This window comes from Pelmatolapia mariae, linkage group LG20 (genome assembly GCF_036321145.2).
Source record: "Pelmatolapia mariae isolate MD_Pm_ZW linkage group LG20, Pm_UMD_F_2, whole genome shotgun sequence".
In the NCBI taxonomy this organism is placed as follows: Eukaryota; Metazoa; Chordata; class Actinopteri; order Cichliformes; family Cichlidae; genus Pelmatolapia; species Pelmatolapia mariae.
Window position 1 is genome coordinate 5014390 of NC_086244.1, and position 251638 is coordinate 5266027.

A 251638-nucleotide genomic window follows, 5' to 3' on the forward strand; every position below is an offset into this window, starting at 1 on the left:
CAACACATAGTTTCAAACTCTGCCTTTAGTAAAACATACACCTTGTGTATGTTTTATCCATTCATCCATCCATCTTGTATCGCATATGAGGGTCTGGATTTATTGCTTATAATTAGAGGTGTTTTATTTTGTAATTCCTCTTCTTTTGTTCTGTTTCTTGCCAGTTTTCTTCCTCTCCTGCTCTCTATCAGTCACTTGCTCACCTGAGTGGGTATGTGGTTAATTGGCTGAGTAGGTTTTACATCTGTCCATCTGTTTGTTCCTGGGTTATTTGTTTCCTGTTGTTTCTTTTTTATTTTCTAAGTACTGATTTTTGACTCAGGCCAAGGCAACATGTATTACTTCTATGTGTGTCTCTGACTGGATAATATTGTCACTGGTCATGGTCACTGTGATCCATCATCCATGATTAAGTGCGCTTGAAACGTCACATTTACTACTAGATGCAATAAACGAGGAAACTAGATTTCTGTAGTGTGTAAATGGTTAATTCTGTTCGTTGTCTGTATTTGTATGACCTTTGAAATGTCCTCAGACTCCTGCGTCTTGACTCCAACCGGCACCCTGGTTTATGACAGTGATCAGGCCAGAGAATGGACTCAGCAGACTCAGACCTATTCAACACTCCCTCGCTCTCAGAGAGGCTCAGCTGGGCAGCTACAACACATCTCTGGACAGCTATTTCGAGGTGTGTTCAGTTCTTCAGTTTCCCAGTCTGTCAATTCTCCATCTGTCATGGTCCTCCAGTCCTCCCCTGCTGACTCCCTCTTTCTGTCGCTCTCTCCTCTTTGATGCTCTCTCTCTCTCTGTCCCTCTGTATATATGAAAGCATGTATGTGAACGGTTAAAACACCTTTGTGTTTCAGGGGCGGGGTCTCTTCTGGATTCCTGCACTTTGGTCCTGCACACCTGAAAGTGATGAACTCACCTGTTGGTAATCACCTGATTCTCTGGCTTCAGTTGATGCCTGATTGTTGAACTATCACTATCACTGCTTCCTTCAACATGTGTGTTTGCTCTGTTTCACTCCATTAACATTACTTACATTTCTTTCTCTTCTCTGCAGAAACCTGGAGGTGGATCCGAGAGAGATTGTTGTGGAGAAAGGAAACTCTGGATTAACCTGTTGGAGCTTTGAGCTTCGCTACTTGGAAACCCTTTCTGTCTCAAGCCAAATCTCTGACTTTCTTGTAAATAAACCTATTCAACTTTTGTTCAGAGTCCTGTGTCGTGAGTCCAACACAAACCCTAGTTTATGACAGAGAAACCCAGAGAACCCAAAGTACAAGAACATACACCAGCCAGCACATTGACAGTTTTGCTCTCATCTCCTTACCACAGCAAACTCATCACTTCACTACTCTACTCCCACTTATGACATGATGCTTATGAACTCCCCACTTCAGGAATCGAGTCATCCACAAGCTCGGAGAGGGCAATCTGGCTGAGAATCATGACCTCAGACGTGCAGGAGAGTGTGTTCTAGATCCAGGTGCGTGCTGCTCATTCTGACCAAAATAAAAGAATAAATCTGCAGTCAGATTCCTCATCGCTGCGAGCGAGTGTAAAACTTACTATTACATCTGCTAAACATCACATAATGTCTTTACATGTCTTTAAAAGAAGGAGACCTCAGCATTTTTAAAATAAATGAAAATGTGTAGTTTAAATTAACATTGGACACATTCTAAGTGAAAATGATCATCTCTCTCTTATTATGTGTTCTCATACTCTAAATATATAAATATGAATCACATAAAGTTTTATTACTATTATGTTTTCAGTCTTATCGAGTGGGTGGATGGGACTCTACCCTGTCTGTGGTCTCTGTGATGATTTACAGGTGGATACGCTAATAAATAGCTCTTTGTTTCTGTGGTATGAGCTCTCCTGGGAAACACACTCACACACACACACACACACACTGTTTGTATTTCAGTGCGGTGGTATGTTTGCAAGAACTACTGCAGTCCCAGGTCCTTGACCCTGAACCTGCACCTGACTCTAAATTGAATCTTAAAACTGGTCTAAATCCTCAAAATTAAGACCGTAAGCAAAGTCCCCAAAAGGTTTTAAACTTGTGCTGGTCCTCACAAAGACAGGCATACAGGCGTTCCTGTACATTTATCTGTGTAAGGAGGAACTGAAGCTTCAGATCTTGACAGTGACGTCTGAAGACATTCTGCACAACAAATATCAAGATCCGAGTGAGGGAATATCCCATTTAGAAATAAAACTCCTACATTCAAAATCTTACACGGCTTCAAACTCAGCTTATGTTCCTTCAGCTGCTCATAGAGTCACACCTATTCAATCTGAAACTGTCGGTGCATTAATCTACCGAAGCATAACACGCTTATATGAGAAAAACAAGTTGGCCTCTTCTTCTTCATTAATGAGCCCGTTAACTTAGATTTCCGAGAAAACTTTTCATTAAAAAACAAATCTGCTGCATTTTCCTGTTAATGAGATATTTTAAAATCCTAAACGAGTCTCACTTCAGAGCTCGATTTGCCTTCCTTGCTAACTTTAATCCATTTTTTTAAAAAATAGTTTGGGTCTGAAATACTGAGATACTTGCATGTTTGAGCAATAATATTGTTGGAGGGCTCTGCTAATTAGCAGCAGAAGCTGTAGGCCCTCCTCCATGCTGGACTTTGGGGTCTCATTAAGTCAGAAAAACAGCGGTTTTTTGTGTGTTCATGAAAGGGTTGCTCAGAACTTCTCATGTTCTGTTTTATTACTTTAGATGGAATATATCTCATTATCTCAGGAAAACAAGTCTCTATGTTTTTGTTTTTTTACCCCCTCAATAAATGCGTTATGCTCCTCTACTAATTACAGTTGTGTTTTCAAGGTTGTTTCAGCCTGGTTATTGTATAAAGCAGCACCAATCCACTGATCTATGGTCCTTACTAACTTTCGGAGCCTGTCCACAGAAAATGGACATTGTCCAGGAGAGTTTTCATTTACTGGCTTTATAAGGCAGGAATTTGTCCACAAACATCACTTTTGTTTCATCACCCATCTAAATCAATAAATCCAGGTGTTCCAATCACTTCCATGACCACTGGTGTATAATCAAGCACCCAGGCATGCAGACTGCTTCTACAAACATTTGTGAAGGAACGGGTCACTCTCAGGAGCTCAGTGAATTCCAGCGTGGTACTGTGATAGGATGCCACCTGTGCAACGAGTCACTAAATATTCCACAGTCAGCTGTTAGTGATGTTATAACAAAGTGGAGGCAACTTTAAATGACAGTAACTCAGCCAGGAAGCAGTAGGACATGTAAAATCACAGAATGGGGTCAGCAGGTCTGACCTCACAAATGCTCTCCTGGAAGAATGATCAAAATGGATTAAGAATAGGATGCCACAAAAGTTCAGATGTATGTGAGGACAGATGAGTGAATATTCAGTTTTCAATTCAATTGTATTTATACAGCGCCAAATCATATGACCCTCTATGAGCAAGCACTTTGGCAACAGTGGGAAGGAAAAACTCCCTTTTAACAGGAAGAAACCTCCAGCAGAACCAGGCTGACGGGGGGGGGGGGGGCATCTGCTGCGACCGGTTGGGCCAGTGGTTCCCAAAGTGGGGGGCACACACACAGCCATTGCAGCAGGGGGCGGTATGAATAAAAGAAAAAGGAAGAAAAAAGAATGCTTGGACACTGCTAGCATAATGGACAGGTTTCTTGATGGCGTTCCCAAACAAATGCAAAGCAGAGGTTGAAACATCGCCAAATATGCTTCCAAGCCAAAGACTAGAACATATGATGAAGCATATCTTGCCTTTGGCTTCACCTGCACAACAGCTGTTGTGCCAAGGTTTCCCTGACAGAATTATTTTCCCCAGCATCGGGAGCACACGCTGGGCTCTCCAAATCACGGACTAACAGTATCCCACATTCTTGATTTTTAGTTCACAAACACTTCTTATAAAGACTAACACTCCTGAAACTTTGGAGGTTTTAGCTCTTTTTACAGTAAAGTTACAGGAGGATAAAAATCATTATCAGGCAAAATGTCCTTGGTTTGTTAAAATAATCTCACGTGAGAACAATAAATATATAATTTTCTGTAGTAACCCTCACACTGAATGGTAATGTAACGACACAAATTTTTCACTTTTTCACAAAACTAAAGCATCACTACTTCCACATCTAATTGTCTGTAATGTATGGGGTGCTGTTTGTAAAGTGAAACATGCTGAAATTAACGGCAACATTTTTCCACATTTAGCTCAAAACGAGTCCTTTTTTACAACATTTAGTAAAATATTTGTAACTTTTCATATTTAAAACACAGTTTTAAATGTTAAATATAAATGTTAAATATTACATCTAAATGTTAAATCGAAATATTATATTTAAATCTAAATGTAAACACGTTCGTGTCTGCTCTCCCCTGATGGTCACTTCTCAACGCCATAAGCGGCTTCACTTCTTGCCTACCAGGATGTCCAGCAATTTAGCTGAAAACAGGACATGTTTCACTTTACAAACGGCGCCCCATAGTAACGGAGGCGAAGTAAACTGGAGCCGCACTCCATGCCAGATGAATGCTCGCGGCACAGGGGGAATAAATTTTGTCGGTGATACCTACCTTGGCACAATACTGATCCAGCCACAATTTGTTCCCCCGGTTCAAGTCACGGACAAACGGTATCCTACAGTTGTTTATGTTTTTAAACCAAAAACAAAAGGGGGCCTAGCAAAAAAAAGTTTGGGAACCACTGGGTTGGGGTGACAGAAGAAAGAGAGGATAAAAGACACGCTGTGGAAGAGAGCCAGAGATTAAAAACAAGTGTGATTCAGTGCTCATACTGCAATGTCTCATACTCGATATATGTATGTACATGAAATTCATAGTCAGTTTGAACCTCTGTATGTTTTGTATGTGTGGCATAGAGCATATAGAGGAGGTGAAGGAATTGTGGAAAGAAAAAAGGTTCTGTAAAGAAAAGGAGAAAATCTGGTCACAGCAGGACTACAGCAAAAAGTTGATCAAATAGCACAAACTGTACACTGGTTTAGTGGGTAAGCAGGTGACCGTATGGCCAGAGAGCAGTAGGACCGGGTTTAAGTCTGAACTGCAGCCTCTCTGCATGTCTTCCTCTCTCTCTGCTTTACTGTCTCTATGAAAAAAGGCCCAAAATAATAATTTTAAAAAAGCACACACCTTCAAACACAGGTGTATGCACACAGCTCAATGCTGTCATTGCAAAGGTTGACAGACTCCACTGGAAGACTTTTTATTTAAAACTCTGAAGAGAGGAAAACACAATCACACAGAAAACCCCACGAGTCTTCTAGGATCTAACGTCGTCTTCATGCTCTGTAATTTTCCTCGCCTTCTCCTCCTCCTTTCTACTAATATCTCGTTTGTATCTCATCTGCATCTTCCTTCTCTTTTCTTTTCTCTAGACTATCTTTCATTTTCTTTCTTCTATCCTATTTTCCATCTTCTTTGTGGTCTACACTGGTTGTGACACCGTTTTAATCCAGCAGGAGGCAGCAAAGATCAGTTTTTAATACAAAAGATGATGTCATCCATATGGATTATGGGGAAAAAATTGAGACAGACAGGATTTATTGTGATACTGTGATAGTTTAGACTGCAGATGTTTTGCCTGACTATTAATACCTTTGTTTCTGGCATTAGTTACTTTTATGACGTTGACGTTTATAACTTTTGCTTTTGGTTGTTTCTGTGTTTCATTTTTATTTTTATTGTCTTTACTTTTGTCTCTCTGCCTGTGTATGTGCCGCATCTCTGGGCTGTTTTTCAATCGCTCCCTGGAGGTCCTGCTCTGACCACTTGGTCTTGCAGAAACTTATGTGTGCAACATACATACTTATAATAAGGACGTTCAACATACACACAACCAGGACAAAAGACATGGAGACACATATCCAATGCATAAGAATAAAACAGTGTCACAACAAATAAAAAAAAATTTAAAAAAGATAAAAGTAATGTTAAAAAGCCCCAAAGTGGATATTGGTCATTAAGGCGATGGTTTGCAGTAGGAATAGACGAAGTCTCGAGTCTTTCGGTTCTCCTCACAGGTACTCTAAAACAACAGGCAGAGGGTAAAGAGTCAAACTCACTGTGGACTGGCTGGTTAAAAGTAATAACAGAATGAGCCTTTAACAGCTCATGGTTGTTAAAAGTGCCCAAAAGCCCGTCTTGCCAACATCCTGAGATTTTGCTGGCAGGTTTTACCAGAAGTCACAATCCATTTTTGTTGTTTAGAGTCCTATTACCAAAGCAGGCAAAGATACAAAAGGAAAAAACTGATTCAATGAAACTTCTGTAAAATAAAGACGACTTTTCAGAAAGTTCTCATCTTCCTTAAAAATCAGTCTTTGCTGAACTTTTGCATCAGCATGAGGTTTAAAATACAGAAATACAGTTAAACCCAATGTTCTGGATGGATGAGTAACAATAAATAAATAAATAAACGACTGGAATGATGTTAAACGTTTTCCCTGTCTTTTTCTTTCTTTGTTTTTTATACCAGGGTGTTTAGTTCTGCCTCCCTACTTCCGGCGCCCCCCGTGTGCGGCAGCCTGTTACAGCAGCTCTGCTCATTCTGAGTTTCTTTCTTTCTTATCTTTTCTTCTCGTAATTTTTCTATAACTAACGTATTAGTAATTAGACTCTGTAACCATGTTCTACCGTTTTGTGCTAGTTCTGGTCGTTTTTCTTAGTTTTTTTCTACTTTTTTCACCCGTGTCTGGGGACCCAGAGCAGGGATCCTTTGTTTACAGTAAGGATCAGCTGTTAGCGCTGCGTCCCGCAGCGGTACTGCCGGCGGACAGACCTGACATTCCCAGTGAGCTGAGGAGGAAAAGACGGGGGTGTCGTGCTGGGAAGGAGCGCCGTCGGCCGAGAAGGAGACGTTATCGACCATCTCTTCCTTCTGTAATTATTGGAAATGTACGTTCTTTGCACAATAAATTGGATGAGCTCACGTCGCTAACCTGGTCACAGAGGGAGTACCGGCAATGTAGCATCATGATGCTAACGGAGTCGTGGCTAACACCGCTAACTCCGGACACGAGCGTGACACTACCGGGATTCCAGCTGCTGCGAGCGGACAGGACGAGAGAGAGCGGTAAGAGGAAAGGAGGGGGACTGGCAGTGTTTGTGAATGACAGATGGTGTAACCCTGGGCACATCACTGTGAAAGAACAACTCTGCAGCAGAGACATTGAGCTGTTAGCCGTTAGCATGCGTCCGTACTACCTGCCCCGGGAATTCTCGCATGTTATCGCGATAACAGCGTATGTCCCCCCCTCGGCCAACGCGGATGCAGCCTGTGACACTCTCCACTCAGTGGTCAGCAGACTGCAAACACAATCTCCGAGAGCCCTCCTCATAATATCAGGGGACTTCAATCATGCCTCACTGGACTCCACACTGCCCACCTTCACCCAGTATGTGACCTGCCCAACCAGAGACAATAAAACACTGGACTTACTGTATGCCAATGCAGAAGAGGCATACAGTTCATCATCTCTCCCTCCCCTGGGCAGATCTGATCATAACCTGGTGCACCTTGTCCCTGTGTATGAGCCCTTAGTGCGCAGGGAGCCACCAGCCACCCGCACAGTACAGAGATGGTCGGAGGAGAGCGAGGAGGCTCTTAAGGACTGTTTTGAGTCGACTGTGTGGGAGGTGATCTGTGACGACCACGGAGAGGACATCGACAGCCTTACTACATGTATTACTGACTATATTAATTTCTGTGTGGATAACACCGTACCTACCAGGACTGTACGGTGTTTCTCCAACAACAAACCTTGGATTACCCCAGAAATTAAAGCCGTCCTCAAGCAGAAGAGGAGGGCCTTCAAATCCAAAGACAAAGAGGAGTTGAAAAGGGTGCAGAGAGAGCTGAGGGGACTGATAAGGAATGGGAAGGACAGCTACAGGCAGAAGATGGAGAACCAGCTTCAGCAAAATAACGTTGGTGAAGTCTGGAGAGGCCTCAGAACCATCTCAGGCCACAAACATCAGAACTCTCTGCCTGGGAGGGATGTGAGGTGGGCAAATGAACTGAATCATTTCTTCAACAGATTTGATTCAGCCATGAGGCAGTCTTCAACATCGGCTGCAGACTCACCCACCCCCACTGCTGCTGTTCCACCTCTGACACCTCAGACACTTCACACCTCCTCTATTCACCCTGCTCACTCCTCCCCACCCCCAACAACAGCATCCAATACACAATCAACACAAGGCTCCAGCCTGTCTCTCTCAACCACCCAGGTTAGGAGGGAACTGAGGAGGATTAAAGCCAAGAAGGCAGCGGGTCCAGATGGCATCAGCTCGAGGGTCGTCAGGTCCTGCGCAGACCAACTGTGTGGTGTGATGGAGCACCTCTTCAACCTGAGCCTGAGGCTGGGAAGAGTCCCACAGCTCTGGAAAACCTCCTGTGTTGTACCAGTGCCAAAGACTTCACGCCCCAAGGACCTCAACAGCTACAGGCCGGTGGCTCTGACATCCCACCTGATGAAGACCCTGGAGCGGCTGGTCCTGGCTCAGCTTCGGCGCCTTGTGAGCTCATCACTGGATCCACTTCAGTTTGCCTACCAGCCTGGCATTGGAGCGGATGATGCCGTCATTCACCTCCTACATCGCTCCCTCGCTCACCTGGAGACCGCTGGAAGCACTGTGAGAATCATGTTCTTTGATTTCTCCAGTGCCTTCAACACTATTCTTCCCTCGGTTCTGAAGGACAAGCTGGAGAACTCTGGAGTGGACCATCACCTCACTACCTGGATTCTGGACTACCTCACCGACCGACCACAGTATGTGAGGACTCAGGGCTGTGTGTCGGACAGGGTCGTCTGCAGTACGGGGGCCCCACAGGGAACGGTTCTGGCTCCGTTCCTCTTCACCATCTACACTGCAGACTTCTCCCACAACTCCACCCAGTGCTTCCTGCAGAAGTTCTCTGATGACTCTGCTATAGTCGGCCTCATCACTGATGGGGACGACAAGGAGTACAGAGGACTGACTCAGGACTTTGTGGACTGGTGCCAGCTGAACTACCTCCAGATCAATGCCAGTAAAACAAAGGAGCTGGTGGTAGACTTCCGCAGGCACAAACATCCTCCACTGCAACCACTGAACATCAAGGTATGGACATTAAGACTGTGGACAGCTACAGGTACCTTGGTGTTCATCTGAACAGCAAACTGGACTGGACTCATAACTCAGACGCCCTCTACAGGAAAGGGCAGAGCAGACTGTACCTGCTGCGGAGACTCAGGTCTTTTGGAGTGGAGGGCCGACTCCTGAAGACCTTCTATGATTCTGTGGTGGCCTCAGCCATCTTTTATGGTGTGGTCTGCTGGGGCGGCAGCATCTCTTCTGGGGACAGGAAGAGACTGAACAGGCTGATCTGCAGGGCCAGCTCTGTTCTAGGATGCCCTCTGGACCCAGTGGAGGTTGTGAGTGACAGGAGAATGGTGGCTAAGCTGTCATCCCTGTTGGACAACATCTCCCACCCCATGCATGAGACTGTGACAGCACTGAGCAGCTCCTTCAGTGGGAGACTGCGGCACCCACGGTGTGGGACGGAGAGATTTCGCAGGTCTTTCCTCCCCACTGCTGTCAGACTGCACAACAAAGACTCCAACTGATCAACACACACATTCACACATGTGCAATAATCTTTTCTGGTATCGTTGTATTTTTACTGAGTTGTATATAGCACTTGTATTCTATTTTTATCTTATTGCATATTTTATTCTATTTTATTCTACTGTATATAGTATTTTATTTTATTCTATTCTGTACAGTTGTATACTGTATTTATTCTTATTTTATTTTATTCTAATTTTTGCTTCATAACTTTTGCACTGTCCACTTCCTGCTGTGACAAAACAAATTTCCCACATGTGGGACTAATAAAGGTTATCTTATCTTATCTTATCTTAAAGGTGCATATGGAAGCCAGCCTCAAGTGGACATAAGAGGAACTGCAATCATTTTTGAAACTTCCATGTTGACTTCTTTCAGACCTCTGGAGAGTGGCACATGATTGTCACATGCTTTCTACCTGAAAACTGATCTTTAGTTCCAGCTGCTACGCATTCAGTAAAGTGGTGGGTTTTATTTTAAACAGGCTGGAAACACAAAAATCAAAAAAAGAATTAACACTTTTTGGTTTGACGTGGAAAAGAAGATTATGCACTGAGGTTAAATGTATGAACTAAAGGATTGATTTTAACAGTAAATATCCGAAATGCTTTCAGGATTGAGTTCAGACTGTTTTTTTATTCTGTCCTTTATTTAGAGAGAAACAACAAACGAGTGAAAGGAGAGAAAGTGGTAAATCCTCTCTGAGTCCAGCAGCAGCAGCACCGAGGATTATAAGGGGCTTAATATAGAAGCTTAGGGACACACACACACGCGCGCACGCACGCACGCACGCACGCACGCTGCCCTGCATCCTCTCATCTCTGATCTGATGGGGACATAGCTTCCTTCCGTCCATCCATCTGTAGTCTCGATCACAAGTATGTGGACAGTGCCATGTTTTTTTCTGTTTCAGCTCATCCAGGCTGAGGCAACATTAAAGTCTGAGCAGGTTTCCATTAGTGTACAAAGAATATTTGGAGACACAGACATTGAGGTTATGGTGAAAGTGAGACATAAAGAAAGCTTATCGGACACCTTCAGTGACTCAAGTCTAAAAGGCAATTTCTCCATACAGGCTAAACTTAAACTCGATCCTGCGTTGAACTTTTTCTTTTCAACACGTTCTCACTCCCTAAGCGTAATATTTTACGCTAGGTGACAAATCGTCAACATTTTACGCATTCGGGTACCCAACACGTTCCTAAATGACGACATCGGAAAAAGGAGAACACACGAGAACCGTTTGGACTCAATCTACACATGTTCGTTCATTTTCTTAAAATCGCTTTGGAAAACACTATTTTACATCATTTAACTGCTGGTTAAGGTTAGCAATAAGGTTAGGGATAAGGTTAGGTTTAGGGCTGGAATACATGGCTGGAAGGTCTATTACGTCTAGTACGAGTATTACCCTCCAGGACAGTGAAACAAACTGCTACCAGCTCTAATTTCTCCCAGCTTCTATTGCACTTTTAAATAAAGAGTCAGCGCAGTTTAAAAGGACACATTGTTGTGCACTTGAACGTTTGCTTTATGGGAAACATAAACATAATTAATTACTTATTTAATTTATTGTTATTTTTTTTTATTATTTTAATGCAGCTATGTTTATCCCAGATAGCAAGGAGACATTGAACAGATGTTGATTTTCCATCTGAACCATCAGAATCGTCAGGATTGAAATGTCAACGCAAAACCAATGTTGAAACAACATTGAAATACTGATGAAACCTGACACTGACATTGAAATAACATTGATTCACTGTTGTTCTGTCATCGTTGATTGTTGATCTATTTATAGTTGACAAGGTGACAACAATCACGTTGAAAAGCCATCGATTTATGGTTGAGCGGGAAATTAAAGCTGCTACCACTTGGACTATTCCATAGCACCCCTCTCACAGTGGTACATCCCATCAGGCAGCGGGAAATTCCATTTAAGCTCAGCAGAGTTGACCGGACATTTTGTTAGAACACCGGAGACGACAGTTTCTGCACGGCACTCTCGGCTGTATCAGGTAAGAATGTAAGAATTTAGTTATTCGTTATTTGGAGGTCGAAGTATGTATGATATCAATAAAGCTAACTTAAACAGAAGGAGAAAAGTATAAATTTCACAGACAACACCAACGATGAACAAAGAAAACAACACGAATTCGCTGTTGTGGAGGGAATTTTCTAACGGCTGTCGTGGTTATTGCTTTTAGCCATTTGGTTGTACATACACAATTGTGAAGATTAAACTTTATATAAGATTTTGTTAGCTTCCTATTATGCTGTATGTAAAGACTGCAGGTTATATGTATGCTGTAGAGAGTGTATGTTCCTTTATCAACCTCTAGTCTTGTTCGTTGTGAAGTGAATGAAGTCTAAAGAAAATTGGGTTATGTTCTTTGCAGTTGTGCTACGACGATGCACCATCGCCATTTTGAAGCTCCAGGAGAACCCGTTTTGTTGTTTACTTTGGTGAGAAATTATCATTGTCAATGTGTTTGGATATTTTGTTTGCTACTGTATACACACATATGTATGTATCTAAATGTAGATTTTTGCTCTCAGAGCAGTAAAGGGAAAAAATTTTTTCCTTCTTTCAAAGCATATTTAAAGTTTTGTCATTACTCATCCATTTTTATTTTATTTTATCAGACTCAAAATAGAGGTCAGCGTTTGAAGGAAGGGGCCCACATCAACCGTTCCCTCCTGGCTTTGGACAACTGCATTAATGCCCTGAGTGACAAAAATGGTAACAAGTATGTCAACTATCGAGACAGCAAGTTGACTCGTCTCCTGAAGGTACTGTCCTCTAAAGGTTTATAGGGGACCAACTGTGTTGATGATTTAGATGTTTTGTATGTGTGTGTGTGTGTGTGTGTGTGTGTATATATATGTGTGTGTGTGTGTGTGTGTGTGTGTGTGTGTGTGTGGACGGGTATTAACATCTTCATGGGGACCAAAAATTGGTAGTTTACTATACTTGTGGGGACAATCAGCCCTCGTGGGGACCAAAATCCCGGTCCCCACGAGTTTGAAGGCATTTTTGAGACTCAAAATGTGGTTTTAGTGTCAGGGTTACAATTAGGTTATGGTTAGGTTTAGGGTCAGGCATTCATTTTTGATGGTTAGGGTAAGCGGCTAGGGAAAGCATTGTGTCAATGAGATGTCCCCACAAGGATATAAATACACACGTGTGTGTATGTGTATATATATATATATATATATATATATATATATATATATATATATATATATATATATATATATATATATATATATATATATATATATATATATATATATATATATATATATTTATATATTTTTTTTTTTTTTTTTAAAAAAGGACTCCCCAGATAGCAAGGAAACATTGAAACAATGTTTAGCCAGTATCAGGCGATGTCATAGAATCAACGTTGAGATCTGACGTTGACCTAACGTCACTCTTGCACCCTTTTTTAATATTGAAACAACGTCAGGTTTTGATATTGAATCAATGTTGAAAGCTGACATTGATTAGACGCCATATTTTCTAACGTTGAAAGCTGACATTGAAACAATGTCAGATTCTGATATTGAAACACTGTTGAACTATGATGTTGATTTTCCACCTCTTTCACACAGTTGCTTTTTATTGAAAAAAAACAAAAAAGGTCAATAGACATTTATAAACACGTGAAAGAGTCACCTGAGACCGAATGATCACGTGACATGCCCACGTGATTTTTCCGTGGCTTTAATAATGAATGTTCCCTACCTGGAACTTATCTTAAATATCATGTTCTTCCTCTTTTTATTGACTTTGTGTGTTGTGTGTGTGGTTTTTTTTTTGTGGTTTTTTTTTCATTTTCTCATTTCAGATCAGTAAAGTACCTTCCACCCATAAACAAGTAAGATACTCATGTCTTCAAATTATTGTTAGTTTTTAACCATTTTTTAACCTGTTACAGACTCAGAGAGAGAGAGAGAGAGAGAGAGAGAGAGAGAGAGAGAGATTTAATTTTTTAAACATTTTGCTAAACAGGCTCCACCACTCTGCAGTCTGCCCCCCCCCCCAACCCACTACTAGCAACCATCATGATGCCCCGGCCATCTACCGGCTCCTTTCACCAACCTACACAGCTATGCAACCTCCCCAGCAAATAGTCTGCGTTCAGTGCCTTCTCTAACGACGGTATGCTTTGAAACAATGACCTGCATCATAATTTCATTGTAATCTTAACTTCAAAACACTAATTTATGCTGCTGAATATCATCATATTTTGCTTTTTTATATTCCAGAGAGTCTGAGGCAAGTTCTAAAATGTTGTACTTTGACATTTTACATAGGATTTCATTTATATGTAAAAGGCTAAATTGTAAACAGTTTTAACAGATTGAACTACTTGAACCTGAATGCAAAATGTGAAGCCATCACTTATGGATATAGTTGTTTTTCTCATCACAATGCTTATCCAGTTTATCACAAGCCAGTATTCTTTGTGTTATTGTTCTTTTCAATAGATGCAGCCATCCAAAAACTTATAATCATGATAATAGAGCTGATCAGAGAAATCAGGGACCTCCGTGAGAAGTTCAGAGCCTTCCATTAATCCTGCAGCACTGACCCTGTTCATGCTGGGGTATTGCCTCTGGATTAGCCATTTAACAACATAGATGAGATGAACTGCAATGACCGGAGGCAAATAAAGCAATGGTAAGTTCTTAAAGGTTGTGGGACTTTAGTAGCCCTGAACTTTAGAAATTGTCAAATTTGGTTAAACTGCTTAAAAATGGCCTTCTCCTGTATGTTCTGCTTGAATAGACAACAGCAGGCTATCGTTGGCAGATCCAACACATAGGAATAGAAATGCATTTCACTGCAAATAGTTTAGTTTATGCATTTTATCTTTATAGGCTTTGAGCTTTTTAGCTAATGGCTCTTTGAGAATCAAAGTGAGGCAGCAGTTTGCTGATTTCTGCCTTGTGACTTTCATATTAATCAGCCTAGTAGTTTAGATGCTTTCTCCCTGCTGAAGACAATAGACAAGATGTTATTCATATTTAAGCTCTAATTTGGCTTTTTTTTTTTTCTTCTTTTTGTGTTTGTTTGTGTCCTAGATGGCCTGACTCAGCGGGTGGGGGTAAACGCTGTTTCTGAGTTTGCCTTCGCCCAAGCAGTGCAGAAATGTCTCCGCTACCCTTCAGAAAACATGGGTGGTGCAGGATGCCCGATATCCAGCTTGATCCCTGAGTAAACTAAAAAAAATAAGTGACCTGTAACCAATACATGTAACAAACTTTTTTTAAAATATAATAAATTACTTTGTAATTGATACAGAGATGTCAGTCATTTTTATTACATAATGCCAGATGCTTCATTTTATAGGGATATTATTATGGACATGACAAATTGTAAGACAATGTCCAGCATATTATGGGTTTCCTATTTGTGGATCATACACAATTGTCTTTTTTGCAGGTTTAAGTATTGCTGGTAATTTGCAGCATACAAATATACAAATACCTGTTAAGTACTGATTTTTAATCATGACTTTATTGTTTCAATAGTAACAAAGGGTGCAAAAGTGATGGAAAATCAACATCAGAGTTCATCAGTGACTCAATATCAGAATCTGACATCGTTTCAATATTAACAGTGTTTGAAAATTTGACGTTGAATCAATGTGAACCTGACGTTGTTTCAATATTAAAAAGGTGCAAAAGTGACGTTGGGTCAACATCAGATTTCAACGTTGATTCAATAGAAGCACCTAATATTGAAACAATGTTTAGTCAATGTCTCCTTGCTATCTGGGATGCCTGTTTGTTCAGGACAAATTTCCCATGTGGGACAGCAAAATGTATTCCTATCTTCTTATTTTGTCCCTCTGAGCACATTGTAGGATCTTGAAGCTACAAGGGCATCCTGAGAGAACCCAGAGTCACCAGAGTAACAGATGCTGTTAAGTGTTCTTAAAACTGAAGAATGATATTTAATGAATGGTATTCTGGAGGTTATCCACTATGAAAACCATCTTACCTCAGTAGGACACAGCAGAGAGTTTTCCTGTGCACTGTAAAGTCTGCTGGCATGACAGCTGCTGCACCCAAAGATTAGATTGTGTATTTACTGAATATTGTCCTGAAACTCTTTGAAAGTTTTCTAGGATTTTTTCCAGGGCTTTTGGTAGAGGCATTCTGCAGCCTTCTCTGTATACTCTGAACTCATTCTCTGCCGCTGTTAGTCTCCTCTAAGGCCTTTCCCAAACTGCAGCCTCAATTCATGCTGACGCCACCTGTCGCTAAATACTGTCAAACCTAAATGAGGATGTGGTCTCAGCTAGTGCAATGTACAGTTTGCCATCTTTGTACTGTTAATGTTTGTCTCCTGAACTGAATTTAAACCACTAAAACCAATCAATGTTCATTAAAACTACATCTTTACACAGAAATCTTACCTCCACTGTCAGCTTCTTACATGCAGCTTGCCCAAAACACCCTCTGCATCAGGGTTACTGGTGAAAACCCGGCTGATTGTTTTATAAAAGCAAAAGAAATTATTTCCTTGTAAAATGTAATCACTGCTAGTCATGAAACAAAATGCAAACCGAAATGTTTCCAAAAATGTGAGAACTATTTGTAAAATGTAACTGAAAACAGAAACATTTAACTGACAGCAGAACAAATACAACATATCAGCATATCAAATCTGAAACGAAGACCACTGTTGATAAATAAGCAAATAAATACTCATTTTAAATTTAATGCCAGGAATAAAAAAAAAAACAAACTGTATCACCTCTTCTTTTTTAAATAACTCTGCTGATTTTGTGGAAAAAGTTTTGAAAGAAAAATGTTTCCCCATTCCTCCCCCATATAGGATCCAAGCTGCTTTATTCATTTTTATTTCATAACACTCCAAATATTTTCAGTGGGGTGAAAGGTGTGGGCTGCGGGAGGCCAGTTGTGCCTTCATAGATATGAAAGCCACCCTCGCCATGTGCACGTGGATTCTGATAATGTGTCTCCTCTTCATCGCAGGTTTCCGATTGGCTTGTTTTCACTTTAATGTATTTTTTCTTTGCATTGTAGAGTTTTAATCTGCACTTGTGAATGCAGGAATGAACTGTTTGCTCACAGTGATTTTCACATCTGCTCCTGAGAACATGCAGATATTTCCAAAGCAGTCTGTTTTTAAAGATCACCAGCAGTTAATATTAGTCTGCAGCCTTATCCCAGGTGTATAGAGATTTCTCTGAATTCTCTGAATCTTTAATGATATTATCTACGGTACATGATGAAATCTCCAGATTCTTAATTTCTTTACCTAGTGGCCCACGTAGTCATCTATAGAGCTTTAAACCTCTTCCCATCTTTAACCCTGACAGAGCCTCTCTGCTGTTTTTATGCCCTTAAACCTTAAACCTGATTAAGTTTCAGGGTTTGGAAGATTCTCGGTCGGTCATGTGTTTTATTGACAGCCCTGCCCTCTCTACTTTTTGTAGAGACTTTATGCTAGCATCAAATTCAAAATGTTAACGTTAAAAACAAAAATACTCCTTTTAACATTTGATATGTTGTATTTGTGCAATTTTAGTTAAATGTTGGGCTTTTTTATGTTTTACCCTTTTAAACTTTTAGAGAAATTGGATAATTTTAATTGTGAAAATAAATGATTTGCACAATTAAAATATCTGAGCACTCAAAGCCCAAGTAAAACTTGCCACATTCACCCATTCATACAAGCACTTCCTTCTATGCTTAAGTGCTTTACTCATTCACACTCTGAGAAACTCTGGGTTAGTATCCTGCCCAAGCATATTTCCGATGAGTAGATGTCGTCCACAAAATCTTCCATTTCCATTTATTTAGAGGACATCACTGATATAACGCTGCACTGAAACTGAAATTAAAATGTAATTGCATTTTTTTAAGTTTCTGGTACAGGCTTGTTAAAAAAGACATCGCTTCCATTTTTTTTAGTGATCCATTAAATAATAACGAAATAATAATTTGATCTTGTGGTCTAAAAATAAACTTTTATTGTTGGAACCCAAAGGGACAAACAGCCACGTTAAGGGTTAATAATAACACACACCTGCGCCCCACTGCAGGATTTTTGTTTAAAGAAAGAAAAATAAAAAACGTATTTATTCGTCTCCTCTTTGACTCTGTGCAGGAAAACAATCTGAAAATGTGACCTGTGATTTTAGTTCATGACTAATACTTTCTCCCAGAAAAGAAAAGGAAACAGAGGGATTACATTTGTGGTCTTAGGTTTTTACCTTCCTCAGAACATTTATCATTTTAATCAGTTCGGTGACAAAGGCTCCTGTCTCTGCGCCTTTAATTCGTCTCCATTTGCCCTCCCCTTTAACACCGAGGTTTTTTCTGTTTAATCCCCAATTGGGAAAGAGAGGGAGGGAGAGAGAGAGAGGTAGAGAACCTCTGACAGACAGACAGAGAGAGAGAGAGAGAGCGATGAGCAGATAGATGAAGAGAGTCAGATTAGTGAAGCGAAGCTTAAAAAGAAGCTGAATTCGCCTCCCCGATCGCTGCATGTCCGGATTTATCCTTTTTATTCATACTTTTTAACTTCATTTGGAGGTTAATTAATTAATTGATCGATGAATCGGAAAATTTAACTGCGGCTGCATCAGAAAAAAGGTGGATTAATTTTGAGGTGCATTTGTCAGCGAAATGCGGACAAGTTGTTGGTGACTCGGAATAAAGCAGCTGATGAGGGTCGAACCGGCAGGAAACTGATGAAAGCTCGGATCGACTGACGATGATCATCGGTGTGTGGCGCTGAGGACCAGCGAAGATGTACGAGGAGAACCACCGAAGTAAGCGCTCAGTGAATCTGTCAGTGGATCACTTGGTTAAAGTTCAGATTTCTGTGTTTCAGCTGGAGCCAGACTGGAACAGCTGTATTTTCTGTATGAAGGTCACAGCTGTGCGATTAATCGACTACAGCTCATTTGGCTTTTATTTGTTTTATTTGAGTTATGGGAAATGCAGAAGTGATCTGAAACTAAAACTAAATTTTCTCTCCAAAGAAACTCACGAATAGAATTTTAAAATCTTCCAAATGGGCAAATTTGATAACATAGAAATAAAAAGTTTGAACAAACAGCACAACAGTAAATATAGGACGTGAAAACATCTGGTCCAGTTTACCATCTGATTCCCTTCACATCACCTGAACTAATGGTTCCTATCATTATGTCCTGTTTCCCTACACGCCATAAATCCTGTGTGTGAGTGTGTGTGATGCTGCAGTGTAGAGCAGAGATTCAAACCAATACATGATCTTTGTGTTTCTTTTCTACTAACTTTAGCTTCATACAGCACATCTGTGCACACCTTAGAGATTTAGAAGCTGCTGCGATCATTTAGGTCACGTTGAAGGCACGAGGAGATCTTGAGCTTGGATATCTTCATTTTCTGGAGAACACGATCCTCACGATAAATGTTTGTCCACTTTTTATCCTTTTGTGGTCATTTCACAATTGTCGTGCTTTTACCTGTGGCCTTTATGTGCTTATTTTCAGTCTCTGTGTGCTTGATTAATTTCATTTCATTTTATTGATTTTTCAACAGCAAGTCGTGTGCATCACAGGTCTGGTCGCTCTGGGTCCCTGAACCTGAGTTTGTCAGTCAGGTGATGATGAAAGAAAACCAGATATACTGAATCATTTTTTCACCCTCACAGTTCCTCTCTGATGAAATGAGATGAACTTGATCTATGATCTAAAAACCAGATTTGCAGTAGAATCAACCTGTGGGTCTGCAGCTCTTTAAGGTCTGGTCTTTGTGTTTTTTCACCGTGTCTGGTTTGTGATCCAGGCTCGACCATCAGGAACCAGACAGTGTGCTTTTAATGCTTAACTTCAAAGGGGTGTTTTCTGCTTACTGTGTGAAACATCACTCATTGGGGAAACTGTGCTGTCCACTGAGGTGTAAAGAATATGTCATAGATGTGCCATGTGACTCGGGGGAGGAGGGGGAGGGGGGTTCCTGGAGAAGAAACTGGTCCTAGACTGCTCAAAAACTTCAAGGCATCATAGGGTGAAAAGCACTGTGCCTGTGGCCTTCTATGGCAAGTGCCAATCGGGCTCCACGGTGCCGGGCAGCAAGCACAAGGCCCACTGAAGGATGTAGGGCCCTCAGGCCACCCTCATGAAGTCTGTTTATGATTGTGTGGTCAGAAATGTTTACACCAGTGTTATGCTGGAGGTCATTTTATAGCTCTGGCAGCGCTCATCCTACTTGCACAAAGAAGCAGATACCGGTCCTGATTGATTGAGGGCCTTGTCCAGCTCTCCTAGAGTCACTGTCTGTCTCCTGGAATTTGCTCCATGCTTTCGGGACTGTGCTGGGAGGCACAGCAATCCGTCTGACAATGGCACATATTGATGTGCCATCATGGAGGAGTTGGACTACCTGTCCAACCTCTGTAGGGTCCAGGTATCACCTCATGATACCAGTAGTGATGCTGACCCTAGCCAAATGCAAAACTAGTGGCAAACAATCAGAAAAGATGAGGAGGAAAAAATGTCAGTAGTGTCCAGCTTTAAAAGCATTCCTGTTTTGGTGTTGTCTCATTGTTCCCCCTCCAGTGAAACCTATAAACAACCCCTTCTGCTACTTTACTGATCACATCAATATCCCAGAGGTTTAAGTGACTTGATACTAAACTCTGGTTAAAAAATGGTGCTTTAACTTTATTTAATTTTTTTGGAGCATTGTATGTGGCTGTGTAGCTGTAGATGCTACTGTTATAAGTGCAGTGAATCATGGAGGCAGAGGACCACCTCGTCACTGTGGCCTGATCAGCTTTACTGGATTACAGTGATCTGTTCTGCTTGGATGCAGCTGTGCAGCATCTAAAGCTGTTAGATTGTGTTTATCGTTGTGCTTTATGTTGTGTTTCTGGATATGATGCAGTTGTGCATCTCTGTGGACACGCTAACAGTGGTCAACTCTTCTTAATAAGGCAGGCCTCAGATCTCAGATATGGTGGCCCTGAAATCCAAAACATGGCAATTTAAAAAGGATGACTCTGCTTCATTTCATGTTGTGATGTTTTATATATGCATATGTGCCGCATTGAGCCCTAAAGAGTTGTTAGAGCCTCAGGTAAACAATGATCAGCTGGTCATCTCTGGAGTTAGGCTGTTACCATGAAGGGTGACTCTAATAGCTCTAACTTGGTGACATAATGCTCCATATAGAAAATAACACACATATATATGTGACTTGGAATCACTCATTTTCATCCAAACTGAGAACATTTAACATCCTAAAGCAGCACCTGTTTCTCTGTGCATGTGTTTCCTGCTTGTATGAGTCTGTTTCTGCTGCCTGCATTTGGAGCATGTCTCCTTTAATGTTTGTGCTTTTGCTTGTTTATGTTTTCTCCTCGGGGTCATCTTATTATTAACACTCAGTAACAGTCACATGTGAGCTTGAGCTGATTTATTCACAAACATAATTTAGTTTTTGCAGGTAAACGTAAAGCAGCATAAAAACATAGCAGTGGGTCAAAGTAAATCTTTATTTTGACAGATTTTCAATCAGTGGATGCTCAGTAAAGTTACTCAGGTCTGCAATAGGATGTTCCAATAAAGTTTAAATGGTTGAGGACACATGACAGTTAACAATGATCGATATCGTGTGTTTCTGAGACTGATGTTCTCCTCGAGGACCTTTTAGATCAATTAAAAAGATGTTAAAGTTGTTTTAAAAAGGTAATATCATTACCATATGCGTGCCCATTTAAGTAGCACATGAGGACTCTGCAGGGTGAGTTCCTACTTCACCTCCTGGCAAATAGCAAGAACAAGGCTGTAATTATGTCTCTGTAAGGACCACTTTAGTCAAAACAAGGTTTTTATATCATCTGCAGCAATTTATATTCTGATGTATGGCGGTGTTCTAGAAATCCTAAAGACAAGGACAGCAGTGCCATGAATAGAAGAGGCATTATTGACAGTGGATTCAACATGGAGTATGTCAGAGGTAGTACGAATAGCCTGAAATGGATTAAAGATTCAAAGAGATTCAAAGTTGTTTTTATTCACAAATGAACGTAGATGCAAAGAGAGCTAACATCTTCTGAGCGTCTCTCTTTATATAGAGAAATTCTCCTTTTTGAAAGAAGAATAAAAGTCCAGCAGAAATATTGGCTTGAAGTGATCTGCCAGCAGTGAATCAGACTGCAGGTCAATGAGTTCAAGGTGAACACCACTGGATGCATTATCCTCTCTGCAAGTGCAAGGAATGAAATGATGTGCATTTCACTCTCAGCTGTTTTGAAGTCCTTACATTGCTTTGAAAACTTACTTGCCTCATAACATTGATGAGTACCAGCTTAGGCAGTCACCTGATGTTGTGGCTTCTTTCACTGTCCACTGTTCCACTGGTATGTGAGTGTTGCTCTCTAATTGGCTTGGAAGAAACAGCAACTTTTTCAGGAAAGCCTTCACCGGCCCTATGTTTGGGAGTTAAAGTGTGGCTGCAGCTCAGGAGGTAGACGGGTCATCTCCTGATTGGAAGGTTAGTGGTTCCATCCATGGATGTCTGCATGCCAGGTCTCCTTGGGCAACATACTAACCCCAAGTTGTTCTCTAATGCATCCGTTGGAGTATGAATGTGTGTGAATGTTAGCCATGAAGAAAGTGAATGTGGCATGTTGTATAAAGCACATTGAGTGCTCCAGGAGAGTAGAAAAGCGCTATATAAGAATGAGTCCATTTACCATGTGTAAATAGGCCTTTGTATTGCAGTTTGCTATTTAGTCCTTTTATTAATCCAGACAGCAAATTCAAGATCTGCCTTTCTTCTAACAAAATTTTGGATTTTCTGCTTACAGGTCCCAGACTATTTTTAGCACTTTGCCCAGGCTGAGCCACCTGTTATCTGTGTGCCTATGTCACCAGCTTCAGTCTCATCCTCCTCCAAAAGTGCAACACACTGTCTGTGATTCAGTGTTCTTACCCTCAATTTTTCAAATCAACTAAACACATCAAAGTGCTAAAGGTAAAGACCATAATAGGCAATAACAGACAGAACACTCCAACAATCAGATGACTCCCTACGAGCAAGCACCCTGATCCAAATTTTTTCCCCTGGAGCAAAAATATCAATTTCAGTTCTGAGTTCATTTTAGCCACTTTGTCTTGGTTCCCCTTCAAAAGTCTAACATTTTAAGATATAATATTAGGACAGCCATTCACTGTAACATCTGCCAGTTTGTGAAGGGTCAGCCCCTTTCACCATACCAGCACCGCCATTAGTTTTAACCCTTAGCCTTATGGCTGATTTAGGGTAAGTGAAACCAGATAATTGAATGATATCCTGGCTATGTTGAGCTTACTTTGTAGCCCAGGGCACAGAAGAGTATCAGCATAGCTGATGTGGGCTGGTGTTGAGGTCAGCTGAGCTGTCACGATTGCTGGCTGAGCTTGGTTCTTCAAGAATTAACCATGAGCTGTGCATGAATGGATATGGTTACTGAACTCTCCACCTGTTCTGGATCTGTTTTTTACTCCATTAATGATGTTTTCAGTGTAAACAGTTATGAAGACAGGTGGGAACTGTAAAATTCTTCATTACTTTCTTCATAAAGTGTGCAGTCCGAATTGACGTAGACGTTCCTGCACAATGAAAACCATTATATCTGCAGACGGAGGGATGCTACAGAACCTCAGATCTCTGTCAGGTCTGACCTCAGAGCTCAGGTGGGATGAAATTACTGGAGGTTGTGGCTTCCATCTTTTTAAGAGGGACTCAGTTTAATCCTCCTGATCCTGATATAGGAGGATCAGACTTTCTGCTCTCTGCTCACTGAATTAAGATGCTCTTCATGGACTTTCTGATAACGTTGTCATGGAAATTAGCATTTCCCATGTAACTTCATCTGTTGCTGTGGCAGTAGAGTTAATCCCTCCTTTTGTTCTGAGCGCATGAAAGAAAGTTAATTTTAACACAACTTAAACCCCCAAGTAACCTTTAAGGTGAGTAGGCAGTTCCATCCTGATCCAGCTGGACTCTGAGACACTGACAGGATTTTTTCAGTTATTTTAGTTCAGATGATTTGTTACTGATGGCTCCTTGATGCTGACCTGAAGGGTGCTATTTTTTCACATCCGCCCTTGTCTGATTTCTCAGGTGTCACTCTTTTTTTTTCATCTGAAGGCTGAGAAATCCACGTTTTAATATCTCACCCTAAGGGCTTTATAAAAAAAAGTTATTCGCAACAAATCTGTAAGTCCTTAAAAGTCTGTAACGCTCTGAAATCAGTTCCATCAAAAAGGATCCAAAAAGCTTTTCAAGCTCTGCAATTTAATCGCAACAATAGCACTCAGACTTGCTATCATTTTTTTCCATTCCTCATTCATATACAGTGGCTTGCAAAAGTATTCGGCCCCCTTGAACTTTTCAACATTTTGTCACATTACAGCGACAAACATGAATCAATTTTATTGGAATTCCACGTGAAAGACCAATACAAAGTGGTGTAGACGTGAGAAGTGGAACGAAAATCATACATGATTCCAAACATTTTTTACAAATAAATAACTGCAAAGTGGGATGTGCGTAATTATTCAGCCCCCTGAGTCAATACTTTGTAGAACTACCTTTTGCTGCAATTACAGCTGCCAGTCTTTTAGGGTATGTCTCTACCAGCTTTGCACATCTAGAGACTGAAATCCTTGCCCATTCTTCTTTGCAAAACAGCTCCAGCTCAGTCAGATTAGATGGACAGCGTTTGTGAACAGCAGTTTTCAGATCTTGCCACAGATTCTCGATTGGATTTAGATCTGGACTTTGACTGAGCCATTCTAACACATGGATATGTTTTGTGTTAAACCATTCCATTGTTGCCCTGGCTTTATGTTTAGGGTCGTTGTCCTGCTGGAAGGTGAACCTCCGTCCCAGTCTCAAGTCTTTTGCAGACTCCAAGAGGTTTTCTTCCAAGATTGCCCTGTATTTGGCTCCATCCATCTTCCCATCAACTCTGACCAGCTTCCCTGTCCCTGCTGAAGAGAAGCACCCCCAGAGCATGATGCTGCCACCACCATATTTGACAGTGGGGATGGTGTGTTCAGAGTGATGTGCAGTGTTAGTTTTCCGCCACACATAGCGTTTTGCATTTTGGCCAAAAAGTTCCATTTTGGTCTCATCTGACCAGAGCACCTTCTTCCACATGTTTGCTGTGTCCCCCACATGGCTTGTGGCAAACTGCAAATGGGACTTCTTATGGTTTTCTGTTAACAATGGCTTTCTTCTTGCCACTCTTCCATAAAGGCCAACTTTGTGCAGTGCACGACTAATAGTTGTCCTATGGACAGATTCCCCCACCTGAGCTGTAGATCTCTGCAGCTCGTCCAGAGTCACCATGGGCCTCTTGGCTGCATTTCTGATCAGCCCTCTCCTTGTTCGGCCTGTGGGTTTAGGTGGACGGCCTTGTCTTGGTAGGTTTACAGTTGCGCCATACTCCTTCCATTTCTGAATGATCGCTTGAACAGTGCTCCGTGGGATGTTCAAGGCTTGGGAAATCTTTTTGTAGCCTAAGCCTACTTTAAATTTCTCAATAACTTTATCCCTGGCCTGTCTGGTGTGTTTTTTGGACTTCATGGTGTTGTTGCCCCCAATATTCTCTTAGACAACCTCTGAGGCCGTCACAGGACAGTTGTGAAGCTGTTTCGCAAAGAAGAATGGGCAAGAATTTCAGTCTCTGGTAGAGACATACCCTAAAAGACTGGCAGCTGTAATTGCAGCAAAAGGTAGTTCTACAAAGTATTGACTCAGGGGGCTGAATAATTACGCACACCCCACTTTTCAGTTATATATTTGTAAAAAATGTTTGGAATCATGTATGATTTTCGTTCCACTTCTCACGTCTACACCACTTTGTATTGGTCTTTCACGTGGAATTCCAATAAAATTGATTCATGTTTGTGGCTGTAATATGACAAAATGTGGAAAAGTTCAAGGGGGCCGGATACTTTTGCAAGCCACTGTAGTAGAAAGTATAGTGTATATATTATAGAACAAAAAGTCCAGAAAGACTATAACTAAGGTAATGTTTAACATACAAACACTAACATGGCTAAGAAATAATCAATAATTCAATAATTTGAATAGTCAATTTATTTGCTGAAGATTAAAAGGTTACTATGGTCACGGTAAATCAAATGCTCAGGGTTAGCATGAAATTAACTAAATTCATTATTATTATTTTTTTTTTATCTCAACAGCAGTGTGTTTTAAAATAACTGAGTGAAGTCTTTGCTTTAATGTTGCTAACAGGAGTACCGCAAAGCTCTATACTAGGTCCTCTGTTTTTCCAGCTGTTATATAAACATATAAAGGAAGACATTTCAAAGCATAAAATGCAAAGAAACACTGTGGAGGTTGATGTTTATAGTGATGTTTCAAGGAAGAATCTTGCAGTTTTATTTCTTCTTTCAGTCTTAAATGTTTTACATTATATTTAGGTATAGCTTTGCTCACTTATCTCTGTCATATATATCTGTCTATCATGGATCGGTAAATATAGTTTCTTCCAGATAGTTTATAACGGTTAACTGACAGAATATATCATCAATCAGTGTCAGGGATAGTGTTAACAGCATATTCAGGTGGCTTTTGTCAGAAATATGGTGATGACCATTTAAACTAAAACTATCGGTCTTCCTCTGATGCTATTAAGATAAAACCAGCTGCTCCAGCTTCCCTTTGAAAACATCTGTCTCACTCACTGTCTGCAGCAGTCTGTGGCTGCTCCAAAGCTCTAAAACAAGCTGGTCTGCATGCAGTTCAGGGTGGCATTTCAATTAATATTGAAAGAGATTTAAAAGCAAAATATAATTCGCGGAGCACATTCTTATAGATTTTTAAAGATTTATTGTTGACAGAAGACCAGAGAGAACACCTGCGTTAGCCTTGTGGCATATGGGTCACCTGATAAATCTGGTGAGCTTTACTGGCAGTACAAATGTGAGTCTTTATTTATTATACCAAAGAGTCCTTCTGTTGGTCGAGCCACTTATACTAGCACAAACCTAAAAACTGCATATAAAAATGCATGTAGCCATCCTGACAATACTTAATGGTTACCTATCTACACCATAGTTTATTTTTAGTTTATTAAGAACCCCCAAAACCTACAAAGGAAGATCAGGTTACAGCATAAGTACATCGTAACCACATAACCTAGGCCATTTAGCCATTGCCATTTGCATAGGCTGGGTTCTCCATAGGTTCTGCATGGATTTGGCACAGACGTATTACTTAAACTTTAAGCCAAACATTTTGGTGGTTGGGCTGTTAGTGTTTCAGTGCTGGATGTCATGAGCAAGGGAAGTGACTGAGAACCTGCAAGACAATGAGACAATAGACATTGTAAGATTAACAAATTCTTAATAACAAGCTTGTTTCCCTGAAGCATACTCTGCTTTATCATCTATTTGGCTCTAAATGGCACCATGTTTGGGGTCTGGTATAGCTCACTGGGTTGAACAGGCAGGAGAACCATATGCTATAAGGGTATTGCAAAGGCCCAAGTTCCAGTCTGCCACAGGCCATGTCTTTCCCAGCTGTCCTGTCATAATAAAAGTTTAAAAAGCTCCTGAAATAATTTAATTTACCATGACTTACAAATAAATGTATAGACTGAGTGAGCAGTAAGGTAGTTTTCACATAGATTTCTATACACGCGTTCTTCTTCTTGCCGCTAGTAGCTGCACCCTGCTGAATAAATGCATGTTTAAGGTATTCCCACATTACTTATGCATGCATCTTTTAGTCCAGAGGTTCCCAAAGTGTGGGGCCCGCTCTTTTCATACCGCGGTATGAAAAGAAAAAAAAAGAACGCTTGGACACTGCTAGCATAATGGACAGGTTTTTGACGGGGCGCCCACACAACGCAAAGCAGGAGATGAAGCATATGTTTTCAAACCAACTTCCTTCCAAGCCAAAGACTAGAAAATATGGTGAAGCATGTCTTCCCTTTGGCTTCACCTGCACAAGTGCCGAGGTAGGTCTCTGCAACAGAATTAGTTTCCCCTACGTCAGGAGCAGCGCTGGGCTCTCCAAATCACGGACAAACAGTATCCCACATTGTTGATTTTTAGTTCACAAACACTTCTTGTAATGACTAACTACTCCTGACATTTTGGAGATGTTAGCTCTTTATACAGTAAAGTTACAGCGGGATACAAATAACATCAGGCTGATCCTGCCACGATTTGTTCCTCCGGTTCAAATCACAGACAAACAGTATCCCACAGCTGTTTATGTTTTTGAACCCATTTTGCACAGAGAGGCATTTTCTGAAAAAATGTATTGATAGCAATGTTGAATATTATTACACAGGAAAAAAACAACTACATGTAAAATAATCACACCGTGACGCCTCTGCCTTTGTAAATGGAGGGACAGTAACTACGTGTGTATATGTAAGCGTGTAAAACCTGAAGATAGTCAGATTAACAGCATTTTGTCTCTATTCTGCAGTTCATCTCATGTAAACAATAACGTGGGGCACAGAGTGATGTGAAAAGAGGCACATACCTTTGACGTTGCGTGACGAACTCTGTATTCCTCGTCCACACGTAAACGCAAAAAAGGAGTTTTAAAAAATCTCAGTTTTCGGTGATTCAAAACGCCGTTTACGTGTGGACGAAAGGCCCAAACGCACAGAAACAGCTGCGTTTTCAAAAATACCCGTGTAGGTGTGGACGTAGAGTTAGCAGTGTATTTTATTGCTGCCTGTAATTTATTGCAGTTTACTTGTATTTGCTTAATTATTTACTAAATGTTTGAGGTTTGAAATAAACCGCGCGCGTGTGTGCGTGTGTGTGTGTGTGTGGGGGGGGGGGGGGGGGGGGGGGGGCATTTGTACATTTGTAAAAACTAAACAAAATATCTCTTCCATAACTTTTATTTTATTTAGGATGAATAGCTTTTATCTCAGTTTTGTTGATGTTGCTTATTTTGAAACATTTTAGCATAATTTCTAAGGAAATTAAACAAGAATGATACTACTTTCACAATTAACACAGTTAAGCTTGTGTTTTGTAGGAGGAGATCTGAGCACTTGGATGATTTATCAGATAATAAACATTATAATATTGACTGGACTGACTAGAGAACTGAGCGTGGCTGCTGCTGCAGAACTGTGTTTGTGAGCAGTGAAGAAGAAAAAACTGCTCCAACATTCACTAACTGAACTGATGACCTTCCAGCTGGACCAGGCTGGAGGGTAGCGTGACACACACACACACACACACACACACACACACACACACACACACTGAGAATGGGCAGTGAAAAGTAGAAAGTTAACAAGGCGGATGGAGAATTCTGTGCGAGCCATGGGATGTACCACTACACCACACACACTCACACATGTTTGCGAAGACCATCATTAAAATAATGGCAACCTGAAACTCGTTCAGTTTTTTAAGAACGATTCTCATCTTCTCTTGAATTTATTCACTTCTAAGTGCTGCCATATTCCAAAAAAAATGTCCAGAATTTCAATAAATGTCAACACTTTCCACATCATCCTTTGCCAAAAGATCCATTTAACTTTAAAAAAAATGTTTTGTACTATGTGAGGTCTTTACTATAAAACCAGGTCTGAACACTCAACCTTTTAACATCTGCCTAAAAGTAAGGACTGGCTACAGCGTCCTCACAAATATAAATAAAATCGGATTGGTCCCCACAAAGACACAAGTACCTGAACACACACTCACTGTCCTCTCGATGATGCAAGCTGACTCGGGATAATTCGGGGATAATTGGATGGTTCTTGTTGTCCTGCGGGTGAAGCAGCTTCACCAGCTCTTCAATGGGAGTCCTTTTATTTTCCTAAAACATAAAAACTTGTCATCATACGGTGATGTAGCTCAGAGCAGAACATGACCAAATGCATCGGTGAGAAGTTTTTCTAGTAACTACGCAGATCTGCTGTAGAAATCAAAGGTCTCTACAGCAAAACTGCTTAGCAGGACTTTCTGAACTCTTGCAAAATAAAAACAAAAGCAAAGTGTAATAATACAAAGTAAACCACGCTTCTGCTCTAAAATGTGTACAGTAGAAATGCTTCTTTACAGTATTGCAACCAGGATGACATCACCTGTTAATGAAATCAAAGGACTCGTACAGAAGTGATCTGTCCATCATAAAATAGACCCGTCTTAAACCGAACATCCTCTTTAACTCTGATGAGGACCATAATTCTCCTTTCTTCAGTGCACATTTCATATCAGGAACACTTTCCAGGTTTCCTTTACCACACATAAAGGCATCACTGATGTAGAGATGTTACTTAAAGATAAGTGAGTGACAGCAACAACTGCAAAGCTGGCATTTAATGAGCTTTTCAGATAATTTATAATTAGATAATGACTCTGTTAAACTATCTACAATAATACAAACAAAAACAACAACATTCAGAATCATATTTAGTGTTGTATTTCAGATCATCTCAGTAGATATTTGGGATTCAGGTATTTGTTTTAGTTTGATATTGCAAAGCATCACTTGATAGCAATAGCTGGTGCTGCTGTCTTAAAGTGCATAATAGGACTAGTGTTAGAGTTGGCTCATATAATGACTTAGACCTCAGGGGGCTCATAAATAAACAGACCTTCTGTTTTACAGTTATTTTTTTTTAAGTTTATTAACAGGAATAAAAGCTGAGTTGAGAAACGCATTGTTTTGAAAAACTGTTTGTGTTGGGAAACTGAGTCGTATTGTTTTTGCATGAAATTCTCAACACGGGTTAATTGATGGTTCTAGATGTTCTTGGTTGTGCTATGGTTGTTTGCTACCCAGCTGCCCAGTAAGCATTGGTCTAACGTTGGTTTTTGCTTGTTTTGACTTTGTTTTAAATTTGCTTTTGATCAGGGATTTTTGTAAATGTGTCCTCTTTTGTCCTCTCTACCACTCCAACCACGCTGGACAGCCTTTCTTTGTCTGGTGAGCACTGTCAATATGTCCTTTCACAGTCAATATAAATAATATATCTGTGATATATACTTACAGTATACTCTGCCTCAGTACAAATTAAAGTAAGCCTTATGAGAAAATAATAAAATTGGGACTGAGATTAGTATATATTTTTTTCTTTTGTATAGAGGTTTTCCACCACACAGGTTCTATAAAAAATAAACAACAAATAATAATATATTATTATACTATATTATACAAAACCATAATAAAAAATAACAATAATAACACAAATATTCATCTTCACCCACAAAATATAAGAAACATGTTTAGACAAGGCTGCACAAATAAACTGTTTGATGCTTAATACATGTGAGGGCGTTTTTTCCCACTGACCATGAAGGCATCCATCGGTCCCACTCTGCTCTTACCGTCTCTACCTGCGTGGTAAATAAAAGGCAGCTGGATGCAAAAGCGATGCATTCTGGGAAATACAGGAACTCTAGGAAAGGACTAAATGGAGAGAGGTAGATATAATCTGTGTGTGTGTCCTTGTTTTGCTATCATTGTGAGGACCTGTGGATGTTCCTACCCTTTGAGGACGTCTGCTTCAGGGTTTGACTTGGTTTCAGGGTTCAGTGTTGAGGTCCTCTTAGGTATATAAAGACAAACATGTCTGTGTGTGCATGTGTGTTCAGGTACCAACACACCAATCCCAGCCTACATCACACACGCACACACACACACACAGATCTAGGTCGCAGCTGTTCACTATAATTTCTTTTTTTCACCTCCTCTGGATTCTATCACATCTCTCTCCTTCTCTTCCTCACGGTTCATTTTACCTCATTTCTTTTCTCCATGTCACGCTTCTCTCCTCTTTGACCTTGTAGCGAGGTCAGAAGAGAAGGAAAAATCACACGTGTGTTACAGACAGACTGGTTCATGGCCACAAACACCTGGAGTTAAATACACATACATTTGACACATCCAAAGGCCCGACCTAACTCCTCTTTCAAACCATCTGTCTTCTCTGTCAAAAATGTAAATACTGGAATCCACGAAAGGGGGACCTTTGACCTTTAGGTGCAGATGTACAGTTGAGTCTTGTCCTGTCGAGTTGGTTCTTGTATATTATGCCGGAGGCTGTTTGATTTCTTCGATGTAAAGCTCTGAGAACTTTTCGCTGCACTCCACAGCAAACACTACGTTGCTTAACCTGTGTTTGGGAGTTTTGTTCTTGGGTTCTTTTGTCTGAGGTGTTGTTGTGATTTGGAGCTATATAAATAAAACTAAATTGAACTGAATTAAAAGTCTTTTTTTTTGTGCCTCAGTGCCTGCTTGATTTTGAGAACTGAAGAAGTAGTTGGACCTGGAAATGGCTAATGATAACAGGCGTAACAAGTGGATATTATTATGACATGAAGATCAGCAGCAAATACTAGATTCTGGTTCTTCTTCTGCAGTTTTATGTGAGGCTGAGAGACAATGTTATACAAATACACTGGATAAAAAATATGCAGTCAGCGTCTGCCGTGATGCGGAAGCTACAAAGGTCTGTCGTGATGAAGAGAGAGCTGAGCACACAAGCAAAGCTCTCGATTTATCAGTCGATCTTCATCTTCATCTCACCTGTGGGCACGAGCTCTGGGCAGTGACTGAAGATCGCTGATCGAAAAATGGTTGGGTCTTAGAGATAGGGTGAGGAGTTCAGTCATTTGAGAGGGGCTCAGAGTAGAGGCGCTACTCCTTGTCAAAAGAAGGCAGTTGAGCTGGTTCGAGCATCTGTTTAGGGCGCCTCCTGAGTGCCTCCTGAGTGAGTTGTTGTGAGTTATATCGATATCGCTCTCATATCTGTCAGTCTGGGAACGCCTCGGTGTTCCCCTGGATAAGCTAGAGGAGGTGACCCGGGAGAGGGAGGTCTGGACCTCTCTGCTTAGGCTGCTGCCCCTGCGATCCAGCCAGGATATATGGAAGAAAACGGATGGATGGACTTATTGATGGATTTATCGATGGATAGGCTAAAACTGGAAAAATCTTGTAGGTTTTGACTTTTGCATTTTTTCTGTGCATTTCTCTGTTTCCAGGTTCTGGTCGTAATGGCTATGCCAAAGCTGTGGATGGGGAGGAAGGAGGGGGCGAAGGTGAGGAAGAGGAGGAGGGAGGAGAGGTGGATGGAAGAGGGGACAGAGAAGAAGGAGGAGGTGAGGAGAGTAATGCAGAGTGGGATCAAGAGCTGGATGGAGAGGACGAAGGAGGTGTGAGAATGACAAGAACAGATACGCTTCACTCGACCACAAGTTCAACAGGAACGCAGAGAAAAAGAGGACAACACGCTAAGAAACAGGTGAGAAAACACGCTAAACACGCAGGTGGAAGGTCTGACGGCAGGTTTTCAGTTATAGTATGGAGCTGCTGACCTGAACCATTTTTGGAAAGGCAAAATAAAAGACAATAAAAGAGTTACCAATGTTGATGATGCTATTGATGACATGCTTGATGTCACTTCCTCCTCAGGTGCAGGGCACTAATCAGGTCCAGCGAGCTCCCCGGGCATTATTTTGTCTGAAACTCAACAACCCAATCAGACGGGCTGCGCTCCATATTGTTGAGTGGAAGTATCCTTTACTGTGACCGTAAGGAGAGGTTAATTAGTCCCAGGTTAAAAATGACTTATTGCTTTTTTTAATGTTATTTTCTGCCATATACTTATAATGCTGCTGTGTTAAATGTTCTTTTTTTTTTCTTTTATTGGATAGATTATTGTCGAGAGACTGTCAGTTTATAATCAATAACACAAACAAAATGTATATATTAATAGATTATTTTAACTGCAAGAATTTCGTGGTATAATTGGGCTACACAAAGGGCTAGTATATAATTATACTCATCCAAAAGTACTTTGTTAGAGTCCTAGAATTGAAATATAGAGCTGGACATCTGCAGAACAGGTCCTCCGTAATGTATCTCCAGAGCCAGCAGGTGACATGAGAAAATCTCATGTCATGCCGATGATGTTACAGGATTTATAGGTCTGCAAAAATGTCACGGGCTGGTTAAAATTGAGTCCTAGTGTCAAAAACAAAGCTTGTTCTTAGTTGTTTCCTGAATGGAGCTCAGGCCATTTGACATCTTCATCCTGTTGGCCATCTTTGCAAACTGTGTCGCCCTGGGAGTTTCCAAACCATTTCCTGAGGATGACTCCAACTCCACCAACCACGATCTGGTGAGATAAGACACACAGTCACAAACACACTGGTCTCAGGTAGTTAAAATTTCTCATGTTATGATCAACCACAGAGACCTTGTAGTCTCACATCAAACAGAAACATGGAAGTTTGGACTTGGTGATATTTATTAGTTTCCTGGAGCTGTACTGTGCTTTCCCTCTGGTTCTAGTCTTCATGCTAAGCTAAGCTAAGTTCTCCTCGGTCAGTCTCTGTGGTGGGTATGAAAGTGAAATGCATGACATGCTAAATCTAAGCTCCAAAAAAGGATTTACCATATTTGGACTACAGGGAGGACTGCTAAGTAATCAACCAATCACGCAAGCTTGGATAGAAGCAGCATCCATAAACTATATGGGTGCAATGCACAGATATACATAACCTTTCAATGATAACACCTTTCACCAAAACTGAAATAAAACTACTTGGATGAGCTGCATATGATACAAGTACATGTGGGTTTTTTTTTTTTCATAAACACAGTTCAGAGGTCCAGTTTAACTGATATAAGATACTAAAGTTGCTTATATCTGCACACCTGTCAGAAAGTCCAAACAGATGAGTATTAAAAACACCTGCTATATGTTTGTTATGTGTTTGCTTGGTAGTTCGCTTTAGAGGTATTTTTGTAGCAGGTTCTAAACGTATTTGTTTCCATGGCTGAATTCGGAGACTACGGACATGGACTCACTTTTAGAGACAGCCTCAAGTGGCCATTAGAAGAACTTCAGTTTTTGGCATTTGATTTAATACACGGGGAAAACAGCGTGTAATACACAAACAGTGCTCATAAGAGTTAATAGGTTCATGGGTGATTTACAAAAGTTGCACTGTTTTCTAAACACAGGCAGAGTCAATTTATCATCATCATTATTATTATTATTATTGTTATTATTAAGCAAAAAAAATTGGGTTTTTTTTTAATCAGAAATTTGCAATAAATTGTGTGTTGCAAATATTATTAAATTAGTTTGCATTATTTATTTCTCCTCCCTATATTTTGCACTTTGAGACAGGACCTACGCCCAGAAATACACATGCAACAGTGTCAGTAGAAAAAAATCTCTGAGTTTCCTTACACGCAATCCTGTCACTGTGCTCTTTTGTAAATACTGACTGTACTTTTTTGTGTTGAGTGTGTTTTTGCCCCAGAAGTTGCTCCATGGTTTGTGCACTGATTGCAGATTCAGCTCCACTGTGTGTGTTGCTCCTGTGGTAGAAGTCATAGGTCATGGATGCTGATGCAGTAGATGACTGACAGGTTTGTGATCAGATCTGAGGAGTTTCTGCTCTGATGGTTCGGCTCCTCCTCACTCTCCTCTTTATGTTTGCATCTCTCGATCTTCACTTACAGTTGAACTGTACTCGCTGTTCAGGCAGCCACTTTGTGCTGAAGTGACATCTCTGCCTATTTCGACAAACACAAATCACAGTAACTACATGTTTAGCCAAGCGGCGTGAAAGGAGCTCAGGCTGATATTTATGGATCCACTGTGGAAACAGAGTTTAATGTTCAGTGGTCTGTGGTAGAGATAAACCTGCAGAGGATTACTGGCTGAATCTGCAACAGCGCTCTGCTGCTTTTTATTTTCAGTTTGTTGCTTAGCTGTTCAGCTACAACATTATTATTATTTATTATAGTTTTGTAGCTTCTGAAAGTGGAAATATGCTCAACCTAATATCACAACAGAGCATGTAATAGACACACCGGTCCACCGTTTTGGAGAAGCAAAGCGTGTCCACTTCACGTTTTGCCTGGGGAGATCTTTTATTTACACAAGCAGCATGAAAGGGAAAACCGCGGGAAACCCTTTAAACAGACATTATTAACAATTTACATCTATATACATTTTAGGCGCCTCAGCTTAATCGTTTCCTGCGATTAAGGACCCTGAAATATACTTCATACGTTTTTTGCTCACTACCAACTTTGTGGCTTTAAATATATTATCTCCCCCTGCTGGTAATGCAACTTCTGCATTCATTTCATGTTTTGGAGAGGCAAAGCGTGAAATGGACTCAGTGGTGTGCCATGTCTATTGCACGCTTTGCTGTGGTACTGGGTTGGTTTGCTAACAACTGAAACTTACTGATGATATTTGAGTGCATTTGTTAAATGCTTTCAGAACCTAGATGTGGATTTGTTATTATTTTTGTCATAAAAACTGGGTTATTTATATTGTGTCACAGATACTATCCATACCTAATGAAGCATGAAAATGCTTCCTCTCACCTGTCGCTACAAAGTAAATAATGGGGAAAAAAGTAATACAGTCAAACATGAATTTGAAATGAAAACATTTTGTGCAGCTCACAGAGAGATTTAGAGTTGATGAATGCCAGCAGAAAAAAATGAGTCCTGTACATAAGTGTGTTTGTGTTTCTTTGTGAGGACAGGTCTTAAAGTGAAGGTCGTTTGTGTGATATTGTGGCTGTTGGAGGCTCAAGAGTGTAGTGGTTTACACATTCGCTGGTGGAGAAATAAATCCTTTGGGGTTGCATGAGGAGGGGTTTAAAAATCTGCCACATCAAACACATGGATCTGCCCACTGTGGCGATGTCGTGTGAATAAGGGACCAGCTGAAAGTAGCTTTTTTTGTGACTGTTGGTGGGTTAAGATTTTAAGTTTTGGGCTAAAGGTCAGCGAGGACTTGAGCTTATATCTAACAATTTGACCAATAATGCCTCCATTTGATAATGGTCTTCATAAGTGTAGAAAGATCAATGTGTGTGTGTGTGTGTGTGTGTGTGTGTGTGTGTGTGTGTGTGTGTGTGTGTGTGTGTGTGTGTGTGTCAGAGATGAGGACAGATTGGTAATTCTCTGAAATACTCACAAATTCACCACATCCACGTTTACCGGGTTACGCACACAGACATGGAACATATTATGCGTTTCAGGAACAAGTGGAGTATGTCTTCCTCATCATCTTCACCGTGGAGACCTTCCTAAAGATCCTGGCCTACGGTCTGGTGATGCACCCCAGCTCCTACATCCGCAACGGCTGGAACTTGCTCGACTTTGTCATCGTCATAGTTGGGTAAGCAAATCAAAAGATGGTCCTCACCGTAGGCTATTAGGATCTTTTGGTTCCCCGTGTTCTGGGATCCTTTTCTTTGTTGCTCTCTGCATGTTGCAGCAGTAGATCTGATCTGACTGCAGAGGACTTACAGTAAATCAGGCTCAGGCCCAGCGGTGATGTCATAGTTTCACTCAGTTTGCAGGTTCTGTCTTTTGACCTCTGATTTCTACTCAGTGGACTGAACTCACCCAGGAAACCTAAGCAGCCTTATGCGTTGAAGGAACACGCTGTTTAACCCTGAACCTCTGGTACTCCACAGCTGCAGAGATGGTTCTTCTTAGACATCTGAGTGATGTGTTGTCATTTTAGTTGCTGATGATTTTGCCCAGAGCTGAGGGTCCTGGGTTTGAATCCACCAGATGCATGGGCCCTGCTTTGTGGGTATCATCCAGGGTGCCACACCTCTCACACTATGATAGAGGATGGATATATAGATGGAAGATTTGCTGCAGATTTTGCTGTGTTGCATCATGTTGAATCAAATTTTATTGTGCAGTATCTGTAAAATCTGCAGCATATATTCTGCCTTTGCTATCTACAAGCCAAAAGAAATGGCTGACTTAGATTCATGATTTCTGAATAGATATTATTAGATATGGTAAATACAGTCCAGTAGTTTAATAGGTTGGCAGCAGCTCTGAGTCATTTCCTCCAATCAGTCGCTGACTGAGATCACACTCAGTCCTGCAGGTCCTAACCTTGGTTCTCTTTGTTATTTCGTGTCCTTGTTGCAGGACACTGATGTGACTGGATGTCCTCAGGGTGATAATGGTGATGATGATAAACCCTGTTGTCATGGTAACACAGCCTGAGGAAGCTATGTTCCACTTTACAGTCAGGATGATATATGTGGGACACTCAGGAGTTCTTGTAGGAGTTCAGTGTTTGATTTGTGTTCTGTGTCTCTCTGTAGAGTTTTAAGACTCGAAGCTGGATTTACTTTAAAGGCAATTTTCATTTTACAGACATGTTCTGTAAAAAAAAGAAGAAAAAGTTGCTTCTATTGGATGTTTTATTGATAGCTGTAGAAAGATCATGGATTTCAGCGAGTCTAAATGTGTTGAAGGATCCCAGGGGAGGTTAAGGGGGGTTATCGCAGGTTCATAGCTTTAATATTTTTTTTACTCTGTTTACTCAGTAAGTAATTAATCTGCCTCAGCTGGAAATAAGCCACATCTCGATCTAATCTGTTTGTGTGGTCATTCTTATTTGGGGTTTCCTCCTGTTCCAGTTTGTGATCATTTCAATGCAGAATCACAAACTGCAGAGTCTCTCGTCCCTCCAGCTTGAGGGACCGTAGATGGAGTGGCTTTATCAGACTGGGCCTCCAACAGGCACAGGTGGTGTTTTGCAGCCGTGTGTGAAGCAGCAGGATGGCACTCGCCACCTCCTGGACTGAAGGTTGGATCCAAACTTAAGCATTTTCAGTCCTTCCAGTGGAGCGTAATCGCACAGTTTCAGAAGTAATCTTTGTCCATACAGTATGTCGGCAATTGTTTATCACATGATGATTAATGGGTCATGGTTCACCCAGTCTGAGGCTTCTCTCTGCTGGAAAAAGGTGAACGTCCACCTAACTTCCTGCCACCTGATCAGCTTCTGTGGCAGACGTTTGATGGACTGCATAATTTAACAACATGAACTTAGAAGGCACAGTCGGTCCAGTCAGTCAGTCTTTGTTTTCTTCCTTGGTGAATTTCAGTAAAGTAAACTAAATAAAGGTGACAGATGTGTAACCTATTTAGGCAATACAAGAACTACAGGATAGTGCTGCTGCTGTCTTGTCTATAGAGGTTACAGGTGAAAATGGACCCTGAGGTGAGCACGATAACTCCCTTTATCTGGACCTCTTTCAATTTAAGGTTATGCTATTTGGCCTGAAAGATAGACCTGCAATGTTCAAAAGGCTGATGGGACGAGCTCTGGGGGAGTTGAAGGGTGTCATCTGTTTTTGTTTTTTTAAATATATATATACATGAATGACATCATTGTTTTCTGCAGCTGCTGGAAACAACATTTTTGTGATGTTCAAGGTATACTGGTCAAACTCAGATGTTGGTCTAACTGAGATCAACTGAAGCCCACATTTCAATGAGCTAGATCACAGGTGTCGAACTCCAGGCCTCGAGGGCCGGTGTCCTGCAGGTTTTAGATGTAACCTTGATACAAGACAGCTGATTTAAAGGCTAAATTACCTCCTCAACATGCCTTGAAGTTCTCCAGAGGCCTGGTAATGAACTAGTCATTTGATTCAGGTGTGCTGACCCAGGGTGAGATCTAAAACCTGCAGGACACCGGCCCTCGAGGCCTGGAGTTCAACACCCCTGAGCTAGATCATAAACGTTCATGTTCCTTTTCTTCTGATGTTTTCCACACAGCTTGTTCAGTGTTGTCCTGGAGACAATGACTCATAAGTCAAGTGGCGAGCAAGCAACAACCCATCACATGCCTGGGAAACCTGGAGGTCTGGATGTCAAAGCTCTAAGAGCCTTCAGAGTCCTGCGGCCCCTCAGACTGGTTTCTGGAGTCCCCAGTAAGTTTCCTAGACTTTGGCGTGGACTCACTGTGTGTGCATGCTCAATGGTTGTCCACATGTTCAGCTGTGTGTGTCTGTCAGGTCTGCAGATTGTGTTGAACTCCATCATGAAGGCGATGGTTCCTTTGCTTCACATTGCTCTGCTGGTTCTCTTTGTCATCATCATCTATGCCATCATCGGTCTGGAGCTCTTCATCGGACGCATGCACAGGACCTGCTACTATATAGGAACAGGTATGATCGAACACACAATGCGGGACACCTTCACACAGATCCTGCATATTTTTTGACGACTGTAGAAGCTAAAATGTTCTTCCTGTTAAAACGTTAGTTCTTCTTCTCACTGTTGCCAAGTGGTTTCTCAGAAGGGGTCGATTAGATTTTTGGGCTTTCTCTCTGCTCTTGTGGGGTCTTTACCTTAAATACAAAGCGACATGAGGTGACTGTTCTTGTGATTTGAGGATATATAAATAAAACTGAATTTAAATGGAATATTCCTCAGATAATTATGTGGAGGATGACCCGGTGCCGTGTGCGTTTGCTGGTCATGGCCGTCAGTGCATCATAAATGGCTCAGAGTGTCGGGGAAGGTGGGATGGTCCCAATGGAGGAATCACAAATTTCGACAACTTCTTCTTCGCCATGTTGACCGTGTTCCAGTGCATCACCATGGAGGGATGGACTGATGTGCTGTACTGGGTAAAATGCATTGTGGTGTCATATTTACCAGCCTGTCCAAAAACACAAGAGGTGCTCACTTTTCATTGTGTCTTCTCTCTTTCTGCATGTTGTGTCTGTGCACAGATGAACGATGCCATTGGGTTTGAGCTGCCGTGGGTGTATTTTGTTAGCTTGGTGATTTTTGGCTCCTTCTTTGTTCTCAACCTCGTTCTGGGAGTCCTCAGCGGGTCGGTCATCTCCAAACACAAAAGCTGTTCACATTTATATATATCTATATGTACTTAGGCAAATAAATAGACACTTACGATGCATTTAATAGTGTAAAAACCTTATTCTTATCTGAGGCATTATTCAGGGTTAAACAGCTGAAGTTTCTGATATAGTTCAAATAAGTTTAAGCACATCTTAAATATATTTTTAGCCCCGATTATGAATACAGGCCTAACTTGTAATAGTGGTAATATTTTATGTTATCAACACTCATCGTTGTTCAACCTCTGCTTAAGTGAAGCATCTGAACACTTCTTCCCGTGCTGATGGTATTTGAGGAGTTTTAAATGTCTGAATCTTTGTGTATGTTGCAGAGAGTTCAGTAAGGAGAGGGAGAAGGCAAAGGCTCGTGGTGATTTCCAGAAGTTGCGAGAGAAGCAGCAGATGGAGGAGGATCTGTGTGGGTACATGGACTGGATCACTCAGGCTGAGGACATGGATGAACTGGACGAGGACGGAAACCCACGTAAGGCTTGGGCACACCATGGTTTCTTCTTGGTGGACTGTCGTGGGTTTCTTTACTCAGATTGGCTCCTTTAGGTCTCCAGGGTGACATTTGGTCCCAAACATTAGTTGTGATCATATTATTATCTACCTCTGCTTGTCTGGAGTCAGGCGGGGAGGGGGCGGTCTCACCAAAGTAACCCAGGTGTCCCAACCAAGGCCCTCTTCCAGCAGCTCTGGGCCTCAAGCCAGAAAGGACCTAGGATACCTTGGAACATGTGGCATCCTAATCACTATGCAGAAACTGCCTTAGCTGTCTTATTTTAATGGTCATTTTCACAAAAATCATTAAAAAAAACATCAGTCAGAGGCAAGAGGTTAAGAAGTTAATGGGTTTAGATGACTGAGTCCAATCAGAGCAAATTAGCCACAGTGAAGTCAATAAGGCCTGAAACTCAGAGGAGCTGCGGGAGCCAAAATACAGTACGGTGGCTTTAAATATGGCAGCTCCCTGTGTTGTTTAGCAGGTTGTTTCAAACCTCCGCTGAGCTGTTAGATGGAAACTGTTTTCTGTATCCCTTCTCCTGCTCTCAAAACCATCAGTGTCTCTGCTTGTGTCTTCATCTCAATCAGAACAACAGAAACCAAACGAGCCAGAAATGTGATGTAAGGTAGATGTTTGTTAAGCCTATAATTGGGTGGCTTGGTTTGATTGTAAGTTTCAACATTAAATAACATTTGTGTCTGAGAAAATACCCACATTTCACCTGACTGTAATCATTACTTCTTGATACTTCTTGACTTCTTGAATTCTTGATATTTTCTTATTTTTGCTCGCAGCAATAACTTTGAATTAATTTGATTTGGTTCGAAGTCATTGTCAAAAAGTTTAGTTTTGTGTTTGGCTTGGCTGCCACACGAGGCTCGCGCTCTCTCTGTATTTCATTTTAAGCTGCTTATTTTAGTAATAAATGTTTTTCTCTCTCAGGGCCATCTCTGGGCGATCTGGCCGATAAGAAGAGAGGGAAGTTTGGATGGTTCAGTCACTCCAACGAAACTCATGGTGAGACACACATGCAAACACGGTTGTGTCTCCATCGTATTAGAGGATTTTTAGTGCCAGAAGTGACCTTGTTAGGATAAGAAGGTGCAAAGTTATCAGCTGAGGCTAGCAAGCTATGTTAGAAAGCTACATTCTTTTATTTAAGAGTGCAGACAGAGACTGTGGAACTTCACTCATTGCTTTGATGGTTTTACCACACAGCAGCCCAAGCAGCTGTTACCTATTTCTGTTTAAATTCTACAAGACTCCAGCACAACAAACATGGTGGAGAGGTCCAGTTTAGTTACCTGAACTGTGTCAGCTTCAGCACACCTGTCAATGCAACGACATCCCCCTTTAACCCTCACCGATATCCAGATGTGCGAGTCATAATAAACTGTGAAACCAGCCATACAAGCCAAGAACATTTTTGTACTAGAACAGCAGATACAGTAAAATCCAACAATAGCTGGAGAAGGTATCTGTCTGACACAGGGACCTACATTATGGAGATTTATTTTTGGTTCCTATAATAAGGTGGCTGTGTTAACAGAATTGTGCGCCAGTACGATTAATAGAAGCACAATTACACACATAATATGTACAGTATATATGAGCTGTATTATCACAGAGACAGCTCTGTGCAGTTTGTACATCTTTCAGTCTAAATGCAAACGTCATCCTCGCTGTATCTGGGTCTCTTTCTGTCCTCATATTTATCTGACCCTGTTTCTGATCAGACTTACTCCCCGAGCTCGTTCAGCTGGATTCACCTCAGTATAGATTCACTGAGGAGGTCGGGAAACACAAAAACACACGTCAGCTTTCATCAAACGGAGAAGGAAAAATTTGTGAGATATACTGTATGAATAAGATATGAATATTTTATACTTTATATTTTTGTTTGCATAACAAATAAAATATATTCATAGTATAGAAATTAAGTTAAGTGCCACATTTTTTAAAAAATCGAATTGTTGACTTGCATTGATCATTTATAATTAATATTAGTCTGTTTGTGTGTGTTTCAGCGAGTCTTCCTGCCAGTGAAACGGCGTCTGAAAACACAGAGAACATCGATGAGGAACATACCAACTGCTGCCAGGCCTGCTGGTAACACACAAACACACACACAAGCACACTTTCAGTTCGTACATCACATGATTCTTGCTTTAGTGCCCCCTTCAGAAACAACTTCACATAAAAACAAAAAATGTTATGTTTCAGTGCTCAGATGATGAAGATCGGCTGCTGGTGAGTTCACTGACCTTCAGAGGTTCAGCAGACTAAAGTCAGCACGTTAGACTCACCTTCACCTGAACGACTCTCTTTCTTTGCCTCAGTCGGACGTTACGTCGCTGGAATCGAGTCTGTCGCAGAAACTGTCGCACTGCCGTCAAATCCGTAACTTTCTATTGGCTGGTTTTGCTGCTCGTCTTCCTCAACACCTCCCTCAGTGCCTCTGAGCACTATAATCAACCAGACTGGCTGACTCAAGTCCAGGGTAACAACAGCCTCCTTCTCCTCCACAAGAGGAACGGGTCGTAGAGACACTGATATTTCAGTTTGAAATGTTGTTGAGCAAACATTTTCTGTGTCCGTGTCTCTGTTTGTGCAGACATTGCCAACAAGGTGCTGCTGTCTCTCTTTACGGTGGAGATGTTGCTGAAGATGTACAGTTTGGGTCTGGCCCATTACTTTGTGGCGTTCTTTAATCGTTTCGACTGCTTCGTGGTGTGCGGTGGCATCGTGGAGACCATCCTGGTGGAGCTGGAGATCATGCCTCCTCTGGGGATCTCTGTGCTGCGCTGCGTCCGTCTGCTGCGGATCTTCAAGGTGACACGGTGAGAAAACACACCCGAACCACCCGATGCAGGTCACACGGCTCGCCACGAGTCATCGCTGAGGTCACTCTCTGTTTGCTCAGGCATTGGACGGCTCTGTCCAACCTGGTGGCATCGCTGCTGAACTCCATGAAGTCCATCGCCTCGCTGCTGCTCCTCCTTTTCCTCTTCCTCATCATCTTCGCCCTGCTCGGCATGCAGCTGTTCGGAGGAAAATTCAACTTTGATGAAACGCAGACCAAACGCAGCACATTCGACGCTTTCCCGCAGGCGCTGCTCACCTGTTTCCAGGTAGCACTGTAACCACTTTCTCCCAGTGATGTCACGACGTGCAGGGAGTGGGCGCCTCACGATGACTGTGTGTTTAGATCCTGACAGGTGAGGACTGGAACATGGTCATGTATGACGGCATTATGGCGTACGGCGGCCCCGTGTTTCCCGGGATGATCGTCTGTATTTACTTTGTCATCCTCTTCATCTGTGGTAACTGTATCCTTGAATCCATCTGATGCACCAAAGTTCTCAAAGCTGCATTTGTGGTAATACATGTATTTGTTGTTTTAGAGGCATCTTTCAATTTCCACAATACTTAATACCCCTCCTAGAGTTTTAGTGAAACAATGATCTCCTAATGGGTGATTGTGCTCAAGGTGAAGATCATCTTTGTTGTTTTATGAGTAGTAACCTGTGAAAACATCAGCATCCTTAACGAGCATCAGACATCCTGCTGAACGTCTTCTTGGCTATCGCCGTGGACAACCTGGCAGGAGGAGACAGTGATGACAAGAAAAAAGAGTAAGTGATGGACGGAGGACAAAAGGAAAGAAGGGAGGAAGAAATAAAAGCTAGTTGTTGACTTCTGACTGCACTGTTGTATTTTGTCTCTTCAGTAAGAAGCAGGAGGGAGCAGAGGAGGAAGCTACAGAAGAAGAAGTAAAGGTGAACATCAAACTCCGACTGTAATTTTTCAGTTAACTATCAGCGATCTTTTTCTTTGAGGGCTGTTTGTCTTTTCAGGTCGATGTTGATGAAGACACTGAGTATGAAGAGGAAGAGGAGCTTCCTGAAGGAGATGAAGGTCAGTCCTCGGCTGAGCCCATCGCCACATTTTAAGTTTAGCCGAGAAGACGTGACGCTGAAGTGACAGGAAAACTAAATTCACCATTTTAATTGGATGATAACTCAGAAACAGTATTTACAACTGTAAACAAGAAAAGTCACAAGCTTCACAGCGCAATCAAAGAACATTAGTTTACTCCACACTGACGCTTCTTAAAGAGCTCTTTAAGGAACCGTTTTAGAGAAAGTCCTATGTGAAAGACACAGGGACACCAAGATACACATTTTTAGTGGTTCTTTGACAAATTTACAGTTTTAAATCAGATTGTTGGAGGAGATTTAAGTGCTATTTAATACCAGTTTTAAAGGTCTATCATTGTAGCTGGATCCTAATGAGAAAGATAGAGGGAAGATATAGTATTGATTTATTTATCATTTATTTAAATTGCAAGTTGTGCAAGAATACGCTGTAAAGGTGCACAAAGAGGACTGAACACCCTCCTGCACCCAGTCGGGTGTCTGTAGTGTGAGTCAACACGCTGCTGAAACATTAGGAAGGTAGATTAAAAATATGTGGGACAAGTTATAAAACTAGATCCACCAATCAGACAAAGAGGAGACAGGAGATCCACCAATCAAACTGCCTGACTCACTCTGTCAGTTAATTAGTCCAGTCCAGGTCCCAGCATTTCCTCCAATGAAATGAACTGATATTTATTTGGTGAAAAATCTATTTTCACAGGAAAACAGCTTGTTTACATTTGATGTCATGTTTTTTTATGTAAGTAAGTAAAAGTAAAAGTAAAATTTATTTATATAGCACTTTTTAAGACAAGAAGCTATTACAAAGTGCTTCACATGGGAATATAAAAGCATATCAAACAAACAATAGAACAATATAAAGGAAGTATAAAAACATATCAAATAAAACAACATATTACACACGAACATTACCTAAATGCCTGTTTAAACAAATGTGTTTTAAGCTGTTTTTTAAAAGAAGCCACAGAGTCAATGGTGCGTAGCGGGGCAGGTAAACTGTTCCACAGTATCGGAGCTAGGGTTTGAAAAGCACGATCCCCCTTCGTTTTTAAACGGGTCCGTGGAACAGACAGAAGACCGCTATCAGTGGATCTAAGAATCCGCTTTGGAGAGTAGGGTTGGAGAAGCTCAGTGATATAGGTGCGGCCCTCACCTCGTAAAGACATAAACGTAAAAGTGAGGATTTTAAACTTATATCTGTACCCAACTGGAAGCCAGTGCAAGGATTTTAACATGGGAGTGATATGGGAGACTTTATTACTGTGGGTTAAAAGCCTGCAGCATTTTGGACCATTTGGAGGCGATTTAAGGAAGCCTTAGACAGACAGGAAAAGAGTGCTTTACAACAGTCTAACCGGGAGGAGATAAAGGCGTGGACAAGCATCTCCAGTTCAGCATGGAGACAGTGCTGCATCATGGGTTTTTTCTATGACAATGATGCAGCTCTAGTTAAGTGCAAAACATTTGGAACTTTTTTCTGGATGAATACATATTGCCGTATTTTTATTTTTTGCTTTACAATAATCAGTAAATAAAACAAGAGTGTAATATGATCAATATGACAAATGTCTGAGAATATGTTAATAAGAACAGTAACGCAGGAGCTGCAAGTGATGAACCAGGAAGCTGCTATCAGAGACTTTAAAGGTGATGAAAACAGGCCCAATGTATGAATATTTAAATATCAGTACCATAACATGCAACTATCCAGCTCTCAATCACTGAAATGATGGGTGTTCTAAAAGCTAAAACCATCACCCTCAGATCATTCACTTTCCTTTCTCCTTCTCGTTTCTCAGAGGGAGGAGTCCAGTTAAAGATGGCCGATCTCGCTCCTCCTAAAGAGAAGGTTCTCCCGATCCCAGAAGGAAGCGCCTTCTTCTGCCTCAGCAAGACAAACCCGTGAGTGTGTCGACACATCAGCGTGCATCACGCCGTCTAACACCTCAACACACAGGATGAACAATAACAATCACACAACTATGTTTGAGTCATGTATTATTGTTGTTCCCTTTAAGTAATATTTACATAAAGTTAGATTTTCTGGCATCATTTCTAGAAGTTTTTTAGCTTGTTGATGTGGTTATTTTAGACATAATGTGTTTTGCTGTGTGGTTAATTTTACCCAGAGTCTGTGTTCCAGCTTTTGTGAATGAAATTCTAGTATCCTTCATGCTGGGACGTGAAGCCTCTAACACTAACTCTTTGTCTCCGTCTGCAGTATCCGTGTGGCCTGCCACACTCTGATCCATCACCACATCTTCACCAACCTCATCCTCGTCTTCATCATCCTCAGCAGCTGCTCATTGGCTGCCGAGGATCCAATCAGAGCCCACTCCTTCAGGAACAATGTGAGTCTCCAATGTGAGATCTGAAGTTACTCACAGAGGGCTGAGTACCTTTGGGGACACACTTTACCTCTTCATCCAAATTACTCCAGAATTTCTCTTTTAACTCCCATCCAACCTGTGGGGCGTACACACCGACAACATCAACATCACCTGTTTGATTTTCAGCTTCAAACTCGTGATCCTGTCTGACACCATCTTCACCTCCACAACACTGTCCTGTCTACACTGTGGTTGAACAGTTTGAATCCACCTCTGATGGTTCTGGCCTCCTGCAAATACAATTTATCTTTTCCTTCTATGAGTCATCAGCCAGCTCTCTCCTTTTATCAGTAATAGACCCTACATTTAAAGTCCCTACTCTTACTTCAACACTCCTACCTTGCTTTCTCTCTCGCTGCCTCCTAATATGCCTTCCCTCTCTCCTCTTCCTTTGTCTTCAGCCAGCAGTAGCTCAGCATCCATAGTCTGGACCAATCTGATTCTTGATGATCCCCATTCTTGATTTGGCAAAGATTTTGTTCCCAATACCCCCTCCTGACCTAACATGCCTCCGTTATCCAGGCTTGGGACCACCACTAGGATGACTAAAGCCACCGTACTCTTAGTTCCAGGCCTTCTTGAAATGTATTTATTCTGCCTGTCTAGATGAAATAAGACAAGTCTGCAACCACCATGTTAGCCACCGCACCACTTTCACCATCACCAAGTTACCTGATAGCCAAGCAACCAATCGCAGTAGAGCACAGCATCCCTCCAGCTGATCCAATCCTGTGCCAACCCTCTGTGGTCTGCGCTGGGGGCGGGGCCTCAGCAGATTACACTGCAGAAGTGGGTCAGTGCCTAACCGGGTTAAAGAGGGAAACACATGGAAACACATGGAGGCAGAAAATCACCAGTTCACTGTCAGATCCTGAATACTCACTGTGTGTGTGTGTGTGTGTGTGTGTGTGTGTGTGTGTGTGTGTGTGTGTGTGTGTGTGTGTGTGTGTGTGTGCGTGCGCAGACACACAAACTTAAACACTCACATGCAGAGCAGCAGCTGGCTTCATGCAAGAAGTAGCAATTCACAACAGCTGAGGGAGGAAATTGCTTCAAACATACAATCAGACCTGCTCATACTGAGCGTTAACCCTGTGTTTGCCTCCTCTGTTCTCTACGAAACTGTGGAAATTATACGTTTTGGTTCTATCTTGAATTAATTAACGAGCCTCTCGGCTGCCGTCCTTACAAACGGTGCGCATTTCTCATTGATTGTGTTTTAACCGTCTTCAGCAAACTGAAAATGAGCTCAAGCACTTTGCTTCTGTTTCTGAGCTAAAATGAAACCATGAACCTTCTCAAGGACTTTTGAGTTCTCTGTAGATGAGCTAAGGTAGTTAAACATCTTTTTTCTTGATATGCAGACTTCTCCGCTTTAAACTCCCATAATCATAAAACCAGTGACAGGTGTTGGGCTACATGAAGGAACTGAATAGGAAGGAAAGTCAAAGGAGTTTGCAAAGAAAAGCGTCTGGACTTCTTTAAGTTGCTTGAAGACGTTTCACCTCTCATCCAAGAAGCTTCTTCAGTTCTAAGGTCAAATAAATCTGGGACTCTCGGCCATTTGACCTTAGAACTGAAGAAGCTTCTCGGATGAGAGGTGAAACGTCTTCAAGCAACTTAAAGAAGTCCAGACGCTTTTCTTTGCAAACTCCTTTGACTACGATGACCTGGATGACTGAGACAAATAGGAAGGAAAGATGAACGTTAATGCACTGAAGGAGGAAAAATGGCAGCACAAGGGTTCGAGTGACTGTTGACGCCCAAAGTGTGATGTGATGGCTGGATGGATCAGTGGTGTATCTGAAACAGCAGGTCCTGTCCAGTGGTTCATACCTACTGTACCAAAAGCAGTTTAAGATGAACAACGAGTAAAACCAGCGATGACCTCAGGAGTGTCTGATGTGTGCAGAGAGCAAAGGGCTAACTGTGCAGTTCGATCCTACAGAAGAGCTACTGTAGCACAGGCTCCACGATAGCAGCCAAACCAAGCTTGAGATGCTGAAAAATCCCACAAGGCAATTAAAAGATGGATAAAGCCACCACCAACTCATGTATAAAATATTATACACTTGTCTCCAAAAGTTGATTCTGTTCATCTGGAAGTAGTGGGAGTTTGTGGGAGAAACGTTTCGTCACTCATCCAAGTGACTTCTTCAGTCTCAGCTGACTGCAGGTTTCAATCTTATAAACAGTACATTTGCATAATGACTGAAACCAGCTCACTGAAGGAACAATGGGCTGTGAGGTCAGTTCCTTAATCATAATTATGCAAATTCTCATGACCATTGATCAACAACCACTGACCAAAACCCACTGATCAAAGACCACTGATCAATGGCCATGAGTACCATTCACAGAGAGTTGGGGAATGGCTGCAATCACAGCATTGTAAGATGGCGAAAGATGTACCCTTAAGCCCCCTCCTCGATTCAGAGATGGTTTTTCCCTTTTCACGTAAATGGCCTCCTTGACTCCGCCCTCAAACCAGCGTTCCTCCCTGTCCAGGATGTGTACATCCTCATCATTGAAAGAGTGTCCACTGGCCTGTAGGTGTAAATAGACTGCAGAGTCCTGGCCTGACGAGGTAGCTCTTCTGTGTTGTGCCATCCGCTTCGCCAGAGGTTGTTTGGTTTCCCCGATGTATAAATCCTGGCAATCCTCCTGGCACTTAACAGCGTACACTATGTTACTCTGTTTGTGTCGGGGGACCCGATCCTTTGGGTGGACCAATTTTTGGCGCAGCGTGTTTTGGGGTTTAAAAGCCACAGAGACCCGGTGTTTAGAAAAAATGCGTCTCAACTGCTCTGATACTCCTGACACATATGGGATCACTACAGGTTTTCGCTTGGGCAGCGGTTGTCCTTCTCTCCTGGATCAGCTGGAGCTTTCTTTAGGTGCCTTTCCAGCTTTGACAAAAGTCCAGCTGGGATAACCACATTTACTCAGGGCCTTCTTGATGTGCTGTTCTCCTGCCTCCCTGGCCGCTGTGTCAGTGGGGATGGTGTTCGCTCTGTGTTGTAGCGTCCTGATGACACCCAGTTTGTGCTCCAGTGGATGATGAGAGTCAAACCTTAGATACTGATCCGTATGTGTAGGTTTACGGTACACGTCAGCTTTTAGATGTCCCCCATTACTGATGGAAATCTCACAGTCTAAGAAGGCTGACCTGCCACTTTTCATATCCTCCCTGGTGAATTTGATGTGTCGGTCCACCGAGTTAATGTGATCCGTGAAATGTGGTACGTCCTGAGATTTGATTTTCACCCAGGTGTCATCCACATATCTGAACCAATGACTTGGTGGTGTTCCAGGGTAGGATAGCAAAGCCCTCTTTTCCTCTTCTTCCATGTACAAATTGGCCACGATGGGTGAAACTGGGGAGCCCATGGCACACCCGTGTTTCTGCCTGTAGAACTGACCCTTGTATGTGAAGTAGGTGGAATGAAGACACAGTTCCAAAAGCAAACACACTTGGTCGATGCTGAGAGTGGTCCTGTTGCTGAGGTTGGGGTCATCCTGTAATCTCTTACCAAATACCTCCAATCGGTGACTGGGATGCAAGTGAAGAGAGATGTAACGTCGTACGAGACCATGGTTTCATCTGCCTCCATAATGACATCTCTCACCTTCTCAACAAAATCCAGGGTGTTCTGGATGTGGTGTTCAGAGCTGCCCACCAGCGGGTTGAGGATCGAAGCCAGAAACTTGGAGATCTTATAGGTGACCGAGTTGATCATGCAGACAATAGGTCTTAAAGGTGCACCCTGTTTATGTATTTTCGGTAAACCATACAGACTTGGTGTAGACTCCCCTGGGTACAGCCTGTGGTATGAGGTCCGGTCAATAGCCTTGTCTTGTTCTAACTGCTTCAGACAGTCTATCACCCTCTTCCTGTAGCCACTTCCTGGGTCTCGTTTCAGGGGCTCATAAGTATTTTCATCACTGAGCAGTGACAAAATCTTCTCATGATAGTCTTTCTGGTTTAGCAATACTGTGCACCTACCCTTGTCTGCCGGAAGGATGATAATGTTGTTGTCATCACTAAGTGATGTGAGTGCCTTCCTCTCCTCCATGGTGATGTTGGATGCTGGGGGCTTTGCATTGCTGAGACAGGCCGAAACTTTCGTCCGTAGTTGCTCTGCTTCCACTTCTGCAATATTGTTGTTACGAATTGCTGTTTCTGTGGCTGTGATCAGCTCCACTAGCGGGATTTGTCTCGGTGTGACAGCAAAATTCAACCCTTTAGCAAGGATGTTTTTCTCTGTTTGGGTGAGCTGTCTGTCAGACAAATTCTTCACCCACTATATGATACACTTGGTTTTACAGGGCTGAGTTGCTGAACTTTCTGCCAAATTAAATTAAAACTTGTTCAGGTCTCTGCTGTGTTAAGAGATTTTATTTAATCAACTGCTTAATGTTTTGTCAATGATGTTCACATATTTTATACTACATGTATCTTGTCACTTACACATGCACGTGAGCCCTTGCTGACTTCTAAGAAAAATACATAAGCCTATCTTAAGGGGAACAGAAGCCAGTTGGTTCCTGTTTCCAACGGCAGAGTAGGCTTATGTATTTTTCTTAGAAGTCAGCAAGGGCTCACGTGCATGTGTAAGTGACAAGATACATGTAGTATAAAATATGTGAACATCATTGACAAAACATTAAGCAGTTGATTAAATAAAATCTCTTAACAGCTGTGTGACTCTCTGTCGTCAATGACTGAAAACTGAATGTGTGTCATTGAGCTGCTGCTTTTTCTTGGACTTTTTTCTTGATTTATTTATTTATTTATGTTATAGAGCAGGATGTTATTACCACAACCAGAAACTGTTTTGAAAATAATTTAATCTCACAGTTTTCTATCAATATTTTTATCTATTACTTTATTTTGGCTGCCTTTAAGCCTCTAACACACCAGCTACTTCACCATCCACAGCCTCAGATACATCACAAAAGCCCACATGAAAATATCTTATTTAAAAGAAAATGCTAAAATGCTAATAAATGAAAAGTAAATGTGTCAGCTGTATCTGCTTTAATCTGGACACGTTATCCTGACTCACCTGTGGAAAGTTATTTCTGGATTCAGAAGAAAAAATTGAAATGTTGGACCTGAGTCTGGTTTGTTTTCAACCTCTGTGTTCAGATTCTGGGCTATGCAGACTACGCCTTTACCTCCATCTTCACTGTGGAGATTCTGTTAAAGGTAAATATTACCTTCAGCTCAATGAAATAACTCACCCAGGCCCTCCTCTCCCTCTTTAGATTGTCTTGTAATGCTAACATGTTCTCTCATTCACAGATGACGGTCCACGGAGCGTTCCTCCATCAGGGCTCGTTCTGCAGGAACTGGTTTAACTTGTTGGATCTCCTGGTCGTCAGCGTCTCTTTGGTCTCCTTCTTCCTGCAGTCAGTATCCAAACAGCATACATTCTGACTTTCCTGTTTGTTTCAGTCTTTGTCTCATGCATGGTTTGCTGTATGTATTTGGACTGTATTTAAGGACAGAGACTGTTTTGATGTAAGTGTATTTAAATGAACTGAGGTGTGTAAATGTGTGCGTGTGCTTCTGCAGCTCCAGTGCCATCTCAGTGGTGAAAATCCTCAGGGTCCTCAGGGTGCTCCGACCTCTGAGGGCCATCAACAGGGCCAAAGGACTCAAGGTAACATTACACAGTACAGTGATATGTTCACTTAATGTGGGGCGTACAAAAGCCTAGTCAAAGGGGTCAGTGGGGAGTAGCGATGGTACATATTGAGGGTTGTAGGCGAGTAGCAGGCATCGTGCTGTGTTATTTTAAAAATACTCCCTGACTTTGTGTTTGTTTGTTTTTGTCGCGCAGCATGTGGTCCAGTGTGTGTTTGTGGCCATCAGGACCATCGGAAACATCATGATTGTCACGACCCTGCTGCAGTTCATGTTCGCCTGTATTGGAGTCCAGCTCTTCAAAGTGAGGCTGAGAACGTCTATTTACACACTGGACACATTTTTGGAAAAACCTCTGAGTATTCTGAGGAGTAAAAGTGTTTCATTGGGCAGAAGGAGAGAAAAAAGAGTGTGTTTTATAAATGTACACTGTTTATAGGGACAACACTGACCCTGATTCTGAATTTCCAGAGTGATCAGAGGGCCACCAAAGTAAAGAAAAGCAGTCAGATATGGCAAAACAGGATGAAATACGATTTTTAAAAAGACGCTTTTCTTCACTTAATAAAACAGCAAATGAAACATTTTCACATATTCGATAAACAAACAAACAAAAAAAGACCAGAGAAATGGATGTTAAAAAAAACCTTCTAAAACATAACCTCAAACACAAAAAAGTATTTATCACGACTCCTGTATTTACAGTTCATCGAACAATAAAGACACTGTAGCATTAATGCGTTCCACTCCAAGTCTCTGTTCATATTTTTGAAGTCTTAAAGCTGTGACTGAACGTCAGCGCAGTGTTTGTGTTTCTGGTCCAATCTGTGTGTTTTGCATTTCAGGGTAAATTTTACCGCTGCACCGACGAAGCCAAACACACCCCCGAACAGTGCAAGTGAGTTTTCATTCTAATTTTATTTCACTCCTGAGGTAATCCTCTGATTTGTATTCAATTCGAATGATTTATAAAATCTAATTCTGTATCTTAGAGTTATACTTTGTTTGCCACTCAGTTTAGTGCAATTTCCTTTTAATTTGAGTCTGATTCTAACTATCGATGTCACAACTTGATTCTCTCTTGAGATGAGATTTTATGTCTTTTTTGTAAAAACAATACTTGATGAATATCAATCATGGCTTCCAGGTCTAAAAAGTTAAGCTAGGCTTGAAATGCCTTAAAACAGGGGTGTCGAACTCCAGGCCTCGAGGGCCGGTGTCCTGCAGGCTTTAGGTCTCACCCTGGGTCAACACACCTGAATTAAATGATTAGTTCATTGCCAGGCCTCTGGAGAACTTCAAGACATGTTGAGGAGGTCGTTTAGCCATTTGAAAGGACACATCTAAAACCTGCAGGACACCGGCCCTCAAGGCCTGGAGTTTGACACCTGTGCCTTAAAACATGCTTTTTTCCCCCTAATGAACAGAAGTTTGGGCTGGAGGGACTTATCTAGTTGCAGAAAGACTTCTGATTGTGTGGAAGAAAACGGCCTCGTCTCCTTTCTCTTCAGTGAACACTTTCCTGATGAGTTTGTGGGTTCAGTCATTTTTTGTGAGGTCTTATAAATAAAACATGACTTAATTTTGTACATGATAGTAAAAATAAAAATAATTCAAGATGTGTTTGTTAGAAAATGACTTATCAATCACAAGTCGGTAAGAAATGAGCCTACAGTGTCCTTTGTTTCACAGTCAGATCCTCCCCTCGTACACCAACCCCATTTCAAAATGCCAAAATGGCAACAGTTCAAACATTCATAACAGGAGCGTGGGCGATGTCATAGTGGTTCTGTCCATCTTTTATATACAGTGTATTGTTCAGTTTCTTGTTTCCGTGACTCGACTGGACTTGTTCACTCGTGTTGGGTGAACATAAGACCGTCACACTGTGTGGCCAAAGGTGAGTCCCCTCAATGGTTAAATGTCAGGTGAATGCTCGGTTTGAGAGTTTATGGAATGTTTAAGGCGCCATGTTCACATAACATGGCGCCTTAATTAAATATCCAGAACATGACTTTAAGTCAGCGTCTTCTGATGAAATGTGATGTGTGTGTTCAGAGGGACCTTCGTGGTGTACAAAGATGGAGACGTGAGCCATCCGATGGTCAGGGAGAGGATCTGGTTGAACAGTGACTTTAACTTTGATAACGTCTTGATGGGGATGATGGCGCTCTTCACCGTGTCCACCTTTGAGGGCTGGCCTGCGTGAGTGCTCAGTTTTTCTTTTGGGGGGGGGGGGGGTTGTTTGTGGGGAACCAACTCTGACATTTTAACCCTTCTGTCTTCAGTCTGCTCTACAAAGCCATCGACGCCAACGGCGAGAATTCTGGTCCCATCTACAACTACCGGGTGGAGATTTCCATCTTCTTCATCGTCTATATCATCATCATCGCCTTCTTCATGATGAACATCTTTGTGGGTTTTGTCATCATCACCTTCAGAGAACAGGGAGAGCAAGAATATAAGAACTGTGAGCTGGACAAGAACCAGGTAAACCCACCTGTTAGTCTGGACGCAAACGAATCAGTGGCATAAAGTCATCGTATACGTTAAAAACAATAATGATCGAAGTAAGTACGTTCAAATCCAAAGGTAACAGGTTGCAATAGTTGATAAATCTAATTTTTTATGTAATTTAATGTCATTTTTTCCTTTATTAATTTTGGTTATTTAATGTTTTTAAATATTAATTTTTGAAACTCTTAATCTTGCAAAAAAAAGTTGTATTTAATTTATCATAAGAATATTAGTTATAGGGTGTTTTTGTTGTTCCATTTTCTGTAGAAAATACGCAAAATGTTTTTTATTTTTATGTTACTTTCACTGTAAACATAGGAGTGGGGTTTCTTATGCAGTTGTTTTAAAAATATATATTTTTGTTGCTTTTGTTATTAAATTTGATTATTTTTAATCATCAACGGATTCTGTTCACATCTTGATGAATAAAATATTCACATATTTCACATAAATCTTTACTGATTTAAATGATGGAACAACAGTGAGTTAAAACCTAAATAACCAGTCGTTGAAGTCATTGAAGTGTTCCCTTAATTTTCTTTTACCAAAGTAATTTTAGTTAAAACTGATTTTTTTTACAGTCCCAGCATATTTTTTATCATAATTTTGTTTTCACATTTTTTGCGTTTTGTTTAGCTGCGTTGTTGGAGTACTGTTAATGCTTTCGTGCCCTCTCCAGCGTCAGTGTGTTGAGTACGCTCTGAAGGCTCAGCCGCTGAAGCTTTACATCCCGAAGAATCCGGTTCAGTATAAGTTCTGGTCCATCATCAACTCGACAGGATTTGAATACGTCATGTTTGTCCTGATCCTTCTCAACACCGTCACTCTGGCCATTCAGGTTCGTAATATTTCAGTTTCTTCTCTGATTTTTTTCATGATGTTTCCTCTTGACTAAAACCTAATCTGTCTAACTTTCCTTGTCTCCTGCAGCACTATGAACAGTCCAAAACCTTCAGCTACATCATGGACATCCTCAACATGGTGTTCACTGGACTCTTCACTTTGGAGATGCTGCTCAAGCTGGCAGCTCTCAGAATAAGGGTGAGGAAACCAAGCGCATCTCTTCAAAGATCTCCATACATCCGCTACACACGGAAAGTCTTCCTGTTATATCTGTTAATAACTACATATTCTTGGACATGTTTTCAAAGCTGTATTCTTTAGTGTAGATAGTTTTTCTTTTTCTGTTTACCGTGTTATTAAACTCATATGTGACAATTAAGATTAAGGGTTTATATAAACAGAAATGAACCGAGATCAGGGATAATTAGAGTTTCACTAAATGTTGTTTTGCTTTTTTCCAGCATTACTTTGTTGATGCCTGGAACTCGTTCGATGCTCTGATTGTGGTCGGCAGTGTGGTCGACATCGTTGTCACTGAGTTCAGTGTGAGTATTTGTGATGTTTCTGTCTTGAATTGGATTTAGAACAGTTCTCTTTATTGTATCTCATTATAACTGACACAATAACACAAATAATTATGGTGCCCACTCCCTCTTGCTCTGTGATGCTGTTTCATTTAACCTGCAGCCTGTAATCCTGGTGTGCAAACACTCACCTGACCTGAGGTTAGAGGTGAGATCATGAATGTAATCCTGGTTTGATAAAATGATAACCAAGCCTTTAACTCTGAATGTATTAAATATTTGCAGCATCAGAGGGGTGACTACGGCAGCAGGGTCCATATGAGCATCCACACAGTGAAAAAGCTATGTACAATTTTGCAATAACAACATCATTTATTATATAGAACAATTAATTCTGAGAAAGCAGATCACAGTCTGTAATTTTCTCCACATCAGGCATGTGAGCTGTTTTTAATTAAATCATTTGTTTTTCAGCCGCTGTCCTCAGGTTAACTCCTGAGCACTGTTGCAGCTGCTGAGGCATTTTTATTTTACTGTTAGTAAAAGTCTGATCCATTTACTCAGTGATATTTATCTTTTTATTGTATCATTTATCAAATTTATCAAATTTTATTGTATCATTGCTGTGGCTGTGATTTATTTTTCCCATTGTTAACAACAGGTAGCACCAAAAACATGGGTAACTGTAGCGTGGCTTGCTGAAGTAATATAAATCGTCTCAATTTAGACAAATTTCATTGTTTAGAAAATTTAAAATGAATTAATAAAACTACTTGGAAAAGAGTACAGCAGATTTGGGTTGAATACTTTGTGTTGGGGGACTTGACAGAAGTGCTGTTTTTCCTTTCAGATGTTTAAGACTCCTCTTCCTTTGAAACTACTTTAAATGCAGGTCAAATTAACTTCACCCTTTTGTGCAGCTTTCAGCTCAGCCTGGAGGAATCCTGCAGCTCTAAAACAACAGCCAGTCGTTTTTGTGTGAGTGTATTAACACGTTTTTATCACATCTGCAAACTTTTCTGTGTTTTCAGAGTGGAGAGGACAGCTCCAGGGTGTCTATCACCTTCTTCCGCCTGTTTCGAGTAATGCGATTGGTCAAGCTGCTGAGTAAAGGGGAGGGCATTCGTACACTCCTGTGGACTTTCATCAAATCACTGCAGGTAAGCGAGGACGTTGTCTGGAAAGAAGATGTGGCATTTCTTAATGAACACAAGGTCAATCTGCATCAAGTTCTGGCTGAACTCTGGCTTAATTGTGGTTTAAAGTTCTTGTTTCTTTAATGTTGCCCATTGTTCAGTAGCCACAGCTCCCATCTTATATTTTATAATGCAGTGTTTTGTTGCAGTTCTGCTGCCTTGTTCAGCAAAGAGACTCTAATTTGTTCCTGTCTCTCTGCAGGCTTTGCCATACGTTGCTCTACTTATTGCCATGATCTTCTTCATCTACGCTGTCATCGGCATGCAGGTAAGTTTACACACAGTAAACCTGCAGGGTCATTCTGACTTAATTTATTTATATCAAACATTTTACAACACCAAAAAAGATCTTTGAACAGTTTGTTTTGCCCACTTGAATCTGATTTGGTCAACTTTAATTCTTTGTGCCTTTACTTCAGTTGTTAGTGTCTCCTTGTGTCAACCTCTTTAAGTTAGACAGGAAAGAAATTCAAATCAAATATTTTGTAAATTGGCTGCTCATTTCAAGCCAAAAAGTCACCGTTAATACCACTGGAAGCCTGTCACAATAAGGACATGCTAAAGCTGCTGACTTTTTTCTTCTGCTCGTCTCCATTTGTCAGACATTTGGGAAGATAGCGATGCAGGATTACACTCAGATCAACAGAAACAACAACTTCCAGACATTTCCTCAGGCCGTTCTCCTCCTCTTCAGGTCAGATCCTCCTCCTGCTGCTTTTATGTCTGTGTAGATTCTTTCAGTCATTCAGGTCACAGTAATCTTGAGTGCTTGTATTTTTGGCTTGTGAAGATATTTCACCTCTCATCTAAGAGGCTTCTTCTTAAACCGCTGATGGTGAGCCCCAGCTATTTAGCCCCTAGTGCGGTTGCCATTTTGGAGCTTGTACTGAGTCTTTCACCCAATATTAATCCCACTATTACTCATGTGAGCTGTGAAGGGTCCCATGAGCCAAGGTGTGAAGCAAACTGTGGGCCAATGCTGTCACACTGGCCAGGGTTTGAATTCTCTGAGTCATTGTCTCGTCCCACTATTATGTGGGATGTTGAGGTCAGGTGTGATGATGACTGCATCGCCTGGGAAGGGACTGCAAGACTGTATTATAGATGGCTGATAGTTGGTGCCATAAGACACCACCTCTGGTCCCACCACTGTTGCCTCACAGCAAGAAGGTCCTAAGTTCAATTCCACCATCAGGCCAGAGTCTTTCTGTGTGGAGTTTGCATGTTCTTCCTGTGTTTGCGTGGGTTCTCCCCGGGTACTCTGGCTTCTTTCCACATTCCAAAGACATGCAGTTAGTGGGGTTAGGTTAACTGGTAACTCTAAATTACCACAGGTGTGAATGTGAGTGTGAATGGTTGTTTGTCACTGTGTTAGCCCTACAACAGACTGGTGACCTGGTACACCAGGGTGTACCCTGCCTCTCGCCCTAAGAGAGCTGGGATAGGGTCCAGTCCCCCTGCAACCCTGACAAGGATAAGCAGAAGAGAATGGATCGATGTTATTCTGCTTCTCCCTGGTTTGTGTCTGAGGTTCTTCACTGAATGCACAGGAAAGCCTCGTGCATAAGAGGTGAAACATCACGAACCAAAAAGAAGTCCATTACCTTCATTTCAAGTGCTCAAGAGTGCTCAAGTCTGTTTTCATTCTTTCAAAAAACTCGCTAAATCACTCCTGGTGTCCCACAGGGATCTACTCTGGGTCCTTTGCTTCTTTCTGATTTTCTAAGCACCAGCAGTTCTCCCTAGGCAGGACTGAGAATTTTTTATTTTCAAGTTATTTTGTGTACGTTTGTGTGCAGGTGTGCTACCGGTGAGGCGTGGCAGGAGATCATGTTAGCCAGTCTTCCAGGTAAACGCTGCGACCCCGAGTCAGACTACGAACCAGGGGAGGAGTTCAGCTGCGGCAGCAACTTCGCCATTGTTTATTTCATCAGCTTCTTTATGCTGTGTGCTTTCCTGGTCAGGACACACACTCACATACATTTTTTTAATCACACATATCTTTAATGAAATTCTGACAAAATAGTTAATCAAAAGGAAAATATGAGCAGACTGCTGATGCACATAGGAGCACAAATATTAGAGACACCTTTAACTTTGATTTAGATAATAAGTTATTTTATTCGCAGCTGACATTTCTAAACACTGAACATTATTAGCTGCATAAAGACAGATGTTCAAGGTGTGCTTAATAAAGTGGCAGTTGAGTGTATATGTGCATTTAAAATGTAACTAAACACCTTTGAATATACTTGTTTCTTCTGCTTCAGATTATCAACCTGTTTGTTGCTGTCATTATGGACAACTTTGACTACCTGACACGTGATTGGTCGATTCTGGGGCCACATCATTTGGATGAGTTCAAGAGGATCTGGTCAGAATATGATCCAGAGGCCAAGTAAGATGATCCGTGGTCCACATATACCCAGGATAATTTAGTGTTTTTATCTTTGTGTTTTTAATTTAGTTTTTATTTTTTAGTTTAGCTTTAGTTAATGATAATTCCTTCAGTGAGAATAGAAACTCATACTCCTGCTAAAACACCTGGTTAAATAAGACACACACACACACACAGATCCCTCTATTACACTCCATAAAATGTACCACGTATAAAAAAAAATGTCCAACATGTCTTTTTCTTAAATGCAGTATATACTCTTTCATATATTTTTCTGTATCAGACACACAAAACATATAAAAATTTTCATGTGATTTAAATTTCATAGCAGTCAAGCAAATTGAAACTGGAAAGATAATAAATTGAGCTGGGATTTAATCTGCAGCAATGCTCTGGGCTCACTACCCTGCATTTTCATATAACGTTTTGATGTTGGGGAGAAAAGTGGATTATTTTTTTCCCAGTGTTCATTGACCTAAATCAGGAGGAAAAGTGAATAAAGTTTCAGGTGGAGAGATGATCAGAAAATTCCTGATTGTTCTTTGTTCTCAGAGGTCGGATAAAACACCTGGACGTTGTTGCTATGCTGAGAAGGATTCAGCCTCCTCTGGGTTTTGGGAAGCTTTGTCCTCACAGAGTTGCCTGCAAGGTAAAATAGTCACACACTGTGTGCTGTAGCTGCTGTTCAAAAGGTTATAAGCTTGGATTCAAGAGACTTAATTTAACTGGGAGCTATTTTTAACCTCCTCTCCATCTCAGCGTCTGGTAGCGATGAACATGCCTCTGAATGCTGATGGGATGGTGACCTTCAACGCCACGTTATTTGCTCTGGTTCGCACTGCCCTTAAAATCAAGACCGAAGGTATGTGATAGGTCTTTGCAGGACCCTGCTGCTATAAACACACAGGAGTGATTCTGGACAAATTAAAGACTTCAGGAAATAATGGCTCCTCTTTCCTTTTCTGTCACAGCATTAAAATGCTGACATTATTCAGGAAAACCTTTAGGTTTTATAGCTTTACTATCTGGAAATCCATACTGGACAGCTACTAATGCATTTATAAACTAGCAGCAGCTAAGAGGGAGTCAAAAACTTCTCTGTAACTGATAATCAAATTTATAACATAAATCAGAGACTCATCTGCATATAAACTTACCTAAATCTTTCTGGAATGTGGCAATAAACCAAACAGACACAGATCTGAATCATTGTGTCGCAGTTTAGGCATCGTGACAGTAAAACTTCATCTCTCTATTGACTAATTCAAAGTTGCAGAAGCTGTTCGATTTGCAGACTAAAATAAATAAATGAAAGTATATCTTCATAAAGGATGCTGTTATGCAGTAATTTTAAATAGTGAAATTTGAGTTCAAACTCTGATTTCTTGGTCATCTTTTAGCTTCTCTGTATTATTGAGTTCTTAATCATTGAATCAATACAAAAATAGAAATGAGTCCCTGTTAATAAGCCACAAGCCTGTAAACACAGGAGCCTAGCCATAACTTTTATCTGATTTACCTCTTGCTAGGTATCCCTGAGCAGGAGAACGAAGAGCTGAGGGTGATCATCAAGAAGATCTGGAAGAGAATGAAGCCAAAACTTTTGGATGAAGTCATACCGCCACATGAAGGTACTCTTGCTGCTCACACGACGATGTAGTACTGTTACTGCAAGTCTCAGCAGGAGTACTGCAGACTGAACTCTCTCTTCTCCGTCCACAGAGGAGGAAGTAACTGTTGGGAAGTTTTATGCCACTTTCCTCATCCAGGACTACTTCAGGAAGTTCAGGAGGAGGAAAGAAAAGGGAGATCTGACCGGAGAGAATGACTCACCCAACCAGTCTGCTGTCCAGGTCTGTCTGTCTATTTACTGACAGAAGGCTGCAAAGCGGCAAGATGCAGACCAACAGTATCAGGCAATATAAGACAGGCAGCAGTAACCCAACATGTTTTTGTTCTTTTTTAATGACTGAAGAAACCAAAGCTCCAAACAACAGAGTTTAAATATCCTGGGGTCTTGTTTGTGAGTAATGTGAAGGTAAAGCATGAGATTAACCCAAGAGTTTGTGATGTTCGTTTCCTGCTGAAGAGAGCGCTGAACTGGAGGGCAACGTTTCCAGTTTACCAGTCGATCTGCATCCCAGCACTAACCTACCATCATGAGATGCGGGTAGTTAAAAAAAATAACGCTGAGGATAAAAGTGGCTGAAATGAGTTTCGTGTGCAGCGTGGGTAGGTCAACTTTAGAGATGAGGTGAGGAGCTAAGACATCCATAGGTAGCTTGGAATATAATTGCTGCTCCTTGAAATAGAAAGAACCCAGTGAGGTGATTAGATTAGATGAAACTTTATTAATCCCTCAGGTGGGTTCCTCCGGGAAATTCAGTAAATTCAGGTGGTGAGAGTATCTGATAAAAATTCCTCTTGGACATCTTTGGAGGTTTTCCTGACATGCCCAACTTAGTGGAGACCCAGAGGTCGCCCGAGAGATTATATAGCTCCTCTAAGCCTGGGAGCACCTCAGGAAGATCTTGAAAATGTTGCTGGGGAAAGCACATCTGGAATACCTGTTTCGCTTGCTAACACAATTTGGAATAATTACACGATGATGGATGGATGGGAAAGCTCCTAGAGAAAATTTGGATAAAGGGTTTTGAATCCATGGATGAAGCTGATTATAGGGTCTGTACCAGTCTTTTTTGTGTGTGTGTGTATTTTATCCTTCATCTCTGTTCTCCCATCACCTGAGGAGTGCTCAGAGTCACTCATTAATTCGGTCGTCAGTTGTGATGCTTTTGAGAAAGAGCTCTTAAACTGAATTAGAGTCCAACCAAAGCTTGAAGATGCCTTTAGGAAAGAAACTGGGATCTGTATTTGTGCATGATGCTGTTACAACGAGTATGTCTTCATGCATTTTTTTTGTGTTTCCGTGTAGCTCTGTAAAGCTGGTCTGAAGACTCTGCAGGATCTGGGTCCAGAGATGCGCCTGGCTCTGAACGAAGACCTGGAAGAGGAGGAGGAGGCCATGATGGAGGACGAGGAGATGGAGGAGAATGCTGCATATAAGGTCTTTATTCAGATTTACACACTTAAGTGTCTCACAAACTTCTCAACTTTTTCTTTTTAGAAAATACTTGAACGGGCCTTTAAAAGGGATTAAGTTTGTATTTTGTCTGCAGGCTGAAAATGGTTATGCAGAGAAAGATCGACGGGGCTCATTACTGACACCTACTGGTAAATGACCAGTTAATTCGTTATCATCAAGCTGCATCATGTAACAACACAAAAGGATTTAAAATGTAAATGAGGAAAACAGTTGTGATTACATGACACTTAGTGTGTCCACCTCACCTTCTTTTGCAGGTCAGGGCGGTGTTGTGGGTGACGGCGGCGTCTCTAACGGAGGTCTGATACACCGGGTCGGGTCTCTCACCAAGATGGCAAACGGCAGCGATCACGACGAACATCTTCGCCGTGGAGACAGCACGAGGTCATCCATTAATCGACATCCCTACCGCCGCTCATCCGTGAAGAACGGCCTGCTGGACCACGGCCACAAAAGACCGTCATACTACAAAGGAAGGTAGGCAGTCACACAATGGAAACTACGAAGGAAACTTGGCATTTACAGGTGTTGACAGCCAATTACAGTCACACCTGTCCCCTACTCAACGCCCAGAATGTTGAGTAGGGGAAACAGAGGCCATATTGTTTGGACCCCTGAGCTATGTGATGGTGGCAGCCCCAGCCCCTTACAGATCAATAAGAAACCCTTTAAAGACAAATTGAGATCAGTTTTCCTTCAGGTGTCGTCTGTCACTGCTTGGTCACTGCTGCACTCTCAACTGGCTCATGCAAGCAAGACTACAAATTTACCATATTGGCTTTCTCCTGTGGGTTGTGACCTCCTCACCTCTCTCATCGTTTAACTTTGCACACTCCCACTGAGGTCTGCTGAGCAGATGCTCCTAACCTGACCTAAGGTCCACATTATAGCTCACAGAGGTGACGGAGTCTTTATGGCAAAAGCCCCTACATAGTGGAATAAACTGCACCTTCCCTTCAGGACCTCAACGAAACCAAAAGGTTTTAACGCATTTTTACGCCTCAGCTGTAAAAGGCTGATGGGATGTTGTCGTCACTGCGCGGGGCAGCGTGGACACCCAACTGTGTGAACACGAGAAAGAGGCGACGTAGGATTTTCAAACTGATACCATAAGTGCACTTTAAGTGTGACGTTGAGTTCAAGGTCAGAGGTCAAGTTTTCTGAAGATCTTGTGAAGGCAATAACTCAAGAAGGAGGTGAGGGGTAGCACTGGCAGCCATCAGTATCTTTCTTTATTCTGGCTGCTTTCTACTTCTATGGTTTTACTCTTTTTGTGTATTTTAATATGTTGTGTTGCTCTAATGTTATCTCATTTTATTCTATGAGCTGTACAGCACTCTGGGTAAATGTTTTTAATTATGCTTCTAAATAAACTGACTTAATTTGACACTTTCTGTGACCTGTAGAAGGGACTCACGGGACAGATTGTGGAGGAACGGAGACATGGAGGCTTATGGAGAGCAGGGTTACTACAGCAGAGAAGAAGACAATGACAGCATCACCTCCAGAGAAAGGTACACTTTAGCTTTAATGTCATCCTCAGAGGCGACTGACATTTCTGGGGCACACATCGACATAGTGGAAGACTGATTCATTTTCCTTTGTGTGTTTGCAGACATTATCCTGATGAGCCTCCTCTGTACAGAGACCATTACGATGGCCACGCCTCCTATACCAACAGTAGCTATGGTAATGGCTACAGCGAGGGGAGGAGGACGACCAGAAGACGCCTACTTCCTGCCACACCCACAGGTGAGATGATGTCCCAGAATCCTCTCTGCAGCGTACCTGCATCATCACACCTCATATGAGTTTTTTTGTTTATCAGGTCGGAAGCCGTCGTTTAACATCCAGTGCCTGAGGAGGCAGGGCAGCAGCGACGACCTGCCGATCCCCGGGACCTACCACCCGACATCGCCACCGCGTCGCACACGCACACAGGTAAAACACAGCAAGCACACACACACACACACACACACAAATCTCTGTTCTTCAGTGAAATCAAACACTCTCCTCTCCTCAGCAAACGTTCAACAGCTTCGAGTCTCGTCACTCCTCCGGTCGCTCCACGGCGGCCTCCTCGGCATCCTGGGCGAACCCTTGCCCTCGCCGCGGTCGCCTCCTCTATGCTCCTCTAATCCTGGTGGAGGAGGAAGGAAGCCCACCCTGGGGAGGAGGAGGAGGACCTGCGGGTGAAATAAAGAAGGCAGGAGCAGGAAGAGGTGAGGACACCACAGTGTTGTTGATTTTAGCCGCACTGTAAACGTGTTCCTGTGGTTTAAAGTCGCACCTTTCTCATCCATCAGGTGTCAGCGTGACAGGTGCGGCACCCAGACCAGCCTGGTACGGCGGCCCTGCGGGGACATCAGGTAAGAGGGACGAACAGATGCACACTAAGATAGTTTTTACACACAAACTCTAGACAGCGTTGCGTCATCAGGTTGAATTTCAGAAATCAGTTGAACTTGAAAATGTATCCTCCTCCTCTTTTTTAATTAGGCAGTGAAAACTGTTATTCTGGCAGTAACCGCAGACAGCCTCTGGGAGAAAGGTGCAGTTAGCAGGTCAGCAAAGCATAAACTGACAGCAGCTCTGGCACAGCTACAGGCCTGCCTCCTGTGCAGGGCCTGGACGCTAATGCTGCTGGCCCACGTTCAGAGGACACATAGTGGTGGAACAGCGGAGGACCAGAGTGGGCACAGAGGGAAACCGTCTGTGCCCTTTGATATCATTTGTGGAGGGAAAAGGTGCATCAAAATTTTAAGATTATTTGACACTACACGTAGACCCCTGACAAAAAGAACGGCCTCTTTTTGTCATTTTTAAGGATATTAGAAATTTACTGACTTGATCAATAACGTTTCTCTAAAGAACGCTCATTCACATGTACAGCAGGTTGCACAGGTGTATCTGCTGTGCTGTAACTGCAGAGATGTAACATCCAAAGTCAGTGCTGTAGTTAGATTCTTTGTGCGTTTGTGCCATCAAACGCTGTGTGCATACTCTTGGGTAGGGAGCAGGCCTCCAGGCCAGTTTGTGTCCACGGCCTGTGGTCACGCTCCGTGTCTGAATGTGTCACGTAATTGTGTTGCAGCTCCGCCCCCATACAGGGCGTACACTACCCTCAGAGTCCCCTCTCACCTTGGAGCACCGTTCACTGAGAAAAGAGGGTCAGCTGACAGTCTGGTGGAGGCGGTAAGAACTGACTTCTGATTGATCTCTGATCAGTTTCTGTGTCCAGAATCAGCGATTTATCCCGGTTGTTTTAATCTCCCCGCAGGTTCTGATCTCAGAGGGCCTCGGTCTTTACGCTCGAGATCCAAAGTTTGTGGCATTTGCAAAGAGGGAGATCGCTGACGCGTGCCACATGACAGTGGATGAGATGGAGTCGGCTGCCAGCGACCTTCTTGGCTCAGGGAGCCACAGCTTTCTCAGCAACGCTGCCAGCGACCACGCTGCGCTCTATAGCGATGAGGAGCCAATCAGGACAGGCCATGACGAGGATGAGCTGGCTGATGAGATGACCTGTGTGACATCATTCTGAGGCTCTGGACCAATCAGGATAAAGATGGAGATGGGACATTTGCAATCAGCAGGAGCCATGTTTAGAATTTGACTTCCAGGACACCTAACCAGTTAGAGGAAGGAGTCGGGGAATAGTTAATTTAAAGTTTTGGTGAATGAGGAGAGATCGAGGTCACTGTTGAGGGATGGATGAAGAGGATGGAGGGATCGGGAGAAGGAACGAAATCAAGGGAGAAGGAAGAAAATAAAACAGGATGGAAATCTGGATACAAAGGACAAATGGAAGAAGGGAAGGAAGAACAAATGTTAAAAAAGGGTTAAAAATGTCACAAGTGAGGAAAACAATGAAAGCAAGTGGGAAAATAGAGAAAGAAGGATGAGATGAGAAACAAAGAGGGACATGAGGGGTTTTTTTAAAAAAAGAAAATGTTGACATGAGAGGCGACTCCTGCTAATACTCAAGTCACTGACTAGCTGAGGGGCAGGAGGGTCTAGGCAGACAGGCGTGTGTTTGTGATTCAACAACACAGCAGCTTCCGGTGACTCCGGGAAATTTTTGGTGGCCTTTTCGGAGACAAAGTCTCTCTAAAGGTTTAAAAGGTTAAACAGGTTTACTCCAGTTCACTCTGCATCAATTCAGATGTATGCCAATGACTCAAACAACAAGGTAGAAATAAAACTTTTCACTTTTACAACCTGTTTGTCCAAAACGTCGCCGCCAGCTCAAAGTGATCCAATGCCAGCAAGCATGGAAAATATGGAAATGTATTGCTGATAAAATGTGCTGTAGTAAAATGAGAGGAAACCAAACACAAGTCCTGATATTATACTTATTACATATTGTTTCAATGACTGCAGGCAGTTTTTCACATGACAGTTGGAGTGGTGTGCGATGTAGAGCCATAGACTGTAAATGAAAGATGAACACAGCTTCCATGACATCGTCCACTTGCCTTGAAGCAAGCCAAGCAGAGCATTAGTGACTACCCTGTTGCAATATCATTTTTTACTTTAAACCCATCAGGAACGTATGTAATGATAATTTAAGAGAGCCATAGGGTAATTCTTCTATACTGTTTTGTTTTCTTTTCTTTTTTTTAAATTAGGTCAGTCTCCCCCTGGTGGACATTAGAAGGATAAAATTTGAATACGATACAATTTTAGTGACATAACACGAATACATTTTTAAAATGTTTTTTATCAGACTTAAATGCTATTTTAACTAAATTGTGAGTAAACTAGCAAAAGAGAATATAAATGAATGTTAATAATATAATTTTTACTATTATTTTATCACAAAGGTTTTAGCTATTGACAACTGCAAGGCACCTCGGCATTTTATGTTACATTTAGACACGGAAAATACACAAAAGGTTATGAGTTCAGATACATTTAATACCATAGTTAACCAGCTGATTAAGAATTAGCATTATGCTGTTGTTAGCCTAAAATGCAAACTGGAACTTCTGATAAAAAATTGGCATGTAATACTTTGTCAGACACTAAATTATACAACCAGTATCATGTATACTTACTATATACTTATAAAACTCTATAATACATGTCATAATTTAATAAAGATTAGCAAGTTGCTGGGTAGCTAAGCTAAGTGCTGACTTCTGCTAACCACTAACGGTTGCGTACAGATTTAGTTTAGCGCTAGCTAATACTCAGTAATGTTTAATAAAAATTTTAAAGGGGACCTTTGCTTGTCTTTACTTTCTGTCTTTAGTTTATGTTATATAATGTCACAGTCAGATAAAGTTTAATCCATGTAACTTCACAGATATCTTTAAACAACAGACACACCAAACATTTAGCGGCAGTACAGTTCACCAGCACTGGTGCTGCCCCTCTTTAGGCTTCCAGAAGTTCCAGGAGCTTCCAGAAAAGTAAGCGGGCAAAAATGAACAAAGGCACTTAAAAATGGCCCGTATTGATAAAGCTACTCTAATGCAGTCTCTGAATAAAGCCGATGAGCTGGTAATGAGAAGGCAAGGTTTATGCAGTAACACAATAATGCTAATAAAAATAAAGCAACTGAAGCAAATAAATACGAGCTAGCTGTGTTCCCATCTTGTTAGCAGATGATTTAATCATTTGAATGATAGCAGAAAGAAGAGGTTAACGTATAAACTGGATAAATCTTTTAACGCTTTGCTGAAATTGTTGATCAAAAAAGTTCTCGTGGTAGAATAATTTTTTCTTCAGAAGATGCAGAAATAAAAACATTGTTTTCTTCCATAGCATTTATTTATTTTTCCAAGTGCTCATGTCAAAACTCCAGCTATACGTCAGTGTAATTAATAATCCATTTGTATGTTTTTGTAAACATGAATTTAAAAAAGAGGAATTGAAGTAAAATTATAAATACGGAAGAATTAAGGGGAAAAAGTTCAAAATTTAATGTGTCAAAGTCAAAGGAGAGGTATCCTTGAACTTCCATTGTTAGGTTTGTGCAGTGAGTAAGGAAAATGTGACTGAGGCTGGGAACGAGACGCTTGTGATGAAGAAGCATAAATAAGTGGAGCATGAGCTGAGCTTCATTTAGTTTTCACAGTCACAGGTTTTCTATCAGGACTGTTGATGTGTTTGATGTTGCTGTTGAAGGATGTGCTCTGTGACTCGTACAGCTGTGGGGAACATTTTATTTCTCATGTTTCATTAACGTGTTTTAATGAAAGTCTTATCTACACACGGAGACCTGAAAGGACTTTGTTTTTGTCTGTTTTTTTATTTGTCAGGAGTGTGTTTGTTTGATGTATTCAGCTTTTCTTATTTCAGATGTTTGATATTTTTTATTGACTTTAACAGAAAGGACTGGATTTCTGTTTCATTCGTGCCGGCCAGCGGTCCAGTGGTGTTTATGTCTCTTCTGAACTTTTGTGTTTTTGTCTTTTTCTTTTTTTTCCCTTTCTTTTTTCTTTCCGACAGTTTGCACAGTTTCCCAGCAGTTAAGGGCTTTTAATTCCACACCTGGATTTTCTCCTCACAGCGCCCTCAGACGTTAAACTGCCATGTTCAGCTGAGAAACAGCTCTGTCTGAACCTTCATTTACCTCAAATAAAGACTGAAAACAACCTACTGGCGGGTTCTTCTGTGTTAATATTCATACCCAGTGCACAATACTGTAAGACAGCACACTTAAAACAACTTGTTTTATCTTCTTCGAGAGAGACTTGACCCAGTTGGCACCCATGAAACTCACAGCATATAAAAATCTCCAAATTATTCAATGTGAAAGTATCTGGTAAGAAACTACAGTCAGAGGAGTTCAGCCGGTACCAGGAAGTTTATGACTTTATAAAAAAAAATTTAAAAAAAGGAAACTGCTTTTGCTAGTTTTGTTCAGCCTTCAGTGAAATTTGGCCTCATATTTTAATTTCTAGTTTAAGTTAGACTCTTAAAACATTTCAACCTAATTAAAATTCTTGTGGATTCTTGACTCTTTAACTAACTAGTGCACACATGGCCACGCTACAGTCCACGAATGAAGACTGTTAGTTGATGTGATGTAATTCTGATACTGATATCCAAAATAAGTATATTTTATATTTACCAAGTAAGATGTTTTTGTGGCGAAATGAAAACGATACCCTGCTTATAGGTTCATAAACTACAAACAGATCAATTAAACATGTTGGTAGGTGGTTGCCAGGCAACGCGATGACCTCATAATATTTGATATTAATCTGATTGCTCAACTCCTGATCATATAGGAGGAGTCTGTGGACAGATAGATTTTCTTGTATTATAATAAGATCCAGTCTGATGTCCACAGGGACGTGTACTCTCTCCCTTATTATTTATCCTCTACACAAATGTGTGTCAGAGCATCATTAGGATAATAAGAACAGTCGTGTCCCAGTCCTGAATAATTTTCTTAAATAATGGGATGAGTCTCGTTTTCAGTCTAACTAATACAAATGATATGATCACTGATTAATAGAAAATGTCATATGCAAGAGGCCACGTGTGTTAAGGGTCAGATGGTGGAATGTGTTTGGTAATCATGTCTCTCTAGCAGGAGCTTTTGTGTTAATTTGGGTTCGGCTTTGTCTTCTGTGGCCACTCTGCCATGGGGTGTACCGCAGGGATCTATTCTTGGACCACTACTGTTTTCATTGTATCTCCTTTTTTTCAGTCCCAATCGTTCCTCTGGTACACCAGGTGTTGACTTTGCTGCTCTGACCCCTCACCCTTACTAATCTTGGGGTAAATATCAACACTGCACCTAGTTTTGATGGCCACGAAAATGGGGTGGTCAAATCTTCATTCTATTACCTCAGACGTCTGTCGAAGGTTAAGCCTTTTCTTCCCAGGCGCAACTTGGAAACTGTCATCCATGCTTTTATAACCTCACACTTGGATTACTGCAAATCCCTTTTAACAGGGGCTGGCCAGGCCATTCTGTCACGCCTGCAACTGGTGCAGAATGCTGCGACACAGTTTTTAACTGGTAAAAGAAAATTTGAACATATTAATCTGGTTCTGACCTCCTTACACTGGCTTCCAATTGAATTTAGAATCTATTTTTAAAATTATTTTACTTGTTTTTAAATCCTTAAATGGTCTGACTCCTGTATATTTGTCCGATCAGCTGAAGCCCTCCACCCTCGTTCACTCCGGTCCCTAAATCACAGCTGAAACTTAGAGGAGCCCAAGCGTTCTCTATTGTGGCCCCGAAGCTTTGGAATGATCTTTGTCTTCACATTAGGCAACATCAGCAGTGATTTTTAAATCCAGGTTAAAAAATCATTTTTATTTTATTGTTATTTATTTATTCTATTTATTATTCTTATTGTAATTTATATATTTCTGCTGTACAGCACTTTGGTCTGCCATGTGTTTTTTTATAGTGCTTTCTAAATAATTTATGGTATGGTAAGGGATTCTAAATATTTTGGACAATTATTCATTATTATAGTGTTTATATTGACTCTGTTTTCCTCTGTGTCATAGTTTAAATATTTATCTGTAAAGAAGAGAAACTCTCTCATTCAAACAGGCTGATTGGTGAATTCCAGATGAACCCAGACCGGCTGGATCAATTTTACTTGTCGAGCCTCAGCTCGCGTCGTTCTTCCTTCTGGACATGGCTTCGAGTCCCAAAGTGCAGAACAGCATGGTATAAACACGGCAGCTTTCCTGCAGCAGGCCTCATTCAGAGAAAGAGACTGTGGCTTTGATCTCCTACCCGACACTGTGTGAATTATTTATGATTATTTTACTTCTTCATTAAGTCGCATTATGCTCATCTGTTTGTTTGTTTTTGAAAACATGCATGTGAGGATAGATGGCTGTGCCTGTGGATGCTAATAAAGGAATCTGAACAATGCACCTTTGTAAATACATGATGATAAATAGTATAGGTGTATGTTATTTCTCAGAGTGGCTTTGTCCACTGCTTCAAAGGATGTGTGGGACATTTTTTACTTTTAATTTCATTGATTTTATTTTCTATTTGTCACGGAAACATCATTGTCATCAGGAAAAAGATACCTTTTAATAAATGTAGATACTGGTTCATTTTGCCTGCAGTCCATGGGCAGGTACAGACTATATTAAATGAAATCCGATGTATTTATTATTGCAACTAAACTGCATTTTGATCATCTCCATTATCTCGTGTTAAATGTGTTTTAGTGTGGTCACTATATTGTTACAAGCAATGTTCCCTCTAATTTTTCATGTGTCTGAGCGAACACACAAACTCCCTGAGCGATCCCTTGGACCACTGTGAGCGACATCAGACGTGTGCACTGTGGTCACGCCAGCATCGAATCCATCCAAGTTACATGGTTTATTAAAATAATCAAATTACAGCATTTACATTTATGTTAGACTACTTTTAATTAACTGCTTTAGCCCACTTACAATGAAAATTTTAAAAAATCTTGTTCATGACCTGTGTAGTATGTTAACACTATTGGAAGTAAAAATAACTTGAACTCCAATTTTGAAAACACAACTTTCTTTTTACTTTTTTTATATAAAGCTCTGACTTGTATTATGAGTATGAGTCTGTGGTCTGGGAGAGAGGCCTGTAACTCTCTGTCTGCAAAATACAGTATATAATGACCAATGTTGGGCAATTAATTATATAGTTATTTCTTCAAAAAAGTAACTGAGTTATGCAAACAACAAAGTGTTTTGCAGCTGTTTACCTAAAAATGCAGCCAAGGTGATTTTTTAAAGAAACATTTCAAACTATTTACAGAACAATCAGCTGTTCTGATGCCACACAAATTATTTGTGCCACTCCAAAAAATAATTTCTGTCCACTATGAGATAAAGGAGAACAACAGCCTGATACCTGCAGGCCTGACAACAGCAGATGTATCACTCCTGTAACACCTGTAACATTCAGCAGTTGCCTCATTGTTCTGACACACACAACAAAACTATTGACTACACTACACACTAACTACACACTAACTACACACTAACTACACAAGATTTGTGCTAAACGTCTCAAATCTCTCACATCTCAAAACACCGCCGTCACTCCTAAAACTTCCCCCCGTTTCTTAACAACTAGATGCCATGTTGCCATATCATTTTTTGATTGGTCGACATGGTACATTTTTCGACCAGTAGGAAAGGGTGGGGAGTGTTTTGGTTTCACAGGCGGAGCTTTCCTTATAAAACGCAGTTTTTACCGTTTCTTCCCGCAGTAAATATAAACAACGATAGTATTCAGGAAGAAAGCCAAACATTGCAGATATTTTTATCATAACTCTGGTTTTACGTGGCCTATCAACACAATTTAAAAACTGGTATAAAGTCCACACTTTTTCCGTCAATTGTTCCGTCTGTCCTGCTCACATCTCCAATGGTTGTACACGTTGTCATTAACGTGGCTTCACTCCACATCAGCCACGCCGCTTTGCTAAAACACCGGTGTCGGCACATAAGGACGCTGTTATGGCCTGTCAACGACGTTGATTAGCTGCGTATATACGAATGTGAATCACATTATTGGCTGGACTATGGGATAAGGTGGCATCGTTCTAATCCCATACAGGAGCAGCCAGTCACTTACTGACTAACACTGCAAAACAGAATTGTTAACGTATTTATTTTAATTTCAGTTCAGGTTAGATTTTTTTCTGTGCGCAACACAGATTTTCTGTGCGCAGAGACCGTGCCAGCAGTGCGCAATTGCGCACGTGCGCAGCTTAGAGGGAACATTGGTTACAAGGCAAACATTTTTTTCAATGCGTGTTGATAGAATAACGAGCTGTGTGTTTTAGAACTCCCGGAGCTTTCAGTGAGTTTCCCCCCTGAATGCTTTTTGGTCCCCCACCCACTAAAATCCTGGAAGCAACCCTGGTGGTTAAACGTGGAGATGCATAAACTCACAGCTAAAATAGGGGATGCTGCAGTATAAATTTATATTTTTATTCTCATCAGAAAAGTAGCTTCCAAGTGTTTTCTTGACATCAAATGTATGGATGAAATGCAGACTGAATTTTTTCAACTGCCCAGTGTTAGAGACATGCATATTACTGAGATCCTTCAGACTTTCCCCATCTTATCTTAAAAAAGCCCAAACTCTGTTTGAAGGTTGGGTGTGTTACAAAGGGCCAAAACCCACCACTGTAAAAGAACATTACAAAAACATGTAGCATAAAATATTACAAGGGCCTACCTGTGAAACAAAATGTGTCACCATTGTACCTACCTGTGTGGAGTGAGGGGTCTGACCCAGTCTGATGTGTTCTGAGCTCCCTCTACTGGCTGACTGAAGGATGAGCTCCGGTTGAAGGAAGGAAGGAAGGAAGGATGGATGGATGGATGGATGGAAAGGATCACTCACTCAAAATCTGTCTTTCAGCCCTAACTGGAGCTCAGCTAGCTCACTTGATTCAAACAGAATTAACAGCCCATTTCCATCTGTTGCCATTTCCATGACACACACACCAAACCAGCAGACATATGTAGCCTGTTGCCATTGTTGCACAAAGGTCAGGGAAACCTGTGCCACCTGAAAGCCATGACATAATCCTGGTCCCTCTGCCAGGGATACCACATGACCACACGTAAAACCGCACCTTCCATGTTCCTCATTGGCAGATATGCGTGTGATTGGTTGTTTCAAATGTTTTCTACTCTTTATCTGTTTCACTTTAAACCTTCTCCTGTATTTATAAAGCCTATAAACCACCATATCTAGGAACAGCAGCTGGAGGTTTTACCTCTTTAGAGTCACTTCAGTCCAAATTATCTTGAGAAGGGGAAGGGGCGGGGAGGTCATATAAGGGCTGGGTGTGTTCTCCAACTCATTTGTCTGATCTGTGCCATCCCGACACACCTGTAAGTCTGTTTGAAATGATGCTGCTAATTGCTACGAGAATTTATTGTTTGTCCTTTGACTTAAAAACTGCCACTCTGAGATTTGGGGTCACTTTGAAAAGCTCTTGTTTTGACAGAGAAGTATGTTTGAGCTATGACGTAAAATTCATGGCTAATTTTTATGTAATATCTTTAGGGGAGTACATACTGGATTTGAATAAATAAAAAAAACTAAAACACTGAGTTAAAATGCTAACCAGAGATGCTTGCACACACCGATGAGTGTCTGGCACATCAGCCTTTATGGGTTTAATTATGACGTCATGGTCAACAGCTCCATGCAGTAAAAACTTCCCCCTCAAAATGAATACAACATACCACCTGTACACACTACTCCCTTCACGAGCAGCACCATTTGGTTCTTGTAGACTTCTTGTCTTCTTGGTCAGCACGCACCAGGTCGGGTTAAAGCCTGTGTCTTCTCTTCTGTGAAGGGAGTAGTACACACCATAGCAGGAAGTCATAAGTGGTACCTTTAATCAGCAGCACACTTTCCAGCTGTGCTAATTGTTAGAGGTTTTATTTATTGATTAAACAGTGGCTTTGCATGATGAGTACTGCTGGAACACCAGGGTGACGGTTGTTTAAGATACTGTGCTGTGCAAAAGTCTTGACACACGACATTTCTTCATGTTTTAGGGAAACGAGTGCAACAGTTTATTAAAGGAACATGTTTTTTTGCAAAAGGTTGTTGGTAATGAAGATTATAAAGAGCCAGTTTTTTAAATGAATCATTCCACTAAATGCAATCAATGTTACTTTAACTTAAAAATATAACCATCTTTCAAAACCACCGACTTACTGAAGTGACCTAAATGTTTTTGAACTTCAGTCGTCTAGCTTAATGCAATCTCTCAACAAATCAACAAGTGATGATGATGTTAATCATAATGACCTCTGAGTGGCAGGGTGGGGGGTGACTGAGAGGCACAGACTGTAAATAAAGGATAAATGTGTAGCATGCTGGTTTAAGTAAGGTCTTATTCTTTTTAATGACCACCAGGGGGCGACTCCAGTAACTGCAAAAATGAAAGAAGACTTCATATTTGCAGTTTCTCGGGAGACTGAGAAAATAGACCTAGACTCTCACGGACTATGATATGAATAAAATCAGTCCTAGCTTAAAGTCTCTGAATACAGCACAATGTTCATTTTTGTTAACTGTGGTCATTATCAGACTCACATGACTTCTGACTGACACCAGGATGACTGCAGCATAATTACACCAAAAATCATCAGGTGGCTAGCATCAAATAATTATTAGTAGTTATTGTTGTATCGAAACTCCATAATGCAGTCAAAGATGTTGTTTATACCTCAGTCTACATGTGGATACTGATGGGAACAGTTCCATGTCTACTCTGAATTTCATTTTGGAAAATTTGTATAGGAGTGCTCCCACAGGCACAGAGGGACCAGGATTAATGCCACTGCAATACGAATGTCTGTCAGAATTTTGGCTTTAAACTTTGACAAAAACTGAATTAAAGCCACTGAATGATTCAGGATTAAGATCTACTTATATTTATAGGCTGTTACAAATATTAACATATTTGTTACATTACAATATATGTAACAAATATTAACATATTTGTTACATATATTGGTACCTAAATTGTGTAAACATTAAATGTTTATTTGAATTAACTGTTAAATCAAATTATGAACAAGCTGAGGTTTTTGTTTTAATGTTATAAAAATACAAATCTGCGTTACAGATTACATTTATACGTCATGTATCGGGTCATATGATCACAAGCACGTCACCACCACCTACTACCGTGATGACGCAATCCCCCCCTCCCCACCCATGAAATAAAAGCTAAATTTTTAATTTAATAAAATAAATACAATTCTATTTTTTAATTCATATTTAATGGGGGGTTTTTTTTATCTGAAATGTTTCTTTGTTTTTGTTTGTTTATAGTAAATAAAATGATGTCGTGGACTCAGACACAGTCCCGGCCCCTCCACTCAGCCCCCCTCACGCCTCCCCCTTCCCAGATCTTCTCGGTCCTCTCGACACTCTGCAGGATGGACGTCGTAAATCAGGTACAAACACTCCACATCCGCCTTTTTTTTTAATCTCACCTGTCTGCTGCGGGTTGATCAGCTGTAGGGTTCGGGTTGTGTTCGTGTTTCGGTTCGGAATTTGTTTGCATTTTGCCTCCCGGTAAAGCATCTCCGTGTCGGCCGCAGGAGGCGGCTCCGACAGCTGGCGGAGGATGCCCGGGAGGAGGACAGGGAGAGACGGAGGGGAGAGGCTCTCCGGACCGGGCTCGGTTCTTCATGGTGGTCCATATGTTTGTGTGTTTGTGCCACTGTGTGTGTGTGTGTGGGGGGGGGTGGGGGGGGGGGGGGGGGATGTGAGGCGGACTGCGGGAGGTTTGGAAACAGGAGCGGCTGTCTGGGGTTTCCATCCCTGCGCCACGGTGTCTGCAGGAGGCCCGGAACAAAAACGCACAAACATGAAAATGTCAGCAGCCCCGTGCGCTCGTGATGAAATGATGTGTGTGTGTGTGTGTGTGTGTGTGTGTGTGTGTGTGTGTGTGTGTGTGTGTGTGTGTGTGTGTGTCTGGGCTTGTAAAATGGCAGCCGGGGGAGGAGGGGGAGGGGAGGGCGTCCTCTCTGCTCGGGATGCTGATGCTGATGATGTTGCGGGTCTGCCCGGATCTGTTTTTCTCTCGCCGTTTTCCTTCTACCTGATCCGCGTTATTTAACCCGGGTCTAAGCGAGTTCACCCAGATGATTCAGCTGCTCCTCCTCTTCCTCCTACTCCTTCTCCTCCTCTTCTTCATCAGCTACCTTTTAAGATGGAGACCGAGAGAAAAGCCAGCATCGCTTCGCCGTTAGTTTCTATCACAGCCCGATATTTCATATCCAGCTGTTGTTTTTATTTTTAGTGTTTTAAACTACAGAGTAGAAAAAAGCCCGGGAAAGCTGATGAAAGCTGTTCTGTGTCAAACATGATTTCAGTCCAAAGCTGACTTCTGTCGGCCTCTTTGATCGCTTGCATTTAATTAATGATGTCATATCTGAGTGTTCTGTGTTACGCTCCATAACAAACTCCAGACTTTTACCTCCCTCCGTTTAAACGCAGTTTTTGTAGTTTCCCTCTGCAGAATTTAACTATGTCCACCACCAGGGGGCAGCATTTTTACAGAGGTTACAGATTTTACTGCTCGTTTCGTCTTTAATATTTTTATGGACTTGTGGTGGTTAAAACGAACAAATTAAAATCAGAAAACTCTTAAATCCTCGATTTCTGTTCCCAGAATATGTTTTAATGTAAAAATATAACTGACACATTTGCTTTTCCTGACTCTGTCATAAATAAATGTTACACTCCTGGGTGCTCAGATTAAATATGGCCAGTTGAGCCTATGTGATGATCTCTGTGAAGGAGAAGCTCTAAAACATTTGGTGTGAGGGCTTTTTTTCTGCTCTTGGCTTGTTTGTATCATAAAGAGGGGAAATCCCTGATACGGTCTGCTCTGGCTGCCAGCACAGAGGCCCAAATATTCCGTTTTGGTCAAAGGGGAGGCGCATAAAGCTGGATTGTTTCTCATAAAAGGACCATTGTAAACTCTGTGAATCTTGCACAGTCACTCTACTAGTGTCCAACAATAAAAATATGCCATTGGACATGAGGAAAAAATGGGTCCCCTTTAATATTTTAATATTCACACGATGCACAAAATAAAAAAAATCAGGGGCCCAGAAATGCTTTTTATTACAGACCACAGCAGCTTGTACAGATGTCCAGTTTCACACATTTCTAGCTGATGCCCCTTTTTTTTTTTTTTTTTTTGCCGGTAAAGCTGAGCTACCTTTCGGGCCCATCACAGCATGTGTTTGACATGATGGTGGTTTAAAAACACATTTGTACTCCCAGTGCATTAAATTTAACAGCCTAGCAGTACTCTAGTCTTTTTTTCAGCGTGCTATGATGTGCTTCAGAAGAAGAAGAATCTCTCCAGGTGAGGAAGGGTAAAGGCTGAAGGATGTGTATGTTCACCATTTTCACACTTGTTTTTGACAAAAAAGATCTTGTTTTGAGGTTGAAAAAAATAATAATAAAATAGCTTTGTGCCATGTTAACCACATCCCAGAAAGCAAACACTTTCCATCTGCAACCAGATGGCTACAAATGAGTCCAAAAACCCGTGGCTATGATCCTGCGCAGTCTATTTTAGATCTCAAAGGAGTGCGCTATTGTTTGTGGAGGTGGTTTTCAAGCACGTTGTCCAAAATTTTGAGCATCATTTCATATTTGTGGGAAATGGATTTCATATCATATCTGGAATATTTTCAGCTCTCCTCTTGATTACATGGTCAGATGACGGCACTGCAGATTGCATGGCTGCAGTATCTGGTTATCCTCCTCTGAGCTTGTGACCTTTTTACCCCTCGGCTGTAAAAGGCTGATGGGGCATTGTCGTCTCACTGACGGGCGGGCGAGCAGCATGGAAGTTTGTGAATGCAGAATGAGGCAACATATTAGCCCATTTACTAACAACCATTCATGAGTTCGAGTCTCGGTGACCTCGACCTTAAGGTGAAAAACCATAGCTATGTCTATTAGGAGGCTGAGGGGTAGCACTTAGTGCTGGGCGATATGACGATATATATCGTGTGGACGATAGAAAAGTGTCTATCGTGCCATTTGTCTTCTATCGTTTCTATCGTTTCTAACCCGAATTTTACAAATTATTACATAAAATATATCATTAACCCTTTACAACCGGTCGGAGCAGGCACACTCCGTTTTCCCTAACTATTTTTAAATCCCTGTAGAACTGTAACCACGTAAGGTAGCGCAATAATGTTTGGTTTTTTTGCATATGAAACCGTAGGGGTTGTACTTACATCTTATTCCATTAGCTTGCCCTAGGTCACGGTTTTCTTCCACATATAGCTTTGCAAAAATTGCATAAAAAGCACTTCCAGCAACAAAAACCATGATATTCCAGAAACAGGCTTTGCCGATCCGATCAGCTGTTCATAACACTTCCTAGTTGGAATATAAGTCAGCACGAACTCTCGCATGTCCGCCATTACCTGTCCGAAACCGGAAGTGACGTCACTTTCGCGGAAAATGTAGTTTTTTAAGCTTCAAAGTCTATGTTGGTGTTTTTAAAAGTCATGTTTGACTTTATGCTCTTCTGTATCGTTTCTGGGATGCTTAGAAGTCAAATTACACTGTTGGAAATAGTTTATTTTGATGCACATGCTGTTTTTTTGCAAATTTGCATTAATTTATTTTCATTTATATATAAAAATTTGTGTATCTCAAAAATAAAACTATGAAGACACTCAAAATAAATAAATGTAAAGATAAGCTCTGGCGGACTTGGTTCTATGGTAGGTCTTAAAGGGTTAAATAGCCTGTGCAAATATATTAGTGTTGTCTTCTCACTATACATACTCTGAACTTTATGCAAGAGAAAATAAAGTATAAAAAAATGATATTTTTCGCAAAGAAACTGTCTTGTGGTTTTGCAACATGGTGCTGCTTTACATGCACCCGGATTTGCGACATACTTTACAGTAACTCAAAACAAAGACTGCACCCTCTCCACTCGCTGTTTACAGACTGCATACTTTCCAGATGACCACAGGTCAGGTGGTATATCGTGATATATATCGTTATCGTGATATAAAATAATTCATATCGTGATAAATATTTTTTCCATATCGCCCAGCACTAGTAGCACTGGTGGTTGCCAATATTTTATACAGATGTTGTAATGTTTGACACAAAGTCCCGAGGCTCACCCATGTGCCACAGCCTTTGGGAACCCTGATCTGTGGTCTGTGTTGGATGGGGAACATCTGTAAAATAATGAAAGAAATGTTTTTACCTGAAGGGAAGCAAAGTCGGGGAATCTTTTTTATGACCCGTAGGTGTGCAAAAGGTTGGGATTCTGGTCTGGTGGGACGAACAGACTCTAGTTTGAGAAGCCATTTTATTTTAAAGTTGCTGATTAAATGGTGCTGGTGTTTCAGCAGGAACGCACAAACTGCCAAGCAAAAAACTTCACAACATGGTGGAGAGTGGCACATTGCCATGGAGACTAAATTACTGCGCTGTGCATCACTTTTTAAAATTAAATCGGCGGTTTGTCTGCTACCTCAACTGCTGTGTTACAGCAGTTGATGGATAAATGTGTCCACTCTGCAGCCAATCACAGAGCCCGCCTTCCTGATCAGTTTATTCAGTTCTGATGTCTCAGGTACGAGGTGAACAGGAATGGAGACGGCTCAGTCCCCTGTGGAGCTTCCCGTACTGCACGTCACCAATGGAGACGGAACAAATTCCCGTCTTGCACACTGAAGCGTGTCAGTCAGTTTTCCATGAGATTCAGGTGTTTACTGACTGTTCCTGTAGCTTCTTTTGAGTGTAAACAAATACTGAAAAGGGAATACCTTTATTCCCTAAAGTTCCAGTTTAACTGTGAAGGGTAACAACTGAACGATGTTCCCTCCTACTGTCAGAGTCACTGTCAGTAACCAATCATTTCAGCTCTGCTGGCTGGTTTTATTGGATGTTAACAACAGATTCTGGCATCACTTCTCCTGAGATGAGCCCGCTCAGGCAGACCAGTGCAAAACTCCTAGAAGTCTGAGTCGACCTCAGCGCCGTCTGAGTATTAATCGGTTTAAAATATCAGCATTTAATTAATTACTATTTGCGGTTAAGGATCTTGTGCATTTTTATTCTGCTTTAAACTGTTATCTGCAACATTTGAGTCTTTCAGTCTTCACTCTTTCATTTCTGGAATATGTCTGCATATAAGGTGAAGGCAAAAGCATTCTATAAATTCCTGTTTTTCCATTGTTGTTTATTTTTACTTCATTATATTTTCATTAGCCCTGCGTCAGAGTGGCGGCCTGTCATAACCAACCTCAGAGACAGTGTTATAGTCCTAATATGATAAGCTTACAATCTCTTTTTTGGTTTTATATAAAGTAGTGCTAGTTCACCACATGTGTCTCAAGGTACTTTATAATGTAAAGTCACAATATACAATAAAATAAAAATTTACTGGAAGTACTTTGATTATTAAACAGAACCTTTTAAAGTAATAAGTCATTCTGGGTTAAAATAGTGCCATTATAAAGTGAAATTAACTGTATTTGATTAAAAAAATAACTTTTTGCTTGTTTTTATTCTTTTATTGAGCCATAAGTGTGTCTGCAGTTATGTTTGGTAATGAATGTAATACTATAATATCCCTAAAGCCTGTTTAATACCTTATCCTTGGCACCTTTATGCGAGTGTTGAATATCCCACGAGCCGAGCAGCAGGTTGAAATCTGAGAGGAAGAATAGATCTGTTTGTTTGAACACGGTGCATGATGCTGTCTGTTTGCAAGATGTGCTTGATGTGTATTTAAATCTGAAATGAAGATTTTAAAGTTCAATTTAAAATGAAGGATTGTGACATTGAACGCATTATAATTCATGTTTAGGTACATGTTCATCCAAGAGATCAACTTTTCTTTTAACTCATTTTAAATGAAGAAGAATCAAAGCAGTGACTGAGTCACTGCCAAAAAGCTGAAACATGAAAGTGTTCCCAGAAAAAGAGGTGATGATTTCAGATAATCTGGCAATGATTTTTGCAATGTTTAAAGAATTTTATGCATTTGTTCTCAAGTAATTGGATAATTATCAAAGTCTCAAAAATCATAATAAATCTGTTAAGTCATTCACATCCAATTCTGTTAATTCTGAAGATTTCTGCGTTGAATTCTTCCAAATATTTTTCAAACGATCCAAAAACATTTGCCAGTTTTTCTTCATTCCTGCGTGTAGAATAACGTCCCTGAAACGCTCTGGAATCAGAACAAAGTTGTTCTCTGACATTTTTAAAATTTCCCTGCACAACAAATCTTCTCCCGATAACTGAAAATGAGTCCAGCTTTTTTCATTAAAGCTAAAATGAAGTGGAAAATCATTTGAACATCCAGAAACACATGCAAGGATCATTAAGACTGAAGGACTATTACACAGCAAACAGCGGGTTTCCATGTGCAGTTAGATCGTCTCCTACAACGTAAGAAAAACTGTTCAGATTATTGCAATAAAGAAACTACTTTTTTTTTTAATCCAATTTTATTTTACTGTAAGTTGTGCAGTTGTGAATAACGTGCATACAAAAATGTTATATACAGATAAATTCTGTCACTTATTGCATGATGAGATTATCATCACGGTCTCATCTCCACTCCCAGTGTCTGCATTTTAGACCTGCAGTCTGAATCATTCATTAAGTCAGCTGACTCGGTATGATGGGAATGTTTTTTAATGTTGCCAATATTCTCAGTGAATCGTTATTATTGATAACAACAGTTGAGCTCAAAGTTTCTCTCGATAGAAAGTCTAAACATGTCATTGATGGTTAATAGAAATAAGTCCATCAAACCACGCTGACCTCCTCTCTGCCACTTAGCATGTCTGTAGATGTTGGTTTGCTTGTTTTTGTTTTTCTAGGACGGTTTTAAAGTACAGAAAAGTTTGGAAATATTTTGGGGAAATTGTAAAGTTTTCTTCCAAATGTTTCATTTAGCAGAAATGATGCTGCTGTTTATGATGTTCTGGCCCTGAGTGAAAGTGCTCCTGAACAGCAGGAGATCCGCGTGCTCGTCTTTCGTCAGGCTGCTCAGATGAACATAATTAACCAGTGTGTGTCTTTCTGTCTGCAGCTGGTGGCCCAGGGTCAGTTCAGGGTGCTGAAGGTTCCTCTGGGCTTCATTAAGGTCCTAGAATGGGTGAGTTCATCAGACCAACAGCTGCACCACAAAAACCTGCAACCACAGCACAGATGCACTGTGTCCTCCAGAGTTTTTAAGGACGTATAACTCCCGGAGCTGAGTTCACGTTCCTGTTTAAAGCTCAGAAACATCATACACCATCAGAGTTTAATGGTTCACCTTAGATGAAAGCACAATTCACACATATCCATGATCATGTATGAACGAATAATTTTCTTCTGTTTAACAGCTGACCAGCTTTAATGTTAATATTTAAAGTACACATTCATGACATGTAATAAAAAACATATAATAGAACATAAAAATCTGATGTCAAAGGAGCTTGCAAAGAAAAGCGTCTGGACTTCTTTAAGTTGCTTGAAGACGTTTCACCTCTCATCCGAGAAGCTTCTTCAGTTCTAAGGTCAAATGGTGGAGAGTCCCAGATTTAAACCCAGTGGGAGTATCCCCCCAAAGAGGGACAAAAGGACCCCCTGATGATCCTCTAATCACATGAGCCAAGGTGTGAAAGCGGGTGTGGGTCACAATCAGCCAGGGTTTCGGGTGAGCTCATTGTGAAACCTGACCCCACCTTATCATGCGATTTCCTGAGGTCAGATGGCCCAGGATGTGAGTGGGCGTTAAGGCGTCTGGGGAGGGAACTCAAAATTGGATTATAGATGGCAGACAGTTGGTGTCGTAAACCACCGCCTCTGTTCAAAGATGGTCGCTCACAGTGGACATAGATGGCTTCTTTCACTCCTCTTTCAAACCATCTGTCCTCTCTGTCCAAAATGTGAACATTGGCATCCTTGAAAGAGTGACCTTTATCCTTTAGATGCAGATGGCTGATTAGGTCCCACACCCGTTTTCACACCTTGGCTCATGTGATTAGAGGATCACCAGGGGGTCCTTTGTCTCTCTTTGGGGGGATACTCCCACTGGGTTTAAATCTGGGACTCTCCACCATTTGACCTTAGAACTGAAGAAGCTTCTCGGATGAGAGGTGAAACGTCTTCAAGCAACTTAAAGAAGTCCAGACGCTTTCCTTTGCAAACTCCTTTGACTACGATGACCTGGATGACTGAGAACCTTCACAGACATAAAAATCTGATGCTTTATCAGTTTTATTACTATGTTTGTAGCCTTTAAGCTGCTAAAACTGCAGGTATGATTCAGCTCCTACTATTAACGAGCTAACCTTCTGGTTTTATTTTGAAATAAATTGTAGATGCCAGCATCCACACAGCAGGGGGCGCTGTAGGGAGAGTGTTGTGGTTTAAAATGTTGGGTTTTTTCCCTGTGCTTTGGTGTATGTGGTGTTTTCTAAACATTTAACTTGGTGGTTTCATTCATTACAACAATAGTTAAACTGTTTAATATTGAGTGTACGGCTCCGCTCGATCCGCTCTTCTTTTAGTTTTTCGTTGTGGATAAAACCTCGTACATCAGCTCAGTCTGGAGGGTTTTTAAAAAAAACACTTTTGGGACCTCATAACTTCATAGGTGCAGGAGATATACACATGAAATTTCCAGATGTATTAAAGTTTTCATTACAAAAAACTCAGTGAGCTTCAGCATCATGGGATGTATCATAATTTAAACTATGTTACAGTAGCAGAAACAAGCACCGGTACCCCTGGTTGTTTGATCTGATTTATGATTGTTCACTGGGGGGAAAAAAAACAACTTGAAATGAATTTTCAGTGAAATTTCAGGAGTCATTTCATCATCTGATATAAGTATCTGCTCAAAACAAGCTTTAGCATATGAAACGTCTCCTTTTATCTACATTTTCACACCAGACTCATCAAAAGAATCCCTGGTCGTGGTTCTTTGTTTATAATATGATCATATTTTTAGCAGCAGCGATGTTCATGTGTTGTATGTAACCGTTTCGACATCCCACATTGATAACAGAGGGTCTCAGGTACAGACATCTGCGAAGATTGAAAACAAGAATAGACACGGTGCCCTGAGATCGGTTGTCTTAATGATTTAATTAGCAGGTAGGAGAGATCTGACACTGATAGCTTCATCAGGGATTACAGATCCTGTTGAAAGTGCTGTCTGTGTAGATCACTGTATGTTTCACCAGGAGAAACGGGGAATAAAACATGGGAGGTCTCAGCCAGTGTGACTCAATACCTCAGATTAAATGTGAGCGTTTAGTTAGATGGACGTCCCAAAAAAAAAATCTGCTAAATCTCAGTCCAGGCTGACCTTCACACACTGGCTGACAGGGCGAATGTTGACTTAACTTCATATATATGTCGTATTACATTGTCAGACCAACTCTATAAAACAAGTCTGAAAACATAAAACCTTTTCTAAACCATCAGAGAACAAGGAAATGGCTTATTCACAAATTCCACTGAGATGCCGAAGACTGGATGTGAAGTGATGTAACAGCTTCAGCTCTCAGTACTGTATGTATGGTATTAAATATCGCACACCCACACACTGACTGAGCAGATGGTCACAGTCAGACGGCCCAATCCCTACTTGGCAACGTGGATGTGGGCTCATGCAGCCTCCTTGCGAGGACCAAGTGTGAATTTTCAGAATTGTGTGGATGTTTTATGGCAAATTTATGGGAAAATGGGGACAGTCGAAGCAGCGGTTCATCAAAGACTCAGCTGTTTGAGCCTCACTGCTGGTCCTCACACATGTGTCTGAGTGTTGGCTAGAAGAGCATCACAGCTGGTGTCTACAGATGTGGCAACAGCTAACATATCAGTAACATATCTACCCTGGTTCAAAGTAGGTGTGCTGAGTGTCAGGTTTTTAGTTATCAGCAGGTAAAAGCAGAACAATCACAAAATCCCTATCCCTGCCCCCAATCACAGGGGCAGGAAGAGCAGTAGGTAGAGTGGTCGCCCCATGATTGGGGACTATAAGGGGTTTGGAAATTTAAAAAAAAAAAAAACTAGTAAAAACTGCAGACCTCCTTACAAACCACATCATATTATACATACAGGAGTTTAAACTTTGACTCCTGGATACAAGACGATGAAAATAAATCTTCTGGATCTTCCTGCGCAAGGCTGCGAACATCTTAATGATGACCCTGGCTTCACTTTCCTCCACGTTCTGTAGCAGGTGGGGAAATCAGTGACATCACACATAAAAACGTCACCAAGTTCCTCCCGCTGACTCAACGTGAAGCCTGTTTTCATCAGGCCGCTGAAGTCGGTGTGCACAGCTGTGTGAGGCCGAGGCGGTTGTTGGTTCGGTTCCTGTCTGATATGCAAAGCTTCGCACTGAGTCACTAAACATAGACGTGATAATGAGTCATCATCCTGCAGGAGCCAGCGCCTCCTCTGCTTCAGCAGAACTGCATATATATGTTTTGTTTTTTGTTTTTTTAAAAATAGCAGCGATTTTTAGCCACAGGAAGGTCACGTCCATGGAGAATTGTTTTTACTGAGGATGCTGTTTGCAGGTCAAAGGTCAGGTGACACAATCATGTCAGGTTCTTCATCCTAAAGCAAGTCTATAAATGCATGTAACAGTTTAGTGTTGCTAAATTCAGTGCAATATTTGAGCAATTGTAGAAATCTGCCTGCAAGTGCTGAATGTATTTATTAATAAAAAAAATTAATTAAGCCTTGCCGTCCTAATGAACCTAAATAACCTTCTCTAAAAAACACAGCTTCTCCTCTTGGAGGCAAAGAAGTCTTCAGTCTCTTTGTGATATAATCATGATTTTTTTTTCTAGTCTGTTGAGTCAAAAAGAGTGACCTGCAAAACCATGAATACATCAGTGTTTTGGATTTTGGTCAGACTAAAAGGAAATGGAAATTAGAACCTGGAACAACTTTAGGAGTCAGATGAAAATGCTGTGCTATGCCACATACAGGAGGATACCACTGGTGCGAGTAATGCTTGTAATGTGTTGTTGCTCCTCCTTCTTCCTCCCCCAGTTCTTCGCCATCTTCGCCTTCTCCACCTGTGGCAGTTATTCCGGGATGTTCAAGATTGCGGTGGAGTGCAAGAACCGGACGCAGAGCGACCTGAAAATAGAGGTGGAGTTTGAGTATCCCTTCAGGTCAGAACACGCACAGACGCCATAAACTCTGAAACTAAAAAATATTAAATAAAAATTAAATGTTTAAACTTCTTTCAGCTCAATTTTATTTATAAATGCTCCTCAGGCAGGACCCCTGGGTCCAAAGCTTTGAGGGGTGTTTTGACCAGATGGTGTGACTGTCGGAGCTCTAAAGTTATTAACTGTGTATTAGTTCTTGTTGGTCACCAATGTCTGAACCAAATGTTGTATTTCTTGCCAACTTTACTTTATCTTCACCTTCACTAACTTTAAACTCCTCTGTCAGACTCCACCAGGAGTATTTTCATGCCCCCACCTGTAAGTCTGAGAATAAAGAACCGATTTTCCTGGTTGGCGACTACTCCTCCTCGGCCGAATTCTTTGTCACCATCGGCGTCTTCGCCTTCCTGTACTCTACGGCGGCTCTCAGCATTTACGTCTTCTTCTTTGAAAAGTACAAGGAGAACAACAAGGGCCCACTGATCGTAAGTACAGCCACCCGACTTCCCAGTTGACCTCTGAAAAACCTCCCTCACTCTGTCTTTGTGCCGTTTCAGGACCTGGGAGTCACTGGAGTGTTTGCCTTCATGTGGCTGGTGAGTTCGGCAGCCTGGGCCAAAGGTCTGTCCGACGTAAAGACTGCGACCAACCCGGATGAAGTCATCACTATGATCCCCGCCTGTAAAGAGGATGAGAACAGCTGCCGTGAAGTCCACGACCCGGTTATGTCTGGATTGAACACCTCTGTGGTAAGACTTTCACTGGGCCTGAGCACATCTGAGTCTTGCCATAGGACGGGGAAACTTTGAGAAGTTCATGGATACTACAATACTAGAATGTCAGTACTGACCCCTATAAAGCACAGAATATTACTGAGAAATGTCTGTAGCTTCTGAGTCATCCAGGGCATGAGAGTCTTAAGCACTCGAGTAAAAAGAAACTGGACTTCTTTCACATGAGCCAAGGTGTGACCCTGACGACTTGCCTGATGACAGAGTAGGTAAGAGACTCTCGCTTGAAACAGGAAGCAGGAGGGGCTGCCGGCCTAGTCAGGTCCCAATTTGTAGCTGGCCTCATTCCATCTTCCACCGATGGTCAGCCTTCACCTGGAAACTTACATAACACAAACATCACAGAGTACAAACAACGCCCCCCTCTGGTGTGGCAAGTGACAGTACCACATGGAAACAATGACCTGGGTCATAACAGCACCTCAAGAGGATCTCATGAGCAGTTAGAACAGAAGAAGCGGGCTTAAAAAAGGAAATCCAGTAGTCTTCAACTCGAGCTTAAGATTAATGAGAGATTCAAAAAATGTTTCCAACATGTCAAAGAAGCAAGATTTCAGATATAATCAGGGTTGGACTGGGACAAAAAAATCGGCCTGGGCATTTTGACTAGAGACCGGCCCACAAGGTATTACAGGAAAAGCCATAAAGCCTTTGAATGAAAACAAACGCTGTTGTGACACTGTATACTGTCTTGTTGGTATATGTATGATTTCTATACATTTTACATCAGATAAAAACTTTGGTTGTAAGATTCAGATAATTATTCATTAAAAGCGAGACATTTTAAATGAGAATAAGAAAGAAAAGTATTTCTTTGTGGCCCCCTTTCACTGTTAATGCCCTACCTGGCCCCCTGGCAAAACTTTGCTAGACCCGCCCCTGCACAGTTACCAGCTGTCAGCTACTTAGAAAAGGATCCTGGTGTTATTTGTCTCTCAGAAACAGTTCATAACTTCCCTTCAAACCATTCACGCCACCTTAAAGGTAAACCTGTTTCTCCATCACCTGTTCAGCTCTGATGATTCAGTAAGGACATCTCCTGGTTTCATCTTCATGTTTCCCTCTCACCACATATCCAAACCGGCATCATGACCAGCAGCTTTTACAGCTGTGGCTCCAGCAAACATCAGCTGATACTAGAAATTAATATTAAATAAATTCTAACAACAGCTGATCAACCTCAAACGTGCTGCTGTTGTTTAGCGCGACATCCGCTGGTTTCCTCTTTCTGGTGCATAGTGGGCGATAAACAAACAAGACAGCAATGCCGATCAGCTGATCATTGATCAGTTTCAGTCGATCAGTGTACATGCCCAAACCCTCTCAGCCTTGCCTCTCTGACTTTGTCTCCAAACCGCTCGACCTGAGCCGTCCCTCTGATGGACTCATTTCTAATCTTGGTCACACCTAGCTCGACCTCCTGTCTTGCTGTCAGTGCCACTGTCTCCAAACCATACAGTATAGCAGGTGTCATTACCATCTTGTAAACCTCCCCTTTCTCTCTTGCTGCTACCCTTCTGTCACAAATCACCCCTGACACTCGTCTCCGCCCGCTCCACCCTGCCTGGGCTCCTCTTCACCTATCTTGTGCACTGTCGGTTGCTTTAGATGATTGATCGTGAGACAGGATGTTGATTTTGATCTTGTTCTTTTCATCTTCACCGTCAACCCTGCTCCCTGTTACTGTAACCTAAATACATGAAGATTTAAAAAAAAAAAAAAAAAAAAAAAACTTTATGCCCCTAAATTTCAAGGTGCCTCCATGATTTACTTTTATTAATTGGGATGCTAACTTAAGCTAGTGAAGACAGTTTATTTTCAGTTATTGTTTGTACTTTGGATGGTAGAAGCCTTTAGACACAACTATTTCTGCATCTGAAACGTGGCTCCACGGTTTAGCGGTTAACACGTTCCCCTGAATCCCTGAGAAGACTGTGTCAGGAATGGCATCTGGCATTAAAAAAAAATAAAGAAAAGAAAATCAGTTCTTTATCAAATGAGGGTGGATTTGGGAACCTCTTGGAGCTGAAAGAAACTCTTAAAGCACTGAAGACTGCATTTGCTATATTTAGTCACTCAGTGAGGCCTCAACCCAATAATGCAAAACTTAAAGCCATAATATACTTTAAATGGCTGAGTTATCTCCATTCACCTAAAACAGGTGAATTTCTGTCTTTTGTCCTGCCTGCCTCTTCTCACTCCTAAGCTGTCGCAGCCCTCTATCGTTCCACCAGAGGATTCTTCCTGTCAAAAGGGAGTTTTTCCTTCCCACTGTTGCCAAGTGGCCAAGTGCTTGCTCATAGTAGGTCGTCTGTCTTTTGGGGTTTGTTTCTAATATTGTAGGGTTTTTGCCTTGAGGTCACCTTGAGGTGACTGTTGTGAATCTGTGCTATATAAAAAAAATACTGATGCATTCAACTGCAAAGTTATAAGCTATTTTAACATGGGAGTCTATTGGGATTGACTAGGTTTTGCAGAAGTGGCCATTGGAGGAAGTGCAGCTCTTGGCACTTCTATCAGAATCTGAATTTGGTAACAGAGAATGACGTGATAACCCTCACCCTCTCCTCTTGCAGGCATTTGGTTTCATTAACCTGATCCTGTGGGTTGGAAACCTCTGGTTCGTCTTTAAGGAGACGGGCATCATCGCTCCCTTCATGCGGGCTCCGCCTCCTGAGGGCAAGCCTGCCGCACCCGATGCCTATGGCCAGCAGGGAGCCTATGAGCAAGACCCGTATGCCAGCAACCAGGGAGGCTACCAACCTGACTACAGCCAGCAGGGATACAACCAGGTGAGCAGACGCACTGATGATGCTGGTAAGGTCAAACCTGGAACCTCAAGGGAAGAGTTTAGCTGAAGCTTTGTGACTACGTGATGTGATTTTGGTTGAAACATAATTCATCTCCTGATGACCTGTTTGATCAGAACAGACATCTGTAACATCTGCTATTCAGATGATGGGTCAGTTAATTACATTATATGTGATAATTAATGTATATGATAATTGTTTAAAACAGAAACAATTTGCTGCCCATGACTGTAGATTGAATTTTAGTCTTTGAGTCTGACATTTTACAAACAAAATAAGTGATCATTAATCAAGAAAACTGAATTGCAGGCTGAATTCATCCTATGTATTTTTTTATTTTTTTATTTTTTGTCGTCCAGGAAGCGCAGTATGGTCAGGGCTATGGCCAGCAGGGGGCGCCCACCTCCTTCTCCAACCAGATGTGAGCTGACAGGAAGAAGGTGAGATTATGGAGGCTTAGTGAAGTGCCTCCTTGCTGTATTTAAGTTGAAAGTTCAATTTGGAGCATCACTTTTAGTATGTTGGGCCCTATAATTTCTGTTTCTTGGAGTCAGAAGTTTCCATATTTAAAACTGAGGTTGCAGTACGACGACATCAGCTAGGTGCAAAGCATGCACACAGATATCTTCCAATTATTAACAGACTAATAAAACACTAGAATTTCACTCACCAAAACTGAAGAGCAAACCTCTTGATGGCACATCCCTCACATCGAGCCATCATATTTCTCAGTTTAGTTAAAAATACAAGAGGGTCCCAGTTCAGTTTACCAGGTTGAGTAGGTAACCCATACACCATAAGGCTAATACAAAGGTCCAGAGTGGAATCCACCTAAAGGCCACTTACTGTTCATCTTCCCCCTCATTTTTCTCCTAGATTTCCTGTCTGCTCTCTACTGTTCTATCACAATATCCAAAAATATATTTAATGAATGCTCAGGCTTTGTACCAGCCTCTAAACATGATTTTTACTTTATTTTTATTTTATTCATGTGAACCCGGACACTTTAACACAGCAGTCTCTGGGGATTGGCTGATTTTTGGAGTCTGCCTCAAGTGGCCATTAATGGAACTGCAGTTTTGCCAATTAACCAAACCCAAGGACCTCTATCAGAATGTTTTTTCACATCTTTAAATATGTGAGCTAATACTGTGCTCATCTGCTGTGTATTTATTGAAACAATCATGAAGGTAAAGCTTCATATTCATGCGTAGGAATGTTGTGAAATGTTTGGGGCTCTATAGGGGGACTAAGATGTCATCCTCGTTTATTTTCTCTCGCTATTTTTAGGGATTTGACTGTAAATGTTAAAAGATTAAATATTGTATTTTTGTTTCTGGTTTCTCCAGGATGAGGATTAGTTTTTAGTCACTGACGCAAAACATTAAACTCAAGGTTAATGTTGCTTTTTCAAAAAGACTCGTCGGTGAATGAAGGTCATTTGAAAAAAGCCAGCAGCTTTTTTTATTTATTTAATCAGATTTTTTCCATTTGTCTTTCCTTCACAGGACAAGTCGGAGTGAACCAACAGTGGGTCGCTTGCAACCAGCCCACAATGTGACACTCCTGGCTGCAAAGTTAATGGGTGGGGTGGGGGAGGGATGAGGGGAAAGGGGGGGTTAGATGTTCACTACAATGAATTGATGTGTAAATGACTAAAAAAGAGAGTTATAGATAATAAATCCACAACTTGAAGAATCCACCAAGACATCGGTGACGAATAGAAACCTGAAACCAGTGACGATGTTGATAAGAGTTATTCATATTAATTAATCTGTGGAGAGAATGTATGTTTGTGTTGTATAGATATCACTATGAACAGATATATAATATAGACTGAAATGTTTCTTGTTTCCTATTGATCTGCCCTGCCCAAAGTTTTATGCCCTGCCTCCTTACATCAGCAAACCAGATTCACACCAGCCAATCGTGAAGCTGTTGAGACTGGGTCCACACTGAGAAAAATCCAATGAAAACCAGATTTAAACCAAAATGAGAACCACATTAAACAAACTAACAGAGCGTCTGCAAACATCACCTCCCCGCTGCATGTAAATATCAAACAGGAAGTGATGTCAATCTGGGCACGTAGTAAAACCCAGTCCGGCCTACAGCATCACAGTGACGCCCGGTGGAAACTGGATCCAAAATGGCCCCTCGTCATTACAGTTTGCACAGTTTGTGTGTTTAATGGGCTCAGCCGAGCTTCGATCTGCTGTGTGTTACATTCCAGCTGCAGAAACGTCCATCTGGCCGATCACCGCCGCTAAAACTAAGCCAGATCTGATTCTACTGGCTTCTACTTTGGGTCTAAACTCGGCTAAGACCAATCTGATGATTTCGATGTACTGCTATGATGCCATCAATGGAAACGCCCATCAGGAGCAGGCAGTACAATTCACTGCCCCTCAAAGGGCTTCCAGATTTAAACCAATTAGAAAGTGAAGGTGGGCTTTTGGAGGCGGGGAGCCTAAAGAGAGACAAACGAATGGAAGACTAAGTATGGGATAATTATTTGGACTGACTTATGCAAAGCCTCTGACTTTGCTTTGTTCACAAGCTTTTTGGATCATCAGAGGTTTTAAGCAACAGCTGTTTCCAGTACACGATAAATATCTTTACCTGATAATTACATCCTGATACAAGTTGTTGTGCTATGAGTCTACAACTCAATGGCAGGGTAAATTTCCCCACTTGGAAACTCACTTTTCCCATTCTAAATGGTGGTGATGTGAAAATCAGAGCACAAAATTCAGTTAAGATTCCTCCATGACTCACATGTTGATCTCAGTTATTGGCTTAAATCTTCAGATGGATGCTTCTGTCAGCGAGCTACTTTGAAATGTTGCAATTGTTTTTTACATTTATTTTAATTTGTCTTCTGTTAGCCAATCGAGTCTTTCTGGAAAGTTCTGGGTCTATAAAAAAGTGATGCTTCTTCCTCTTCTTCTTCTTGGGTTGTTTTTCTTGAAAGTGAAGCTGTTTTTAGCGTCGGTATCTTCCTCCCGCATGGTGACGTGTTTACTGCTCGTGTCGTTCAGTATCTGAAGATCAGTGTGATTCTACTTCCTGTTTCCTGTGTGTGCGCGCGTGTGTGTTTGTGTGTGTGTGAGACCATTACCTGTCCATACTACTTCATTGGCTCTTTTTATCCTTTCTCTCATCTTTTATGCTTTTATTTCTCCTCCATTCACTTTTCTTTCTTTCCTTGTTTTGTTTTGTTTTTTTACCCTCCCTCTTTATTCTTCATCTTCCTCTTCTCCACCTTTGTGATGTGTCCTCTTGTGTCACAATAGTCTACTCGGCATCAGTAACCATGGCGATGGTGTTGACAGTGATGATGTGTGTGACTTGTTGCTATGGAGACATCCCCAACCCAATTCCCCCTGCTGTGTTTATTCAATGGAAAGTTTCAATAAACGACAAACTCATCTCAGTCTGATTTTGTGTCTTTATACAGTCGAGTGAGCAAATGAAGGGGAAATGAAACGGGGAAGAAAAGGACACTATATGGGAAATGCACATGCTAGACCAGGGGTGGGCAACTCCAGGCCTCGAGTGCCGGTGTCCTGCAGGTTTTAGATGTGTCCTTGATCCAACACAGCTGATTCAAATTGCTAAATGTTCTCCTCAACATGTCTTGAAGTTCTCCAGAGGCCTGGTAATGAACAATCATTTGATTCACATGTGTGACGCAGGGTGAGATCTAAAACCTGCAGGACACCAGCACTCGAGGCCTGGAGTTGCCCACCCCTGTGCTAGACGCTTAAATAGATACTTGGTAAATGGACAGCTACTTTTATACCAATACTTCTATATAGTGCTTTCTACTCTGACCATTCAAAGTGCTAGTACCCTGTTGGACCTCCTTTTGTCTTTGGTGCTACCTTAATTCTTTGTGGCATAAATTCATCGGGGTGCAGGAAACATTGCTCAGATTCTGATGTGTTCCAGTCACTTCCAGGACCACAGGTGTATAAAATCAAGCACCCAGGCATGTAGACTGCTTCTACAAACATTCGTGAAAGAACGGCTCGCTCTGACCTTGGTGAATTCCAACGTGGTACTGTGATATGATGCCGCCTGTGCAACAAGTCTGGTCATGAAATTTTGTTTCTACTAAATACTCCAGTCAGCTGATAGCAGTATTATATGAAAGTGAAAGTGATTTTTGAACAACACCCATGAAGTGGTAGGCCACGTAAAATCACAGAACAGGGTCAGCAGGTACTGAGGCGCACAGAGGTCACCAACTAGGTGCAGAGTCGGTCACTACAGACGTCCAAACTCCTATTTGCCCTCAGATTAGCTCAAGAAACGTCCGTATGGAATGGGTTTCTATGGCTGAGCAGCTGCACCTAAGCCTTACATCAGCGGGTGAGATGCAGTGGTGTAAAGCACACTGGCCTCTAGTGCAGTGGAGACATGTTCTCTGGAGTGACGAATCACTCTTCTCCATCTAGCAATGGACGAGTCTGGTGGTCCTGTTCCAACATGCCTCGCACCAGTGAACAAAGTAAGGTCCAGAAAGACAAGGGTGAGAGAGTTTGGTGTGGAAGAATATGACTGGCCTGCACAGAGTCCTGACCTGAACCCACCAGAACAGTTGAAGCGGAGACTGTGAACCAGGCCAGGTCAGTGTCTGACCTCACTAATGTTTTTCTGGAATGATGGTCAAAAATTCCCATAAACACTCCAAAACCTTGTGGAAAAACCTTCCCAGAAGAGTTGAAACTCTTATAGCTGCAAAGGGTGAGCCAACATCATTTTAAAGTCTATGGATTAATAGTGGGATGCCACTCAAGTTCATCATGTGAATAAAGTTCACTGACTGAATATTTTATTCTTTATTGATGAACAGGTCGAGCCTAAAGCAGCTGTTATATTGAATTTTTGATTTTTCGATCTAAATGTTTTTTGGATACTACAATAGTTAATCCCTCTAATTAAGTTGCTTTTTAAAGTAACACTGTAATGTGCGGTTGGTGAGATAAGGCAGAATATGTTTGAAAACGGAACCGTCCATTAATGTTAACTGCACGATTGAATGATTGAATGAGCGTGATCCTAGAAACGCCCCTGCTGAGCTGTATCACAGAAAAAATCAGAATAAAGGAAAACTCTGATAAACGCTTGCAAAAACACAGGACTGTTTAGGGGTTTGGGGGGGGGCACTGGATCCAGCATCAATTCCCGAAGACGGCCACACCCACATTACATCCTGCATACTGGAGAACTACACCGACTAATGATACAGCATGGTTGCACCGAAAACCAACACCCAAGGAGTCGCTCCGAAGCCAAACCAATGGAAAGCCCCATTACCCGACACCAGGGATCTGGAGAAAGCAGTGAATACGGTCAGTGTGCTCATTTATGGAAACAAAAAACTGGATTACTGGTAAAAAACTACACGACGGAAGAAAGGAGCTGCGTTCAAGACGGAAATGTGCCCACTTGGGCATGACAGGAAGAAAATAAAACGATTAAAGATATAACGACCTTTTTCTGTTTTTTTAATCAGATTTTCTTTCAAAGGCACTGATTCGAGACTTCGTGTAAACGAACAGACAAAACACGATTATATTTGTTTCTTCTAATAATCAAAAGCTTTTATCCAAATTAATCATGATAAATTATTAATTAAAGCAAACGCGAAAAAGCTTAAGGTGTGATTTAATGATGCATTCAGGATTTTGCTGAAGCTTTCAAGGTAAACAATTGTAAGCCGGATCAATGACCGCGGTGATGCGCAATTAAGCTCCCATCTTTCATGCTGTGCTTATATATATATTGTAACGTTCGCACGCTCTCGAGCACCAGACGGTTTGTTCTCACCACGGTTTATTGAGGAGGTACAGAAAAACGGGCCGTTAATCCCGAGGATTGTCCTCCGGTACAACTCACTCTCCAGCTCCCTAACAACAACAACAACAACAACAACAACAAGAGCCCCCTCCCATTCCTGCACACACTCAGTGACTTCCTGCAGCACAACCAAATCACGTATCTTAAAAAAAAAAAAAGACTAAAACTGACATTGAAACAAATAAAAACTAAATAAAAACTAAACCTTTTCAGACAATAAAACTAAGCTGATGTTTAAAGAAATCCAGTCTAAGAGAGGTGATTTCAGTGACTTTGAGCGTTGCATGGTTGTTGGTGTGAGCCACGTTGGTATTTCAGAAATTGCTGATCTGCTGGGACTTTGACACACGGATATTTCTAAGGTTTACAGACAACAATCTAAAAAAAGGGAGAAAACATCCAGTGAGAGGCGGTTCACTGTGGTAAAAAGCCTTGTTGATGGCAGAGGTCAGAGGAGAATGACCAGGACGCTTTAAGCTGATAGAAAGGCGACAGGAACTCACATGACTGCTCATTACATCCAACCAACCCGAATGTCCAAGCAGCACAGTCACAGTGACTATTAATGGAGGCCATCCTCTGCGTCACACTGGATGTTCATATTCCTAAGGTGGTAGTGTGTGTGGGCACCTTACAAGAAGTCCACTATGTGTTTAAGTCACGGTTTTCTCTTGGGGACCAAAGCCTAACATTTTTTATGCAGTACAGATGAACTGAATGAATTTCCTTATGAACTGAATTTTAGCTGCAGGTGTTTCTTCGTCATGTGGCACTACGCTGGTTAAAACAGACGCTTTTCTGAACAGTTTGGGTGGATGCTGGGAGCACATTACCGGTACTTTCTGACCTCGCTCCCGGTCATTTGTGTAGAATGACCATGAACTGTTGACGTCAACTATGCAACAATTTGTTTTTGTGCTTTATAGAGAAGTTAGGAGAGAAGAGAGCAGGATGAGAATACTAGGTACTCATACTGTGATGTGTGTGTGTTTGTGATATATGTAGAAGCTGGTGGCCCCCGCCATCCAACCCATCCACCCCCACCTCCTCTTTGAGTTACACCTTTGCTTCATACGGTTCATTGTCGCTGTGTTTGTTTTTATGACAAATATACACTGAATGATATAAAGACTGGAATTAATACTCAGTTATATTCAACCCAAGATTTTAGGTCTGGTGGCCCTGCACCTCATTTACAGCATATTTAATCTATATTTACACTATATACTTTGCATATGTGCACAAACCCTATGATTTGTGCTACGGGTTCTTTCTGCAGCATTGAAGGTCCCAAAGAGCATAGAAGTCTACATCATCTGTATATAGGAAGAAATCTGGAACCATAAGAAGAAGGACTCTCCCTCCTATGGTGTCTCTTATGAATGCCCGGCCAATTTTAGTGATCAGGGTAGAAGGACATTTATCGGGGAGGGATGGTCCCTCAAACAGAGCTCCTGCAGTGCTCTGAGGAGAGAGGAGAACCTTCCAGAAGGACAACAATTTCTGCAGCACTCCACCAAGCTATGACCCCCTATGGGCAAGCTGGAAGCCACTCGTCAATAAAAGGCACATGACAGCCCACCTGGAGTTTGTCAAAATGCACCTGAAGGACTCTCAGAACATGAGAAACAAAACTCTGGTCTGATGAGATAAAGATTGAACTGTTTGGCCCAAATGCCGAGTGAACTGTCTGGAGGAAACCAGGCACCGCTCATCACCTGGCCGCTACCATCCCTTTTTATTCTTTTAATTGGATCTAAAGGTGAGTCTACAGGTGCCCAGCTGGACCAAGTTTATCATTTTGACCTTACATCTGGAATGTAAACAGATGCTGGGTCTTGAAAACTAGAAGAGTTTGAATGAACTAACTGAAAGCTTTCATAAAAATGTGTTTTGTTTTTGTCATTTTTGTTATTGACTCTGATGATCTGACGTCCCTGAATAAAAGTGCACGTGAACAGTGGGTCATTAGTCTTTCTGTTTTTCACCATGCTGCTAAAATGAAAATATTTTACCTGCTGCGTGTCTTTTTTTTTATCTGTCTGTCTGCAGCTGGTGGCCCGAGGTCGGTTTGGGGTGCTGAAGGTTCCTCTGGGCTTCATTAAGGTCCTAGAATGGGTGAGTCCATCAGACCAACAGCTGCACCACAAAAACTGCAACCACAGCACAGATGCACTGTGTAACTGAGTTCACGTTGATGTTTAAAGCTCGGAAACATCATAGGCAGAATTTAATGATTCACCATACGGGAAAACACGAGTATCATCATATGAAGAGTTTATGCACATCTGCATAACACAAGACTTTGGACACACACATGAAAGACACTTTTATGGTCTATATCAATCAATATATTTTTAGTTTGTTGTAGAATTCTGAATGCCGCTTTTATGATGCAGGTTTTAATGAGCGAGCTTACTTTTACACAGAAACTGTAGATTCCAGCACACAGCAGGGGGCGCTGTAGGGAGAGGGTGGTGGCTTTAAACGTTTTCTTACTCTTCCTCTGTGGAAAAGACACCGGTTCACTGCAGATTCAGATAACTTTATATAAATTTAAGGGGGCAAAACCTGACAGTATTTTAAATAATTTAACTTAGTAACTTAAAATGGCGCGCTGATGTCTTTTTGCAGACTCTGTAGTTCTTCCTGGTACCAGTGTTTTTTAATTGGACTCTTTTTCTTCTAAACTCTTTATAAACTGCAAATGAGGAGGATTCAGTTCAGTTTTATTTATATAAATCACAACAACAGTCGCCTGAAGGTGCTTTATATAGACCCTACAATAATACATACAGAGAAAACCCCAGCAATCATATGACCCCCTATGGGCAAGCACTTTGGTGACAGTGGGAAGGAAAAACTCCCTTTTAACAGGAAGAAACCTCTGAGGCGGGGCCATCTGCCACAACTGGCTGGTGTGAGAGAAGGAAGACAGGATAAAAGGAGAAACCCAAACTACAGTACAGCCTTTATAAGCTGCATCATATTAAAGAAGTGCAGTGCTGTGCAAAAGTCTTGAGCCACCCCACATTTCTTGGAGCCAAAGTAGTTCTCCCGGCCTCTCCCGTTTTTCTTTGAACATCGCATTGTTTCCCCTTACCTGACCATTTTCAGAGGAATGTTTTTTTTTGTTTTAAACTAATTAGCACATAAATATGAATCATTCAAGCATACAAATGCACTCAACACAAGGGATGAATCAGTGTTGTATCTATACGTAGCACAAAACTTTAGCAAAGAGCTCATTTTAAATTGCATCTTTAGGCAGTTTGATGCTTGCAGCTTGTCGAAAAAACACGTTTGTTCCAGTTTCTTTTGTTGAATCTACAAGAAAATTCCAAAGTAAAGTTTGACTAACTAAAATTTGGATTTTTGCACCAACTGCTAAAAGGCCAATTGTCACAATAATGTCAGAGATTCTTCAGTATTCAGATTTTAATTTGTCACGTTGCCAGAGGTTTTCTTTTCCACTGTAGGAGCTGAATTAATTTGTCAAAAGTACAAAAGCCCTGGGTGACACTCTGATCCAACTTGTTATTATGAACTGAAGACACACAATAGACAAAATGGAAAAAACAGCAGGCTAAAATAAAGAAGATTTAATGGGATTGTTCCTTCAGTGAGCACGCCTACAATCCGTGCATCAGTTGTTATAGTTTTGAGTGCATTTTATTTATGCGTTTAGTGTCACTGTTAGTTTTGGTCTTTTTAATTATTTTTAATTTTTAATTATTATCTGAAAGTAAGTATTCCAATAAAAACACAGAATGTTTTGTAGTGAGATTAAGATTATGTGTCTTTCTGCTCCTTTTTGAACATGTTATCATGATTGTTTTGTTTTTCTTATGTTTTTTTCTTTCTTTGTTATATGATTTTAACATGTTTAAAATAAAGCCTTTTTAGTACAAAAGTAAAAATGAAATGCAGAGGCCTACTGCAGTTCAGGCTCACCTGAGCCCGCTCTGACTGTGAGCTGTTTCCACAGCTTGTGATGTGTTGTTGCTCTTTCTTCCAGTTCTTCGCCATCTTTGCCTTCTCCACCTGTGGCAGTTATTCCGGTATGTTCAAGATTGCGGTGGAGTGCAAGAGCTGGGTGCAGAGCGACCTGAGTATAGAGGTGGAGTTTGAGTATCCCTTCAGGTCAGAACAAAACCTCTGTGAACTCTGAAACTAACTTTGACCTATTTAAAATTCTTTCAAATAGTATTTAGAGGATGCAGCACTATCCTGGTTCATTTAAATGATATCGGTCAGCCCTCCTGGGTGTTTTTTTGTCTCTTTAGTGGTTCTTCAAAGCTTTGAGGTGTTTTGGGCTCATTTGGGCATTTCTGAACATCAGAGCTCAGAAGTTATTATCTGCGTGTTAATTATTGTTTATCACTTTGGTGAAAGCTCACCTTCACTAACAGGGAAACTTTAAACTCCTCTGTCAGACTCCACCAGGAGTATTTTGATGCCCCCACCTGTAAGTCTGAGTATAAAGAACGGGTTTTCCTGACTGGCGACTACTCCTCCTCGGCCGAATTCTTTGTCACCATTGGCGTCTTCGCCTTCCTGTACTCTACGGCAGCTCTCACCATTTACGTCTTCTTCTTTGAAAAGTACAAGGAGAACAACAAGGGCCCACTGATCGTAAGTACAGCCACCCGACTTCCCAGCTGACCTCTGAAAAACCTGCCTCACTCCGTCTTTGTGCCGTTTCAGGACCTGGGAGTCACCGGAGTGTTTGCCTTCATGTGGCTGGTGAGTTCGGCAGCCTGGGCCAAAGGTCTATCCAACGTGAAGACTGCGACCAACCCGGATGAAGTCATCACTATGATCAACGCCTGTGAAGATGATGAGAACAGATGCCGTGAAGTCCACAACCCGGTTATGTCTGGATTGAACACCTCTGTGGTAAGACTTTCACTGGGCCTGGGCACAGCTCTGATCGTCATCATAGGACGGGGAAACTCAGAACTTACTGGTGCCAACACTGGAGAGTCAGTAATGACCAATAAAACACAGAATATTACTGAGAAACATCCAAAACAAAGAAGCCACAATTTTCAAATGTGATTCATTAACTAAACTGCAATTATTGAACTGAAAATATCATAATGGTTAATAAATGAGGATCAAGCTTTCCTTGCACACGCTGCCAAAACCGATGTAAACTGATCAGCAGAGATCCTCTGACACACCCTCCTTACATTCTCCTGACGCCACCGACAATCACAAATGAAGGACAAGCTTATTGCTGACATTTATGTACAATTTTACTTCACTATTATAAAGAGACAGAAAAAGTGAGATGGCTTAGTGTCAGGTAGACAGACCTGTAAATTACTCCATGTCCAGGGTGCATAGCAAGAAAATATGCTGACATGGCAAAAGCCTTGCTACATCACTGGAGAGTAGCTGGTAATGTTGACTGTGACATCATGAGACTAATCTCTGAAAATATGTTACATTTACTTATTTCAGCTAATGTTTGTACTAAAGAAAGGAGCTTTGAGGCACAAATATCTGTGCATCCAAAAACATCCGAGTGTCTGTATTCACCGCATTTGATTCGAGCACACAATTTGTCTTTTAATGCGACCGCACACTGAAGAACTGGTGGTCCTACCTGTCACTCAGTGTGGCCTCAGTCCCGATCATTCATACTTTGAAGCCATAATATAATTTAAAACAATGATACTTCTTTTTAACTCCTCCCCAGTAACATTTATAAAAGGTGAAACTGGCTATGGAAACTAAACCCTTTTGTAAACATGATATTTTCTATTGCAAAGGTGTTTTAACATGGAAGTCTGTTGGGATTGACTAGTTTCTGGAGTGGGCTTCAAGTGGCCGTTAGAGAAACTGCAACTCTAGGAACAAAAATCTGCCTAAATTTGAATTTGAGAACTTTGGAACGTTCTTCGTTAAGATGTTTTGTAATGTCCCATAATTTCATTGTGCTTGTACAATGACAATAAAAGGTTTTTCTATTCTATTCTTCTATTCTGTGCTGATAAAGTTTTGAATCTACATCTAAACAGAGACTCCAGGGTTGACCTTCACTGTCTCCCGTCTCAGGCATTTGGTTTCATTAACCTGGTCCTGTGGGCGGGAAACCTCTGGTTCATCTATAGGGAGACGGGCATCATCGCTGACTCCGTGTTGGCACCGCCTCCTCAGGAGAAACCTGCTGCACCTGATGCCCACGTCAAGCAGGGGGCCAACGAACAAGAAACATACACCAACAAACAGGCAGGCTACCCACCTGACTGCAGCCAGGAGGGATATCCCCAGGTGAGAAGACATTTGTGAGCTAATGCTCAGGAAACAAAATGCTGCAGCAGGTAACCGCACACCTGAAGGTCTGTGACTAGATGATGTGATGCTAGTTAATCAAAAATTGGTTAGCTAGCTACCTTTGACTGCTTTCTTGCCGCAAGGGGTCGCTCTGCATGTTTTATTTTGGCTCCTGATGACTTGCCCGAAATCCAAACATTTCATTGTTCCATTGTTCCTTCAGTTAAGTAGATAAACCGAACTAATGAAAATAATGATTAGTTACAGGCTGAATATGTCCTGGTTTTTGTTTTGTTTTCTTGCCTCCTCCAGGACGTGCAGTACAGTCAGGGCTCCAACCATCAGGGGGCGCCGACTTCCTTCTCCAATCACATGTGAGCTGTGAGGAAGAGGGTGAGTCAGTGAAGTATGTTTAGTATATTTTATATGTGGCACTATATAGAGTATGGTACTTTGAATTCATTTCTTCTTGATTGATCAGTAACTTGTTTCTTGTTAAAAAACAAAAACAAAAAAACAGGAACTAGAGCATCCACACACCAGGGGGCGCTGTAGCACTAAAAGAATAAAACTTGATTTTAAGATTTTAGTCTTATCCTGTCTGCTGTTTGGAACCAGAAGTTTTCATGTTTGAACTATAAGGTGGAGCGCAAAGATATCAACTAGCTAGCATAGTAGGTTAGCAAGCAGAGACAGTTAAATATGCCTAGTATCGTGTTCGTGTGGTGTGTATTCTTGTACAAATATATGTTCATTCAAATCATGCTGATGCAAAATATTTAATCTTTTTTTTGCAGAATGATGCTTTTTTTAATTCCCTGACGCAAAACATTAAAACTTTTTTAGGTCATGATAATTTGAGAAGTAGCTCTTATATGAGAAAATGTCTCCAGTTTGTGTCTCTGTCACAGGAAGCGTCGTAACGAGCCAACAGTGAGCCACCTGCAATCTACCCACAATGCAACACTCCATGGAGATCGATGAGGGAAAAGAGGTTTAGATGTTCACTATAACAAACTGATGTATAAATGATTAATAAAAGCTAACAACCAAGACATCCATAACAAATAGTAACCTGTAACCAGTGACAGTGCTGATAGGACTTACACACATTAATCAGTTGTATTGAATAGATATCACTTTGAACAAATATATAATACATACTGAACTACTTCTTATTTAGTACTAATCTGCCCTATCCACTGTTATATGACCTGCTATATGGTGTATATCTATATGATAATGGTGTTCTGCCTGCTTATTATCTGAATGTATCTGCAATCTATATGGTTACTGAATCATATATGAACATGAACTCACTGCCAATCATATTAGACTTTTGCAAGAGCATTTATGCTTTGTAACCAACACATTGCATTTGTTTTGTGCACAGTTTAAAACATGTTTTTAAACGGTATAAGGATGGATCCAGAAAAAATGCATTCAAGAAATCTTGAATGAGTTTTAATGGTGTAATAAAATAAAGTTTGACACATTTAAAAACAAGCTTTTGCGCTCTCTTTGTTGAGTCGGCTGTTTGTGGAAGTTTAATAAACTGATCTGTTATGAACTCTGCTCTTCTCTGGTTGTCATTTTTGAGTTTTAAACTTCTTTTCAACAAAAGTTTAAAGAATGAATCTGAGTTTAAGGTGGTCTCTACTAGGAGGAAGTGAGAGTGGCCCAGAGGTCGATGATCCAGAGGGGATCAGAGCATCCGCCTCAGAGTGCTGGGTGGTGCGGTTCATGTGTTTAGAATGAGTGTTTTTCAGAAAAATGGATGAGATTTTGTTTAAAGCGGCAACAGGAATTTGGGATATTGTATGTGTTTTGTTCATATGTAGAATGATGTGGCTGTCAGTAGAAAATGTCCAAACAAAATGTCAACTATTGTGATTAAATAAGAGAAATCATTTTGAGAAGAGAATGTAGTGTGAAACCTGGCCAAACGCCATAGTGCCGCACCCACTAGAGCATCTGGCAAAAAGTCTTTGCCAAATCAAACGAGTCGTCAAAAATCAGACTTGTTGCCAGCCTGTCAGGCCCAGGCTGGCAACAAATGCCTTTGGCGCTGTTGGCCTACACGGTGTCAATGAAAACTGTGCTGCTGTTAGCCAAAGACAAAGGAAAGAGGAGAGAGGGATGGCATGTTAGCAGGCAGTGAGAGAGAAAGAAAGGTGAGAGCAGGGATTTTAAATGTTGATGCTTGAAGTCAAATGGCTAATGCTGAATGTTGAAAGAGAGGAATTCTGGAGTAACTGGATGAAGTGGTAGAGAAAGGGTTAAAGGAACAGAGGTAATGAGGTCATCATCATCAAGAAGAGAAGGAGAGTGAAGGCAGAGACAAGGATTAAATGATGAAAGCTGAAGAAGGAAGAATTTGGCGACAGTTCAGGGAAAAGACTGAGTGTTAGTGACGAGTTACTAGATAACTGAGAAAGTACAGTTGATGTGGTGAGAGAAACTGCCAAGAAGGTGTTCGGTGTATGCAAGACGGCAGGAAGACTTGGTGGTGGAATGAGGAAGTACGGGAAAGTGATGGAGGTGTAGAGGTCGAGCTGCAAAGGATGTGAGCCAGGTTAGAGTGGTTAAGGAAAGAGATGGAAGTGAATAGAGTGAGCTGAGAGGTTGTAAGGAATACTATGATGAGCTCAAGATTGAAGAAAATGAGACAGGAGAACTAATAGCGGAAAGTCATTGAATCTGGAATTTCAGAGGATTATTAGAGGACATGAGGGCAGCTGTAAAAAGGATGAAGATTGTGCTATAAAAACCCAGAGCAGGAAGTGTTTCTGTTAAAAGCTTCCTCCGTGGCTTTCTGCCCTTTGACACGATCTCAGTTATTGGCTATAAATCTTCAGATGGATGTTTCAGTCAGCGAGCTGTTTTGGAGTGTTGCTGCTGCTTTTCTTTTACGTTTGTTTTAATTTGTCTTCTGTCAGCCAATCAAATGTTTCTGGGGAAGAAAGTGATGCTTCCTCTTCTTTTTCTTCTTCTTGGGTCAGTCTTCGCGTCTCCATTGGTGCATCTTTTGGTTCTTCTGTGTTTAGTCTGTTGTGTCCTTCTCTTCATTCTTAGCAACTTCCATGTATCCTTCTCTCCTTGTTATGGAAATACATACTTCTTTGCTTTGGTTCTTATATTACCTGTTCCTTAACTCCTCGTTTATTTAATTCCTTATCTCTGTAACTACTTCTTCCACACTATTTCTTATATCTTTCCCTCCTCACTTGTCTCCTTATTGCCTTTTTTGTGCCCTTATCTTCCTCGTCATGCCGCCTCTTATGTCCTAATCTTAATCCTTGCCCCTTTTTGTTTTATACACTTTATATCCTTTTCTCCTCGTGTCCTTTTCCCCTTTTCCTCCCTCACCCGCTCTTTCCTTAAATTCATGCAATCCTCTCTTTTTTCCTTGTATCCTATTTCTTGCATTCCCTTATGTACTGATCTTCTTACTTGGCCCATTTCTTATTACCTTCCTTATCTTATTTATTTCGACTTTTTACATTTGTTTTCTCCTCTGTTGTCCCTGTGTCTCATTTCTGAAATTTTATTCCCTTATTTTATTTCCTTGTGTCCACATCTACCTCCTTACTTCGACTCCTTCCTTATGCCCTTACAGCCAAACTTATCCCCTTTTATGAACTTATCGCTTTCTGTGTCTTCTTATCTCCTTCCTTATGTCCTTAAATTATTTTATGTCCATATCTCCCACCTTATTCACTCCCATAATTCTTAGTTCCTCCATTTTTCATCACATCCTATTTTGTCCTCTGTCTTCTGTTATTATCTTATTCCATCTCAAAATCCCTCCGTCTCCTCCTTCTCTTTCCTTTCTCCTCTCGCCTTCTCTCCTGAGTCATCGCTCCTCCCTCTCTCTGTTCCCTCCCCCCCTCCTCCCTGTTATCAGAGGAGTGTCTGCATCCTGCCTCAGTGTGTGTTTGTGTGTGTGCTCGGCCTGTAGCATGGCGTCTCTCGGCCTCCTGCTGCTCAGCACTGCTCTGATCCACACCGCTCAGGTAAGGACGAGTCCCACCGACACCACACACACATACAGAGAGAGAGAGAGCATGTTTACATATGTGTCGCATGTGTGTTTATCCAGCCATTCATCTCCACGGTGCTGCATCATCACGGTAACCTGACACTGATGCAAAACGATGTCACTGCTGTTTATCTTCTACCTGTCAGCACACACACACACACACATCTGTATGTGTGCCTGTCTTCTGTTTTCTATTTCATTGATTAGGTATTGACTAACTGGTGAGAGAAATCAGTGCAGAGAAACTGAGATGTTGTGAGGCTGCGGCATCTACGTGAAGATCAAACTGAGTTTTAGATGTTCGGAGAGAACCAGAACCAGGTCAGAACCAGGTCAGAACCAGGTCCAGGGTCTGCGTTTGGACCCTCAGATGCATCATTTCACCGTGGGTCCTCTCAAAGATAGCAGGACAATCATGAGTCTGTTTTTGTGTGTGGATGTGTGTGTGTGTGAGTGTGTGTGTGTGTGTGTGTGTGGGTAGCTGCTGTGTCAGGAAGAACATTTCGTTTCAGCTGCTGTCACCATAGCGACAGGAGACGGTTACCCACAGCAACACGGCCGTAGATTACACAGGATACAGCAGGTCTCCTGACACATAATGACTGCTCTGCGTGTGTGTGTGTGTGTGCGTGCGTGCGTGTGCACTGCTGTTCATTATTTGTCAGGACAGTGTTCGCTTCCCTGAGCATACAGACCTAAATGACTGAGCGATAATAGAGATGAGGTTTATTGTCTCTGAGGGAAAATTTGTGTTTGGTCTCACGGCGCTGTGACAATAAAGTTATGTAATCTTTATTCAGTATGTGCACAACAACACAACTGCACCTGTACTGCACACAGTGCTCACTTTGTTACCGAGGTTTAGACACTGACATCATCATCCTGGACTTTAATTTTTAAACATGTTTTAAAGACTCACCGACAGATCCTGGCGTGGCGGTCTGTAGGTGATAAGCAGCTGTGTGCTGTCACCCGGGGGGAGTGTAAAACACGTACGGAACAGCTTACAACGTGGGCTGCTCTTGTTCATGTCCATGCTTTTGGTGCTCCTTTAGCTTAGAGAACAAATGTTGTTTACAAAGAACATCCTGAGCAAACCGTCAGTTCTCTGCTTTTACCTGCCCTTTTTCAATCTGACCTTTTCATGCTTATGATTAAGTGCTGCCATTCTCTTTACTGGTCTAGTCCAACAGCGTTCGACCTGTGCATAATGTCATGCGCTGTTAACTTTTGTGGGACTTATGGTCCCATTATGGTGTCTGTTTACATACCTGTTTGGCTACACAGACATATAGGTTGTGGGAATTCAACCAGCAAGTTGATCGACATCAGTAACGTTATAGATACGTAGCTTCTATCTAACTACTACAGGGAAACGACTGAAAACAACACGTACTGCTTAACCTTACTTCTGCTGAGACCCCTCACTTCCAGATAAATATGAGGGTTGTGATAATAAAGCTTGATTTTGTGTAAAAATGTTAAAGAGGGGCTTATTTTGCGCATCTCCAGCATGACACATCTGCATGATTCAGTTCAAATTAATTCTTTTTGAACCTTTTACTGGGTCTTTATGCTGCCCATTAGTTCATCCTGTCTGACACAAGATCTTTTCGCTCCTCTCCCATTAAAAGCTTCTTCCTTCTTACTGTAGCGCCACAGAAATATGAAAAATATGATGATTCTTTCAGAGCTCAGGTTTCTTGGTTGCTTCGCTGTTCCATGAGGAACAAAGTGACTTTCACAGTCATGATGAGTACCACAGACAGACAGAGCATAACTCTGAAACAAATGTATCTCATTAGAAATATGACTTTCTTTTTAAGGGTCGCGTGATCAGGTATCCAGGCAACCGAGAAACCTGAGCGCTGAAAAAACATCTAATCCTATTTTAACCCAAACCATGATCTTCTTTTTAATTCTAACCAGGTAAAGCTAACAAACCAGCACGTTAGAATAAAAATAAACAGCAAATAAAAATGCGACCTCGGTCGGCTCACAGAGACGGTGTATTTTCATTGGATCATTGGATTGTGGGATTTGAAATATAGACTCTCCCGGCGCCCCTGCAGCCACCTAACATGGAATTATTTTGCTCTTTAACTTTGGAAGCACTTCACTTTTCTTTATAATCACGTTTCACCCATAGATGATTGTGGATTCAGGGTCTGAAAGATGGATGCAAGTGTCTTAAACATGCATTCTTTCCAATAGCCAGCAGGGGGAGAGTCTTCAGGTCTCAAACCCCAGACTGGTTGTATTAAGTATATGTGAAATTGGACCTTTGCTTCTTTGGTTTGTGACCTCAGTAAACATTGTCCTTGTGCGTTTATGATCTCAGTTAAGGCTTATTTATTGGTGTCAAATGGGAAAGACGAGGCAGGGTGTAATTTGGATACCTGCCTCGTCTTTGGGAAGTTACGATGCTATCATATTATGAAAACTGGAATATCTGAGCAGAATCCATAACACATCTGCTGGACCTGTGTTTTTCCATACGGTGCACAGTTCAGTCTGGAAAAGACTGAAAGATTGTGATATGATGTGAAATTGTGGACATTTTGGCTAAATATGACTAAATTCTCCCTCTGTGCTGCACAGAAAGCAAAGAAAAGCTCTTTCTTAGGTTTTTATGCTGATGTTTTAATCTCCCAGAGCGCAGTGTCAGAGCTGCTCTAACGTTTGCAGAAAATACTGGATCCCACAGTGAGTCAGAGAGTTATTCTCCTCAGAGGGCTCATTACCTCCTCCTCCTTCATCTCTTCATCACGCCGCTGTCTCACCATCGCACAGAGCCACAGATACAACCCTCCTCCTCTCCGGAATAAGCTGCTCTGCTGCAGGCGGAGACATATTATCATCGTAAATCAGTGTTAGTTCGAGAACTCTGACACATCTCGGCTGGAAATTAAAGCTGCTGCAGCAGGATGAACCCGGATCTGTCTGCTGCGATCGCCTGGCATGGAAGATTTAATCATCTCACAGTCAAAGCGACATCTTCTTTCATGTGAAAGAAGCTGTTGAAGCATTTTTCCCTCATGCTTCCATTAATCCTGAGCAAAGATTGCTCGCAGCCTATTCAGACTCTGCATACTGAGGAGCAGTTTTAGGTACTTTACCCATGAGTCGCTCAATATCAGCGCAGATGCACTGATGTGTAACTGTCACTTAAGCATTAAACATCACATCTGCCAACATATCTGTCTCCCAATGACGAGGATTAACACATTTCATTCAGACACTTATGACAGAAAGAATTGCTAAATTTAAGCAGAAGAGTATAATTAGAGGTGATCGTTTAGCTCATCATTCTCTGAAAATAAGAGATGCACAGGAACTGGGAAGTGAAAAGTAAATATCCCCTTGGAGCCTAGAGGTTGATGCCAGGGGTGGAGGAGTTTCCACTCCAGGTGGTGCTGCAGAATATATCGCCAAATTTGGATGGCGTGTTCAGTACAAGCATGTTTGTGTGAGATGTAGCACAGATCTTTTTCTCGTTTTTAAAAAATAGTAGATTTAAAGAATGTTTTATTTCTTAATAAATGGTGGATATTTGTATGAAGCATGGTTAAAATTTGAAATAATGAAGCCAGAGCATGAAAAATGATCCCTGTGAGCCAAAAGCTCAGACTCCAGGCTGCTCTAAATGCTCTGCCTTTTCCCCAGATGACGCCACTGATATGGGATATCTCTAATATAGCTGTCTCAGACACAGCTCTGGCTATGAGCACAGATGTTTGGGAGGGGCAGCCAATCAGAAGAAAACTGGATAAAAGCACAGGAGAAATGAACTAAAATGACTGCACCAAGCCCCAATATAAGATGAATGGTGATTATGGTGGCAAAGCTACTGTAATTGAGTATGAGAAGAAAAATATGGAGCTGTGAATCGGCAGGCTAGGTTCACCGTTATTACCACAAAGCCTTCAGCATAATTAGTTGAAAGCAGCTCAAAGAGCTTTTCACAGCAACGTGTGGTGGTGAGATCCATCTCAGTTGCACATCTAAGTGGTAACTCGAGTATTAATTGTGATGTGAATACTAAATAGAAGAACAATAATTTCTCAGTGCAATCATACAGCCAGCACTGCTGCTGAGTCACCGTAAGTGCAGCTCACTGATTAATATCACCGTGGTCTGAGAGTTTGATATAAATGTGATCACCCCGAGGCCTCAGACAGCTCATCGATAACCCTCTCTGCTGTCTTTCATCACTGTATCAGTCCTCCTCGGTCTCACTTAGGAACAGAAACTGCTGCGTCACATCTGTTCTCACACCTTTCCTTCCTTCTGTGAACATTTCGACACTTTGTGGAGAGGGAAAGTTAACTTTCTATCATCCCCTCATTGGTTAAATCAAGATGAAAAGGAATTATTCTCTCTTAAGTAAGAATCTCATTGAAAGCAAATCACCCACAGGGAAATCGAACTCCTGACCTTTAGCACTAATGAATATTGAGTTAACTAACCGATTAACACTTTAAAGAGACTGCTTCAAAGATTTATAATGTTGACATCCAGGCACATGGAGAGAAGTCAGTTCACAACACAAGGACATGATTACATGTATATATGCATATTTAATCATGCTAGAGTGGAAGTTTTGTGGCTCTCTGATCACAGCTAGTTCATATCAGTGGTGCTACATCAAAGGAAAAGCTCTGTTTGCAATAGCCTGATCAATATTTCCTGCTTTGTAAGACACAATCTGAAAGGACCGTAACCATGGAAACAACATCGAGATCTGTACGTCCTTGGTGCAGTTTTGCAGGGGACACAACGTTAATGTTTCAACCTTGTTTGCTTGGTGGGAGTGCTGCACGGATCAATATCGGGCACTCTGTTTTTCAGCTTCCACGTGCTCTGCTGTATGCCGATGATGTTGACATGTTCACATATGGAGGAAAGAAGCTGAGCAATTAGCTGTTAATCTGCCACATATAATGGACAAAGTTTCAAATTAGCTCAAGTGAAAGTCAAGTATTTATGTTGGTGGTGATTAATTTGAGGGAGTTCTTCTATTTTGGATGTATTTGTATTTCATACCTTATTTAATATCGTATCTACCTGCTCAGTTACTGGAAAGGGAAATTAGCTAGTCGCTAAATCTGACAGAAGGCATCTGTTCTTTCATGAGATGGATTTTATTTTTAATCCCTGAGAATAAAGATTTAAGCTTATCTAAGCTGTAACTTCTGGTCTGTCTCGCTCAGTCTCTACCTGCAGCTCGTGCTGGGGGCCATGGCCTGGATGTGTCAGTGGGTGGAGTCAGACGCCAGCGCAGAGACCTCCCTAACCTGCTGCCTTATGAAGACCAGATGATGGCATATCCCGCCATGCAGGGAGGAGGCAGGGCCAATGACCTGTACTACCAATCAGATGACTGGAGGGGGAGGGGCTTGGACCAGGCACTGCAGCGATTGGTGGAGAGAGACCAGAGGAAGGAGCAGGAAGAGGAGCAGCGAGCGGGTTAGGAGACTTTAATCCTTTAAACCTTTTTTAAACAACTTTCTTTTATGTTTTTCTTGAGATTTTCATTTTCAGGGAAACTTTGTTTACTTTGTTTTTAGTGTTTTACATATGAACAAAAATTCTGACTTTGTTCTAGAAATTTTCATTAATTTATTGGTAAAAAACAATATTTTGTCTTTTTTTCCTCACATCACTTCAATAATTTCCATTGTAAACGTTTCTCCGTATTAGTTTATCATCAGTATATTTATTTAGGCAAAATGAAAACCAACTTCTAAGTACACCAATCAAATATGTCCACAGCCTACCTGGCAGCTCTGCTCCGCCTACTGAGCGAGGCAGAGAGCGCAGGACTGGTCGGTCCGGGTGACGTGGAAGTGGTCGAGGAGGAGGAGGATGAGGAGGATGATCAGGGCCCCACAGGGGACTTCCAGGGCCCTGCTCCTGCAGACTATGATGAGACTGGAAGGGGGATGAGCATGGGGAGGCCCCGGGCCGCCTGGTGGGGCCTTGTGGAGCCCCAGCTTGCTCAGGCCCTGCTTGACAGGTAAATTTTAGTTTCATGCTGAGAATCAGTAGGAGACAGAAAAAGTAATCAATAATAATAAAGCATGATTTTCTCAGGATGGATCCCCGGCTCGCTCAGACGTTGCTGGAAAGAGCGAAACAGGAGAGACGTCAGCAGGCTGGACGAGTCGCATCAGGACTGAGCCGAGACCAGGAAACCCTGAGGTGAGCTCACCAATCTGTTAATGGATAAACGATGGATCAGTTCGCTCCACCTGCAGCTCTGCAAAGTTCTTTTTTAAAAATCTGTGCACTGTAACTGTGGGTTTAATTATTAAATGAAAGTACTTTGAAAAGAAAGTTAAGAAATGGAGAGAAAGAATCAGAATATACTAAAAACAGTGTGAACAAAGTTTTAATTTAGCATCATTAATTACAGAATGAATTAGTTTTCTCTGAATAAAAGTTTTCCACCCTAAAATATTGAAATGTTTTGATTATTTTTGAGAGACATCTATATTTGTCTCCTCCTCTGTTCACATATTAACACTTTGTTGAGAACATCCAAAGGTTTACAGGGAAACAGGGTTTGATATCAGAGTTAAGTTTGCACGTTCTCCCCGTGTCCAGTCCACAGACTTGTAGTTAGTGGGGTTATTGTAGATGATTGGCAAGGCAAGTTTATTTATATAGCCCCATTCAACAGCAAAGTGCTTTACAGAGACATTAAAAATCCAAAACAAATAAAAAGCATGATTTAAAATGGGAAAAAAAGAAAGAAAGGAACAGTAGATAAAATCAGTAGTTAAAATGTAAGTTTTGAAATTTAAGCTTAAAAGTGTGGATTTGGTGCTTTATTCAAATGCAGCTGAGAACAGGTGAGTCTTCAACCTGGATTTAAATAAACTGAGTGTTTCAGCTGATCTGAGGCTTTCTGGGAGTTTGTTCCAGATATATGGAGCATAAAAGCTGAATGCAGCTTCTACGTGTCTGGTTCTGACTCTGGGAACTGATAAAAGACCGGATCCAGATGACCTGAAGGATCTGGAAGGTTCATACTATGTCAGGAGGTCACTGATGTATTTTGGTCCTAAACCATTCAGAGCTTTATAGACCAGCATCAGAACTTTAAAGTCTATCCTCTGACGGACAGGCAGCCAGTGTAAAGACCTCAGAGCTGGACTGATGTGGTCCACTTTTTTGGTCTTAGTGAGGACTCGAGCAGCAGAGTTCTGAATGAGCTGTAGTTGTCTGACTGATTTTTTAGGTAGACCTGTAAAGATGCTGTTACAGTAATCAAGCCTGCTAAAGATGAATGCATGGACTAGTTTTTCCAGGTCCTGTTGAGACATCAGATCTTTTATCCTTGAAATATTCTTGAGGTGATAGTAAGCTGATTTTGTTATTGTCTTAATGTGTTTTTCTAAGTTTAGGTCTGCATCCATCACTACACCCAAATTTCTCGCCTGGTTTGTGGTTTTTAGGTGTATAGATTGAAGTTCTCTGATGGCCTGTAATAGTTTTTCTTTGGCACCAAAGACTATTACTTCAGTTTTGTTTTTGTTTAGCTGGAGAAAATTGTGGCACAACCAGTCATTAATTTCCTCAATGCATTTACCAAGAGCCTGTACAGGGCCTCGGTCTCCTGGTGACATTGTGATATATATTTGTGTGTCATCTGCATAGCTATGATAGTTTATTTTGTTGTTCTTTATAATCTGTGCCAGTGGGAGCATGTAAATGTTAAACAGAAGGGGTCCCAAGATGGAACCTTGGGGAACTCCACATGTGATACTTGTCTGCTCAGATGTGAAGTTACCTATTGATACAAAGTATTTCCTGTTTTCTAAGTTTTGAACCAGTTTAGATTGGTCCTAAACTGCACTGCTCGCTAAAAGACACACTTTGAAAACTAACTTAAAACATGATGCACGTAGCACTGAATTATGTTAATCTCTATGAAATTTAGTAGATATTGTTTATTTTTATTTTTAGTACATCAGGGATCTGACTGTGACAATCCAGAGGATGTATTTAGTGTTTTTCAATCTTTTTGTTTTTTGACACACGTCAAAGCAAAAAAAATCTAAAGGCACACTTTGACTTCCCTGAAGACCATTTGGGAACTAATATCAGAAATGTTATTATTAATTATGTGTCTTCATTTGATTTGTTTCAGTTTTATACTTATTAGAAAATGTAAAACTGAACTTAATGATCCAATGTGATGTGCCCACAGCTGCTGAACCACCGACTCTTTATTTTATGATGTAAATTAATAGTAATATGATTTATTAATAAATTGCTTACTTATTTTGTTTAATAATATTATCAATAATAATAATACTAATAATCATCATCATAATAAATTCAAGATGGCCATGTATCCCCTCCTTAGGCGGATGGTTGCTGGGATACTCTCCAGCATCGGTCCTAACGGTGCCTCGGTCGCCTCCTCTGGTCGCAGAGCGAAGAGGGACCTGTCAGCCAAAGCACCTGAGCCTGTTAGCTCCACCCACAGAAGAACCCGCCGTTCTCTTGACGACCTGGCTCCCCCTTCGCCTAGCAACGACCCTCCCCTCCTCAGGGTGAAGAGGCTGGAGGATTATGACGGAGAGGAGCAAGGAGAGAAGCTGCACCCCCAGGTGGTCGGGCTGCAGAGGATGAAACGCATCGACACTACGTCAACAGGCGACGCAGAGGAACTGAATCATGGGAGTCGTAGGCGCCGGAGGAGAGCTGCTCTGAATTACGACCCACAAATATTGGTTGATCAGATTCTGGAGTACATGAGGGAGTGAGGAGTAGAGAAAAGAGTATACGTTGTCGTTCAGGTTTTTATCTGTGCATCTTTTTCATTTGTTCCTGCTGCTTTCGTGAACATTTATCAGGTTGTTTGTTGTAAAAATGAGGAGAAATGTCAAACAGATGGAAAAGGATAAAACGGTTCTGTTTGTGCGACTCTTTAAAACACTACATTTCCCATGAGCCTCAGCAGGCACTATTCCAGCACATTCAATGAACCAAAATCTAAAAATTCACCTGAATCAAATTTGTGAAAAGAAACTTCTTTCTCAAGCTCTCCGATTGGCTGATAATCTACTGCAATGGTCTCTGAGGCTTGTAGTTAGACTCTTCATTACTGTAATGTGGTTACATTGTTACAGGTTCGCCATTAAATCGAGCTTCCTTCTGTCAAAAAAGATGGAGAGATGGTGGAAAGTGGTAATAACCTTGGCAAAAGCTCATCAGCTATGTGATCAATACGTTCTCGTTGTGTTCCTGTACTTCAGCTTGTGATGATTCGTCTGTCTGTGGTGAAATTTTGATTCATGTCACACTCAGAAATAAAGTCGGTAAAGTCGACCTTCACTGCCGTCTGCTGTCTGTTTTTGTCCCCACCAAAGACGGACGTATCCTGTGGTTGTCGAAAGGGAGAACAGTGTAGGACCTGTAATTTTTCTAATGGCCAGCAGGGGGAGACTCATCTGCTTGCAAAAAACAGTCCGGTTGTGTTGAGGTCTATGGGAAAATTACCCTACATCTTCTTTAAACTTTAACCTCACTATACAGTCGTCTGGTGAGTTTATAGGTTGAGGTGGCAGTTTCAGATCTTATTTGATAAAAATAATCAATTATGGGTCACATTGGTGTGAAAAAATGACAGTTTTATCACAGTCTTCACACCCCAAGTACTCTGTATTTAAGTTAATAAATATGAAACAATCATTCTGACTTAACTGTTTAAAATATATATACAAAACAGTTTAGCTATAATATCATTAAAAACAAACAGCACATCTTTTTGATTATTCTGTTTCAGGTAAGTAAATTAACTAGGTTAAGTCTTTCCCAACTTTGTTCATCAAACCTTTGGAGGTCCAGATCACATAATTTTCAACTTCCCATTTCTGGGAAAAGTCAAATCCAGGGTACAGAAATAACTCATTCCACTTAACAGCTTTGTTACATTTTAATAAAACATTGAAACAGAAAAACTTTTGAATCATTCCAAAAAACTGTTTTCTAATAAACACGTCTGGTCTATGGAAAAAAAAAAAAGTTAAACTGAATCTAATAAAGACACAGCATAATCTCATTAACAACAAAAACATTTTAAACACAGAAGGGAACACATTTATTCATGTACCTTACAGGTCAAAGGTCATGCTGACAGCAAACACTAATGCTCTCCATCAGTTTTATCTCTGTGGTTAGCTGAGCTTAGCACAAAGAACCGCGCTGCATCTGAAATCCCATACCCAACTCTAACCTACTCCCGTACACAGACTCAGTATGTGTGACAGTATGTCATTCACATGTGTGTTTATGCCTACCAAAGTGAACTCTTACAGGTTTATATACACACTTGTGTGCATGAATGTCATGGTAATTTGGGGCTTTTATTTACTTTTTTAAGCTGCTCTTTTTACAGGGTGGGATGATTGTCCAGCATACATCTTTAAAGATTAAAGAAAATGCTCTTAATTCAAAAAGTATAGATACAGGCTCAAATAGTAACAAACACTTAAAAGATTTTGTATAATCTTCATCAACCTGCTAAAAGAAACTTGAGAAGCCCTAGTCAAGGATGTTACGATGTTTAGGAACAACCCAAGAGCCTCAAGCCTGCCATGGACTAGAAACTGGTACACCAACATCACTGTCCACAGTGGAGTAAGTTTTACATTGCCATGGACTGAGAGGCTACCTACCAAGAAAGAAACCCCCACCCAAAATCAACACCTTCAAGCTCCTCTGAAAGTTGCTGCTGCTCAAACAGACAAATTCTATTTCAGATGACACAAACATTGAGCTATATGGCAAAAATGATAAGGGATATATGTCTGGAGGAGTAATAGTGAGGCTTTCAAACCTAAGAACACTGTACCACCTGTGCTCTGGGGCTGTTTTGCTGCCAGTGGTACTAGAATAATGAAGAATTGCCATTTCAAAATGATTGACTTGGACACAACTGGACATTCTAGCAAACACACAACAAAACTGGCTTTGGGATGGATAAAGCAGACTAACATTAAGGTCCTAACCAATATATATGAACTCTGTCATTTTTGTCAAGACGATTGGTCAACTATGAGCCTGTATGACTCTGTAGATTAGGGAAAAACAATAAATAAATTCAAACTTATGTTTTAACAGTCATTAAAGACGTATGCTGTATGATCATTTGATGAAACGAACATTTCAAAGAAATCATTACAGATGAGCGTATATAAACTTCTGACCTCGACTGCTCATTTACATTGAGACTGAAGGGTTATTGCACAAGTTGTTGGTTAGTAAATAATTTAGATTTTATCCTAATGAATAGATGATTTCAGATGCAGCGCTTAAGCGTGTTAGCTAGAAAGGGAATCAAAGAGGTTTAGTTGACTAAAGAAGCTAGCTAGACATGAAGGGTAATGTATACTAACAATCCATCTAGTACTATTAATCCTGTAGGAGCACTTTATTCATTTAAACACCTTAAGCTAACACAAATCTAAATGAACTTGTAGCTAACTCAAAGCAAGCTAACCTAGCTAAAAATCAGACTGGAAGCATAGGCGTATATCATAAAGCTAATGGTAACTTCATTCTGACTCCTAATGACAAACTGCTTGATAATATGATATACAATGTAAATAAGACATTTATTCATGCTGAATACATTACTGGTAGAAGCTACTGCTATCTAGGACACATTTAAGATAAATCTGGCTATGCTAGCCAACAGTCTCCCTTGCTTCTAGTGCTTGTGCTAAGCTAGGTTAACCACTTTGATTAAAACAATGTTTTACTTAATAAATGCTGAAAAATGACATAAGATGATTTTATACAACATAGGACCACTGATCTTCAGACCTAACATATTGTCACAGCAGCCCTCTCCTTTTTAACCTTTTTAAAAACCTTTTCAGACCTAAATCCATCAAAGTGACCTGCCGTCACTTTTACATTCAAGTAGGTCTATTTAGCTCATTCCCATCTCCATATTTTCAAACGGTACTCCACACAAGTCCCTAAAGGCTGAGCTAAGAGAAAAATGAGTACTCTAAATAGTACAGCGAATACGCTTGGCTCATGCACACAGATTTGTGGCACTGATTTGCAAAGGACTTCGTTCTTCAGCGAACAAAACATGGACACTTAACTGCCAAGCAAGACCAAATTTAATGGTAGAGTAATACTGTCTAACAATTGTGCTTCTCATCACTGCTGGGCCACACGTTCATCTTGAAATTTGCAGGGAAGTCACAGGGATTACCTTTACAACATCATGTTTAACATGAATATTCAACACCATTAGTTAGTTAATGTTAGCTTAAAAGTCAAACAAAAAGCAACAGTATAACAAGTTTCATATTAACATAAAGCCAGTCTAAATGATAAGACAGTGGCGTGGATACTGTTTCACCCCAAAATATCAGATTTAACATATCAACTCTAGGCTGTTAACTGGATTTTTAACTTTTAACTACAAAGCAGATTTTCTTTCTTTCTTTTACAACTTTTTTAAATTTTAAAAGCTGCAGAAACAGTTACTAAACTGTCTTAAACACAAGGCTTGATGGACCATAAGATAAAGCTGATACTAAGCTAAAAGGATGGCTTGATAGAACAGGAAGTCGGGAGAGAAATCTAAGACTTTCCTTCAATTTGCTGACTTAAGTTTTTTCTACAAAATATCCCAAATATATTTTAATTTAATGCGTGGGACAAATTTCTTTCTGCTTTAAAGTTGTCCTGATTGATTGCCACACTGTGTAGAAATGTTACTATGTAGCAATCTATTAACTGTGCTCATCCAGTACCAACACTTCATTTTGCTCCCAGTGGTTAGTTTAAAAAAAACAAAAAAAAACATGAAGGGTCCATCTATTGGAGGTAGGTCCAGCCTGCTGACACAGGTGTTATGACGGTATCACTAATGTGAGAGTGAAGATAAAAACTGGAGGTCTAAAAGGGGCTTAGTTCTCCTTTGATTTACTCCATCTCGCTCGTTTTCTCACCATTTTTCTTCGACTGAACAGCGACCGAATGTCCCGAACACTGAACTCACCACCGCAGAGCCTCTTTCCTCCTGTTGTTACATTCCTCTGTTCAACACTAAACAACTCCTCCTGGAAACATCATGCAGCAATGAACGATTGCAGCTGAAGGAGACAGTCGTGCCATGAAATGCAGAAACAGATGATGATGATGATGGAGGATGAAGAGATCGGGCGGAGTTGAAGAAATGAAGACCGAACATCCCTAAGAGAGAGTAAAAAGAAATAAATATCTGAGGCTTTAAAGACAGAAGACTAGTAAAACATAAAGAAGATACTCACCTGCTGATTCATGCTGTCATCAGCAGACCTGTGGTCACTGCAGCAATGAAAACAGAGTCTTAGTATGAAACTGTGAAGTTAACTCGTCAGATGAGTTTACCCCCACACTCACCTTCCTGGGTATCTGGTGGAAGTAGGGCGTCCTGTCTGTTGGCGAGGACGAAGGCCAGTGTGGCCAAGATGGCATAATCAAGAACTCCCAGGATGGCCAGAATGTAGGCCCAGTGAACTGAGCAGTTACCTGGAGAGAAGCTGCCCACCTGGAGGCAGATTCACGATTAAGGACATCATTCTGATAAAACACCCAGAAGCAAAACGATCAATCAGAATCCTCACCGAGTCTCCGCACAGAGCTTTCATCTCCTGACTCTCCCATGAGTCAGGAAACAGAAGACACGCCAATGCCAGACAGAAACCTGCAGAGACAAGGAAATGCTGAAAAGCTGACCTCTACAGGCAGAGAGAAGAACTACAGAAACACTGTCCTCTAAAATAAAACTAGTGTCTGACCAAGCAGCAACCTCCAGCCTGGTAAATCAAGCCAAATGTAAAAATAACCATGAGCTGCAGTTCTGCTCTCTAGCTGCAGAAAAACCACCACGGCAGTGACCAAAGTGTTAATGTTTGGGATTCAATGACCCATCAACATGACTAACCTGCAGTCAGCTGCAGCCAGGCGCAGATCTTGTAAACCGTTGCGGCGCTGCAGAACCTGAAGAGACAGAGACAGAGGACGCTGGTCCACACCGCCAACAGAGACACCCCCACCAACACCGCCACCGACTGCAAGGACGGCAGTGGAGACAGAGTGGACAGACCACCGTGACAGTCTGGGACCGGCCAGTCTGACTCCATGCACACCTGACAACACACAGGGATACATGAACACACATGTCATACACATGTTCATTAAAGTGATCAGGTTAGCTATTTGATAATCCATCTGTGTGCAGGTGTAACATGTGTACATACAAATACAGAAACCCCTAAAAGATCCAGCTGTGGATTGGACAGGCACCGTTTCTCACCTCAAACAGTCCCAGTGTGCCGCTGGGTGGCTCTGGTCCCGCCTGCTGTGGGCGAACGTCTGTGGTGCAGATCCAGGACGGCTGCACCAGGATAACCACCTGGATGATGGCAAAGCAGAGAGTGCAGACGGCCCAGAGGACGCCAACGGCCCGGGCGCTCCGCACAAACTCAGTCTGGTACAGGCGGGAAAGGTCGGCAAGGCCGGGAGACACCGACATCACTGAGAAAGAGACACGTTTGACCATGACGAGAAAACTGTCTGTAGACTTTCTTAAACAACCTGCAGATTCTTTTACTGTCCTAATCCTTCCATAGAAGGCGCTTCGTGTCAGCTCTGCTACCCTGAAACCTGGAATTTTTACCGTGGCAGGACGGTTGCACGGTAAAAAGTACAAAGTCTGTGTGATGTTAGATTATGCCAACGCAAAAAGACCTGTGAATCGTATTTATATTATGTGGTGAAGACCCTACAATAGATCATAAAGACTGACATTCAAGCAGAGACCAATGTGAAGACAAAACTAATACAAACTGAACTACGTTAGACCTTCGATTACTTTAAAAGGCTTATAATCAGATTTTATTACAGCATCGTACTCGCCACTGTTTCCTTCACCGTAGGTTCAAAACATATCAGCAGATTATAGCACGAAATGGAAAATGCTCTATTAAAAAAACATGCATCCTTTCATAAATGATAGTCCGGTGTATTATCTGCTAAAGGCGGCAGCAGGGAGGAAGTCTTAACATAAAATCCTCCACTCCAGTCACTGTACCTGCACAACGTGAATGAGAGGTGGAGACAGGTGTAGCGGCAGGAGCTCTACCTGAGATTTTCAGCTGTGCAGGCTCAGGGAACAGCTATGATTGGCACATGCAGGCACGTGGTCAGGTGCTGATTACGGGAGCGCGTGCATTTATGGGAAGCCAAAATCGTGTTCGAGATTTAAAATTCGATTAATCGTGAAGCCCTAGATGCACAGACGGAGCATCAGTGAATCACAGAGGCACAGGGGGAGTCTCGCTCTGCATCATCTCTCTGCAACAATGAGCACAGACACCGACGCTCAGGACAGCCTGCAGAGAAATTCTGCAAGGACCAAGTGGGGAAAAACCGGAGTTGATACCGAGAACACGAAAAGATGCAGAATCAGAGCGACCGACAGCCAATCAGCGGCCGATAAACATCAGATCACCTACAGACCAACGTCACATCATCACCCCGTGATTTACCGAGCACAGAAACGGCACGAGCCGCAGCCGTATTCATCCGGTAAAAAGAGAAAAACGGCATCAACCAACCTGCAGCGTGAGGAGCTCCACCTGTCTGTCCGTGAGAGGATGCTGCAGCAGCAGGGAGGGGGCGGGCTCCTCTACATCCCCGGATGTGGAGCTTCCGCTGTAAACAATAATCTGCTGATCAATAAGCGGACGGAGAAACACGAACAACAGACGAGCCTCCACACTCGGTCGTTTGTAATGAGCTGCGCCTCCTACAGGAGGACTGAGGAGCTGCAAGAGGACTGAACGTTCACTTTGATTCATCTCGCACCAATTTACAACAAGAGGGGGGAAAGATGTGAGCAGCAAATGGCTCATTTTACCTTCTTTATGCGTCTGTTAATTTGCACCAATGCATTCTATTCTGTAAAGGTGCATGACTGTTTACCACTGAGCATGTTCATACACTGTACTTAAAAGAAGTACGCAGCAGCAATAACATCCCCGACTTGACTCTGGTCGTGTTAAGGAGCCGGAAGTGACCATATCTGAATGAGAGGGAGGAGAGGGTGTGTTTAGCAATTTCCCATGAATACATCTCTCACTTCTGCTAATCTGAAATAAAATACAGGCATGTCATCTCACTCATATAGACTTCTTGGCTGGTCTCTGCCTCACAGCAAAAGATGTAATTTGACAGATAATTCGTAATTCAGTTGCTTCAAACAGGGAAGAGAGGTCTAAATCTCTGACTTCATTTAGCAGAGGTGAGCCCTGGCATAAATAAAGTGACCGTATTAGTAACCTCAGTGTGCTTTGTAGTGCAGGGCAACATCAGAGGGTAAACCCCAATGATCAGTCGATCATGTGAACAAGAAGTTGTGAGATGGAAGAACTAATTTTGAACAGTCAGAGAACCTCCATCCGAACCAGGCTCTGGGAGGGGCAGCCATCGGCTGAGATGGGTTGGAGGTGAGAGGAAAGAGAAGAGAGAGGACAAACGACAAACTACAGGAGAGAGGACATGTTGTAATAGTGTATAAACAGCTCATAGCAGCGTAGCTCCTCTCTATCTATGAGCTTTGTAGAAAGAAACGTTTTAAACCTAATCTTAAAAGTAGAGAGAAGCTGGAAAACTGGGAGCTGGTTCCACAGAAGAGGAGCCTGAAAGCTAAAGGCTCTGCCTCCCATTCTACTTTAAATACTCCACAAGTAAGCCTGCAGTCTGAGAGCAAAGTGCTTGGCTAGGATACTAAAAGGTATTTATGATATAACAGCACCTGAGTATTCAAGACCTTGAGGGAAAGGATTTCAAATTAAATTCTGGATTTAACTAAGAGCCAATGAGAAGCCAATATAGGAAAAAGATTCTCAGTTTTTCGCTGCAGATCTGGATTAACTGAAGGCTTTTCGGGGAGCGACCTGCTAACCTGATATTGACATAATACAGAGCAGAGTAGAAAATAAACCAAAACAGATTTAGAGCAGTCTGGGGTCTGACCTCATTTCTGACACTTTAATATGAACACCCCGCACTCGAGCAGGAGACACATGATGGAAAATATGAACCGGTCAATAAAGTCGACAGAAAATGAGAAGTTTTCTTTATTTTGTACTGCGGAACCTCAGACACTGAATATTGATCGTGAATATTGATCCAGTCTGATTTGGTGCAAACAAACAGTTTAACAGAAATAACGAGTTTACGAACAGGCAGACAAACCGAGTGTTATTGCACAGCACACAGAGCTCCTCCGATCTCACCGACAACAAAAGCAATCAGCTGGTTTTTTTAAAGTCTATTGATCTGTTTTCTCTTCGGCTGCTTTAATTCAGAGAAAGGATTTTTTTTTTATATTATGGAACAAAACAAATCAATGAACTCAGTTATTGATCATCCTCACGGATTTATTGCTGCAACATTTCAGCTGGAAAGAAAAAAGGTTGACTTTAACTAAAATTCCTTTTTTTTCCTCTAAAAAATAACAGTTCCTGTTTTCAGACTTTTTTTGTTTTTTAAACTCTGATGTTGATTGTTTCGGTCTGATGGACGGTCATCACGCCGTCAGTCACATTTTGGCAACACTCTCTGGAGGGGGCGTGGCCTCTTGGTGACATCATCACCACTATGACTTGAGAATGAAGTCCTCCTGAGCCAAAATTCTTCCTGTTTTTCTGAAAATGGCTGTCTTCTTCTTTTTGCTTCTTCAACTTCTTCCGCTCGTGATTTTCAAAATAAAAGTGTCAACAGCATGCTGGTGTTTGATCACATTTTTGGGGAATAGAACTGACAACTTGCTGATGACGATGAAGATCACTGTGTGTCTGAAGTAAAAAATACAAATAAAAACATCTTTTGCTTTGCATGTGAGTTTTTGTGTTTTGGCAGTTGTGGGACGCCGTACAAAGCTGGTGAATTTAACAGCGTTTCCCCAGGAAGCACCACTGCTGCTGGTATCCATAGCAATGCACTCAACCGTCCAATCACAGAGAAGGAAGACAGCGAGAAGAAAAGCGAGAAACAGCTGCATACATGAGGTTTTACGCTCAGCTCCAGGGGGGGATCTCCTCTCCAAACTTGGCGCAGTGAGCAGCGTTTTTAGCTTCAAACAGAATCTGAACAACAGAAGAAGAAACGTGATAATCACTGTCAGTGCATATAAACACTGGCTGTGAAAGCCAGGAAATATTTGAAACAAATGGCTTTCCATACTTTAAAAGTTTTAATCCAGTCCACATATCTTTTCAGGTTCTTTATAATTTTGGCTTGTGTTTATAAAGTGACACGAAACAAAACAGCTGGCTACACTTTGCCTGCACAGTAACAAAGTAACTAAGCACAGAATGGAAACAAAGGAAAACTAATGCTGAAGGAACAGAGCAGAGAAATTTCTTTACTGAGCTCGAAACATTCTCAATGATGTACCGTGAAGTTTCACTTTTATGTGCGTCTAGTTTCACGACACAAAGCTTGGCTGTGTGTCTCCAGTAAACCACAATCAGTCTTAATTTAATTATTATTTCCTGGTCATGTTCAGGCCTGTGAACCAGCCTTGGTAACACTTATATGTGCAAATTCAAGATCTATTATTAGTTTTTACATCAGATATATTTGGTTTAATTAAAACCTGTTAAAACCAGGCTTTTGAAACAGACTGCTCAGGGTTGGATTTATGACACTGTGAATTATTGTTGTAGCATGACATTAATATCTCTGAGTAAACGTTACAAAGCATGATAACTTTGTTTACTGTTTGAGGGGTTTATGTGTCCCAACAGGTGTTCAGTTAAATTAACTGTGTATCCAATTCTTGATGTGATTTTAAGGTGTGAAGACTGAACTTGTCCCCTGGTTTTCATTTGTAATGGAGCTGCCGGCTGTGAAGCAGCCAGGTAGTAGCATCACCTGGTTGTGTACGTAGGCCTCACACAGGTAGCACCACGCAGAGAGATCGCAGAAACTGAGAACCAGGGGATGTTCAGACACGACTCCGTGATTCACCATGTGTTCGTTCACATAGCGACCACAGAACACCTGAAATACACAGATGGCAGAGTCAGGTCAGCAGGTGAAACACGTATTGGATGCATGTGATGCACAGGTATGACATGTGACCTGGTAGCAAGTGAGACAGATCCAGTTCTCAGCCTCTGAGCCGCAGTCCTGACACGGCCGGAAGACGTCTATACCCGAGGAGGGGAGGGGCTTAACGGCATCCAGGTGAGGACACCAGGAGAGAGGGTCCACCACATACAGAGTTGACTGCAGAGGGAGACAGAGAGATGGACAGTCAGACACACTCGTCTGGATTTTTAACTTTATTAATGATCACAATTAAATGATGTCTGACTCCATCTGCGTCGGCGCCACACATCAGTTCCAGGGATGTCTGAGGCTTTGACCAACCACACGCTCCCTTGGGCTCTGGCTCTGGCTCCGCCCCGGCTCCGGCTCCAGCCTTATCTACACCTGCGACCGACTCTGGTGTTGCCACGCCAACAGGCTATGAGAAATAAAAGTGAGGAAGTTGCCATGGTCACTTAGAGGGTGGGACATAAAAAAAAATGTTGCTGACTCACCTGACACGGCATACTGTGTGCTGATTCGCTGCACGCAGGTGTACTGTCATCTGACTCCTTCTTCACTTCTTCACAGATTAGCTTCTCTGAGCTCAGGGGGACCTTTGGCCTAGCTCCTCCCACTGGAGAGGATGCAGGGTTCTGATTGGCTGAGGTCTGACCGATGTCCAAACTGGCCAGTCCCTGAGTGAGCTGCTCTAGACTGCTCACCGTCTGATTGGACAAACGAAATGAGGAGCATCTTCAGTTAAAATTTGTCCTTCTTTATCAGGAGTCTCATCTCAGTTTATGGGTGCGTTACCATAGAGTCCTCCGGTCCTGCAGGGGGCACCGACGGTTTGTCGTTGCTGCTCTGCTCTGACTTCCTGCCTTTTCCTTTAGAACTACGTTTCCCACGATGCTTCAGGGTAGGCAGGGCTGCCCGGACAGACTCTGGAACTGAACGACAGAAAGAGACATTCAAATGAAATTAAATGGGTATAAACTGGTACATGAACAGAGTCCATGAACACAGAACCAGGTCCAGGTTCTGGTCTTGGATCTGGTCTCTACTAGAGATGGCACGATACCACTTTTTTATGTCCGATACCGATATCATAAATTTGGATATCTGCTGATACCAATGTGAATCCGATATTGTGTGTTTTTAATCAATAAAACTGTTTTTTTAATATCTTGCTGCATTTTGTATAAGTTCATACTCAAGTTTAAATAAACAACAACACTAAAGCTATTCTGTTATACCTGTGTGTAAAAAATACACTGCACCCAAAATATTTCATAGTTCAGCAACACTGATCAATCTAATAAACCTTACCTAACTTAAAACCCAACTTAAACCTACTCCATCCTCCCTATTCTGGTATTTTAAAGAGTACTTAGCAGAAATATTAAGCAACCTAACTAATAGGGTTGCAAACTCCCAGCAAAAAAAAAATAGGGAACCACCCCCCACCCTCCACCTCATGATGCTTAATCGATGTAATCAACTTTAATTTGATGCAGGGTGAAAAAAAATGCACAGAAATAAATTATTTTTCAAGAATAATTAAATAGATTCAACATCTTTCTTCAACAGAATTGCAGAATTCATAGATGGTACTTTCCCAAAGGAAAAAGTACTATAGCTTACTAGGGTATATTAGACTTAAGAGTTACTATATAGAGTAATGGACTTCTATACATTTTACATCAGATTAAAACTTTGGGTGTAAGATTCAGATAATTATTTATTAAAAGCTAGACATTTTAAATGAGAATAAGAAAGATAAGTATGTCTTTGTGCCCCCTTTTCCCTGTTAATGCCCTATCGGCCCCTCTGGCTAAACTTTGCTAGATCCGCCCCTGCACAGTTACCAGCCGTCAGCTACGTAGAAAAGGATCCTGGTCTAGAAAGTAATATTAAATACATTCTAACAACAGCTTATCAAGCTTAAACGTGCTGCTGTTGTTCAGCCGCTGGTTTCCTCTTTCTGGTGCAAAGTGGGCCAAAAACAAAGAAGAGAGACGGACTCGCGACAGAAAAGCCGATCAGCTGATCATTAAGCAGTTTCATGATTGAAGTAGCAGCAGGAGAGCGAGAGGCAGTCGCTCCATATATCGGTTGTTAAGCTTAACGCGGGAATGCTTTACAAACATTCAGAGATGAACTTACACACTTGCTTTACTTCTCTCTGGGATAACTTCCTCGGAGATGAAATGCTGGTTTGGTAGCGAGGCTACAAATACACACAGCCGCTCTATCACGTGACGCATACTGCTGCAACGTGCTACGGTTATAAGCCGAGTTACGCCATGTCGCAAGTTTTGTGAGGTGCTTTTTTGATATTTAATGGATCGGATTACATTTTTTATTTCTCGCCGATATCCGATCCAGTAATTTAGGTCAGTATCGGACCGATACCGATACGTAATATCGGATCGGTCCATCTCTAGTCTCTACACACACTCCTGTCCAGTAAAAATAAAACTGATCTCTTTAATGACAGTTGTTTTAATTCATTCCATCTCCATCCAGCCAGGTTTTTTCTGACTTTCTTCTTCTCATGGCTGTGAGAAAAGCCAATCAAAACAAAGCTGGCTTAAAGGGAGAAAGCCAGATTTCTGATAGAGGATAAACTGAGAGGCCCAGTAAACGATAAATAAAGATTATTTCTAACTGCAAATCATGCAGAGCTGCTTTAGTAGAGTCAACAATAGAACCCGGAGCTGGAGATGAGCAGAACAAGTTCTGTTTAAATCTGATGAATGAGATTCTGGACTCACCGTCAATCCTCAGGGACCTCCAGTAGGGGACGTGGTATCGGATGACCTCGTTTATTGTTGCCACAGCACTGTGGTGAGGAGGAGGGAGAGGCGTCACCAAGGCAGGAGGGGGGTCTCCTAGCAACATGCTGGTGCACATCGCCATGGAGTCAGAGATGGATGACAAATTGTAACCTCCCTGAGGAGAAAGAGACGCATCAGTTCACTCAAGTGTTCTTCACTTAATCCATGTTCACTTTCATTTCACCATCCCAGCTCACCTCCAGTATGACCAGGACCCGCCCCCCAGCCAGTGACATCAGCATGTGTGTGAGGTGGGCGTATCCTTCTGGAGTCACATTGTAGCCGCCCAACGGATCCCCCCGGGCTGCGTCGAACCCGGCTGACACCAGAACCAGACTGGGGTTAAACTACAGAGAGAAGACAAATTTGTGGAAGACTTAAAGGCTAATCAACCAATCAAAGCACAGTTTAAACACCTAACCAGAGGACTCAGTCACATCTAACCAACCAATCAGAGGACTCGTTAAGGGCAAACTTACCAGCAGAGAATCCATATCAAACCAGAAAATGTTGACATGTTTGCTTGAAAAGTGATTGATTATCAATCAGATTATGATCACTCTTCTCCTGACTAACTGATCAATTTCTGCTGCTCAGTGTGTGCCATAAATGTTACCTCAGTGGCGATAGGCATGACGACACGGTGAAAAGCTGCAAGATAGTCCGAGTCACCCATCCTTCCTCCGCTCCATGCCACATTGACATTAAAACCCGCCCCCTTGGCCACGCCCACCTTGTCGGGGGCAGCGTCCTCTGAAGATGGAAAGAATGCGCCGTTGTCGTAGCGGTGGAGGGAGATGTAGAGGACACTGCAGACACAAAGTCCAGTTTAGCTCGTTTTCGTCACTGCAGGTAAAAACTGTTATTAAGCTCCTCCTCCTCCTCCTCACCTGTCATCGTCCTCGAACATGTGCTGCGTGCCGTTGCCGTGGTGAACATCCCAGTCTAAGATGAGGATTCGTATCAAGGGATCATGAGAGGCTTTCTTGGCATAGCGAGCAGCGAGAGCTGCCGTGTTGAATAAACAGAAGCCACAGGGATAGTCTCTCTCAGCGTGATGACCAGGAGGACGGACAATGGCCACGGCGTTAGTCACCTGCAGAGGAAACGGACCAATCAGCTGACCTTAGCCTGTCAGTAGTATATAATATGTATTATACACACATCACATTTAGTTAGTGTTGTGAACAGAGGACATTTTTAAGGATGGACTGTCAGAAGCTAAACGTTCAAAAATAGTGCACCAAAGAGCTGGAAGGCTTTATACTGGTCAGTTATTCCCATTTAAGAGATTGTAACTCGTGTTTTTGTTACTACGTTTGCAGATGTCAGTTATTAGTAAGATGCTAAGAAGCTTTGTGACAGAGCAGAGCCACTCACGTCGTACCTGCCCACACAGGATCTGGTCCAAGGCGTTGAGGCAGCTTCCAGCCGCCAGCTGTGCACACTGGAAGCTCTGCTGGTTGAGGTAAATGGAGACGAACTCGTCGCCCAGTTTGTGCAGCTCTCTGGGCTTCATTGCCGCCGTGGCTTTCATCTGCTCGACGTGCTGCATGCTGGACACACATATTCGTGCTGAGGACCAGGAGGTGAGGTAAAGCTGCTCACACACAGCACTCTGCAGCCTCATACCTGTGACACAAGGACAGCTCCTCCTCTGTCGCCAAGCGAACTGGTATCCGCTGGCAGCGATCAACCAATCCCAGTTGCTGATGTTTGGAGAAGATCTTAAAGATTCGCTGAGGCTGCTCTGGGTGATGTCTGCAGTGGAGTTACATCAGCGGGATTATTACAGAATCGCAGCTTCCTGTATTCAGGTCGAACAGAGTCGAGGTAGCTCACCTGTCCCACAGGTTCAAATGCTCCATCATCCTCTCATCATAAACCAGACCTGTTGTCGTGGCAACAGAGGGGGCAAGGTTGGGCTTCATTGTATTTTTCTGATTGGTCGATGTACTGATGGCACGTCCCTCAGCCGACGGGCTGCCTTCTGCACGGAAAGGAGGAAGAGGGAAGTTTGATGAAGAGAAGTGAAAAGGGGATTCTAGTTCCTGCAGGTTCCCTCTGCACATCCGTCTGGAGGGTTTAAACCTGCGTTAGTTCGAACTTAAGAATTACACTCATCATCATCTTTATAGGTCAAAGCTGTGTTTGATATGGTGGCAAGGGAAAAAAGTTTTCTCACTCATGCAAAACAATCTATAAACTATTTTTATTGTTGTCTTAGATGCGAAAGAAGAAAATATATCCACCTAATAATATTATGAATCACCACAGATGATGACTGGTTCCATTCTGCTAATTTGGCCTTTAACTCAGAAATCGATGGAGGTTAATCTGACTGCGGTTTTAGAATTTCAGATCAGTTGAATTTTATTTATATAGTGCCAAATCAACAACAACAGCCGCCTCAAGGCGCTTCATGCTAATGTTACTTTTAAGAGCTTGTGTCTGTTGATGTGGAGCTACCTGTCCTAACATTATGATTACAGAGTGTGTGTGTTGGTGTGGTTGAGGGTTACCCAGCACTTGCAGAGAGGCCCAGTGTGGATACAGAGCTGAGATGGTCTGAGAGATGGACTGCAGAGCACTGAAAGACACGCAGGGTCTGAATGAAACAGGCTGAGAGTCCTCCGCGTGCAGATGATGCAGAATAAAAGGAAAAACACAACAGGTGACACAGCCTTTGTAATCTGCTGGATGTCAGGTGAGGTGTTACCTGTCAGACGGAGCAGTGGGGTTAGTTAGAGGAGGACATGCTCCACCCAGCAGAGCTCGAATGCAGGCTGCAGCACTCTCAGCTGACGACTCATAGTTATAACCTCCCTACAGACAAACAAAAAAAGAACAAAAACAAAATGAACAAACAGGTAGAAGCCAAACTCGTTTAAACTCTGATATCCTGGAACATAATTTCATTGCATCTCTACTTGGAGAAAGAGGGTACATGACACACACACGTATATTTAACATGAGTGTAAAGTGATTTCAGGGTCAGGATGAATCAGATGTCAGCGTGTAGGAGGACGTTTTACCTCGAGAGCAAGAACAAGTCGACCTTCTGCCAAACTCATCAACATGTGAGTCAGAACCTGGAAACACTGAGGACTCACACACATCTCACCCTGAACACACACACACACACACACAGTGAAACAACTGACGCATTTGATGAAAAAAAAAAAAAAACTGATCTCGGGTCTGTGGGTGTTTTACCTTCGGATCTCCAACTGCAGCATCGAATCCAGCAGAGACCAGAACCAGCTGAGGCTGAAACTGAAAACACACACACCGATCGATACATGACGTCATCAATATCAAATTTTTCAAAATGTGTGTATGAGTGTGTGTGTGTTACCTCGTAGGCGACGGGCAGCAGCACTTGTTGAAAAGCAGCGATGTAATCAGCGTCGGTCATCCCCGTCTGACAAACACATCAGAACACAAGTAAGACTTGTTCAATAACACTAAAACCTGACTAGGTCACGAAATGCACATCAATACAGACGGTACTGTAAAATGAAACAATGGGGGTAGTTTGGAGACCATGACACAGGCAGAGCTGGAGGTGTTGAGATTTTCACCGGGAGCAACCAGAATGGACGATTAGAAATGAGCACATCACAGGACAGCTCAGATAACATTAGAGGCTGAGGTGGTTTGGACATGTGCAGAGAAGTAACAGTGGATGTATTGGACAAATGATGTTGAAGATGCAGCTGTCAGGCAGGTCACTGAGAGGATTCATGGATGTAGTGAAAGAGACCATGCAGAGTTCTTCAGGGAGTAAAAGCTGTGCAGGCCCGAGGCAGCGAAGCAGCTTTAAAACATCCACCCCACCTTGCTTCACAGCTAAGGTGAGTTTTGGTGAATTTTTGCATGTTTTTCAGGGTTTGAACTGCTTGTTCTGCTTTACTGTTGCCTGCTCTGGGTAAGAGGCTGTCAGCTGGAGGATTTGGAAGAACTCACCTGGTTCCAGGGCAGGTTGATGTTTCTTCCTTCAGCTGGTCCGCTGCCAACAAAATGGCTGTCGGATTCTGGCAGGTGAGGCCAGAAAGAGCCCTGCTCATACCTGTGGACGCTGAAGTACAGAACACTACAACACACACACACACACACACACACACACACACACACACACACACACACACACACACACACACAGATAAAGTTTAGACAGGAACCAGCTACAGCTTTACCTAGAGCTGGGCGATAGAACGATAACGATATGTATTGCGAAATAACTTTTTCTCGATAGAAAAAATAAACTATTGCGATAGACCTTGCTCTCTTAAAAAAAAAGAAAAGAACAGCCAATCCAAATTAAGTAGCGCAGAGCCGAACCAATCACAGCCGCAGCGTCATGTCACGTGACTTGTTACGTACAGCACAAGTGCCAAGCCGCACATGTGCAGTTGTTTTGGAAGCAGCCAGCCGGGCTGCCCAGGTAATGGAGGAAATGAGTGTGCTGACTAGAGAAAAATCAACCGAGAGCGTGAGCGAAGGTTACCGAAGAGAAAAGAGATGATGGTTCCAATGCCGGAGAGATTGTCGAACGGAAGGGCCATAGAAGTTCCGTAGTGTGAAGGTATTTCGTAGTGATGTGTCGGTCGTGAACGAAATGGCTCTTAGAGCCGGACTTTTGACGTGAACGACGCGAGCCGGCTCCTTGACACGAGCCGTGGGGTTTTTTTCTTTCTTTCTCTCACCCTCTCTCGCACTTTTTTCCGCTTCACTCCGCACGCGAGCCTTGTGCTTTGCGCTGGGAAGAGGGGGGAGGGGCGCTAGTTACACTCGCAGTAGCACAGGAACAGAGCGGGAGGGAGAGAGAGAGAAAGAGAGCCAGGGACAACAACGTCACATTAGAAAGGTATAGTAATCATCCACAACTATTTTCAGTTGCAGATGATAAATGATTCAGAAAGTTCAGAAAGCTATACAACAAGGAGAGATTGAAAATTTCCTTTTAGTTCTCAGTTTATTTGATATTGACAAAAGTTAGTCAATTTTGTCTGTTCTTCTGTAAAACAAACTAAGATTTATTTTTAGAATTAATATTTTGTTTCTAAGTGGAATTGACAATTTAGTAGTCTGTTTTGTTTGTTCTATTTTGAAACTTAAACGCTTTAGCGGCTGCCTTTTGTGTAGTTTGCAATATTTGCCTTTATTTATCTGAAAAAGTCTCATGTTCCTTAAGTACATCTACCCTGTTGAACTTATTGTGGGAAATAAATAGTAAAATCAAGACAAGCTGCTGATTATTTCACATTTTACTTGTGAGCAACGGCACATTTAAATCTTACAAATATAGTTATTTGGCTTATATCGTGATATATATCGTTATCGCCTGAAATGAAAAAAACATATCGTGATATGAAAAAATCTTATATCGCCCAGCTCTAGCTTTACCCAAACCTAATCAAAGGCATTAGACATGATGGATGAAGCTCTGAGCAGAAGCAGCTGAGCAGGTTCAACATCTAAATCAGATTCTTCTGGAAGCTCAAATATTGGAGAGATTACGCACAGCTGAGCAAAAACATGACCTCACCTGCTGATACGCTGCACTCCTTTGAGTCCATGAGCGTGCACTATTTTTATAAAGCTATGCAGACTAATGATCCTCTTTTATAAATCCTTTTCATCATAGACTTTTTTTCACATGTACAGGCCTGATTTCAACTACCACCTTTTATCAACAAATAGATCTAACTCTCTCCAAATTGCCCCTCGAGTTATTAGGCAACCAACAGTAAAGAAGAAGCGCAACCTTACAGGCTGGAAAGATGAAGGGTAAAACTAAACCTTCAGATGGATCTTTAAAAGCTGCTTTTGTACAAATCGCTGCCTGCTCTGTCTGCCTGTCAGCAGATTCACATGTTAATAAGATCTGATCTTGGATCAGAGGAGAAGGAGCAGTACCTGGGATCCTCCTGGAACCGGTACTGGATGCCCTGCCCGTGATGTACATCCCAGTCCACTATCAGCACCCTGACACACACACACACACGCACACACACACACACACACACACACACACACACACACACACAGAAACAAAATGTGAACACTGGGATTTTCAGAGTAAAGCTTGAAGCTAGGTTTATTTCATTCTCATTAAACCCCCTCCTGGGGTAAAAGAGAAATTATACAAACAAACCAACAAAGCAGAGTGTTTTTTAATACACATAATCATTATAATAAAAAATAAAAATACATAAATAAAATATCCATCAACAAATCACCCATGTCCAAATACAGATACGATTTCTTTACCAAGTTTTGCAAGTTTACGCAGTATAACAATATCCTTAGTAATAAACAACTTTGCCATCTTATAGACATTTGGGCTCAACCTAAAATACACAAGCAGATGTTTTTGTCTTTGCAACTAAAAATGACGACATTCAAATAAATAATTATACTCGTCTCTGAGTTTTCCCAAGCTACAAAGTTCACATAAACGTTTAATATATTTGACTCCATCAGATCTGCCCGTTACTACGACTAAAACCACATGTAAACCTTGCTAAATAACACCAAACAGAATAATCTAAACGACAAAAATAATTTTCCAGTTGGAATTCTCACTTAAATATTCTGTAATTAATATAAAGACAGATATCCTCATCTCAGTTACTGCTTTTATATACCTGTCATTCAATATTTTATGTTCCCATAAATTAGAAAATCCTCTATAATCAAATATTTGCTTTAACTTCAATATCCACCGCGACTTTAAAAAGGCCTTTATCATATAGATTTTTCAAAAAACTAAACACGAGAAATGATCATTTATTCCTATTTCCGCTCAATAATCTACACCAGCAGCCAACCATCCTACATTTAATCTTTATTCAATTTAAATCCACCCAAATCTCCATATAAAACACAATTTGCTGCATTTTTATTCAACTTAAAAAGCTGCTTTAAAAATTTAACATGTAACGCCCCACACCTCTGACCCATAGGGCAATACAGGTGAGACCAACTGTTCACACAACTGTAACTGAGTTTCAACAGATAATCCTAGATCTCTAGCTTTAGTTAAAAACTACAGAGAGCTTTCCAAGCCTGCCGCTTTTGTTTTTTAATAGCTATTGTCAAGTGTTTTGATGCACACTCAATCATCCAGGTAAGTAAATCCTTCACTTGGATGAGTGATAAAACGCTTCTCCCACTGAAAACGCTACGTCCAGATGAACAGAATCAACTTTTCAGGCTTTTTTAAAGTGTTAGACCAAAATAAACATAATCGTTCACTCTTCGTAATACAGAATTTCCAAATTAGAAGTCACGTAACTTTCTTCCTTTACCTCTTGGAAAAATTCCTATTTTAGCTCTGTTTCCGATTCTGACAATATTCCAGTGTCATCTGCATACAGAAGGACAAAAAGTCTTAAACAGACCTCAACAGAAATGATAGTCCATTATAATATCTTTGTATACTCAAAATAATTTAAAAAGACTGCAAAGAGCAAATGTTGACCCTGTCGAACCCCTATATTACAATCAAACAATTTAGAATACAGATTTTGAGCCATCACACGTGATTCAGCATTTTGGTATAAATTATGCACAACTGTAAAAATTTCTTCTATATATAACTGCAGCAATTAAGTTTTGCTATAATAGGCTTCTTTCAACCAAATCAAAAGCTTTTTTGTAATCAATAAAACTCAATATGGTCATTTCTAATAATGCAGATATAAATTAATTACATTATGTAAAACAAATATATGATCAATTATTCTGTAACTTGCCCTACAGTCAGCGTGTTCATCTCCCAGAAAGCCCACTGCAGTTAAATAAGAAGTCAACGCTCATTAATTATTGACGTAAACAATTTTCCAGTACAATTAAATACAATTGTCTGTACTGGTGTTAACACATTTACCCATATACAAAGGATGTATTCCAGCTTCTTCAAACAGGCCAAAGACCTACTTTATGGTCCTGAAAACTGGGTAATAATGGACCAAAGGCAACAATATGTAATCACATCCTGAAATAAATTAATCTGCATGACAATAAGTGCCAACGTCATCAGTGAAACAACTTTAATCACTGATTTACAACATGAATTTTATTATTTAGCTTGTTTTCCTACAAGTCTTAAACATAATGTAAGAAAATTTAACATCTGCATCAAACCCGTAGGAACAACAAGACCTTTTAAGTCCTTATTTTGTTTGATTTCAGGCTTTCAATGACCCACGGGGAGCTCGGAAAGAGGAGCTCCACCATCTGATGATGGTTTAGCTTTTTATAATTGATCTGCACTTTTAAAGAAAGTCTTTGCTACACCAAAACTCCAAAAGACCTGAGATGTTAAGACACAAAGCTACACACTAGCTCCCCAGATTGTCACACGTATACACAATGAAGGAAGACGAGTGTGTGTTACACACCTGCTGATGGCGTGCCTGATCTGAGCGTATCGAGCTGCGATCGCCACGTTGTTGAAGATAGAGTAACCGTTGCACTTGTTGGCCTGAGCGTGATGACCTGGAGGTCTGAAAGAAGCGAGAGACACGATATCGATCTGTTATTTCAGCGCTGTGTTCAGGTGTACAAAGGAAAACGCGGAGCTGCCTTGAGCAGGACGATCTGCTTCTCTTACCTGATGATGGCGAATCCGTTCTTGAGTTCAGAGGTCATGACCCGATCGACCAGCTGAAGCACTGCACCCACAGCTGTCACAGACACCTGGAAGGACTCCTGAAACACAAAAGATATTTAGTGCAAAACACAACTAACAACATCAAGCTGTCCAGTTATCGATCATAAAGAACAAAATGAGCTTATTAAGAATTAACAAGATGTGTGTGCGTGTTCTTACTGGATGGAGGTAAATGGAATCATATTTGTTGGACAGAGTTTGGAGTTCAGCCAGTGTCATTGTCTGAGTCGACTTTATCAGGTCCACATAGTGTTTCCTGCAGCAGCACACACACGGCAGATTTTATGCGTGAACACATTAAAACATAAACAGAAGACGCTTTAACAGCGATCAGCAGACTCACATGTGAGCCAGCAGCAGCTCTTCCTCTGTAGCTTCTCTGGGCTAAAAAACAAAAACACACGTCAGGATTAGTTATCTATAAAACTCGATGAGGATGTAAGAGTAAGACTTTTATTAATATTCATCTCTGAGGAGCTCTTATTTAGCCTAACCTCAACTCTGATACAGAGAGGCAGCAGATCTTGTCTCTCCAGCTCCTCCATGATGGCTGTCACTCTGTCCGGACTCTCTGGATGTCTGAAAACAAAGTATTTCAAAGATAGATCAACAAAGACTTTATTAATCCCACACTGGGGAAATTCATTTGTTACAATAGCACAAAAAGAAAATTGAATTATATTAATAATTATATATATTATATCGGATATATTAAAAAACTACAGACATAGAAGAATAAATAAGAAAACTTTTAGAATCACCTGCACTGATAGTTAAGCTAAGCTATTTATTTCTCAGGATATAGTTATATTGTTACAGTTACAGTTATTTGATATTATATTTTGCACTATCCTACTGTATATTACTGTATATTACTGTATTCTATTGTACATATTGTATATCTTATTCCTCTGCTCCTCTGTCTCTCTTGCTGCATTGAGCATGTGTATGACAAAAGAATTTCCCTCGGGATAAATAAAGTTCTTCTTATCTTATCTCATCTTAAAAATGATGTACACATAAGCCAAAACTCTTAATAATTCAAAATGGATTAAATACTACACAAGAGTAATTTGTACTATCTACAAATGGTACTATATACAGAAGACACATGCAAAGCTACTCTGGGAGAGTCCAAGAATAACATTGTATAGCTAGAAATGAGCAGACAGACTCCCCTGTAGCATTAGCTCCATATGAACTAAAACAGAGGAGCTGTAACAGCTGATCTCCTTCTTCTATGATGCAAATTTGATTAAAAAATGTGCAAATAAGCAGAACAGGAGCCCGCTTTGCATGAATTAAAAGTTAACCACAGTCTTTAGAGGAGAAGTAAGAGGTGAAAAAAATGAAACTAACAAACAGGCTCATATTTAATTTAAATGATAAATTTTGCCCTGAAGGAAATCGCTGAGCTGCTGAATGATGGAGACCGTCTGTGAATCTGAAAAAACATCCAGCTCTTAAATATTCATCATGGATTAGTTTCTGCATTATTCACTCCATTAATCAACTCGCTGTTTAGAAAACATGAGTTCCTGAGGGTGCCAAACAGAGACACAAGTCAGTGAAACTGGGACACAGGGCAAAGAAAAGGAAGCTCAGGTAATCAGTTATGAGCAAAGATGCTGATTAACTTTCTGATGAGGTCAGACTACAGCAGAAATCACAATTATTACTTATTAAACTTAAGTCACTTATTGACAGCTTCAGTTTCAACAGTGTATCTGTAAACATGAACTAATATTTCACTGAAAAGAAAAGAAAACAAAACAAAACAAAAACAACAAAAATTGAAGTGAACGTGCTGAAGCCTGGTGTGGACTGAATTTTGAAAGGAACCGAAACAAAATATAAAACAATAATCATTTAAACTCAATTATTGTCTTTTACTGATCAATGTTAGTCAAAAATGTAACTGTAATTAAAATCTGATTTAACTGCACAGCCCCGACTGAGGTGCTGCTTACCTCGGGTCCCACTCGTTCTTATGGTGGGTGAAGATCTCCGAGTAAACGAGACCCGTTCCACTGGCTGCCGATCTGCTGGACAGATCCTACACACACACACACACACACACAGAAAAAATAAACAAATAAAACTTCATTTTTGATAAAATATGATAATTTGCTGTGTTTCAGGATGCAAAAGTGCCAGTATCAGGTATACCTCTAGCTTATGACTTGCAGAGACAGTCCTATTCACCCCCACCTATTACCACATGACAGTCTCACAGCAGGTCACACCAAACAAACAGTTTGCCTCTCACAGTTTCTGATGGAACCAGAGCAGACCCAGGACATGAGTCTCTCAGCTTGGCTGGGAACGCCGTTGTGTCTCCTCATAAGAGCTTCTGGAGGCTTATATTATTTCATTACTTATCTCTACTTTATTATGGATGTCCATCTTTAAAACCTTGAAACACCTTCACAGGTGTAACTGACACTGGTGGAAAGGTCAGAGATGGTCTGAGGTCCAGCACAGACATCTCACCTCTGTTCCAAACACTCTGCAGGACCTGAGTTGCATGTTAACCTTTTCAAATATTAAACAGAGTGCAAAGTCTCACCAGTGTCTTCAATTTGCCACTCAGCTCCTCTTCTCGCTCCTCTCTGGTCCTCTCCATCCTTCCTCTCCTCTTCAGCTCCTGCAGGCTGTTTCCTCCTTTGTTCTCCTGTGTTCCCTCACTGCTGCCGACCTGCAAACATAAACAGGAGCAGCTGAAGCCCACCTCTCTGCTGCGACTGAAGCAAATTGATACGCTGTAGGGTTAAAGCACAAGTGCTCCAACGTGACGCAAAGAAACAGAAGAAGAAGAGTTCAAATAACTAAAAGAGGAAAAGCTGAAGAAAAGGAAAAGAAAAGGGTGGGCTGTTTCTTCCTGGTGTTACGAAAGCAGACTGATAACAGATCCAAACATTCAAGTGTTCACATGAAAGTGAGCGCAGAATCGAAGGAGAGGCACGACAATCTGAGATAAAAGTTCACCTCAGGTAAATGAATGATTGCCTCGCCCACTTTTACTCGTCAATAATTCATACTCAGCTAAAGCCAACCTGTAAACTTTAACGCATGCAGCATAAATAGTAACACTGACAAAAACAAGTTAAATCTGGAGCACGTCACCTCGAGCGTATCACTTTAATCCTAAAGAGGACCTATACTACTCATTTCTAGCTCCATATGGAGGAAGGAGGGTTGCATGTCTAATCTACTGACTGAAGTAACTGTGACAATATTATACTTTCTCTTCATTTTAGCATTATTGAAACAAATAAAATGTGTTTTATGAGGAGTGACAGATGAGGATTGTCTCAATAAATGCAATTTTGTTCATACATTTTTTTAAAAATCCTTTCTGCATTAAAATGACTGAAAATCAGTCACTGACCTGAGAACATTTTATAATATCTGCCACAGACAAAGAAAACAGTATAGGTGTTAAACATAAATAGATTCAAACTCAGTCATTTAAGTCACTAAAATAACCCAGTCGAGTTAAAGCTTCAACTAACAAACCTAAACACTTTTAATACGACCCCCGATCTACATACTGAAGGCCATATTGATTAAACTATAAAGTTAATCAAGATATATTGAGTGTGTTTACTTTGTTGTAGATTTCTTTTTTTATATATATTTTTTGGCCTTTTTCTGGCTTTATTGGGCAGATACAGTGAAGCCTGAGAGGAAAGCAGAGGGAAAGAGAGAGGGGGAGACGTGCTGCAAAGAGCGGGTTGGATTCGAACCCGGGCCGGCCGCTCTCAGACATGCGGCACACGGTATGTTTTTTAAATTGATCACTTTTTGCTAACTAGGAATCCGCAAAGAGTGACTGCAGAGTAAATGACTGATCTAATATTAAAAATCAATACTGGCAGCAACCAGTGCAACCCCTCAGCCTCCTAGTAGATGCACCTATGGCATCAATTTCAAAATCCTATGTCGCCTTGTTTTCAAGTTATCGCGTTCACAGGATTTTCAGTAAACTGGACCTCTGACCTTGACCATGTGGTCGAGGTCACTGAGATTCAAACTTGTCTGACATTTTTAGTAGACAAAATGTCAGACAAGTTTATTTAACTTTTAAGCAAAGGTTAAAATATCAATACTACAGTCTAAATATCAGGAGAGCAAATCAATATGCTTTCAGATGTGTGGCTACATGTTGGTGACCTTTTCCTGGATTCTGGCTCCACTGACAGGTGAGTCATGACATTTGAAGCTCCTTCGTTCTCGAGTTATCGCATTCACAAACTTGAGTATCCACTTTGTGCGTCCACCTGGCAGGGTGACGACAACACCCCGTCAGCCTTTTATGGCTGAGCGGCAAAAAGGTTTAAAAGGAGGTGAAGGTTAAAACCAGGTGTATCCCTGTGTCGGGTGACTGACCTGAGGGGACAGACGAGGAGATCTTCTAACTGGCTTCGGTCCATGTCCTGGAGGATCTGACCCCGACTGCATCACTGAGCCACTCAGATCCACCTGAACCAAAAATAACAAAGACACATGAAGAAGAACCTTCACACCTGCGAGCCAGAACAAGCCTCGTTACAGAGGAGTCACGACTGTGTAATGTGTCAATGAGAATCCAAACTAATTAAACCCTTTAATTAACCTCAAATAGCACAGAGACAAGTATGCTGAAACTGAGAAGATTTTTTGTTTACTTAAATCTCTCTGCTCACTTTGAATTTGAGACTGAAGAGTTTCATCACCTTTTTTTTTCTTTAACTACACTCTGTAAACATCTTGGAATTCAGGAGGCCAGTTGCAGAAGTTTTTAAAAAAAATGTTTCCCAGAGCTGGTCCCTGATCTAATCCCACTCCCACCTTGAACCCATCACTGTCACGCCACCCTCACATGCTTCCCCACTACTCCTGACTTCCTCATGCAGTTGCACAGTTCTTCTCTGGGTACCATATAATAACCTTTCTCTAGATCCATGAAGACACGGTGAGGCTCCTTCTGGTTTTCTCTATACTTCTCTATCAACACTCTCAAAGCAAACATCAAATCTGTCGAGCTCTTTCTCAGAATGATCCATACTGCTGCTCCTTATCCTAACTTCAACAGCTCTTTCCCATATCTTTATTCTCACACTCGCCCACTTTGTCTCTCTGTAGTTACTCAGCTCTGCACATCACCCTTGCTCTAGAAAATCTGTATCAGTACACTTCTTCTCCACGTGTGATTGTGTTATAAGGAAGACATTCTTTGAAAAAGAACCCCACCAGTCTGCGCAGTGGTATCTTCTGGTTTCAAAGTAGCTTTTTTTCTTCCTACTTTCGCCAAGTCCTGGTCAATGCCATTCATTGGGTTTCTCTCTGTTATTATTGTTCACTTTAAAAAAAAGAGTGCCCTGAAAATGACTACCACCGTAAGTTATGGATCTGTATATAGTTGAACTGAACTATGTTTATTGTTTTTCATATTTCTTCAGCATTATTTTATATATTATTTAATTATTTTATATATTTTTAGAGATTTCAACATCTGTTACATCTTCAGCTCAGTTTCAGATTGATGCATAAATGCTTTTTCTAAGATCATGATCGTGGCCAACACCACGACCGGGACCGGGGTCATCCTCTCTCGGTGTGAATAGTGAAGCAGCAGAAACTGTTAGCCTCCTGCTAGCTTGTTCTTAGTATGAAACACCCAGAGTGAGCGGATAAACTGGGACTCACAGTCAGCCGAAAACATCCACACCCTGAAACCGGGTCAAAATCCGTCTGAAGACCCGCTGCAGCCTCCGGAACCGGGACGACCAGGAAGTGTACTGGTTGTTTCCGAGCCGCTGAGCGCCAACCGTACACCGCTACCGTCTGAGGCGTATGACGTCACCGAGCAGCGTAGCCAGGGGTGTGGCGCGCGCCGGGACTGTTTTTTTTAAATGATTTAAAACTAAAAACCGTTAGAGATCGATGTCACGAGCTTTTCTCTAAATCTCTATAGATTCATATGTGCTTAAAACAAATAGCGTCTTCAAAATGTAGGTTATGTTTTACAAACATGTTTTTCCTTTTTGTTGTTTCATTTTAATAATAATCCTATTATGTCTTACCTAATATAATACTGTGGCCCTTTATTCACACTAAAAATTACAATAATGTATAGGTTTTTTTTCTTCTGCCTAATAAAATAAAATAAAATTTAATTTAATTACAATAAATTCTGGATTACCTCAAATCTTTCTCATGAATGTTGCATGTATTAAATTTTACTAGTCTATTAAAAAAAAAACATGTTGGGTAGCCAGTTTAATGTTGTGGTGCAGTTTAAAGTAAATTAGTGCAGCACTGGCATTCACTCTGAGAACAGAAAAGCTCAAAATCAGCACGAATAATGAGATATCAAACTTTATTGAAACATTTTGAACAAACAACAACATAATGATAACACTTTGGATAAAAACAGATATAAAAAAACGAGACATCGAGATCGAAATGAAGGGTTTCCTCTCAGAGGGAAATTAAAGTCACACAGAAAAGTTTGACTTTTATCAATATACAACCAAGAGTTCTTTATCAGGACATTTCATTTTATTTATTTAATTAATTTCACTTGACTTCAGCTCTTTGTGCTTAAAATTTATTTTCCTATGCTTACCCGATTGGCTGTTTATTCACTTAGACTGAAACAAGAGCCAATCAAGTCAGAGAATCTATCTTTTTTTGGCTAGCATTTGATTTTTTTTCCTTCTATGCTTACTTTTTTTTGATGATCCTATGGGGGAAAGTTTAAACTGATATTTACACAATTTTTATTTGAACTGCAACAGGCTCACATTGTAAAAAGAAACCAGGAGGAATGAGTTGTAACAAGATGACTTAGAGATTTATAAAATGTGTGCATCTTTAGTGAACATGTAGTGTTTCATCATCAACCTTAAGACACATTTCCAAAGCACAGCCACATTTCAGATTGGTCGGATGTGGGTAGTATAATACTTGTAGGTTAAACTGAATGAGAGCAGCTTTCCAGGACGAGAAGGACACATAAGCACCTCATGTAGACATCATGGCTCATTCAGGATCAAATGTGATCATATTTGTGTGTCCAGTCATCCCCAACTTATTAAAACTAACAGTGAGGATACAACTGCCCACAAAGCTAAGCTGAGATCCAGCTTTCATGGCAGCGTTACCTAAGCAGAAGGTTTAGTTGAGTGTCCATCCATGGATTGTAAGAGCTCAGGTTTCCTACATTTGTAGTGTGAATATGAAATATAAAAACAGTTTGACTTCCTAAAATCAGATGAGGTCTGAGTTTGAATGAGGCTGGAGTCAGAATCAAATCTCTCTTGTTTTTTGTTCACTTGTGAATGAAACATTGCTCTGACTCACATTCCCACAAATTTCCACAATAAAACTGCAAACGAGCGTTAAACTCATCCAGGAAAACGTCTGCCTGACGTGACCTGTCTACCTGTCCTTGGCAGAGCGCAGGTCGGTGGTGATTGGGTCGTGCTGGATGGTCTGGTGCAACATCAGAGCCAATAAACCGGCTCGGTTGGTCATGGCGGTCCTCAGATTCCTCTCCTGCTCGAATAGCTCGTCCAGTTTATACCACTGACAGAGACAAAGAGAGAGTTAGAAAAGTCCAGGTGTGTCTTAATGTTAATGACGAGGCACTAAATAAAGTTTGTATGAATAGAAATACCACTCGGACTCTCTCCAGATCCACTTCGGCGCGGCGAAGTTTCTCCCAGCAGTAATGCTTGTTGCACTTCCTCTTAGACACCCGACAGAACTCACCGGTTGGCTCAAACACATCTTTGACCAGAGGACATCCGCACACCTCGTCTGCTGGGACCTGCAACAGGGAGTCAATAACAAAGAATCAGGAAAATGTCTGCCTGACTTTGAGTCCAGAGCCAGGACCAGAGTCAGCACCAGCTAGTCCAGAGTCAGGACCAGAGGCGGGATCAGCTAGTTTTGTAAGAGCACACCAGCATAATATTTTAGAGCCCCACAGACATTTGCTAAAATAAAAAAAAAGTTCTCCATTGAGTTTAAGAAAGGGAGGAAAAAAGCAGCGGATTAAAGCCTTGATCGAGTCATAAGTTGTTTTCTGTAGACATAAACAAACCTTTGGATCTCTGGAGTGTTCAGGACATAAAACCTGCAGCCGCTTACAGTACGTCTTACTTTGAGGGTTGTAGACATCGCAGAATAACCTGGTGGCTCTGAGAGAGACAGAGAGAGAGAGATGAGACACAAACAGAGGAACAGGTAAAGACACGAGGGACGGACAGGTGCATGGTCTTACCCCTCTATGCGTGTTGGATACATGGAACCAAACGATGTTTGACTCTCATACTGTCGGACAAAGAAACAGAAAGATCGGATTAAACAGTTTTCCTTTTAAATCAACTTGGTGCCTACATTACCCACAATTTACCTCAGAACAGCTGACTGTCATGCCAGGGGACGTAAAACTAGCTGTTGTGCCATAACCACCATATGCCTGCTAATATTCTGACTTCATGTGCAGACTTAGACCAATGGTGTTAAAACTGGAGGACCTCAGGGGTGCTAGGTTACATCAATAATCTTTTAGGGAGAACTTATTATCCTCATTTATTATTAAACTCCAGAAGAGTAGCTCTTTTAAACAGAATATTTGAACAGCAGCATTGGGTGAATTTGCTAATAGTCATTTTTCCAGCTGTCACTGAATTTCACTGGCTTATTGTGGCCTTTGTTCCCACATCGCTGTTATTAATTTCCTGTGTGATCACCTCATTAAGGCAGCTGTAATTCATATCCAGTACAGACCCCAGGTGGACACACTTCCTGTTTCTTTAAGCTAACCTTAGCGTAGCATCGCTCCATATGACGCAGAGCCACCTTCGGATTGACGGGGTGACTGCAGGAAACACAGAAGATCTGAAAGTCTGTGTCGTCACCGTCACCCTCAGTCACCTGCAGAGACAAACAGAGAGAGGGATATAAGAGACTAACTAACAGCTGATCACACTAACAGCGGAGTGCACTGGGTGGCTGCGGTTGCCACAGACCTCCTCGTGCTGTTGGACTTGCTGAAGTTTGGCGTTGGCGATGATGCCTTCTAGCTCATGGAAGCGTTTCTCCATCAGCGTGAGACGCATCCTCGCCGCCTGCTGCTCTTTCCTGATCCGCTCCAGCTGTCTGCGTCCAATCTCCTCGGCAATGCAGGGACTCTGCTGCCACTGCTGGATCCTCTGAGGCAGGATCTCATAGATGCGACTGAGAGACAGAGACGAGGCGTCAAAGAACCAACAGATTTCAGAAACATGTACTGGTTTTGAGAAACCAAATTACACCAATTTAACAGACAATTTGATGTTTGCTTTCTGCATAAGTTTGAGGTCCTGGGTGAAACCCCAGAGTACACGGTAATAAGGTGTACACGGCACCTAATACACGGCACTAGAAGTGCTGGCACAAATCACATTTTGGTGCCATCTCGGGTGGTCGTGCACAATTTTGGCGGTTTTTACCACCAATCTTTTTTACCTGCAGAAGCACAGAGTATCGGATTACACAGCAAGGAGATGCTGCAACAGCTTCATGAGACTCTGGAGAAAACCTTGGAGAAAAAAATCTTGGCAGTTTCTTTCCTTTTGGTTTAACTTCTCCTCTTCAATCAGGGATGATGCAGAGGTTTTCTCTGAATGGCAACACCTATCATTTACTACAGCGGTATCTGTGATGATATCACCACCAAAACCAAAGCGGTGAGCATAATATGCTCTCGAATAGTCAGATCTATGCTAAGCAGCTGAGCTGGATGCTGTTAGGAATTGTGTGAGAAGAATGGGAAGCCAGTCAAATTCACATTAGGCAAGTCCTCTCACCTTCTCAGAGCTGCTGCACAGCAAAGTGACTGACCAGAAAAAAAAAACAATCAATGGCAGCAATGAACGTGTTTCACCTCTGGAAAGATGACCAAAGGAGTTTTGTATATCAGAAATAACCTGCCAGTTTGTGTTTGGAACAAATAGTATGCACTTCTTTTTTCACGTGTAAAAAGGGTTAATGGACTCAACGGTCCAATTAGATATGGTAGCTGACTTGATACAAACTTTCTAAATTCAGCATAGAACTGCTGAATTTAGAAACTGCTGAATTCTCTGGCAGGCTTGCCGTTTCAGCCATGTTGTGTTCACATGAACATTTAGATGATCTCAGACTCACTTGGCGGCGAGCTTCATGCCGCACTCCTCGGAGCAGTATTTGGAGTTGGCCCTCGCCGGCTCGATGCATCCTGGACCCAGACACTGCCTCAAAGCTCCGCCTACTTCTTTGACTCCACCCTCTCCTGCTCGCTCACTGTGCCGCACACGCTCTCTGTGACGCTGCTTCACTTTGTGACGCCGAGGCTTTGCCTCCTCTTTAGGAACAGACACGGACTTCTGCACGAGGACGGGTGTGTTAGTGACATCATCAGTGACATTTGTGGTCAGGTGATCTAACCGCTCTCACCTTCTTCTCCGGCTTCTTCTCGTGTCTCTTCACGTGTTTCACCTTCACCGCCTTCTTCCTCAGAGAGTCGGACTGAGCATCATCCTCTTCACTGTGCCACACCTGCAACAAGAAGACGTGTCACGCACACAGAAAGTGCCTGCCTGTCAGCTGATTGGTTGGAAACACCTGCACACACTGACCAGGTCTCTGTATCCGGCAGCTTTGTATTGCTCGTACAGCTCCAGCTCACTCTCACTGAAACCCTCCTCCTCGTCATCTTCCTCCTCTTCAGTGTGATGCCCCGGCCCTTTTCTCGACAGGCTCCGCCCCCTGGCACCGCTGCGACTCATCTCCTCATCCTTGACCCGAAGCATCTTCTGCTCAGAGAACATATGCAGAGTAAACAGCATCATTAGTACAGCAATAACGGACATCTCTCGCCGATCTTTAACAATCAGGACGACTTAGCAGTTCACCATCAATTTGAATCCCTTGTTAAAGGTGACCCATTATGCCTTTCTTGTCATATATACCTGTATTTATAAAGTATTTTTTAATCTTACTGACTACTCAAAGCCCAGGAATCACTTGCCAACCAGTCTAAGAATACACATTTTTCCCTTGCTATGAGTGCTTGTATCAAGTCCAACATGTTGGACCACTCACAAGCATTATATGCATGATGTCATGCAAGAAACGTCTAAAGCTAGAACAAAAGTATGGAGCAGGAAACAACCATCCCCCACTCTAAAAAGCCCCATCGCTACGGTAACCAGAGACAAAGATCCAGAACTTTAACCTTGCAGTTGTAATCGATACATTGTAGACTGATGTCAATATGTAACTCTTTTCATCTTACTGACGAATCAAAGCGCTTTAATGTTTTACTCAAAGAATCTGAAAACTATAGGAGAACCGTGTAACAGCAAAGATGGTGGGAGAAGAATGCATTTCAGGGTCAAAGTCCGAAGCTTCTTTAAAATCAGGTTTGAATAATGATTTTATAGAAGCTTTAAAAAAAAAAAATCCAGGTTACTTGTGAAATTAAAGTTAATTTATATAATTCTTCAAGAGAACTGTTCAAATAAATGCCCAGAGGGATTTTGAGATGACTGCCAAGTGGAGAGACCTGCTCCTAGATCAGAGCCGGGCATCGTATGGACCAGCAGCCACGTGTGCCATCAAAGGGAAATTGGGATTCAAATTTTAAATAATTATATAATCATGTAGTTTGTGCCATTTAAACCACCAAACAGTCTTTGATCAACTCTCCATTAGATAATGCCTTACTGATTTTTTTTTTTACAGTTTTGTGGGAAACTATAACACAACTTTGGTGCTTTTATTTTGAAGGCCAAAAAAAAGAATTTACATATGTTTGTGTATGCAAGCACATGCAGCTTTGCTGTAAATGCACTGGACGTTTATGAGATACGTGAGTTTACTCTCCCTGAAAGAGTTCAACTCACATAAAAAAAATAAAGGCTCATACAGAATGTCGAGTTTTTAACGAGACATGGACGTCTAAGTATTGATTTAATAAAGTCGAAGGTTCTTATTTTGTTGAGAGCAGATTGCTGAGTTAAAAGATTACAGTTTGATTCATCATTAGAAGACTAAACATGCAGAGAAATACGAGAATATGACTGATGCAGACCGGGAATAGACATCTAAATCTTTGCTAGTAAACCTTCAAAAGCAACAAGATATTTTTATCCAAGCTTTACACATCCAGGGACGGAGAAGTCAACACAAGCTTTGTGATTTCCTGCAGAATCACAAAAAACGCGAGGCCACACTCTGATGGGGACTTTATCAAAGAGTGATTGCTGGACTGAACAAGCAACACTAATAGAATGAGGGGAAAAGCATTCAAAGCATTTGAAAATGTGCTCCTCTCCAGATGAACCATAACAACACAGATCAAGGACATCTGGAGCTTTATCTGAAAAACAAAGCGGACTATTTACAGTTTTTTCCTCCTTGGCTCTGGGCGAGAGCTGTGATGACTGTGACACAGCCCAGTCACTCATCTTTGTCCACGGGATAAGGACAGAGTTTGAGATTACAGACGAGCTGGAAGCAATGCACTCGAACGGAACTCTGACAGGGAGTGTTTTTTCCCCACACAGGTAACTACATGCTTGGATAGGCTGAGGCTGAAATGGAACAAACTGGAAGGTGTGGATGCGAGACAGAGTGACTGAAATTGGCATTTCTGCAGTGCAGTACACACCACCAGGTGTTGAGTAACCAGCGCTAAAAATTAACCATGCTGCTGATGTGTTAACCAAAAAAGTTAACTACATCAGGGCAGGAGCACTGAACCACAGACAGGCAGTTGCACTTTTAGAGGAGCATAAGCTACCACATCGCTATCAGGTGGCTCAGCCTGGGCAAAGGGCAAAAAAGAGTCTGGAACCCGAAAGGAGAAAGGGTTTTGTGAAAAGAAAGGACACTCCAGAGCTCTCAGACACAGAACATTAGGCAGATCTTGAATTTGCTGTTGACATGTTTGCACTAATGAATGGACTAAATACAGCACTGTAAGGCAGGGGCCTGTTTACACATAAAATGTACAGGCCGATGAAGGCTTTCATAAAAAAGTTTCTCATCAGAGAGCAACATTCCTACTGACATGAAACAGTGAAAGAAGCCATAACATCAGCTTATCGCTTCAGATGGTACTCATGTATGTTAGGAGTCCTGCATGATGAGTTTTCAAGGCAATCTGAAGACTTCAAAACAGTGAACTGTCCTCAGCTGCAGTGTTGATAATGCATCCAGTGAACTCAGTGACCTGCAGTCTGATTCGCTGCTAGCAGAGCACTTCAGGTCAGTGTCACTGCTGGATTTTTAATTCTTGTCTCAAAGAGGAGAACTTTGCACACATAAGGACACGTACTCAGAAGATGTTAGCTCTCTTTAAAGCTCAGATCCACCTTTAAATGTAAACAAACATTTTCACTGAGGAAGCTTAACAAATCCTGATACAGATGCTCTCTCAGCAACAGTCACCTGTCTGCCGTGCTTTGCATTCCCAGCTCAGACATTGAACCAAACTTTAAAATCAACTGGTCTAGCTTAAAAAGGCTAGAGTTCTCTCCCCGAAGAACAGAAAAAACCTGAAAATCTGCCGATGAAATAATTAAACTACAGGAAAAACAGCAACAACTTTGCATATCTTTGAATTTCTCTGGTTTCTCATGTGGCCACTTGGGAAAATGAATTGCCCACCTGCTCTAGAATGACTCTGACAGTCACTGAATCTTCAGATCTACAGTGACTATAAGACTGTAGATGTATCACCCCTAAAGCAAAGAAGCCAAACAACAGAAAAACCAGGAAATACGAGCCATTTATGTGAAATAAAAATTCTGTAATATTCATCCTCTAACTAGATGCAACATGGAAATCAAAGATGAATTCTGCTGCATCATTTCCACATTTAAAGTGAACTTTTCTAGCAGTTACTAAAGTGCTGCAGTATACATTGCACCTGTTTGATTAACACTTTAGGAAACTACAAAACTCTGATGTGCATATTTGATTTGTTCTGTCATTGATTTAAATAACCAACATTAACTACCTTTTGTCTGAGTTACCTGTCTGCTGCTCCAGTCCTTCCTGGTTGAACAAAACAGGAAATGGAGGGTGGAGCTGGTTAAAATGCAGAGGGCTAGCAAATGGACCAAACCACTCGCTGTGACAGCACGGGGGGGGTGGGGGATCTGTGTACCGAGTTTAGTTATTGTCTCTGTGGTTTTTCCCCTTTGTGTTTAACAAGCGTTGCTTTGCTACGTTCAGTCCTCGCTCTTCTGGTTAGACCAGTTCTTCTTTTGTTATCTTTTTCTGAGCAGTGCTCTGTTCAGCTGACCTTCTTTATGGACGCAGCTATTTGCTAACCTCGACTTTTTCCTTCCTTTGTTGTTTTAATGTGACTTTGTGATCGCCTGGGTTAAATAAACACCCAGCTTGCAGTTGAACTACCTGTGTCTGTAATTTGATTGAAAGTCTCCAACATTTTTTGTCTTTTTCTCCCTGAAGTCCTAAACAAAAGAACTGGATCAATTTCCTACCACAACTTGAACCTGAAAAAAAGACGCTTTAAAAGGTTCTTGAAACCATGAAATCATTTACAAAGTTTTGCAAGGCTAAAGCTTTAATAAATTTGCCCTGACTTTACAGTTTCAGTTATACAGTGTACCTTGAACTCTTGAACCTCTTTTAAATGTGTCATTCCTCTGCTACCCTGTGCTGGTCAGTGTTTACGGCCTGACTCACTCATTCACAAAAGCAAATATGAAGGATCGCTGCTGCCAAGACTGCGTGCAGCCAAAGCTCAGCAACATGACGATTCATCAGTCCCAGTCAGGCTGCAGTAATTTATTTACTATGGTGGGCCAAAAGTGCCAAAATGAATTAATCAAATACATCATTAAATAATTAATTAAATGTGTCAATAATTAATGACAATTAAAAATTATTAATTAACTGATTAATTGTGACAGCAATTAATTAGATAAATAATTAATTAAATATGTCTTTAATTAATTTTAATTGGAAATAAAAATCTAATAATTTATTAAATGATAAGATAAGATAGATCTTTATTGTCACTGTTACAAGAACAATGAAAGGCAGTTCGGCATCCCTCCATTAGCAGTATGTAGATTTTTTACGTTAAAATTGCTTTAGAATAAAAGATAAAAGATACATAGATATATACACGTCAAAGGAGCAGGTGCAATATAAGTTACAATGTAATCTTTGGTAGTGCACATTGAGTAAGAGGTAGAGGCCAGAGGTAGGAATGTTGGTTGCATTATTATAATAAATTATATTAATTAGACCTGCTATTAATTATGATAAAGATGGTTCATAAATAGAATATTTAAAAGTAACAAATTAAAATTTAATGAATTATGTATATATTTACTAAATATATGACACATTTAATAAGTTAGTTAATGATGTAGTTATTTAAGTCATTTTGGCACTTGTGGCCCTTCATAAGAAAGTAACCAGCTATGTTATTAGTATTCTGCAATTAGACAAATAAATGTAATGAAACTGTCTACTGGTGACCTGCTGTGGTTTTGACTGTTAAATTTTCTCATGTATGAGCACCGGCTGTAGCGCTGTGAAGACATGACATGTGTAAGTGTAAAACAAAGCGCACACACACACGTCCGCAAATATGGAGCAGTTTAATCCTGATGTATCTATTATTACCTGAATGAGCTTTAAAACATGACGTCTTCCCCCTGAATAGCACATTTAAACAGACACTAACAGTTCCAGATATATCACGGTCCAAGAAGATGGAACTGGGATACGACAGGAGCAGACTATCACACTGTCTGCCTCAGTTTCAGGGATATATATTTCCCTCCACTCGCACATTTTCACTGTAACATTTTAACAGCATTCATTATTATGACAATGAGGTTTATTGACGCACCCGGGCTCGGACCTCACACTGCCGGAGGCGGCACTTCTGTCTGATTTTGTTCGGGCCTCCAAACTTCTTCATGTCTTTACAGAAGTCGCACTGAGCGCAGTCCTCCGTCCTCAGGCAGGCGTCACACTCTCCACACATCCTCGCCGAACGCTTGATCTGGAAAAACGAACAAGGAAACCGATGCGGTATGAACGGCATCAACACTCCAAGTCTCCCGCGAAAACCCGGATTGTGGCTGGAGCTTCATCCTAAGCACTTAAAGGAGTTAAAAGTTTGAAAATTTAGATGTAAGAGCAGCTAAAATTGTCAGCTGATGGATACGGAAAGAAAGAAGTTGAAGGTTAAGATACTTTAACTAGTAGCAGGTAAAAGTTAGTTTGACCCTCTGAGGTGTAAGTAAGCCTAACCCCAGCCTGAGCAGTTAAAGTGCTGGCTGAACTGTGTCATGTGATCTGTTGGGTACCTGTGAGCCCCGCCTCTTGTCAGTCTTCTGTTGGGGGGTGGAGCTTCCATCTCCATCAGTTTTATCATCTCTCTCCGGCTCCGACTCTCTCTCCTCCTTCATCTTCTTCTGACGGTATTTAATCTCCAGCGATGAGTCTCTGTCTGCAGACGACACACAACGCACAGATCACAGCTTTAAAACCTGAAGAGGACCAACTGTGCTCTTCAACAGCTCGAGGTTTTTATTCTGAGACTAGAGAAACATTACAGGATTTCTAGTTCAGAAACCTCCTTCGTGTTAAAGTGGCTCTTTTGATCAGTTTGTCCTGTACAAACCAGTTTTTCTCATCTGTGGAACATTGGCCATCTCAAATAAACTGCACAAAAAAGTCATAGGAGACACAACAGATGTCAATGGGAGAAAAAATTATGGTGCTGGATATCTGATAAAACTGGGTAATGTGTAAGGAATAAAAGGATTGGGGGGGGTGTCCTCTCAGATCTGGACCCGGACATCACTGATCTCCTGGACAGTCTGAAGTGCAACCTGGCAGATGGGCAGAAGCATGATGTCTCAGAGGTGTCCTAATGTATTTATGTCAGTCAAATATGGGGACAGTCAATGGTATCAATTCATTCATCCTCCTGGAGCATGCTCTCACCACATGAGGTTGGGCATTGTCGTGCAGTAAGAGGAACCCAGGATCCCCTGCACCACTGTAGGGTCTGACAGTGGGTCCAAGGATTTAATGGCCTGTAGAGGTCTGTGCATCCCTCCATGGATAAGACTCCACAGACCATCACTGATAAGCAGTGAGTGCAGGAGCCTCAGGCCACCCTCATGAAGTCTGTTTCAGATTGTTTGGTCAGAGACATTCACACCAGTGCTCTACAGGAGGTCATTTTGTAGCTCTGACAGTCCCCATCCTGTTTCTCCGTGCACAAAGGAGCAGATACCGGTGCTGCTGATGGGTTTCTAGTCCCTATCCAGCTCTCCGAGAGTCACTGTAAGTCTCCTGGAATCTCCTCCATGCTCCTGAGACTGTGCTTCGAGTCACAGCAAACCTTCTGGCAATGGCACGTATTAATGTGCAACTTCTGTAGGGTCCCGATTAGGGCTGTGCGATATGACCAAAATCTCATATCCCAATATAAGACATTTCTCGTTCTGACAACGATATTTATCACAAAAATTTTTACATTTTCTGTAAATTCTGTGAATCTTGGGCAACTCGACTTGCGTGAAGTGTTTTCAGCTGGGCGTCGTGCACCTGGAGTCGAGTTTTCTTTGTGAGTATTTATTACACGGCGTGCTGCGGGGAAAAGCCTGTTCTAAGGTTTATTTTTTTTAGCACATGACGGCTCTTTTTAGCGTCTCATCTGTAAACACTCTGCATACTATTTCACGTGATTCAGTTTATTTTGAAAAATCTCAACAGGATCTTCAGCTTTATTGTGAAAGGTCTATGTGGAAAATAAACAAGCAGACGGCGGAGCCACACGATGGTTTTACCGTCGCTGTTGTTAACGACAACGCATAAAAACAGTCGCTTGTCCGTCCGTAGTGTGGTTATGTGAAAATATAAGAGAAAGAGAGAACTTTAACAAAATTCTACAGTGATCATCAAAATGATTAAAACATATTGCCATAAACTGTTTATTTTGGGACACCACGAAAAAAACGATAGCATAATATGAAGCGATAGACGTTTGTATATCGTCATCCGATTTATATCGTTATATCAAACTGCCCTAGTCCAGATATCACCTCATGCTACCAGTAGTGACCCTGACCTTAGCTCAGTGCTAAACTAGGGAAAACCAGTCAGAAAAGATGAGGAGGGAAAAATGTCAGCGGCCGTCAGCTATAAAGCCACTCCTGTTGTGGGGGTTGTCTCAGTGTTGCTCCTCTAGTGCACCTGTTGTTAGTTTCATTAGTTTCTTAATTGCCCCTTGGGGATAAATAAAGTCTCTCTGATTCTGATTAACACCAGAGCAGCTGAAACTGATTCACAACCTCCTCTGCTCCTTAAGTGACCACATCAATATCCCTGAGGTTTGATGCTAAACCTTTGAGCAGTGTATATATGACATAAAATGAGAAAAACTATAATAAATCCCCTTTAAGCTAGTTTAAAAAGGATTTCTGTAAATGAATTCAGTCTTAAAGCAAATATTCAGAGGTCTATTTTTATCAGTGGACTAATACACATTATGTTTTCTTCCAGCTCAGAGAGGAGGGACACTGACTTCTGCAGGGCGGGCAGTACCACACTCTGATGGCTTTGGCTGCCTTCTCCGAAACTCCAATACAGTCTCCATGAAACCACTCCGTGCAGCTGTCGCACCCTCTGACGGACACACAGACAGACAGGTTAGGGTTAACAGCTGTGTTTGTTTGTTTATTGTTTACAGATAAATAAATAAAGTGTGTTACATCATGAAGCAGTTGATATCTGGTTTCCTGCAGACACAGTAAACCGGCGCGCTCATGGTGTCCATGGGAAATCCGCTCCGTCCTCCTCCTCCATCACCTTCTTCACCTCCCTCAACTTTTCCTCCTCTTCCTCCCCCCTCCTCCCCTTCTTCCTCCTCCTCCTCCTCCTCCGGGGCTCGCTCTGCTCCTGCAGCCTCTTCAGACTGACAAACAAACAAGAAACACACAAACCTCAAAAGAGTTCAGCATCAGAGATCTCACTCAGTTTTACTACAAAGAGGATTCGTCTTCTGCGTTCATCGCGACAGACCAGCAACAGCAGCACCAACACAAACTGGAGTAGCCCACGTTACTGGTTGGTCCACATTTTTCTGACGGTGCCCCCCTCAGAGCATCGCAGCCTGCAGAGCTGTGTGTGGCACCAGCAGACTGCTCTGTGTTGTGCTTACCTGAGCAGATTATCCAGTGTCTTTTTTGGCTTCCTGGCTTCAAACAGGCTAAACTTTATTAATATAAGACATATTTTCCAGCCTTACTGACCAAAGTACCCACATCCTTTAGCCCTTTTAATACTAAATTACAGTACAGTGCTTTTCCTGTAACACTCATACCACTGGTTTGTCTGCAGCAGCCGTTCTGCTTTCAGTCTGCACTACAAACCCAAAAAAGTGAAATGTAAATAAAAACAGAATGCAATGACTTACAAATATCATAAACCCAGATTTTACAGTGAATAAACTGTTTAGACTGAGACATTTTACTATTTCATCTAATATTTTGAACATTTTGCAACTAGTCAGATTTAACTGGGAACATGTCAGTAACATGTTTGTGTATAAAAAGAGCCTCACAGAGAGGCCGCGTTTCACTCTTCAGAGTTACACTTTCAGAATAATGCTGCTCAACATAAATATTCCATCATCTGCACTCCATAATATCATCAGATAATCTGAAGAAATCTCTGTGTGCAGTGGACAAGGCCAAAAATTGGATGCCTGTGATGTTCAGACCCACAAATAGCCATCTCCTCTGAGCCAAAGCTGGACTGAGACAGTGGAAAAACTGATCTGAGGTCAGCAGTATCAAAATTTTAAATTATTTCTGGAAAATATAGACGCCATGTCCCTCGGACTAAGGAGGAGCGGGACCATCCAGCCTGTTATCAGCACTCAGTTCAAAAGCCTGCATCTCTGAGGGTACAGGAGTCCATTAGTGCCTTTGGAATTGAACACTTGCACATCTGTAACGGCACCATGAGTGCAGAAAGGTATAGACAAGTTTTAGAGCATCAAATGCTCCCATCCAGGGAAGGCCTTGGATATTTCACTAACTAAGTAGGGCTGCCACGATTAATCGACTAGTCACGATTACGTCGACTATCAAAATTGTCAACGACTAATTTAATAGTCGACGCGACGTTTGAAGCTTTGTAAGATCCTGAAAGACGCAGGAATACGCAGCAGGATTTATGAGTGTAATAACGGACTGAAACAGAAGATGGCAGCACTGCATATACAAGGATGCCAGCTGCCGTTAAACCCCGAAGAAGAAGAAATTCAGGGGCCCCATTTGTAGGCCGATTACGGTTGTGTCCAAATTCATGGGCTGCATCCTCCTGAGGACGCATTTGTAGACCGATTAGGTCACAGCGACAAAGGCTGTCCAAATTTGAAGACTCCTCCAAATGCAGCCGACAAATGCGTCCTTCCGTATCCATCGTGGCCCAACCTATCCCAGAATTCATAGCGCGGCCCAGCCAATTCCAGTTTCCAACAATGGCGGCAGCTACTTAGTTTTAATATTACTCTTATTACTCTGTCTGGGTCACAAAATAAGCGTTTAACATATTTTCAGGTGAGAATGTAGCTGTGTAAACTCCAAATATCTGCTCGGTTTATCAAGACATCACATATTTGTAAAAGCGCTCCGACGTTTTCGGAGACGTCTGTTACCCACCACCTCGATAGCTAGTCGAGGTTCAAGGCTCACTAGAGCCGGCGAGAACATTGAACTCCCAGTACATCATTTTCAACCCCCCGCGGTCTTTCGCTACTCAGGTTAAACATGATCTTTAAGTCAGTTAGATAAAATAAAAATGTTATCATTTGGCTTTTTTTCAGTGATTTATTTGTTCCTGAGTAAATCGGTTTAGCTGAGATTAAAGTTTAGTATAGTTTTCGCACAGCTGAATAAACGTCACACAGAAAACTGATTAAACAGAAGTGTGAGATGGTCGAATTTACTCCAATGTCCTGTTATATTTTAGATAGCAAGGAGCAGACAGCCGAGTTTATTAAACTTCATTGAGACAATCTGCAAATTTCATTAAAAGTTTAATAAACCATCATCTTGTCTTTATTTTTAGTTAGCACATACCTTAAACACTTCAAGCTGTAAGCTAATGATAGTTATATAAGCACAGATGCATGCTGGTCCATGAAGCTGTAATTACGTCCAATGGATGCATGATCTGATCAGTCGACTAATCGCAAAAATAATCGTTTGTGGCAGCCTTATGAAAACCAGAAATACAACAAAGAAGATGCGGGGTGTTCTGGGAATCTATCCTGCCTCACAAATCATCCTACCCGTTGTTTCTGCGCATTCGCGTAACACAACTCCCAAATTTACATAATTTTTAACCCATTGTGAATATTTCTTATGGTTATGGTTTGGATTAGTCAAAAGTCGCCGTCAAATTATAATACGTGTAGGACGATTTCTCAGAACAGCGGCACTGCTGAGCAGCTAGAAACCCACTCCTCCTGAGGAACCTGGATTCAGAAGAAACGTGACAGGAAACTCCAGACCCGGTTCAGGACCTAAAAAATACTCCTCTGAGACCTGCGGATCCTGGACTAGATTACTACTGAGACTGTGGAGCGGCTTTTATTTGGAAAATATAAAAAATCTAGATCTCATCAGAGCAGTTTCAGGTCTAAGAACGGTTTTATTTAATACACTTGATCTATACTCTAACACCTGGATTAACTAAACACCCCAGAGACCAAAGTCCAGACACAAAACCAGGACCCGGAGGCTCATTCGATCTGTTTATAACTCAACAATATCCACAAAAACAAGGAAGAAATGCGTAGTCTGTTATCGCACTGAGCCTGTATTACATTGGTCTACAGTGTCCACACAAATTCATTCACATCAATTAAGAGATCACTGCCTGTTTAACATTAATAACTAATATTTCCCTGTCCGAGCCACCAAAGGTGTACAGAAGCAAAGACTGCACACAACAACATCAGACTAAAAGTGTGGTGTGTTACTCATTTTTACCTCTTTATTTGCATCATGAATTGATTGTGGGAACTAACTGCAAGGTAAAGGAAAACAGAAGCATGTGAAACAGACGAGCCTGCATTAAAACCACTAAAGTGTCCTTTAAAAACCCGCCTGGTGACACCTGAAACCCGCCACCGTGCAGTGATTTAACAGCTGATTTCTCCACACGCAGTCTGCACGAACCACGTGACACCATCTCCAGTCCTCCCTGATCACCAATAACAGCTTTAACCTCCTGCAGGAGCAGAGCTCTCCTCACGGCTCTGCTGCTCCGCTCACACCAGACACCGTTCACTTTTCTGCAGATTTTAGCCGCGTTTGGGCTGCAGGATGGAGAAAAAGGGAGCTGCTCCTCTCTTCTCCTCCATCAGTACAACATGACAAACAAACCCGGACTCACCATGAGCTGCTGCAGCTGCTCTGAATTCACAGAAGAAGAAGGAGAAGGAGGAGAAGAAGAGTCGCTTCTCCGGTTGAAGCTGCAGCCTCTCGCTCGATTTACAAGCTCACCAAAAATCTGCAAAAATCTCTTTGTGTCCGCATCATTATTGTTTTCCTCTTCTGTAGTTTTGACCGAGGAGCACAAACAAACGGCGTGTGTGTGTCGCCACCTGCTGGAGGGGAGGCTGTGACATTAGAACACGCGTTTAGGTTTTTGGAGGTAACTTTAGGTTTAACTCTGCAGACAAGACCGTGAAGACTGAGAGGTACCAAAGTGCAGGGAGCTGCAGTGACTCAGGTCTGAAGGGTCACATGACACTTTACACGAGAATAAAACTGATTTCTGATGTTTGGACTCCAGTCTGTGAACACAGCGATAACACAGTGAACAGAAGGTTTCTCAGGAGCAATCCTTCCTCAGGTCTACAGGAGGAAAACAGGCTGTAGAAATCATGTGAATGAGCATGCACATGTGTTTGTTGTTTTTAAATGATTAACACCTGTCCCAGCTGCTACTCCGACAGGTATTAATTATTAATTTTACGGCTCACTTGTGAGTTTTGGTCTGAAATCTTCTGATGTTGTTTAATAGAAACAATCATCATAAACTCGAGACTCGGCTCTGATGTTCGCAGCTTTCCTTTCACGCCATTGGACTGTTTCATCATGAAGTGCAGTTCTCCTTGCGTCCAGCAGGTGGCAGCAGTGAAGCACATTCAAGCCTCCGCGGCAGCTCAACATCTGCTGAAACATCTGGAATTACTCCTGAGTCCTGCAGCAGCTGCAGATTTCACAAATGCCGACCTCATGAAGCGATTTCTAATGGATTCCAGTTAATAAGCTTTACTTTTTTCTAAAAGTTTCTGCTTGTTTTTATTTTTATTATCAAAACATCCGCTTCATATTGCTTTTGGTAAACACAGCAGTGCTGCTACAGCATCACTTCAGTCATTCATGGGTGTTCAGCAGAGCTTCTGGATGTTTTATATTCTTTATTTTTAAGCATTTTTATATTTTATAATGTCAATAAAAAGTTCCCAGAAAAAGAAATCATTTATTTCTAATTATAAACATGTTTTAAATTATTATGAACACTTTAATATCTGATTAATAATTATCACTGGAATAAAAAAAAAAAGTAATTTAATTACACCAGAAATTACAATCAAACATATATAATTTTATATTATTCAGAACATTTTCACCAGGTCATCTGCTGATCGTGGGAGCTCTTCATTTCTACAGAGCTTCTGGAAAATAATACACAGTTAAACAGGGGCCCAGCAGCTGACTGCTGCCCCGGTGACCCTGAAGAGGAGAAGCCGGCCCTGCTGCATGTGTGTGTGTGTGTTTGTGTGTGTGTGTGCTTTTAAAGGAAGCGGAGGAGGCGGTGGTCTTCACACACATGTGAACGCTGCACACAGAAAGACAGCAAAGTGTTTATTCAGACGCGGGACGACATAACTGACGAAAGAAAAAAAGAAAGAAAGAAAGAAGCTGCAGGTGAGAAACTTCTCTTTATTTGTCCGTTTTCTCTCTGCGATTAAGTAACTTAAAACAGTAAGTAAGTAAGGCAAAACAGAAGCCGGTTTTGGGCTCTTTATGTGTATGAATGTTTGCAGCGTTCAGGTGACGCCTCCTGCAGACTCACCTGTTAGAAACATAACTGTACCTGAAGCTGGGAGCTAGGATGAACTCATACTGACGTAATCCATGATTATTAACCTTCAGGTGATACTTGAGCAACTAAAACGACTGTGGTCATCGATGTCTCCACTATATTATACAGGTATATAATTGTAAAGGCTCTTTAAAAGTGTTTCTCATGGCGTATAAGTTCCCTTTATCTATGACAGATGCTTTGAAAAATTTCTGAAATGTTGTTTATCGCAGTTTTTCGACTCATTTCCACGAGCTGAGCTGCTTTTATCGTCACTCTGGGTCTTGGTGTGTTAGCCATGGTTCACTGCAGAACATCACAGTGTTCTGATTAGAAGTGGAAAAGTAAACTCAAAGCTTATAATGGTATTTTTTAAAAACAGATTTCACATAACCTATCCTTATCTTTACCCCACGATTGGCCACATTTCTGTAAAGACATCTGTAACAAGTTGTGGGAGGTCTTGAGTCCAGCTCTCAAAGGGTTGATGATTTTGGATTACACTCACCGCTGTTACGCCGTGTTGTTTAAACGATGTATGCCATCAGAGATTTTCAACTTCAGTGTTTCATTCATCGAGCTCTGATGTGAAACTGTGAGCAGCCAGCGTGATATCATGTTGTTGTGTTTGGATGGGTGGTGCAGTGGTTGGCCTCACAGCATTAAGGTCCTGGGTTAAAAACCAGCAGCTGGGGCCTCAGACACACGTGTTCTATTAACTGGTAAATCTAAACTGGCCGCAGGTTTTAATGTGAGGGGAAGGATTGTCTGTCTCTTGGTGTTAAACTGCCGACCCGTCCAGGGTGTATACCCGCTCGCTCTGTGACAGCTGGGACAGGCTCCAAGAGGTGAAGAAAGTATATGGGTGGATGTTTATATTACAGATATTATGATACTGTAAATATTTGTGTGATTGTTCTCTTGGTATCTGGTTGCAGAGTTTCCACCTCCTTACAGTCATAAGGAGTTTCACTGATATTCATTTAACCACAATAATTGTGAGGTGAGAGTCTGATGCTGTCTCCAGCCTCGTCGCTGATCATGCAGTCTTTTGATTATTAGCAGAGCGGGACTTTCCCATCATCCTTGGAGAGCCACATTCATATTCACATCATGGCTGGACTGAAGGCTTTTAAGCACCCGGTGGATGCCTGGATCATTGCGTTACAGACCACTGCACATGGATGTTTCACACACAGACACACAGACACACAGACACACACACACACACACACACACTAGCTCGAAATCATTACAGAGAGCGCTGGACCTCATGGGAAAATCAGAGAAAACCCACAAAGAGGCTAAAAATATCTGCTGATAAATGATGCCGCTCAAGCTTATTTAAGATGCTTTTTTTTAAGTTAAAATTTTGTTTAATGCTAGTGTCCTTTTCCCATCTCTCACTCTTCTCCTCCTCCTCTGTCTTATCCTCACCTCTTTTTTCTCCTTTTGTAACACAAAAAGTAAAAACAAAATTACAGGTGTAGGATTTGCCTTGAAGAGAAAATTCTGCCATTGTTTCTCAAAGATTTGTTTTTTTCTGTGCAATAAAAAATAAGATAAAAGCTCATAAATAAATAGAATAGAATAGAGTTTATTTTGAACATGTAAATATAACTAAAATAACAAGAAAAACAAAGTAAAGACATCCAGTTGTCATGAATATCTCTATATCCAAACAATGTTTGTGCTCATAAAGGAGCAGGATGAAGTTTACACCTGTTTGTTTCTACCTCCTTATTTCAGATTCTATAATTTGTAAATTAATGATCAGAGTTCGACATATAATCTCACAATACACATGTTTAACTACATACAAGCCTACACTCATATACGGTACACACATAAAACTATTTAAGTTGACAAACCAAAACAACAAACGACATTTTTACGTTGCTAAACACCCTGTGGTCAACACCCCAATAAAACTAAGCCTCGGTTACTCTCGCCGTGATCTATAACAATGAAGACGAGGCTTCAACAGAACACAGAGCAGCTGATTTACTCTTTAAGACATCCCCTCTTACAGCAGGAATCTTAATCCCTTCACATCCAACTCACTTTTTTTCTATAAAAAGACTAAAAGCTCGGCAGCATTTAGACTTTTATGGTGAAAACAGTGTTTGGAAAGCAGGAAGACATTCAAGAAGCTTGTGATGACAGGAAAGGTCAGCTCTCCCAGTAAAGCTGCTGTGGCAAAGTTCAAACTGCTGGGATGGTGACGCTGGTTTAAAACCAGGTACGGGATCAAATTAAAGTACACCCGGGGAAATCAGCTGATTTTTTAAAAAATAAATTGTGTATTTGTTTGTTTTTTCGTGTTTGTTGAAGGCATTCAAACTTTTACCTTCATAAAGTTGCAGCCCGAGGAGAGAGGCCACTGCAAAGACTCATGGGATGTTTCATGTTGATGTTAAAGTGTTAACTTACAGGGTCAATGCCCATATTGTGGTTATGTTGTGTTGTTGTTCATTTATGATGTGAACTGCGGTGTTTTCTTGCTTCTGGTTGGGTTGAATGTGTCTAGCGAGGGTGTGGCAATTAATGACCTCTGGTCACTTTTCCTACTTCTTCATGTGGGTTACTGCTAACACACCTGCAATCTTGGAGGTTGAGTAGAGTAGAAAACACAGGAGTTTGAAATCTCTGTGTCACATTTTGTTTTTCCTGTTAAGTTCGTCACAATATTTTTTAAAAATTTGCAATATAGGTCATGAAAGTACACAGAGTTTTTTTAGCTCTCAAATTCTGTTTTTGAGCAACAACATCATGGAACAAATCATAGTTTCACCAGAAAAACTGAACCAGTTTAATGTCTGTGACATGGAGGAACAGAAAACAGTTATTATAGTTTAAATGAAACTAAACTAACAACTAATATTTTCAATATTAGACCTGAAAAATGTTTGAACTAACTGAAACTTAACTAAATTAAAAATAATTAGACAAAACAAGTATACTAACAAGAAATTCTGCCCTGGATGTTTGATTGTTTTTTTGCTGATAATTCACTGGGGAAAATCTCTAAAAGTGCATTCTGGGTAAATTTTAAAGGCTTTTCTCACCAAAAACAAGCCGTAGCAAATGAGACGTCTCCTTCTTACCGACTCTTTTATGCCAGGGTCGTCCCTCATGTGCTTAAAAAGGAAAGTCAACCAGGAAAAATAACACAAATTAATGAGCTTTTAAAGTTTCCCTTTCCTTACAGGTACTTTCACTCCCTGTAACTCTGAATACTTCCCTAGTATGGATGTGCACATTTCCATGACCTCAATAAATATGTTATTGTACAAAAAATCATCTAAGCAGATGTGATGCGAACTTTTCTCAGATTTTATTTATTTTAAATGAAATGAATTGGCAGCTGCATTTTAAAGAATATAAAAGACTCCACTGAGTCAACACGTGGACAAAAATCCAGTTAAAATCTGTATTTAAAATTTCCACATTCAGTTATCTGCGTCTAAATTTCTGTTCGGTGTTGTTAATAAAATTTTCACTGATCAAATTAGTCAAAATTATTCTCTATGCTTTAATTTCTCTGACAGGATGGATGTGACATCACATTCTACTGCATCTAACGTCACTGAAGGCGGAGAAAACAAGTCGGAAAACCAGTCAGAATGCATCGTGATCCAACCGACAGCCAACGGGACGCTCCCGCATCACAGCACAGGTGAGACAATGAGAAGGTCTGATGAGGTGAGACAGGATGAACTCAGGGGCAGAGACGGGATGCGTAAACATTAGCAAGTCCCAGATAACTTTAGAAAAAAGAAAAAGAAAAAAAACAACTCTGCAGCAAGACAGAAACCATAAACAGATCCACAAACAGGAAGAGATCTGAGCGATGTGGTGAAGAGAGACTGTGGCATGTCTCAGACAATGGCAGGAAAAATTGGCAACAAGCAGTGTGAAGAAAACAAAAGAAAACTGATCTCAAATTCAACCTGAAGGACACTGTTTACCAGCTGGATCATGGGGTGGGAAGTATTCAAGAGAGTTACCTCGAATCTGAAATATCTAATCGCAGCTATAAGAGGGTACACTGAAGCCAGTGTGGAAAGCCAAAATGACAAAGGTCGTGTCAGGATGGCTCCAAAAGCAACTTTACTGCAGAAATAAACATTTTACAGCCTCAACAAAAAGCATTTTGGTCTCTACGCCTAGTTTTAAAACAGCTGTATGGGGTTTGGTTTTCTTAAAGCACCACCGTGTGAAGTTTTAAAGCGTTCTTAAGTTTAGGTCACTTTGACTGGAAGTTGTGCCAGCGGGCAGCTGTAGCTGTTAGCTGGCTGATAGCGTCACAGCTGCACCATGCTCCTGCTGTTAATGCTGTACCTTGTTATTAGTCACTAATATGCAGATATGTGTGTCTGTGATTTGCACCTGTGCAGGCTGTAAATGCAGCTTTCTAACCAAGCCTAGTAGCATTGGCTGATAACTTAAAGCTAACATGGCAGTAGCTAACAGTAGCTAACACTAACAGTGACGCCTCCAAAAAGGGGTCCAAATACCACCAAATGACATCACAGCAGATACTTTCATCTTTCATATACAGTTTGTGCAAGCATCCAGCTGTCAGCTGCTAAATGTGTGTGACTGTGTGTGGGCGGGGCTTAAGTGGGTGTCTGTAACCTCAGTGGAGTGAACAGCAGAGAGTTTTCAGACTACCTCCATGTTTCTAATGGCATCACAGAGCCTCTTAAACTCTGACACGAGGTCAGTTTAAGAGCTTCCGTCTGGATACGCATCCTGTCTGAGAGGACTTCCTGTTTCAGGACGCCGCTGCTGTACTTTTCGCCCTGAGCTGAGGCTTAGAGGCTGGGTTTCCTCCCACTCAATAAGTTCTGACACATAAACAAACCAAAAAGGTCAGTTTCCCCAAAATTCTCCAAACAAGAAATTCCAAAAGGAGCAGCCATATGAAGGTTTTCTGGTGCTTCGGTCTGAGTGGTTTACAAACAAGAGCAGATTCTTGTTAGAGACACAGCTGACTGAAGAGGTTTGCAGCAGGATCAACAAGAAGAAACACCAGGCTGAACTAATGGAAAGACTTCCTGTGAATGACAGGTTGAGGTAAAACAGTCCACCCTCTCACCTACACCCAGCTCACCTGGAACCGCTTGTTTCTTCCTGCAGATGAAGCTCCTCCCCCTGCCTCTCATAGGTCAGACGCTGACAGCAGTGATGACTGTTCGACAGACGGCTCCTCCACCAATGACGTCTCTCGACTCCTGCCCGCTCAGCCCTCGTCGTCACCGTGGAAACAGAAAGGTGAGTAATTGTATCTGACCCAGTGTGATGTGGCTCAGTTTGACGTCTTCTGTGATGTCACCCATGATGTCATGTCTCTGTTTCTCAGGTGTGGACAGCTCATCGTCAACATCCCCTCCCCCCGTCTGCACTCCTCCATCTTCCTCTATGAAATCTCCTCCTCCTCCACCTGCCTCTCGGTCGTCCACCTCTAACAGACATCATCATCATCACCACCATCAGAGCACCAAGCAGAAGCGTTTATCCTCCACTAAAAGCCAAGCCTCCTCCAAGACAGACGCCGCCCACATTAAGGAGGTCGCTGGAGATGGTGAGACAATCAGCTTGACAGTTTTATCGTTGTGATATGCATCCAATAATAATTTTTAAAAAGGCTTTAAAAGAAGGCACCACCTACAGGCTGCAGAGCTCATTACAGCCAGCCTGCAGCCTTAATGGTCTTCAGACAGTCAGAGCCTTAAGTCCTCTTCGTGAAAAGGGTCCTTTAGTTCATCCACTTCCTAAAACAAGCTGTTTTAGTGATCCTCCTTTAAGCCAGTTTTCTTTTGATTGGCTGCCCCTCACAAACAGAGGGTTTAGACTACAGGTGGGCGGGGCTTCTGTGCTCAGAGCACAGACCTGAGTGCCTGAGATGACCATATTAGAGATATCCTCTCTCTATCACATCAAACAGAGTCTACATCTTGAACTTTTAGCTCACAGAGGTTGCTTGTACATGACGAAAACAAAATAAAGGCACTTACTGATGAGTATAAACAAATCCATTTCAGCTTTACAATAAGATTGGGACAATTAGAGAAAAACAACAATTACAATACAAATAAAAAACTGTTTTAACGACAATCAACAACAAAGACTTTAATTACTCCGATTAGTCTAAACACCCACAGCTCACTCAGGTGCTTTCTATCATCCATTTAGAGCCTTTGTTATATTTAAGATTTGGAGTGCACTATTATTATTTTTTTATCTTCTATTATCTTATTCGTACACTGCCCATGAACAGATGTAACATTATGTGTATCACAGAAAATAAAGGAAAAAATCCTCTTTAAATTAAAAGCATGTTAATGTTGGGAAGGTCTCCAAGGAGTGTTCAGTTTCTCTGAAGTACGGTAGTATACAGATGCTCAGCCACTGGTTTGTGGACCACTTTGAAACCTTGGGTTTGGTGGTCATTGTCCTAGTTTTTATAACCAGAATTAATTGTATCTGGATGAAACTGGCAGGTGAAATATAGCTCTCTTTTTTTTAGTCGAGCTTTTGAAAGTAGGACTGATTAGAAGGAGTGAACGTAGGTGATGGCATTAAAGCAGGGGTGGGGAACTCCAGGCCTCAAGGACCGGTGTCCTGCAGGTTTTAGATATCACCCTGGATCAACACACCTGAATCAGATGCATAGTTCATTAACAGTTCTCTGAAAAACACAAGACATGTTGAAGAGGTAATTTTAGCCATTTAAATCAGTTGTGTTGGATCGAGGACACGTCTAAAACCTGCAGGACACCGGCCCTTGACACCTGGAGTCCCCATCCAGTTCCCCCAAAAAGACAGAAGAAGAGCATAAGCATCACAGGTATTGGCTGCCTTGGACAGTTTTTTACTGTCTGAAGTTCTTTGCCTAAAGGACCAAAAACAGCTCAAAGAGTAACACATATTACTTGTTGTTCCACTGCCCTGTGATGACAGTGCACAGCTGGCGGTGCAGATGTTTAAACTTTAAGCCAACAGAACCAAAGAGCAGCTTCATGGCTAACATGTTTACTCATTCTTAATCTTCCAAATCGAGATCTTGTTTTATTTCATGATAACTTCATAAAGGTGTTTGGTTGGAATGAAAATGCATTTGCCTTGATGCGTAATGAAGAATGCAATTTTTGGAACATAATTTTTATGATAGTTTTAATGAGTGGCACATTAAACTGCTGCCAGATTAACAGGAAGTGCTGCTGAAGAGTCTTTGTAGGATGATAACGGTTCTAAACTGCTGCTGTGATCCGACCTTTGCGCTCTAAATGTGATGGAACAAAAACAGATCACATATCAGAAAAATGAAAACACTCCCATCTCTGTGTTTATCAGCCGTGCACCTTCAGCATGGAGGTTTGCTTATCTCTGCAGAGCACGCACGGGCCGATGAACCCTCCCACTCCTCCCAGCATCAGCCGCTCTGCTTTCTACCAACCGACTCCCAGCAGGATGACAGGGTGATAGCAGCGCCCAGTGGTCATCAGATCTGTTAGAAGCTGCTTGTTTTCCCTTAAAGCTTAAATGCCAGAACGTCCTGACTCTGCTCGTATGAGGCCACGTGACAAGAACTTTTTTGCTGCTTCCTGTTCATAACGGCTAAAATTCAGAGTCCTACTTCTGATTCTAACAGGAAGAAAGCTCACCGCTGGTCTTTACTCTCAACTAAAAACTGTCTGCTAAGATAAAAACCCTCAGATGAAACTCAATAAATAAACACACAAAAAGACAATAACGTGCTGAAAAATGAAGCTACAATATTTCAAGAATAGAGTCGCAATGTTGCATGAAAGAACAAAAAAGTCATCATCTCTTAAATCTGCAAAACTAAAAGTCATCTTGTTTCATTTTTTAGTTTTTCCAGAGTTTTTATGCAATAACATTGAAACAATACAATGTGAAAAAAAAGTTACATGGAGAAAAAGTTGTGTTAATGTAACATTAAGCCACTTGAAATTCATTGAAAATGAATGTTGTTAAAGATGTTAAAGAATTAAAATAATTCCATTACACTTATTTTCTGTCATATGTATACAATTACAATGTTCATTCAATGTGACAGTTATTCAAGGATATAAAGGATAAATGTGTCATGCTTGGTATAAAGGAGGTAACGAGAAAAGCCATTTAAAAAGCCAATTTAACCAGGTCAAACTACATTAAAGGCACATGGGAACAATGGTTAAATAAAGAGACGATTTAACAAAGAAAAGGGGAAAAACTACTAAATGCAGAGAGGGTTGAATAGGTAATTCGACACAGGTGGAAATAATTAAGGTGCCGCAAACAATCTTGAAAGGAAGAAAAGCAGGATATAAAACCACAATAGGACACATGAGGAAACTAAGCTTTAAAGTGAAACAGGAAGTGAACAAAACACATAAATCTAACACAGAAACATGAAGACAGAAGGCAGCAGAAACTACAAATATCAAGGGCAACTACAAAACTAGCCAATATAGTAGGAACTGTGACAAGATAGGGATTGTGTTGACTTTTGATTCAATTCAGTTCAATTCAATTCAGGTTTATTTATAGTGCCAAATAACAACAACGGTTACCTTAAGATGCTTTATATTGTAAAGACCCTGCAATACTACAGAGAAAACCCCGACAATCAGCCCAGCCCCTATGAGCAAGCACTTGGAAATCGTGGGAAGGAAAAGCTCCCTTCTAAGAGGAGGAAACCTTGGGCAGAACCAGGATCAGGGAGAGGCGGCCATCTGGCACAGCTACTCTACTAGAATTCAAGAATGAGAATGCCGAGCATGAAAGGAGTATTAGAGGTCATTTTAAAGAAAACGTTGCAGTTTAAAAATAAAATAAAATGTGGTAACTGCTAACTGATCACCTCAGTGACTGATCACCTGACTTCCTAACCAATCAGTTGTCTTTACAGACTGTTGCGCTCACTGTCTCCTCGCCTGTCTCTTCTGCGAGCTGCTGTCCATGTGTTCGGCTGTGGGGGACTGTCTGGTGTGTGGAATGGGCGGGGCCGGGTGCTGCGACGCTGCTGCTGGCGGTTGCTGCTGCTGCTGCGTGGAGGCCGCAGGGGAGGCAGCATGCACCGAGGAGGCGTGTCAGGCAGTGTTGGATTGTGGGATAATTGAAAATTGCTGCGGCTCATCCGACTGCTTGGAGATCTGTTTAGAGTGCTGCTCCATCTGCTTCCCAACGTAGAGCAGCCAATCAGAGAAGGACTACAAAATTATGTCAAGGTGTGCTAATGATGTGGACTCCAGCACACTTTGCTGACCAGGAGGCCGATTACAGACTGCACTTAATATGGCCTCAGCTGGTTTTGTCTGGTTTGATTCTCCAAGTCTACAGGAAAAAAAGATTATTTTGAGTTTTGATCAGAATGAAAACAACAGTTTTTGGTCACTTTTGATGCGCACAAAAACCTGCAATCTGAAAGAATGCAGGGTTCAGATGATGGAATAAGTATTTATATAAAAATCTGAGGAACTTTAATACATAGAGGCAGCAACGGTTTGTCGTTTCCACCACACAAGGTTGAAATAACTTCCTCGGGGATCTCAAATCTGCTTGTCTGCTTGCTGACATTAATACACATCCACATGTCCAAATGCTCCTTTTGAGTTCTTACAAACAAAGATGTCTTATTTAGTTTTTAAATCAAGGCATTTTGATTTAAAAACTAAACCTGGCTCCAACAGCCTGGTCTTCCAGGCGTTACAGTCAAGCACAGGATCCAGGCACCCATTAAAGAAATGATTTAGAAGCTTGAATGGAATTAGAAGTTACCAGTAAGATAGCTATCTAGATATTTAAAGATGATATGTCATGCTCTGGCAATCATATGTTTACTAAGTCTGTCATAATTAGCCATTTCCAGGTCTACACCTACTCAAAAAGAAGGTCAGATTCTTCCAACAGCAGTAAAAGTATCAGTGTGGTTGTTTTCACATGTGTAAGCAATCCCTACTAAGTAATATGTAGTTACCCTATGATCAGATTGCTAATATAAACACAGTAGCATAAGGAATGTATGAAAAAAGTTTAGGTTTAAGTGTCAGTAGTTATGAAAATGAATAAAAATAATAGAAAAGTACCCTTGATATTGATGTGGCAGCACGTGGGAGTGCTCAAAGGGTGGAGGATGCCAGGATGAAGTGCCAAAAATGGCCTAAACAAAGAGAATATGAGAATAACCAACTTATAAATTAATATATTCGTACATTGTTTGGTATCAAAAACTTATTATCCAAAGCTCTATGTTGATACCAAAATCTTAAAGGTTGGATTTGTTTGTAGCACTCTGAAAATATTTTATGTTGAAGACGTAACTGTGAGGTGCAGGGGGAATAAATCTTTAGACCACGTTATGCAGCACAATGAAAAGACACAAGTGCCTCTGAAAACACAGGATCACCTCAGGCATCCTACGACTCCACAGACAATCACAGATAAACTGACGGAAAAGTAATCCTCAACGAGTCTGAATAAGAGCTTAGGCCATTTGTCTGATACCAGGATGTTAAATGGGAATATCTGACAGCTTCTCGTGACAGTAAACTCAACATCCGAGCATTTTGGACTGTTGAATGACAGCCAGGTCGCACACCTTGATCATTATTTGTCCTGTGTTACATTGTCACAGCTCCCGGGCTTGTTCAGGTAAATGATTTCTAATCTTTATCAGTATTACAGTAGTTTTACATTCTCTGAACTTTGTTTTCCTGCTGAGCTGTTGCACACTGCACAAATAAAACTGAGAGTTTCTAAAGCCCGTCCCATCGTGTCTCTGATTGACAGCTCAGCGGGGGGGAGCAGGGCCGGGTGGAGCAGGAAGTAGCTCCTGTGGGGACAGGAAGTGTGTGTGTTTGTCAAAGCAGCGTGCCAGGACGTCCAAACAGGAAGCAGGAAATCACTGGAGAGACAATGGTACCTGACCTCTGACACCCGGGACAGGCCAACATCAAAGAGAGATACATGCACACGTTTGTCCGTTTGTCCTGGTGAGCACTGTGATTGACGTACTGCTTTCCCCGGCCCCTGAACCAGAACCTGGATCTAATCTGAACCTTTAGACAGCCTCTGGAGATCTGACCCATACTTTTCAAAGGGTGACCCAATTTTCCAAAATGTCCTCACAGCATTTGACCTGGATCATTGTCCCCACAACAGTAGTTAAACCAGAATACATACATGGTAAACAAAACAGCTGTGACATTTTCCCACAGACTGCTTCTAAATTCAAACGTTTTTTTCACTGGCAGGTTGATCCACATTTGCTGCTGTCATGTATGAAACAGATCATGTCCTGGAAAAAAGTCTTTTTTAAACTAAAACTAAACTCAAATCCACATGTTTATATAAATCAGAGCCTGGAGCCAGATTTAGCTCTTTGCAAATTTGAATCAAGCCTGTTGTTATCATTTCAGGTTTTGGCCTTTATACTTTTAGTTGATATCAACAAGTAAAAGTATGCCATAATTTTAATGTAGGTTATAAAATTAAAGGTTAACCGTTTTATCTTCACTTTTTGTTTCGCCTCAAACATTCAGGCTGTTGGCTTTATAAAAGCCTGCTCGTAAAACTATAATAATCAAGATGCATTAGTTTGCTTGACTAAATGATTTGATGGTCATTTATTTAAATATTTAAGGCAAGAGAACAAATTTGTCTGCTTTTCTGTACTTTTGATTGCTTCTTTATCCACATTACACTAAATCCCTACAGCCACTCTTGTGGGTGGTGGAACCACAGGAGAGCTGGCCTCAATTGGCCTCCAACCCACTCCACTGGTGTTTCCTTTATAGAGGTCTTATGAATCACACTTCATCTGGATGAGGAGGAGGCTGAGGCACATCCAGGACTTGAGAGTTTATGTATCATGCCTCCTATGATTTCCTGTGAAATTATAGGAGTCATTTCATTTCTTCAGGGAGAAGTTTAACTAGAATCTTTGTTCCAGGACATTTTTGTAATGGAGGGTTTTTTTGTTTGTTTGGTTTTTTTTTTTTTACAGTGCTCTTATAGAACTTTTACTCCATTAAAGCTCCTGAGTACCTCTAGAATAATTCTTCCAATTTCCTGGCATATAAATGGATGTTTGTTATGGACTCACATAGACTGTAATGTAGGTGTTTTTGTTAATCAGCAGAACGGCTCCCCCTGCTGGACATGAACAGAGTGACTCCTGTCTGGTCTAAGTGTTAGATGCTGTAAAGAGACTGTGTTTTTCTCTACATATTACTTTATTGTAACAATTAGCAGCTTTCAGAACACTTGCACACCTTCTGCTCAGAGTTTTCTAGATTATTTAAAATAATTATAATATTACTAGTCTTTACAAAGTCTTTACAAAGTTATAAATGTTGTGAGATTTCTTGTATAAAAAGGACCATCAGTTACTTTTTTGCAGTAAGTGAGGAAACGCAACACAGAATGAGACAAGCATCTGTTTAATGATTTATTTCTCTATAAAAGTTGGCATGTGAACCTTGATGGATCTATAAAACAAACTGTTAACTGAGAATAAACAATGACAAACTATATGGTTGTAAACATATGATAAACATAAATGACATAAACATAGATTTAAAAAAAACAGCAATCCCTTTATGCAAGAATCACCTGATCCTCATACCTGAACACCTGACTCTGCTGAGCATTATTCAGGTATTAAATCTCATTTCTAGCTGGACACAGGCAGGCTTTCTCTGGCTTACACCTGAAGCAACATTCAGAGATAATTGGTATCACAAGAATAGTTATCAACTTTCTTAGTTACGTCAGCTTTTCTTTATCAAACTGTGAGCACAGTAACGCGTTTGACGCGTCATTGAGCACCAATCAAGCGACACTGCCTTCTTCTGTGAAGAAGAACGGGTCACAGAGAGCTGTGAAGGATCTGACAAAACTTTATAGTGGCTCTGTAAATACAACCAGAGAGGCATGCTGTCGAATACTGCTAATCTGGTTCCTTCCTAAAGTGAATATACTGTTTATCTATCTGCCAGAAATCGCCTTGACCAAATTTAAGTGCAGTTCACTTTATTTATTAAACATTCTCTGAGGACTGCAAAATTAACCTGGCAGCAAATCATGACCAAGCATAAAAACAGATATTTGTGTATTTTCTGTATCAATAACTGAATGCACGTAAGTTCATACAGTCTGTGTTACTGTAACTTGCATTGCTAACAATACATAACAGCCCAACAGGTTTTACTGGCCACACCAAGCTCAGTGCTTTTTTCTTGTAATTAAGTTCCTCTTTCCCGTCTTCACCCTTCTTTCCTCCATATTTTCCCTGGTATGAAGGCATGAGCCTGGTTCTGTTGCATATTTTTTTTTACAGTTATAAAGGTAGGGTTTTTTTTCCCTACTGTTGCCAAGTGCTGATCATAGAAAGTTGATGGCTTGTGAACTCTATAATATACAATGTATAGTGCCCTGAGAGGGCTGTAGTTATGAATATATGCTATATATTCTTGCTTTGTTGTACACGGCACAGATGACATTAGCAGGAAAAAATACTATTGTTTGGCCATGATTTAGTATCACCTGGGAAATTCGATGAATGACATCAGCCCAATAAATGGCCATTATCAACTGTAATAAGTCGCTTATACATAACTAGTCGGCACCCTCCGCCACCTACTCAAAGTCTAAAAAAAGTATTATCAAATTACTGATAAATAGAAGGAAACCAAGATTCCAAAGGTGATCTATTAGCTGTCAGATAAACAACAAAAAACAGCATTTTAACATGGTTAATGTTGGTTTTGGAGCCAAAAATGTTGTTTCTGATGTTTGAGTTGTGATCATGCAGTAATAAAGTAATAGAGATCAGCAGAGATCTCATTTAGCTTGTGTCTTGGTGTCTCTGTTCCCACATCTTACTAACTTGTCTGCAGTCAGTATTATTTTTCCTAACCAGCATCACCAGCAGAGCTCCTTAAATTTCCAACAAAACCCAGATACATTTATATCGGCGACTGTAACATATGAGGAAATCGTTCCACAAACAAACATAGCTGCTAAGATGACACGATTTTAGCTAGAGCTAATTACATCAAGCACAGATAGCAGCTAGCTCTGTACAGTAGCTAACTAAACTAGCAGGTAGGAGAATATGAACAACAGTATGTAACTACTGTTAGCTTTTAACGCGAGCACGTTTTAACATTAACAGCTAACTCGACAAGTTCTTGTTTGGTAACCTGTCTGTTATAAGCTAGGAGGGTTCCTGAAGACAAAACAGCTGCAGCTAAGAGTTAGCTTATAATTAGCCTCAAGCAATGGAAACTGTAGCTAGTTTAATTGAAGGCTAACGATTATAAACTCATCAGCAAGAATTTATTGAAGCTTAAAATGTTAATTTGGCTGCTGTATGAGAGGAGTCTCAATGCTAATAAAACATAAAACTCTAAAGATGAAACAAACTGAAATGAACAGTTTTCTTAAGGATTGGTGGCCGATTACAAAAGTTTCCCTTCTTTTTGCTCTGGACATGGTTTCAAACAGGCAGCGCATATATTAAAAATAAAACTGAATCAAAGTCCTGAAGCTATGCAGACTCCTCTGATCCAATAAAAATCTCTACTCAGTTTTCCAGCACAGTGATTATAGATTCATTTATATTTACAGGAATGAACTGAGGCACAATCAATGTCTCAGTATTTTGACTACTTTATAAAACCTCCTAAATCCACATTTAAAAAAAAAAAAAAATCAGGATTCTTTGAGTCTCAGCAGTTCACGTGAGTGCATGTGAGGAACCTGAACGCAATTTTGACACTCGGGTTTGCAACAACAGCTGTGACAACAACACTTCAGGACAAAGGGGAGTCCACTGGAAGACATGCTGATGGTTTCTGTTACACTGCATCACCTTGGTGTGTTTTTTGCTTTGATGATGTCACAGACTGAAAAGTAGTTCCATAAAAAAATTAAAAATGAAGTCCCGCCTTCAGTTCTGGCCAATCAGATCCCTGTGCCTGATGGGGTCATCAAAGATCCTCATCCATGCTGAAGCTGCTCCTCCTGCTGCTGGTCTTCGAGGCTCCGCAGGACAGCAGAGGGTCGGACATCACTCCTGCCCCGCTCCCGTCCTCCATCAGGAGGCCCCCCAGGCCGTGCAGGTCAGTCAGCCCCATGTCAGACATCAGGTCTGGGGAGAAAACGGTGGCGGCTCCCTGAGGCTCATCCAGGTCCGTAAAAGTCAGAGCATCCAGACCCAGAGAGGGAGTCACCAGGGAGGAGGAGGAGGGGGAGGAGGAAGAGGAAAAGGGATGAAGCAGTGGAGGAGAGAGCAGGGTCTGGGGGTCCAGAGAGGAGGAGGAGGACTTTGGGGGAGGTGAGTTGGAAGAGGAAGAGGAGAGGCCAAGGACGCGAGCCTGAAGCTCCAACTCCTGCAAAACAAAGAAATTAGAGTTTGTGAAGCTGCAGCTACGTCCCTGTGATGGACAAGGAGAAGTCAGTGGCTCAGACCACCACCACACCCCGCCCCCTCTGCTCACCTGTATGCGGAGCATCAGCGAGCGGTTGGTGCTCTCCAGCCTCCTCTGCCTCTCCTCCATCTCTCGGGCTCTGTGCTGTTCCTTCTGCAGCTTGCGGATGTAATCCACCGACGCCTTCAGGATGGTTCCTTTGTTCCACCTCGTCTCACTAAAACACCAATCACATTCAGCGCCTCGTTAACACACGGCAGGATAGTGAGGTGCTGCTGCCAACACGCACAGATATGAGTGCTGAACTAAAAGTCAGTAAAGTCTAAGTAACAATGTATATCAAATTTCAATTTTAAATAAAACTTACAAAGATTGTTTAAATGGAAAAAGTCAGCTGTATCACTTTAAATAAGCCAACATCTCACTGATTAATCAAGTGCAAAATCTGTGCCTCTTTGTCTCTGTAGTCACTTTGTGTCTCTGCTTTTGTTGTAGTACTGGTACCAGCAGGAGTGTAAGTGTACAGAGTGTGAGGGTGCAGCGTTTACTAACGGGTCAGAGGATTTAGGGATCAGAGCTCCGAGTTCTTTGATCCGGTCATTGATGTTGAAGCGCCGCCTCCTCTCGACTGTAGGAACACATCAACATTATTTTAGCGTGCAGATGTCAATGCATTCGGCAACAGTTATACAACTCTGCACAGGAAAAATGTTGCAATAAAAGCAGCAACAGAAGCATTTTGAAACCAAAGGTGACAAAAAACAGGAATAAGAATCAGACAGTCAGCAGATCTCAGGCTTCAGTTAGGACAGATACGTGCCTTCAAATCATCAGACTGCATCAAATTTGAATTTTTACATCAAATATCAAAGTTTTCCTTTAGCAATATTGATTGTTTCATTTCCATTCTGACCCTTAAAAGTTCACTTCATGGCGTCACGCACCTCCCCCCACCTCCAACTGGTGTTTTTTTTTTTAATGAAATGCTCCCAGTCACCAGTTTCACTTCTTCAGCTATGAGAGAACAATCAGATGAATGAGTCTCAATCGGATGTTCTCCACATCTTTTATTACAGACAGAGAAAATTCTCTGTTCCATGCTTCAAACCGAGACGCGCTGCAGCAGAGCGGTGTTCTCACATGTGAAGCTGCAAACTCAGGAAGCTGAACTATGCGACGCTCTCTCCTCACCTGAAGTTACCTGCTGCCAAGCAGGGCGGGGCTCGAGGCTGGCTCCAACTTCCTAACCAAGCTCAGTGTTCACACTGACAATAAACTGGACTTCACTACAAACTCTGAAGCCCTCTACAAGAAGGGCCAAAGACCGCTGAGGATCTTTAACATCTGCTGGATGATGCTCAGGATGTTTTATGAGTCTGCGGTGGCCACAACAGACTCAATAAACGGATCCACAGACCAGTAACTTTGTGGATATGAAGGTGACAGAAAGGACGTGTTAGACGGCCACAGCAAAATACTCATCCTGCCGCAGTCCACCACAGAACGTCACACCTGTGGCCACCTCCGCCTCGTGACACTGCCATGACTTGTATTTTGTCTATATTATATTTATGATGTGAATATTTAAACTGAATTTAAGATTTAGTAGTTTAATTTGTTTTTATTAATATTTTATAGAGAGTTTACATTTCTTACTGCTTTTCTTTTAAGACATGTTTTCCAGTTGACTCTGACCGTCCAACATGCTGCAAAGTAGCCAAAGATTTCTCTCTATAGTGGAGCGTGCACCTGTGTCGGCACGAGTACGTCAGTCTGTTTTGTAAAACTGAAGCATGTCAGGAATCAGAAACACCTGAAACCTGCAGGTGTGAATCAGCTCGACATCTACCTCTGAGATCTGCTGAAAGAATGCCACACAGTAACACACAAATATTTTACTGGCTGGTGAAGTAATACTGCAGTACTCACTGAGGTTGTGATTGTCCTTCTTCTGTCTTTCTTTAACCAGAGCTTTGGACTCCACCTCTGCAACAACAACATCAAAAATCAATCGCAATCAATATCGTGAGTTCATCATGAGTGACTTTTCTCTGCTGCAGAAACAGCTGTCAGTTCCGTTTCATGTGTTTTTTAATGTCGCTTGTTTTGTAGCGTAGAAACAGCAAAATGTCAGTTTCAGCTTGGACAAAAAGTTCATGTTGACTGAACGGGAAGTTGGAACTGATGATGTGGGAAAATACGAGTGGCTGCCGTGGCCGTGTGTGCGTGTTCAGAGGAAGTCGTGATGTTGACTCATCAAAATTAAGAACGCATTTTCAGCTAGGAGGAACAAGAGGGAAGCACAGAGGGAAACACAGAGAGAGGGGCCTCGCTCCCGGCGCGCTGGAACGATGCAGCGCAACGACAGACACGAATCGTCGTGAAGGAGCAGCCAATCACAGCAGCTCACTCCTGCAAGGAGTCTGCGTTTTACAATGCTTTCATCTGAAAAGCTTTCACGTAAACTGTGTTTGTGGTCACTGTGACGCCCCCTGCAGGTGATTTAATGCACTCGGAAGACCTCAAAGTCTATTCAGAGGCTGCATATTTATAAGTACGACTTTCTGTCTGCAGCTCGAGCTCCTGGAAATCACGTATGGTGAAAATGTTTCCCTGTCGAGCTGACAAACATCCTCTTTGATGAGAAGTCTGCAGGTTCACATCCTGACTCAGATTCCCTGAACTGATGCATAACTGCCAAGTAGCAACTCCAGGGCTGAAAACTGAAGCCAACACAGTAAAGCCCAAAATTGCCGTTCCCCTAATGACCACTTAAAGCTGGCTCCAAAAGCAAGTAAATCCCTACAGACCTCCGTGTTGAAATGTCCAGCTTCAGAGCAGAAACAAACATCTTTACAGCCCGAAACAACAAATGGTTTTGCTGCGAATTGCACTCGCTGAAATGGAATAATACTGTGCAGTGTGGTACTACCCTCTAGCATTTTGTTCATCTGTTAGCGCCAATTAACAGCTCGCTAACCAAGCTTGCTAGGTTTAAAACTTAGCACTCCCTCCTCATATCCAAGTATGGTTGCTTCTGGCTCCAGAAAGATAGCAACCCAACGGATAAAGTGATGAAGCTAAAGCACAAAATGCAGAGTCCACAAAGCCCAACTGTCCATCATCTTTCATCTACAGTCTATGGTATCTGGTAACATGTAACCTGAGTGTGTGATATTTACCAGTCAGCTCTCTCTTGACGGCGTGCAGGTTGGCCGGGCAGCTGTTGCTAACGGTAAGCGTAGGCATGGTGTTCCCGCCGCTGCCACCATACCCATCCAGCAAGTTCTCAGGATCGGGGAGCTGCATGGACCAATCAGAGCACAGAATCAGATGAGTGACAGGTAGATCATCCCCCCTCCTCCTGTCAACAGCGAAGTCCAGGAAACACACATTTATGCACAAACACACACACGTCACTCTGGTGAGTCTGAGCAGCTAACCTGCTGTCACAGAGGTCAGAGGTCACAGTTTCTGCAATCAGCTGCTGTTAAATAACATGGAAGTCAAACCACCACCGTGGACGAACTACTGAGCAACTGGACACTGAATCAGGAGCCTCCAGTTAAGTGTTCTGCGACAACTTTAAAACCACGCTGAACTAAAACTGTTATTTTCCTGAGCTCTGTGTAGCGGATGAACTGTGGAGCAGAAATGAAACGTCTGCTGGTTTAAGGTCTGACTTTTCTGTCAGCTCTCATCAACTAAAGTCAGAAACTGAGGAATCTGCTGATCGAACAGGAAGCCGTGATAACAGCTGGCTCACAGATAACAGGGACAGAAACAGAAAGCAGCTCCTCCCGGCCTGGACGGTCTGTTTGGGGACGAATCTCCTCTACGGGCACATTTTTAAGAGCTTCATTGACATTTTAGCTTCTTTACGTTTTCATTTGAGACCAAAATACAAAAATTACAGTAAATCAGGGCCTGGCTGTGAGTTTTATTTCATGCTGTTTTTATACAAATACCCTAAAAAATGTGACAGACTAATTGATTTATTTATTTTTTACCTTATTTTACTGTCATTTTAATTGTATTTGGTTACTCTTTGGAACTAAATCTTTACTTATTGTAATTATGCTGAAAAACTGTACTGAGATTTTATAGCAACATTTGAGGTTCAATCGTATCTGAAGTCAAAGGTTTCCAGTCATCATTTCCACTTCTTGGACTCAACTAAAGTAGCTGTGACTGATTCAGTCCAAATGATCTAATAATCCCTTTCTTCTGACTGGCCGGCTTCCGGCAGCCTACAGAGGGGCAGCACAGAGTGCTAGCTGTACTTGGTGGCTGTGCTTTGTTTTTTGTGTGTGACCGTATAAAATATATAATATAAAATAACTCGAGCAATGTAAATCTCGTTCATAATTAATATGAACATCAGGCTTTGTAACATTACATATATGACAGAAAATACTGGACGAGTGGAACAGCTCCTCTTTAAACTGGGATTTACTACAAAGTCAGTTCCCTACCACACAAACCCAGTTAGAGATATCATTAGTTTATGGGTACCCTTGATTTTAACTAAAAGATTTCTTAAAATATGCAATCAGAGCGCATTAAGAGCACAGACAAAGCTAAAACAGCCTGAAAGAGGAAGAAATGCAAATCTCGTCAGACCACAATACAAACCAAGAAGTTGATCTTTATTAGAGAGGCGGGTGAAATGAAAGCTAACTGCTCACATAATTCCAGCACAGAGAAAAGTATTAATTTAGATTAATACATTTCAAATAATGTAATCAGTGTACTGCGGAGAGGAAGACTGAAACTGAGGCAAAGTAGCCGAGCACTTTCTTTTACTGCAGCAACTTAAACTGTAAGTCAGACAACAAATGAGCCACTGAGTTTATCTTGTGTTCCAGCCTGTTGAGCAGAAACTTCAGTTGAATGAATGCTGACTGACCACCGTGCATATCGGCGCAGCCCTGCAGCTCAGAGCTCCTCTTATCATCTTTCTAGGAAACGCCAGCTTTCCTTAAGAACTCAAATTTAAACAGCAGCTACTTTCAAAGGAAAAATCTGATTCTGGGCACCAAAGGGAGCAGGAAACATCTGGAGGCTACAGCCAAACTGCAGCAGATTTATAGAGAAATTATAAGAAAGGTTTCCAGAGAATGAAAAAAAGTTAGGATTAAACAGATAAGCCTATAAAACGTTTAAAAGCAGCTGAGAGCGATGTGTTTAAAGTATAAAAACAATGCAAACCAGCAGACACAGCATCAATCTGCATGAATAACCCAGTTTTAATCGGTTTTCTCTTTAAGGCGACTACGCCGCATTTCCTCAATGAGCAGCTGCAGTCCAGAGGTCAGAGGTCAAACTTTCCCCAAACTCAAAAAATACAAGCTGGATATTTTACCTCTGATTTAATCCTCCTCTTCTCATGGTCGGGCAGTAACACCAAAATCCTCATCTTGCTAACTGCACACATACACACATGCAAACAAACACACACAGACACACTAACACACACACACAGACACACAGCGAGTCGCTGAGCTGCTGCTGATCTTCCCCTTTCTGTTCAGGCGACTGTTTAAAAATGAGGAAACGTCTCTTTAAGAAAGAAAGCAAAAAAAAGAAAACTCCCAGAGAGCTTTATTATCTGCCTGACACACACACACACGCACCGTGTGTCTCCACCCACAAAAACGAGGAAGTCTGGAAAGCTGAACTGATACTCTCTGACAGCCTCTTCCACCTCCACTGTCACTGCAGCTTCACACATACGAAACATCTGCATTACCTCCAGGTTATGGCCAGCAGGGGGTGACAGCACCCACACAAAAAGTCAGGCTGTATTTAGATTACCTTAATTCTGCCTTGATTTTTTGCCTCAGTAATGTTCCTGATAGGTTTTCTAATCTGACATGTTGTCAAACATGTGGCTCGGGGGCCAAAACTATCTCACCAATAGGACAAATATGGCCCACAGCAGCTGTACAGCAGTCATTCATAACACCAAAGTCTTTCAGCTGTGAGGACAGGAGTGAAAATATTTGGATAATGAATTAAAACTGAAGTTAATTCATTTAAATGAGCTTTAACCATGGAGTGAAATAGTATTATTGTTTGTTAAAACTTTAAAACAGAATGAAAGCCAAGGGCTGAAGCTGAAATGAAACTGGGCCACTGAGCTGCTCACAACATTGCTGAGATCCTGATTATTTAATATGATAACCCAAAGACTTAAAAACTTTATTAAAGACTTAATAAAATATATAGAAATAACCTGAAATTTCATTAAAATAAACTAAATTAAAAACATGTGTGAGCTGAATTAAACATGAGTCAGCCTGCAGGGAAGTGAAACTGGACTTTATATCCGAGTATGTAATACCAACGTGTACCACAGGAGAGGTCAGCCAGCCAGTGTATCATCCATCCAATCTGCCCTGAGCACAACATGAGAAACAAAGGAAGAAGCAGCCGTAAAGGACAGGTGTTTGAGTGAATGGCACATCAAACAGTGACTGAAGCACCTGGAAAGAACTCCTTTTCACCACCAGCACAAACTCTCAGAAAGAACCCACGCTCGATTGCAGAGAAGAGATCAAATCTAGAGCGAAACAATAACAAAAACCGGAGTAGTTTTCCACAGCTACATTAAAAGCCTCTGATATAAAAAGCTGCCCCCTGGTGGTGAAAGCTCAAGTTACATTTTTGCAGAGGGTAATTTTAAAAAGCTCCTCGTTAATAACTGAACAAGAGAACAGGGTTGTATTTCCCAGCGTGACCTGATGGGGGCAGTGTTGCTTGAGCTCAGACACGATCATCAGAAGTGGGTTTGTTTGGTTTATTGTTACAGTAACACGTCACAGGTGCAGCCGGTGTGGTGTTTTCCTTCATGTTGGAGGGTTTTGAGGAGGCGGATGATGATGATGATGATGGGGAGGAGTTTGTTTCTGTTTGTCGGTTAGTCGTCACGTCGTTTAAAAGTAAAACCAGAGAATGCACCGTGTGATGTTTTTGAGTGTGTTTGTGCACGTGTTGCGTTACCGTGTTGGCGAGCTGCAGCTCCGAGTCGATCAGCGTCAGAAACTCGTCGTTCAGGCTCGAATCCAGGCTAATGATGTCATCGACAATGATGTCTTCTACCTGAATGAACCAATCACAGAGCAGATGAGCATTGTGTCACCTCGGGTAATTAGTGTGAATGCTATTTAAGCATTAACAGTATTGAGATCCTAATCTTCATTATTATACTCAATGTGAATGATTCTGGTTCAGCTTTGCTCCATTGGTCAATATAGAGTTGCATATTTGTGCTCAGTGTCAGGAAACATCTAAAACAAAGTCACGCCCTGGTCGCTCCTCCTGATGATGAAATCCGTTTTCACTGAATTATGCCAGAAGTCTCAAACCCAACACCGTGCCTCAGAATACCATATTTTGCTTTTCTGGCTGCAAAGAGGCTTTTTTTTAAATGAAACTAGTTTTTAAAAGTCTGTTGATCTCTGGATAAAATGGGAGGATTTTGTGTTTTAAGGTGACTCAACGTGAAACGTTGCACGCGAAACTGACTCAGATCCTCTGGAAGAGTCGACTCAGCAGACTCAGACAGGAAGGCTGCTGCTGACTGACTGAATGAATGAAAACAAGTGAAATGCTCCTTTAAACTGTCACTGCAGGTTTTCTTCTTATGTCTCTATTTTGCCCTCTCCCTTCCTTCCTGCTGCCTTTTATCCAGAGATGAATCAGGCCCGGGAGGATGCTTCAGTGCTCAAAATGCATCTGGAGGAGAGAGGAAGATGCTGAAATGTCTTCTCAGACGTGACACATAAATGAGGCGTGAAACACGGCGAGTATAGAAGCTATGGTGGGAAATAGAGATACTCTTATTGTATGTTGAAGGGATTTAGATAAAGCATTCAATGATGTATAAACAGAGAAATGAGAGTTTCAGAAGCTGTCGCTGTGTTTTTGTAGAAACCCAAAGCACATGACTGCCTGTTTACCTGATTATGTGTTTCTCACTTTCTAGGTCTGGGTGTCAAAGCACAGCAAGCTAGAAACATTTTTACATAAGACACAGGAGGCGACAGCACTGATATGCTTTGATGTTATATAAGGTGTTTCTTTAGTAAAGCTGTACCTGTGTTTGCATCTTTCCTCTCATTGCACTCTCCACGTTGCAAACCCGGGACTCAGTTCTCCCTCAGTAACCTCAAGCTCATTCTCAGAAATCCCCTGCAGCTTTACCTTTGTAATAATCACATGTGTGCAAACAGTCAACAAAGTTTGCTTATGTTTTGTGGAAATCTATACAGAGGAAATGGCTCCTTTTAAAGCCACCAGACTTTACTGGCAAAAACAATCATTTTACCGTGCACAGAATGGGATTTACTCTGAGTGAGTTGAGCATGTTATTTCAGATCCAGGCTAACCAAAGGCACATAATAACCACCCCAACTGCAGTTCCTCTAGTAGCCACTGGAGGCTCAACCCAAGAGCGAGTCAAACTCCATGGAAATGTCGAAATTTACAGCAGAAGTTTACAACCTGAGCAAACACAGTTTTGGCCTCTCTGGATAGTTTGTTTCACAGCAACTGTACTGTGGGTCAATTCTTTTATAACTCATCCAACTGGATGCCAGCAAGACAAACCAACCAGTAAACCAACAGTTTTTAAACACTACTTCTGATTATTTTCACTTCATTTTTCTTACAGATGTTTTTAATAAGAGTTGCTGATACAAAAATACCAAAGTATACTTCACATAACACGATTCAGTCTAAAAATAAAGCCTGTTTGTTTGTTCACGTGTTTATTTCTTACTTCCTGTTTGGGGCTCCCGTCCATTGGCTGTCCAGGGGTGAAGCCCAGCTGGGGGCAGTGACTTGCCACTGCAGCCTGCTGCTGATTGGCTGTCTTGGTGGTGGACAGGTACTGACGGACCTGCTGCCTCTGAGCCTGCTGGATGTGATACCTGGTGGGATTCTCCAGGTGAGTCTGCACCTGAGGGCCAAGAGTGAAGATTTAAAAGACTTAAAATGCTGCAAACGATAACTGTATACATATAGAGCTAGCAGGTCGCGTCCATACATACCATTTTAGCACATTGTTGAGATTTAGCCAATAGATTTTAAGGAAAAGACTTCCAATTGCATCTGCTAATCAGTTTTCACAAAAGCAAATTAGATTTAGAAAGCTAATAAATCATCAGACAATAACAAACGGCTATCTGAAGGGTGAGCTATGAAGCGCTGATCAAAGGGTTGGCCAGGTATGTTTAGCTTTAAATACTTTTTTATATTTGTTTGCATATTTAAAACAATAAACGTAGTCAAAGTCGATATTTAATTTTTTTGCGCAGTACGTTCACTGGCGTCCATTTTCTGACACCTCTCGTTTCAGTTTACTCCGCGTACCTTTAGCACCTCCACAGGGACCTGAGCAGGAGGTATGCAGGAGGAGGGCACCGAGACGCAGATGGGCGAGGAGGAGTCGGAGAAGCGAAGAAGCTGCTGTTGCTTCTTCTGCGTCTCCTTATGCTCCTCCTCCAGAGCCTGCTGACGCATCAGATCCTGACGCATCAAAACCCTGCAGGAGGAGTAGGGAGGTGGAGGTTATCGACAGCGCTTGTGAGAGCGCCCTCTGGAGGACAGAGAGATGAGCGAAGACAGGAACGAAAGAAGAAGTGGGGGAGTTCTATACCTCGATGACATCACTGACGGCAGTGAAGAAGATGAAGAGGAGGGAGCTGCTGCAGATGAACTGAAGACAGAAATGACAGCACACTTTAGTTATCATAATCAACAGGTGGTGTGGGTGGTGTTGGAGGGGTCACCTGTAGACCCCATACTTTGAGGTCAGAGGTGTGTTACCTGATGCTGATTGGCTGACTCTTGATTTCATAGAAGGTGTCGCAGTCAGATGGCAGCAGACCGTCGACCTCGATGTCAGCAACGATCCCAGACTCCACTCTGAGGGGCAGAGACAAAAATCAACCAATCAGCAGCCTGAGAGATAGACACAATTATCCAATCAGCATTTAAACCAGCATTTTTCAATGTACAGGAAAGAGAGACAATACATTTGGTGCAAGAGCCATCGTCATTTCCACCTTGTTACAATGATTAAATTTAAATTGTGTGTGCGCTCCTGGTTATCTGATGTTTTACCTCCAAGTTTAACAGCTCTTCATATGTTCAGTTTGGAAATAAACAAAAAAAAACCTGAGACATGGCAGTAAAAAGTCAAGCCTTTCACCACAGTTATGAATACACTGCAGCGTTTGTTTGAGACTCACGTATTAGAGTGATAGAAATATTTTTATACAGAGAAGAAGAATGTGGAGGAACAACATCTGTCAGCTGTTAGGCTTTACCACTTCCTGTGTTTGGGTGTATGAGCATGAGTGCTCGTAAGGCTCCTTTATGGGGACCCAAATCAGACTGAAGACTTGTGAGGACATGTCTGCTCTGTGGATAAGCTTTATCAAGTTGGGACAAACTTTGACGTCTCACAAACCTTTAAAGCAAGACATTTTCAAAATGGAGACAATTTTTGCAAAGTAGGGACATTTGTGAAAGTGGGGACATTTGGCCAGAATGGGGACGTTTTCATGAAAGTGTGAACAGCTGTGAGACATTCAGACAACTCTGGAAAATGGTGATTTTTAGTTGCAAAAATGGGGACATTTACGTGAAGCGAGGACATTGGCAGAGGCAGGGACATTTACACAAAGTGGGGACATTTTACGGAATGGGGATGTTTGCATGAAAATGCGAATCACTCTGAGACATTCAGACAGTTCTGGAAAATGGTAACTTTTTGCCGCATATTTTTGAAACATGTATTTATTAATGTAAAGTGGGGACATTTGTGAATTTGGAAAGATAGAAAATTTTTAAATAACTGGATTTTAAGGGTTGAAGGCTTCTTCGATAATGGAATGTATGGAAAACTTTTTGGTGTATATTTTGCAAACATGTTAGATTTTGACAAGGTGGGGACATTACAACGGGTCCTCACTGTCTGCAACACATGATGTGACTGATGGTCCTCACAAAGACAGAGGGACAAACGAGAGTGTTTAGAGGATTTTTTCTGCTGAGTCACTTCCTGCTGTTCCATGCTTATACACAACCCCACCCCCACCATACACACATACCAAGACCCCCACCCTTCTCCACTCTCCTCCCCTCAGACAGTTGGGAAACACTCCTGCTTGTTGTTACTTTTGCTTTCTCTCTCACCGCCAACATAATTTCTGTCTGTGTGTGTGTTTGTATACATGTTTAGACATCTTTGTGAGGACAGAAAAAATTGGCATGTTACTATACTTGTGGGGACCAACAGTCACTTATGGGGACAAAATGCCCGTCCCCGTGAGTTTGAAGGCATGTTTGAGGCTCTACGTGTGGTTTTAGTATCAGGGTTACACTTAGGTTATGGTTAGGATTAAGATTAGGCATTCATTTTTTATGGTTATGGTTAGGGTAAGCAGCTAGGAAAAGCATTATGTCAATGAGATCTGCTCACCAAGATATGAAAACAAGTGTGTGTGTGTGTGTGTGTGTGTGTGTGTGTGTGTGTGTGTGTGTGTGTGTATTGTGAGCTTAAGTGCTGCTTCTGTGGTAAAGGCAGGCCAAGACTGGACGTGCCATGGCGCTTAAACCTTTTCCAACTATAATCAACACAAATCAAGAGAACACACCAAACTCCATTCATAACTTCACCCATTTAAAGTTTTTCTGCACCTCAGAAAACCAATCGGAAGACAATCTTTGAATTTTTAGGGATGGCATATGACATATGTATTTAAAAATAAATATAGATAAAACACAAAGGTGAATTTTCTTTTGTGTGTGTGTGTGTGTGTGGATATTTTATATAAGTTGGGGAGGACTAGGCTGCCCTATCTGTGTCTCCTGGGAAAATAACAGGAGCTGCAGCAGCTCCATAGATGACTCAATAGATTAGCAAGTAAAGAGGGTCAGAGGTCGAAGGTCAGGCAGTGCAAACAACAACAACTTGATGATCATCATAATCCCATCACACACACTCAGCACTTTCACCTTCAGAGCTGAGGTACTCGGAGAGCACTTCACACCAAACTCCATTCATAAACTGTTAAATTTAGACTTTACCTGGCTACAAAATAATAGTGAAACGCGTTTTAAACTCTTCAAATGTTACAGTTACACCAAAATATTTCATAGGAGGCTTTTGTTTTAAAAGCACCAGCCTGTAATAAACGTTAAACAGTAACTTGTTTACAGCACAGGTCATGAGTGTAAGGGGGTTAACTGCACGCCTGAACTCTCCCTGCAGTCTCTTTCACTGACATTATTCTTTTATTATGAGTTAATAACATAGATTTTAACCCAGGAGCTTCTCCCCGCGGCAGGAGTAACGGTGTAAAAAAAATAAATAAATAAAAACTTCCTGACTCACCGGACCACGTTGAGAGTTTCCGCCGGGTCCAGGATGACAAACACGGTCTGCGGCTGCAGGACGCCGGCCTCCGGCTGCTCCGGCTCGGCTCCGCTGCGGCTCCCCTGCTCGCTCCGGACCTGCTCCGGGATAACGGCTGACATCTCTGCGGACTCCGAAGAAGAAAAGGAGAAGCTTTTTATCTCCCAGCAGCCACTGCGAGATCAAAGTCTCAGAGGGGGGAATCAGAGCAGCAGAGGGGCAGCTGAGGAACCTCGATCCGGTCCAGACCCGGTGACTCCACACGGAGGAGAAGACGAGGATGATGAAGACGAGGACGACTCAGGTTCAAGTTCTCCGTAAAGATGAAGAGACAGACTGAATCACAGACAGCTGTCAGCCCAGAAATACACCACATAGAACAGACCCACAGTTCCGAATAAATAAAACTCCGTCGGTGCAAAACTGTCGAGTAGGTGCAGTCATTAAACAGAGCCTGCCTGCACATATGCAATCTGTCTGTCTATGCCTGTCAGCGGATTGAAGATATTTATTTCCTATAGATCATCTATTACTCCGGTAATTCGTCCATAAAAGTCAGTTTATGCTAAAACATTTTCCCTGAAACGTATGAATATTTTGGGTGATTTTAAACCTGGTGAAACAAACACATTTGCACATATTTCCTAGTCTGGTGCCCCATTTATATACTGGATATTTTTTCTTCTAATTTTTATTTTGTGATATTTATTCGTTTAAATTAACGAAATTAGATTACTGATGAAATTATTTTAGTTTAATTTGTTAATTAATTAGTTAAAACCTAATTATTTGTAATATCAAATATAAAAGGTTCAGGTCCTTCTCCACAAAATTAAATTATTATGTAAATTAACAGAAAAAAAACCTAACTGTGGTTATTAAAAATAATAAACAAACCAACAAAAAATATTTAAAAAATTGCAGTAAAAATAGTATTGATAAAAAAAATACTAAACAATAAACAATCTGATAAAATAATGTTTTGTTTTTTAAAAAAAAATTGAAAAACGTTTTCATGTATTTTCTACTCGTTGTATTTCTATGTTTGCATGGGGCAGGTCTGAGCGGCTGGACTGATCTCCCGCTGACCAATAAGCTGCTCCGCTGCTAACCGCCAGCCAATAGAACTGCTTCTTTGCTTGCTGCCTTACCAATCAGCGGCTGCCGCTGAAGCTCGGCGCTTACAGAACAGAGGAGCAGCCGCCATTTTGTTTGTTTTTATCTCAACTGTTACGGGAAGCGGTAGTGGGGAGGGAGCGGGGGTAGGGAGGAAATCCCCCAGGTGACGTTAGCCTAGCACGTCTTATCAGCCGAGCTCAGAGTGGCAGGACAGTGTCCAATCAGAAGGCCGGAACGACGCGAAGCGGTCAGGCGGGGAAAGTTAAGAGTAAATGATGACTAAATGTTACATCAGCGTAGGATGACGTAAGAAAAACATTTACAGTCTCTTTAAAAAGAGACCACAGTTCATCTTAAACATAGCTATGAAAGTAAATTAGACCCGAAAATTAATAAATTGAGAGAAGTCCAGATATGCTCTCTGCTGCTGGAGGTCATCTTGTTTCTAGACATTCAATCACAACAACTGATACTGCGTCATCGCTGTCCTGCTACATCTAATCAGAAGTATTGATTGGAGATTTGTTTTCTAGTTTGAAGTCAGTCTGTAATTGATTTATAGAAGCACATTTGTCTTATTAAAAGAATATGTATATATATATTTTAAATGCACAATTTTGAAGTTTTGTAGGATTTTCTATCCTGATTTTATGACTTTTTCAAGATTTGATTTTTACCTCGGAGTTGCTTTTTGTCATTATATGATTTATTTATTTATTTTTATTTAAAATGTCTGATTTCCACAGTGACATGATTGCATCATGCAGTGGCTATAGATTTGTCAGCAGATGCCCATCGTGTGTTGAGAAAAATATCTTCACCCCATTGTAAGCTGTTATACAGGATAGGTTGGATCCATGCTTTCACGTTGTTTGGACCAAATTCTGACCCTATCACAGAAGAAATCAAGACTCATCAGAGCAATTTTTCTATTATCCAGTTTTGGTGGGCCTCTTTTAATGGCAGCCTCAGTTTCCTGCTGTTATCTGACTGGAGTGGTGCGGTCTTCTGCTGCTGTAGTCCTTCTGCTTCAAGGTTTAACATGCTGTGCAATCACTATCAGAGATGCACTTCTGCAAAACTCGGTTGTAACGAGCTGTTAATTGTGTTCCTATCAAATCAAAACAGTCTGGTTATTCTCCTCTGACCTGAACATTTTTACCCAAGAACTGCCACTATTTTCTATTTTTTAGACTATTATCTGTGAAGAGATGGTTGTGTGGGAAAATCCCACCCAGAAATGCTCAGACCAACAACAATGCCACATTTAACATCACTTCACTCACCTTGTTTCTTCATTCTGAGGATCAGTTTGAACTTCAGCAGGTCATCTTGACCATGTCTACATGTCTAAATGAATTAATTTGCTGTCACGTGATTGGCTGATTAAATATTTTACTAACAAGGAGCTGAGCAGGTGAACCTAATGATGCAGTCGGTTAGTGTACATTTAATTTCTACAGCTAATGTGACTGGTCTGGTTTAATTAAGCACTTTTATGAGCTGACCTTTCACTAATATAACAATTAATATGTATATAATTCATCTGAATAAACTTTGTAACATTTACAACTCAATTTTTATTCCTTTTATTCACTTGTTGTATTCAATGTTTTCTGTTTTCAACTCCCTACGCTGTATTGCTCTTTGTCATCACTGGATGGCGCTGTTGTTTTTGCTGTTGCTTCAGCTGTAAATATTTGTACAACATTTCAATAAAGTTTTCTGAATATGTCAGCAGTAGTAGTGACAACATATGAAAATCCAGACAGACATTTCACATCTGTTTTTATACTTTTATTTTATTTATAACACTTGTCATTTTATCTTCTTACAGAGGGGGCATGATGGGAAACAGACATCGACAGCATGGAAGGCAGTGGCCGGCCACTAACCGATAACCTGCAATCAATCAATAATCAATCAATAATAACAATATACTTCTAAGTACAACATGAAGGAGAAGAATACACGACGGTGCTGCTGTTACACCAGAGGTGTGGGAACGTCAGGCATTAACAGTCCACAGCACAAACGCCCCTGTGATCACATCAGAACTGCCCCAAAGAAAACAAAAAAAATAATAATAATAAAAAGAGCAATAAAAGCAGTAATAACACCTTTGGAATAAAATAACAAATAAATATAAAGCTGCAGACTGAAAGGCTAAATACTGACACCCATCTGAATTGGCACAAAGAAGAGTTCAGAAGCTGTAAGGCAAAAATCAGAACTAGAGGAGTTTTTACACAAAAGCCAGTTTCTCTTCTTTGGACAGTCAAAGATTCGACTTCTGAACAGAATAACTGATCCTAGACCAGCACCAGCATTTCACTGATCTGAAACTACAAACCGCATCAGGGGCTGAGGCAGATGCAAATATTTCTTTAAACTGCTTTAAAAACTTTATTTAAATAGTTCAAACCAAGCAGCAAGTACCCATTGTTTTTAAACTGCAGTTCCTCAACTGGCCACTTGAGGCTGCCTACAACAGTGAGCCTCCATAGACTCCCATGTTAAAATGTCTGAGTGTACAGCAGAAACAAACATGTTTACGCCCTGGTCCACAACATGGGTTTGGTCTCTGTGGCTAATTTAAACCTTTATAAAAACTGTAGTGGGGTGAACTCACTTAGTTATACTTAAGTTGTCAGTATTAGAGGCGTCCCTACTTTGATTGGCAGAAGAATCTCTACAAAGACGTTACAGCCAACAAATTCAAATCCAATGAGTGAACCAAATTGACAGTTTTCATGTAATAAAATTATCTTATACATATTATGACTTGTTTTTTAAGTGAAATTGTACTACTTTAATTTGCTATTTAGCATTAATTATCCAGTATCTATGGATTCCACACAAACCAATGGCTAACTTCATGGTGGCTATGTCCATCTTTATATACTGTCGTCAGAACCAGTCAGGAACAGTTTAATCCAGTCTGCCATGATCTCTGGCAACAGAAAAGATTCAATAAAACTCAAACAAAAAGAAGCAACTTAAGCGTTGACCACGCAACACATTTTTCACCACATCAAAACAGTTGATGACGATGGGAGCTATATAAGGCTGAGTTACTGGCCATTTCCTTCCATTATCACTGCTTTGCATGCCAAAAACACGCTAAAAAACACACTGTAGCAACCAGAGCCACATGCAGACTGAGCACCAGATAGCGAGGCGGTGAGGTAGAAGCTAAAGAAAAACTTCCACATTTTGAGAGGAAAGTTTGTGTAATGCAGAATCACAAAACGCTTCCCAAAGATTCTGCTCTGGTTAGCATGTAGCTTAGCACAAACTGTGGAAGCAAAGGGGAACTGTTAGCTTAGCTTTTCCAACCTATTCATTAGCATTTTACATTAAGAGAAAGCAGCTGCGTGTCATTAGCTTGATAACTAACACAAGTTTCATGATTTTGACTGATTTTTGATGAGTAACTTGGCCTTTAAACTGTGACGGTCCAGCAGAAAAGGAAAGAAAGGAGCAGGAACAAGCACATCTTTGGTATTTTAGCTTTATCAGCGACCACCAATAACTGATTAACAGTCTGTTAACGAGGCAAAGCAGCTGCATGCAGCCTGTTGCAATTACTCTTCAACTTCTTTTAACTTTCTTCACTTGTATTTCTTCCTGTCTAATTTTACAACTTCCACCATCTTGAGCAGAATTTTGATCAATTCTGACAGAAAACTTTAGAAAGCTGTCCTGGAAAAGCGTCGTCTTTTAAACTCCGTTCAAAGATAACCACCACATCGACATACTACACTCCTCTCTACCAGCCATTTTATAACAGTTTATCCACTGCCAAACCAAAAAAAAAGTCACTATCTAGAGTTCAATAAGCAAATAGGCAAGAGCCATCCACTGGATAATTAGTCCAGTGATTAATATGAGTAGCTTCTTATTTTTTTAAAAACTGTGTCAGAAGACGTATCCTGGGTCATGGAAAACACGTTGCTTTCTTACTAGAAGGTCAAATTATCGCTTCAAGCAAAGGAGATTACTGCAAATCATAGAACTGGGTTAAGAATTATCCAGAAAGTGTTGAACCATCATCTTCAAAAAAGATATGTGGTCTGAAAAATGTGTTGAATGATTGGGATCGGCTGTCACTTTCAACGTTTGGTGAACGTGTAAAAAAATCAATTTCCACACGCAGTGATTGGGACAAAACATCTGTGTCCCCTTAAGGAAAGCAATTATCGGTGAAGCTAATTGAAAAGAAGGGCTTTGATTTGTTAGGGAGTATAAAGATCAGACTCTGGAGCACTGGACAAAGGTTATGACGACTGTGATCTGGGGTTTCTTCAGTTGGTCAGGTCATGGTTCAGCAATGTTACGTGACCTAGAACAGGTCAGCTGACCACGTGAATGATTGGATTTGCCAGGATGCATCAGGCTCAAATCAGATTGGCCACCACAGAGTCCAGACCATAACCGCTCTGAGAATCTTTAAGACAGGGATTCGAATCTTCAATCATCAAAGACCTTGCTGTCAATAAATGACCACAACTCTGGATGGAAATAAGTTTGTTGTGACAATACACAGGTTTGTCGACACAAACCACAAATTTAAAGGCGGTCCAAAAAACCATAAGAGTGTGTGACGTTTCTTTTTGGCCGGGCAGTATTTTCTTTTCCTTTCTATGCTAACAGGTTCCCCCTGCTTCCAGTGTTCGATCTCACAGCTACAGACGTCACTGAAACGTCAGGTTGTTCCTTTAACCTTCACCCCATCAGTCCTCGAACCGTCTGCGTGGCTCTGGCTGTGCGGAGGAACAGCAAGCGTTAACCTTTTAACCTTTACACAGTCACATGACCTGACAGGGTCACGGGAGAATAAATTATATATTTACAAAATCTTTACTTTGTTTTCTTCTTGCATCAACTTGCATCAAGCAAACATCAACACAATCCAGACTCATAAACACAGAAATATCCAACAACAAGTCGTTTCAGTTCATTGTAGTGTAACAATAATAATATTCATAATATCTGCTTTTTTTTTCACTATCAAAACACTTTGTCCAAAATGTGTTTATAGAGACAGAGAGAGAAATACTGAACCACTGCAAGTCAAAATAAGAAAAACAACAAAAGCCTTTAGTTTTTCTTTTGATTTCTGTTCAGATCGGCTCCATCTAATCGCTGGATTCATTTCAGGAAACAAAAGACCGAATGGGTCAGACCCAGAGAGACGTGAAGGTCCGCAGTCCGGTCCAGTTCCTGTTAGAGACTCTGTCCTTAAAAACATCCAAAAAACATCATCGTAAGAGTCCTTTTATTGGACGATTATTTCCATTATTACTTTTTATATCGTATAAATCTTCTGGTCAATAAAAGTCAGAAAATGTCAGTTTCTCAGAGTCCAAGTCTTCAAATGTCTGAATCAACAATCTAAAACTCCAAAATATTCATTTTACTGCCATTACAAAACACAAAAATCAGACACTGGGAGCAGCTAGATATTCAAAATAAATCCTTTCAGCTCCACATAAACATTTTTTTCTTCCAAATTATATGTTTGACATTTTGCATTCACAAAAGAAAAGTATTTTGGAGGTTGTAGTTTAACAGGACCACATGACTTACATACCTAATAATTATAAAAACTGAATCATATTTACACGAGAACCTCCTCGAAAGGCTTTTTTTTTCCTGAATGCAAAGCGTTACATTAAAATGTTGGCGTTTGTACCTCAGTCAGATTAAATAATGAAACATTAACAGAACCGTCTATTAAATTGAGGACATTATGTCAAAGTCAGAACATGTGAAGTCAAAATGTTTATTGTTAGTCATTTTAACTGAGACTGTATCTGCATCAGAAAGAGTTTTTTGGTCAAAATCATGAGCTACAAAGTCCTTTCATACCAACCTTTGAAGATCAAGAGCAGAAAATCCTAATTTCAAAAGAAAATCTGAAAATCAATCATCAATATTTAACTCATTATTAATATTAATATTATTATTGTGCAGAAGACTCTGAACAGTTAATAACACCTCTTCAGTTGTTAAGCATAAATAAATACATTAAAAGAAACTTCCAGTTTGTCTGATTCAGTTTTTTTTTTTTTTTTTTTAGTCGGACTGAAGAAACTGTTTGAACTCTGAGAAACAAACATCATCCTCTCAGGAAATAAATACATGAAAAAATATCTCAGACTGAGAAGTTTAAATAAAACCTTCAAACGTTGAGCGTACTTTCTGCAGGTCTGTGAGGAACAGGATCAGTGATTTTTTTTTAAACTGCAGTTCCTGACTTTACCAGCAGAGGGCAGGGAAGCTTCAGCTAAAACCGCAACAGCAGAGGCTGCTGCTGAGGAAATGCTGCTTTCCTCCAATTGGTTGAAAAGTTGAAAGCCAGAATTTCTTCACTGGGGTAAATTGGCGGTAAAAATCCAAAAGTCATTTAAGTGCATTGATGAAGGAAACATCGGTCCAATTCTTCCTTTGTGTTTTTCAAATCTGCTGTTCCCACCATCGATCTTTTTTAGCACACCTCAGCTTCTTTTTTTAACGCAGGGAGGAAACCCGCAGCTTATTCACATCCGTGTTGACTCCTCACCTTACATTTGGGATTCACACGTCTGACCTTTGGAGCCTGTTGTTCTCAATCAGGACCTGAGTCACACTTCCACAACCAATCAGCTTTCATCTGACTATAAGTGGGGGGTTTAAGGATGCTCGGATTACTCGCTCCTGACATTTTCTCTGTTTTGTCAGATATTTGTGTTTATACAAGATAATAACTGTGTTTTGAATCTTCATATGGATTTTTTTTACTTGCAGTTTGTGGGTTCTTCCTCTGCTTTATGCTGGAGCACATTCTGCATGTTCTGTGGATGCTCAGGAGCTCATAGAGGATTAATCCAGCCGGGAGATGACATCAGGAGAAGACTAACGTGGTTCTGAAACATTGTGTTTGCTGTTTGACTCAGACACATCACACTTATTATTTAAAAGTCGTTTCCATTGCAGGAACGTTTCCTGTGACGCCTGCTGAGGAGCTCAGTTCTTCTACCAGCTTTTCCACCAGAGGAACCAAATCTAAACGAGGATTTTATCCCACGCAGGGTGAAATTTCTCAACATGAGTCCCTGGAAGTAACACCTCTCATTACTTGTAGAGGAAATGTGACTTTATGTGCTCCCAGTCACCAAACCTGTTACAAACCAGCGAGAGACTCTCACCAGAAATCCGGTTACATGAACTTAAAGTGTGGGCGGTGGAGGACTTGCAGTGGGGTTGGTTCACTGTGCTTTATTGTTGATCAAGTCCAGGAAACGTCCAATCAGAGAGCTTCGGGGTTTGCAGCAGCTGCAAGTAATAACGCTTGTCCTTATCAATTCATGTGCGGATCGTTTTTATACTGAATTTTTATTTATTCTGTGAAGTATCAAAAAGTGGCCACAAACAAGAGGTGGCGTCTTCTGGTTTATCTGCCCGACAGCAGGGAGAAAAATGTTGAATTGTTACTATAATGACTTAAAAACCAGCGAATGAGCTCTCATCGTTTCACTTTCGGGTCTTTGTGGACGAAATATTTCAAATAGGACGCGACGGTGATGTCATAACTCCGGATGAAGCTGAGGCTCGTGGGAGTGCTGAAATCAAGAAAATGGTGACGCAGGACACTCGAATGAGTGTGATGTTATTGTTCAAAGGAGAGACAACTGTCAGAAGAGGCTCCGCCCACTACACCGATTCAACACTGGTTAGAAAAAGGCGAAGTGAGACAGAGAGAAAGAGTGAGAGACGCCAACTCGTGTGGACAGCTGGGAGGAATCATGCAGACGAACCACACAACTTTAAATACACAGAGAGAGCAGAGTGTGTGTGTGTGTGTGTGTGTGTGTGTGTGTGTGTGTGTGTGTGTGTGTGTGTGTGTGTGTGTGTGTGTGAGACAGATATTTTAGCTACAACAGTTTGTTTTGTTTTCTGGTTTCCAACAGATCCTCATTTAAAGGCCCCCATCTTCATCATCGCCATCATTCCTTGTCCTACAGAATCACGTGTTTTCTTCCTCTGCCACAGCTGCAAACTCCTCCCCCTCCTCCTCAAGACTCTCCACAATTGGTCGGTGGAACTGAAGCTCCTCCCCCCTCCCAGCCCTGGACAGGATGTCCATCCATCGCCGCTGCAGCTCTTCCCCGTCGGCGCTGAAGTAGAGGGTCAGGTGGCTCTGGGAGATCTTGAAGGCGTGGCGTCGCTCCAGGCGGTCACACGACTCGGGCAGAGAGACCTCGAAGCCAATCAGAGGCACGCTGCGCTGCGCCTTCACATCCTGTGGGAAAAAGAATAAATAGAGTTCGTTTAGGGTGTAATTCGATTTCATCCCAACGTCAAAGACCAGACCAGTCAGAACAGAAACTGGAAGACTCCATCACCATCATAATTTTCTGTCTGCCGTGTTCTGATTGGTTGAAAATGTAAACAAAGAGTCATTCCCTGACCAGAGTCACACAAAGTGGAGGAACCTTTAGTGTGATTTTGATTTTCAAAGCTTCCTCGGTGACCTCACAGAAGTATGGAAGCTTTTTTTGCCACTGAAAATCATCCATAAATCAAAATTATGGGATATTATCTCCAAACTTCATCTTAGTAAATCAGACTTCTGAGAAACAACTTGAAATTCTGACTTACAGATGGCAAAAAAGGTTTTCCTCAGTGGCAGGAACAGGCTTCCATACAGAAGGCACCATAGGACGAGGTGCTGATGTTCCAGCAGGACAGTGTTTGCTAATATTGTGGCTGTAATCAATAAAGAAGCCTGTAGGGGGCACTAGCAGGGTTGCAGATTGTCAATACCACCAGAGAGCTTCTAATACAATCCAGAACTCCCAGCATTTCCTGTTTTGTACGGAGCGCTCACAAGAAAAGAACAGAGGTGAAAGGAGGTGCAGCTAAAAAATGTAACTGTATCTCCATTCTCATCCAGGGATGCAGCGACCTCTACTGGATCCCTGTATGAACTGCAGCCGGTTCCTGTTCAATTGGATTAACAGGAAAGCGCCTTCTTATATATTTTACATGAATGTAAATTTATAGCGTACCTGTGGAGCTCCATAGATGTAGAGCACCAGCGGCTCGTTCTCAGGGATGACGAACCAGGCTTTCTGCCAGCCCCGCCCTCCTCCTTTCTCCATGTGATGCAGAAAACTACAAATCACACTGTTCTCTGCTGCCAACGAGGCCTGTTTCTATAGCAACGAGAGATGGATGAGAAGAGAATCAGCTGTCTGCAACACTCGACCTGCCGAGCATCTTTGAAAAGAGAAATCCTGAAATGTGCAAACGGCTCCAGGCGTGGAGATCTGACAGAGGCAAACGCCGGGTGATGTCAGAGCGTGGTCACACTCACCTCCAGGATGGAGCGTCTTCTGTGGCTGCTGCTGGTCAGCCCGGCGGGAGACGGCGACACGCCCACGAGCGTGGCGTAGCAGTCGATGCAAACGCGGTTGGCTCGGTTGTTGTCATACGACAGGCGAGCGCGGAACTCCGAGCATTTCCCACAAACCACCTGGAGTCGACATAGACCATCACACAATTGGTAACTATGACAACGCTGTGTAAAGTCTGAAAATGTTGTTGTGCCACAAACGTCTGGCAGACACGTGCTGTAGATACTACAAATATCCAGGTGTTGGGCTACGACAGATGTTCACATCAGCTCATGTATGACATATACTGATATGCTGGGTACGATAAATGTGAGCTGCAGGTTGTACAGATACTACAAATGTTGGCTGGCACTGAATATACTACAGATGTTTGCAGATATTGTGGATGTGACACGTGTGCCGAGGTGTTGTGGATGCTGCACATGTCACAGACACTACAGATGTGGGCTGGTGTTGGGAACAGTCTGAATGTGGAGAGCTCTGTAACACATCACATGTCGTCTGGCGTTGCAGACGCTGCAAACATCAGCTGGTGTCGTCCAGTGCTGTGGATTTTAAATTGTCTGTAGGTGTTGCAGACAGATGTTATGGATGAAGAACGTACGTGTCCACAGGCTTTGCAGTGGTGGCGCCTCTTGGTAATGGAGTTGAATGGCTCCTGACACTTCATGCACAGAGTCACTTCCTTCTCTCTGATGGGAGTCGGAGCTCGTTTCCCCAGCTCAGCACAGCTCTGAGAGGCAGAGACGGGAGAATATGAGTCACAACTGAATGATTTCTGGGATTTCAAGAACTCCGCTCTTCATGTCAGGGGGTCAATTTTGTCGCTTAGTGTTTGTGTTACCGGAGAGTGAGGCGGCGTGGAGTCATCATCTCGGAGTGAACAGTTCAAGTGTCGGAAACTCTCCATCGTCTGCTCGTGCCTCTGGATGGTTGCCTGGATGGCCTGAATGTAAACAAAGTAAAGGGTGGATTTCATTTAAAAAAATACACATATGAAGCAGAAAATCCTTCATTACTATCAGTCAATTTGAAATTTGTCCTAAAGCAGCGGGCCACATACACCTGGCTTTGGGCCAGAATGGTGAAAATCCTCTTCCTGTAGTTTATCTTCACATTTAATCCCTGTAATATCTCAATATAACAAATTTAAGTGTGATTTCAGCCTCAGTCTCAGTATTTTTGCATAATAAATAAATGCTGCTGTAATTATATATAATGAAAGAAATCTGTCAGCACAACTTTTGGGGGTTAAATTGTAAAAAACATAAATGTATAAAATTACAGAAAAGTTCAGCTAGTTTGTTACCGAGACTATCCTGTAATTATATCGTATATATTGTAGAGTTTATCTGATGCTTTAGTACTTTAGTGCATTAAGAGCAGCTGTGGGAGACATCTTTGTGAGTTGGACAAGCTGTAAAATCCATTAAAAAATGAAGTCCTCTTTTGTATTGTCCAAAGATGTCTGTTGGGCCGGATTGGAGTCTTTTGCCAGGCCGATTCTGGCCCCCAGACCTTATGTTTGACAACGCTGTCCTAGAGGCTTTAACGCCAAAACCCTGTGCCTGCTTCACAGTACTCGCCACTGCTGACTGAAAGCACACCACGAGCCCATCAGGTCTGCAGCCGAACCTTCCTCCGCAGTTTCTAACGTGTTGGTATCGGATCATCTACGCCTGCTGCATCAGCACCACTTACCTGGATCCAGTCTTTCTTCTCCTCCTCCGTCCTGCAAAGCCAACAGAAAATCAGTCAAATCTTCGAGGAGCAAAACTCGACCTGAGAAACAAACTTTAGTGTGTTTTTATCCTGGAGACAGATTCTGATTACAGCGAGTCCTCCTGCAGGAGTGAGTGTGCTTCTGTCTCTGTAGGTGTTTGTACCTAGCCTGCAGCTCCAGGGATCTCTGTTTTCCCGACACCAGGAACGTCCTGGCAACAGCGACGCTGCTCGTCTCCTTCAGCTGAGGACACAGGCGGGAAATTCACTGTTAGTTTGTTAAAAATATTCAGGCTAAATCTGAGCACGCTCATCATCATCCTCTCTGATCTCGCTTTATTATTGTTTGGTCTATTTGACAGTTAAAGCTGAGGTGCATGTTTTAATACCGCGTGTCTGTGTCTCTGGAAGATAACACAAAACCCTGCCAGGCCAACTTTATGAAGCTTGGACACTGAACGAGTGCTCGTCTAGTTATTATTAGTCTGTAGATCACATTAATATTCTTGACTTTACTGAGCGCTTAAGGTGTTTGAAGGCTGAATGCAAAAAGTCTAACAGTGTCTTCAGTGAGAAAAGCCGGAGATCTCACCTCCATGCCGTCCACGTCGATTCGGGCCCGGACGCTGTACTTCTGACCAATCAGACGCAGCTTCGGGACGCAATACAGTAGCCTGTCATTGAACTGCAGAGAGGCAGGTGTCGCTTATTACTGTTACTATGACACTATGAACTCTGTAAAGCACTGAGAAGGAGACACAGACAGTGAAGTACCAGTATAAGGTATCTGTCCTGCGTGGTCCCGTTCTTATTGGACAGCTTGAGGATGTGTCCCTCTTTAATGAGCTCGTTAGTTGGGTTAACAATGTCTTCTTCTCCTCCCAACAACTCGTACACCTTCAACAGCTTCCTCATTCGCTCCTGGCAGAGACATAAAAGAATCACTTAGCGGTTAATGTTCCTGCTGATGCTACATGATGGTTTTAGGGCATTTTAAGTTCACTGGAAACCTAAATATTAGATATAAGATACAAAAGGCAAACTGTGAGATTACTAGGACAGCTGTGGAGCCCGAAGGCAGAGTTTTTGATCTACATTCTAGCGTTTCCAGCGAGTCGTCAGCTGGGAGACCTAACATCCTGAAATGAGTTTCTCTACAGGAAGTCTGGATCCCCTCTGAGGTGACTCTACAGATCAGGGTTCTAATGGAGCGCTTCCAGTTTAAGTTTTAACCCTAAAACCCTAAAACACCATGTGACACATGAGTTTTTGAGACATCTACATCATCGGTGTGATTTTCTTTAAACCCTAACTCCTTTTATGTTTTTGTTTCAGATGAACAAACTGTGAGTACCAAACTGCAAAACAAAAGACAGATGTAGCAAAAATATTACATCTTATTTCATGGTTCAGGCTTTACAGGGTTAAAGCACAGAGAGGGCACATACTACAAATATGTACTGGTCTGGAGTAATCTGCTATCACTGCCTGATGGAAAACACTGTAAAAATATTTGATGTTTGGCTGAAAGGAAACAGCTGGAGTCTGGCAAATCACAGCAAAATGGTTGAAGGAACTGCCCTCTTCTTCTTCTTCTTCTTTCAGCTGCTCCCTTTAGGGGTCACCACAACTCTTTCCATCTTCTCTGTGGTCTTCCTCATTTCCTCCTACCTGGCAGCTCCATCTTCAGCAACACGTCCACCCTCCCTCCTCTGCACATGTCCAAACAATCTGAGCTTTGCCTCTGACTTTGTGTCCAAATCCCTCCATCTGAGCTGTACATCTCATGTTTCCAAGTTGGAGGAAATGCAGTATATGAAAAATGTAAGCATGGTAACCGTGATCGGGTCTGGACCAATGTCCAGAAGTTAAGCTCTGTCTAACTGAATACCATGAGCGGCTGTAGTGTATTCTTAGTATTAGCTTTCCTCTAAAGCTTGTTTAATGCCACTCACACGTCCTCGTCTGATTATGTCGCGTTTTCTCACTGCCTTCTGCACAAATCTCCAAAAAGCTGTCAACTGGGTGAAACCGGCTCACATCAGCAGCAGCGGCTTTCCTTTAATCAGTCACAGCTGATTAGAGACGACGGCAAACATCCCGCTGAGAGGAGGTGGAGAGGCTCAGACCTCTGAGTCATTACAGCAAAAACCAGCCTGAACTCCATGAATCCACATTTCTGCTTCTCGTGCTCTTGTTTACATTAACCATGCTAATCACGCCATCGCTGAGAGACCTCTGCAAACCCACCTGGGTACCCGACGTTCTTCAGGCAGATTCGAACCTGAAGTGTAAACCAACCTTTGAAGCAGCAGTCGTGTTTACCAGGAGCTTCGGGCAGTTAATGAGTGTAATCAGGAGAGTTTAATTAAAGATGAAGTAAACGTTGAGCTTTAATCTATCCCGGGCCACATTTATCTGAGTGATGTGGTGTGAACTGCGGCAGACGAGGGTGATTATTGCTCACAGCTCCGGGTGTCGAATGTGTGAGAGTATCTTACCATCTTCCTGATGGCAGCGTTGGAGTGTTCGGCTGCTGTGGCGATCAGCTCCAGAGACTCTGCAGGAGAGAGAGGACGGTTACATGAGCCAGTAGCTCAGACACACAGAGACCCAGGAACCAATGAGGGCGAGGCTACCAAATATTCTGACTTCTAGCTTCTCTGTGCAGCAGCGCTCCCTGAAGCCCAAAGTTTGCTCCGTAGAAGAAGAGCTGATGAACCCAAACTAAAGTCTGCAGTTACACTATATTGCCAAAAGTACTTGCTTGTCTGCTTTCACACACACGAAGTCGAGTAGTGTCCCATTATTATTCCATAGAGTTTAATATAATGTTGTCCCACCCAGAGCTTCAACTCTTCTGGGAATGCTTTATGTAAGTTAAGGGGTGCTTATCGGAATTTTTAATTGTTCTTCCAGACGAGCATTTGTGAGGTCAGACACTGATGTTGGACAAGAAGACCTGGCTCACAGTCTCTGCTCTAATTCCTCCCAGAGGTGTCCTGTTGGGTTGAGGTCAGGATGCTGTGCAGGCCAGTCAAGTTCTTCCACACCAAACTCTCTCGCCCATGTCTTTATGCACCTTGCTTTGTGCACTGGTGCGCAGTCATGTTGGAACAGGAAGGGGCCATCACTCCAGAGACCATTTCTCCATGCTCTACAGTCCAGTGGTGGCGCTGCATCTGCTGCTTTGCATCGCACCTGCTGATGTAAGGCTCAGCTGCAGCTGCTCGGCCATAGAAACCCATTCCATGAAGCTCTCCACACACTGATCTTGAGCTAATCTGAAGGGCACACAGAGTTTGGAGAACTGTAGCGACTGACTCTGCAGAAAGTTGGTGATCTCTGTGACCTTTCTGTGATTTTACCTGGCCTACAACTTCATGGCTGAGTTGCTATCGTTCCCAATCACTGCCACTTTGTTATAATACCACTATCAGCTGATGTAATTTCATTTCAGGAAATTCCACGACTGGACTTGTTGCACAGGTAGCATCCTATCACGGTACCACGCTGGAGTTTAGTGAACTCAGAGCGAGTCGTTCTTTCACAAATGCTTGCAGAAGCAGTCTGCATGCATGGGTGCTTGATTTTATACACCTGTGGTCCTGGAAGTGATTGGAACACCTGGATTCAATGATTTGGATGGATGAGTGAATACTTTTGGCAAGATAGTGTATCAGGATTATTACATAAACTGTTTGAAGTGTGATCAAAAACATTCAAAAGCTTTACTCGATTCATATTTGCCTGATCTCATATTCAGGTTCAACTCTGGCCTGTTTTCAGCACAGCAGCTTTTTTAGATCTTTCATTTGAAGTCCTACAGTGTGTGGAAACAGCGATCCTTCCATCGGAAGGTTTTATTTTATAGCCAAAAAGTTGTTACTGTGTTTTCGTTCTGCTCTGAACCGGCATGACAGCACCACGGTTCAGATCCTCAGACACCTCAGGACGTTACAGCTCTTAAAACCACCGTAGACATTAAAGAAAGAAAAAAAACAAGCACACTTTTGGTCTCACTCCTGCCGTCAGGAAACTGGAAATTTCAACTCAAAACTGATCAGTCACAGCCAAACATGCAGCTCTTATCAGTACCGGCGATCCTTCGCTCTCAGTTTGAAACAGAAGCCTCTGAACATGTCTGAGATTCACGGTGAAATCACAGTGCAAGTGCTCAGAACGGGACTTCCTCTAGGGATCTAATAATGTCCGAGAGGACGATGCTGCATGTGCAAACAGCCAAACCTAAATCTAACTGGGCCTTTTGATTTTCACTGGCCTGTTCTTTAAGGTTTTTAAACACATTTGATCGCACACAAGTGTCTCTGTTTTATAATCGAAGAACATTTCATTAAACAGCAAAGTGCTGTTTAATGAAACAGCCAAGACTAGAGCCTGGAACAAGGTCTTAGAGACATCATACATGTCCGAGCTCTCATTTTTAGCCTAAACCAGTGTTTTTAAAATATTTTGTGCTCAGAAACAAAGCTGACGTTTAAACACACAACTGTAATCAGATACGCCGTCTGGCATGTTGTCAGTTCTTTTGATTGTATCGTCTTGTGGGTTTGGGCTTTGCAGGAAGCTCCATCACATCAGTTATATCAGGCTTCCTGAAGTGTCTGTTTAGCTTGTTTTGCACCACATCAACCAAATTCCCCAGCAGATGATGCACTCAGTCAGAGAGCTGCTGACAATTGCTTTTCTTTTCTTTTTTACACTTTTGTTGAGGTGCTGCATACTGCTGGTGGGTAGCTGTGATTTCCTCCACATATTAAAGTGGTTCATTTTTCCTACTCATAAATTCAGTTATCCTTTTTATCTCGTTTCTATCACAGAATTTCTGTTGCTACAGGTTAAGGACTTTAATATATAACAGAATAATAGGCAATAATAATAGTAAACTAAAAAAAATACAATATATTTTTGTCTAGATTCTATTAATAATGCACGGTTGACACTATTTGAGAACGGTGGCCTAGAGAACTCAAGGCAGTCGTGTTTTTGTGTGTTTGTTTTCATACTCTGGGCGTCCCTGTAGTCCGGGGCGTCCTCTGGCAGCCTGTGGAGGTAATCTTTGAGCAGCAGCTCATAGCGAGGAATCCTCTGAACCGGCTCCAACATGTGGTGCTGCAGAGTCAGGTTCCCACAGCGCTCCTCCCTCTGCACAGAAACATCAAGCACACGTTTGTACACAACGTGTGATGATCTTAAACTAATGAGCCAAAACAGGACGCCCTGAGCAGCCTGGAGGCTGCAGACCTCTGAAGGTCCCTGTGGTATCTGGTGCAGAGCCGTCAGCAGCAGATCATTTATGTCCTGTAAAGATCTACATTATGTACCTGTGTCTCCTGGACGATGGTCTTGAACTGAGTCGATCTCTCCATCCAGATGTTCACCAGCTCCATGGCTCGGTCAAAGTTCTTCACGTACTCGCCGTACATCTTGAGGAAGGGGGCCAGCTTCTGTAAGATGTCACCGATCCGCGGGTTTAAGTCCCTGTGGGAACAAAGAGGAAGGGAGTGAGAGGAGCTCCTGAGGAGGAGCAGGAGAAGAGGAAGAGGAGATGGAGGCTCACCACTCCTCCATGCGTTTCTGCAGCGCCGGCAGCAGGAACTGCTGGTGGAAACAGTAGATGGAGCAGATGTTGGAGAAGATCCCCAGAACGACATCACAGGGGAAGGAGGAGCGAGACCGAGCCTCCTCCAGGAGTCTGGCACAGAAAACCTGTGGGAGGAGATGGCTTCAGTCGGGCTGATATTTCTCACAACAGGAAAAAGTTCACACCCGCCAAGCCTGCAGTGGGAATACTGTGGGGTTTCCATGGCAACAGTGACAGCTCAGTGATGTGAAAGTCGGCTAACAGACAAACTGATTCTACCAGGAGGAGAAGACCTGCGAGCGACTGACAGCTAGGTAAGCTCGCAGTCTAAGCCTAGTGTGGAGGGCAGCTCCTCTTCCTATTGGCTCACAGGCTGAGGAGACCCCTCTCGACTCACCTGGTCCAGCAGGTGGAGCTTTGAGACGTAGGCAATCTCTGTGTGCAGCAGCTCATTGGCGATGTTGAAGACCCTCTGCTGGACAGACATCTGGACACAGAGACAGTTAAACGAGTGAGTGCACAGTAAATATTTTCCTCTTTTAAAGGCAAAAACGCCCAAATCTGGAGGCTGGACAGAGACCCAAGTTCAAGTCAGAGAGAGTTTTACTCTAAATTCGCATTATTGTTATTATCATTATTATAACATTAAACTATATAGCTAGGTCTAGGACATAGATATAATAATGATGTTGAATTATTATGGATGGCATCATACAATAATGACGGTAGCATTACTAGGACTGTAATGCTCTAAATACTACTCAACGACCTTGAAACCTATAAACTACTTAGGGTACCAAGATTCATACATTCAAATATTTATTTCAAATAAAAGTACTGTTTCTTTTTTCTGTGTATTTGCATATAGAAACAGTGTGACTGCCTTTGATTTCCATTCAGTTGTAAACACCCCAAATCATTTTTAACATATTTAGCACTAATTCAGCCACTTAGGCTTATGATTTATAGATCACTTCTTACCAATAACAATTCAATTCAGTTTTATTTATGTAACACCAAATCACAACAACAGTCACCTCAAGGCGCTTAATAGTGTAATGTAAGGGAACCTACAGTATTACAGAGAAACTCAACAATCAGACGACCCCCAATCAGCAAGCACTTTGGTGACAGTGGGAAGGAAAAACTCCCTTTTAACAGGAAGAAACCTCCAGCAGAACCAGGCTCAGGGAGGGGCGGCTATCTGCCGCGACCGGCTGGGGGTTGTTGTGGTAACAGAAAACACAGATATAATAATAGTTACCATAAACATTTAGTGATGATATGAGCCGAACCACATACAGGACATTGTTGTCATTCCGTCTGTTCTTATGTTAAACCTTCCTATTGCGCTTCTAATTGTTCACACCGTTAGTAATTAAATTTGTTCTCGTATTTAAGTATATTCTCAACTGTAACTAAACTAATGCAGGTGTGGCAAAAACCGCCCATTGGTGGGTTTTTAGAAGCGTAAGTAAGTGAGATCATAACCAGAATTGAACGCATTAGAAATACTTATTATAATAATATAATTTATAATTTTATATTTTCCCGTGTTTTTATATGCATTATATTAATACTTATATTATATTTATTATTTTTATATTTATATTATATTTTGATCCTGTACTATTACTTTAATAAAGAGTCTAAATACAGATATTCAACACAAACCAGTGTTTGAAGTCTGCAGCTGCGTTGATCATGTAAAACATCTGTATGAGGACGCAGGCCTGCACATGAACCTGAAACATAGCCCCGTGTTTTCCAGATCAATCTCCTCTGTGTATTTATTGACCCCCGTCGACCTTTTTAAACTCCCACATGTTGTCCAGGATTCCTATTGGTGGAACAGTTATTTCCATGAAAAGTGAAAGTGTCTGTTCTAAAACCCATCTTTTCGTGACCTTTTTCAGTTTCATCCAAAACAAAATTACAGATGTGTAACGGCTCACGAACATCAGCCTGAGGAAACCTGGTTAGACCACCTGAATCCTCACCTCAGCAGAGTCCTGTCGGTCTGTCTTGGGAGGGGCCAGCACCAAAGTTAGCTCCGCCTCCTCCTCCTCCAGGTCGCTGTCTCCCTCCTCTGAAAACTCCCTCCTCCGCCTCGCACCTGCCCTCGGCTCCCCCTCTTCCCCCTCACCTCCCTCCCCAGCATACGAGGACGAGCTGGAGAGTCTGGGCAAAAGGGCGGGGCTGCACTGATAGGCCACGCCCCCATCATCCACACCCGCGAAGCAGAGCTCCTCGCTGTGCGATGGAGAGCTGATGCTGTCGATGCCGCTGTCTCGATTAGCCAGCTTGCCGTCCGTCTGCGAGGAGGGGAGGGACAGACGCTCGGAGGGCAACTCTGATTGGTCGAGCAGCGCCGGCTGCAGCTGCTGCTCCCTCATTTCCACGGCAACCACATCATCCTCTACATGTTTCTCTGAGGGGCTGTAACCCGACTCCATGGACAGACGCTTCTGATGGTGATCGTCCCGGCAAGCAGCTGCCAGCTCTTCATCATCATCGTCTTCATCGTCATCACCGTCATTGTCATTATTGTCATCTTCCTCATCAGGTAGATCACCCACTCCCCCCTCATCCTCACCCTCAGGCCCACCCTCATCCCCCTGTGTGATGTCGTCGTGGCTCGTGAGCTCACAGGACGGCTCCTCTTCAGGGAGGGGCGGGGCCAGTGATGATGCTGGTGATGAAGGTCGGGAGGACGACAGGGAGGAGGGGGGGTCGGAGAGGCGGGGACACAGCGCCCCACCGGTGATGTCAGGAACCACAATGATCTGTTCCCTGTAAACAAACAAACAATAAACAAACAGAAAAGCCTCATATAATGACATCACTCCTCCTTAACCAATCAGAACTCACCGCTCAAACTTCTCGATGAGTGACAGGACACAGGTGGGGGAGGCGGTGCCGTCTGCACGAATAGGTGGAGGTCGGCCTGCCCGAGGGTCCGCTGGGAGGGGTTTGCAGGGGGGTGTAGGTGGGAGGGGCTTTTCTGGTGCTCGGGGGCGCGGCCTGGGAACCCCTGTCTGCTGCTGGAGGTGGGGGGGTTTCGGTGGCACTGTGGAAGGCGGAGTTACAGGTGAGTGATGACCTCATGTGTAAAAAAAAAAAAAGTGAATCAAAGTCTTACCCTGAGGTTTGGGTCCCGGCAGCGGCGGCCTGCTCTTGCTTGGTGGTGTAATTGTGGTAGCTGGCAGCTCCGGCGGCCCCGTGTCGTTCACCAGCAGGAGCCCATTTGCAGAGCCACGGCGTTCTGCTAGCTCCGCCCCTCCCTCCAAGGAGGCGGGACTTGATGTGGAAGAGCTGGGTCCCGGGTCAGAGCTCGGCTGCTGCAAAGAGTCGGCATCCAGCGCCCCCAGGTGGCCGCACGGTGAGCAGGACGGCTCCAGAGAGAGGCTCTTAGTCAGCAAGCTGGGACTGGAGGAGGAGGAGGGACCTGGGGAGGAGGGGACAGGTAAAATTATATAAGGGTTTGTGTTAGGTTGTTAGCTAAACATGTTTGTAACAAAGGGATTTTGGTTAGGCTTTAGTTCAATGTTACAGTCTTCAGAGGCTCACCAAAATAAAAGCATCTTGTTTTTCAAGATAAATTCATTCAGCAGAGTGAAGTTATTGATCACTGATGACATCGTTAACCTTATTTTTCTTCATTCAGACGCAGACTGGAACAGCTGTGAGACTCCTGCTGCCCCTTCAGGCATCATTACTGTGGTTTCTATCTGCAGATCCTGAAGCTTCATCAAACTCTCGGCAGGTTTCCTCTAAATCCAGGAGACATTTTCTCTGCTGCTCTTTGTTTTCAGAAGCTTTTACTTCAGCTGTCCTTCACACACTAACAGCCTTCGTATTCAATCAAAGCTGAAAAACTTTCTTTATTAGATTTGTTAACTTCCAAAGAAGCGAGGAGACGGGACTGACTCAGCCGAATGTGTTTGTGCGTTTCACTTTTTTTGCTTTTCACTTCCTTTTTCGGGTTTTTATGTTCCACCACTGTGTCTTTGAACCTTTGATTTTCAGTATTTTAAATGTGGTTTATATTTTTTATAGTATTGTTGGCTCTTGTTTTATAGATCCACATTCCTCAGACAGGGTGTTTTTATTGACTTTTTATATTGTTTTTTTTATTCCATTAATTATTCCATAAAGAAAAGAAGTCATAAATACTGGACCGCACTCTTTATAATTTGTGAAATAGGCCACTGGCCTTGGTGGCCCTGCTTGTTCCTTGATGGTTTTATTGCTGTTTTATCAAAGTGTATTTATGACTTCTCTTCTCCAACCTTTGACGATGACTTGACCTCATGTTTCTTTGTCCTGCAGTTAATTTATTTCATTTTTAGCTTTGTGCACAAGTTCACACACAGATTTATTCTGTTTATTTGTTCTTGTTTCTGTTTGCTTATTTCATGCAAATCATCTTAATGTTTCTGCAGTGACTGCTGCCCTTTAGGAACAGACACATTTCCTGATGGTCAACAGTGAACTCGATTGGCGATAACAGAGGAAACTGATGGGCTACTCAGGCTTGACTCTCTCCGTGTCGCCATGGTGCCCCAGAAATGCATACAGGTGTGTCCATGCAGCTTTCTCAGGGAAGTGATGCAGTGTCACCCGGCTGTGCATAATAAACTACCAGAGGAAAAGGAAAATTGCATAAAAAAGGATATCCATAGAAATCTGCTCGATGTTAAATAAGGAGTCCTTAGTAGAAACCAGGTCTACCCAAGGGTTAAGTTTTTTCTAAATACTTACTTTATGTTGTAAAGTAATATTTGGGATATTGAACTAATTACCTCATGCTTTATATAAACTGGTCCAGTTATCCTTACTTCCAGGTCTGAATAGTGAAGCCAGTGTGGATGTGTCTATAGGGAGGCGTATTCTCTCTCTGCAAAAACAAACCAAGTTGTGCTGCGTCTATGAGAAAACGACCCTTCTGCTCTTTTGATTTACGAGCTCACTAAACACTCTCCGGGTGACTTTACGGCCTCAATCGTGAGTTTAAAGTCTTATTGAACAGAACACAATGCTCGTTTTGTAAGTTATGGACCAGTTGAGACTGAAATAGAAGGTCAACAAGTTTTGCTTTAGGGTGGTGCTAACTTGCGATAGTGATTGATTGCAGTGTCGCTTACTTTCTCAGTCACATCCACCCCTTGCTTGTCCCTTCTAGTTTTAAAATGCCATGATGGTGAAATGGTAAAACCTCAGTGACCAGTGGCTGATAGCACAGCTGGTCATGAATTTCATAATTACAAACAGTCTTTAAATTATTCATCATCTTAAAAAACTTGTCTGGCAGGGTTTGGCAGGGTGTAGTATAACATAAAGGACTTTTAGCTGCTGCCTGATTAACAAAGAGTCGCCATGGTGGGTAGCTCAGCATGTTTGATTTTGCAGATTTTTATGCCGGATGTCCTTCATGATGCGATCTCAAAAGAGTTTCATGTTTCCCACCAGGATTGGAGATCTGAGATCTTTTACTGTTTAGGCCACTGTGTAAACCTCTACATTACTATTAAACAACTGAAATAAAAACATGTTAACCACTCAAAGAAAGCATAAAGATGGACAGCTGCCGTCACTTAAAAGTGAAGCCAGTGGTAAAGCGCCTTAAACCTGCAGTCTATTAAACAGCCACCAGGGGGCGATACCTGTGGATGGCAGAAGACTTCCGGTCCTATAAAAGTCTGCTGTTAAACAGCCCTTTGCTCTGACCTCAGTCAGTAAGTCTATTTATATTAAGTCTATGTTGTACATTTTCATAACGTAAAGAGTCAGAAAGGAGGATCCTCATTGGCTAACAACCTCTGAATGAGAAGCCGTTTCATAGGTTGTTACATCCCATTTCAAAACACCAAGAAGGCTATGATGAAAACACTCAGCTCAAGGCTTCATAACAGGACCGTTGGGTCACAACGGCTACATCCATCTTTTACACTGTCTATACAGCTGCCAATCACCAGACCAGTGTGGTGCACAGAGATGCTACAGCACAAACAAGAGAACCAATCAAAGACTTCTACAGCCGCTAAAAAGCCTCAAAAATAAGCAAAAACGCGGTCGAGTCCAAACACTGATGGGTACATCTAACATAAGTCATAAGTCTGCTACAACAGGGCGACTAAAGGAAAGGCCAATACTTTCCAGCAAATATTGAACTGTATTTATGATTAAATCCCCCCTCCCTAGAGTAAACATCCATTTTTTTATACAGCCCAGTGTCTAGACTTAGAGATTTGTATGTGGTATGACTGATGCATTCCTGCAGAGCACGTGGGTTTGTTGAGCAATTCCACATTTTTGTTTCCTCCCAGATAAAAAAAAAGGTCTCTAAGATCTCTAAAGTCTCTAAAGCAGAATATTTACCCAATGAATAAATAGTTTAATATTTCAGTGGAGCACGAAATTAGAGTTAGCATACAAAATTAGCCGTTTGAGTGAACAGAGTGGCCTGTGATGGAGATCTACACCCGGCCGGCGGACTTTTAAGATGACGTTACGTTTCTCAGATGAAATCTCTGAAAGCAGAGCAGTAAAATTATGAGCAGGAGCTGTGAGTGTGTGCAGTACACACAGTAATTAAGTTATATACAGCAGGGAGTGTGTGTGCAGATGTGAACGTGATGGGAGGTCATGGGAAAACATCAGCAGGCTGATGTGGAGCAGATGGCGTCTCAGTTGTTTAGAAAGCACCGTTAAGAGCAGCAGTCATTAAATCAACAGACTGGAAAAGATTTACTTCAGGCTAAACTGACCACACACACCATTTCCCACAATTCCCTCCAACACCGGCAACAACTTCCTGTTTGAAACGATCCCGATGTTCCGCTCATCATTGAGAGGGTTCAACAAACCTTTACGCGATTTTGACCTACAGTCAAAGTCCTTCTAGAAGCAAGCCTCGCCACTCGGCTGCCATTTTGAACACCTTAGGGCACCAATCTGGGCAAATATGTTGAAGCGTTAGCTCAGTTAAGTTAAACTTCAGTGCTCACCTGCACATACAAACTCCATGACCAGCCAAAACAAGTTCATAAGATTTCCTTCTCCTTTTGAAGTTCCTTCAAAACTCTTGGAGCGCTCCGTCTAACGATGCCTCTGCTGCAGTGAATTTCTTTGACTAAGAAGGTTCTAGTTTTGGGGGATTTTTTTTAAGCTGAACTATTTGGCACAATTTGGTCTGTAGGTGTTTCTGTCCTGGTTTCAGTCTCCAGTTGTCTAGGTAGTGCGGCAACACCTTAGGCGTGGCCACCATGTTTGGATGACGCCTTGGAAGTCACTCTCTGACCTCATGAATCCACGATTTCACCACAGAAATCAAACTTTGATTGGGCCCAGTCGTGGATTTCAGGTCATACTCAACAAAACATTCAGCCTATTTTATAAATTATGATCATTCTAAGAGTTAAAACATTATCCAGGATGCGCTAATGACTGATTGGGTAATGACTTTCAATCACCTAGTACCCTCTCTCTCTCTCAGTTAGCTCCGCCCCTTGCTCATCACATCAAGGTTTAAAACAATAAGAAGACAGAGAAGACTTCAGCTCGAGGCTTCATGAAAAGGTCCTCACTAACCGATCGGTAACATTCTGCTGTCCACCGACATTCACGCCTTGATTTTGCTCCTCACTCAGACCTGCCAACACCCTCAGTCTTCCCGGGTTTCTTCAGGCTCGTTTCTGCCGCTTTTATCAAAGATATTTTTCTTTCAAGGCCATCGGTGAGTGTGGAAATGTAGCTCGCCTTCGTCCTTACACGATCCTCTCTTCACCACAATGGACCAGCGCAGCCTTGGCATAGTCACAGTGCAGAGCTCATGCAGATACAAATATAATTGATTTTATTACTGAAATTATTTGTGAACTTTTTGGCTATGGGTCGCTACCCGTGAACATCCTCAGACTGCACTACATTTGGTAATCACAGAGTTAAATTCTCAAGGAGTTGAACCTCCAAATTAGTAAACATGCCCTCCCTCCCTCCCAACCACCCAATCAATAAAAACAAGCATTGACAGACTCAGCCAGAAGCTGATAGCCAGTATATTCTAATCCATCTCTTTTCTTTCTCTTATCTAATCCAAGTTTGGATTGAGCCTATCCCTGCTGTCATGAGGCAAGACTCAAGATAGGAAAAGGTGTCTACCTTCTTGCATGTCTTTGGACAGTGGGAGGAACCCAGAATACCTGGAGACAATCCATGCAGTAACGAGGAGAACATGCAAATTCCACACAGAAAGGCAACAGTGCTCGCCACCACGCCACCCCCAGTTGCTTAATCCTTGTAAAGGTTTGGTCTGCGAGTTGCGTGTGCAGGTAGGTCAGCTGCTGGAGAAAAGCCTTACAGGTCAGTCTATCATCACTCACAGCTGGTCAGAGACAGGTGGGTCTGTAAGCTGATTAACGGGTTTGTAGGTCATCTTTTTTTCAGCACTGTTGATACTTTTTGATATGTGAACAGTGAGACACAAAATCCTCAGTTCCCATTTTAAATGAAGCTCACTCATCAGTCAGCCGAGTTTCATGTTCTGCTGTGGCGTTCTTTTGAGTTACTCGCATCGTTGTTTTCGTTGGTTGGATTGAACTGATGTATATTTTTACTCTTCAAGCTCCTTCATTTGACTTTGAACATTTACAAATATAGCCTACTAAAAATCCAAAGGAACATCTACCTCGCCATGATCATAAAAATCATATCTAAATATACCCTCCCTGTCTAAAACCAAGTACACCTTTGTTTAGTAACATATTTAGGAAGAGCAGCAGTTTGTTGTCATCTACCCAAAGCCTCCATATTCCAACCCAAACTTGACACCTTAATAAAACCTTTAATAGCAGAGATGTTTTATAATCCATGCCTGGAGTGATGTTTCAGACCAGAACCCTAAAACAGGGCCGAGCATCCAAAACTGATGTTTTTTTCAGGGATATGGACTCTTTAAAGCTAGATGTGACAATATGGTACACCGAAGGTTGGCACCTAGTTGCAACACAGGCCAAGAGCGTGGTTGGAAAGTCGCTGGCAATGCCAGCCACTAGGGAAAAAACTGTTTTCCCCAACTGTCTGACAAGTGGCTGCTGGAGGTCGGTGGCTATTACTCAAAACTGGGCGCAAAGAGGACGATTCACCAAAAACCAAACTGTCGTGGTTGTCGGTAGTTGTCTGCCAAGCAGAGGTGAAACAGCAAAAGGTATGAAACAAACCGGAAATGGAGACCATCTTTAATTTAAAGTTTCACTACCGCTCTGTGAGTAGTTGGTGCCTGTTTGCAGACAAGTTGGCAACTTCAACGCAAACTGCAGGGAATCTGTTAGAGCCAAAAACAATCACAAGGAGGTTTTTGGTTAAAGAACTGAAAACTACTTGGTTATAGGAAAAAATACCTAATGAGAAGCCAACAGTTCATTTATAATCATTAGTTAGGACTGAGAGCCCAACGCCATCATCGGTGTAACCTGGTGCATCGCACATCAACCCCACAGGAAAACTTGGTTTCTCTGAGATGCCAACAGTGACAAAACTGCAGTATTTGATGTCCTGGGGATGAGAATGGTCTGAAAGCTGATTCCTGCTCATACTCTCTCGCTGGCTACTCAGCGAGAGAGCGCTGCTGGGAATTCAACAAACAAAGAGACAAGAGAGACAAACTTGGGTGAAGTCCTTCAAAAAGCCAACAGTGTGGAGCTTGACGTCAGTGAGCAACGTGTAGGTGGAGTGATGACTGTATGAAAAGTTGGAACAAGAAAGGGAACAACAGCAGGTGACTACAACAAGGAAGAAACCCATCACAAAATGGCTACAGAAGAAGGACGGTTTTCACAGTTTTTAACACAGAAGTTCTTCGTCTATGTCAGACTCCTGTCTCAGCAGCAGGGTGAGCTAGAGGAGCAACAGCAGCGCAAAGATAACCTCGAGCAGCCCACGTATTTTTGGCACTGCCCCCTTCAGACAAAATGCAAATACAACATATAGAGGGCGGCCGCAAAGCTCTGCAGCACACCTACAGACCACTGGCACACAGGAGCCTGGGATCGTACCAGCAACCTTCTGATTAGTAGGCAACCCACACCTGAGCCAAGATGGGGGCTCTGGAGGTCAGTGTGGGTTTCAAGTCCTCCCTACGAGTCTTATGGTTATTATGGAGACTTGTGAGGCTCTTTAACAGGTTTCGCTTATTGCTGGCAAGGTTTTTTAAAACAAACAAACAATCCAAATGCAAAATCAAGCACATAGATGACTGAAGCTCCATGTAATTTGGGGTGTGGCATAATTTCAAACAGACTAAAGTTTATAGTCATTTAAGTCAGCGATTCATAGGGATGCTGGATGCATTGATCACCAGGAAATCACACTCTGATTCAGTCCAGGGCAGTTCTGTTATTCCATAGGTGTTTAATTTGATCGCATCAGAGGCCCTGGGAGTTCTAATATGTGTTGGAAATGGGAATATTCATATTAAATACAACTCTTAAGAGACTCTCTCCAAATGCCTGGACAACTCTAAAAATGTGAAGTGAACTGGGAATGATGGATTCATTATTAACTCATAGACAGACGATCAAAGACTGCTGTATTCAGGCTGGAGACCTATTGAACCACTCAGCTGTTTATTTAACTTCATTTTGGGGTAATAAAGAGAAAAAATGCATTCTGGAGACTTAACACAAGCTTTCTAAATGATAAGAAATGTAAGGAACTCATAGAGGAATCATTTAAAGACTAAATGGATAACAATAATATTGGGGACGTGTCGCACAGAGCTTTAAGAACATTCAATGCTCGACCTGCCCATTCTGCAGAATTCACCTTCATCATTTTACCACTATGAGGCTCAGTGTGTGTGTGTGTGTCCGTGTGTGTGGAGGGGGTGTGTCCGCGTCTGTCTGCAGAAACAAACCAGCTCAGACAGAAACTCAGATCACACCATCTCCATCCTGCTGTGCAGCCACATCAGCCTGGGATGAACAGCCACATTTAACATCGATGGATCAGGAGCCCATCAATAAATCACACACACACACACACACACTGCGAGACTGGCTGTGATGGAGCCTCCTCATTGGTTCCTGTCTGTCTGATGTTTCTGATTCAGTGTGAGTGATGATGGAATAAAGCAGAGAATCGATCCGCTGACATGTGTCGGATATCGATCAGCAGAAGAGTCACGTGTCCTTTTTTTGTTTTGTTTTTTTAATGAAGCCTGTTTCAGCTGAGCTGAGAGCAGCAGCAGCCTCACATCTGGCAGACGCAGTATCATGCAGCCATACTAGCCTACATTCACTGCAGCGAGATGTCGGTCAGTGTGTGCGCGTGCACGACAGCCGGAGTGAGCGCGCGTATGTCACCCCCAAACACCCTCCCCCACCCCCACCTCCCCCATCATCAGGATTATTCTAGTGATGTAAAAAAAATTTTTATCCGAATAAAATAAAGGCAAACGGGACGCGGCGAGCACGGCGAGGCTGCAGCCGTGCGTGTGCGCGCGAGCCCGTGCAACGCCTGTCAGCAGGTATATGGAGTGTGTGTGCACGCGGTGCAGATGTATGTGATGCTGCCGGAGACTCACCCCTGGTCAGGCTGCTTCTGTCCATGTACATCGCGCAGCAAAACACAAATCCGGTCATTAAAGAAAATGTTGGTGCGGGGAGAGAGCGGCTCTCCCGGTCCACAGCAGCCGAAGAAACCGGGTCAGAGCCACGCACACGCACGCACATACACACGGGAACCCACCGGACCGGCTCGGACTCACAGACACACCGACAGACCGACGGTCCGGACCGACCGCAGACCTGCAGGCTGCTGCTTCGGGATGGATAAGTAGGTTAGATCCGCTCGGTTTAATTCAGGGGGCTGCCCGGTGTGTGAGCGGCGGGCGGCGGCAGAGCGAGGGGAGGAGGGGGGAGAGCGAGAGAGAGAGCTAGTGAGATATGGGGGGGGGGGGGGGCTCTCAGTCCTCCATGTTGGTTTCCATGACAACAAATTAAGAAGATACAGAGAGGGGGAGATGGGGGTGTGATGGTGGTGGTAGTGAAACGTGTAAATACATCAGACTGATTGACAGGCGAGGCCTGATCACGTGGGTTTATGGAGCGGAGGCTACAGACAAACTGACTCAGATTAATGTGAAGTTCACAGGAAACAGTGCAAGTTACAGGGGCAAACGCCGATGTTGGTATCGGATCGATACTAGTGCGATAGGGTCAATATTTTGTCCTCCAATCGATATTTTGTTCATATATATATGTGAATTTAAAAAAATATGAAAAATGTCAACCTTGTGTCGACTGTCACGTCTGTTTTATTTGTAGCTAATAGCACATTGGATCAGCTTCTGTTGATTAAAAGTCCTTTGGAGACGAGCACATTCACATTTCAGGCGTCCAAAAAACACAGTTTTAAAACTACATGAAAAGCTGAAAGGTCTGTTTTAGTTTTTTGTCAGTTTGCTGCGTCACACTAACACAAAAAACACCTTCTGGTAGTTTTGATAAAACACCAGTATTTAACACCCTTGGAGTGAGGCTACTCTGGTCTTGTGACCGTGTGCGTAGCTCTTTGGCTATGCAACAACAGGTATTGTGGAAATTCAACCAAGACAGAGACTACAGAGCCATACTGCTGTGTTTCTTTCAACACATACAAGTTAATGTCTGTTATGCTGTTTGTGGTCTGAATGCCAGTTGGTTCAAAGTCTGGTTTAAAAATAGAAAGAAAACCAGAAGAAAAAACCCAGTGAATATAAAATAAAACCCAAAGCAAACTTACAGTGGACAGTTTTCGATGTTTTAACTCTCAGTTTTGACAGATTTCTCAGATTTACTGGTCTGTTGAACCTTGTATCCCCGTAGCTCTTTGTAGATTTTACTTCATTAACTTCTTTAAATACAGATCACAGATTTATCATCAAGTATAGAAGTTTCAGAACAGGCTATATGGAACAAAATCACACAGTGATTTCTTCTTTTTTTTTGTATCTTTTCCAAATTGTAACAAAAAAAATCTTGTGTATTTATATTGAATTTGGATATTTTGCTTGTATATCTTTTCTGGGGAGGACTTGTTGAGGAATCTATTTTCACAAGTTCAGGTTGGGAGGAGTGGTTTCTTTAAAAATGTGTTATTTATATTTTCATTTTATTTTTGATATCATATATACATAAAAAATAAAATATTACTGTAAAAAAGAACTAAAAATTATTTAAATTAATCATGGCTGCATACAGACAGCAGTGTGTAAAATCTGGAACACCTCAGGGTTCAAGTTTAGGTTCTTTATCATTTCTAATTTACACAATTCAGCTATGTGAAGTTTAATTATTTAAACTTCACAAAGATGAATATATTATATTATTATTTAATATTTTGGTAGCACACGTGAAGCAGATACATAATTATTAATTCATAAGCAGAAATATAAAATGTGCTTTAAAAAAACAAAAACAAACAGTTTAACTTTTCAAATTTATAGCCTTCAGATCTAAACGACACAAACATTTAGTCTTTAGTCACACTGCTTCCCCTGGAGACACTAAAGCATTTATGTGGCTTTTAAACATCTGTTGAGAAAAACACCTGGAAATACTCAGGCGGAAAATCAGCAGAGTTCATGCTTAGGGGAAGACGGTCCTGCAGGGTCTAACTGCAGTGTAAAAAAAGAAAACTGAGAAAACTCAACATTTTGTGGGAAAGAAAGAAAACAGTAAAACTTATGTTTGGCTAAATAAAATTTTCCACACACAATTTTACATGATCACAAATTAATTATTTTTCTTTTTCTGAGAGTTCAAATTAATCTGTGAGTGGGATCCAATTTGATACTTTGGTTTACAAAAGAAATCAGATTTTTTTTCCCATACATTTAACATAGAACATTCATCTTCTTAACTTTAATTTAATGGACCAGTATGTCATCAGTGTTTAAGAATTCTGAGGAAGTCACATAATTTCACCCTTAAATGTTACATTTTGTTTTATGGAGGCATTTTCACTGCATAAATCAATTTGTGTTTACATTTTTTATTAATAACAGCATTTCCACCACATGTAGTTTCACTGTCTGGAGAGACACCAGAGACTTTCAGAGCACCTCTAAACTTTATCTTTGCATTACAACAAGATGCTAAAGTTTTAATAATTTAGATCAGACCTTCCCAAAGTGTGGGGCCCGCCCCCTAAGGGGGAGGGGGGGGGGGCGCAGAGCCATGGCAAGGGGGGCACGGGATGAAAAGGGGAAAAAAAACCAAAAAAACCCCGCTTGGACACTGCTAGCACGGTGCACCCACAGAAACGCAAAGCAGGACATGAAGCATCGCTGAATATGTTTCCAAACCAACTTCATTCTAAGCCAAAGACTAGAAAATATGGTGAAGCATATCTTCCCTTTGGCTTCACCTGCACAAGTGCCAAGGTAGGTCTCCCCTGCAGAATTGCTTTTCCCTGCATCGGGAGCAGCGCTGGGCTGTTCAAATCACGGACAAACAGTATCCTACATTCTTGATTTTTAGTTCACAAACACTTGTTGTAATGACTAACTACTCCTGACATGTTGGAGATGTTAGCTCTTTATACAGTAAAGTTACAGTGGGATACAAATAACATCAGGCTGATCCTGCCACGATTTGTTCCTCCGGTTCAAATCACGGACAAACAGTATCCCACAGCTGTTTATGTTTTTAAACCCATTTTGCACAGAGAGGCATTTTTTGAAAAATTGATAGCAATGTTGAATATTATTACACAGGAAAAAAACAACTACACTTAAAATAATCACACCGTGACGCCTCTGCCTTTGTAAATGGAGGGACAGTAACTGTGTGTAAAACCTGCAGACAGTCAGATTAACAGTATTTCGTCTCTATCTGCCATTCTGCAATTCATCTCATGTAAACAATAACGTGAAGTGAAAAGAGGCACATACCTTTGACGTTGCGTGACGAAATCTGTATTCCTCGTCCACACGTAAACGCTAAAAAGGAGTTTTAAAAAATCTCCGTCTTCGGTGATTCGAAACGCCGTTTACGTGCTGACGAAACAGCTGCGTTTTCAAAAATACCCGTGTAGGTGCGGACGTAGCGTAAAAGAGTTAGTAATTTATTTCATTGCTGCCTGTAATTTATCGCAGATTACTTGTATTTGCTTAATTGTTTAATAAATGATTGAGGTGTGAAATAAATCAGAATGGAGCAAAATATGGGTGTGTGGTTGGAGGGTGTGCGTGCGCGGGGGTGGGGGGGCGCGAACATTTTTCTTGTAAAACAAGGGGGGCCCAGCAAAAAAAGTTTGGGAACCACTGATTTAGATCAACAGCAGCTAGCTTAACATTTTTCAAGAGCTTCCAGAGATGTTGTGTTGTAGTGGACTCTCCTCATTTGCCAATGCATTCTCATCCTGGTCCATAATACAAATACCTGCACCTAACCCTTATGTGCCCAGGTGTCCTTTGGTGGTGGTGCTCTGATGTAGCACCAACACCGTTGTGTCAATATTATTCACTGAAGGGTAAAAGTCCTGATTCGCAGACCTACAAAGTGCACATTAAGATGCTGGATGGATTGGTAGGAGTAGTTTTAAAAACACAAAAACATCAATGTCTTGTGTGTGTTGCACTTTGCTTTCATCATGTATTTGCTTTTTACTTTTACTTACAGAAAAAAAACAACACTTTTTTAGGTTTAGGTGGCAAAAAGGTGTGGTTTGTGTTAAGACACACCCCTTCACGTAGTAACCAATGGAAACAGTGGTTTCTATGTGACTGCAAGTCTCTTTATGTATGTGCATCCCTTTATGCCGAGGTACGATGTAAGATATGTAGCTTTGCAAGCACAAGTACAGATCAGCTGATTGGATACATAAACAAATGATCTGTAATCTGATTCGGTAGAACACCTGGGAAACGCATCTGCCTCCAAACGACAGCAAATTTAAGTCTGCTGTCATCTCATAAACTTTGAACATAACTAGTTTAACTAAAAAGTGTAGGTTGTTTCTGTTTTTGATTTTTTTTTATCCAAGTTTGTCTTTAAGAAGGAGGGGGAGGACAGGAAATGAATCACTGAGAGCTCAACTCAGTGTATGCACCCACAAGGGCTGCAGAGAGGAGAAAACAAGCTCCCCGCTTCTACTGAAATCCAATAAACACGTCTTACACATGAAATTAGCATGTTTTTGAAGTAAATTCATCCATCCTGTTCCTCTGTCTGTTTTTGCTTAATAAAACAAGTAATCCTGACCAACAAAGAGTTGATCTAACTCAACCCCACAGCGAGGTCACTGGATGATAAACAAAAACAAACACACCCCTGTTATTAAGCTGCTGACACACGGACAGACAAACAGGCTGATCGAAAAGGATGTACCCCCCGGGTCTTCTGGGACTAAGCTTAAAACAGCACACCCACATCGGTGTTACGTAAAACAAACACACCCCACTTATTGAGGAGGACAGAGGAGGAGAGTCACGGCTCTAGAGTAACAAATCAAACACACCCTCAGGTTAATGTGCCTTGAGACAGTTAATCTCCACCCGTCTGTGGAGGCTGAAAGACAAATGCACCCAAACACACATCAGAGAGGAGAAAAAAAATATCAAACACACCCTGTTATTTTCTGGCAAGTGAGGAGATAAAACTACACACTGACCTCTGACCTCACACACTAACACACCTCCCCTCCCCCGCAGCAGCAGTGGACGACCCGGTGACCTACAGAGACTCCAGTTCCCTCATCCATGCCCCCAAGGACGGATGAATGGACAGAGAGCATTCAGCTGCTTTAAAGCTCAAGCAATGGAACAGCTGACACACTTATTTATTTCTATTTTCTTTGGGATGGTGGGGGCAAGGGGGGGGTGCTTTTATAAAACAGCTGAAAGTAAAGAGCCAGACAGGAAGTGAGGGGGGGTATATGTAACACTGGTCGATGGCGGATGTGAACTAGCATGAACCACTACAGTTTCTAAAAGTAGAAACACTTGAAATAACAGTGCAGTCAATAAAAATTGTATAATTAAGAGTAGAGATACTAGAAAGCGGGAATAATATCGCCAACAGAAAAAGTAGAAATAGCAGAAAAAACAGAAATAACAGCAAATAGTGACAGATAACATAAATAAAAGTAGAAATACTAAATCAAATGAAATGACAGCAAAATTACTAGATTTAACACGAGGCTGATATATTTAGAAATACTAGATTACAATAAACAGAAACAGTACAAATAAAAAGCAGAAATTACAAAACAATAAGTAGAAACAGTATAAAATATAAGTAGAAATAATAGAAACAGCACAATCAGACATAAGTAGAAACATTAGAAACAACAGCGCAAGAAAGATAAACAGCAGGAAATATAAGTAGAAACAATGTAAACAACAGCAGAAAAAAGTAACAATCAATAAAAACAGGAGAAGTAAATGTAGAAAGATTAGAAACAACAGCAAAAATAACAGCACAAGTTACAGTACAAATAGAAACAGTGTCAACAAAAAAAGTTCAAAGTAAAAATAAAAAATGACAAAAATCAATAGAAACAATAGAAATACCAAAGCCAGAATACGAGCAGATGAAAGAATAAAGAGCAGAGGACGTTCCAGCTGCACAAGCATGAAGTAGAAACTTGAGAAGCCAGAGGGGGGAAAAAACAACCACAGAACTAAAAGTAGACAAAAGTAAAACTGAATAAAGACCATAAAATGTTTTCCACACTGATAGAAATTGTAGAAACAATAGTAAGTCCCTTTTTCTCTGTTTAACTGAACAGTTTGTTTCTGCACGTCAAACTGTGTGTGATCAGCAGAAAAGTTAAAATCTGACAAAATCATTAAAGTGGAGGAACAGAAGAATCATGCAGAGGCAAAAATAACTGATGAGGTTAACAGTACACTGTAAAAAAATTAGAAGTTGGCTTCACTTAAAATTTCACTTGATTAAAGGCATGTAATGTCATTGCTTGAAAATTGTGGGCAATACTTGTCTAGTTCACTCTGAGTATGCAAAAACTGGCTAACAACTTGTGCAGTTTCATGTAATTCCACAGATAATCCCCGATTCTGAAACCTAGCATAACCAATATTTATTTATTGAATGAGACCCAAAATGTGTCACTGAACCCATAAACTCAACATGAAAGTGTTTACAGAGGTCAAAATTAAAAGTTGTTTTCCACTAGACTTCTATAAAGCCAGAGGTCTTTGTGCAAGGACAGCCGTCGTCGTCTGGTGGCTTTCAGACAGAATCACGATGTAAGGCACTTCTGCACTGGCTTGGTTTTTTCAGCGTGGAAGTTACGCCCATGTTTTATGCTGTACATGGTTTTGCACAATATGTGTTAAAGAAAGAAAGTGGCTTTATTAACATTTGAATGATCCAGGAGTCTTAGTCACTAAATCTACTACAAAACATCACATAATTTTCATGTACTGTGACAACTAAGGATCTGAAGGAGATATACTTGGACTCTTGTCTTATACATGTAGAGTTTCTAATGCTAACTGGGTGTCCTTGTACTTTAAAGCACCCACATGCTTGCAGCAGACAAAAGAATCACTTTCTTTTTCTTTTCAGGAGAAACAGTTGTAGGCAACACTAAAAAAAAAAAACCAACAGAAAAACCCAAAAGAAAGTAGAAACTGTCGTATCAATCTCAGTTCTACCTGCAGCTTTCAGTATTTCATTAACCAACTCTTGTTGGTTCATAAAAACGTTCGTTTTAACTGTGTGAGGACTTGCAGTGTCATGATGCATTTCCAGGAAACTGACCATGAACCTGGTTCTGTTTTCCACCCTGAATCCAGGTGTAGAGCCTCAGACAGCGTCCCAGAGTGAAGGTTAGACTCTGTGTCCCCCACAAGGTATCAGCTTAACATACAGTCAGGTCCATAAATATTGGGACATCGACACAATTCTAACATTTTTGGCTCTATACACCACCACAATGGATTCCAAATGAAACGAACAAGACATGCTTTAACTGCAGACTGTCAGCTTTTATTTGAGGGTATTTACATCCAAATCAGGTGAACAGTATAGGAATTATGACAGTTTGTATATGTGCCTCACACTTCTTAAGGGACCAAAAGTAATGGGACAATTGGCTTCTCAGCTGTTCCATGGCCAGGTGTGTGTTATTCCCTCATTACCCCAATTACAATGAACAAATAAAAGGTCCAGAGTTCATTTCAAGTGTGCTGTTTGCTTTTTGAACCTGTTGCTGTCAACTGCCAGGATGAGATCCAAAGAGCTGTCACTACCAGTGAAGCAAGCCATCATTAGGCTGAAAAAACAAAACAAACCCATCAGAGAGAGAGCAAAAACATCAGGCGTGGCCAAAACAACTGTTTAGAACATTCCCAAAAAGAAGGAACGCACTGGTGAGCTCAGCAACACTAAAAAACTAGGAAGACCACGGGACACAACTGTGGTGGATGACCAAAGAATCCTTTCCCTGGTGAAGAAAACACCCTTCACAACAGTTGGCCAGATCAAGAACACTCTCTAGGAGGCAGGTGTATGTGCGTCAGAGTCAACAATCAAGAGAAGACTCCACCAGTGTGAATACAGAGGGTTCACCACAAGATGTAAACCTTTGGTGAGCCCCAAAAACAGGCAGGCCAGATTAGAGTTTGCCAAACGACATCTGAAAAAGCCGTCGCAGTTCTGGAACAACATCCTATGGACAGATGAGACCAACATCAACTTGTACCAGAGTGATGGGAAGAGAAGAGTATGGAGAAGGAAAGGAACTGCTCATGATCCTAAGCATACCACCTCATCAGTGAAGCATTGTGGTGGAAGTGTCATGGCGTGGGCATGTATGGCTGCCAGTGGAACTGGTTCTCTTGTATTTATTGATGATGTGACTGCTGACAAAAGCAGCACAATGAATTCTGAAGTGTTTCGGGCAATATTATCTGCTCATATTCAGACAAATGCTTCAAAACTCATTGGACGGCGCTTCACAGTGCAGGTGGACAACAACCCAAAGCATACTGCAAAAGCAACCAAAGAGTTTTTGAAGGGAAAGAAGTGGACTGTTTTGCAATGACCAAGTCAATCAACTGACCTGAATCCGATTGAGCATGTATTTCACTTGCTGAAGACAAAACTGAAGGGAAAATGCCCCAAGAACAAGCAGGAACTGAAGACTGTTGCAGTAGAGGCCTGGCAGAGCATCACCAGGGATGAAACCCGGCGTCTGGTGATGTCTATGTGTTCCAGACTTCAGGCTGTGATTGACTGTAAAGGATTTGCAACCAAGTATTAAAAAATGAATGTTTGATTTATGGTTCTTATTCTGTCCCATTACTTTTGGTCCCTTAAGAAGTGGGAGGCACATTTGCAAACTGTTGTAATTCCTACACCGTTCACCTGATTTGGATGTAAATACCCTCAAATAAAAGCTGACAGTCTGCAGTTAAAGCATGTCTTGTTCGTTTCATTTGGAATCCATTGTGGTGGTGTATAGAGCCAAAAATGTTAGAATTGTGTCGATGTCCCAATATTTATGGACCTGACTGTAGGTCCCTGCAAAGTTACTTGTACCGACACACACACACACACACTGGTTTATCATTCCCATTCACCCACAGAACTTGATGTATTTTTAACCTTCAGCTCTTCATTCATATCTGCTCATATCTGCCTGCACACGTCCTGTTGTGAGGCATGTCAGAGGGGGGGTGTGCTTAACATTTGAACTGTCTGCAGTGAAGCTGCAGAGGGACACTGAGATCACTGCTCTGTCTTCACTTACTAGCATGCATGTGACAGATACCGACACATGTTCATCTGTCTGTGTATATAACAAGCTTTTCCCATTCAGCTGATTCAGGTCCAGCTTCCGTGTATCCATCCGCCATTAAACAAGAAATAGTTCCAGCACATGCAGTAACTCCCCCTTGAACCACAGTCTTCAGTGTCAGTATCAGTTCAGTGATGCTGCAGGAAGTGGACAGAACCAAGCTAGGAGTTTCTTCCTGCTCCCAGTCTTTGCACTAAGCTATGTTAAACACACACAAGCTGTAATACTGACACTAACACTGTCTGCTGTGGTAAAGGCTCATATCTGGAGGAACTATTCCTGTCCACGTTAAAGCCTGCAGGTAACATCAGCTGCTTCTCTTCTCCAGCCGCCACTGATCCTCGTGCTGATGGAGGAAATCAGCTGCAGGGGCCTCATTCACAACCACAGCGAAGGCACAAAGTAAGGAAGGCCTAAACGAGGCATACACTGCTTCCCACGCTAAAATTAGAGACTGTTTAAAAACAATAATTAAAAAAACCTTGAGAGGAAAATGTGTGCACTAATAAGGAAACTCAGACCCATGCAGACAAACATTTTAGACTTTATATAGAAGACCAGACTTCATTTGTACCTTGATGGTCCTGCTGGTTCCTGTGCTGGTTCCTGGTATTAAAAAGGCCCTAAAACATTGCAGACAAGCATTTTAACTTTACTCCTATCATCATTATTTGAGCCACTAGATGGCAGCGTCATTGGAACGTACGTGCGTTTGTGGTCTGAGACACAACCATCACAGACGGTAAAAATAGTAACTTTTCTTTTTTCATGAATTATAAATCCCACATTTACAAATGTTTGAGGAACAGAAGTTTGTTTTTTGACAGACCTTTCACAGAAAAAGCACCAGATCAGCTACACTCTGACCTCCTCTGTTTTCTTCGCTCCCTTTTTCATGCTTATCTGAATCCAACTATACAGAAAAGAGAGGGGGGGGGGATAGCGACCCTCAGCCTCTCTTTCTCTGCCACGTTGTCTGTGGTTTCCCGTCTCGCTCGCTCACACCAAACTTCAACACTTTGACTAATGAACAGGAGTGGTCACATGAACCTCAGAGACACATGAACAAACACTTTGTTCTCCTTTTGAAGCTCATTTCTTTGCTGTGACTGGCAGATCAGGCCTGACGTATGTGATGTGTGAGCAAAGATGGCAGCCTGCTCAGTCTGAACTAAAAGCCTTGAATATTCTCAGACGACGCACAAGTTACAGGTTTTAATCGCCCCCCAAAACCCCCGAAATGACCCAGAGAATAAACATAAAACTCAGGAATACAGAGGACTGGACATAAACAGAAGCTTTGACAAGAGAAAAAGAAGGACTATGAATACAAGAAGAAGTGTTGGGTAACAACAGGAGAAGACAATCAGGTAATCAGACACAAACTAACCCTGAAAAGTAGGCTAGAGGCAGCTCTAAACAGCAACAAGCATAAACTAGAACTGAAGCTTGATAAAAACTTCAGAACAGTAGAACAGTAAATAACTCCTGAATAATGAATAAATCTAAAATCCAACAACTGAAGCTCAAAATGAATAAAATGGTAAAGAAGTAAAATCAGGAATCAAAAACCAAACCTAACCCAATGAGCCGAAGCCTAAAGCGCTGGAAGAGCAGGAAAGCTGCACGGCAATTAAAACATAATAATAGTGAACAGGTATACAACACTACAACACCACCACAAAAAAAACAAACAAAAACAACAACTTTGGTGGACTGCAGAGCGGGGTCACGTTATCAGTCCATTAAATACACATACACCAAAGTCTTCGAGCTCAGCTTCATGGTCATGTCATAAAACTTAGAAACTATGATTGTTAAAAGTTGGTTTTGTATTGTGAACATTTAATTTCAATTCAATTCAATTTTATTTATTTATACAGCGCCAAATCACAACAACAGTCACCTCAAGGCACTTTATAGTGTAAGGTAAACCCTACAATAACACATACAGAGAAAACCCCAACAATCATTAGACAGTACTGAGTGAAGATTTAAAGTATCACATCATATTTGACCTCTGATCTCTCTGTCAAGGTCAACAGACTGATCCAAACATCAAAGTGATAAAAATGCTGTGAGTTATTTATTAAAACGGTTTCTTTCTTCCCCCCCCCCCCCCCCCCCTTTTTTTTTTTTTAGAAAACTAAACAAAACGTGATCACAAACTCTTTAAACATGATATTTCTTACTACACGCGTACTATACCCACATATACCCACATAAATGAAAAAAAAAAAAATTAAACTCAAAACTATGAATTTTTAACCTGTAGAGCCTGAACCATTAAATAACTGCCAGAAAAATATAAAACTGGAGAGTTTAATTAACACTCTGAACACTGGAAAAATAATTACATTTGCAGAAATGAGACTTCATTTGAATCTTTGGTATTTTGGCGCAGTTTTTCAGGTTTTTTTAGTAAAAAATAAATAAATAAATAAATCACATTGATAACGCAGAGATCTGAAAAACTCCCTAAAGCTGATATCAAATATAATACAGTTTGCATTACAGGATTAAAATGGGTTTAAACAGGGCAAATAAAATCCGATACTTTGCACTTTTTTAAAAATAACTGCACTCCAAACTGCTTAGGTCAGCGGTCCCCAAACCCCGGGCCACGGACCGGTACCGGTCTGTTAGTCGTTTGGTACCGGGCCGCAAGAGTTGAGGCTCCGGTGTGAAATTTATGGTTTTCAGGGTTTTTATCATGATTTTTTTTTATCGTTTTTATCGTTAACTCCGTTTCCCTGGGTCTTTTCCCGTGTGTTATGAATAAATCTTCTGTTTTTTTGGTACCTGTACTGGTTTTATTTTGTTGTATTTATCCGCAACATCTTTAAGGCCGGTCTGTGAAAATATTGTCTGACATATTCCGTGGCACAAAAAAGGTTGGGGACCGCTGGGTTAGATTACATTTAAAAAAATATAACCCTATTCCATTAAAAGTATATACTGGCGTTAGCTGCACTGGCGGAGGTTTGCGCTCTCAGACTGCTTCTGGTTTGTGATGCGTTTGAGATGTGAATGATCATACAGGAAGTTGTGATGAGCAGGTCCAGAGTTTGAAGGGATAAGATGAGATGGAGATGACACTTTGCTGAAATCGTGTAATCTTTCCATGTCATCTTCAGCTGTTCCAGTGATTTCCTCACTGATTACAGCTCCAAGTATTTTAACTGTCTCACAGTATCACCATCAGGAGGTCCATCACTGCTTCCCGTCCTCTTCTTGAAAGTTCTGCTGGGACCTAGCCATCTTATTGCTGCCTCATACCCAGCATGCATTTCAACATTAAATAACCATCAGCTGGTGGTCTTTATTAGATACATGGTTAAAATAATTTCATTAAAAACTTAGAGACAGTATCCGCTTGACATACTTCTTGGATGTGTTTGTCTGTAGAAACATTTCCAGAAACAAAAACTTTGTGTTTGAGAACTCTTTCATGGTTTTCATGACATCAAAGGAAGGTGATAGTTGTCACAGTCCACGCAACGAATTATTATTTACATGTACATCAATGTAAATGACTCGTCTGTGTACACTGTAACCAATGATCTGATAGAGATTTCTCACTTAGTAAGAGATGATTTGACCTTCTACGTGAAAACGTCAACATCATCCACGGTTCAGATTTCGCCACCACGCTGCGACCACCTTTCACAGACATAACACTGCTGTTTCAACCATGTTTGCAGTGACACACGTAAGTTTATTTAGGAAAATAAAAGCGCAGCCACAACTCCAGATTGCAACAGCAGGTTTGTTTGATTCATGCAAGTTTCTGCCGATGTTGCGCTCTAAACATGAAGTATTCCCTCAGAGTGCAGCTGCTGCATCCCGTCACCACTGCTGGGAAAATCTCTCATGATCGTCTGACAGCAGAATGAGTCATTACTTTAGCGATGAGTTCCGCATTAGCTCTGCAACAGCTACTGCAGCAACTCTGGGACCCTAAACGGGGTTCATCAGACCAGATCTGGACCTGTGGGAACCTTAGGATACTTCCCATCTTTGTGAGGACTCTCAGTCATCCCACTAAGCCTGAACCTGGCTCTAACACCCCAAAGTCAGGCCTGAACTCTCAGGAGAGGCCCAGATTAAGGACTGGACCCCGTGTCCTCAGAGCAATACAGAAAACAGTTTACACGCTGAGCTGCTGTGGTTCTGTTCCCCTGATTCAATTATTCTACAAACAGCACCACATGACAGCTTTCAACCACTGAAGCTAAACGTGGAGGTGTCATGTGACCTGTCTGACCTCAGCTTCACCAGAGAAAGAGCGAGAGAGAGGAGCGTCACGTTTAATTAGATTGAGTCTAATGTAATGAACTATGTCTCTCTGACCTTCAGCCACAAACCTCTGGAATCCCAAAGACCTGAGCATGAACCACATGCTGCTTTGGTCGGTTGTTCGTGGGCAAGTTTCATAAAGCAAACAATCAATAATACAATCAAATCAGCTCCCAGATAACGAGGCAGCAAAGCAAACACAGCCTGAGAGAGGGGGTGTCAAACATGCGGTCTGGGCACCAGAACCGACCTGCCAGAGAGTGCAGATCGGCCCACTGGATATGGATCGCTTTGCATAGTGTGGCAACTCTGCTGAAGTCTTTACTTACTCAAAATTCCCTGCTATTCCTGACCTGCTTTACTGCACAAATGTGTCTGCAGAACGTATTGTGTCCAGACAAAACTGGGAGGAAATTGAAGCTTTTAAAAAGAAGTAGCAACAGTCGTACTTTAACCCAAAACATGATATTTTTCTAAACTACCACGTGGGTTTAATGCCTAACCCTAACCCAGAATATTGTTGTTGCGAGACTATCCGAAAAACTTCACATGGTGCATGACAAAGAAATAACAGATAAGAAGTATAAAATAAAAATACTGAACTATAAATGTTGCACCAGCTGCAGGACAGTATAACTGCACAAAATATAAGCTAGTTCCTGGACGCCTCCCACATGGAGGCCGGGGCAGACCCAGGACATGCTGGAGAGATTATGTCTCTCTGCTGGTTTGGGAATAACTCTGTGTCCCACCGGATGAGCTGGAAGAGGTGGCAGGGGTGAGGGAAGTCTGGGCATCCCCATTAGACTGCTGCCCCGTACCCGGATAAATGGCAGAAAATAGATGGATGAATGGATGATCTACAACATGTGATGAATATTTAATTGTGACGGTTTTCAGAGTGTGCTGCTTTATGTTTAAAAATAAAAGCAAACTGTCATACTTTTACTGCTCAGGGATTAGATTGAGCTTTTATGTTTCTGTTTGTTTAAACAGACAAGCAGAAAAATGAAAGTAGAGGCGGGACATGGAGCTGCAGAGACCAGCCGCAGCATCGCACCAATCACCACCATGACTGTAACTTTCACTGCGGGCAGCAGCTATGAAGGTTAAATAAACTCATCCTGCTTTCAGTGACCCTTCAGTGAGTCTCTACAGCCATGGCTCAAGTTTAAGTGACAAAGAGACAAACACTCAGGCTTCTGACAGCAGACCTGTGTGATGTCACAGAGATGACATATACCTAATATGGTCGTCTCAGGAGCAGAAGCCCCACCAAACACTAAGGACGCCGTGGTAATTTAGACCCCATGTTCCTTCTTCTTGGCGCTTTGTGAATCACCTTGTTGGTGCAAAAATATTATTTTGTGCCTCTCAGACGTGTTATCTTTGGGGGGTGGGGGGGGGGGGGGGGGGGGGGGGGGGGTTAATAAATGTAACTACAGAAATGCAAACAAACTGTGGCAGAGAAAGATATTTTAAAATTTTGCAGAATTTGGTGTAATGTGTCACAAAGTCAGGCATTAATGTACTGAATTCAGTTACAATTATGTCGTTACTTGCGTTACAAAGGTTCTTCAGTTACCTGCATGTCAAGAAGATGGAAAAAAATGTTTTTTCTTCTTGAGCTGATTTCAGTTCATGTGCAGGGAGGAGGAAAATGTTGGAGCCGCTTTTGAGGAGCAGCGATATGGATGTTACTCACAATGATAATGAAATTCATACTGCCTCCAGGATAGAAACGACTCATTAAACTCCTAAAAAACCTTCAACTCTTTGCCAGCAAGAAAAGCATGCTAACACAAAGCTATCCAAGATCTCAGACTGATGATAAAGCTGAATGCCGACCGCCGCCCGACAGCCAGACCCTGAACTTCAACAGGTAACAAACTGATGAGGAGTCAGTCTGCAGACTCCGTTTGTACCTGTTAATGTTTCTACAGGAGAATCACCATGGCGATCTCATCTAAGTTTCTTTGTGAAGGTTTTCATCTTTGATTTGTGTTCATACCTAAATACTAAGAGGAAGCTCTTATGTGTGTCCTTATTAGGACATGTGACTGCAGCCAAAGGTTTATATTGTTAAGTGCTGATTATGACACAATTCAGGTCATTTTATGGAGAAACTGGAAAGTAATGTAACAAATTACTTTCCCCAGTGAGTAATTAAAGTACTGCATTACTTTTAAGAAAAGTAATAAGTAATGTGTAATGCATTGAGTAATGACCCCAACAATGCTGATATGTAGACACATCACTGGTTCGTCCATTGAGTTGGTGACTTTTTATGCTTGACTGAGTCACAGGTCAGTGTTAAGTGGTTCCACAAACAAACAGCCTCTGAAACTGGTCAGGTACAAGGATCCGACTGCAAATAATTGAAAAAGCCCAAAAGAAAAAGTTTTAAAGACTTTCAGAAAGCCTGGAGAAGGACTGCCCAGAACCACTTTTTTTAAAATTACAAGGAAGAAATTTTGGCTCACTGGAAGCAAAATGTGAAGAAATGAGGCTGACTCGAGACTTCTGCACAGCACTTTAAAAATTCCAGATATTTTATCTTCTCAGAACCAGCTGCCGACACCATCCCTATAAAAAATGTGCAATTTCTGCTGAGTTAAAGGCACTTTTTGTAATTACCCTCTGCAGAATGTGTCAAATAAGATTAAGCTCCAGGGGGCAGCATTTTACCAGATGTGTTTACAGATGTGTTGTTTTTTTTCCCCTTCTAATCTTTTGACATTTCTTTTTACTTTTTCCTCCATTTCCTTAAGAGGCTTTGGCATTTCCCACGCTGCCACTTTACACAATGTTTATAATGACTCACCTGTAAAGGTTACGGTGAATCGCTGCACCATCTTGAGGTACAGTCTGGCATTACATGAAAGTACAGCCCAGCCCTAGTTTAACTTCAGTTCATTGCTCAATAACACAACACGCAGACAGAGCTGTGGTTAAATCTGGAAACTTTCAAACATTTTAAAAACACATACATTTACAGTAAGTGCCTTTAAACAAATACACAAAAGCTGCAGCGCACTCACCTGTCCTGCAGGTGGCGCTGCGGCTGCCATGTGGCGGCGTGTTGAGGTGGTAGGAGAACCTCATGGTGCTGAACTGACTGGAGAAGGAGGGAGCAGGAGGAGCAGGGAGGCTGAGCAGAGTGCTGCGAGGTCGGTTCAGCTGCATGCCTGCACAGGTACGTCACTGCACACCTGTACGCAGGTCAGGGTTTATTCAGTTCATTCTCCACTCTCATGAGATTTTTCCTTCTCTTTTTTCTTTTTATTTTAAAATATGGGTGTTTGTTTTTGAATCAGTCACTTTCTGCTTGTTCAGAGTCAGTTTTGCTCTCAGAGAAATCCACACAGGCGCACTCGGCATCGGTTATCTGCTTCACTCTTTTCTCCATTCAGGAAAATGAACTTCAGCTGCGACTCTCTGGTGGTTCGCTCTCTGGCTGAAGCCATGTGGAGGTCAAAAATGTCTCACCCTCCTTCATCCTCCCCCTCTCGCTCCCATCTTTTCCTCTTTGTCACTCTTTCAGGAATCTAAACGTTACCAGTCTCCGTGCCTCCATCTCCACGTCACGTATCCGCAGAAACAATCAGAGGAATCTGGCTGATGTGGTTTTCAGATTAAAAACCATCCCCGGGTGTGCTGACTGAGGGTTTCTGTCAGTCCAGCTCCTCCGAGATAAAGCTGAGGAACAACTTTTGAGGATCCAGAATCCTGAAATCAAACACGTCTGTAGGAGCTTTAGAGCAGAATGTGCAGACTCAGCTCTCCTCCTGCTCGAGTGCCTCCGCTTTTTCTGATTTCTGCTCCTCCTGCTGCTTCGGTTTGACTCCCTCTGAAGACTTTTCGCTCTTTCTCTTCAGCGTCAGTTTGTCCAAACAGACAGACAGACAGACTGGCTGTCGGTTGGCCGTCTCTCAGCAGCTCCAGGCTTTTGTGTGAAAGTCTGATCTGAGCTGCAGACCGACACCACAACTCCTCCTCCTCCTCCTCCGTCCAGACATCTGATCCCAGAGCAGCTCCCCTCCTCCCTCTCTCCTCTCCCTGCGGTCTGGTTCTCATTTTCTCTGTTTTCTGAGGCTGAAATTTGAAGCAAAAGGAAAACTTTGGAGAAAAATTCCAGCAGGATATTTTAAATTTTTCCCCTTTACCAACACCAGAGTCTGAGCTCCACTTATTCTCCCCCACTCATGACTCTGCTTTTTCTCTTTCTAACAGCAGCACAGATTCAAGTTTCAGGATGATGTGAGCAGCAGCTTTCAACCACCAGGGGGCTCCAACCCTTCATTCCACATGTCCCTCCTGCGCTCGGAGCCTCAGTCTGAGATCGTAACAAAGGTCACATTTCAGTGGTTTTAAGATCCGTCCACAGACGGGAGCAGACTCCCAACTCGTCAAAACATTTTCTTCAGGCAGAGCAAAGATCTGCTGCCACCTGCTGGGACATGCTGACATATTTAAATATCCTGCTTATTATTTTGCTTGATCAGCTTTCTTCAACATATGCCGCTCTGGCCTCTTTTCTCATGCTCCGTCTGAAAGCCTCTGTTTTAGCTCCCGTCACTTGAAAGGACTGAATCTGGTCTTTTTGGACTCTTAACTGGGAACTTGAAGCTTTAAGTGCTTTCTACACAAAGCTGTGGATTTCCCTCTCATCTACCTTAGAGACTAGATGAGGAGCTCGTTCAGGAGAGGAAGAGTAGAGCTGCCAGCAGCCAGATGAGGTGGTTCGAGAATCCTCCGAGGCACCACCCAGGTGAGGTATTCCAGACATGTCCTAATGGGGATGGGGGGGGGTGAGGTGTCTCTGTTGCGGACCCAGGACACGCTGAGAGATTAGATCTCTCGGCTGCCTTGTGATCACCTCACTGTCCCCTCAGACGAGCTGGAGGAGACGGCTGGGAGGAGCGAGGTCTCGGCTCAGACTGTTGCTCCTGCAGCCTGAACCGTAGCCATACTTGACAGTTTGAATGCACTTAAGCACTCAGAGCGGTGAATACGAGTAACAAAGTATGTGATTTGGGACACAACATGTGAGTTTATCAAAAGTCTGAAATTCAACACAACCTTCGTACCAGAAACTACCTTTGCCAATCTTTTACATGCACTAAAACAAAAAACAACGTGTGTGCCTTAAACTCCAATCAGCTTCATCTCAGAAAACATTTCAAAAACAGACATTTTACATCTCATCACTTTGACATGTTTTCTTGTTTTAAATCTAAAAGCATTTTATTTAAATTTACGAAAACAGACAAAAAAAAAAAAATAATAAGTAAAATTATGTTTCCAGTAGAAAAATGAGAACATAAATGATGAGTCAGTGAATGTCCGACCTTCTGCTCCTCAGGCTGTAACGAGGCTGAACATCAGGGTGGTGATGAAGAGGAGGACGGACAGCAGAAGAGACGTGAGAGCAGAGGTCAGCATCACAACCAGGAGGGAAATCATATTTCTAATGTTTACATCACACAATATTCCTAAAATGTCCAAAAATAAAATGTTTTTCCAAAGAAAATGTAAAAACACTAAACATCAAAAAACTAATAAGAATAGTCAAATCAGGCCCACAGAACGTGAACAAAATATTCTGATAGTTGATGTCATGTTTAAGAGAAAATAAAACACAACATAAACTCTGGTTTCTAATCGATCAGATTCACAGCTCGTCAATATTTCCCAGTCCGTGTTTGCGTCTGTGAGTTTCCGGGTTTACAGAATCAATATTTAGCTTTGAAGTATTTTGGTTGTAACAGTTTAACCCTAAAGATCAATACTCGATAATCAGCCCTCCCTACCTGTTTGTCCTCCACCAGGATGCTGTACACCAGCGGGGAGGAGGGGGGAGACCGAGGAAGGCGAGAGGATGAGCGACGAGGACGCCTGCCTGGACTCTGAGGTACTGAGGCGTTGTGGGAACCGTTCCTGAGGGTGGAGTCGGCTGATGAGGCGTTCTCGGTGCTGCTGAGGATGCTGTCGCTGCTCCAACCTGCAGCACAAAAAGACGTAGAAGAAGAAACCATGTGGACAGCTGTGCCACACCTGCTTCTCGCTAATTAAACTCAAACTGTTTAGGTTTGAAGCTAATTGACTAAACTAACTCTTTCATTTTAGATTATTGTGATGTCACAACTGACATACGTAACACCAAAAGCAGTTACGATAAACTCAGCTTAAAGTGACTCTAGGTTCACTTTCACACAGACTTCAATACAACTTCTGAGTTATTTCGCCCCCTGCTGGTCATCAAGAAGGACGGTTTTAGGCACAGCCACACCCGCGTCACTGTTTTAGACACAGAAGCTTCAACACCAAAGAGCCACAACAGCCACAGCGCAACTTCAAACAGCTAATAAATCGAGCAGGTTTGTTCTTGATATAAACAGAAGACAGTGTCAGTGGTGCAGAGCTCCTGAACACCTCCCAGGCAAAAGAGCTGATCATCGACTTCAGGATGAAATAAATCGATAATTAAGCCTTTAATAATGAGCAGGAACTCCGTGGAGAGGGTCACAGACTTCCAGTTTCTGGGAGTTTAGATCAAGGACGACCTGAGCTGGGCCATAAACACCACAGAGCTGTTTAAGAAGGCATCGCAGAGACGTTACATCTTCCAGAGGCCAAGAGATTTAAAACATACTGTTCTGTGTGTGTTTTTCCCATGGGACAGAAAAAGGGACATCATTAACACAGCCCAAAAAATTACTGGACGTCCTCTCGCTACTCTGGAGGAACCTGCGTAGTTACTGCTGCCGGAAAAACACGAATTCAAATTCAACATAATAACATCATAAAGGATCAATCTCACTGTTAGTATCAGACAGTGTTGAAGTGTCCTCATGAATGTGCTCTTTGCACTAAACGAGTTGTGTAATTTGGGAGAATGGAGAAAGATAGTTCATGTCTCCTTTGTCTTTATCTCTTATATAGTTTAATATCATTTATACACTATTTTTATCATTGTTGCAAGTGATCATTGCACTCCTGATTGCACTTAATTTCATTGTACACGTTACAGTGACACTAGAGTTATTTTATTCTTTTGTTGCATCAGTATTAGCAAACCAGAAGGATTGCCGAGGAGCTTAAATGGCACACTTTATGTGACGTTTGCCAGTTGGATGTGTATCAGCTGAGCCTGAACCAATGCTACAATGGCCAAGAACAAAGTCGGAACTTATTAACCATTTTCCTTCCTCTGTGAGTGTGCAGACTGTAAATCCAACTGCAATCAGATTCAGTCCTGACACAACACAGACAAAGACAACTTTCTTTCCCTTTGGCAGCTGGGACTGGCTCCAGCCCCCACACGGCCCTGGAATGGATAAGCAAAAGCAGAGAGGTGGATGGATGGATGGATGGATGGATGGGACAACAACTACTGACCGAAGTGCGAGAGGTTCGATGGGTCTGACCCACCAGTGGTGGGATACACCGAAATGTCCTCCCTCTCTTCCTCTTCTCTTCTTTCCTCCTTCCTCCTCAGCATCTCCTCTCTTCTTCTGCTCTCTGATCTCATCTGGAAAACACGAGACAGCTGATCTGGAACCAGTGGAACGGACTCAGAGCGTAACCTCTCTTCGGTTAGCGGGCGTGTACACCTGAACTGTCTCCTGATGTCCTCACCTTCACAGGAAGCTGATCGTCCTCTGCCGTCCTCCGTCGCTCCCCTAAACTCTCTGGAGACAAAGTTTTCTGTTCAGTAAATTATCTGCGCCAATCAAACTCGCTGGAATCTATGAAAAGCTCCAACCGGTTGGAGACATCCACTGTGACACCACCAACAGCCAATCGCGCACCACCATGTTGGCTTTTTTGGATCTCAATGTCCCGTTATGCATTCATAAAGAAATCACAGAAATAACCTGGGTGGCCCTCATAGTGCCTACTTCCATCTTTTGTATACAGTCTACAGTTTTCCCAAGTGTCTGCATGCTGGCTGAACTCACCTGCATGCTGCAGTGCCTCCTGCAGGCTCCTCTGAGTCTCTCTGAGCTGCTGCAGCACCTGCAGACTCTGCTGCACCGGGTCCCTGTAGCGCACACACACCACCAGCAGAACACACACTCCAACACACACCATGAACCGCCTCAATGCACTCACGTAAACAGCGAGCAGCTCCTGAACGCAGGAAAGAGTGATGAATGTGTTAATGTGTGCATCAGGTCAAAGGTTAAAGCATCAGGTGAAGCTCAGGTGAGCATACTGACCATGTGCTGGTGCTCAGGATTATCAGAGCTCAGCACAAACTGGTAGATCTTTCTCTCCAGGTAGAAATTCAAACATACTAAACTCAACAACACCAACCTAAACACACACACACACACGTTATCAGTTACACGTTAAAACCCAGCTCTGTGCAAAGGCGGGGAATGGAGGCGGCGTTACCTGGCTCTGGAGGAGCGTGGGGTGGAGGTGATGAGGAAGGAGGTGCAGAGGGCAGCGGCGTTGTAGCAGCAGGAGCTCAGGCTGTGAGTCTCCATCAGTAGGAAACTCTGCAAAAAGGAAACTCTGTTGAAGAGTTCGGACAGCGCCACCTGCTGCTCCCTCGAGGCGCTGCTGAGCTCTGAGAACACCGACCGCAGACCTGAGCAGGGGACAGGTGGGGACAGGTGGAGAGAGGCGGAGGAAGTGAGTCTTTCAGGTGCTTGATACATTTCGAAGAGGTGACTGTGTGTCTCAGGCCATCAGTGTGCGTTTACCCTGTGTTGAGTCTCTGAGTGTGACTCTGAGCTCCTCGCCATTGGACAGGATCGCCTTCTGCGCCTGCAAGGCAGCACTCTGGGCCTCGATCAGGTCCTCAGCCATCAGCCTGGTGGACTGAAGCTGCTCAGCTACACCTGCCGAGCTCTCCGTCAGCCTGACACACACACATCTGTTACACACACACACACATGCACTTCCTCACCTCAGCATGATGTCATCTGTGCTTGCTCACCTGTAAATGGTGTTTTCTGCTTGGCGCTGCCAGGCCTCAGACTGCAGGAAGTGGCACATGGAGTGAGTGTGTGTGAAGAACTCTGTGTAGCTGTTAAACGCCACTGTGTCCATGCCAGCTGTACATCTGCTGACCTCTGACCCCTCAGGGCATGCTGGGAAATCCCTGCCTGAGCTGACAGATGGACAGACACAGGTTATGGTTAAACTGAAGTATCTGCGAGGCAGCCATGATGACAGCTGGTTTAAACCTGTAAGGAAAGGTGACTCGATGCCTCCTACATTACTTCCTTTAGCAGAGGATACAATGGACCATCTTTTATCAAAGGAAAGGAGATGATGCCATCTGACAAATTAAAGCGTTCCACTTTCTGATCATTCATGAAAGACTCGTCACCTGTGAAGCACTTTGATCTTATATAACAACAGACATCAAAATAAAGACAGGGGGGGGGGGGTTATACTTTTTGCAGTGGTTGTGGCCTCGTTTGGGGCACAGACGTCTCTGATTTCTTTATAAAAGGAAAAAGTTTACCTCTTAACATCTGCCAGGTCATTGGTAACACACCCGAGGTTTGAGCAAACTGCTGCCTCAGCTTTAAATGATAGTGGTGGTTGGGTTAGTCACTGAGGTGAGCTGAGGTACAGGTTTAGTCTTCCACCTTAAAACAATTTGAAGTAGCAAGTGAACCCAGGAACCCCAAACTGAAGATTCAAACATATCAAAGTACATATCTACTCCCCCTTTATAGAGAAATTTAGCCTGATGGGAAGAACTACAAATTTAGAATATTTACATGCGGTTCTGGGATTTCCTTCGTTTTATTTTTCTTCTAGCTGTACTGCAGTTCTTGAATCGGCCACATGATGGAAGTAAACGGATGAGAATGGGAGATACAAACCCAGAAAATAGCAGAGTGCTACAAACACCAGCTGCTTCTTTTAAATGCAAAGTAATCAAAAATATGATTTTGATCGTGAATATTTAATAAAGGCTCGCAGTGCAGGACAGCAGCGCGAGGAAACACCTGTTTTTCCAGTGGCGGGTTGTTACCTGCTCAGGTGACAGTGGGTGAACCGCAGCGCGATCAAGCTCTGGCTCTCCGACGTCAAGTCCCTGCAGCTCGCGTCCAGGTGCTCCAGAGCTCGCGCCCAACACTCTCCGTACCGGGACTGAGCCGCGAGGGTGCGCACGCGCCGCAGCTCAGCCCTGCCGCGCTCAGAATCCAGAGCCGAGGAGGAGTGTCCGGGACCGGCGGAGAGTCCGAGCAGAACCGAACCACTCAGCAGCAGCAGCACCATGACAGCACGAGCTGCCATCCTCACCTGTCTGCACGTCAACCGTCAGCCAATAAGAGAGCGGGATTTTTACCCGCACGGAGGTTAACGGGAGGTCACGAGATGTGAGTTTTCTGATCAATTTACCTTTAATCCATTAATCCAAACAGACGAACCTCTTTTCTTTATTTTGAGTACACTTTGTGAGAGTTTGTGTTTTTGGTACACAACTTATTTAAACTTTAACAATGAGACTTTTTTACTCTGAAACTCACCCACAACACCATCACGTCATCATGGGTTAGATTTTAGCCCTCAGCCTGAAAGCATTGGACTATTGTTATCACTCCTCTGGGCTGGTGGTGTGGACATCCAACTGCGTGAAGCAGACATATTGTCCTTAAGGCTGGGGCGTATGCCGTGGGACGGGTTGGGGACCGAGAATAGGTAAACGCCGCTCCCTCCACAGGAATTCAGAATATTTGATCAAAAATTCCCCTCTGGGAAGCAAAACTTTATCATGGTGGACAAGTTTGCAATCGTTTCTCTGTTTGGCGTCTTCCAAGGTAAACTGGTTCTGTGTGTTATTCAAAAGAACCTCTATGCAGAAAAAGCTGGACCACTTCGCCCTGCCCTAGGTTGCTGAGGACCCCCCCTTACTGATTAATTGATATATTACTTTAATGTTGTAGCTGAAATAATAATAATACATTTTATTTAAAGTCACCTTTCAAAACACCCAAGGACACTGCACAGACCATAATAAGACAGGCATAAAAACAGGAAATAAACACAATAATAAAAGAAAGTTTAAGAGCATGGAGAAGTTATATAGAGTAGGCAATCTTGAACAGGTGGGTTTTGAGGGTGGACTTAAAAAGAGGGAATGAAGTGATGTTTCCGAGGTCAGGGGGCAGAGCGACTAAAAGCCCTGCCCCCCATGGTAGTAAGACGGAAGGAAGGAACAGAAAGAAGAAGAGACGAGGAGGATCTGAGGCACCGGGATGGGATGGAGATCTGTACCAAATCAGAAAGGTATGGTGGGGAGAGAGAATGAATGGCCTTAAATGTATAAAGAAGTATTTTAAAAATTAATGTGAAGTTTAACTGAGAGCCATAGGGGGGTAGGGGTGATCTGGTGGGTAGAGGGAGTACTAGTAATATTACGGGCAGCAGACTTATGGACACGTTGAAGCTTATTGATGGATTTTTGTGTAAGGCCAAAGAGTGAGTTACAGTAGTCGATCTGAGAGGTAACGAGACTATGGACGAGAATGGCGGTGGCGTGTTGAGTGAGGAAGGAGCGGAGGCGATTGATGTAACAGAGTTGGAAATATGCTGAGCGAGTGACAATATTGATGTGAGAGTCAAAGGATAATTTACTGTCAAGAATGACGCCAAACTTTTCACAGAGGGAGAGATTGAAACTGACGAGTTATTGATAGTAACAGAAAAACAGTTGGAGAGCGATAATTTGGAGCCAACCAGGAGAAGTTCTGATTTGTGACTACTTTGAGTAAAATGAAATGATTTGATTATTCACACTGCTCTGTAGCTTTATGTATAATATTACTGCACCATAGATAGAGATTATTATTATATTTTATTATCTCCAATATCTACAAAATAAAAATAAATGGTATGGCGCATGAGGAGCTGTGCTGTCGTGGCAGGATTTGCTTGGCAAGGTCTCTCAAGGTCAGTCTGATGGTGATTTAAGCAAACTTATTAAGAAAAAAATCCAAGGCCTCAGCCTGGAGCCATGGGTCCCATCCAGGTTCTCCCCAAAAGAGTCCCATTGGGACGTGACCACTGTGCCACTGACCCCTTTCTGGCTACGCCCCTGCTTACAGGGAGCCTTTTGTGTTCAAACTCATGTTTTTGCTCTTGGACTCTACTGGAGCAGCTTTTCACGATCTAAGTTTTAAAAAGGTCCTTATTTATGTTTATTTTCTGGGCTGTGATGCAGTAAATTGGTCTCCTCCCCCTTTAAGATAACTTTACGCTGTTTGGCTGCCACTCACAAACAGAAGGTCTGCACAGCAGGTGGGTGGGGCTTCTCCGGTCTCTTTGACATCATCTATACAAGAATAGAAAAAAAACTGTGTTTAGAGCAGTCTGAAGGTTACTTGTAAATACACTGATCTCGTTCTTTTAAATTTTGGTCACGAGTAATGTCGACGTCCAGCATTGCAATAATAAGAAGGAACTTGTGGAGAGAAACCTGAGAGTCATAAGTAACTGGACATGAAGTTACATGTTTATTGGGGGGCTGCGAGCTATTAGAGCTCAATCCTCAGAGAGCGTCACTCAGTATGACGAGGACAGAAGAGGGCAATCATGACTCAAACATGGCTCCGGTGACGGAGGAAGTCCCCATATGACAAAAAGCCAGAACATCACAGAAATTAGGGAAAGTCCAAGATTGCAAAATTGCTGCACATGCCCAGGCAAGCTTACTCAAAGTAGTCAGAAAATGATGTGGTTGATGCTCACCTACGCACTATTTTACTGTTTGTTGACTGAGCTGGAGACATTTAAAAACAAACAAGACAGAAAGAACGAGAGTTAAACCAGTCGCTCTAACCTCGAAATGAAAACATCTACAGAAGTTAAACTGAAATCACACCCCAGATATTTAAAGGTTAATTTTCTGTATAAGTATTAATTAAATGCTTCGGGTGTTTATAAGTAGTTTTATTTGAACCCTCGTAGTTTTATAAGCATATTTTATACTTCTTTAAAGTAACTAAAAAACTTTTAATGAACTCGAATCTCGGCTGTCTTTATCTGAGGTCACTCATATGTATGACAGTGAAGCTGTTTTTGATTTAGACGGCCCTCAATCGAACCAGGTCAAAGGTCAGATGGCAGAGGAGCTCTTGCCCTTTAGGCTGAAAAAGCAATTGCTTTTGCTCCCTGAACTTTGCCTCTCAGACTGCACAGTGTGACATCACAGACTGTGCAAACAGCCGAATCTAACGAGGCGTGATGCCAGCAGGTGGTCTGAATCTGGGCTCGCAGCTCTGCTCGGTCACTCTTACCTTCCAGGTGAGGACTGCGACGTCTCAAACATCAGAAGCTTGTCTTCACTAAAAACAGACTGCTCCACACGTGGCTCCTTTTAGCTGCTGCTGTGCAGCAATAAAATTAAATGTTTGGGTTTATGTTCTATAATCTAACGGTCCAAGTGTTTGTTTTACACAGCTGTGAAGGCGCCGTTAATGCTGAATGACATGTAAATGTTTCAGAGCAGGGGGGTCAAAAATACAGCCGAAGAGCCGGCTGAAGGAGGCATTGAGTTACAGGTTGCGCCAACCCAGGACTCTGAATTATTGTTACTTTCACAGCCTTTTGTTTTGTGGTTGTCCTCATTGGGCTTTTTAATCACGTTTTGTAAATAGATGGATCATTAATTTTTAAAAACTTACTTCTTTAAACTGAAATACATAAATAAATGTTTTTTAAATAGCTTATTGAGCAGCATTATTACTAGTGTAGTGGAAGTAGTTTGGGTGCTTTGCAGCGTTATGAAGCAAACAGTACAAGAAAGGAGGTCCTTCACTGGTGAGCAGCTAAAACCCAAAATCGAGCAAGAAGATTGTTGTAAAAAGAGTTGATGCAACACAAGGTGAAGGCATCAAACTCAAAATAAGCTGTTACCAGATTTCTCAGGTTTAACATGTGATATGTCCTGTATGTGCTCTTTGGAGTGATAGGATAATCGACACTACTGCAAGAGCCACTGTGAAGATGAGGATGTTTCAGCCATTGGCTCCTCGTCCTCTGAGGTGTTTGTGTGAAAAAGAGAAGCTCAGGCAGTCAAAGAGACGACACAGATCAGGGGACAACAAACGCTTTTAGTTAGAAAGAAAAATAAGAAAACAGGTAAAAACTAGTTTGTCTACAGCGACAGTGTATTGGAGTTTCCACTGAATTCCAACCAGAATAAAAGCAGAATATTCATCCTCAATATTAGCAACTATGAAGTCACCACACACATCACTACTAATCTAGAAACACAACATGGCTTGGCTGACATGGTGGCTTCTGGCAAGACGCACAATATTATAGGCACTAAACTCTGGAACATGCAATATGGTGGCTGGTTACTGTAGTTTGTGCCGGGTCGAGTCCTGTGGAGTGAGTCCGATTACAGCGGGACGTTTGATTTCTGCAGCAGCGTGAAGCAAACGGGTTCGCTGCTCTGGGCAGACTGGGTGGCACCACCTACGCAGAGGCTTTGTCACAGCGCGAGGACTTTACAGAGCGAGGCACGTTTATTTTGTCCAGGACGAAGACGTTCAGATTCCCAAAGAGAAAGGGTTATGAGAGAAATTGGGCATCCTGACGGGATGTTTCAGGATGATCTAAAAAAAGGAAGATACTTTATAATTCTCACGTTTTTAATTACTCTTTTAGTTCACATAAGTTTGTTTTCTGTCCCCTTCAGCTTGTTTTATTTATATTTTCATGAATAAATTAATTTTTATAACCAATAACGACGCACACCATCCTGTTAATGGGTTAACACCTCGATTCCACTTTAAAGGTACTTTTTGTAGTTACCCTTTGCATAATTTAACTCAGGCTTGCACCACCAGGGGGCAGTGTTTTGACAGTGAGTGTGCTCTAAGATGCTTTTCTGTTTAACTTCTTCTAGTCTAGTAAAGTTTATATTGAATTTTTAAATATAACCTGATGAATTCCAAAATAGGGTTAACGGTTCTTTTTGGAGTTACAGTTTGAAACCTTTCATCACCAGGCAGGCAGCGTCTTACAGGTGAGATGCTTTCACAACCATAGTATATTTGTTTACACACTGATCTTCTAAGCAAAAGAGCCTTGGTTTGATTCCAGGAAGACACACAAATCCCTTTGGGGTTGTGTCAGGAAGGTAAAACAGGCAGAGATAACTGCTGTGAATAAAGGAGTAGCTTATTTATGCGTTTTAACATTCAATTCCTTTTAGCCGCTCCTTTTTTTAAGGATGCTTTGCCCTTTTCTAGGCTACCTGTGTAAAGCAAATATGTTTTGATAACTTGCGTACTTACAAAAAAAAAAAAAGGCTACATTGCTGCACAATCTTGTGACATTACTCAAAAATACCACCTGGTCCCAGTTCTTCACTTCAGTTGGTATCTCTTCATCCAAGTATAAAAGACTTTGGAAACATTCGAAATTTAACTAAACAGTATTTTTCTTCAAGTACCTTTAAGCAAAGAGTACGGAGGCTTTAAACAAGCAGCAACCTCCAGGGCTAAAAAAAAAAAAAGAGAAGCAAACATAGGTGAGCAAAAGTTAGCAGCTAAAATTACTGAAACTCAGTGAAGGCAACAACCTGCCCAAAAAAAATGCAGTTCTATATTTTTCTTTTCATTCAAGCCTCTCTTATTACTGTTGTTGTTTTTTAACATAACTTTGTTTCCTTTTATTTCCTGATTTTAAAGTTTTTGCTGCTTATTTTGCCGCTGTATTTTTCCTATTATATTTTCATGTCACAATTCAGAGCTGCACACTTAAAAATGAACTAGCTTCTTCCTAGTCCCCCTGGCCTTTTTTAAGTTTTGCATTCAGATTGCTTTGTTCTTTCTAATGAGTTGGAATTTTACATCTGTGAGTCTTTATATCAACATGTCCAGTACCCAAAGGTCTCCGAAAGGATCCAAGCATGCTCATTATTAACCTTGATCATTTGGTTATGTTTTAAGGTGAGGAGGAGACTTAAACTTCAGAGTTAAGAGAAAAATGGAAGCGTTTGTGCTGCTCCTCAGCTGCTAATGCTAAATCAACAGTCAGGTCCCGATCAGATCAAGCGTTTTTCCCAAGTCTGATGTTTTGAATGCCTCCAGTAAACACAGACTGTACAAAAGAAAAGATAGTCGGTGCTGGTCTGTGAAGCCTTGGGTTTGGCATTGGGGTGCCAGAAGAGTCCAGATTCGGAAGAAGCTTATGTGCACTTATTTGGCGCCTTTCAACCTTAGTGGGTCTAGAAAACGGCTTACAATCTGCTTGTCATTCACACATTCACATACTCATCTACAAGGTGCTTGCCTGCCATCAAAACCAACTCTGGATTACAGTGTTTTTCCCCAGGGATACGAGGCCTGGGATCAATACACCAACCCTGAACCATGGCAGAGGGTCCAGGAAGGTGGGTGGTAGACTCGTGGCCGGTCAATGATATGGTAGCCACGTGCTAAAGCATTCCCTTCATACTATTTATTTATATGAGAGGGAAAACAATTTACAACATCATGGTATGTTGAGGAAAACTTCAAAGTTGCAACTGAGAGCATAACCTCATCAGGAAAGTGCTTACTGAGGACATAAATCAAGTGAGAAGTAGGGTCACCTTCTCACTGGCCTCTATACATTCGGACTTGGAGTTCTGGCCATTAGTAAGAACACAGTTTTAAGGCACTTTCATAATGGTTCCACTTTTCAGACTGGGCAGCACCGTCCTTGTTTTATGCAGTCTGTGCTTGGAAAACGAGGCGCCTGGTTCAGTTGTGACAGTAGAAAGTAAGGATGGAAAATTTGACTTTTTTCTATACTGCTAGGATCCTTCAAAAAGACTCCAGGGTCTAAATTAGGTTCCAGAGAACTTAAAAAGTCTCTGCTCATGGTGTAGTACTTTCTGAAAGTTAAGAAACTCTGGAGTGAGGCTCAGATTGCTTAACATTTGTGGTTGGCCAACCCCTGAGGGAATGCAGCCAATCAGTCTTAGTCATCTGACAGTTATCTATCCGGCATGTAAAAATCAGCACGCTTTCTTTAAGGTGAAACTGTCAGTAACGGTTTGTTTAAACAACACTGTTGCCTGGTTCAATGGGGGCATCAGAGTAGTGTTCAAGCAACGTCATAAATAGAGGAAATAATGTATTTTTTGCTGCCAGAATCTGTCTGCGCGCCAATAATGCAGGCTTCATCCTGCACAGTGATGGAAAAGGTTGAAAACTTTTTGATAAAGCTGTTCTTCTCTTTCACCTTGACCCCCAACCAATCACAGCTGTCCCTCCCTGAGCCTGGTTTCTGCTGGAGGTCTCTTCCTATTAAAATTTAGTTTTTCTTCTTCCACAGCTGCTCATTTGAAGGGATCGTCAAATCATTGAGGTTCTCTTCGTAACATCTGCCTTACAATATAAAGTGCCTTAAGTGGTGCTACATAAATAAAACGGAACTGAACTGAAACTGAGATGTGAACCCAGCAAGGATGTAACCTTGTCATGACTTTTTTCACAGCTGCTGCCATGTCAGCGGACTAATCTGTCTTATCTTTGCAGAAAACCAGCAGTCTGAAGCAACATTTTACTTCCTTGAGAGAAGTTTATCTGAGCGTAGACCTTGTTCATGTTTACGAATTGTGAGTGTTCATATCATCAGATGTCTGAGTATGATCGTTACTGCAGACTCAATAAACAGCAGCAGAACTCAAAGGTTAAATTTCTCCAGAGAAGCTCAGACAGCCCAGCAGCTGTTTGATAAAAACACAGAGTAGCTGCTTTTCAGGGACACTGATAACTCAGAATGAGGTTGTTTTACTACTGTTGGAGAGTTAGAAATATATATTTGTTCAACACTTTTATCAGCAGGCTGCCTAGTGTTTGATTTGGCCATCATATCTCCTTATTAGGTCTAAATCAGATCTATCTGAGCTTTCGGTAAAGCTGAGTTTCCCAGTTATTCCAACATTTCTGTAAGCTGGAAAAAGTAGAGTAGCTCTGATGTGACATGCGCCCAGCATTTGGAAACA

General features: G+C 41.8%; 10 protein-coding genes across 15 annotated transcripts; 5 read left to right on the forward strand and 5 right to left on the reverse strand.

Moving 5' to 3' along the window:
* Positions 1 to 18143: 18143 nt before the first annotated feature.
* Positions 18144 to 70071, forward strand: cacna1fb (calcium channel, voltage-dependent, L type, alpha 1F subunit). The gene is made up of 51 exons (XM_063464350.1): positions 18144 to 18487; positions 32702 to 32961; positions 33132 to 33232; positions 33735 to 33840; positions 36740 to 36879; positions 39300 to 39454; positions 39539 to 39691; positions 39960 to 40156; positions 40262 to 40365; positions 40723 to 40874; positions 41841 to 41915; positions 42926 to 43007; positions 43122 to 43148; positions 43238 to 43398; positions 43513 to 43738; positions 43822 to 44029; positions 44107 to 44227; positions 44458 to 44533; positions 44629 to 44677; positions 44756 to 44816; positions 46639 to 46741; positions 47061 to 47190; positions 52382 to 52441; positions 52538 to 52644; positions 52811 to 52898; positions 53079 to 53186; positions 53728 to 53780; positions 54941 to 55087; positions 55171 to 55372; positions 56079 to 56237; positions 56330 to 56440; positions 56704 to 56787; positions 57798 to 57926; positions 58165 to 58230; positions 58565 to 58656; positions 59762 to 59921; positions 60233 to 60360; positions 60913 to 61009; positions 61120 to 61222; positions 61890 to 61991; positions 62083 to 62213; positions 63296 to 63427; positions 63540 to 63594; positions 63724 to 63943; positions 64873 to 64980; positions 65082 to 65218; positions 65295 to 65407; positions 65490 to 65688; positions 65773 to 65835; positions 66561 to 66661; positions 66747 to 70071. The coding sequence occupies exons 1-51, from the start codon at positions 18466 to 18468 to the stop codon at positions 67008 to 67010; spliced, it is 6228 nt and encodes a 2075-aa protein (XP_063320420.1). The 5' UTR covers positions 18144 to 18465; the 3' UTR covers positions 67011 to 70071.
* Positions 70072 to 77303: 7232 nt separating this feature from the next.
* On the forward strand, positions 77304 to 95196 carry LOC134618790 (synaptophysin-like). The gene is made up of 8 exons (XM_063464357.1): positions 77304 to 77401; positions 84061 to 84126; positions 88035 to 88159; positions 88446 to 88644; positions 88717 to 88908; positions 91527 to 91742; positions 92120 to 92200; positions 93269 to 95196. The coding sequence occupies exons 1-7, from the start codon at positions 77384 to 77386 to the stop codon at positions 92183 to 92185; spliced, it is 882 nt and encodes a 293-aa protein (XP_063320427.1). The 5' UTR covers positions 77304 to 77383; the 3' UTR covers positions 92186 to 92200; positions 93269 to 95196.
* Positions 95197 to 96855: 1659 nt separating this feature from the next.
* Positions 96856 to 105426, forward strand: LOC134618789 (synaptophysin-like). Of its 2 annotated transcripts, none has more exons than XM_063464356.1 (8): positions 96856 to 97120; positions 99681 to 99746; positions 101647 to 101771; positions 102065 to 102263; positions 102336 to 102527; positions 103695 to 103910; positions 104226 to 104306; positions 104825 to 105426. In XM_063464356.1, exons 1-7 carry the CDS (start codon positions 97019 to 97021, stop codon positions 104289 to 104291), a joined length of 966 nt encoding a protein of 321 aa, XP_063320426.1. In that variant the 5' UTR covers positions 96856 to 97018; the 3' UTR covers positions 104292 to 104306; positions 104825 to 105426. The 2 variants fall into 2 exon arrangements, with proteins under 2 accessions (XP_063320426.1, XP_063320425.1); XM_063464355.2 differs by having other exon boundaries at positions 96857 to 97120; positions 104807 to 105424.
* A 2372-nt stretch (positions 105427 to 107798) lies between these two features.
* Positions 107799 to 117306, forward strand: pcsk1nl (proprotein convertase subtilisin/kexin type 1 inhibitor, like). The gene is made up of 5 exons (XM_063464354.1): positions 107799 to 107929; positions 113169 to 113424; positions 113731 to 113974; positions 114052 to 114159; positions 116333 to 117306. Exons 1-5 carry the CDS (start codon positions 107876 to 107878, stop codon positions 116733 to 116735), a joined length of 1065 nt encoding a protein of 354 aa, XP_063320424.1. The 5' UTR covers positions 107799 to 107875; the 3' UTR covers positions 116736 to 117306.
* Positions 117307 to 117746: 440 nt separating this feature from the next.
* Positions 117747 to 124106, reverse strand: lhfpl4b (LHFPL tetraspan subfamily member 4b). The gene is made up of 7 exons (XM_063464362.1): positions 123600 to 124106; positions 122297 to 122517; positions 121925 to 122129; positions 121605 to 121684; positions 121381 to 121528; positions 121269 to 121305; positions 117747 to 121191 (listed from the first exon to the last, which is right to left on the reverse strand). Exons 2-6 carry the CDS (start codon positions 122513 to 122515, stop codon positions 121277 to 121279), a joined length of 681 nt encoding a protein of 226 aa, XP_063320432.1. The 5' UTR covers positions 122516 to 122517; positions 123600 to 124106; the 3' UTR covers positions 117747 to 121191; positions 121269 to 121276.
* Positions 124107 to 125099: 993 nt separating this feature from the next.
* hdac6 (histone deacetylase 6) lies at positions 125100 to 144431 on the reverse strand. Its single transcript, XM_063464351.1, has 29 exons — positions 144301 to 144431; positions 143002 to 143094; positions 141179 to 141307; positions 140580 to 140665; positions 139104 to 139188; positions 138953 to 138993; positions 138769 to 138865; positions 138550 to 138647; positions 138338 to 138442; positions 135849 to 135917; positions 133896 to 134022; positions 133285 to 133350; positions 133143 to 133202; positions 132962 to 133051; positions 132646 to 132752; positions 132449 to 132516; positions 131769 to 131916; positions 131559 to 131687; positions 131314 to 131482; positions 130817 to 131022; positions 130543 to 130735; positions 130124 to 130273; positions 129864 to 130041; positions 127900 to 128036; positions 127599 to 127811; positions 127370 to 127522; positions 127135 to 127281; positions 126925 to 127053; positions 125100 to 126134 (listed from the first exon to the last, which is right to left on the reverse strand). Exons 2-29 carry the CDS (start codon positions 143071 to 143073, stop codon positions 126066 to 126068), a joined length of 3321 nt encoding a protein of 1106 aa, XP_063320421.1. The 5' UTR covers positions 143074 to 143094; positions 144301 to 144431; the 3' UTR covers positions 125100 to 126065.
* A 549-nt stretch (positions 144432 to 144980) lies between these two features.
* Positions 144981 to 161263, reverse strand: cxxc1a (CXXC finger protein 1a). Its single transcript, XM_063464352.1, has 14 exons — positions 161107 to 161263; positions 157410 to 157612; positions 157223 to 157323; positions 154992 to 155134; positions 154529 to 154684; positions 149265 to 149441; positions 149083 to 149184; positions 148795 to 149012; positions 147636 to 147843; positions 147430 to 147540; positions 146885 to 146934; positions 146705 to 146801; positions 146276 to 146428; positions 144981 to 146184 (listed from the first exon to the last, which is right to left on the reverse strand). Exons 1-14 carry the CDS (start codon positions 161107 to 161109, stop codon positions 146038 to 146040), a joined length of 1869 nt encoding a protein of 622 aa, XP_063320422.1. The 5' UTR covers positions 161110 to 161263; the 3' UTR covers positions 144981 to 146037.
* Positions 161264 to 162541: 1278 nt separating this feature from the next.
* On the forward strand, positions 162542 to 173584 carry zgc:113363 (uncharacterized protein LOC791449 homolog). 4 transcript variants are annotated; one of them, XM_063464358.1, is made up of 5 exons: positions 162542 to 162650; positions 166359 to 166486; positions 167953 to 168087; positions 168176 to 168397; positions 171734 to 173584. In XM_063464358.1, exons 2-5 carry the CDS (start codon positions 166360 to 166362, stop codon positions 172012 to 172014), a joined length of 765 nt encoding a protein of 254 aa, XP_063320428.1. In that variant the 5' UTR covers positions 162542 to 162650; position 166359; the 3' UTR covers positions 172015 to 173584. The 4 variants fall into 4 exon arrangements, with proteins under 4 accessions (XP_063320428.1, XP_063320429.1, XP_063320431.1 ...); XM_063464359.1 differs by lacking the exon at positions 171734 to 173584 and adding an exon at positions 170170 to 171719; XM_063464361.1 differs by lacking the exon at positions 171734 to 173584 and adding an exon at positions 170209 to 171719.
* A 114-nt stretch (positions 173585 to 173698) lies between these two features.
* tfe3a (transcription factor binding to IGHM enhancer 3a) lies at positions 173699 to 191150 on the reverse strand. The gene is made up of 11 exons (XM_063464353.1): positions 190669 to 191150; positions 188094 to 188192; positions 187924 to 187983; positions 187638 to 187809; positions 187045 to 187224; positions 185265 to 185363; positions 181442 to 181562; positions 180189 to 180245; positions 178812 to 178887; positions 178329 to 178476; positions 173699 to 178220 (listed from the first exon to the last, which is right to left on the reverse strand). Exons 1-11 carry the CDS (start codon positions 190809 to 190811, stop codon positions 177819 to 177821), a joined length of 1557 nt encoding a protein of 518 aa, XP_063320423.1. The 5' UTR covers positions 190812 to 191150; the 3' UTR covers positions 173699 to 177818.
* Positions 191151 to 193590: 2440 nt separating this feature from the next.
* On the reverse strand, positions 193591 to 237606 carry fgd1 (FYVE, RhoGEF and PH domain containing 1). Of its 2 annotated transcripts, none has more exons than XM_063463253.1 (18): positions 236694 to 237606; positions 211682 to 211987; positions 211411 to 211609; positions 210540 to 211332; positions 208937 to 209026; positions 208516 to 208664; positions 208280 to 208436; positions 207962 to 208100; positions 205436 to 205494; positions 203709 to 203855; positions 203527 to 203619; positions 203099 to 203178; positions 202914 to 202944; positions 202057 to 202158; positions 201817 to 201945; positions 201173 to 201331; positions 200865 to 201011; positions 193591 to 200095 (listed from the first exon to the last, which is right to left on the reverse strand). In XM_063463253.1, exons 1-18 carry the CDS (start codon positions 236836 to 236838, stop codon positions 199820 to 199822), a joined length of 3201 nt encoding a protein of 1066 aa, XP_063319323.1. In that variant the 5' UTR covers positions 236839 to 237606; the 3' UTR covers positions 193591 to 199819. The 2 variants fall into 2 exon arrangements, with proteins under 2 accessions (XP_063319323.1, XP_063319322.1); XM_063463252.1 differs by lacking the exon at positions 236694 to 237606 and adding an exon at positions 220124 to 220379.
* Positions 237607 to 251638: the final 14032 nt, after the last annotated feature.

What these genes read in the sequence shown, in the direction of transcription:
- cacna1fb (XM_063464350.1), top strand. Translation starts at nt 18,466, where the DNA reads ATGTACGAGGAGAACCACCGAA. An exon ending in ATGATGAAGATCGGCTGCTG is followed by an intron (nt 43,149 to 43,237) that starts GTGAGTTCACTG and finishes TCTTTGCCTCAG; the next exon opens with TCGGACGTTACGTCGCTGGA. An exon ending in AGCATCACCTCCAGAGAAAG is followed by an intron (nt 64,981 to 65,081) that starts GTACACTTTAGC and finishes GTGTGTTTGCAG; the next exon opens with ACATTATCCTGATGAGCCTC.
- LOC134618790 (XM_063464357.1), top strand. An exon ending in ACAACAAGGGCCCACTGATC is followed by an intron (nt 88,645 to 88,716) that starts GTAAGTACAGCC and finishes GTGCCGTTTCAG; the next exon opens with GACCTGGGAGTCACTGGAGT. An exon ending in CTGGATTGAACACCTCTGTG is followed by an intron (nt 88,909 to 91,526) that starts GTAAGACTTTCA and finishes CTCCTCTTGCAG; the next exon opens with GCATTTGGTTTCATTAACCT.
- LOC134618789 (XM_063464356.1), top strand. Translation starts at nt 97,019, where the DNA reads ATGGTTGCACCGAAAACCAACACCCAAGGAGTCGCTCCGAAGCCAAAC. An exon ending in TGGAGAAAGCAGTGAATACG is followed by an intron (nt 97,121 to 99,680) that starts GTCAGTGTGCTC and finishes GTCTGTCTGCAG; the next exon opens with CTGGTGGCCCGAGGTCGGTT. An exon ending in GAGTTTGAGTATCCCTTCAG is followed by an intron (nt 101,772 to 102,064) that starts GTCAGAACAAAA and finishes CTCCTCTGTCAG; the next exon opens with ACTCCACCAGGAGTATTTTG.
- pcsk1nl (XM_063464354.1), top strand. Translation starts at nt 107,876, where the DNA reads ATGGCGTCTCTCGGCCTCCTGCTGCTCAGCACTGCTCTGATCCACACC. An exon ending in GCTCAGGCCCTGCTTGACAG is followed by an intron (nt 113,975 to 114,051) that starts GTAAATTTTAGT and finishes TGATTTTCTCAG; the next exon opens with GATGGATCCCCGGCTCGCTC. An exon ending in CGAGACCAGGAAACCCTGAG is followed by an intron (nt 114,160 to 116,332) that starts GTGAGCTCACCA and finishes TCCCCTCCTTAG; the next exon opens with GCGGATGGTTGCTGGGATAC.
- lhfpl4b (XM_063464362.1), bottom strand. Translation starts at nt 122,515, where the DNA reads ATGTCGGTGTCTCCCGGCCTTGCCGACCTTTCCCGCCTGTACCAGACT. An exon ending in GCACACTGGGACTGTTTGAG is followed by an intron (nt 122,130 to 122,296) that starts GTGAGAAACGGT and finishes GTGTGTTGTCAG; the next exon opens with GTGTGCATGGAGTCAGACTG. An exon ending in CTGGCTGCAGCTGACTGCAG is followed by an intron (nt 121,685 to 121,924) that starts GTTAGTCATGTT and finishes TTGTCTCTGCAG; the next exon opens with GTTTCTGTCTGGCATTGGCG.
- hdac6 (XM_063464351.1), bottom strand. Translation starts at nt 143,073, where the DNA reads ATGCAGTCGGGGTCAGATCCTCCAGGACATGGACCGAAGCCAGTTAGA. An exon ending in CCCACTGCTCCGTCTGACAG is followed by an intron (nt 132,517 to 132,645) that starts GTAACACCTCAC and finishes CGTGTCTTTCAG; the next exon opens with TGCTCTGCAGTCCATCTCTC. An exon ending in GAGCTGTCCTTGTGTCACAG is followed by an intron (nt 131,483 to 131,558) that starts GTATGAGGCTGC and finishes ATGTGTGTCCAG; the next exon opens with CATGCAGCACGTCGAGCAGA.
- cxxc1a (XM_063464352.1), bottom strand. An exon ending in ACAAGAGGCGGGGCTCACAG is followed by an intron (nt 154,685 to 154,991) that starts GTACCCAACAGA and finishes TCGTTTTTCCAG; the next exon opens with ATCAAGCGTTCGGCGAGGAT. An exon ending in TGGAGCGATGCTACGCTAAG is followed by an intron (nt 146,935 to 147,429) that starts GTTAGCTTAAAG and finishes TTTGTCCGACAG; the next exon opens with TATGAGAGTCAAACATCGTT.
- zgc:113363 (XM_063464358.1), top strand. Translation starts at nt 166,360, where the DNA reads ATGGATGTGACATCACATTCTACTGCATCTAACGTCACTGAAGGCGGA. An exon ending in GTCACCGTGGAAACAGAAAG is followed by an intron (nt 168,088 to 168,175) that starts GTGAGTAATTGT and finishes TCTGTTTCTCAG; the next exon opens with GTGTGGACAGCTCATCGTCA. An exon ending in TAAGGAGGTCGCTGGAGATG is followed by an intron (nt 168,398 to 171,733) that starts GTGAGACAATCA and finishes TTGTCTTTACAG; the next exon opens with ACTGTTGCGCTCACTGTCTC.
- tfe3a (XM_063464353.1), bottom strand. Translation starts at nt 190,811, where the DNA reads ATGTCAGCCGTTATCCCGGAGCAGGTCCGGAGCGAGCAGGGGAGCCGC. An exon ending in AGTCAGCCAATCAGCATCAG is followed by an intron (nt 187,984 to 188,093) that starts GTAACACACCTC and finishes TTCTGTCTTCAG; the next exon opens with TTCATCTGCAGCAGCTCCCT. An exon ending in CGCTGATGCTCCGCATACAG is followed by an intron (nt 178,221 to 178,328) that starts GTGAGCAGAGGG and finishes TTTGTTTTGCAG; the next exon opens with GAGTTGGAGCTTCAGGCTCG.
- fgd1 (XM_063463252.1), bottom strand. Translation starts at nt 220,271, where the DNA reads ATGTGCGTGCGTGTGCGTGGCTCTGACCCGGTTTCTTCGGCTGCTGTG. An exon ending in CAGAAGCAGCCTGACCAGGG is followed by an intron (nt 211,988 to 220,123) that starts GTGAGTCTCCGG and finishes CCTCCTCCCCAG; the next exon opens with GTCCCTCCTCCTCCTCCAGT. An exon ending in ACTGCAAAGCCTGTGGACAC is followed by an intron (nt 201,332 to 201,816) that starts GTACGTTCTTCA and finishes TGTCGACTCCAG; the next exon opens with GTGGTTTGTGGGAAATGCTC.